This window comes from Drosophila bipectinata, chromosome 2L (genome assembly GCF_030179905.1).
Source record: "Drosophila bipectinata strain 14024-0381.07 chromosome 2L, DbipHiC1v2, whole genome shotgun sequence".
Taxonomy (NCBI): Eukaryota; Metazoa; Arthropoda; class Insecta; order Diptera; family Drosophilidae; genus Drosophila; species Drosophila bipectinata.
Genome location: NC_091736.1, coordinates 1,653,396 through 1,865,714, shown reverse-complemented (window position 1 = coordinate 1,865,714; position 212,319 = coordinate 1,653,396). Strand labels below are relative to the sequence as shown.

Here is a 212,319-nt window from a genome sequence, read left to right as displayed (position 1 = left end):
TTAGGGGAGGGTGAAGACGGGTGAAGAATTAAATTACTTTTTAAAGTTATTATATATAAGGAAATATATATAAGGAAATTATTAAATTAACGACAATAATTTAATTAAATCTCACAATAACCCAAAATATAATAACAAGTGCCTGAAAAATTGTAAACAAAAAAGGTAAACAAGTCCATCAGCTGTTTTCGTGTCTTCACCCTCCCCTAAAAATCATTCCATCGTTAGAGTAGGCATGCACAAGCCTCTTGCAGAACAACAAAAACTTAAAAGCAATCGGCGCTTTAAGTGACTCCGACCGAAATATACTCTGACACTTTCTCAGTATATTGATTTTTAATGATTCGTAAAAATATATATACAGAAAACATTTTACTACTAACACTTAATCTTATTCCTAAATAAATTAAAAATGTATGCTGAAATAATAAAAAAAAATAAAATAAAAAATAATATAATTTCTTTCGTCATTTCATCAAATAACGAATACCCGAATTTTGTTAGGGTAGCAAGCCTTAAAAGTAAGAAAAATCAAAATTTTGTGCGCTGGCTTCGAAACGAAATCGCACGCACACATACACCCATGTATGTGAATGTGTGACACGCATACATACAAAGATCAACCGAAGCGCAGGCCAACCTTCTTCATCGCGCTCCGTTTAGAGACTGAGAAACAGAAAACATTTATTGCGAGAATGAGCGTAAGATGAACGAACGATGAGCGTAAGAGAGCGTAAGAAATCCGCTCTGGGGCCTGCTGGGGCCTGTCGCAAGAAATTTTCGCGTCCATTTTCGTTGTATGAAATGGGTTGTCTATATGCTGTATGGTTAGTGCTAATATGAACATAGGAGAGCATCTCATGTTATACCCAAATCTATCGACCTGAGGACAGGCCAAATTCAAAGGTTGGGGGAGTGACATATCCATAGCATTATACATAAACTATGTAAATGTCCACACACCCACACACTCACACATACACATTAAGTATTTGTCAGAACTTACCCTTGAGACTTAGATTCAAATAGGCAAATGCACCGAACATGATCCTAGCCCAAATCAGACCTAAACATAATTGAGGATGGAAAAGTACTTATAAACAAAAATCCTCAGACTAAACAGACCGAGGGAAACATGCATTCAGCACGTTCCCATAATTCAGATCCCCAAACCCAATCGTAAAACTCAAATTTCGGGACCAAAGACAAAAACAAATTCAAAAGCAAGAATCCAAAGTCCAATCGGGAAAGTTCTCAGCCTAAACAATAAAACACACTCAATTAGAATAAACACACTCAAGTAAAGCTCGAAAGCTCCAAAACCGAGGTTTGATCGTAAAAGAAGTCAGAGTTAGGAGTGGAGTTCAGTTTAAGATCTACAAGTAGTAAGTTGGTGTTCTTCAAATAAAGAATATTTGTAACCAGTTGGACATAAGAAAAATAAAGATAATTTTTTTTATTGAAAACTTATGGTGCAAACATTTAATTATATATGTGTTTTTTTTTCTGTCTGCCGCCACCCGCTGGCAACTTTTATTTTTACTTTCTCGGCAACAACAATAAACTGTTCAATGCATTTTTTGTGTGTTCTCGACTGTTATGATTATTTTTTTTTTGTTTTTTTCTTTTGTTTATACAATATTTTCCACTTGTTTCTGTTTTTAAAACGATCTCATCCACAAAACAAATGCATCGAGGTTTTAGTTTTGGGTTTTTTATGGTTTTTTGTATTTTTTTTTTCTCAAACAGCAAATGCCTTTTATTTTTTTATTTTTTTCTCTTTTGCTGTATAGTTAGAATTTGTATATTTTAATATATTGTTTCGGCTGTTTTGTTGTTGTTGTTGTTGTTGTTATAATGCGATGTAATTTATGTGTAAATGTAAGCTGCGTAGGTGCGTGCAAATCCAGCTTAAAGGAAATAATCGGGTGTTCTTCGTGTAACATGAGGCTCCCCGCGCCTTGGTGCCGGATCAAATTGTAGGCTAAAATCGAGAAAACAATATATATTATATATATATATATAATAAAATAATTATAATATATACTCACAATGAAAATTTAAGTGAATCATCCAGTTCCATGAGGGCCGCTTGGTTGCCACAACGGTAGCAATAGTTTGGCGCTGAGAATATTGTGACCACATTACGATCGTGACACCAGTTGTAGCCCTCCATGACCAGTTGATGGGCGCGCGAGACGAGTGTCAGGCCGTTTGTGTTGTTAAAGGTCTCCGAAATGTCCTGAAAAGGATATTCAAGTATTAGATCAGGTTCTTAAGCAGTGGAGTGATGGATAGGAAAGGGAATTCCTTCAAGAACTAAAGCTCTTATCACTCTTATCAACTTTCAATTCCCATTAGTGATAACAGATTAGCGATTGCCGATGTTATCTCTCAAGTGGCATAATTAACGATTACATTACATTAGACCTTAGATTTCTATTAAGGATTTCCATATTCCATCATCCAATCACTCGGTTAGCAGGCACTCACCTGTCCAAAGGTGTAACCGGCACCACGGGGCGAAATGCCCCAGCCGCCCCTGTCATCGGGATCGGACCAGAGCAGATCGCACATGGGACCCTCGTGGGGAACCTCCTGCAGGCGATCGAGTGCCCGGATATGGTCCAGGCTGTCGATCGATGGACTGAGACCACCGTGAAGGCAGAAGATTTGCCCATCGACCAGTGCGGTCAGTGGCAAGTAGTCGAACAGGTCAGTGAAATACTTCCAAACGTTGGCGTTGCCGTACTTGCGCAGGCACTCATCGTAGAAACCGTACACCTGTGTGATCTGGCGCGACTCATGGTTGCCGCGCAGAATGGTGATACGCTCCCTGTAGCGGACCTTCAGTGCCACCAGCAGAGTAACGGTCTCCACGGAATAATAGCCACGGTCCACGTAGTCACCCATGAACAGGTAGTTGGTGTCCGGTGACTTGCCGCCTATCCGGAACAGCTCCATCAAGTCGTGGAACTGGCCGTGCACATCTCCGCACACCGTTACCGGGCATTTTACCTCCTGGACATTAGACTCCTTGGAGAGGATCTCCTTGGCCTGGAATCGAGATAAAGGGGAAAAGTATTAGTATATATGGTACAAGTTCTCTACAAGTACACTGATCAATCGATCGTCATGACTCAACACCACTAACACATCAAGTGGATTCTAGAAATAGCCTGTAACTAGCAGAGGAGATAAAACACACATGTGTACTAAGTACTGCGCCTAAATCTATTCATATCTATGTGCCAGAATCGGAGGAAATGGGAAACATTAATCAATCATTGGCTAAAAAATATCAAAATACAATTCCATTCAAAGAACTTTACTAATCTGATATTGTTTACATTATTTTTCATTAAAAAAAAATTGAAAAACTATGATAATAGTGAGGTAGTTTCTACTTTCGTTCTCCATAATGTGGTCAGTGGAGCATGACGGGGCAGAAATGTTTAGAAAACTGAAAGTGATTCCGAAAATAGCTAGGAACTTGTGCGGAAGATGGGACCTTGCGAGAGGCTAAGGCCACAGCCAAAGGTTGAGGAACCTGGCACAAGAAAGAGTATATGACAGATCCACCTAAGAAAAATAATAGAAACATATGCATCTTTTTCCTTGGACATGGGACATGGTTTCCGGAGGCAACAACCGCATCCGGACGCCACAGAAGTGCCAACAAATAAGCAATCTATGCGTGCGCCAATTAGATTTTTTTCTTGCCTTGGAGGCTGTTGCTTCCGCTTGCCCAGAAATCGGGGGGGGGGAAAAAAAAAAAACTCATGACGAGGCCATCACACCCATACCAACAGTTGCAGTTACCAATACAAGTGCACCATTGCCTCTCTCGCCCTCTCTCTCCCAAAAAGAAAAACTAACAAAAGGGAGGATCTTTCCACAAGAAGAGCGAAGAAGGTTCTTCGAAGCAGAGTAGATTCTCGATTCTCGGCAAATTCTTTTGGGAACAGAGGCCAGTATTTGGGTGACGCAAACATAACCCCACTTACTCCCAAATCAATGAATCGTTATCTGTCGGCTCCCCTCCCGCACCCACCTCCACCTCCACCGATGTTGTTTGTTTGTTTGTGTGTACAGTGGGCAGCTTGATGAATTAAAAACAATTGCCATCTATAGTGTTTAATTGAATTCAGTAGTATTCCTGGGAGCATACAATACAATAAAAAACTGAAGAAACACAGAAACCGAAGCACAAACACCATTGCAAGTGCATTATTCTAGATACGAACGACTCTGGGCAGCACATAGATACATATTCTGAAGACAAACACCAACACACAAAAACATTAAGTAATATTTACTTAACGAAAACCGATTTAGGCACTCGGAACAGGATCGCGCAAGGGAGAATTTATATTCCCCTCTCCCCCCTCAGGGGGGAAAAACAACAACCGTGTCTAAGCACATTTTCCAAAAACTAAATAAACTAAACAATTTCGTGCTAAATACAATAAAAAAAAATTATTTCTCAAAGCGCCGTTGTAGCAGCTATCGCATTCACGCACGCACTTGTCCCTACCGCCGTCTCGCTCTCTCGCACGCAACCTATGGCTTCGCTTGGCTGTTGGAATTTCCAATATGGCGCCGCAAGCCGCCGCTACTGTGAGAGCGAGAGCGTCGGACGTGATTCATGCCAGCCGCGTGAGAGGGAACGAGAGGGAGAGCTGCTGAGGCACGCACGGGAGCACCATTTGCAAAAATCGCTCGCATGCAATGACGAAAATTATTTTTAAACATCCCAAATTGGCGAGGACCAGGCCTTACCTTGTCGCAAAGGGTGCGAACTTGTGTCTCTGTCAATTGATTGCATTCGTTCAACTGCTCAATCCATTGATCAAGATCTTTTGTTGTTGCTTTATCTTCCATCGCAGTTGTGGTGGAAGAAAAAGTCTCGTCAATCTTTGTCGATTCAATTTTGACGGCTTCTGTTGAACTAGGGGGACGAAAAAAGTTCTTCTCTCGATGCGGGTCGCTAGCCAGCCGCGAATCACTCGGTTTTCTCTCACAAATTCCAGTGCCCAAGCGATTCAAGCTTGATTCTTCTCCGTTTTTGGGCGATTTTTCCTCTATTTTTTTTTGTTCACAAAGCGACGACACGATTTTTTGACGAAGGAGAGACTTGGTGTGACCGTTTGTGCCTTATCTAGGGATGCTGAAAATAATCAATTAATCGATATAAGTTATCGAAATATAAATATCGATGTTACATTTGTCTGGTCACACTAATATGTGAGCTAGATGTAGTGCAGTTGCACCGAGCGCCAAGTTTAAGTTTAGTTCATATCTTTTGATGGTACTAGGTTACTATTTTCATAATATTTCGAAATTATATTTATTATATATATAAGAATAATTAGTATTATTTTAATTTAGTATTTTGCAGGCCTACCTTAACGGCTTCCTCTTCCCACGCCAAAAATACTGAAAACTGCTTGCTGGTCCCTTCGCAGTCAAATGAAAAGAAAGAGTAATTTATGCAAAGCTAATTGATCAAGGGACAAAATGAATGTTAATAACTTTGTAATGTTTTATAACTTTATGGATAATTGCATACATACCAACCTGCGCCTAAGGAGATTGCCAATGCACTGCTTTGCCGATTCGAGCCGAAAATTTGTGGCTTAAAAGTCTTGCTCTTAAAAAAGAAGCATCTAAAAAATCTCCATCTAATTTTGTTTATTTTTTGGGTTTTTTTGGTTTTGTTTAATTTTTTTCTACTTTTGTCGTAGTTCTGAAAGGTGTTACTACCAACAATGCTTTTGACACATTTTTCAGGTTTTTTCACAAAATCTAGTCACTACCAGAGTTCTGAGATTGGGGGATTTCACTTTTTTTTAAATAAAAAACTGTTGGGTTTATTCATTAAAAAAACTTATTTAATTCTTTTCGTTTTAAAAAATTTAGTAATTTAAAAATCCCGATGTAAAATTTACACAGAGTGTCTGTATGCGAGGAAGAAGAAGTCCACAGGGTGGCTAACGTCGAAGTCATTGCTTCTAGTGGGACCAGCTTTCCTTCTTTTCTTTTCCGTTTCCGGCGAGGTAACAAGCAAAATTTTCGGCGCTCGTCGTTCCTAGATTTTAATGTATTTATTCTGAAATTAGGTTGTTAATATTAAACCAAGATGTCCGAAACCCTGCAATTGCGCGGTACCCTCATTGGCCACAATGGATGGGTCACCCAGATCGCCACCAACCCCAAGGATCCCGACACCATCATCTCGGCCTCCCGTGGTACGTAGTTCCGTTCCAAGCCCCCTGCCAATCTTTAAATATTTTCAGCATCCGTTGACGATTATTAAAATAAATGGTGTTATGTTGCAGACAAGACCCTGATCGTGTGGAAGCTGACCCGCGATGAGGATACCAACTACGGTTACCCCCAGAAGCGTCTCTACGGACACTCGCACTTCATCAGCGATGTTGTGCTGTCCTCCGATGGAAACTACGCCCTCTCTGGCTCCTGGGATCAGACTCTGCGTCTGTGGGATTTGGCTGCTGGCAAGACCACCCGTCGCTTCGAGGGACACACCAAGGTGGGATAAGTTTCCAATTTAACTCAGTTCGCTTAGGGACATGAGCTTTGCTTCTTGCTTCGATATCGATGCCGGTAACTGGCCTAAAAGTAAGGTTAGGAGTGAGGTTAGGTTCGCCATTACCGGCTACGAATCGAAAGAATATATATATTGCGCCTATGCGAGGCAGAATTTCTGGTTGACATCTTTACATACACACGGTTCTCCCTTCGACCGAGTCTCCGCTAATACTTATGTGAAGTTCTCGTAAGTAGGAAAACAAACATAAACCATAGATTCTGATGCTTTATAGAAATACTAAACATCTGATTAAATTATGGAACTAATCTGTATATTTCTGCTTCGATTTTAGGACGTTTTGTCGGTTGCCTTCTCGGCCGATAACCGTCAGATCGTGTCCGGTTCTCGGGACAAGACCATCAAGCTGTGGAACACCCTTGCCGAGTGCAAGTTCACCATCCAGGAGGATGGCCACACTGACTGGGTGTCCTGCGTGCGTTTCTCGCCCAACCACTCCAACCCGATCATCGTGTCCTGCGGTTGGGATCGTACCGTCAAGGTCTGGAACCTGGCCAACTGCAAGTTGAAGAACAACCACCACGGCCACAACGGCTACCTGAACACAGTCACCGTTTCGCCCGATGGCTCCCTCTGCACCTCCGGTGGCAAGGACTCCAAGGCCCTGCTGTGGGATCTGAATGACGGCAAGAACCTGTACACCCTGGAGCACAACGACATCATCAATGCCCTGTGCTTCTCGCCCAACCGCTACTGGCTGTGCGTCGCCTACGGTCCCTCGATCAAGATCTGGGATCTGGCCTGCAAGAAGACCGTCGAGGAGCTGCGCCCCGAGGTTGTCTCGCCCACGTCGAAGGCCGACCAGCCCCAGTGCCTGTCTCTGGCCTGGTCCACCGACGGACAGACCCTGTTCGCCGGCTACTCCGACAACATTATCCGTGTCTGGCAGGTGTCTGTTTCGGCTCATTAAGTTAATTAAGCTGACCACCGTACTGGCCGCGAAACTGTTTGTTTAAAAATTAAACAAAATAAAAGATATAAGCGCGATGTACAACATAATATATAAATATTTTTATGGTAGAAGGAAGGGGCGGGGAGACCACAAGGCTTAGGATAAGATGGGGTTTTTAATTTATAGTGTGACCATATCCTGTTTAATAAAAATGTATGATTTCTAAAGAAGATAAGTTTTCAATGGTGGGGGATTTTGGTTTTTAAATTTTAAGGACTTTCTTGGAAATCATACATTTTTAAAGGATATATGAGGTGGGTCTAAACTTTAGACCAGTGGTCGGCACTTAATACATTGATATAGTTAGAATGCATTAGTATTAGTAGCGAAAAGCAGAAGGTAGGATGCGAGCATGACTATGGCCCTGGAATAGGACCCTTCACACCACTGATTCAGACTTTTCCCCAACTTTTCACTATTTTAAAAATATTAAACTCCAGTTTCTTTAAATTTTAGCAACTCGGAGCAGTCGCATATGAAGGATATGCGAGGTGGGTCCAATGTTTAGACCAGTGGTCGGCACGCAATACATTGATATATTTTGAATGTACTTCTATACAGTGTATGTGCGGCAGGGATAGCCCCTGAAATAGGACCCTGCCGACCACTGTTTCAGACTTTTCCCAACTTTCCATCATTTTCCAAATGAAAAACTCCATTTTCTTTTAAATTTTTGCAACTCGAAGCAGTCGCATTTAGTTCGATTTCTCTTTTTTATTTGTAAACACCTTTAGATAATTTATAAAATAAAACTATTTTACAAGTATAACAAATAAATTAAATAAATAGATGCGATTGATGATGATTCGTGGTCCAAGTAGGTATGGTTTTATGGTATGGTTAAGTATGCGGCTAACATGGGCTACCCCACAACCTTAGATATAATCGAGAGGAAGTACCCAGAGACAAATGATGACCTCGCAAGGCCAAGACTGTGATGTATATGAATGGATGGGGATGGCTCTGGCGATAATAAGTAACACAAACGCGAAAAACAAATAATTTTTTTTTTTTTTGAAAACACCTAACTAGAAATTTTGGGCACTTTGTCGTTCTTGGAGGAGGGAGAAAAAGTGTAAGGGCAAAGCTAAATAGCATTTCCTAGCAGGCACTCTAGTGGGTTGATTTCATTTGGTTTTGATCGAGTTCGATCGTTGCACGACGGCTGCGGCAACGTTCTGTGACTTGGCTGGGACTTTGAGGGCCTCCTCAGCCGCCTTGACAGCCGAACTGCCAATCTTGTAGACATCGTTCTTGAAGACAATCACCAGAACTGTGATGTTGTCAACGGAGCCCCGCTTGTAGGACTCCATTGCCAGGGACTTGGCCCCAAAATCGGACTCGTTCAAGTGCTCCTGGGTGAAGGTGCAGGCCTCCTCGTTGCTGAACGTATCCCACAGGCCATCAGAAGCCAGAATCAAAAAACGTGGCCTAAAAAGTATAAGTTTTTAAAAACTATTCCATTATTGGAGGTCATTGCACTCACTTGTGATCGTTCAACTCGAAGGTCAATATGTCGGGCGTTGCAATCACTAGATTCTAAAATAAAATATAGATTAGCCTTTTTGAAATCATCCCACTGCTGCTATATGTACCTTATCTTTTAGCGGATAATCGCCGAGAGCACGTGACGTGGCCAGAACCCCGGCCACGCGCCAAACGCCCCGGAAAGCAATGAATCCGCCAGCGTCGTGGATTCGCTTCCGTTCGCGCACCTGCTGGGGCTTGTGATCGAACGAGAGCGGAATGGCAATGCCCCGGGAATCGTACATTACGCCCCGGGAATCGCCCACGTTGGCTACAATCAGCTTGGACCCCTGGACAATGGCTATCAGAGCCGTAGTTCCGGCAATATTGGTCTGAAATAGGCAAGGATTAAAGATAACAACACAGTAATAATTGGAATATTATCTTACCGCCCTTTTGGCCTGTTCCACCAGCTTGTAATCGGCCGACATAATCTCGTCTGTGATAAGTTTACCAAAGTTGATGCGTCCGTTCTCGATATAGCACTTGGCCTCCAAATTCGGAGGCGGTGCATTTGCTGCTCCGTTCTGGGCATTGTTGTTGTTGTTTAAAAAGGTGTCTTTGGCGGCACCAACATTTCCGCTTATTCTCATCGCTGTGTTCAGCTGAGCTGTGTAGATGTCAGCAATCGAAGCTTCTGTGGTCTTCTGTTTGATGGCACTACAGTCCGCGGTGGTGCTGTGGGCCTTCCTCAAGCTATCTTTCCGGGCAACTCCTGCCGCGGGCTCTGCGTTCTCCTTGTTGGAGTCCTTGCGGCTCTGTTTGCGCGACAAGTAAGGACTCTTGTCGTAATCACCGAATCCTCCATCGCTCTTCAACAGCTTTGTCATGTCAATGATCTTGTTGTAGATGTTCTTCACCAGCACATCCTTGGCGAAGTCGGCGGCGAACTCTCCGCCATGTCCGTCGAAAACGGCAAAGAATGAGATGCCGGTGTTGTTGTTGATGTTCTCCTCGATGATGAACCTGAAATACAATCGGAATAAGTTCATAAATAACCCCATTGCTATCTCATAAGCATGAACTTTGACTTTTGGAAATTGGGACACGATGAGATTGCGATGTTTACAGAAGATTTGTCTGGTGATTAGTTCAAAGTCAAAGTTCAAGACTTATAGCATCACATTACCTATCCTCCATGCGTGGTCTGCGTCCTAGAACCGCAAAAGCCGAGCTCTGTTGCTTCAGCTCCTCCCAGCTCTGGTGATCTCCGGCACTGGCCGACATCTCCATCATCTTAACCGCCTTCTGGCGGCCCAACGTGGCCTGGATGCGACCCAGGATGCTGCGACTCCACACATCTACCGCTTGCAAGTAGAGCAATAGAACGAAGAGGATCATTCCACAGAAGATCACCTCCGGCCGGAGGACGTAGAGCCGACATAGCTTCCATATGTAGGCCAGCGGCGAGTTGATGGACGAGAAGCCCACCGCAAATTTGGACAGGATTTTCATGTGCGATACGTATGTCTGATAGAACACCCTATCTTCCAGTTCGTCGTCCATGGGAAAAGCTGTCAACTATTGGGATTGGGGTCTCCTGGCCTTTCGATATCAGCTCTGTCAATGGTATTCAAGCGAGACGCATGCAAGGCTGTTGGACAAGCGCTGTGGGAATGTGGGTGGATGTTTGTATTTAAAAAAAAATCGTATATATGTATAAAAGAAATATAAAAAACAAAATTGAAGTAAACAACAAAGGGGTCGGACTATAATGTATAAATTTTCCCCTAATTAAAATTAAATCAAATTTTGGCGGAATCGGAAGTCGTAAAAATGTACTTTCTTTGTTCGATATTATTTCAAAAATATTTACTATTCGCAGTAAATAATTTTATTATTTTAGCAATGAACTTATTTTTTTAATTTACGTTTTCTGCGGAATTCCGATTCCGTAAAATGTTAATGGGAAAGGTCAGCAGATGGCTCGAAATATGCATCCCAATCAGAAACGGATCGGAGCCAGTTTTAGGGGAAAAAACGTACTCAGAGGGGAAGAAAACACTTGACGCTGCACGTCAGATGTCGTTGCGAATTTTCCTCTTATTTTCTTTTGATATTTTTACTATTTTCCGCTGCGACAGGCGGCAGTGCTCCCGTTTTTGTTTTCGTTTGGCTCCTCCCTCCTCCTTTTCCCTCGCCGTTGCGCCGTTTCCCTTTCCGTTTTCGTCCTGTCCCTTTCTGTAGCTTACAGATGCTCTTTATTCGCCCGTCGTTCGCCTTTCTTTGGCATTATATTTTTGATATTCGGAGAGATATTTCAGATATTCTTATTTTAGCGCTTGTCTTGCATAAAATCAGAACATCAGCTCGGTGTGCGTGTGTATGTATGAGAGTGAGAGTGTGTGAGAAATGTCGCACGGATGTCGCAATTAAAAAGTTAATAAATATTTAACACGCACTACAATTAAGATTTCTCTTTAAAAAAATGACTATTTAATTCAGTCTCGTGTCGCCGTTTGCTTTCGTTAATGTTTTTTATTAAAATAGCTCGCACTTGTTTTGGGATTGAGATTTCTGTGAGGGATGGCACTATCGGCGGTCGGCAGTCCGATACCGGTATCGATAGATTCCGAAGATACCCTACTTTTGGTCAAAGTTCTTTCGATCGTTTGTAAACTTTGTGTCATTTAATCAAAATTATATTGTAGTCTTGCTTCGAAATTGTAAAAAGCACTTTTCCATATTATCCGCATTACCTTGACCTTTTCGTTTTGCGGTGGGCTTCTCCACAACTGTACCCGAATTATGAATTATAAAGAATAGTACCTGCAGAATTCCTTATCGACTTTCTGTTGCGCCTATCCATTAAAGTTGAACTTCCGGTTCCACAATATTTTGTTTTGAACGTAAATAAAAATATGAAAAATTAATTACCCAAAAATTGAAAACAAAAATAAAACAAACAACCGCACGCGATGTGCAGAAGAACTAAAACAAAACGGAATGGAATAAAATGGCAATCTTTGAGGTAGCATAAGGACCAATACATAGGAACATGGATACAGTGAAGAGTCATTAATTGAAGAATAAATTTTAAGTTTAGTATTATAAATATTTGTTTTTTTCAGGTAACTAAATGATGGCAGTAAAGAAGTTTTACTGGAGTTCACTTTAAACTTTTGTTAAAAATAAAAATTGTAATTATTTTTATATAAACAATAAATTATATTTATTTATTTTCAACTGTAAACACATAGACGCTCTCCTCACCTGTCGCTCTCTGTTAAATCTGTTGGTTCTCTTGCGCTTTTCCAAACCCAAACAAATACAATACATTATTCTCACATTTAAGTAGTTTTATTTAATTACATTAATTGTATTACAAAATGATATAGGGATAGTGTAAGAAAACTTAGCTCAGTGTGTACACATTCAAAATGAAGGCATTTTAATTTCATTTGATCAATTTTTAAAATTAACATTGCAGTGTTGGTTTTCGCTTAGAGTACAAAACGTAACGGTAACTTAACAGTGGTTACATAATAACTGTTGCCTTTGTAATTGTATTTTTCATTATTATTATTGCTTTTTAACTCGATTTTTGTTATTCGCAATTTCGCTTATTTGTTCATGAATATGGCAATTGAAAAATGGCCTCGCAGAGAAATCTGAAAATATAAAGTTTTGAAGTTCAATTAATTTAGTAAAGGCTCCTTACTATCGTAAAACAGTTATCGATATATGTGTGTATGATCTCTAAGCCAATGCCATCTTTAAAGAGGGAATCCCCTTAACATTTCTCAATACTCACATTTCACTAGCACTGCTTGTAGTCCTGGACCTTCTTCTGGATGTATTGCAAGTATTCGTTGAGCTGACCGCTCAGTGGGCCGATCTCGGCCTGGAGTTCGAGCAGCTCCTGGTTCTTGTTCTGATACACCATCTGCAGTTCGTTCAGATCCCTCAGCTTGGCATTCGTGTCGACTGTTAGCTTGGAGGCCCTCGTCAGCAGTTGCTTGGCCCGCTCCCTGGCGTTCTCCGAGCGACTGGCCCGATCGGTTAGGGTCTGGTTGGTGGCACTGGTGGCCGATTGCAGGTTGTTGGCCTCTCCCGCCGCACGCATGGCCTCCAACTTGACGTTGGCCGCCTCCTTGGTGATCTCCTTGGCGTCCCGATCGTTCTTAACAATGTTGTTCTGCAGGCGCTGCAGTTTCTTGGCCAATTCCTCGACTTGCTGGGCCGTCTTGTTGGCCGGAGCCTCGGCGGCATTCGTCTCCTCATCGATCTTCTCGAGATCCTTGGCAGCCAGCTCAATGTTGCTGTTGGCCTGCTGAATGGCATCCTGGGCCTTGCTCTGGGACTCGTCGGCAGCCTCTAGGTTCTCCACCACGGTGTTGGCAGTGTCGAGGATTTGGTTGGCAGTTTCCTTGGTAGCATTGGCAGTGCTCTGTAGGTGGTTGACCCTGTCCAAGTCGGGTCGGGTCTTGTAGATGATCGATTCCACGTTTTTCAGCGAGGCCACGGCATCGTTGATTTTGGTGCCGAGCAACTCGATCTCCTTGGGCTCCAGCTTGAGGTCCAGACTAAGGGTTTCCTCGGCCAATTTCTTGCTCTCAGCCGGAGCAGCGGTTTTGTTGTCCTGGAAGTTCTCGATGGCCGTGATCAGCTCGGCGGCCTGCTTCAGGTTGGCATTCGTTTGGTTCAGATAGCGTTCGGATTGCTCGAAGCCTCGCTTGGCCTTTTCGTAGGCCTCCGAGGCATTCAGCTTCGCCTGGGTCAGGGCGCGGATCGTCTGATCGGCCTGGTCCTTCTTGCTCGTTATGGCCACCTCGGCGTCCTTGGCCACTTTGAGGGCCTCCTCGGCATGGGTCTTGGCTCCGTGCTCACAGGAGAGGAAGCCGCCGCAGTGCCCGCAGCCGGCTCCACCGCACAGGCTGTCGCAGGGATCGCCTAGCTTGCCGCACACCTGGTTGTTGAGTTCCGGAATCTGGGCGGTCAGACTGGTCAGATCCCTGCGGTATTCGGCAATCATGTTGTCATTGTTGACTAATCCCTCGGCCTCTCCATGGATCTTGTTGGACAAGATCTCCACGCGCTTGCAGTTGTGCTCTGTGTTGGAGGCCAGCTCGTTGGCCTCGTCCTTGAGGGTGGACAGGTTGCTGACCTTCTCGTAGGCATGTCGGGTGAGGTTCAGAGCTCCGTCAATGTTGGATTCCTGCAGCTGGATGCCGTTCTCCCTCAGCTCCTTGGACAGCTTTTGCACCAACAGTGAGTGGTTCTGCAAGCCCTCCAGTTCCACGCCAGACAAGCTCAGGGAATTGTAGATGTCGTCCAGGTTGCTCTCGGTTTCGCTCAACCGTCCGTGGGAGGCCAGCAGTTGGTCCTTCAGGATCTTCGTTTCCGCATCCAACTTGTCAATGTCCACCAAGCTAACCGAGGTATTCTGGAGGAGATCCCGGATGTGCTGCAGCTTCTTGTCCAGTTCGCTGAACTCGGCCGTGTACGCTCCAGTGGCGCCCACTTGCTTGATCTCCTTGGCCCTCTGGATGGTGGCTGCCGTCGACTCTTCCAGGGCGTTCAGGATCAGGTCCCAGTTGTTGAAGCACTCACCACACGGCGAGCAGTGGGGGAACTGTCCGATGTAGCCGCGGGCGCACTCGTTGCACTTGTAGCCCCCGATTCCCTCGTGGCAGACGCACTGACCCGTCTCCCGGTCGCACTGGAAGTCGGCAGCGCCGAACTGATCGCACTCGCAGGGCTGGCACTTCTCGTTGGGATTGCCCCAGTAGCGGGCCTCGCACTGGTTGCACGCCCTGCCACCGAATCCGGGCTTGCACAGGCACTGGCCGGTGTACGAGTTGCACTGCTCCTGCAGGGCACCGATGGGATCGCAGTTGCAGGACTCGCATCCCTCGCCGGAAGCAATCTTCCAGTGGTTCACGGCGCACTGGTCACATCGCACACCCTGGACATTCGGCAGGCAAGGGCACTGGCCCGTGAACCGGTCACAGTGCGCCACGGTGTTGTTCGTTCCAAGGAAGTCGCAGTCGCACGTCTGGCAGTTCTGCTGGAGGGCATCGCCGTAGAAACCATCCTGGCAGAGCTCGCAGTGGTCGCCGGTGGTGTTGTACAAGCACTTCAGACAAGCTCCCGACTGGCGGTCACAGTTGCCAGTGTTGTAGGGATCGATGTTGTTGCTGCAGTCGCATTTGGAGCAAGTGCCTCCGTTCTCCGTCTGGCCGAAGAAGTTATCGGCGCAGATCTCGCACCGGGAACCGGCATAGCCCTCCTGGCAGTGGCAGACCATGTTGTTGTTGCGAGTGTCCAGGGAACAGCCATCGGCGTGAGACAGTCCGCTGGCCACCGTTTCCGGGCAGCGGCAGGGTCGGCATCCGATCTCGCTTCCCAGCAGAGGGTTTCCGTAGTATCCTTCCAAGCAGCTGTCGCAGCTATAGCCGGTGGTGAAGTCCTAAGGGAGAACAACCAAAGGGTTAGGCTATAAAGAATTCAAATCCTTGGAGGAATCGCATATTACCTGGCACTCCAAGCATGTACCCTTGATGGGATCGCACTGGGCAGCATGTCCGTTGCACTGGCAAGCCCGGCAATCTGGGAAGTTCCAGAAGCCCGGCTGGCATTGGTTGCACTCCCGGCCGTAGGTATTCGGGGCGCACGTGCACTGGCCGGTGATCAGGTCGCAGTTATTGTCCTTCGATCCGATGCTGTTGCAGTCGCAGGCCTTGCATCCCTCCGGTCCGAAGCCGTAGGTGCCCGGAGCACACTGGTCGCACTGCCGGCCCACCACATTCGGCTTGCACTGGCAGTAGCCTCCGTTGGAGTCGCACTCCTTGCTCAGGGAGCCCGTGGGATTGCAGTTGCACATCCTGGCTCCGTCGTGGACATACGTGCTCACGTAGTTGTCCAGGTACTGGCACTCTGGCGGTGCCTTGTAGTTGATGTCGTACAGCGAGCTGTTGCAGTTGTACCGGGCGTACTCCTTCCGGCGCAGGTCGGCCATCGGGGATCCCGTGAAGATCGGAGTAACCTCAATGCGGGGGATCAGTGTAAGAGAATCGATCAGGATCGTGGCCGTGGGGCTGTCCTCATTGTGGCGCTTCCGTTCGAAATGAATCCGGAACTTGTACACCTTGCCGGCCTCCAGGCAGACATCCGGCAGGGCCACCACCTGGCGATTGCGATCGGGCAGGGAGAACGGTACCCGGGCTTCTGGGGCAGCATGAGCCGCTGCAACTTCTCCGCACTCACCGTCGGGATCGATTTGGTCGGGCCGGACCAGGGTAATGTAGGCATCTTCCCAGTCGCCGCGCGAAGTGCTCTGGTAGCGGATCACCACGTCGTAGGGCATGGAGCGGGGAATGTCTTCGACGGTGAAGACTACCTCTGTGTTCTCCGGCACACTGGTGAAGCCAATGCCCGTGAAGCTGCCGTCCGGAGTCTCGGCGACCAGGCTGCAGTTACCATTGGGACCGTAGGAGATGCACTCATCAATGACCTCCGCCTCGTGCACTTCCTCCAGCGAGGGAATAAAGTAGTTCTGCTTGGGCTGCGAGCAAGTACGTCCGGTCATGTGGGGACGGCAGCGACACTGTCCAGACACCACGTCACAGAAGTTGTCGTACGATCCACCGGCATCGCAGTTACACAGCGAGCATCCCTCCTCCGATTCGGACAGGCCATAGGTTTCCGGCATACACTGGTTGCAGTCCTTGCCGGTGACGAACCGCTTGCACTTGCACTCACCCGTGTGCATCACGCAGCCGGAGTTGTTGACCGTGCCCAGGGTGTTGCAGGTGCAGGACTCACAGCCCTCGGGATTGTCCGGCTGGAGGTTCCAGTATCCGTCCTTGCACAGATCGCAGCGACGTCCTGTGACGAAGGGCTTGCAGTGACAGGATCCGGCAATGGCGCCGTTCTCGGGGTCGTTCACCGAATCGCAGATGCCCTCGTCCAGGGAGCCGCGGGGATCACAGTCGCAGTGCTGGCAGGCGAACTCCGACCGGATGTCCTGCTCGGGGTCGCGATAGAAGAACGGCTTGCACTCCTCGCAGTGCTGACCCTGGGTGTTGTGCATGCAGTTGTCGCACACTCCGCCGGACACATTGCCGGAGGCGGCGAACACCGCCTCGTCGAAGTGGCAGCTGACGGCGTGGTCGTTGCACTCGCACTTCTTGCAGGCGTTCGTCTGCTTTCCGAAGGCCGGCTTCCAGGGCAGGTCGTTGAAGAAGTCCTCGCAGGTGTCGCAGTTCAGGCCCTGGGTGTTGTGGGTGCACTCGCAGCGTCCGTGCACCATGCCGTCCTCGTTGTCCGCGGGATTGAAGTGCGGATCCAGCGGCAGGCACTGGGAGGCGTGGCCGTAGCACGAGCAGGATCCTCGCACCACCATGTTGGAGATGCCGTAGTAGTACTTCTCCTCATTCTCCAGCCGGCTGTCCAACAGATTGTCGCCCAGCTTGTGCAGCTTGGTCAGCTGGATCCTCAGGTTGGTCATCTTCAGTTGGTTCTGGACGTGCTCCGCATACGGATCCGACACATTGATGTTGGGCGGCAGCACCCTGAAGATCACCTCACCGTTCCGCGAGGGCTCCACGTTCGAATACCGTGACGTACACATCACATCGGTGATGTTGTGCAGGACAGTGGACACTCCTGGGAAGGATTCCTTGCAGTCGTAGGCGAAGTAGCGGTAAACGTGCCACGTCTTGCCGAAGTCAAAGGACCTCTCGATGTACATGGCCGCCGGTCGGAAGGTGGTGAACGTGATGATCAAGTGGGTGAAGTGGAACTCCGCCTCCAGGTCCAGCTGAATGGTGGCATTCTCGCGGCCGTTCTCCGACTGCCACCAGGTGGGCAGGTTGGTGCCCGGCTTGGTCTTGTAGATGATCTGTCCGATGCGATGGTTCTTGTACGGATCGTTCCGCGTCACCTCCCGCGTGTCGCACAGGAAGCACTTCTTGTCCTGCAGATGGGAGAGGATGCAGAACCGCTCCGGAGACTGCAGACCACAGGTGGAACTGGCGGTCAGGCGGTTTTCCCTGCCAATCAGAAGATTACCGGTGGCCGGGTAGCACGAGGACCTCTCGCAGGGATGCGTTTTGATGTACTGCCGGGGTGGATTTCTCGGCCTGTCCCGCCTGCCGTGCTGGGGCTGGCGTTGCGGTTCCGCCGATCCCAGATCGCTGGCTAGTAGCCCCAGCACAAAGACCACGGCGATAAGCCGCAGCTCCAACATCTTGCTGGCTCTTTCTCTCGTTCGCGGGCCCACTCGCGGGTTGTTGGGGTCGCGTTCCAAGTGTTCCACTGGGGGACTTCCGGCCGGAGCTTTAATCAGTTGCTCTTCTTTCGTTCGTTTCGGTTTCTGTGGGGATGGAACTCGGTTTCTCTTGGGGGAGACTGCCACCAGCCACGTGATCCTTCCTTATTAAATCTAAAATTCATAAAAATAATTAGTGATTAATTTTATAATTTTAATTAATTATATAAGTATGATATTATATCCTTTAACTTACTCAACCACTCTGCTCCTGCCCCTGATTCTTCATCCACTTTATAGACTTGATTCGTTCATGTTTTTATGTTAATCCCAAAGCTGAAAAGATTAAAAAAAAAATGGGATTAGTTACTAAACAAACATCTAGTTTCTTGCCCCCACTTTGATCCGCTTATCAACCGAGAGATGCTCCAATTTTCTTTTAGAAAAAAAAAAACAAAAAAGAAGGAAAACTGATTTATTTTTGTACCATTTAAAAAAAAAGGCATCCGCGCCCAACGAATCTTACGCACCAACTGAGAAGCTAAATCTTGAACTGAAACTGAAACTGAATGGATCCTATCAGGCCCGACTTTATATATATATATTATAAACACTATAGTGCCGATAGTGGGGTGTGCGTGTGGGTAAGACCTAAGCCGTTGTTGCCTGGTGCGTTCGATTGCTGGGGTTTATCAGTTTTTTGGGTTATAGTTTAGTAGTTTAGGACTTAAACTAGAGAGGGTTAATCTTAAAGAGAGGGTTAAATCTATAGAATATTATTTAATTTCTTAAATAATGCTTAGACTTCAAGAGAACTTCCATATCTCTAGTAGTAGTCTTCAAGTCGGAGTTTCGGTTTCTTATCAGAATACTAGAATCTCAAAAACTGTTCTACAAACTGAAAAGATAACCCAGGGAATTCTTAAAGCCCCGCCAGTCAGCACATTTTCTAGACCCAAACATGGAGCCGCTGTCTAAAAATACATATATGTGTTTCATAATTTCATCTGTCCCCGATAAGAGTTCATTCACAGATACATTCATTCCTCCGGTCTGAGTATATGACTTCTCTCTGGTACGATTCCCTCCAGACTTTAATTACTCTACTGGTTGTGTTTGGTTTAATTTCGTTTTCATTCCAGACCGATTTGGGCCCGGAGGAGGAGGAAACTGGCAAAAATAAACAAATAAGCCATATAGAAAGGCTGATGAGTGTGTGTGTGTGTTTGTGGGTAAATAATGGAGCAGCAGTGGAGCACTCCACAGTTCTCGATTCTCCATATTTCTGTGTGTATGTCGGTGATCTAATGTTTATTGTATATATATATACAGTATATATGTATGGCCAGTTCATAAAAATTTGCTCATACAATTGCCTGGTTTTCTTAGTTTTGCTGGAGATGCTGTTTATATTTTCAATTTCTGACCAAGGAATACCATTTTTTGATACAGTGAACCCCAGAGAAGACATACATTTAAATATTCCCTTAACTAACCAAGATCTTATAGCCCTAAGAACCTTAAAGGATAGGATTATTACCCCAAAACCCCTCATATATTTCATAGTTCATCTCCAGGGACCACTGTATGTTTACTTTTGTATACTATATGCATCATGCCCACCAAGACCCAAGAACCCCCACTCCCAGTTCCATATTTCAATTCACTACTGTCTGGAGCACACATGTTGTGGAAGTCTAACACGTCTCCAAAAATATATATATGAGATCAGCCTGCGATAGTCAGAAGATTGGCTATAATTAGAGACCGACCCGGACCCGGCCCCGAAACCAACTAAATCCTTTTCTGCCCCCACAGTCCACAGCAATCTAATCTATATAAATGAATTCGTCGGATGCACATCTATGTATCTTGTATCTTGTATCTCAAGGCGACAAGCTCGGCTCACATTTTAATTAGCTGCCGTCCCATTGTCGCAGCTATAAAGAAAATCCGCTTGGCCATGCACTTTTTGAGTCCACATGCCATCATATACATGTACATAGTTGGATGGATAGTAGCCTTATGGCATCATGTTTCTATATGCAACAGTATGCATAATCCACAAAATATTTCTAGCTAAGTAATTGCACTTTAACTTTTAAGAAACTAGAGATCTGAACCTTAAAATGGAATGTATCTCATAGATATAGTCATGGAACTAATAGTTTCTAGTCGAAAAAGCCCCAAAAAAATCTAGTATACCCTTTACCCCCCAAGTATATGTACATAGGGTTCCACGGGTTATCTCGAGACGGATGCGGAGGAGGAGGAGGAGGAGGGAAATGGAGTGGAGTGGCAAGTAGCAACAAAAACAGGGCTAAAGATAAACCACCAAGTTGGAGCGAGAGACAGATACCGACGAACTGCAGCTGTTTGGAACTGCGTATAAACTCCGCGTGGAACCCAGATACTAACTGTAAATGTGCTCCTTGAAGATACATATTCAACTTACCGGATTGTTTTGATCGGTCAAAGATAGTTTCGTGGCGGGCCTTCCAAAAATTGTATTTTTCTGTTATACAGACAAAACAACAAACACACAACGTGTTTTATTTTCCTTTTTTTTTTTTTTTGTTTTTTTTTTGTTGATGCAGCAAACACTTTTCGACTTCTTTTTTTAAACTCCACAACACAGGCACACACAGATACAGATACAGATACACCAACACATTGAGGGCACGCGGCGAAGAAGATATTTATTTTCCAAGACAATCGGAAAGAAAATTCCAAAAGATTGGGGCGGTACGTTCCCAACCCGAATCCGAATCCGAAACCGAAACCGATCGCCACAGATCCACACTCGAGAATGAGCTAAGGATGAAAACTTCACCCGCAATCTCAGCAACAAGTGAGCGGTTGCGAGAGCTAAATATAGTCCACTGAGAAAAATAATTTAAAATATAAATAAACTTATTTTACAAATTATATTATTAGATATTTATTCCATTATAAAAAATATCATGTTTAAAATAAGGGAATTTGTTATTTTTTCAACTGTCTTAGTTGAAAGTACCCTTCAGATACTTTTTAGTGTAGTTGGGAGAGCCAGAGAACGTTGTTTGTAGATACCTGATGTATGGTAGGTAGGCCTGTATCTCCGTTTTCCTCTTTACCTCAAAAATGCATTGCTCATAGATACACTCTACAAGAAGATGTGTGCGTGAAGTATAACAGAGCCAAAGGTGTAAATAAAATGTTATTTAACAGAGTCAGGGTTTTTGATCTTGCCATGATCTACAGAATTCTGCCTCTTAATTTATAAATCATAAATATTTCTAATTCTTACATTTTACTTATAATTTAAGGTTTCATTCATCCTTTTATTAGAATCTTCGAAGCAATATTGTAATTTATTATTTGAATTTCCTTTTTCGCGCGGTGTTTAAAAAAAGTATCGATATATCGCATCCCAAAAAGGATCACGAAAAACTAGTGATGTTGCATAAAGAACATTTTTAAAGGTTGTTTTTAAAAACTTTTGTAAATATTTAAGAAAATGTGCTTAATAAAGATGAAAACAATAAAATTCAAACAAAAATTGATGGTGCCTAGTGTTGCAAAACTTAAAAAAAAAGCTAAAATGGCAACCCTGGTTGATAAGCCAACCAAAGCAGTGTGTCCAGATATCATATCAAACAGTGTGCCCAGTAGCTGTTCTAATCTTTTAAACTTTTACCTTGCCTTCTAACATTCAGTTTATTTTTAAACTCGGACAAGTGGACAAACCCAAGCTTACCTCGGGCGCTGCGTTTTGCTCGTGAGCGGTTCGCTGTGTTATTTGAAAATAAATAACAGAGAAAAGAAAACAAATGAGCCGAGAATCAAAGTGCAAAAGCTCGCGTTGAAAATGTTGTTAAGTTAAACCAGACAGTTACAGACGTACACTAAATTCTATGTGGAATATTCGTTTGACAAAATTTTAAAAATAGTACAAAAAAAATACAGATAAAATCCAAAAAAATTATATCCAACAAAATTTGTAGTGTTATGCAGAGTGTGGTGTGGATTTTGGCTGGTGTTGCTGCCTCCTCGGTTCCCCTGTATTCCCGATCCGTGCCACATCCATCCGCAACAATTACGACGAAAGTGTGAAACCCCAATTTAGGTGAGTCTTCCTGGCCCCACCTGCCTGGCCATCCATCAGGTCCGCAGCGCCACGTACCATAAAAAAAAACCAAAAAGAAAAAACTGTGCAACTGTAACATCTCCCACTCCGCGATACTATTTAGCCTGGAAAGAAACCCCTTCGGCCGGGAAAATGCCACGAAAATAGTCCAGAAATTGTTCCCCCAAAAAATTGATTACGCAGTACACAACAACATCGCATTCTCGCATTCTTTTTTCCGATTTGTGTTGGGGTTTTAGTAGAAAAATGCGTTGGTTGCTTTTTATTAATACACAACACTCTCACACACACACACATAGATACAGAGCCCCATACTCTTGGGGAGAGCAGCTTTTTGAGAGCTCCAAGGCATGCGCAGTAGTCGAGAGCGGCAAATAGTTGAGCGAGTCTGGTGGGAGGGGGGGGCGGATGGGGAGTGGGTTGCAGGTGAATGCTGTTGCCGTTGTAATCAACGCTTCTATGTGTGTATGTGTATGTGTGCGGTGTTTTTGTTGTGGTATACGAGCGCGGCAAAAATCTGTGAACGCTTAACGCTTCCAATTTCCACACAAACTTGTACAAAAAGAAAAACGGCTAGCCTTTAGTCGTGTCGTGGCTTGTATTTTGAGCCGCTTTTTGCTGTCATTCTTGGTTAGTTTTTTCTTTTGGTGACGTCACTGGGGCCTAAGCTATATTTAAAAACTCGTTTGTTTGCCGCCAACAAAGTCGTCGCTTTTCAAATGACCATTGTTTTTAATGGCCATCAACGTGCCCAGCCCAGATATCGGGATTTCAATGTCCAACTGGAGACTAAGGGAGAGTAGTGGTCGTTTCTATCGTTTTATGTTTACTTATTTGTTCTGTGTGGTGGCAGATAAGCCAGATACTTATGTATATTTATATATAATAAGTACATAAATACATACATACACACATCCATCAGTATGTATCATTGTGTGCGTTATGTTGTCGTCACGTGGGAGTTGTACTAGTTGGTGTTTGTTGGAATTTTTATCAACTCCCAAAACTCCCATCAATGAGAGAAGGAGAGCGGAGAGCAAAGAGAAGCCATTGAATTGCATATTACCGCTATATTTAGGAATGATCACCGATAGTTGGGGGATATGCGAAAGAGAGGGGCAAAGTAAAGGCCGGAGAAAAAAAAAACTCAATTGGAATGAATGGGGGGAGATTCACAGTTAGAATTTGTTAGATTGCTCTCGATCGCCGCCAGAGGGCGTTGTTGTAGTACAGTGAACCTTAGGTATGAGGTTTCTGTTTCAGCCTTCCTTCACCTTTTGTGGCAGCGTGACTTGCCCCATATATCCTGATATCTTAAGCTATTTTCATTTCCGTTTCTCGAGGTCCGCCCAATGTCATGCGATATATAGACCTGTATATAGTAGCTACACCTTTGGTGGCCCGATTGAAATCTAAGTTTGGATCTGGCCCGGTTCGAAACCCCTTGGTCGACATGCAAATGTGCCATAAAAAGCCGCCAGCTGTCTTGACTTTTAAACTTTAAAGCCAGGAAGAGGAAATACATAAAGCATGGTGGTCTGGTGGTAAGGGGCGGAAGATGAAAGGATAAAAAGGACTAACCATGTCCTGGTGCGGGCTCCAAAAAATCGGCAAAGGCACGCCAACCGCTGCTTAAGTTTGTGGATGGAAAAGGTTACGAATTTGCATAAAATCGAATATTTACATACATGTGCCCCCCAGGAGTCCCCCCATGTGTGTAACACTTGGGGTGATGGGTCAACATCGTAATTTCCGAGGATCTCAGGCCATTAAAGTACAGGAAACGCCCCAGAGTGAGAAATATTCCTTCAAGAAGATTAAGAAGGATATATTTTGGAAAAGAAATCATTTCTTAAATCTTAAATATTCTCTTATAATCTTGCCTTTGAAAAGCAATAAACTTAATTGAAATGATGCCATGGGCACTCTTTGTAACCCTCATGAATTTCCATAGGGACGTGACTTTCTCGGATTTTCCTCACGACTTTCTATAAGAGTGTTCCCCCATTCGAGTTCTCCTCGCCTCGGCTCGGCCCATTGTTTGGTGGAACTGACGACTTGATAGAATGAGTGCCTGACTGATGGCTATATGCATATCGATATGGAAACCATCACCTACATTCGACTACGGCTGGTGGCAAAAGTGGAGCAAGCCAGTCAAGGAACTGCGTTTAGTAGCTGGGGTTAGGGGGTTAGGGTGGCAGATATACTCATAAAGTTACTGCCAAAGTGACAAACAGAACACATGTTTCCACTTCAATAGATATGTACGTACAAAAGACATTATTTAGATACAGATACATGTATATGTATCTGTGGATGTGGAACACCCTTTGCGGAAAACATCATTTACTGGCATCCAATTATGGCCAGGTCGGGTTTTTTGTGTGGAAGTCGGTGTGGGCGCATTTTGTTGCCAACAAAAGTCGTTAATAAACAAAAGGGGGGGTTTCAGCGAGCGATGCTCAGTGATTGGGTTTCTTTCTAGTTGATATTGATCTAATATGTATGATACTTCAGGTGCTCCAGGTGCTCAGGAAGTCTCTAATATTTTATTTTAAATGAATTCCAAGGCTTTTATCCTCAGAATGCCCAGGGTATCTACAAGTTCTCCTATTAAGGCAGTTGAAAGTTACTCAAGACTCTATGTTTAATCTCTTTCCAGACGCCAAAGAGTCGCTGCCGTAGTCTCAGCCAGCCTGCCAAGATGTTGGACGACGACAACTCGGATCTGTTGGTCTGCGCCTCAGAGATGCAGGAAGGTAAACCCCAACAACCCGACATTGAGTGACATGCTTACCTATAATCCGTCAACTTTCAGACCGCCTGTACTTTGTGGCCTTTAAGAAGAACATCAAGCCACAGAACACCACGAATACCCATTACTTCAGCATAGATGAGGAGTTCATCTACGAGAACTTCTACAACGACTTTGGACCTCTGAACATATGCATGCTCTACAGATACTGCATGAAGCTGAACACAAAGCTGAAGGCCAAGTGCCATGCCAACAAGAAAATCGTCCACTACACTTCCATGAATCCGGCAAAGCGACTCAATGCCGCCTACCTGATTGGATCATATGCAGTAAGTGATCCTCCCAGCTATCTATGAAGTATATTTATTAACTTGGAACTGCCTATCCAGATCATCTACCTGAATAAGACGCCCCAGGAGGCGTACCGGCCGCTGGTCGCCGGCGAAATTCCCGCCTACACGCGCTTCTGTGACGCCAGCTACGGTCCCAGCAGCTTCAAGATCTCCCTGCTGGACTGCCTCAATGCTGTCCACAAGGGCCTGCAGGCGGGCTTCTTCAATTTCGACGACTTCGATGCCGACGAGTACGAGTATTTCGAGCGAGTGGAGAACGGCGACTTCAACTGGATCGTCCCCCAAAAGTTTATCGCGTTTTGTGGCCCCCACCAGAAGAGCAAGACGCTTCCCAATGGCTATCCCTGCCATGCACCCGAGCGCTACTTTACCTACTTCCGGGATAACAACGTCACGACGGTTATTCGGTTGAATGCCAAGGTCTATCATGCGTCTTCCTTCGAGAATGCCGGTTTCGACCACAAGGATCTGTTCTTCATTGACGGCAGCACGCCCAGCGATGCCATTCTGAAGAAGTTCCTCTCGATATGCGAGACCACAAAGGGGGCCATTGCGGTGCACTGCAAGGCGGGACTGGGACGCACTGGCAGCCTCATTGGGGCGTACATCATGAAGCACTATGGGTTCACGGCGCTGGAGGCAATAGCTTGGCTGAGGCTCTGCAGGCCGGGATCGGTCATTGGGCATCAGCAGCAGTGGATGGAGGAGTAAGATACATGGTTATCCCATTTCTTATAGAAACTAATGTAATCTATTCTTTCTTCAGCAAACAAAGTTGGCTGTGGTCGGAGGGTGAGCGGATGCGACGACGAACTACGCTGCCCATCCTCCAGCATACCTACGGGATCAACAGTCTGGAGCTGAAGAGCAAACTGGCGGAGATAGGGACGGACTCCGCGGAGCATGTTGATCTGTTACTGACCCGTGTGAAGGGCATCTCTCAGCGCGTGGACACCATGCATCTTACTGATCACGATACCCTCGACGCGTCAATTGTGGATCAAACCGATGAGGAGATCTCCGAGCAGCAGCAGCTGGAGCGGGATGAACGCGCCCTGTACCTTCAGTCCGGCACTGAGGATCCCAATTCCAATATAAGCGATGATAACGATACGGATACAGTGTCTGCGCCCGCCGAGCAGCCCATCTCCTCCAGTTATACCATTTCGACGCGGCGCCGGAAATCTCCATCGGCTGCGAATCGTTCCACGGTCATAGCCACGTCTCTGAGGCGTTTGGTCAGCCCTGTATCGAATAGGAGCAGCCTGAACTCGGGTCCCGGCTTGTGTCCTGCTGCGGACGCCGCTAGCTGCACGGAGAAGAAGCTGCGCAAGCCCAGCGCTAGTGTCTTTGAGGCGGCTCGTCACACCATCGCCTCCACGGTGAGGATGACGCAAACGGCGCTGGAAAAGAAGCAGGCCCAGACGCAGGGCGACAAGCTGAACCAGATAAAGGCGCTCAGGAGGCATCACTCCCGCTCGGTGAACGTGAACAGCAACAGGTGAGTGGTCCCTTTGAGCTTTGAAGTCCCTTTGATGATAACCTTTTGAACTTTGAACCAACTAGCGAGCAGGATTCGAATCTGAGGCATACGAGAGCACGTTCCCAGCCATTCCGTAACAACAACAATGGCGTTATGGCCACGACCCTGAAGCCGGGACAACCCACTTCATCCTGCTTACCAGCGAACACGGCGGCAGCGACTTTGGCCAATAATCTGAACAACAATAATGGTGGCGGTGTCGGGAGCAGCAACAGCAACAACACCAATAACAACAACAACAACAACAATAATAATATAAGCAACTCGTTGAATAACTATAACAACAACAACAATACCACTAACATTTTGGCCAATTCGGGAAGCAGTCGCACCCGAAGCCTGGCCATTTACAGCAAGAGGTAAGTAGTGAAGGAGTCCCCAATTTCTCCTCCCCCCCACCACCACCCGTCTCGTTGTTTTGGACTTTTGTTGGATTTCATTTCGTTCCGTGTGCGGCTCTGCTTAAAAATAATTATTATTATTTTTTTTTTAAATTAATTATTACTACTTTTATTTCTTTGAAAACCCCTAAAAGATACTTATCCCCCTTCCCTGTTGAGTTGTATATATATATACCGATTATATAGTCGAACTGGTTAATTATTTCCAATTAAAGTTTTGTGTGTAAATCCCCTAAATTCTACCAACTAACCTATATACCAGTTAAACTGTTTTTAGATATTATTAATATTAATTTTTTAAATCCCCAAGCTCAACCCTAACACCCAGGACCTCCTCTTGGGGGAGTTAACTTTATTTTATCCGCTAATCTTAGTTTAAAGCCACTTTAATTGTTTGTATTTAGTGTTCTCTTGTGCATGCTTTAAAATTAAATTTTAAAAATGAGTATTAATTAATAATAAACAACAAATTATCAAAATTATTATGCAAATGCTTGCAATGTTTATTTGTGCACCGTCTTGTATGTTTTGGCCTTGTTTTTGTTGCTTGTTAGTTAATATGGAGTATTATTTTAGTTCCTTGTGGGAGTCATGGTCTTGCAGAGACTCTATCCAAAGCCCCCATCCTGGTCTATTGGAAAGAATCTGCAAGATTAGTACAAACTTTGGTCCCCGAAGTTTCTATCTCTTTCCTGACAAATCTATGTAATTGGGTACTATATTTGAATCCCGTCTTCCCCCACCTGTCTTCTCTTCCACTGTCTCCTCTATCTATGCCTTCTTTGGTGTCTTCCGGCTCCAGAATGGAACTGAAGCATCTGCGCAAGGCGGAACAGCAGCAGCAGCAGGTGCAGGATCAGCCGATCCTTCCGATGGAGAAGCAGCTTCTTAAAACCTATGCCACGATCAACGAGAGCAAGATCCCTGTGGTGTCGAGTGGTGGTGCCGGCAGTTCGGCCACAATACCACCCACGCGGGGCAGTGCGGCCCGCACGTCGCATCACCACATGACGCTGCGGGGGCGATCTCGGATTCGGTACCAACGGCCCAATGCCGGAGAACAGGCACCGGCGGCGGCCCAAAGCCAACCGTGCACGGTGGCGACAGCTCGGTACTATCGCGATGTCTCGGCCATACCCACGGCCTTGGGTAGTGGGTCTGGTATCGCCTCCTCCGTCTCCGCCTCGGCCGCCTCCTCCTCTAGCCATAACTTTAACATAGCCACACGCTCCGCATCCGCCACGCTCGATCTGAACTCGAATCCGTTGCAGAAAACCAAGTTAACCAGCCTGAACAATAATTCAACTTCCACTCCTACCCCCCCTCCCACTTCCAATCCTCCAGATTCAAGCCGTCTTAGTGGACGAGGCAGCGCCGAACTCCAAGCTATCATCGAGCACGGCATTATCGGAGCAGCGGCCAAACGAAACAAGCGCTCCCTGAGCTCCACGCGCCTCGACGAGTACAACACCAAGCTGCTGAGGAAGCAGCATGTGGCAACCGGTACCGGTGGTACGGCAGCATCTGGAACAGCGCTCCCCTGCCCCAGCACAACCAACAACAATTGCAAGTATAGCGGTGGCTGCCACAGCAACGGCGGCAGCTTCAAGCTTTCCCGGCGCGTCTTCGGCGAATCTGGATCCTCGGCATCGACGTCCGCTTCCAATTCGGGGATTCCCACGCCAACGGCACCCCCCTCGGCTCCAGCATCAGCAGTTACCGCCCACTGGCATCATAACATCACCCGAGGAGCGGCGAATCGTATGTCCAGCGATAGGGACCGCGACCGGGATCGGGAGAAGGAGCGCCAGGAGCAGCAGCAGCTGAAGCTGCGGAAGAAGATCAGCTACTGAGCAGCTATCCAGTTGTTGCCTTACCTCCAGTTATGTTAGTTACTCCGACTAGTAAATTGTATGCAACCCCCCTACCCCCTGAGATGTGCAATCGAGGAAGTTTCCTGTTCCCGTTCCCATCCCGTGAAACCTGATCGAAATGGCGGGACTATTTTGGTCATTCTTAAACGGAATTAAAATTAAAATTTAAGTTTAAATTTAAATTATAAATTATAAGCCCCCTTTAGAGAAAGTTTTGCCTTTTATATTTTGTAATAAAATATACATTTTAGTATTTTTTTTTTCATTTTTATTATTTTTATTTAAATAAAATATACATATATTTATATATATATATTTTTTTTATTAATTTTAAATCATTTATCGATTATTTAATAAAATTATTTTTAAGAATAGTCACAAATGTGAAGGGTGACGTGTAATTAAAAGGGGGATTCCCCCATTTCTAATCGTAAAATATTTGCCAAGTGCCATCTGCCCACTGGATTCAGATTGTAACCGTTTCGCATTAGCTTTAGTGTACAAAGTTAACACGTTTACCAAGACGACCTTAAATCATATAACCCTGTTGTACACCCTTCCTCGCCAGAATTAACCAGATTAGAAAATAAGCCACGAACAGATTGTGCATTATTGTTTAGTCTGTAAATAGTATGCAGTTTGCCTAGTTTGTAAGTTAAAATAGCTACGAAATAAAGGTTATATGTACACCTTATCCATGGGTATGGAATAAACAATAAATTTTATATCCGTATAGGCCCATTTCTAGGGATTAATACAACATATCTTTGAAGTAATTGATTACTTGAAGGTATATCTTGCTTTCCAGTCCCAGAAAAACGCAGTCGTAGTCGCAGTCCAGTTCGATTTGGAGCATCGGTTCTATCGACGTCGATGCCACAGTTGTGATTCGGGGTCGGATTTTCAGGGCGCTCATCACTTGGAGAGCCTTGTCCTTGTCAGACGCGAATTCCTCGTTGGAGTTGATGGTCTCCCAGGCAGCCGACTTCAGGACAGGGTAGAAGCTTTTGAAGTAATTGTGGCGATCGCAGAGGCGGAGACCCGTATTCTCAACGCTTCCAGCCTCTGTGAGTTCGCGATAGGTGTTGAACTTCTTTCTGCGCTCCGTTTCCAAGTCATCCATAGCATCATTCATTGTGGTTTCCTTCTCTTTCGTGCTCACCACCTGCATTTTATCTGCCCGTAAATCCTCCGAGCCACATGAAATCACAGCCAACATTTCTATTGCCGCTCGCTGGCGAGCATCCTTCTTCTTATCCGACTTTCCGTAACGGGTCAGAGAGGCCACCTTGCAGCAGGCCACGAATTCGGGGGCGTTTGGAGTGCCACACTGCTGTACGATCTCAATGGTGGGCAGGGGCATTTCGTGGCGCACACAGTAGTCCCTCAGCTCTTTCAACATGTCCCGATTTGTATTCGACAGCTCTTCCACCAGTTGGCTTGGCTTGTTTTCTTCGTCCTCCATGTCCTTGATGAGGCTGCTGGCTCCTGGTAGCTTACGCACTTTGAGTATAATATTGGACGCAGCCAAGTGCTTGGCGTCACGTTTAGAACGGCCTGAGGTGAGTAAATGTTTGAATATCAACGTGTATAGGAGTTAAATTTCTAAAAGAATCCTACCATTGCCATAGGCATCTATTTCCATGAGTGTTACTTTGCAAACATAGCCAGCTTCCTCGCCGTCGATGAACTCGTAGGTGGGGGGACAGATCTTGTTCTTGGCGCAGAACTCCTGCAGCGAGGACACGGCCGACTTGTAATCCATTTAGTACACGTCTGCTTCCAAACGCAATTTCACAAAAGCATATACGTTCGAATTATACTGATGAACTTTTTGTTAGAGATGACACCGGCGCCAGTATGACCGCAGCAGATGTGGATTTGGGTGGATAATCCCGAGTAGATTAAAATCCTGATAAAAAACCTCCTGATAAAACCGAAAAAAAAATCAAATCTCCTGATAAAGGCAAATAGCTTGCCCTCTTATGGTAATTAGAATTTATTGATAACGAATTGGGAGAGCCAGTGCTTGAGAATGCTAAATCAAACATCGTTTTCCAACACAGATTGCTTTTCCAACACACTTGTCGAAAAAAACAGAATCTACTTGTTTTCCAACACCCCCAACATACTTGAGCGACTGCGGAACATTTGCTCCGTTTCATAATCAATAATTCTCTCCTCGCAGCTGCAACAAAAAAATATATAGAAAAACAAAAACAAAACAGCTGGCCGACCAAACAAATATTCGACAATCGGAACCAAAATCAAACGTCAAAATCTCTGTAAATTAGAAGAAAAATAGCAGCGAGCGAAGAAGGAAGTGGCAGCGCAGTCAACAGCGAACAGCGAAAAGAAAACAGTGGCTGTCAGAAGTGTGTGTCCGCCGCGCAACAGTAGAAGCAAAACAACAAAACCACCACACCACTCGATCCGATCAGCTCGGGGCCATTAATTAGCGTTAGAAAGTGTGTGCTCGTGTGCGCTCTGCTCTGGTCCGGGGGGAGGGGTCAGCAAGTCATGGATGACACCGCAGCCCCCGCAGCCGCATCGCCCGCCGCCGCCACGGCCGCGGGCTGCGATGCTGCTCGCCAAAAAATCGTCGAAACTGTGGCGGCCACCAGCAGCTCCAGCTCCAGCTCCAGTGTGCGTCTCGTAATCAAATCATCCAACCAGCAATACGATGATCTGAATGTGGATAGTGACCTCTGCTGGACGGTGCAGCGGCTGAAGAAGCAGCTCTCTCTGGTGTATCCTGGCAAACCGGTGGGTATTCCCTTGCCTATGTGCGTGGCCCGGGGCTTTCGTTGGAATTTCTCTGGTTTACGTCAGCTAGAAAGCTGATTAGACGAGGCAGACGGGCTATCAGCAAAAATGGGAATATGTTTGTTATTGTTTATCATCTTGGCAGCCCGGGCCTGTGCTCGAGTATTTGCGTCTTATTTGTGGGGCCTGCTCGCAAAAGTACACGTCAGTAAATTGATTCTGTAATTTATATCGTTCGTCATGCACTTGCGTCATGCAGCTGCTCCCCCCACTGGAAAGTGAAGCTTTAAATAGGATTTAGAACCAGGCAGCCTAGCTGATACGTTAATTAACTTTGTCGTTATCTTTTATAACAATATGTATATAATAGTTAATGATAGTGGGGGCTTACTATGGCTAGTGATTTCAAAACAGATGGGTAGAGCATTATATTTTTCAATCAAAAGCATTATATTCATCTTAACTTTTGCAGGACGTTCGCGATCAGAAGCTGATTTACTCGGGAAAACTGCTAGACGACTCCCAGAAGATTTCAGAAGTGATACGAAGCTACAAGGATGTCTACCAGCAGCATCACATCTTTCATTTGGTCTGTGCCAGCAACAATATCACAAAACCGCCAGTTCAGCCGACTACTCCGGCCTCGAAGGATGCGTTGCCAGCGCGCCAGGAGGTTAACGCCTCGAATTCCGCCAATGAGCTGCGACAACGCCATCCCACAAATCCGCAGCAGCAGCAGCAGACGGTACCATCGACGGCCGCCAGTGCTGCATTAGGCCAGAGTCCGGCCCATAGTTGGTACCAATACTGGCCGCAGAGTCAAGTTCCAGCTGCACCCAGTTCCAATGCCCATGCCAATCCCCATGCACTGTTCCAGCAGCATGCGCTTATGTACAATGCCTGGATGCAGCAAGTGTACGTCCAGTACATGCAGGAGTTAACTATGCGGTAAGAAAAATATAATATTAAGTAGAATATAATAAGAATTTAAACTATTTTCTTGCTGCTTTCTGTTGAAAACATTTTACCACGTCTAGGAATATTTTTAGTGTTTATCAGGCATGTTCCCATTTTATTTACTCTTGCGTTTTGCGATTACTGTGAAATGCTATTAAATTATTTTTAGATGGGTTTGTTTTCGATTTATAAATTTTGTGCTGCCGGCTGGCGGTTTATCTCGAAATCAGTACTACTAGTTCATATAGTAATTCTTATAAAAATAAAAAGAAAGGTTAATAAAATATTGCTTTCCTTTCCAGATCGTCCCTTGGAGGTTCCGGCAACGCTCCTGTGGCACCGCCAATACCATTTATGCCGCAATTCCCCATGATGGGCCCACCTATGTTTGCGGAGGCACAGGATGCGGCTGGAGCAGCTAGCGCATCCGCGGCATCAGCAGCGCCAGCTCCGCCTCCAGAGGCGCCAGTAGCACAACCGGCAGCAGCACCACCGGCCAACCGACCAAACTTTCCACACATCCAGGAAGAGCCAGAGATGCGCGACTGGCTAGATAGTTTCTTTAGCTTCACACGGCTTGCTATTTTTGTGACAGTACTGTACTTTAACTCCTCGCCGTTGCGTTGCATGCTGGTGATACTCATTGCTGGAGCAATCTATCTGTAAGTGGCCTTGAAACTCATGAAGACAGCTCTCTAAACATTGATTCTTTTTAAGTTACCACATTGGAATCCTTCGACGACGTCGCGAACGAAACAATAATAACATCAACCGGAACAACAATGCAGACGATGCGGCCGCCTTTGCTGCTGTGCAGCAAATCCAGCGAATGATGGACGCGGCAGTGGAACGAGAAAACAACGATCCGCAGGCGGCCAATGATCCTCAGGCTGCTGCAGCTGGTCAAGATGCCCCCGATGGTCCTGTTGTGGACCCAGCAACAGGTGCCAATCCCTCGGATCCGGCTGCCATGTCTGCCGAAGCCGTGGCCGTAGAACCACCAAATGCCAATAACTCTGTGATTTCCGTTGTGCGCACCTTTGTCATCACCTTTTTCACGTCGCTGCTGCCCGAGGCGCCGGCGCTGTAGAGAACCCGACTGGGTACTGGAACCAGTGGAAGCAGCTTTACACGAGTTTATCCCGTCTATCTATCCGTAATCAAAAATCTAATTCCAATTATCCTTTTGGTATTGCCTACCTCTAAGCGTAGCAGACCTGTAAACACACACAATTTGTTTTACTAGCTGTAATGATAATGTATATTTATTTTCCGTGTGTGTCTGAGTGCAGCTTCATTTTCCCGTGGCCGCGACTCCAGTTTAGCTTCTAGAAGTTTAGATATCTAAGAAAGTAACCTGTTTTTTGATGTGAATATAAAACGATAGAGATGATTATCTCCCCAGGATCGGGGAGCGATACCAAGATGCAATTACAAATAAAACGTATGCTTTAACACCAAAAAATAACGAAATTGTAATGTGGTGTTTACAAAAGTGCAAATCTTTCTAGCAAAAATTGTAAAGAAAGATGTGAAATTCGACACAATTTTACATTCTAGTAAGTAGCTATAAGTTGTTGTATCAGAGACCGTAAATAATGGAACCCATTAACAAAAATCTATGTATTTAGAAAACTTGTATAAGATGATGATTTATACCAGTAGACTGCTATTTGAATAACCAACTATGATTTTTCGAACTGTTAAACATTTTCTTATATTTCTCAATAAAAACTTTGTAATTTAAGTGCAAAACCTCATCAGCATTATGTTTTTAAAGAAATGTGAGATATACTCCTTGTGTAAACAGTGCCTGGAGGAAAGTTCCCAAGACCCAAGGTTCTCTTAATTTTCGGGGGAAACTCTCTTATCGGAATGGAAAATTTTCGGCCCAAAAATCGAACTGGAACTGGAGACCCCGGCTACCCCACGGGTAAGTGGCAATCAGTAAGCTGAAAGTACTCTCTCAATTCTCTTCGAAAATTATGGTTTAGCTTTTTGGATGAGATGCACACAGGGTAGCGGCAGAGCGGCTTATCTCCACTGGGGTCCACTACTGCTGATTAGTGGCTGTTTTGCGGGTCGACTCCTCCGGATTCTTCAGATGAGTGCCAGAGCTCAGAGGAGACGGAACGGAACGGATCGGATCAGATCACTAAACCAAAACCGAAAAAGAAAGGAACTATGTGGCGAGTGATTCAAAAGCGCGCAACAATCGCGCATCCGCTCACCAGGCAACGTCATGTAAGTTTATTCACCTCCATATCTCTTTAGTGGATCCTCTGAAATTAAATTAATTTTTATTATTAAATTTATTATAATTTTTTTAAGAGCCGCGTAATTGCTATACGTCGTGAGGATCAGTCAGTTTGGGAGAGACGAGCTCCTTTTGGACCCACCCATGTCCAGAAGCTGGTGAAACAGAATGTGAAAGTCATCGTCCAGCCCTCCAACCGCCGGGCATATCCCATGCAGGTAATAGATCTTCTCCAGGAATTTGTCGTAATTTTCCATGACCAGTTGGCAACGGATTTATAAAGTTCTTGGCTAATCGCGTCTGGAAATCATATCGGTAGTCAAGCCAGCTTTTGTTGGTGCCTATATAGTATAGTAGGACGGACGGTGGTACACACGCCCCCCAAGTGCTGCATCATAAATATAAAAAATTGTTGATAAGCTTCTCCTACATGGAGCTCCTAAATTTGGCAGTTGGCTGGCCTTGAAATAAACCGAAAAAAAACAAACGAGGAGAAGAAAATAAAAGCTTATCTTCCAAAGAAACAATTCAAAGGAATCTATAAGCTATATTTTGATAAAAAAAATTGTTTATAACAAGTCTTTAAAAATCACGTGAGGGGAAAAGATTTAAAAGATTATTCAAGATTCTAATAATAACTATAAACCTAAGAATAGTTTTACTATATATTCCTGTAACTCAAACATTAGGTTTTCATATAATATTTAGGTAGATTTCGAAAACCTCTTCTAACCACAACAATGATATGTATTATTCCACCTCATTCATTACCCCAGATTACTCTGGATTATACCCCTCTATGCATATAGTAGATAAGATTGTTTTGTTTATTCCAAACAGGCCTATATGCAAGCTGGTGCTCATATTCAGGAGGACATCAGTGATGCCTCGGTGATCTTTGGAGTTAAGCAGGTGCCCATTGATGCCCTGATTCCTGGCAAGACCTACTGCTTCTTTTCGCACACGATCAAGGCCCAGGAGTCCAATATGCCTTTATTGGATGCGATTCTTGAAAAGGTTTGAAATTTATATTTCTTTAAATAAATATTTTTATTAATATTTTCTGAAATTTCTTTAGAAAATCCGTCTCATCGACTACGAAAGGATTATAGATGAGCGTGGTGCTCGGCAGGTGGCCTTTGGAAAGTACGCTGGAGTGGCTGGCATGGTCAACATCCTGCATGGCATCGGCTTGCGGCTCCTGGCCCTGGGACATCACACACCCTTCATGCACATCGGACCTGCCCATAATTACCGCAACTCATCGATGGCCCGGCAGGCTATCCGAGACTGTGGCTACGAGATCTCCTTGGGAATGATGCCCAAATCCATTGGCCCGCTCACCTTTGTGTTCACCGGCTCCGGAAACGTCTCGCAAGGAGCGCAGGAAGTATTCTCCGAGCTGCCCATCGAGTATGTGCCGCCAGAGATGCTGCGCAAGGTGGCTGAGCATGGAAGTGAGTCTAAAAACCAAAGGAATTCTTTAAGATATTTATTACGATTTTTTTTATAGATCAAAACAAACTATATGGTTGCGAGGTAAGCCGATCTGACCACCTGGAGCGTCGTGAGGGCGGTGGCTTCGATGCCAAGGAGTACGATGAGTTCCCGGAGCGCTATATCTCCACCTTCAGCACCAAGATTGCTCCCTACGCCTCCGTGATTGTCAATGGCATTTATTGGGCGGTCGGCAGTCCCAAGCTGATCAGCATCCCGGATGCCAAGAACCTCCTCCGACCCGCCAACACTCCGTGGTTGCCCACGAGCAAGGGCAGTCCAGCCCTGCCGCATCGCATGCTGGCCATTTGCGATATCTCCGCCGATCCGGGTGGTTCCATTGAGTTCATGAACGAGTGCACCACCATCGATACACCATTTTGCCTTTACGATGCGGACAGGAACAAGGACACCAAGAGCTTCAAGGGTCCGGGTGTGCTGGTCTGTTCCATTGACAACATGCCCACCCAGCTGCCGCGAGAGTCCACGGATCTGTTTGGAGAGCTGCTGTCGCCGCATGTCCACGACATCATCAAGAGTGATGCCAAGAGGCCGTTGGAGGACGAAGAGTTCTCCTTCCCTATTCAGTCGGTGAGTTACTCCTTTTTCCTAAATATTTAAATATTTTAAGAAAAATATTAGTTTGTGAATGATTTTTTTTCTGTGTATAAAATCCACAATAGTTATCAGCCTCTCTTATCTCTAGACTAACATTTACCTCCTCTATTTTTCCAGGCCATTATCGCCAGCAACGGTCAGCTGACTGAGGGCTTCCAGTACATCCAGGAGCTGCGGGATGGTCAGAGCCATCGATCGCGCCACAAGATGGAGGGCAGGTACGAGACAAACAAGAAGGTTCTGGTCCTTGGGGCCGGCATGGTGTCGGCACCTCTGGTGGAGTGGCTGCACCGGGAGAGGGATGTCAGCATCACGGTGTGCTCGCAGGTCAAGGAGGAGGCCGATCGGTTGGCCCAGCAATATGCTGGCGTCGATGGCATCTACTTGGATGTGAACGAGAGCACGGGACATCTGCAGGAGCTGTGCGGAGGAGCTGATGTGGTGGTGTCGCTGCTTCCCTACAGCCTCCACGGCATGGTGGCCCGCTACTGTGTCGACGAGGGCACCCACATGGTCACAGCTAGTTACCTGAACGACGAGATCTCTGCCCTCCACGACGAAGCCAAGGCCAAAGGAGTGACCATCATGAATGAGGTGGGATTGGATCCGGGCATTGATCATCTGCTGGCCCTCGAGTGCATCCATGAGGTGCAGGATAAGGGAGGCGTCATTGAGTCCTTTGTCAGCTACTGCGGCGGTCTTCCCGCTCCGGAGCACTCCAACAACGCCTTGAGGTACAAGTTCTCCTGGTCCCCGCGGGGAGTACTCCTGAACACACTCTCGGCAGCCAAATACCTGAGCCAAGGACAAATCGTTGAGATTTCCGGAGGCGGAGAGCTGATGACGTGCAACCGCAGTCTCGATTTCCTGCCAGGATTTGCCCTGGAAGGTTTCCCCAACAGGGATTCCACTAAGTACGGCGCTCTTTACGGCTTGGGGCGGGATGTGCACACTCTGCTGCGCGGCACCATACGCTACAAGGGATTCACCGAGTCCATCAAACCTATGCAGCTCCTCGGCTTGATCGATGCTGAGCCCCATGCCCTGCTTCATCCCAGCGGACCGGATGTAACGTGGCGTCAGTTGGTCATCCATCTTCTGGGAATGTCCGATTCCAGCATATTTTATGAGAACTTGAAGCAGAAACTGGTGGAAAGGATTGGCGATGTGGATGGTATTGAAAGTTTGGGTCTGCTGGATGACACCCCAGTGGTGAAGCTGAACACTCCTCTGGACACACTCAGTCACTATCTTTCCAAGAGGTTGGCCTTTGGTAAGATCCTTATTGATTAGGATCCTGGGTTCCTGATCTAAAAGTCTTCTTTTTCAGAACGCGATGAGCGCGACTTGGTGGTCCTGCGACATGAGGTGGGCATCCGCTGGCCCGATGGTCGCCGGGAGGAGCGTGGCATTAACTTTGTGGTCTACGGCCAGCCCCAGGGACATTCTGCCATGGCCATGACTGTGGGCAAGCCCGCTGCCATTGCTGCCAAAATGATTTTAGATGGTAAGCTATCATAAATTATGAAAAATTTTACTATATCTTTATAATCTATAACCCTTTCCAGGAGAGATTCAGGAACGCGGTGTCCTACTGCCCTTCACCCCCGACATATATCGTCCTATGCTGCAGCGTCTGCGCTCCGAGGGTCTGACTGCCACGGAGACCTCCAGATGGTTGAACTAAGTAGTCTGATTCGAGAAACCTGCCCCTGCCCCCCATAGGCTTAAGTCATCATTCACTCCGATGGGACTGACTGGCCACCGCGTCGAGTAGAATTTCCCATGCTAGGTGGTTCGATAAGACAGTCATTACCACTATCTTAATACCGTAATAAGTTTTATGAGTCGAGCTACTTGAAGTGCGTAAACAAGTTGAAGTTGGTGTCGAAATTGTGAAATGAATTAATTATAAAATTTGACTGTAATTGAGTGTGAAAAGTTTTTATTAAACTAAACTATACTTTTTGTTAAAATTAAAAAATTGCCTCACTTTCTTCCATTAATTAAGACTATGTATTAAGGCTTGTTTTAAAATTAGCAACAGTGTTATAGGTTTTAATCTTCAAGATTCGATTTCCGTTTTGGTTTTCCAGTATTAGGCGCCTGGCAACCAACCCGATCGATCTATTAAGGGGTTATCGCCTGAACTTGAACCGAAATTATAAGCTTCGATTATATTATTTCGATCTATATTTAGGAGGCTGCTGGAAGGCCTGTAAAACACGCGCATAAAACCCAACATGATCCGGTGGTCGGTCGGTCATTAACGTTTTATAATTGTAATAAACAACAGGCCACAAATCTCCCTGAAAATTATCGTGGAAATTATGGAATACGGCGATAACCTCTCTCCTCAGCCGGACCGACCGGACACCAATTCTCCGGCTCATGGAGTGGGGGAGCAATCTATTCGGGTTTTACAAATTTCAATTCACATTCATTCAATGCAAAAATACCCATACAATCTCGGATGAGATAAGAATGTGTGCTCCAGTGATGACTATATTAGCTATATAGTACATATATATTTCCAAAGAAATTTTAATAAAAAATTACTTAAAATATACTTTTTATTGAAATTTAAATAAAAGATACTACTTATTTATTTAAATACTTTTAAGAGAAAACTTAAAAGTCAAAGATTTAGGGTTTTTCGAATGTTAAAAGTTCAAAAACGCTATTTTTTTTGCTGGAATTCTCAACTGGTTCTGGACAAGGGGGTAGGGCTGTTAGTTTCTAACTTTTCTCTAGAAAAATATTTATAAACTCCATTTAATATCCCTAATAATCTTATATTTACAATATATATTTCAAACCTTTATAAAGGGTTTTGAATTCCACTTTGGTTGACCCTAAATCCGTATCCGGAAAATGGCCAGATGGGTATTCCTAGGGCTGTGCGCACCGGGATTTGTTATTGTGGAACGTAAGTCGCTGCCGGCGTCACAAATTAAGCGCAGCCGGGTCTTCAGACTTGATAAGTCCGCAGTCCCCATTCAGCCACCGGCGCGTCCGGAATTCTCAACGTCTCCGTCTCCGGTTCTTCTTCTTCTTCTTGTACTTGTCCGGTTTTAGATTCTATATGTGTGTGTGTGTGTAAAAAAGTAACGGTCGCTTGCGTGTTGCGTGCCAGCTAGCGAACTTAAGCGATTATTTAATTTACCAGCATTCCGCCGGGGGTATCGTGTGGTCGGGGTACAAAAATCATATATATCTGTTTGAATCCGCGGATGTTATACAATAAGCCAGTATAGCCAACAGACTCATTCAAAGGTCAAGCCTACTACTACTTCCGATCCAAGTGCAAAACTTCCCATCCCATTATCTGTTATCTCTTATCACTGCAACAAGTGTGGAAAATAAAAAAAAACGAAAAAAACAACAAAGTGTTTAGTGTAAAAAAAAATATAATTTACAAATTACAAAATGGGTTGCATGCGATATTTGTCGGAGGAACATTTGAGGGGCTTCGAGCGCTACAAGGTGAGTTCTTTCAGAAGGGGGGGGGCTCCAAACAACAACAAAAAATCAATGTCCTATATATCAAAAATAGCCACCCCAAACGCCTTCTTCAATCATTATTTATTGAATTATTCAAAAACCACATTTACAAAGAGCTACAATGTCATATTGATTAGCTGGGGATTGAAAAGTTACAGAAAAATCCTCATCATTATATAGTATTTATATATAGGGGCTGTTATCAGTGGACGACTTTGATGTAGTTCCGGTTTATGTGTCGAAATTTGTACTATCAAAAATATTTATGTACTAGGGCTTAGTGGGTCACCCCCTGAGTGATAAGGGGGGCCAAACAAATGTTTCGCCAACGCCAGCTTGGAGAAGGCATTGAACTGTCGTAAAGCCATGTGCTGGAGCTTTGGGGATTTATGGAACGATAGGAACCCTCCGCTGGAGTGGCCTGGAGCCGGGGAGGGGGGTTGTAACTATCAAATGTGGAATTTGTACTTGTAAAGATTATAGCATGGGGAGACAAGACAACGAACGAGGTCAAACTCGAGAAGTTTATGAAAGAAAAAAATATTAAATATATAAGCTTTTAATTCATTTTTATATTCATGAGGTGTGAGAATTTATATAAAATGATTGACCCTTTAGTACCCTCATTAAAAGCTTACTTTTTTAATAGCTATATGGTTTTTTTTATTAATTTTTCAGTACAATAGCATAGACACCAGTTGGCTTAGTGTGTATGTTATGCATCCTTTTTGGAATTACTGTGTAAAGGTAAGGATCTAGTAAGGATCTATATAACCCATAGAAAGGTATTCCTAATTATGTTCTTCTATAGTTCGTTCCCAAATGGTTGGCCCCCAATGTCCTTACATTTGTGGGCTTCCTCATGACTGTCATCAACTTTATCCTGTTGTCCTACTACGATTGGAATTTCGATGCCGCCAATGACAAGTCGGTGGGCAACACAGTACCCGCCTGGGTGTGGACAGTGGCGGCCATAAATATACTTATCTACTACAATTTGGGTAGGCTTTTCACATAATCCTATATAGTCCTCAAAAAACTATAAGAACTTGGGATTCTAGATGGCATGGATGGCAAGCAGGCTCGTAGAACTGGCACGAGTGGACCTCTGGGAGAACTCTTCGATCATGGACTGGACTCGTATTCCGCTGCTCTGATTCCCATCTATATATTTTCCCTTTTCGGAACTGTGGATCTGCCACCGATTCGAATGTTTTTCGTTATTTGGAACGTATTCCTCAACTTTTATTTGACGCATGTGGAAAAGTACAACACGGGAGTTATGTTCCTGCCCTGGGGCTATGACTTTACCATGTGGGTGAGTAGGGAAAATATATCTTTTAGAAGTACATGTCATATAACTTTAACCTCCTTCTTTTTTAGGGTGTTAGTGGAATGCTGTTTGTGGCCACGGTCTTTGGTCCTGAGATGTATCGTTTCGAATGGGGCGGGTTTACGGTGGCCAACGTATTCGAGGTGGTTTTGATTGGTTCCGGCATGGTCAGCAGTCACCCCATTATAGCCAGAAATATTTACCTGTTAGTATACCTAAAATATAAGCTACCATAACCTTATTTATGATTATCCTGTGACCTAGCTCCTATAAAAACAAGACTGGAAAAATGCGTCCCATGTGGGAGATGCTGCGTCCCTTCTTCGCCTTCCTTTGGCTCTTTGTGATCACAACCTTCTGGTCGTTCTTCTCACGGAACAGTGTCATCAATAACGAGCCACGTATCCTGTGGATACTCTACGGAACCATATTCTCCAACATTGCCGTAAGCTTTTAAATAATTATCAAGGAACTTTAATATCAATATCCTATAATTAGTGTCGCCTGATTGTGGCACAAATGTCGGACACGCGCTGTGATGCCTTTAATGTGTTGATGTGGCCACTGGTGGCCACAGTGGGTGTCTGCTGTTTCCCCTACTACGAGCTGGTGTTCGAACAGGATCTCACGGCAGAGGTGGAGGGCTGGATTGTCCAGGGTCTTACTGTTTTTTGCACCTTAGCTCACTGGCACTATGGCTACGGTGTGGTAAGTCTTATAATCCATTTTTAAAAAACTTTTTAATATTTTTAAAAATTGTTATAGGTTTCTGAAATGTGCGACCACTTCCATATTCGCTGCTTCAAAGTAAGAACGTCTAGTAGCCCAGCCGGCTCAGACTTAACCCAACATCTTCTACAGAATAATAACAAAGTCAAACTCCCAAAAAGTCATTCAAACTAAATCGCCTAACTAACCCAAACCACATCAACAAATCGGGGACTACAAAAATCAACCATCTTGTGATATATAGTATATATATAGAAATGGGTTCCAACACATTTGGCCTTTGCCTAAATTATAGGTTCTCTAAGTGGTCCATACTCAGTTAAAAAAAATAAAAATAAAAAAACTAAATCGATACTCGCCCCTCATGCGGTCCTAACGTGGTAAAGTCCATACAAAACTATTATTTAGTCGTTAACCTAATCATAGACTAAGCAATTAATCGTACTTAACTGTAGAATAGGACTAGACTAAGTGCATGAGCCACCGAGCGATCCCTAGAGGCATCTATAACCAGCATGTTGATATGGCAGCGCTAACTGCATGATCCTCCGATAAGTATTACCCGCATTAGAGAATGAAGGCAGCTACTGAATGGAATGGAATATTTCCATTATATTATAAAGGCTATACTGATCCATCCATCGTATTATAATATCCTATAGATCAAGAAACCTACTGTTAACGGGGAACAAGAACTGCAAGAGGCTCCGGAAGATGCCAAGCCTACGGAAAATATTGAGGAAGTCTAGTTCACTGCAGACCTCCGTCTATGTGTTGTGTTATCTAATTTAACTTGTTTGAAACAAATTAAAATTGTGTTTAGATTAAGCTCAAGATTGAATAAAAAATATATAAAAACTTAAAACATATATATTTTTAAAGGTATCTTAGATTTTATTTCGAATGCAACTGCCATTGGTTAAATGTTTGAAAATAATTTAGAAAAAATGTCATTATCTTACATTATAAACATAGCGCGCGTCTTTGGGATATCCTGATCCCCTAGTTGAGCCACTGGGCCACAATGCTGTTGTCATCTGCCGGATTCGCAGAATGCAGACCCGATCCGCTTTCAAGGAATTCGCGCAGCTCGTTCTCCAGATCGCCGCCAGAGCCACCATGCTGCTCGTCGGGTTCATCGATATCCATGGCCACCGGTTGCAGTTGGGGCAGCGCCACTGGCTGCTGCAGCAACTCCGGCAACTGAACACGCGGGGAGGCGGATTGCGGTGGTGGCAGGCCAGCTGGAAACAATTCGAGTTAGTCTTATGGAGGCAAACAAAGAAGAGAGTCGACTCACCATATGTCATACCCATGGCTTTGCGCAGAGAATACGGATCGGCGATGGCGGAGGGCGGCAGTTTCTTGGCCATCTCACTGATCTGCTGGGTCAACTGAGCAGCTGTTTGTATCTCCTCCTGACCCGCCGGCTGCACGAGACCCAAGTGACTGGGCAATGGCTGTGACAAGCGATCCTGCTGGGTTACCCGCAGTTTCTCTATCAGCGTCAGATTCTGGCTCAGATGCTCGTGCATGCGTTGGTTGAGCTCAAAGTTCTTCATTTCCGTCTCCATGCCGTCCAGGAAGCTCACATCGATACCCAGGTCTTGAAGGGATTTCAACCGCTTAAAGTCTACTTGCGTGTTTTTGTATTTCTCGTACTCCTTCTCGATTTGCTCGGTTGTTTCCTGATGCGCTGCCGTCTCCTCCTCCTGTTCGAAGCACTTGGCGATCTCCCGCTGCTCGTAGGAGTGCAGCTGCATGTTGTAAAGCTCTTCTAGGGACTTGCTGTGCTCTCCATTGGTGAGAATGTCCAACAGGCCGTTGGCAATGGTTGTGCCGTAGCTGGAATCCTTGGTGAACTGCAGAATACTCTCAGCGTACTCTGCGCTGGACGCATCTCCATACGTTCGGAGAACCAATTGGGTTTCCTCGGCACTCAACGTTGAGAAGCGCGAGTCAAAGGTGGGTGCAAAGCTGGCAAAGGCTCCATAGCTCAGAGGTTTCACTGTTTTCAGGGCATTCCTCTTGTCGACTTGCCGGACTTGGAGCTGAGTACTGCCCGTTTGCAGTTTTCCCACCAAATCTCCAATAGTTACAACTCTTTCCGGTCCCTCGTTCTCCTCCTTAATGAGAAGATTCAGGGTGGTGCTGCCATCCTTGGTTTGTCGTATGAAACCCATTTTGTGAGCATTCTTCTTGGAATTCAGCCGCTGCTTGGCTTGCTGGGCGGCACTTTGAACTTGGGCCAGGATTTCCTCACTGGTCATATCATCCACGTATGGCTCGAAATGGGTTTTAGGTGCATTTTCCAAGCGCAACGCCCGCTTACGTTCCTCCTCCTCTAACTGTGCAGGTGTGGGAGGCTCCTCTGCTCCCGTGGAAGCGCCCTCGTCGGCCGAATCGTGAGTTTCTCGTCCCATGTCGTTCGAGCTTATTTCAAAGCCCAGTTCCTTGGCCGTCAGCTCACGCATATAGCCCGAAAGGGGCTTCAAACTCCGCATTAGATTCTCCGGCTGCAGGTGTTTCATTCCCACCTGCAGTAACCGTTTCGCCGCCTTATTATAAACGGTATCCACATGGTTATATTTAATGGCATTCTCGCACATCAGTTTAAAATCATCACTGAACTCCGTAAGAGAAGAGTATTCGTGATCGTCGATCTTCTGCCGCATTGTGGAAAAATCCATGGGTTTGCTGATAATAGAAGAATAACCGGGTGCCATATCATCGGTTACTGGCCAGGCGAAGAACTGATGCGGATCCCGCTTTTCCAGGAAGCGTAGCAGGTGCTCAAGCAGCTTGTTTAGGGGGGATTTTTGTTGTTTCAGCTTAAGCACACAGCTTCTAGGCTCCCTGCCCGACTCACTGGACGTGCTGGGTGTTTTTGGGTTCTCAAGGGCTTTGGGCGTCAGAGCGTTCAAAGAGCTGGCTCCCCCTGGGGTCAAAGGTGATGGTATGAGGAGCTGTAATGGGTTTAAAAACTTAGTCTGAAATACACGGTGTCTTTCAATGATTTACTTACATCTGGCAAAGGTTTGGTTGGACTGTTACTCGCTAGTCCCAGAGATGAGGACTGAAGGGAGGACGAATTTGGCGAGGATCCCATAAGGATATCCTCAAGCTTGCGCGGCGCTATGGGCTTCGTCACTGGACAGTTGGACGGCGAGTTCTCCGTGGTGATTCCAGCATAGAAGAGAATATTTTCTGGCAGCGGCTGTGACTGATCGTCGTCCATGAAGCTAAAACCATCCTGACTCGAATCGGCATCGGCTGCCGGTGGTGCAATAGATTGTGAGGCGAATCCACTACATGCAGCATCATCTGCCCCAGGAACAATATCCTCATCCGCCGAGCCCATATCTCTGTGACGGTCCCTACTTCTATGACGCTTCTCCTTGTGGTGTTTGTGCTTCTTCTCTCTATCCTTCTTCTTCTTCTTTTTCTTGGACTTCTTATGACGTTCCCGATGGCCTTGGTGCTCCTGGAGCTCCTCCGGAACTGGTGACATCATTGCCTCTGCAGCGGTTGGTGGACCTGCATCCACCATAGGCGAATTGGCACTGTACTCCGGTGTTGCATTCGATCCAACTTTCAAGATTAACTTTAAACCGCGCTGCAGTTGCGCTGGATCCTGGTGTTGGCTGTACTCTACAAAGAAAGAGTATGTTAGAATCCATTTTCACATTAAAAATTTTTATTTTATTTGAAAAATCTTTCAAGAGTTCGATTTATTTCTTTCAGTGTACACATGCTCAACAACAAGCGGCAAAACGTTCGAGTGAAAAGACAGATGTCGGAGAGGGCTCACGTAGACTAGTTTTCTGCGACTCGCTTACCTTCATATTTCTCGCGTCGCTCCGACTTATTCTTTTTGTGCTTCTTGGAGGAGCCCATGTCTAGCTCCCAATCGTCGGAAAATTAGGCAGCCCGGCAGCTGTAGTACATAAATAAACGAAAATAAAAACGACTTGATGGGCCAAAGACGCCAGGGCGGTAGGGTTGCCAAGTAATATTTAAAGCCGCCTATCGAACTATCGATAAATACTCACCACTGAGAGAGCCATTTTTATATCCAGCCCTGGATTTGAATACGAAACGGTAGACCGTTGTTTTATAGAATTTTATTTAAATTTAATTTAATTTATTTTTCTATACGCTGTACCTCTTATTTAATATTTTTGTTAACCGTATTTCAGTTCGATCGGCGCTTGACGGCAGATGACTTGTTAATGTTTAGGGGCACAGAATTGGAACTTTTAGATTTGCCCCTAAATTTTCGCGACCCGGAGGATCGTCTGGGACCCACACTGTGTGAAGATTTCTTTTGTATGGTGTTTTTGCCCGAGCTCCTCTTGGTGGGCTGTACACTGAAAAGTGTGCGGGTGGAGTTTAAATTCTGCAGCGAAGTGTCCAACTTATTGCGAATCCTATCCAGATCTGCCCGCATACGTTGAATATCTAAGGCAATGATCTGGCGATCCCTCTGCAACTTCTTGTGCTGCTGCAACATGGTTTCCAGTACGCTCTTCTGCTGTATAACCTCCCGGATGCGATTGCGCTGATTGAAACACTTTTGGCCAATATCGCTCATGCTTTGCCTTACTACCCGCTGCGCCTTACTGACGGTTAAAGGATTGATCCTGTTGCCGAAGACCGACGTACTAGCTGCCCTCGAGGAGTTGCCACCACCCTTGATTCGCCTGGATTTGCTGCGCTTGCGTTTTGTCGGCAGTGGAGGTGGCGGGGCAACCGGAGCTTCAACTACAGGCGGTGGGGCGATTGGCCGTGGCCTGCGTGGGGGTCTCACAGCTGCAAGGAAATAATAACATATATGTTCAGTGTAAGGGAAAACTATGTAAACGCTTACACTTCATGGTCATGTGTATCCGGTCCATCATGTTTTCGTAGGTCTTTCGGGTATCGGGTAGCCGCGTTTGATATTGATAAGTTGTTGTTGATGGTACAGACAGTGGTGCATGCCTAGCTGCGGTCCTGAGCCTCTTACCCATCTGCGCCAGCCTGGCCGTGGCTTTTTCCTCCGGCCCCCAGTCCTCACGAACCTGAGTAGCTAGAACGCGGTTTAATGCAAATTGGTTCATCTCTTTATTTTTTTAGAGGAATTTTGAATTTAGATACGAAATTTAGAAAGCCAAAGTGTTCGAAAGAGGTGTCCCTAATTTCTCATTAAAAACCAGGCCTCATTTTAAGATTTGTATAATAGTTTTGACTGAGGCTATTTTGTATTTAAAAGCTTGAAAAGCCTGCCATGTTTGTATACGTGATTTTCTATATTATTTCATGTATTTTTTTAAATACATCCCTTAAATCTAAAAAAAGGAATCATGGCGGGTAACCACTGATTTTTCAAATTTATTATCGGATCCTGATATTAATCAACGGTAACTTTTCGATAACATTGTTTCTTAAGACACAATGCGATAGGTATCGAAGAAGCGATAGTAGCGTACACAAGCATCTATGTATTTTTACATCCCTATTCTGCTTTTTTATTTCACGGTCCAAATACACGGAAAACAGGGCTTGGATTGGAGGCTTGGTCGATTCGCACAAACGCAAATAAAAGCCATGGAGGTTGCCACCGCCCACGCCCCCGGTGAGATAAAGTCAGAGTTAACGCCGGCTAGCCCGGTGCCGAGCCAGAATCCCAATCAAAAACCGAACCAAGCGCCGGCAACAAACGAAAATGGTGTACAAACAGGACAAATAAAGACGGAGAGCTGCGGTGAGAGAACACCCGATTTCAGGCCTTTTTGCTCTTTTTCCTGATTGATTTGAAATTGCTAAATTTGTTGTTTTATTGCAGAATCCACACATTCCAGTGGGACGGGGAACATCAAAGTGGAGCGGGGCGATGAGAAGCCAAAGACCGAAATGGCTGAGAAAGTATTGATTACCATATGCAGTGCGGATCGGAAGAACAAGAAGACATTCATGTCCTTTCCTACGCGAAAGGATGTGGTTGAAAAGGGTAAGTCAATATCAAATTTAATTAATTCTTATTTATGAGTGTCGAGTTTTCATTAAAAACTAGTTGGATGATTATTTATTTTTCGATTCGTCACTTGAGACAATACCTAGAATACGATTATTGTTATTAATTTCAAATTTCGAGCAACGTAGGCGCCATTCATTTTGTTTATTTTGATTCAGTGCACTTCCTCTGAAATCGTCTATGTTTATTGCACTGTAATAAAAGTTTACTTTATATATTTACTTTCCTTTTTTTAAATTTTAGCTCACAAATATGGGCTAGCCGGAAGTACGATTGTCCTAGAAAGCAATGGCTGCGAAATCTGTGAGGATGAAGTGCTTCTCTTTGCTGCTAAAGAAAAGATACTCCTCATGCTTCTTGCTGAATCCGATGAATACGTGGTGTTGCCACCGCCGTCGCCCCTTAATCGATCCGAACGTGCTGGTAGCTCGGTGGATCCCAGCTTCTATGCCAACAATAGTATTGTATCGAATGCGAATGACTCGACGGTGTCCAATGACGAAACCCTATCCTTGGCCAGCGTTACGCCTTCCAATGCAAAGAACGCGACGCTGTTCAAAGAATTCTCAATACCCTGGAACAAGGTGCCGAGCGATGTTATGAAAATACTAAAAGGAAAGGGCAGCTTGGGCAAGCGACTAAACACGCTGGGCAACGTCCTGGTGGAGGCTCTGCGCGAAAGGTCCACACACATTCCGATTAGAGTATTCAGGCAGGTGGCCCAGCAGGCAGCTGAAAAGTATCCCGACTCACTGCTCGAAAAGGATCGTGAAGGTCAGTTCATTGCCACTACGCCGCAGTCACTGATCTCGAAGATGATCAACCGGAACAATGCGCTCAATAGGCCGCAAAAACGTGCCAGTGGCTCTAGCTCCGGGACCTTTGAGATCCACATCTCCAGCAAGAAGCGAAAATCGGGAGTCAACGCCTCCAACGGGGATGCCAAAACTCAGGCCATCAACAGGGATCTTGAGCAAAAGAAGGAGCTATTGATCTCCAGCTATCGCGGCAGCGCGTCCTTGGAGAAATCAACCATCGTGGAATATATGAAAGAGTGCTTCCCATTGCAGCGCGCATTTTTCAACAATAGCGAAAAGATTCCAGATATCACATCCATAAAGGATAACTGGCCCTACATTTTTGACAAGGCAATTCTCTATCAACACTTTGAGCTTCTCATGTCCATCGATCCGAAGGTTTTGGAGAAGCGGCTGGCCAGCGAAAAGGAGCGATTCTTCAAATTCTTCAAGGGATCCAAAAACAAGAAAATTAGCGCTCTGGGAGAGAGCAATGCGAATTTGTTGCGCGGTATAGCATACCACTTCAACGAGAATCCCGACTACATATTCAAGCAACTGGAGAACGGTCCCTTGTCCAAGGAGGTTTTGCAGAATATGAATCCCACAAATGCTCCTTGGGTGGCTCTAGTCAGTGAGTATTAATGTTCGACTATTTAAGCTCTTTAATAAGTTTCATTAATTTATTAATTTAATCCCTCAGATTCGCCCAGTAAAGCTGATGGCGTGGAGCCGAAGACCGAAGCCATGGTCTACATCGAGGGCCAAATAATGGCCACATTCGCCGCGAAGGATGGAGACCTGCCGGATATCCTGGCGCAGCTTATCTGCTACTATTATACCTTTAACATGATGTACCCCAAGGAGGCCAATCAAACTCTCGAATTTATTGTCGTCTATTTTCTGCAGCATTCGCCAGAACAAGTACGCTCAGCCAAGAAATCGGTGACCACCAACAGCAAATTTAATCAGCTTATTGCCAAGCTGGCCAATGCCAATGGCTGAGCCTAAATCTTTATGAAAATGGAACTGGAATCCGAGACACAGTTCGCGCCGCTTCAATCTCCCCTTGCTGCTGACATACGAGAGGCCGCATTCTGTTTAGTTTATTTATTTTATCCGACCTATTCCACATGTATTTGTACCACTAGTTTTAAGATTTACATACCGTGTGTAGTAATATTGTGTATACATTTCTGATTTATCACCCGTGAAATTGGATTCTTTTTTTTTTAAATAAGTAGGGTTTTAAAGGATGTTAGAAATTGGTTTATTTTTTATTTAGAATTTCGTACAAAGGCCCAACGGGTTTAAACTTATGAAACTACGATTAATCATAACGGGAAGCTTTTCCCTTGTTGCAGTAGAAAGGTTTCTTGTGCTTCTTGAAAGGATTGTCTCCCTTTTTTTGGGAACAATGGCTTCCAAAACCGTTCTTGCGCAAATCAAATATGGCGTTGTCGAGAGACGTCTTTTTGGAAGTCAATCCCAAAGTGATTTTCCTGGTGTAGAAATTACGTTCCTTAAAAGTAAAATTTTTTACGTCAGTGGGCAGTTCTCCTTTTCTGCACTCCTTGAAGGTGGCCTTATCCTTGGGCTTCTTGATTTCATTTGGGCTTGTTTTTTGGGCTTCAGTGGGCAGTTCTCCTTTTCCGCACTCCTTGAAGGTGGCCTTATCCTTGGGCTTCTTGTTTTTATTTTTTTTCTGAGGTTTGGGCTCATCGTCAAAGGACTCCCATTTGGTGGCTTCCATTCGCTTCGCTTCGATTACGTTCCTTCTGTGATTTTTCTCTCGCTGCTTCATAAACTTCTTAGCCTCCTCGCTTTCCACATTAAGGCGATCCGCACTGTTCATCTCCTCGGAGGCATCTATGATGTCGTTCTTCACGTGCTGCCACGGTTTTGCGGTGGGCTCGGGATTTGGAGTAATTTCAGTTCTTGGGTTGAACGGCTTGAACTTGGTCTTGCCCCACTCTCTAGTTACTCTGTTGAGTTGTTCCTTATGCTTATCCTTACGCTTATTCATTTTTGGTGCTTCATTTATTTACAAAAATCAAGCATTAGTTTCTAGTGATGGCACTTTCCATCTGCCAAATTTCGATAACAAAAAAGGAAGCAAGAACGTGGAAATTAATTATTTAATTTTAATTTTTATTAATTATTTTCATAAAGTATTATATTTTATTTGAAGTAAATTGTCTATAAAAGGGGCAGCTGTTTTTTTTTTAGCTCTGAATTTGGCCTTATACCCGCCGATTGGCCACCATTGTTGTGTTGTGTTATCGCTGCCGTTCGAAATACCGCCAATCGATTCAACACGTGCGCCGTTGTAATTCGGAAATATACATTGTACAGATTTCAGGATGCGAGGCGGTGGACAGAACCACTCCGGTCAGGACAACTACCGGTGGTATAAAGACGGTGGTGCTAGACCGATGCTTCATGATTCTAGACCGAGTTTCAACAACAGCAATGGCAATCGACAGGAAGACAGGGGAAGAGACGAATCGTTCAACAAATTCCGTGATCCCCAGCAGCCTCCTAATAAGGAATATGAGAACAAAAGAGGACAAAATGGTATTACAGGTGGAGGAGGACGAAGAAGAGGAAGAGGAGGAGGAGGTGGAGGTGGAGGAGGAGGATTTGAAAGAGGAAGAAGGAGCCGGCGAAGCGGAAGAGGCGGTGGCGGAGGAGGTGGTGGTGGCGGCGGACGAGGTGGAGGCCGGGGTCAGCAAAATGGCTCTTGGCACAACAATGAACTACAAACCAGCCCGCAACGTTCATTTTTCTACTACGAAGGTGGCCAATATACGGATGAACCTCCTCCACCATTGGCGCCATCACCTGCTCCATCGGCTTCCCTGCAGGAGACATTGCCAGCCGCAACTTTGAGTGCACCGATATTGCCGCCAGAGGAACCAAGAGTAGCTGAGGAACCCCGTCTGCCAGTCATAAATATCAAAAAGGAGAAGGAGCTTGCCGAACTTAAGAAAGAGTCCAAACCGAAATCCAATCCGGTGCCCGAACCGAGTGCTAAGAAAGAAGAAGAATCTTCTAGTTCGTCTAGTTCTAGTTCTGAATCCGAACCGGAGCCGGGGGAAATGCTGGAAAACAACAAAACTAAACCGGAGATTACTAAGTCCTCCCCAAAAGCGAAGATTAACAAAGCGACTGCAGTTGTCAAAAAGCAGGTCTCATCTTCTTCTGAAGCAACATCTTCGTCTGAATCCGATTCTGATTCCGAAGACTCCACACCGCCAGCGAAGAGCAAGTCGTCAGCGAAGGAGAAGGAGTCTGCCGGGAAATCCTCTTCCAAAAAGAAAACCGACGATTCGCTTGAGGAGGATGTGGTGTGCATGGGAAGTCAAGAGCGGCAGTTCACCATCACGGATGAGGAAGAGGACGCAGCGAGCAGCAGCGAAGCGGAGGACCATAAGCAGGAGGCGTTGGACAAGAGAAAGAATGTAAATAAAATCACTGACGTATGCGGAATCTGCGATAAGAGTGTAAGTTTTAAAAACATATCCATCTGGTTGATAGAAATTACCTTGATTTTGTACTTTGCAGGGACACACCTCCTTCCAGTGTCAGATGATATGCCGGAACTGTTCGGGCCGGTACCACGGTCTCAAGAACTGCCCAAATCCGCCTAACCTTAATGTTGTGATGCAGTCATTCATGGAGTTCAACATGCAACAAATGGCATCCTTCCAAGGGGATCAGCGGTTCTTCTTTCCTTCTGCTGCCGTTCCAGCAGCTTCAGCTCCTTTGGCAACTGGCAAGAGTCCTGTAGTCAAGGCCAAAAAGGATAAGAAGGCCAGCAAGGTGGTCCAAAAGACGCCGCAGAAGAAAATGAAAATAGAGCCAAAGGACGAGAATGAAGACGACGAGGAGGAAGAGAATGAAACAGATGCCAGCAGCGAAAATGAGGATGAGGATTCCGACTCCAGCGATGAGCCTTCCGCCAAGAAGAAGCGGAAACGTAGTTCGAAGTCTGCAACGAAAAATATACCTGCCCCAGTGTATCCGTTTCCGCTTCTGGGCGCTCCCAACACACTTTATAACTCCATGATGTATCCCTACGCGACGCCGTTTAGTTTTCCTAAATAGTACCTTTTAAGATATATGTAGTTATCAAAAATCCGAGAATGCATAAATTTCCATCGTAAGTGAATGCCAACGTCGCTTTTGTAATGTAGTTTGTCGCATTTTAATAATCTTAAGCCTAAAGACAACGTTTTTTGAAACCAAGTGTTTTTATTTAAAAAATAGTCCTGGCTTTAATAAATGCTGTTTGTGATAAATTGTCAAAACAGTAGGAATCTTTGAATTCATATTGAATACTGCAATTAAACTTCCGATTTTGAATTGTTTATTGTAACATTATAAAGAGATTATAAAACTATACCCTTGTATAGGATATAGTCCCCTATAGGGTCCTCAAGGATGGCTATAACTTCCCCAACGTTCATCCGATTCTCAATCGGAATACCTTAAACGATTTCTGGATCGATTCTCCACCATTCTGCATCAAAATCCTAAGACGAAATATTTTTTACATTTTTTGTCCATTTTTCATGATGGGATCCCTTTCAAATTGGGTTTTCCCCTATAGGGTCCACAGCGATGGCTATATCTTCCCCAATTCTCATCCGATTCTCAAGCGGAATACCTTATCCGATTTCTGGATCGATTCTCCACCATTCTGCATCAAAAACCTGAGACGAAATATTTTTTAGATTTTTTGTTCATTTTTCGTGATGGGATCCCTTGAAAATTGGGTTTTCCCCTATAGGGTCCACAGCGATGGCTATATCTTCCCCAATTCTCATCGGATTCTTAAGCGGAGTACCTTTAACGATTTCTGAATCGATTCTCCACCATTCTGCATCAAAATCCTGAGACAAAATATTTTTTAAATTTTTTGTCCATTTTTCGTGATGGGATCCCTTGAAAATTGGGTTTGCCCCTATAGGGTCCACAGCGATGGCTATATCTTCCCCAATTCTCATCCGATTCCCAAGCGGAATACCTTAAACGATTTCTGGATCGATTCTCCACCATTCTGCATCAAAATCCTGAGACGAAATATTTTTTACATTTTTTGTCCATTTTTCGTGATGGGATCCCTTGAAAATTGCGTTTTCCCCTATAGGGTCCACAGCGATGGCTATATCTTCCCCAATTCTCATCGGATTCTTAAGCGGAGTACCTTTAACGATTTCTGGATCGATTCTCCACCATTCTGCATCAAAATCCTGAGACGAAATATGTTTTAGATTTTTTGTCCATTTTTCATGATGGGATCCCTTGAAAATTGGGTTTTCCCCTATAGGGTGAAAACAGCGATGGCTATATCTTCCCCAATTCTCATCCGATTTCCAAGCGGAATACCTTAAACGATTTCTGGATCGATTCTCCACCATTCTGCATCAAAATCCTGAGACGAAATATTTTTTACATTTTTTGTCCATTTTTCGTGATGGGATCCCTTGAAAATTGGGTTTTCCCCTATAGGGTCCACAGCGATGGCTATATCTTCCCCAATTCTCATCCGATTCTTGAGCGGAATACCTTTAACGATTTCTGGATCGATTATCAACCATTTTGCATCAAAATCCTGAGACGAAATGTTTTTTACATTTTTTGTCCATATTTCATGATGGGATCCCTTGAAAATTGGGTTTTCCCCTATAGGGTCCACAGCGATGGCTATATCTTCCCCAATTCTCATCCGATTCCCAAGCGGAATACCTTAAACGATTTCTGGATCGATTCTCCACCATTCTGCATCAAAATCCTGAGACGAAATATTTTTTAGATTTGTTGGCCAGTTTTTCCCTCCCTTAACCGAATCTTTCTTTTTCAAGGGATTCCTTGAAAATGGAATTTTAACCTGTCCCTTTGATAGTTTGTATACCGTACTCTTTTGCCAAAAATAAAATCCATAAAAAATCCGAACTCTCTAACTGTAAAAAATCCAATGGTATGGCATTTCCGATCAATCAGTTATATAGTCAATCCCAAATTAGATATCCAGGTTTTAATGTCTCATTATCACCTCAAAAATAGATTTAACATTATAGTTTCCAGGCTATTTAAACTTTAGTTACTTCTACGCTTAAAATAAGTCCGAAAAGATAGATTCTTTTATTTTGGCCAGTCTTGAATAGCAAAAAACTAATGTCGGAAGAATCCATTACTGCTCCTCAGGTACTATGTTTGGTCCTGTATCCTTATCCAATTTTGAGCCACAAGAATAACAAAAATAATATAAAATAGTAAAAATTAGTATACGTTTAAATTTTATTGCGTGTTTACAAACCGTTTTGTGTGAAAGAGATTCTGAAATTCAATTTACGAAAATTTTCTCAAAAGTGCTTGGGTCTTATCATCATTTCGACAAAAGTCAGTGAAACGGTATAGTCCCAATCCTGCCAACTGCCCCAATATATGCCGTATAAATTATCTTTAATTTTTCCATCTTTGTAGAACCTTCCGTTTAGGGAGCTGTAAAATTAAGAATGTAGGTTAACATTTTTAGGATAAAAAAAAAACTATTTTTAACTGTTTACCTATAGCCACAATTAGCAAACCACCAGCCACCACCACACATCATAGCGCAACTTTCATCCCATAAGTCATTATCCCTGTCATATGTTGAGAATTTCATGTTCAAATGGTACTTGAGGGAATCCTCTGCACCTCCAGGGGTGGGATTTCCAATATATTCCAATGTATAGGAATTTTTCTCACTGCTAATCTTGAAGTTATCATACTTGACAAAATATCTGGACCCATCGACTTCTCCCAGACTGATGAGAAGTTCGTACTGACCCGACTGGGTTATTTGGTACAACTTCTCTAGGCCGATGAAAAATTCTCCTCTTAAATAGCCGAACCCATCTCTGTATTCAGTCCAACTCCGATGAAAATCCACGCTTCCATCCATTCGTCGTTGAATCACCAACCATCCTGATCCATTGCAAAAAGCCTTAAATGCACTCACTCCCGGAAGCTTTATATTGTAAATGCCTTTTTCGGCGGTGGTACAGGAGTTTATTTCATCACATTCTAACAGTCTTTTGTTTGTTTTAGTTAAGTTTTGGGATAAATCATTTATTTGACTGGTTAAGAGACTTTCTTGGGCGTCCCTGGTCTTAGCCTCATCAGTCTTCTCCTGTATTTCTTTATCCTTTTCCTTAAGTAGTTCGTCTTTTCGTTGAATATCTTCTTTGTTTTGCTGAATTTCGTTTTCTTTTTCAATCAAAGTATGGTTATTTTGGTTGATAATTTCCGAACAACTAATTAACTTTTTATTAAATTCGTCTTTTTCGTCACTATATTTTTTTTGTTCATTTTTTTGAAGTTCTTCAAGGTGTTTAACTTTTAAGTTCAGTTTTGTAAGTTCTTCATCTTTTTTGTTTATTGTTTGATTTAATAATAAAATTTCATTTTTTCGTTTAGTTATTTCACTATTTTTTAGTCTTATTAGATCTTCATTGTCACTTTGAGCCCTAACACGAGCATCGTTGCTTTTAATGAGAGAGTTTAATGTTTGTATTTGTTCATCTTTACTTTTAATTAAACTTTGTATTTGTTCATCTTTACTTTTAATTAAAGTTTGTATTTGTTCATCTTTACTTTTAATTAAAGTTTGTATTTGTTCATCTTTACTTTTAATTAAAGTTTGTGTTTGTTCATCTTTACTTTTAAGCGTCGCGTTTAATGTGTCTATTAGCTGATCTTTAATTTCAACTTCTTTAAGAACTTGCAATAAATGGGTTTTTAGTTCACTACTTTTATCGGCAGCTGTTTTTAATTCTCGGAAATAATTTAAAAAAGGTTTCACAACTTCGAAACAAGTTCCAGAGCACTCCACCACCTCAATAATTTGTTCGGGTATAGTATTTGTAGGACACTCTTCGTTTGCAGAAATTAAATCTGACAGGAATAAAACCGACAGAAGTACTACTATAACTCGCGGATCCATGGCGTGCTTTCAGGTCTCAGTGTTGCGGTTGAATAAAAACTAAGCCCGGGCCTGTCTAAAACGAAGGTCTTTCCTCCTAAACTTTTCTGATAACAGTTTCGGCTAATCCCAAAGTCATTTTTCGTCTATCGCAAGAAAGGTCACAGGTGGTAGATTATTTGCGGATTCTTAGATTTAAAGACATTCTTATAAATACATTTTAAAATGAAATAACTTTTATATTATAAAAATATTTGATTAAGAAAGTAAGTATATGTATACTTTATACACCCATTGGGTGTATTCCTTCTTCTTGTGAAAAAAATTTCAACTAGTAAAATATACCCCAGTACTCCTAGAACGTTGGGTAATAGTAGGTAATCAAAAAAATTCAAAGAGAATAGCTAACTTTAGGCGAAGCCGAAGTTGATATACACTTGCGGTTAAGATTGGATATTTATCGCAAATATCGCATATAGTAGGCCGAACTCAAAACTCCAAAAAAATACCCAAGCTTCCATCTTCAAAATACTAAAGTTGGTACTTTTACCAAATACCAAATACTTTTTTCGATTGTTTAGTTACATGGCAGCTTTAGGATATAGTCGACTGATCCTTATGAAATTGGGTAGGTCGGATCATATGGCCCCATTTGAATTTGTCGGAAAATCAAACTTTCTATCTTCAAAAACGAAGGTAGTATTTCCGATATAGGGTCCACAGTGGAGGCTATATCTTCCCCAATTCTCACACGCCGATTCCCAAGCGGAGTATTTCAAACGATTTCTGGATCGATTCTCCACCATTCTGCATCAAAATCCTGAGACGAAATATTTTTTAGATTTTTTGTCAAAATTCATGATGGGATCCCTTGAAAATGGGGTTTTCCCCTATAGGGTCCACAGCGATGGCTATATCTTTCCCAATTCTTATCCGATTCTCAAGCAGAATACCTTAAACGATTTCTGGATCGATTCTCCACCATTCTGCATCAAAATCCTGAGACGAAATATTTTTTAGATTTTTTCTCCATTTTTCGTGATGGGATCCCTTGAAAATGGGGTTTTCCCCTATAAGGTCCACAGCGATGGCTATATCTTCCCCAATTCTCATCCGATTCTCAAGCGGAATACCTGTAACGATTTCTGGATCGATTCTCCACCATTCTGCATCAAAATCCTGAAACGAAATATTTTTCAGATTTTTTCTCCATTTTTCGTGATGGGATCCCTTGAAAATGGGGTTTTCTCCTGTAGGGCTCACTGTGATGGCTATATCTTTCCCAATTCTTATCCGATTCTCAAGCGGAATACATTAAACGATTTCTAGATCGATTCTCCACCATTCTGCATCAAAATCCTGAGACGAAATATTTTTTAGATTTTTTGTCAAAATTCATGATGGGATCCCTTGAAAATGGGGTTTTCCCCTATAGGGTCCACAGCGATGGCTATATCTTTCCCAATTCTTATCCGATTCTCAAGCAGAATACCTTAAACGATTTCTGGATCGATTCTCCACCATTCTGCATCAAAATCCTGAGACGAAATATTTTTTAGATTTTTTGTCAATTTTTCATGATGGGATCCCTTGAAAATGGGGTTTTCCCCTATAGGGCTCACTGTGATGGCTATATCTTTCCCAATTCTTATCCGATTCTCAAGCGGAATACCTTAAACGATTTCTGGATCGATTCTCCAACATTCTGCATCAAAATCCTGAGACGAAATATTTTTTAGATTTTTTGTCAATTTTTTATGATGGGATCCCTTGAAAATGGGGTTTTCCCCTATAGGGTCTACAGCGATGGCGATATCTTCCCCAATTCTCATCCGATTCTCAAGCGGAATACCTTAAACGATTTCTGGATCGATTCTCCACCATTCTGCATCAAAATCCTGAGACGAAATATTTTTTAGATTTTGTTGTCAATTTTTCATGATGGGATCCCTCGAAAATGGGGTTTTCACCTATAGGGTCCACAGCAATGAATATATCTTCCCCACTTCTAATCCGATTCTTAAGCGGAATACCTTAAACGATTTTTGGATCGATTCTCCACCATTCTGCATCAAAATCCTGAAACGAAATATTTTTCAAATTTTTTGTCCATTTTTCGTGATGGGATCCCTTGAAAATGGGGTTTTCTCCTGTAGGGCTCACTGTGATGGCTATATCTTTCCCAATTCTTATCCGATTCTCAAGCGGAATACCTTAAACGATTTCTAGATCGATTCTCCACCATTCTGCATCAAAATCCTGAGACGAAATATTTTTTAGATTTTTTGTCTATTTTTCGTGATGGGATCCCTTGAAAATGGGGTTTTCCCCTATAAGGTCCAAGGCGATTTATTTATAAATTACTTAAAATTAATTATAAGACATTCAGAACAATAAAAATTAGCTTCTAAGAACTTTCTATAATTATTTTCGTTTCTTTATTTTTGTTTCTTTAGTTTTACTTTAATTAAACTACTTTGTTAACTACTCAAGTACTTCTCAAAAATTAATAAATGTTTTTTGGTTTAGTTTTCTGTGCAGGTGATTATAAAATTCCATATTCAAAAATTATTTTTAAAAGGGTTTGGGCCTTATCATCATTTCAACAAATGTGAGGGAAACCTTATTGAGCGGCAGAATTCGAAGCCACCAAAATCAGAAAACCGTGTGTATGCTTCGGAACTTTATTTGTGACTGACAAATGTAGCGAAAGAAAAATGAAAAAGTTGTTATACATAATTTTCTTATTCTCTATTTCTTAGGACCATACAAGCGTGCATTGCATCATCCTAATATTGTACCGGGTACTTTATTTTCTACACCCTTCCTCAATGCAAGCTTGTTTACAAAAAAAATGATTATCAAAACAAATTAAACATTTTTGTAAACTCTTCGTGTTTTGTTTTAGGAAGATTTTTTGTCAAAATATCTGCAATCATTTCAGTTGTACATTTGTATTTCAACAAAACTTGCCCTTTCTTTACAACTTCTCTAACAAAATGATAACGTATATCAATGTGCTTAGTTCTGGAATGATGAACAGGATTCTTGGTTAACGCCTGCGCACTCAGATTATCCCCATACACGACGATCGGGGTGTCGTTGTCTCCGCAACCGATCTCCATAATCAGCCTTCGCATGACTATCGCCTCCTTAAATGCCGCCGAAAGTGCCATGTATTCCGCCTCGGTACTGCTTAACGCCACACTTCGCTGCTTTTCCGAACGCCAAGAAATCGGACCACCTGCTAACAAGTAGATGTAACCAGTATATGATTTCCTGTCAAGCCTATCGCCTGCCCAATCCGCATCCACGTATCCACAGAACGACTGACCACATTGCCGATAGTGTAGTTTCATGTCAATCGTAGATGAGAGGTATCTAAAGATGTGCTTTATGCCAGCCATGTGTTCAGCATGCGGGTTTTGATTCCGCTGTGCCAATTTTGACACCGAATGCAATATGTCTGGCCTTGTTGTAAGAGCTAGCCACATAAGCTCTCCTACTATGGACTGATACGTAGTGGGATCCACCTTTTTGCATTGAGGGCTTGTACAGTCTACTTGGAAACCAGGATCCAAAGGTGTCTTCGCCGACTTGCAAAAATCACTTCCATGGGTATGCAAAAGATCCTTGATATATTGCGTATGTCCCAAAGTAATTGCTCCAAGATCACCGTCTCGTTCGATTTCCATGCCCAGGAAATGGTTAAGTTGACCCTTGTCAACACACTCGAATGATTGTGAAATGCTGCTCTTGATTTTCAGCAAATCCTCGTGCGATTGGCAAGCTATAATTATATCGTCAACATATACAAGGATTAGTACAAGATTACCTTCGCCACAATGTTTGTACAAACATGGTTCGTTATCACAGGCAACGAATCCCATATTGACCAATACGCCATTTAGCTTCTCGTTCCAGGCCCTTCCTGATTGTTTCAAGCCATATATTGCTCTCTTCAAAAGCAATACTTTGTCAGGATTCGATTCATCTGAGTACCCTTCCGGCTGCTTCATGTAGACCGTCTCACTCAGATCGCTGTTGAGATACGCGGTGCATACATCCATTTGATGAAGATGTAGCTTAAGCTCCGCCGCCAGTGCTATAATAAAGCGAACACTCTCCAATCGGCATACTGGCGAAAATGTTTCTTGGTAATTTACGCCAAACTGCTGAGCGCATCCTTTTGCTACCAGTCGAGCCTTGAAACGTTCTATTTGGCCATTTTTATCACGCTTCACGTTGAACACCCACTTGCATCCAATGGCTCGCTGATCTTTGGGTAAATCAGTGACTTGCCAAGTCTGGTTGGAAACCAGAGAATCATATTCTCTTTCCATGGCTTCACGCCACTCCTTTGCATTATTACTCTCCAGCGCCTCTTTGCAAGTTAACGGAATCGGAACATTTTCCGAAATAAGGGCGCCTAGGATATTGTACTGCTTCTTTGGACGTCCAGGTTTTCCAGTCCGAATGATCTTAGGGCGGCCGGGGCCCCTGCGTGCCTCCTCCTCGACATGCTCACCCTTTTCTTCAGCACTCTCGTACTGATCCGTGCTATCATCGGAGCTGTCGGCGTCGATGGATGAGTCAGAAACGACTTCTGCATCTCCGAGTCCCTGCTGCTGACGGTCCTCCTCCAGGTCCTCCAGCTCGATCGTCACAGTATCATCCTTGGATGCCACGTCATGATGTTCATCAAATAATACATCCCGTTTTTCGACCAATTGTCCAGTTGATGGGTCATACAGTCGATAACCTTTGGCTGCAACAGAATACCCAACCATAATGTACTCCTTTCCCTTAGGTTGAAATTTGCTGCCCTTCCTCGGACCCTTGTCCAGAGCAACTGCAAGAGATCCAAAAACCTTTAGATGTTTTGCATAAGGTCTCTTACCCGTCCACGCTTCCATAGGAGTCATACTCTCTAATGCGCTGGTAGGGGAACGATTTCGCAGATAAACCGAAGTGTTGACAGCTTCTGCCCAAAAACGATCTCCCAGTCCCGCCTGGACCAGAAGGCATCTTGACATCTCCACTAGCGTACGATTTGCCCGTTCCGCAACTCCATTTTGCTGGGGAGTATATGCTATTGTTAGCTGTCTGTCGATTCCATGCTGCTTTAGACATTCGTCAAACTGTTTATTGACAAATTCTCCGCCATTATCACTCCGCAGGCATTTCAATCTTTTTCCTGTCTGCCGTTCCACCAGATTCTTGAATTCGATGAATTTAGATAGCACCTCGTTCTTTCCATGCAGGAAATAAACAAAAATCCTCCTGGACTTATCGTCAATGAACGTCAGAAAATACTTGGAACCTCCGAGGGATGGTGTTGGAAAAGGTCCACAAACATCTGCGTGTATCAGCTCCAAAAGCTCCTTAGCCCGATTACTCGTTGCAGATGGAAAAGGTTGAACATGGATTTTGCTAACCATACACGTTTTGCAATTAATATTCTCTGGCAACCGAATATTTTCTATTCCTCGAACTATCCCTTTGGATACCATCTCTTTCAAGCTAGAGAAATTAATATGTCCGTATCTCTTGTGTAGCAAAATTCCATCAACAGCTGACATGGCAAAACATTTACTTCGGCCACCTTCAAATAAGTACAAGTTGCCAATCTTTTTGGCTTTCACTATGCATTCTCCATCTTGCATCACCTTGGCATTCTCTATGTCAAAGGTCACCTTGCACCTGTTCTGGACAGCACTGCTCACGGAATAGAAATTTCCGGTCATCTTCGGAACGTAGAGAACATCTTTTAGTGTCAACATGCACTGGCCTGTCTGTATCTTGACGTCACCTATACCTTCTGCTTGAAGGAAACCAGCATCGGCCAGTCCGATCTGTTCAGTGTGCTTCTCAAACTTTGTGAATAGCTCTCTTGCGCAACACATATGGCTTGTTGCGCCACTATCTAAGCACCATGTTGAATTGTCAATTTTGTTGACGTCACAGGCGTGCAACAGGCTGCTTTGTCGATTCACCATACTTCTTGATTCCATACGATGATCTCCCTCACCCTCTCTTCGACACTGGGACTTAATGTGCCCTTGCTCACCACACTTGAAACAAACGATATTTTTTCGTTTCTTCTGTCCATACGTTTTTGTCTGTGAGTTGTGCTTGTGTATTGCAGCAAATGCTTTAGTGTCGACTCGTTCCTCTGTTATTCCTTTTCTTTCGCTCTCCTCCTTTAACTTTATGGTGAGAATTTCGAACGAAGGTAACTGATCTCGTGTTTCCATAGCGACCACGAAATGTTCAAATTGCTCTGGAAGACTTGATAGCAAAACGATAGTGCGAAGTTCGTCGTTTATGTCTATTCCAACTCCAGTTAGACAATCCAGAATTTCCACAAATTCACTTATGTAGGTCGTTATGCTCTGCCCTTGCTCCATCCGTTTATTGAGCAGTTTCTTGTATAACTGTACTTTTCGTACAGGTCCGCTTGGTTGATGAACTTCCTTCAACTTGGTCCATGCCTCCACAGCCGTTAAGCAATTCTTGATGTAGGCCAATTGAGATGTCTTGACACTCAATGTTATTGTCGCCAACGCCTTACTGTCCAAGGCCGCAAACTGTTGTCCTTCCGGAACATTCGTTTCAGTTAGCTCTCCAGACGTAACACTCCACAGACCGGAATGCACTAATACAGATCGCATCTGTATTTTCCATGTATCATAGTTTGTCTCCTCTAACTTATCAATTTGATAAAGAGCACTCATTGTTCTTAATCTTGAGTCACACACCGAATAACTTGAACTCTCTAGTGCCTGGGCCCATAACCTATTGAGCGGCAGAATTCGAAGCCACCAAAATCAGAAAACCGTGTGTATGCTTCGGAACTTTATTTGTGACTGACAAATGTAGCGAAAGAAAAATGAAAAAGTTGTTATACATAATTTTCTTATTCTCTATTTCTTAGGACCATACAAGCGTGCATTGCATCATCCTAATATTGTACCGGGTACTTTATTTTCTACAAACCTTCCAATTCCACTCTTGCCAACTTCCCCAAATAACTCCACCCTTCGAAGAATTCTCTTGTTTGCCATTTTTGTAGAAATATCCGTTAAGGGAGCTGTAAATATAAAAATTGAGCTTTAAATTTGTATTATACATAAATATAAATTTCAATTTTTACGATTCACCTTCCTCCACAATTATTGAACCACCAGCCACCATTATACATCTCAGGGCAATTGTCAATTCTGTACATGTCATTATCCCTGTCAAATGTTGAGAACTTCATTTTTTCATCGTATTTAAGAGAATCGCCTGCGTCTCCTGAGAAATTTCCAACCGATTCCAATGGATAGGAATTCTCCTCACTGCCAATCTTGAAGTTATCATACTTGACGAAAGCAGTGGACCCATTGATTTTTCCAAGACTGATGAGAAGTTCGTACTGACTCGATTGGGTTATTTGGTACAACTTCTCTAGGCCGATGAAGAATTCTCCCGTTAAATTGCCGAATCCATCTCTGTATTTCGCCCAACCCCGGTTGAAATTCACGCTGCCATCCATTCGTCGTTGAATCACCAACCATCCTGACCCATTGCAAGGAGCCTCGAATGCACTCATTCCAGGGAGTTTTATATGGTAAATGCCTTTTTCGGCGGTGGTACAGGAGTTTATTTCATCACGTATTGACAGTTTTTCATTAGCTTCAATTAAGTTTCGGGTTATAACACTTATTTGACTGGCTAGGTCATTATTTTGGGCGTCCTTGCTGACTGCCTTATCAGGGTTCTCCTGAATTTCTTTATCCTTTTTCTTAATTAGTTCGTCTTTTATTTTAATTTCTATCTTATTTTCCTCGATTTTCTTTCTTTCATTTTTTCGCTCATTCGATTCACTATTTATAATCCTTATCAGCTCTTGATTGTCATTTTGTGCTTTTATGAGAGCATCGTTGTTTTTGGTCAGAGTATTTATTGTGTTTCTTTGTTCATCGTTAATTTTGCTAAGCGCGTGTATCTGTTCATCTTTTATTTTAATTTCGTTCATCAAAAGGATCAACTGGTCTTCTAAGTCTCGTCCTTCATCCGCGGTCGTTTTAGATACCATGATGTGGTCTATAATGGGCTTTATGGCATCAAAACAGCTCGCACTGCACTCGGCCACCTCATTTACTGGCTCTAGTGCACTTTTAGAATCCTCCTTATCGGCCACAGATAAATCTGCCAGGACTACAACTGATAGAATCGCTACTAAAACTCGCGGATCCATGGCGTGCTCGCAGGTCTCTGTACAAAGATCGAATGAAAACTAAGCCGGAGTTGACTTAAAACGAAACTGAATCCGTTCATTTATGCAGAACTTAAATTAATAAGAAAAGATAAGACCTTATAATGATAATGACTTTATAATAATTTAAAATTTGACATTCTTTAGAAATTAATAATGGGGTTTTTTTGCGACAGCTTCCGCTGATAGAGACGTGTGAGCTGCGCTAATCTATAAGGTTTATGTTCTTTTATATATTTTTATCGGTATTCGCAAAACTGGCACTGACTAAGCCAAAAACAGCTACATAGAGGTTCTAATAGTTCTTGTTAAAACGTAGTCGGCGCTCAAGGATCGGGGTCGGAGATATTTAAACCTTTTCCCCCCTAAAACTGGCCAATAACTGGCTATAACTAATTCTACTGTAAGAGATTCTTCCACTAGGTAATTTATTTTTATTAAGTATGATTTCTTATTTTAATCAACTGACTTAACATGAATTTATGTCCCTAATGCATAGTTGTGTTTTCCCAACTTTTATTTTCTTAAAATTAAAAAAAAACAAGAAAGGAAAGTTAACTTCCGGCGGAACTGAAGTTGATATACCCTTGCAGTTAAAACCGGATATATATCGCAAACATCGGATGTAGTTGGCCGATCCTTATGAGATCGGTGCCTCCTTCACTGCGTTGCACACTTTTGACCAAAATTATAGTACCCTCAGCAAGGGTATAAGAATATATTCAACCATCGATAGACGATATGCGTATATCGATACATATTTAAGCCCATCTCTAGCTCGAGACCAGTTGTTGCATGCCATGTGTTGACCAAAATTTGTTTTGTTGTGTTTACGATACGAGCTATTTAAACTAAGTGGCACTAAGTGAATACTATTTAATACTTTTCTCCACAAAATTCGGTAAGTGATTGGCTAAGGACTAAAATTTGTGATTCTCACAATTTTGAGAAAAGTTTCAATATAAATCCGAGGCTGACATCCCATCTGTTCGGTACAAAACACAAGCAAACCTACATGTTTATTAACAAAAACGAAGAACAAAGCACTGAAATTTAGTAATTGTAGCCTCACAAGGATAAGCTATGCTCCCTGCTCCCGCGGTATGCCCAATCGTAGTGGTTATACATGCAATTTGAAATGAGTCGTTTTCGCCTGGCCGTGGAAATCCCAACGCTGAGTACTCCTCTCCTCGAAATCGGTATACAGGATGTTAAGGCATGCAAAGGACTAGCTGCTCGCGGTCCCTCTCTGTGCCGCAGGATATGGGATGGTTCATGCCACGCGGATCTATACCCGGCTTGAGCATCGAATGCTGAAGCTCATAGATGATCTCACTGGACAAAACGCTAACTGCCAGCTTTAGCACAGATTGGTAGTTGAGCGGATTGACGGCGTAGCTGAGAATGCCTTTGGCGACCTGGTCAAATAGATAGTTCCTGTCCAGGGCCAGAAGCTCCTCCCGTACCTCCATCATACGGTTCTCGAAGTGGCACTGGATAGCCGCAAATACTAGTTTATCCAGGCCCACCAGCAAATCCCGCTTGAACTTGACCAGATAGTGCTCGATGAACACGATTTGGTTACGATTCAGGTGCGGCAGACGCACCTTGTCCTGAATCACCTGCTCGCCTATTTGGCTCACCACCAGAGAGGCTAGTGATCCCGCCGGCGTGGGTCGTCGCTCCGTGCAGGGTCGGACGTCCACGAACGGATGGATCTCATAGCTGCCTACCCCGATAGTGCTGGCCACTCCGCAGAAGGAGACGTGAGAGGCACGTGAATGGTTCTTTGCCGGCACTACGGACTTGGCCATCGATGCAGGCACCTCCATGGCCTTGTGATCTCTCGCAAATCCAATGATCTGAGATGCTTTCTGTGGGTTTTAATTGAATGATTAAAATAAGGTAAAATAAACATAAGGATTACTCACATAGTGAACGTATTTCTTTGCATCGCAGACAAACTCCTGGATACGCGAGACGAGGACCATCAGGGCGCACTCATCATCGCTGAGATCCTCGTTGAAACCGGCTATAATGTGGTTCAGAATATATTGAGCCGCCTTGTAGATGGGATCGTCGGGAGCGAATGTGAGCGGCGTCTGGCCCTCCATGGCGATAGCGGCGTTCAAGGCGTAGCACAGCTCGCTGTCCAGCAAACCGTCAAAGGTGCTCTGGTATTCTTCACAGAACGAAGGTTTTCGAACCTCCAATGGCTTTTCCTGCTTCTTCTTCTTCCTGCGCTTCCGCTTGGGCTTGCGAGCAATCCTCTTTTGGCGGGCTCGTTCCTTAATCTCGTCCTGAATCCGCGCCCACTTTTCTCTGTACAGTGCCTTGTGTCGTTCGATGAAAGCCTCCCGCTCCTTCTCCACTTCCTGGAGCAGGTAGTTGATCCTGCGCTGATGTTCAATGCGTTCGTCAAGTCGCTTCTTCCAGGACTGTATCTGGTGCTCGGTGTTTTTCATTAGCCGCTGCTTCCTCAGAAGCCTCATGTTCTTGTTAAAGCGATCCTTCTTGAACTGGAACAGCTTCTTCTGTTTGATGAGGTGCTTCCTCTGCAAGTCCTGGCACATGCTGATGTGCGCGGCTACCCGCATATTGGTGAGCATCTTGCGGTGCTCCAGCAGCATGTTTTGCATGGTGGCCAGGTTTTCCAGGCGCTTGAACTTCTCGTATGTGATATTCAGGATGTGGACCTTGCGCTCGTGCCGCTCCTGCTCCAGCTGCTGCTTCCTGGCGATTATCTCCTCGGTACACTGATGCCGGGCCGCCAAATTCTGGTGATCTCGTTTCGTAATCGATTCCGCATTGGCAATCAGCATTCGATCATACTGCTCGGCCTCACGACGCTTGTAGGCCTGCAGGATGTAGTACAGCTGGGACTTGTGCAGCTCCTGGCGATGCTGGTTGAAGTCCTTCAAATTGCAGATCACGTCGTTGTCTTGGGTGATTTCGCCATTCTCTCGCAGCCTCTTAAGATTGCGCTCGTTGGAGTAGAAGGTCTTTAGATTGGAATCGTGCAGGGGATTGTACTCTGGGATGTGCTCGGTAACCGAGGACTCGAACTCCTGCTTACCACTTTTAAACTAAAATATTAAATTATTTTTAAGCCAGTTAGAGGGATGGTGTTTTCTAATTCGACTTACCGACTGCCCTATTTTATTTTTGGAGAATATAACCTGATTGCCCGGACACTTGAGCATGGGCAGTTTGCAGTTAAGAGGTATCAACTCCCAACCGGGCAAACTGTTTATGGGTAGCCCGGTTTTGTAGGAGATCATCTTCAGCAGGGCCGGATTTCCGGACACCTTATTCCGCCGCGGCAGCGACAAAATGTCGATCATCTTGCCGACTTTTGTGTACAATAAACTTTAGCTCTCTGATTTTCAATGGAAAACTGAATTCAAAGTGTTCCTTTTGTTCATCAAAGTAAAGTCCATAGCCAACTATTATAATGTTTTCTATCATTTTCTTTACTTTTCATTACCTACGATGTTGCAGGATGATATCCTTTTTTATTAAAGAACAGGAAAGCTCTTAAAATTGGTTACCATCTTGGTTTTGTTGTCTCGTTTTTTATGTTGTTTGCCGGTTCAATGGCAGTGCTTAGCTCTGCTTATCAAAGCTTTTCTTGCTACCGGTATCCTTGGGTTGAGTAGGATACTCCCCGGTTTGTGGGTGGTGGGGTTCCTCCTGTGCTGTTATTGTGTTATCGTTGCCAGGAGGCAATAACCGTGCACCGGATATTCAAGAAAACTCAATTTATTTGCCATCGAAATTGAATGAAATGTGGTATTGGAAGTTGTTTACAAAAAGTAACAGAGTATTTTTAAAAAAAGAACTTTATGAAATCTAAATAATCATTAAAAATAGTGGATATATAAGCTTGTCAAGATATCTTAAGACAAGAAATATATATATTATTTTTCTCCCTTCAAACCACTGTTCAATGGCTTCCATTAAGTATGTCCCTTAATTTCCTCTACTTATCGTATGCAAAATACACAAACTTTGACATTTCATTGATATCCCCCCCCTACCATCCCCACAACCCATAGTTTCGGTGTTTGTTTTGGTAATTTGCGTTTCGACTTTACGAGGCAACCGTAAAAAAAACAAGGCTCGAATCCTGTCGGATACCCATTAGTTGAGCTCCAGCAGATTCTCGGTCGTTTGTCTGCGGCTTACATAAATCCCCGGCTCACTATCCATCTCCATCTTTGTCAGACTGTGTCTATATATTCATCTGAACTCCCCACCCACTCCCTCCCCGTCCAACCCGGGCGGTGACCTCGTTTCCCGTCTATGGACAACTTTAGAATGTGGGCATCTTTGGGCATAAATATTTACCAATCGTTTGGTCAGGCGTCGGTATGTCTGCTCTGGGTTTTATTTTGAGGACGGACGACACTCCGGCTACCCATCGCGTGCATCTGCCATGTAAATAAAATCACATCAAGTGCTGAAATGTACTTGCTGCAGCACGTGCTCCAAATATCCTCTCGAGTGTGCTTTCCATTTCATCTAACACCTTGTACTTGCCGCCGCCCTCTATGCTCCGACTCCCACTATTCCACGTGAGGATGTCGATGAGCAGGCATAAATAAAAAATGATGCTGGTATCCCAAAAAAAAAAACAGAACTGGGCGGCAAAAGCGAAAGGTGCGTGCCCGTCTACATTGGCCCCCCATCCGAGCTCTCCCTGGCCCATTTAACGTTATATAATAGTTACTTCCGGTTACGATATGGGTCCCCAGGGATGGCAACGTGAGTGGTATGCCTAACAAGCTAATAATCCTCAGGGAGTTTGGAAGAAGATTTCATGGAGGATGTATTGGAAATCTAAGATCTTTAAAAGAAAGGAAAAAATATAGTCTTTAAATTAAAGACTCTTAAATAAAATTATTAAATATATTTTCTTTTATGAACATATTCTTAAAAATAATCAAAATATCACGCTCGTATCTCTCATATAAAGACACCCCCAAAAACAGTCAACCACCCTTCTTCCTCAAACCATCGATGCGTACAGAGGATAGTTAGTGGGCGCCTCCCCAAATTCCCCACCCCATCACCCACCACCCCCCAGTCTGAAAACGGCTACCGGCAAAACCGCACACAGCTGTGATGCGATGCTTGCGCTGTGACGCTCTTTCCTTCTCCTCCGCTCTCTCTCTCTGCTACTCCCATCTGGCATCTGGCGTTCAATTATGAAAGCTTTTGGCTTTCAATACACTGAGTAATAGGCTTTCAACCACTTGCCATAGAGAGAGGCTTTCTCCCAGAGTTTGGTTTGAGAGAGAGAAGTTGTAAGTGGTGTCGAACATTACACTATACTTGTATGATGTATAAATATTTATTATAATTATAAATATAAATAGTTATCAAGTTCTTTTTAAAAAAATAATTATAATTAAAAATAGATTAAAATAAATTATTATATTTTTTAATACCCTTTAAATACCTACTACTTGTCTGACTAGTGTAACTTAACATCGTTAGAAGCCGAAGCTCGAGCAACGGTTTGTTTGGTTGCAAGCTTCGGCGAAAGTTACTCCCGCAAGAAGGCTGGCGGGTTCGTTGGTTCGCGTCGGTTGAAGGAGTCGGTTCGCTTTTATCCGTCGGCAGTAATCCGTCGGCTATATTATTATTTTAACTCGCGATATGTACCCTTGTGCGTGTGTTGGTAGACATCAGACTATCTGGAATATAAAAACGAAAGGCGAAAAGGCAGTGGGAGCCGAAAGGAAATCATAGAGCAGGAATCCCGCAAAAAATATAAAAGCGGACGGGGGTGGCGACCATCCTGCCTCTCGCGGCGCCCGCTGCCAGTGTAACCACCCCCCACAGCGGCGAAAATAAAAAAAAAAAATCCGAAATCAACAAAATACGTTCACGTATGAACCGTTAACTGCGCCATTCACAATTCGCAACACAAAACCGAAGAAGAAGCAGAATTGCAAGTGGCAAAGGACTCGGGCGGGCAAGAGAGAGCTCTGTCGCCAGCAGTAAGCTCAAAGTCAACAACAAAAACGCAAAAACAAACAAGTGCAAAGGAGATTTTAATAAAAATAGATGTTTGGGACTCTGAAAAAAAAAAAACGAGAAAGCTAATAAAAGGCAGTTACAATAAATGTCAGACTAAGTAAAGGACTGCATAAAAGTAGGCTATGCTTTAAGGCCAAGAGACAAGAACCACTAACTATCGAATATAAAGGACTATAGACAAGAAATTAAAATTAATTCTAGAGTAAAAGTTCGTTAAGAATTTAAAATTGTATTTAAAAGTGCAGATAATAGTGTGAGATAAAAGATAAATAATTTTCTTAAAAATACAAATTGTGAAAATATAAATAAAATCCTAAATAAAAACTTTAAAAAAAACTCTCCATTAAAAAATATAATTTAATAAAATAAAAAAATAACAAAGTAACTATTTTGATTGCTAATCTAAACCATCAAAATTCTTAATTCAAATATATCTGTATCTCAAACCTTTTAAAAAAAATGCAAAAATATCGGTTGGGAATTATATAACGATTGCGGTTCACTTACTTGCATCATCCGTCGAGGGCGTGGCTTAGCATCTGATGTAATGTACAGCTGTGCAGCAGGACTCTTCATTATCGCATCATCATCATCACCATCATCATTGTCATCATCATCATCATCACCGGACCCAACTAGCCTAGTCCCCTCTACAAGATGTCCACGCCAGCAACTGGACTAGCATCAGGAGCGAAAGGAGCCAACGGAGTCAGGACGGAGACGGATCACATCATAACCATCAGCACTGCCAGCTTGACGGAGACCGGAAGCGAGGAGCCTGTAAAGGGACTGTCCACGCCGGCCCGCAAACCCCAGACCTCGATTGGAATACCAGTTCCCTCAGTAGTGGTCCCGAATCCCCCCACCAGCAGCGACCAGTCCGAGCGAGGCAAAAAGAGATCCTTTGGTCTATGTCGCCTCTCCCAGCTAGTGAGCTATCAGAACAACATCGCTGATGTGCAGCATCGCCGGGGAAGACGCCTCCACGGTCTGCAGCTGCCCCTGCATCCTCTCCAGCTGTTCGGCTGGCTGGTACTCCTGCTCTTCGGAGTGGCCAGCTACTGGGTGCTAATCCCGGCATTTCATGCACCGCTGCAGGGTCCACTCTATGGTCTGATTACGGGCCTCTACCTGGTGCACATCGTATCCCACCTGACAGCCCTGCTGACGGATCCCGCGGACAAGGAGCTGCGCCGGGTGCACCGCAACGACCGGATTGTGCCGGAGTTCGATCGCACCAAGCACGGCCACGTGATCGAGAACGGCCGGTGCCACTTGTGCAACATCCGGACCTCGTCCAGCCGCACCAAGCACTGCTCCGTGTGCAACAAGTGCGTGGGCAAGTTTGACCACCACTGCAAGTGGCTCAACCACTGCATCGGCTCGCGCAACTATGTGGCCTTCCTGATGTGTGTAGTCAGTGCGGTGGTGGCCACCCTGGTCATCGTGGCAGCCGTGGTGGCCCAAATCGTCTTCTACTACGTCCAGCCGGAGTGGCTGAGCTTCTACTGGTGTCGGATGGGCGCCCCCTCCGCGTCGTCGTCATCGTCGAGCCACCAAATGGACGGAGGCGACTTCATAAATCTCACACTAAGTCTGGGAAACGGCACAATGATGCTAATGGAGCAGGAACCGGAAACGGTGGCGGGGGAGCCACCGAGCGGGGAAATGGACGAGGAGATGGCGAACATAACCATGTCCACTCTGCCCACCCTCCTGGAAAATTTTACGGCCCTGATAGAAGCTAGCACGGCTCAGCCGGGGATTAGCAGCCTTAGCAATCAGACAGTGACGCCCGTTGTGGACGGAATCGGAGTCAATGAGACGATTTTCCTGCTCCTGCTCGGGGTCCTGGGGCTTCTGGCCGCCGTCAGCGCCGGCCTGCTGCTCCACTTGTGCTTCTTTCACATCTACATCTCCTTTTTGGGACTGACTACCTACGAGTACATCAGAAACCACCGCCAAGCTCAGGAGGCCAAGGCCAAGCAGCTCCAGGAGGGAGCTGCCACTGTGGCCAAGAACGGGAGTGTCCACTTCTCTGCGTACCTGCCCGAGCCGCACAATCCGTCCAGATCGTTGCCCGGGGGCCAGCAGCTGTACTGCTGCTCCAGCGCCCCGCATCCCAGCCAGCAGTCCCAGGAGGCGGTGGTGGGCCAAACCGAACAGTCCATGCGGCTGCACTGCTGCTCCAGCTCGCGGGAGTTCCATCAGAGTCGGCAGGCCATCTACGTGTGCTCCATGCTGGAGGAGGCAGGTCCCCAAGTACAGTTGGACCAGGACACCCTCAGCAGCTTCCACTGCTGCTCCAGCTTCGCGGCCAGCTCGCTGCAGCGACGGGTTAGTGTGGCCAAGGGATCGCTGATCTCGCCGGAACCGCGTCCCCAGCGGCCAGCGACCTATGTCCAGTACACGGAGCAGTGTACGCTGTGTACCTTCCGGCTGAGAAGGGGACCGGGCGGAGCAGGATCCTCGGGAGCTGTGAGCAGTGCCGGCGGGAGCAGCAGCACCCGCACCCTGACCAGCCAGACGGGTGGCGGATCCTCCTCCACGGGCACGGCAGCTGGGAATATCTCAAAGCATCAGCGCTGGAGGCGGAAATGGAACTGTTGTGCCTCGGTGCCGGATAGTCCCGATGTCCCCAACGATCTCCTGGCGGCGTTGACGTTTCGAGAACGGGAAGAGGCAGCTGCGGCCGGTAAGCTGAATGCCCAGGAGCTGCCCATCCAGTTTATACGCACCCTGAATGGCGGTCTGGAGCCGGAAACCCTGCCCTTGAAGATAACCACCACACCGACGCCGCCGAGAAGCTCCAGACTCCGGCACATGTTGCGTCTGCTGGGACGCTATCGACGACCCCGCTGTCGTCACGGGTCGCATCATGGCATTGCGGCGAAGGAGCACGGCGGTGTGGGCGTCGGCATCAAACAGAACCAGATACGTCCATTGCAACTGCAGGCGGCAGGGCGTGGCTATGTCACCAACTCGACGGCCACACCCACGCCGCCTGCCAGCTCCCCGAGCCGGAGCTCCCTGGAGAGCAGCGAGCTGAGCACGAGCACGAGTCCCTCGAGTGGGCGCAAGGAGCTGATGCTGCTGCCCACATCCGTGATAAGAGACGACAGCGTGACCACCTACACGCTGACGCTGCCGCCCGCTCTACCTCCGCCGACGCGAAGGAAAATGAACCAGACCAGTCAGGAGCTAGCGGAGCTGGCTGAGACCCTGGGATTTGCCAGCAATCTGCAGCAGCTCTCGCAGCAGAACCAGCAGTCGCAGACGAACAGCAGGACACTGCCAAGTTTGGGCAACGTCTACAGGCGGCAACGACGGAAGCACTTCCTGCGGACACGCTCGCCCACCCTGTCGCCCATCCACGAGTCCGGCCTGTCGAATCCAACCTCGCCGCAACCGCTGCGCCACCACCAACACCAGATCCTAGCCAACTCTAACTCCAATCCGGCCAAAGCCACATCCTCGCCATTGCTAAGCCGAGCCAGCGGCACCTCGTCAACGGCTCTGGTCCAGAACCTGTGCAGTCTCGCCGGCGAAACCCTGAGGAAGACCGCCTCGAACAGTTCCCTCCAGAGCCTCAGCTCCAACTCCAGCAGCACCTAGATGGCCGTGGCGTGTGGACAGTTCCTCGTACGGTTTCGGTTTTAGTCCCTAGGTTAGTCTTAGTCTTAGCTGTAGTGCTATCCACTCCCCCCGATCCCCAATTTCCACTCTGCAGGAGCTCCGGGAATCAATTAATCCCCAAGTTGGCATTGAAAGTCATAACTGAAATCAATTACCAGGCCGAGTGGCCGAGTGGATGGGAGCTGTCGGGGCCAGTTTGGGAAATTGGCTTTAATGCCATGCGGTTTCATAGCCAAACTCAATTACCGCTTTTGATTTGAGCTTCTTTGTTTAACGGATTTATTGGGAAACTGTGGCTGGACGATGCTATTAGAAGGGGATTAGAAAGGGGTATTATGGTTAAAGTTTAATGGATAATTCTCTTTCTAGAATTTCTTTATAATGCAGTTCACTACTTGACTCATGGAATAGTTTTTGAAACTTTCAGATCCCTCTGCTGGCATCTCTTCAAAGAAATTTCCAAGCTGGCTTTGTTCGGTGCTGGCATCGTTAGCTCCTAACTGCGGCCCCTCCTAACTAAACACGTCTTTGGCATCCATTGAATGGCTTTGCAGTCGGATTGATAAAATATGCAACAGCATGTGGAGGGGAGGAGCAGGAGCAGGAGATGCCGGAGATGTGAAGCCATCCCCTAGAGCAGAGTCCTTTTTTTGTCGAGTCCTCGCACTCCATCCGCGCATGTATTGATTTTCATTTTGCAAAATGTGTAAGCGAAGGCGTCACTGGAGGATGATTACGTATTGTATCTGCAGCTGTAGCTACGGCGTGTATCTCGCAGGATACAACTGCAGCATGTTGCCAAATTGTTACGCAAATGTTTTCATTCGATTTAAATTCAAATGCAGGGACACAACCCCATGCCGATGGCAATTGTCGTGGGTGGGGAACTTGATTTCGATGCCAGGGACTACATAGCTAGCTAGGGGTAGGGGGTGTGCACATTAAATATGCCGAAACTGAATAATTAATGGGGCGCAAGTCAGGAAAACAAAAACGAGAACAGGTCCTTCGAAGGGGAGTGCGAGTGTGGGACTGGAAATGGAAATGCGTCAAAAGCTAAAAGTGAGATTGAGTTCTCTGCCTCCTTCTGGCCCTTCCTGTTCAAATGTCAGTCGGACAGCTATCGAGGATTGCCCCTGGCAATCCTAGAGGCAGGATACACATAGATGGATAGACAGCCGTAACGACTACGCACATGACACTCCCGGCTCCAGCCACATCCACTGCTTGGCGGTTCATGTTATTGAAACTGACAGGCAAGCGGGCAAATGGAAAGTCCATTTTTAACTGGTTACTGGGTAGAAAGAAGGAGGCGGTGTCAGTCAGATAGATTGCCAGGAGGAGCAGGATTCAGTGCCGGAAATGTCCGTTGAGTGGTTTGGTGAGGTGCGGCCCAGTAGTTCGCCGAGTGTGATTAGTTTTTCCTTCGTGGATGAGCAGGTGGCTCTTCTGGAATTCCAAATCAATTTCTGATGACCCCAACCACCCATCAATCTATCGTCTGGCTCTTAAGAGTTAAGACCAGCACTTTTATTTTTAAATGAAGACAAATACGGTTTGTGTCGCCACTTAACCTTATGATGACATAATTCCAATATTACTAAAGTTCGTCCAGGTCCTGGCAGGCAAACTTCTTGCTTGGAAACTTTCTGAAAAATAAATGGAAAATACCAACAAGGGAATTAATATTGAGTGCCCAACTTTTGAGAATGAAATCAACTTTTCCACAATAGGTCTATTCCAGCCTTTTATTTAATTAATTTAAGGCGCTTGCCAACTGTCCTCTATTTCGGTCACTCTGCCAACGGATTGGGGCCAAAATAAATGGCAAGTTAATTATAGAGTCCCCATTCTGTGATGGGTAGCGTGTTGGGGGGGTGGTGCCTCCCCATGTGGCGCCACACACGCCAAATCAACACGACTTGACTGCAAATATTTTCGCCACCCATAGAAAACAGATACGGATACAAAGGCCCCAGAAAGGCGAGGCAGACAGTGTCATTGCGCCCGACCGACATGCAGTTGAAGTTGCTTCTGGTTGTTCTGCAGGTTTCCCTCACCCATTCAGTTCGAGTGACAAGCGACAGAGACACGCCTGGTAAATAATGAAGAATAACATAATGCCGCAACTATAAATGGATTTTCGATGCAGACTCGACTCCACTGACAGCTGGAGCAACAATTTCTTCCTTTTTTTTCCCAAGCTCGTTCATTTCCGTTTGGCGAACCCGACTGCATAAGCTGGAGGGCGTAGCGAGTTGAGTGGCAAAATGTTTAATTTTATGGCATTTGGCGTTAACATTTGGACCACCACCTGCTACTGCAACCGCCCTAAGTCAGGATGCACGAAGAGGAACACACCCAGATGACAGGGTTCCTTGTTTTATTACGTATCCGCCATGTGGCCCACAAGAGCCTAGGCTCTATGACTTGTCCCTAAAGGAGTCCGATGTGAGGGGAAATCGATCTACAAGTCGAATAGGGTAGTCCTCTTAAAGATATAGACTTCGTTGTGGGCCATAACCCTCTTTTCTTAGGAGTCATATCCTGCTAGAGAATGCCTCCTTTAGAGACCCTCTCCCTTGCGAATGTTTCCCAAAATCCCCTCAAAGATAATGTCTATGCAGCGTTGACATTTCTAGAGTGAAATGGAATATAATAATGTGTATGTGCCAGATAAAATATTCCAATTTAATTGCATGTTCGTGTCGTGTAGCTTCGTAGCCCCTTTCCAGTTCTTTTGGCTTCGGCCACGCCCATTAAACCGGATTGGAAAAATTTGGGGAGTTGGGCTAAAAACTACCAGGCAACGCCCTCGACTTTTCAGTTATTTTCCCACTTTCTGGAGTTTTGTTTATAGGGGACAACCAAAAAAAAAAAAATAGATATATATCTACTTATATAGGTATATTTTGATTTCAAATGGGGGGTTGGGCGCTTTCTCCCACTTGACTGACTTTCCCTATGGCAACGTTGCAGCGTTGCTTTTGTTGTTGTTGTCATGACCACTTGTTGTTGTTGTTGTTGTCCTGGATATTGCCGTGCATCAATTATAAAACATTTTCTTGTTGCCGGCTTCGATACTCCTTTGACATGCGAGCACAGAATGTTTTGCATTTCAGGCTTACAGATCCAGAGCCACTGGACGAAAACCTGTCAAGTGTCTAGTTTCGAAGTCGTACTATTTATATTCCAGGTGATGGTTTATTTTTCGAGTGTATAAACAAGGGAATAATGTTGAAAATTTGACTAATTTTTCAGGACTCTTGCAGAAGGTGAACGGAATACTCGACATTTTTTCAAACGAATTATGATTGATGGGCCTTGTATTGGGTGCGACGCTACCAAAGTCTTGCCAGACATTAGCCTACGCCTTCGGTTACACCCCCTTGCCGACCCCCCTCTCTCTGATGTTGTTATTAGCCATGGTAGTTAGGTTGGCTACCAACTCCATCTTTCCGTTCACCCACGCCTTTGTTTTCTCCTCGAAGGTGGCACCCAGCAATGACATTTTCAGTTGCTTTGCTTTTCCTTTTTCGTTGGTTCAACGAACTGCTGACTCTTTTGTTGGATTTTCAGTCAGGTGGAATATTCCGAGTACACATACACGGCAGACGGCTCCACCCAGCTCACCCCGTTTAAATACGCTTTTCAATTTAGTTAATGACTTGCCAGATTTGTGGGCCGGTCCTCCTGTAACTTGAAGCTACCAAGACGGCTCCAAAGAACTACATACTATGTAGTGTATGTGTATGAGACTGTTAGGGAAACCGGTAAGAGAATGCAACAGAACAAAGCCACAGAACACGAATAAAAGATTGAATATGTACACAACACAATAATTGTATTAATTAAGACCTTTAGACCCGAATAGTGTAATGCGAAAATAATAATATTGTGCACAAACGAATGTATGAAATATATATTTTGGTAAAATGTGCAGCTAGCCTAGTCCAAAGGCAAAGATACAGATACAGAAAGAGATACAGATATTTATGAAAACGAGTAAGTTTCATGAAGCCCGAATAAGTATGCTATAGAAACGAGTTGAGGTTAACATACGACAGCAAGATGATTACGGCTATGCTTTGTATCATATATTGTATTAGAAATTAACGAACGATAACAAAAATAAATGTATTTGTATTTCCGTTTGATATTTTTGCTAGTATTTTACGTACGCCGCCCCCCTCCCCCCTTAGAAGTTAAGTCCAAGAATTGTAAATCGCTCTCTTGAATGTTAAATGGCAGAAAGCAAAAAAAAAAAAACAGCAAACAAAAGTGGAAAAATAAAAACGCCTGAGAAACAAACAGCACTCTAAGTGTGGCTTTTAAAACTATCATTCCCCCCCAGTTGACAGGTTGGGGGCAGTTGGGTGGCTCATCATTGCCGGTTTTGGCCCGCTTTCATTGGAATTTTAAATATTCAGCAAGCCAGCTGGTGGCATGCAGCAAACTGACTGGATATCTGCAGGTTGCAGGTTGCTCACTAACAGGTTGACAATTTCATCAGGCACTGGCACTAGCCTGGCTTCAGTTTGAGGTCATTATGGTCAACTTAACTCCTTCGGTGGGTTTGGCCCACGTTGCGTATACGCAATTTTGTGGCTCATCGAAATTTCTCAATTTTCTTCTCGTTTTACTGTTGGTTTTTGAAACAGCTGGAATATTCCACAAAATCCCAACAGCAAATGGCTCTGACAATCGATAAACAGAGTAAAGAGCCAACCACCCGCTGGCAAATCCCTCAAAAGTATTGAAATTTTTGGAATTTATTTTTCTTTTTATTGTTTTGTCCAAAAGGTATGTTGTATTTTGTTATTTTTTTTTTTTTTATTATTTATGCAAATACTTGCACGTAAATTAACAAAGTAAATTGTTGTTGGCGTTTTATGTTTCCTGTTTGTCGTCATGTGTTTCCCTCGCCAAAACAAATCACACGGCTGCCACACACACAGTGCCCCACACACGCACACCCACTGGTCGCATACCACTCCTTGGCCCGCACGCACGCACTCACACACGCATGAGCACTGTCTCTTTTGGCCCTAAAGCTTAGCGCTTTGGCAATAAAATGTCGAGGATTTATGGGTACGTGTCATTCGGCTTGTTTGTCTGTCTGCTCACTTTGCAACAGATAACCGGAAGGAGTAGCCATGTGCGTTTTGGGCTTGTGGATGTGTATCAGCCAGAGAGCTCAAGTCTGTCGCTTTCCCCAAGTATCCAACAATAATAGTGATGGAAAATAACCTGGCTTTATAAATTTCACAAATAAGCCCTACCATTTATAAAATTCATAACGATTTTGGTTAATATTATTTTGTTGGAATTGTAAGATTGGTAACTTTATTTATTTGACTTCTTACAAAAATTACAAAATATTGCAAAATTATTTACTTGCATACAACTTGAAAAATACTCTACTAGCCTGATCTTATTATATTGGCAAGAAGTATTTACCGAAAAACTAATCTACTCCAAAAAAAAACATTACTGTTCTTTATGTATTATTTTCGTCCGATATTTCTAGTTTCTCTTGTGGAACAAGGTTTTTCTGAGAGACGGTTTTGGAAATTCCATAATCCATAATGTTCCTAAAAGGTTTTGGGTCTTATCATCATTTCGACAAAAGTCATTGAAACGGTATAGTCGCGTGTCGCCCACATGCCCCAAGATATGCCGTATAACCTATCTTTAATTTTTCCATCTTTGTAGAACCTTCCGTTTAGGGAGCTGTAAAAATAAGAATGTAGGTTAACATTTTTAAGATATAAATAAAAAATTATTTTGTAACTGTTTACCTATAGCCACAATTACCAAACCACCAGCCACCACCATGTTCAGTAACGCAACTTCCAATCGCATTGTCATTATCCCTATCATATGTCGAGAATTTGTTGTTCAAATTGTATTTGAGGTAATCGGCCGCACCTCCAGCGGTGGGATTTCCAACCGATTCCAATCGATAGGAATTCTTCTCACTGCCAATCTTGAAGTTATCATACTTGATGAAATCTCTGTACCCATTCCCTCTTCCCAGACGGATGAGAAGTTCGTACTGACCCGATTGGGTTATTTGATGCAACTTTTCTAGGCCGATGAAAAATTCTCCTGTTAAATTGCCAAATCCATCTCTGTATTCAGTCCAGTTCCGATTAAAATCCACGCTTCCATCCATTCGTCGTTGAATCACTGTCCATCCTGATCCACTGCAAGGAGCCTTAAATGCATGCATTCCAGGAAGCTTTATATTGTAAATGCCTTTTTCGGCGGTGGTACAGGAGTTTATTTCATCACATTCTAACAGTCTTTTATTTGCTTTAGTTAAATTTTGGGATAAATCATTTATTCGACTGGTTAGGAGACTATTTTGGGCGTCCCTGATCTTTGCCTGATCAGTCTTCTCCTGGATTTCTTTATCCTTTTCAATCAAAGTACGATTGTTTTTAATAACATTGTCCAAACAACTATGTAATTTTCTATTAACTTCGTCTTTATCTTCACTAATTTTTTTTAATTCTTCATTTTTTTCGTTAATTTCACTTTTTAAAATCCCTATCATCTCTTGATTGTCACTTTGAGCTTTCATAAGAGCATCGTTGTTTTTAATTAACGTTTTTAAATGTTCATCTTTACTTTTATTCGTCGCGTTTAATGTGTTTATTAACTGATCTTTTATTTCAACTTCCTTTAGTAGATCCGTTAACTTTGATTCATTGCCTTTATCGGCATCCGTTTTTAATTCTTGGAAATATTCTAAAAAAGGTTGCAAAACTTGGAAACAAGTTCCAGAGTTTTTCACCCCCTCAATAATCAGTTCTGTTGAATACACAGGATACTCTTCTTCTGCAGAAATTAAATCTGACAGGAATAAAACCGACAGAATTACTACTATAACTCGCGGATCCATGGCGTGCTTTCAGGTCTCTGTACAAAGATCGAATAAAATCTAAGCCGGAGTTGACTTAAAACGAAACTTAATCAGTTCATTTATGCAGAACTAAAATTCTTTTGAAGTTAATAATAGGGTTTTTTTGCGACAGCTTCCGCTGATAGAGACGTCTGAGCTGCGCTAATCTATAAGGTTTATGTTCTTTTATATATTTTTATCGCTATTCGCAAAACTGGCACTGATTAAGCCAAAAATAGCTACATAGGTTCTAGTAGTTCTTATTAAAACGTAGTCGGTATATGTTCGGCACTCAAGGTCGGAGATATTTAAACCTTTTTCTTCCTAAAACTGGCTATAACTAATTCTATTATATGAGATTATTCCACTAAGTAATTTATTTTTATTAAGTATGGCTTCTAGTTTTAATGAACTGACTTAACTAGCTTCATGCCCCTAATGCATAGTTATCTTTTCCCCACTTTTATTTTTTTTTAATTTTCAAAAAATAGCCCTTGGATTAGACTAGCAGTGTTTTCCCACTCTACCAAAGAAAATCAGTGAAATTCACGTTCAATTTGGCCATTTGGTCTCAGCCGGCTTCGTCACCGTCAACGTCATCGTCTGGCCTTACAAATATAATTAAGTGCAAAGGCAACTCGGCAGACAGCTGGACCCACAATCAAACTTTCCATCACATGTCTGTCTGTATGTCCCAGCCACATCCTTCTTATATTCTGTATCCTAGAGCAGACAAGGCCAGCCAGCAGCCAGGCCCTTCATTATCGTCACTGCATTTGTGAACCATATCCATCCCACGGACTCTTTCGTGTTCAGGTCCTCGTCTCAAGTTTTCTGTTTTCCTACGAACAGTGCGAGAAAATATGCTGTAATTCTAGTTTTTAATCTTGATTTAAATACACAAAAGTACTGCCTGGTTGACTTTATTTTTTGCTGTGCAGACAGGATCTGAATCAAGACTGACAGGCAACAAGCATCATTAGTCCTAATGAGCTGTGTGTAATAAAATTTCATCAAAAGTGTGCAAACAAAATTAAAGTACAGCCGCCTGTACTCGGAAGCTCCGAAAAGCAGGAACCTTCAATCTGCGACCCAGGGCGCCCGAAAATTAATTAATAAACCAATTTGCAAAGGCTAGAGGTTAACGATGGAATCTTAAACGAGGTCGCCCATCGCAATGTGCATGTATGCTTCACAAAGGGGTCCTTCATCCTAAAACGCAGAGAGCTGCATTCGAAACTTGGCCCCTATTCAATTGTAACCTAACTGGTTGGGGGGGAGACTACTATAGCTGGAGACGCCAAATTGTCGCCACATCCTTATCCTTTGACTCTCTCTCCGAGCCCCGGCAGCTGTCTCTCTCTCTCTCTCGCCCAATGTCCTTGAAACGGGCACAATGCGGGCTTGTTACGCGTTTCGGCCTTTTATTATGGTTTATTACGTCAGCAATGGGATTGTACCTACGACGATGTACATATAGGACATAAGGAGGGGAGGAGTACAAGGATGCACCTTGGGACAAAATAGGTGTAGTTGTAACTAAAGATAAACTTATAACTAAAGAGTTATCAATAGATTCAATGAATTTCGATTAATATTTTCAGACGCTTTACTTTATTTTCCTCAGTGTCCTCGAGGAGGAGTATTGGTGGAAGGTGGTGCCGCCAGCTGGGCCAAGTGCCCTGACTTTGACCCGCTTGCATAAGAAACGCCAGACGACGTAACGGAGCCCCTAAAACTAAGGGGCCGATCCTGGGGGGTGGGGCTATGCATTTGATTAAGTGGCGACATCTAGGGGCGCTTTTAAAGTCCACCCATTAACCCCTTTTCGCCTATTTCGGGGGTCTAACGAACCGCTTTTCTTGCCTTTTTTTCTTCAGTTGGATGAAAAGTGGGGGAATTACGTCCTTATTTATGACCAGCCAAGGACGTGTGGAAATAAATATCGTAGGGATATGTGGACATGTGTGACTGGGCTATGGACTTTATCGAATAATGGTTTTTCTATAGGACTAATCGGGGGAAAATGGATTAATAGACGGTGGTGACGAGTTCAAGATGTGGGTCACTTGAAATGGAAAAAACAAATCAATAGTTGATGGTTCAAATAGTTTATTTAAAGACAAATCATTTTAATAAATAGTACAATTTTTAATAATAAAAATAGAGCTTTCGTTCCCCAATAACCATAAAAATTGTCTATCCTCTAGGGTCTATAATCGCTTATCATCATGGATGTCATGGCACACCGATGGCCACTAGAATAGGTCAATCGTATGAAATATAGTTGCCATTTAGAGGCTTTTTAGAGGCGCTTTTTGTGGTATTTTTTGCGGCATCACGCAAAGAGAGTTTTTATTTATTTTTCAATTGAATTGCCAGCACGCCACGGGGAGTTGCCAGTTGCATGTTCCGGCTGGATGGAGGGGAGTGGGTGTTTGGGGCTGACCAAGCCTGCGCTTTAATAGACCACAGCCAAGAGGGGGAGTGGGGCGTCCTTGCCATCCTTGACCACTTGAAGTTTCATTGCGCCATTGCAATTGTTGTGTATTTTCCACTTTTCTTCTCCTCTTTTTCAAAACTTTTCACTGTATGCGTAATTTGTGGAAAACTCACGGAAAACCCATGTGTATGTGTCTGGGAATGAGGTCATATTTTGGAGCTGTTTCAAGTGGGTCCTTGGTCCTTCGTCCTTTTTCGCTTGTCGCGCCACAACTTCGCCACAAGCCGAGCAATAAAACACCAAGAATGTTGAGCTGCGGCTCAAGCTTCCAACAGGACAGTGAGAAAATTCTTTTCAAATATTTATTTTCTTTTCAAGAATCTTAAATATATTTTCTCTCAGTGTCAGACAGTTTGGGGCCAGAAGGGCAGGGCTGGAAAAGGAGCTAAATCTCTTTGCCAAGTTTCTGAGGGAGAGCCACAAAAACACAACCGCAAAAAAGAATTAGACGTGAAGACGGCGCCAAAGTTCAAATGGCAAGCTCAGCAGAGAAGTCACCCCGCCCTGGTCTTCCCGGCACAGCGCCTTTATTACCCCTCCAGGGTCCTCTCCCCCCCGCTTCGGTTGGTTGAAAGGATTTAACGCCTCGTTGAGTGAAAAGCAAGTTAATTCACATTTTTTTTGCATTACCAATTTTTTATTGAACTTCCTTCGATTGAGGTCTAGCGTGGGTGGGTAGGTGCCTCAGGAAATAAAAAAAAATAATCGATTATACATTCTTTAACATGTGTTTCTATAAAAAAAAAAAAAAATATGTATAAACTAATGTATTAACTCTCTATTAAAGACCATTTTCCATCCTTACTTCGAGGCTGGTTCTTGTTCAAGCTTTTTTAATTTTATTTTTGAATTTTTAACCAACTAGAAGGTTAACACCAAATGGCAGTTTTATTCAAAAAACCATTCTGAAAATTGGAAAACCAACATAGAGACATGGGGACGAAGGGGCGAAGCCAAGCCCACATGCAACGAGTTGGGTATGGTGGCCTCCCATGGTCGAGTGCCTCCCACCATCCCCAGATTGTAGTGTCTTCAGTGAAAGCCATAAGATTGCCTTGGCCAAGCTCTTCTTCGGGCATCTTAATTGGTGCGGAAATTATTAATTATTCCTGGTCGGTCGAAGCAACAGAAATTGAAAGCTGGAAAAGTGTATTGCCAGTGTCGGCCACAGATTCAATTACTGGCAGCCATCTCGAGTTTAGAAAATTCAAAACAAAATACAATTGTTTGCGGTTCACCCCAATAGCCGAAGTCCAGTACTTGGCCACTTTTTTGAGGTTTTCTGTCTGTTTTTTAATTGAGTTTTAATTATTATAGTTAGGGAATAAAATAGCAACTTAAAGTAAGTAAAAGAAAAAATTCAAACTAATAATAATAAAATAAATTACATTATTTGCATTGCCACCATTAGCAGCCTGGTTCATGTTGCAGTCGGTTTTGTTCGCCAAAGTTCTTAATTGCAAAATGCCCCAAAATAAGTCCACCCGCCGCCATACCTTCGCTCGAATTCCCCAGCCAGGACCCTCAGGGGACGTCCGTTTGGTAACTTGGTTGTAATTTGGGCATAATTATGACAAAGCCAACAGCTGCCAGCTCAGTCCCAGCCGCCACGCCTCCTTCTTCCGGAAATGCACTTTATTTCAGTTTTAATGCAAAAAAGTTTCTCGGCTTTTTCAACTTTAATTACTCCTAGGCTTCAAATGGCTTTGAAAAGATAGATTCTATTATTTTGGCTGGTAGAGAATAGCAAAAAACTAATGTCAGAAGAATCCACTAAAAAAATACATTACTGCTCCTCGGGTACTATTTTCGGTCCTGTATCCTTATCCAATTTAGAGCCACAAGAATAACAACTATAATATAAAATAGTCAAAATTACTTTACGCTTAAATTGTATTTCGTATTTACAAACCGTTTTGTGTGTAAGAAATTCTGAAATTCAATTTTCCAAAATGTTCCTAAAAGGTTTTGGGCCTTATCATCATTTCGACAAAAGTCAGTGAAACGGTATAGTCGAATTTATGCCAACTGCCCCAATATATGCCGAATAACTTATCTTTAATTTTTTCATCTTTGTAGAACCTTCCGTTTAGGGAGCTGTAAAATTAAGAATGTAGGTTAACATTTTTAAGATATAAATAAAAATCTATTTTTTGACTGTTTACCTATAGCCACAATTAGTAAACCACCAGCCACCACCACATGTCTTAGCGCAATTTCCTTTCCACTCGTCATTATCCCTATCATATGTTGAGAATCTCTTATTCACATGCTTTTGCAAGGAATTCCCTACACCGCCTTTGTAATTTCCAACCGATTCCAATGGATAGGAATTCTTCTCACTGCCAATCTTGAAGTTATCATACTTGACGAAATCTCTGGACCCGTCCACTTTTCCCAGACTGATGAGAAGTTCGTACTGACTCGATTGGGTTATATGGTACAACTTTTCCAGGCCGATGAAGAATTCTCCCGTTACATTTCCGAACCCATCTCTGTATTCAGTCCAATTCCGATTAAAATCCACGCTTCCATCCATTCGTCGTTGAATCACCGTCCATCCGGACCCATTGCAAGGAGCCTCAAATGCACTCACTCCCGGAAGCTTTATATTGTAAATGCCTTTTTCGGCGGTGGTACAGGAGTTTATTTCATCACATTCTAACAGTCTTTTATTTGCTTTAGTTAAGTTTTGGGATAAATCATTTATTTGACTGGTTAAGAGACTATTTTGGGCGTCCCTGGTCTTAGCCTCATCAGTCTTCTCCTGTACTTTTTTATCCTTTTCCTTAAGTAGTTCGTCTTCTCGTTGAATATCTTCTTTGTTTTGCTGAATTTCGTTTTCTTTTTCAATCAAAGTATGGTTATTTTGGTTGATAATTTCCGAACAATTGATTAACTTTTTATTAAATTCGTCTTTTTCGTCACTATATTTTTTTTGTTCATTTTTTTGAAGTTCTTCAAAGTGTTTAACTTTTAAGTTTAGTTTTGTAACTTCTTCATCTTTTTTGTTTATTGTTTGATTTAATAATAAAATTTCATTATTTCGTTCACTAATTTCACTATTTTTTAGTCTTATCAGATCTTCATTGTCACTTTGAGCCCTAACACGAGCATCGTTGCTTTTAATGAGAGAGTTTAATGTTTGTATTTGTTCATCTTTACTTTTAATTAAAGTTTGTGATTGTTCATCTTTACTTTTAATCGTCGCGTTTAATGTGTCTATTAGCTGATCTTTAATTTCAACTTCTTTAAGAACTTGCATTAAATGGGTTTTGAGTTCACTACTTTTATCGGCAGCTGTTTTTAATTCCCGGAAATAACTTAGAAAAGGTTTCACAACTTCAAAACAAGTTCCAGAGCACTCCACCACCTCAATAACGTGTTCCGGTATAGTATTTGCAGGACACTCTTCGTTTGCAGAAATTAAATCTGACAGGAATAAAACCGACAGAAGTACTACTATAACTCGCGGATCCATGGCGTGCTTCCAGGTCTCAGTATTGCGGTTGACTAAAAACTAAGCCCGGGCCTGTCTAAAACGAAAGGTCTGTCCTCCTAAACTTTTCTGATAACAGGTTCGGCTATTCCCAAAAGGTCACAAGTGGTAGATTATTTGCGGATAATAATCTATATAATCTAGATAAGGTCTCAGTATTGCGGTTGACTAAAAACTAAGCCCGGGCCTGTCTAAAACGGAAAGTCTGTCCTCCTAAACTTTTCTGATAACAGGTTCGGCTATTCCCAAAAGGTCACAAGTGGTAGATTATTTGCGGATTTTCCATTTTTCGTGATGGGTTGCCTTGAAAATGGGGTTTTCCCCTATATAGGGCCCACTGTGATGGCTATATCTTTCTCAATTCTCATCCGATTCTCAAGCGGAGTACCTTAATCGATTTCTGGATCGATTCTCCACCATTCTGCATCAAAATCCTGAGACAAAATATTTTTTAGATTTTTTGTCCATTTTTCGTGATGGGATCCCTTGAAAATGGGTTTTCCCCTATAGGGCCCACTGTGATGGCTATATCTTTCCTAATTCTCATCCGATTCTCAAGCGGAGTACCTTAATCGATTTCTGGATCGATTCTCCACCATTCTGCATCAAAATCCTGAGACAAAATATTTTTTAGATTTTTTGTCCATATTTCGTGATGGGATCCCTTGAAAATGGGGTTTTTCCCTATAGGACTCACAGTAAATTATAATACCCTCTGCAAGGGTATAAAAATTCGAAAAGTTACCCAAAAGCGAAAAGAAGACAACCTGCCTTCGTCATTGATAAAATGGCATGCCGTTTCCGGTCAGTAAACTTTCAATGCAGAAACTTTTGCAGGCCAGGTTTTGGGAGGTGTCTCTGTGTTTGTGTTTATTTTCGTGGGTGGTGGGTGTTTTTCCAAGTAAATTTCCAATCGAGCCAACTTATGCAAGTTATTGTGCAAGCTGCCCAAGGGTTGGGTTGATGGGCTTCTATTTTATTTTTGGTAAGGGCATCCTGCTTAGGTGTGCAACTTGCGTTTCGTAAATTTGGGGCAGAGCTTGGCTGGCAACAAACGGAAATAGTTAATTTTTTTATTTATTTTTTAAGCAGACAATATTGATAACCTTTGGGAGGTCAGAACTGCTCTTATCATATAAGAATGCGTTAGCAGACTTTTCAACTTTAAAGTCAATTATTTACTGAATTTTTATTATTTTTTATACCAAAAGATTAATAAAGTCTTACTTTATGAGTTTAAGGCATTTATTTAGGATTCGACGTATGTACCTATTAGACTTCTGCATGAATGTATCCAATATGACAAATAAATCATTTATTCTAAAAGCGGGCACTCTTTTTTTTCAGCACAGTATATTTGGGTATGAATGAGTAGGGGAGTATTTTTTGTTTTATTTGACAGCTTTCACACTCATTCCATAGTTGTACAGCTATTAATGAGTACAGGTAAATTAGTGTGCCGTAGTCAACTCACTGTACAGTGTTTTGGTGTTCAGTTGACTTACTGTACAGTGAGAGAAACTTCATGACTGGAACATACACATAAATATTTCTCGTGTTTATGTAATGTCTGATTAAAAAATTTATTTGTATTTTCGTTTCAAATGTATTTATTATAAAATAGTGTATTTACAAATTATTAATATTAAAATGAATGCTTATTACAATAATTATTTTATGTTATTAAATTTTCTATATTCAAATTATTAATGTTTTAATGAAGGAACATTATTTTATTGACCATGTCTTCAGATGTGGCAATTTTTGCCCGTTTTTCGCAAATTAAATTTTTGGCAACAGAAAATGCCCTTTCCGATGCTGCACTGCTCGCGGGAGCTGCTAGTATCTTGCAGCTAATTTGATAAAGCAGCGGAAAACGGTCTTTATTTATTGACCACCACTGCAGAACATCAAAATTTTCCCTATTCGCTTTATTAACATTTTTATAAGTTTGAAGCTCATCCTGAATATCCGATAAAATATTGGTGCTTTGAATAGGTTCTGAATAGTCTGCAAATATGTTGTCTATGACTTACGCTATCTTGAGAGTTCATTGCATGAGCGTCGTTCTCCTTAAAATCCATATTTATGAATTTTTGAAAAAATATTTGTACACGTCAAATAGTTGTACACGTCAACAGACAAACTGTACAGTGTGTTGGAAAAGGCACAAATTTAGTACTCACTAACGACAAGTACAACGATATACTGTACTCACTCGAAGTGAGTACACTGAAAATTTTGTGCTACTTTGTTCCGACCTATAGAGTACACTGTACAGTATAGAATGAGTGCAGTGTTTTTAAAACACTACACTACTGTACAGATCTGTTATGTCACAAATGAGTACATTCATGCAGAAGTCTAGTACCTATATTCGAAGCGAAAGCCTATGTTTAATATATAGTTTCTTGGGCTTCAGATTTCTGAAGTGCATGGCCAACTTGAATAACTCAATTAGTGCACTATTGTTGGATGCAATGTGTAGTACATTGTGCATTGGCTCAGAGCGCATTTTTCACGCTTCTTTGAGTGGGCCAAGCCCAGGCTTACGAAAGCGAAACCCGGAGGGAAAAGTGAAATGACTAAGCGGCGGCAACAAGAAAAACACCAGATAAAGGAGAGCCACTAAAGAAAAGCTTCATAGAGGCAGTCGGAGCCAATTAATTGGACCAATAACTAACAAGCAACAAAAAAACTTTTTAAATAAAAGTGAAACTTTTAGTATTGATTCGACAAATGGCTTTAAAAGACACTACTAAATCGTTCAATAAAATTACCTCTAGAATTGGATAGTTATTTTATTAAAAATTGCTTTATTGAAAACCTTAAGAATTGGATAATTTTATTGAAAATTTCTTCAAAGGTATTGATGCAGTTATGATAGGAATTATCCAGAGTATACTCCAGGCTTAAATTTTAACCATAGATGTCCTTTATACTTAATTCTTTTTGTCCTTTAACCATAATTTTTCGGTTTAATTTTTATAAAATTCGCCCCTCACCGTGTCGTGTGTGTGGGGTTTTTTTTTTTTGTCAACAACTCAACGTAAATTTGTTTGGCTTTGGCTTTGGCTTTGCCCAGCTGTGCGTGGCTTTTTTCGCAGTCACTTGGCCGCACCCAGTTGCCGCTAATGTGTCGCTAATTAGCTTTCCCAGCAAAGTGCGTGGGTGCCTGGGGAACGTGAGCCAACGCCGCCCCTTCCGTCAAGCGGCTAAAAAATGAGCCACAATATTTGACTGCATTGCGGACATTTTTCAATTCATTTACACGATGAGTTCCACACAACCTTTCAAAAATTCCAAAAAAAATAATACCAATCGTAACTATATAATCTCTATAAAATCTCTTCCAGTTAATATGGTAAACGATGAAGGCGGCGAGACATCCCAGACAACAAAGCTCGGAGGCTATGACTTCTATCGATCCACCCTCGGATCTCCGCGCTACGTGGTAGCACCTATGGTGGACCAAAGCGAACTGGCCTGGCGGATGCTGTGCCGTCGATATGGAGCCCATCTGTGCTACACACCGATGTATCATGCCAACCTATTCGCCACCGATCCCAAGTACCGGAAGGATGCTCTGCAAACCTGTCCCGCCGATCGGCCTCTGATTATCCAGTTTTGCGGTAACGATGCCCAACAAATTTTGGACGCTGCCCTGGCGGCACAGGAGCACTGCGATGCTGTGGACATCAACTTGGGATGCCCCCAGGCGATTGCCAAAAGGGGGCACTACGGATCCTTTCTGCAGGACGAGTGGGAGCTGCTAACGGAGATTGGTAACCAAATCAGAGGTAGTAATTTAATTAAACAAAACCTTACATTTTTATTATTTTAGTGAGCACCCTCCACAAGAAACTCTCCATACCGGTGACCTGCAAAATTCGAATTTTCGAGGACCGCTCCAAGACCATCCGATATGCCCAAATGCTGGAGGCTGCCGGCTGTCAGCTCCTTACCGTCCACGGTAGGACGAGAGAGCAGAAGGGTCCTTTGACAGGTGTCGCTGATTGGAGTTACATTAAGGAGGTGAGGCAGCACATCAAGATTCCCATGTTCGCCAACGGTAACATACTGGGTCTGGAGGATGTGCACCGATGTCTGGAGGAGACGGGAGTCGATGGTGTGATGAGCGCCGAGGGAAATCTACACAATCCAGCCATCTTCCAGGGCCTGGCCCCACCCGTCTGGCAAATGGCCAAGGAGTACTTGGAGTTTGTGGATCTCTATCCCTGCCCCAGCTCCTACATTAGGGGTCATCTCTTCAAGCTCTTCCACCACATGTAAGACCTATATATATTCTTTATTTCTTTGAATATTCTTCTTAATATTCTCTTGTTTGTTTTTAGAATGAATATACGACAGAATTCGGAGCTTAGGGAAACGTTAGCCACTGCCAACCAGTTAGTGCAATTTAACAGCGTAGTTGAAAAGGTAAAGGCCAAGTACGAACCCTACCAAAAGGGTGAGTTGCCATACGAGCCGGAGGAAATGGATGCCACTGTGGGTGCCGAGGTAAGTGCTCCATAGTTTCTCTCGACTTTCAACTAATCGAGATTACTGATCCTCCCGTAGAAACTTCCCCTGGCTCCATGGCTGTGCCAGCCCTATATACGCGCCTCACCCGAATCCCATCGTCAAAAGATCGCCGAGAAGGAGCGCGAAGCCGAGGACCCCAATCGAGCCAAGAGGCAGTTCTTCGACAAGGATGGCAACGAGATATCTCGGAAGCGGATGAAAAAGTTGCGAAGACGCCAAAGGCGACCCAACAAAACAGATGTCCAGATCCAGATGCGGCATGAAAGGCGTCTGGAATACTGCACGGAGTGCGCTAATCCCCAAGGGTCCAAGTGCGAGTTTCGTTTGTGCCGTGTCTGCTGCAGGGAAAGATGCTATAGCTCAGATCGTGACTGTCCCGGCCATGGAATCCTCATTAAATCCCGGCGTGCCAAAGCCAAGCGGTTCGAGGAGAATTCAAAGCAGGAAGAAAACCAGGACTCCGGCGTTGGTGCGGAAAATCCGGATAGTAATCAGATGACGATTGATGCGAGGACGCAGGATAAACTTTGACGAGGAAGCATTAGGAAGTGATGTCACTTGTGTTTGTTCCTATTTCCAATAAAAGTCTATTTTTCTGTTAATTTTTTTTGTTATATGTTCTCGAATTTTCTAATGTTTGGATTTTTAAGAAATCAGAAGAAAGGATCGGTTGGATCGAGAGTATTTTCAAAACTTTTATTTTAAAATTTTCTATGGCGGGAAATTGCTTAAAATTTAGAGATGACAAAGAACCGATAGACGGTTGCTGTTAGGCGCAAAATACAGTTTACAGTGCTGTTAAAAATAGAACTGCCAACCTGTTCTAAACTAAACAGCTGTTAAATGTAAATATAAACAAGTTTTAAAAATGCCGACTTTTGCCAATTTTAACGTAAAAACCACAATTGATTGCAAACAAGGAGCTGTTCGAGCCGTGCGATACAATGGTAAGAGGCCTAATAACCATTAGCTTCTAAATAAACGTATTCTTTACCCCTAGTGGACGGCAGCTACTGCTTGAGTTGTGGGTCTGATAAAAAGATAAAACTTTGGAATCCGGTATCGGGACTCCTCCTGAAAACTTACGGCGGCCATGCCGATGAAGTTACGGACGTGGCAGGTAGCTGTGACAGCAGTCACATCGTTTCCTCCAGTTTGGACAAGAGCGTCATCTACTGGGACGTGTCTACGGGAACTCCGGTACGGCGTCTGCGTAGCCATGCGGGTGGCGTGCGATGCGTCTGCTTCAACGAGGACTCTTCGGTGGCCATTTCCGGAGGCAGGGACAATGCCGTTATGTGCTGGGACATTCGCACCCGCCGCCTTGATCCCGTGCAAGTGATGAAGGAGGCTCGGGACTGCATAACAACAGTCCTGACCAACGAGAACAGAATCTATGCCGCCTCCCTGGACGGCTGCGTGCGGACCTACGATATCCGGGTGGGTGAAATGACCTGCGATAAAGTAGGAGAGCCCATCACCTATCTGGCTCAGACGAGAGACGAACAGTGCCTGGTGGCGGGCTGTCAGGATGGTGTGGTTCGTCTGGTGGACTGCGAGACCGGCGGCCTACTCTTGGAGTACAAGGGCCATCTAGCAGATGACTATCATATCGAGTGCGGCATCCTGGCCAACGATGCTCACATCGTATCGGGCTCTGGGAACGGACATGCCTTTGTGTGGGATCTCCTCGAGGGAAATGTTCTCCAGAAGATTCGCATAAGTATGAAGATATTAGTTTCATGAGGGAATGATCTTTATTTCTTTCTTTATTAATCTTTATTAACCAGGTGACAACGGTGGGGTAGTCCACTCCTTGGCCACTCACCCGAAGCGACAGGAGCTGCTGTTTGCCAGGCGCCGGGATATGTACGTCTTCTCCGCAGACTTGCAGATAGAAGAGGAGCAATTATAGATGCTCCCTGATAGACTATGCTAGAATATAGATTAGGATGTAATATAGATTTTAAGGAAAATAAATAAAAATTGTAGATTTTGTTGAGGGAAAAAGGAAAAACCATTTATTTGACATAATTTTTTGCATTTTTTTGTTGTAGTTTTTTTTTTGTTGTTTGTTTTGTTTCCATAGAGCATGAATGTATGTAGTAATATGTGGTTGGTTGTATGCATGATCTGGCTTATATATGCGCTGCTTCATGTACATATTTCTTGTTTCGATTTTGTTACACTTTTTGTTTATTTTTTTTAACTATAAACGGCCTGCATAATGTTTCCTTAATAATTATATGTAATGTATAGGTCGAATGCAGACGCACAAGCGAAGGGGGCGAGCTTGGGATGCCAGCATCTGGCCGCCAGTGCTGCTCTCGACATCATTCTCATACTCTCTCTCCTTGTTTGGGGCGGGGGGGTTAAGGAAATGCGGGACGCCAGGCCGCGGCGACGCTGAGCGAATCGCTCCACCATCCTTGCTGGCACCGGAGCAGGACACTTGGTGTCCTAGCTTGGTGGCTGCCCCGAGTTCCAGTTGGAATCGCTCAGCGTCGGCACGGCTTGGCAGAGGAGAGGCAGCTGCAGCAGATCGTTGCATCGCGTCCTCCATTCGCTCGAACGTGTGCATTCATTGTATACGCAATGGGGCATGGGGCAAGGGGCGGGGGGTGATCAAGGTCAAAGGGATATAGGGATATAGGGGATGGGGGGAGTTCTTAGTTTAACTCTCTGAACTTGTCGTACTTATGTACTAAAGCATATTAAATATGTATGCAAAGTATTTGTTTATTGTAGTTTAGTAGTAATATTATGTAATGTTCCGTTACTTATGTGTGTATGTACTCTGCATGTATTATTTATATATGTATGTTTATGTTTATGGTAGGTATGCATAATTTGTATATAATTTATATTCATATATATATATATATTTATATAGTAGTTTATATAATAAACGATTTTCAATTTTTTTTTAGTTCTCTCTTTTCGTTAGCGTTTTTTTTTTGTGTTTCTTTTCCTTTAAATTGTTTTAATTATTTTTTTTTTTATGGTATTTTTTAAATTTTTTTTACCACCCACGCACTGCACTCTCTTACATAATTAGACTTATAAATTTTTACACAAATATATCAACAAAAACTCAATAAGTTCCATTCAAAGTATATGAATATATATATATGTAGGTATATATAGATCTAGAAACGTATAAAATTAAAAATACAAAATAATAATTTAAAAAAAAGGTAAAAATTAATGCGATGGTTTTTATAGAGTTCAACACATGCTGACCCCCAGCACGGTATATATATATATTATTATTATTTTTTTTTTTTTGTATATTTCTTATTCTTGAAGGAATCGTTAAATCCTGGCTCCCACGATATCTGCAACTACCAACACTATCTTCTCGCAATCTCTCCGCTTTCCAACTCCGGCATGCGTGTAAAGGTATTTAATTAAATAATTAAATTAAAATCAAATAAAAAAAGGAAAACTCATTAATTGTATGTCTATTTTCTTTTTCTGTTTCGGTTCTTTTGTACTCTGTTTTGTTGTTTCGGTTTCGATTCGTTATTCTGTTGTATTCTGATCTATATCGACGCCTCCTACCAAAAAATACTCAACTCTATCTTAACAAAATATACGTATTTTTTTAAAATAAACAATTCAAATGACTTTTGAATTATTTTGAATTAATTTTCGAAAACCTTTCAAGTTTTGTATTTTTTGTTATGAAGCATCGAGTTTATAAATATATATATATATATATATATATATATATTGTTGCTGTTGCTTGTCGTAATCAATTGCTCAGTTTATCTTCTTTTTTTTGACTATTAATTCTAATTTCTTAACAAATTAATGAACAAATGTTAAGTGTATTTTTTGTTTGCATTTAATTACAGTGGCTATGTGTTGTGATTGGTTGTAGTTCTTTGTAGTTCTTGGCGTTTGAAGCTTGGAAATAGGTTTGGTTGGCTATTAAATTAAATGTCCAAAAATTACAAAATATTCTCTTTAGGTCTGCTTGGTATTACTTCTCATATATATATATATATATTCTTTTTTTTTTGTTTTTTTTTTTTTTAATATACATTTTTTTGCCTTTGCCTCTGTTTGGTAACAGTCTCTTTAGCATTTCTGTGGTGGCTGCTGTGGCTCCTACTGTTACTGTTAGTGCTTACATTATGTTTAATGTTACTGCTGCTACTACTGTGGCTGTTACTGTTACTGTTACTGTTACGTTGCCTGGAGGCTGCAAATGGACTTTGCTTAGTAAATTGTTGGTGAGTTGTTGTTGTTGTTGTTGCTTTCATGGTTGCTGACTGGCGAGCGGCCTTAATACTAGCTCGTGCTCCAGTAGCAGCTACCGCTCCACGACCCGAACCCGATCCCGATCCCGATCCTACTCCAGATCCTGCTCCTGCTCCTGCTCCCGATAGCTTGGGGCTGTTGAATCAGGACGACGGCAGCTTCTTGGCCACTATGACGCCCGGCCGGCACTGCTTGAGGGACGTGGTGATGGTCACCTGCTGCGGAGATCCGTTCGCATTAGTTCCGGTGATGATGGTGCCCGAGGTCGCTGCCGCATGGCTGCCCGCCCCGCTCTGCACCTTGAAGATCGCCGTGGGAGTTACGGTTGTGCTGCTGCTGGAGGTCACCAGGCCGCCGCCATCCTTCGCCGTCTTGGCCGTAATGATGACCTGCTTGTTGCCGCCGCTCTTGAGGTGCAGGAAGGGTCTCAGCTCCGCCAGCGCCACATTCTGCTTGCCGGTGGTGGTCAGTGCCAGGGGGGCGTCTTGCGCCAGGCGATGGTGCTGCTGCCCCTGTTGGTGATGTCCGGCCACCTGATGGTGCTGCTGGCTGAACTTGATCTCGGGGGCATTGCCGCCGCTGCCGTCGGCGAAGAGATGATCGCCCTCCAGGTGGCGGATGGCCTGGACAATGGTCTCCAGGTTCTGGCGATGCGGATGCGGATAGTGGGTGGTGGCCTGGGTGACCTGGCCGTGCGGATCGTGCTTCTCCGTCTTCACCTTGACGATCTTCTCGTGAATGCGCTCCACCTCCACCTTTGGCGTGGCCTTGATGGCCGCCTGCAGGATGGGCTGCAGCATGGCGGCCGATCCCTCGGCATATACTTTGGCAATGGCGTTCACGTTCACCTCGTTCTCGGACTCCGTCGAGCTGTTCGACGACAGAATGACCTCCTCGTGCACCTGATCCTCGGTTATGATTTCCGCAGCGGCGTCCGCCTCCAGCTCCTCAATGCTGGAGCACACAACCACCTGCTGCTGGCCGGTCATCTCGTCGATCTCCACGTACGACACGGTGCCGCCCAGCTCCTCCAAATCCTCGTTGCGCACAAAGTTGTCGGTGTGTTCGATGACTTCGCGTGGAATGTATCCGCCGCCGGTGCCGCCAGCAGCCGCTGCCACAGCCGTGCCCGGCGGTGCGGTAGCCACGCTATACAGCTGCCGCTTGATCATCTGCAGCTCGTCCTCCAGGAGCCGGCGCAGGCTGCGCTCCTTCTCCAGTTGCTTCTTCATTTCGATCAGTTCCTTGGCCGCCAGGATGCTGTCCCGGCTCAGCTTGGTGGCCGCTGCTCCGCCGGCCGTCAGCAAGGTCATGGGCTCTGGGGACATGGAGCCGAGACCCTCGTCGGAACTATCGCTGATCGCCTGGATGTTGATGACGTTGTCGGTCAGCTTGCGCTTCTTAATGGCCACCGCCGTCGCATTGCCGCCTCCGTTCACGTTTGAGTCGTTGTAGTTGCCGCCACCGGAGTGGGCGCCATTGTCGCCTCCTCCACCGCCGCCGGCCTCGTGCTCGCCCACCTGGCGCTTCAGCTCGCTGTTCTGGGTGAGTAGCTGTGTCTTCTGGTTCTCCAGTTCCACGATGTACTGGAAGGTCTGTTGCAGGATGGCGGCCTGGAAAAGAAGAAGAAAAGATTTTTTTAATAAATTTTAGGTTATCTTTTTATATCACAAGATACATAATGCATCTGAAGATATATAATGTCCAGTAGGAGGAGGAGGGAATGAATGGGGGAACAAAGCATAATTGCCAAGAACCGACTTAATTGCAACAACACATCAAGACCTGGCTTGTTGCTTTTGCTCTTTTTTGTTTTTGTTTTTTAATTTTTTTGCATTCTTCCTTCTTCCTCTTCCTCTTATGTTTATAGTAAATACTGTAGTAAAGCTGTTGTTCCCAGGCCTCCCTCTCTCTCTCTCTCAAGAGAGGTGAAGGAACTGTTGTCCTTCGAAATGCGCGGGCTTTACAAGGCAGTGGTTTGTAGAATAGAATGCATTTCTAGATCTAAGGTGGAGGAGGATTAGGGAGGCTGCCATCTTCCCACACACATTCCAATGACATTCCATTGCGGCTTTGATTAAAAACCAATAAATCTAAAGCCACTTTGGCAACAATTCTTGTTTCTCATCAGAAAAACTTGTTTTGGTTTGTTGTCGGAGGTCACTACGAAAGCAACAAACAACAAGAGCAACATATGTATGCATAGGAAACAGCAACAACAACAATAGCAGACGCCGGCATCTCGCACAGCTGCTGCTCCTCTCTTTCGTGAGAGCCGCCAGCCGCCAACCGCCAGCCGCTAGCCTCCCAATGTTGTGTGTACAGTTTTCTCAGGTTTATTATTGTCCCCCCACTACCCCCCATAAACTCTTTCAATTGCAGACAGTGGCATTGCAATGTCGTGCGCATATTTTATTAAACTAACAACAACAACAATAAGAACAACAACAAAATAATAATAAAAATAAATAAATAGCCGAGTGCATTTGAGTTTTCCAGCTGCAGCTTTGTTGTGATTTTACACAAAGGTCGTTCATTGACTTTGTGGCTTCGTAGAGGAATTGCTATTGGAAGTCGGCACTGGAATAATTGGAAAGATAAGAAGAAAGGGTGTTGCCGCTTTGTCTGCGTAAATGGCTTTTAAATGAAAACTATTTCTACAGTCTCAGTTCTCGGGAGTGCACTTGTTCTCCAGTCCAGTTGGACTCTAAACATATGTATGCTTTCTTCCACCGATTTCCATCATATGGTAGTTTTTCTTCGCTGGAAAATGCCGGCTAGGGTGGCCATATAAATAACCAATATACGATATTATAGCGACATCTGTGTGTGTGTGTGTGAGTGTGTAAACAAAAAGCAAACCCGAGACCAAAAGCATAAACAAAGCAAAAGAAAACGAAAAAGAAACACAAAGCCTCGCGGATCAAACTCGCGGGTCCAACAAGAATCCAATTCAGACGCAACCCAAACCAAGCAAGAAAGGAAAACAAAACACAACAACAGACGTTGGCCGTTTTTGCGGTGACTGTACTTTTTCCCAACACAAAACACAACACAACCACCACCACCACACCATCACACATAGAGCCACCAGCAACAGTTCCAATACGAAAAGTTTTTCAATATTCGCCGGCGTCGTCAAATGTTGCTAGAGAGCCGAGAAGACACCAGAGAGCGGCGGCGGCGAGTCCCTCTCTCCTGCTCTCTTTATCCGAATAGCTGGGGAAACACTCGTGCCAGAGGGAGATGGCCAGCGTTCGTTGGGTTTGCGTTTCGTTTCATTTCGTTCCGTTCCACTGAAACGGAAACCTCAAGTAGCGAAAAACATGTGGGTCCAAGCTTTTTCAGCTTTTCGCAATCCATCTCTCCCTCTCACGCTTTGGGTAAACACACGTGCTCTCTGAAGCTTTCCAACTGGAATAACTGCTATATTGGAAATGCCAAGCCTATTCCTCTCCCTTTCTGCCAGCAGCAGCAGCAGCTGACTTCTATAAATGGCGCGTCTGTTTGTGCCTCCCTTGTTGTTTTCGTTATTATTGTTGTTGTTGTTGTCGGCTGCCTGCTCTTGTTCTTCCACTACAATTTTTTCTGATTGAATAAATGAAAATGCATAAAAATAGCAACTACGCTGGGGCGGCGGCGGCGATATTCTGGGAATGCAACGAAAGCGCCATGCGTCAGCTGATGAGCTGGCAAGCTAGAGTTTCAAAAGATTACGATTAATTTTTGGAGGGGGACAGCACCCCCACCCACTCAATGAACTTCCTTCCGCTCATCTCCCCTCCCTTTTTGTTTTATTTTTTTGCCTTTTCTGGCCTACGTGCGTGCACGCATGCTTTCAACGTGGCGCTTTCCTCTTGTAAAATACGGTAAAAAAAAAAATCAATTTACTTTTACAACTTTGGTGGCTGGCCCCGCCCCAAAAAAACAAACAAATTAACGGAAAACCTATATATGTAAGCTTTATCTCTGTCCCATATTTATAAGCAATAAAAGATATACTCTCCATAGCTGATAGTTTTGCGGAACCGGAACTGCCTTTTTTTTTTAAGCTTGAAACTATCTACCGTTTATCTACCATCTGGTCCTAATTTTCAACCATCGTTGCACGTCAGCAGGGCAAAAAAATAAAAACAATTAACGTAACGTTCTCGGTTATCTTTGCCCTCTTCACCTGCAGATGATAATGACAGGTGTGTGTGCCGAGTTCGGAGCGACAGGGAAAACAAGTCAGCTGACATTAATTTCGGGGCGAATTTTTGCGAATTTCTACCTTTTTTGATCGCAAAGATAAAAAAATATGCAGAATAAAATTAATATTTCAATTTTGTATCTTTATGTTTTAGATCTACTTGGTCATAACGGAACCCGAGACGAGCTGCACAGACCCATAATAAATATGAATTCTTCTTGTTTTTGTTGTATTTCCACGCAAATGCAAAAAACAACAAAATTATAAGCAAAAACAGCTGCGAATTCTACTATCGCTGCCGGCTTACTCACACCCATACTCGCACTCACACTCCCATGTGTGAGCACACACACAGATACTCGGTTCACTCGCACTCGCCTAACCGCCCACTCGCACTCGCACACCCTCTCTCTTTCTCCCACTCAGCTGCTTTTGCTTATGGGCGCCAAACATGTGTTCACTCGCACACCTACAGACACGACCTGAAACAAGAGTAGTGGGAGCGAGTGGGGTGGTCCCAGGAGAGAATTCTGGGTGACAACATCATCGTCGCCGCGTAGTTTTGCGGTCAAGCCAAAATGCAACAAAACTAAGGCTATTTTTAGGCCTCCCCCACCCCTGAGTTTTCATTTAATGGGGAAATGGAAAACGCCAAGAAATGCCGTCATCGAAAGTGGTCGGGGGGTGGAGGGGGGAAAGCAAAAAAAGAGTGGGGCGAGGTCAAGCGCTAAGAGAACATCACACCCATTTCACAGAAGAAACAGCTGTGCGCACAAATCCGTTGTATCGCGGCTCTCTATTGAAATATTTGTAGTTTTTAACGGTATTTTGTTAATTAAATTGGAGAATATTAAAATAAGAAAAGGAAAGCAACATTATTTCCATTTACGTTAACCTAATTAAATAGAAACACGTGCCTCAGATGAGCTCAGAGTGCGAGTACACAAAGATACAAAGATACTTAGATACATGTGTAGCTTTGTTTGTATTTGTATCTATTTATATTTGCCCTCCAACTTAATCCAAGGCAAGAGTCGTTAAAAAAAGAGCCAATTAAAGAAAGCCAGAGCACCGTGTACAAGAGCGTACTTGCACAAACTTGCACTCCTGACCAGAAACTAATGCCAAGGGTCAATAAAACCTTTGACCCGCATAGCTCCAATGGTGTTTGGCCACGACATGCCTCATGGTCAATGTAGGAATTTAATTAACATAAAAAAAAAAAACGCCAAGAATAGTGGGTGGTGGATCAAAACTTGCCGGTTGTTGCCGAAAGGCAGCTGACCCTCAAACACACACACACACACACACACACACACAGACAAAGCCATTCATAGCAAGAGACCGCATGTGAGATCAGCTGATCGAATTTCATGTCTATAAAATTAAAGTAAACGCGGCAAAACGATGGCGACAGCGACAGCAGCAGCGGCAGCGGCATTGTATTTATTTTTATCAACGTGCGGTGCGCCTGCTATGTGTGTTTACCCAAGACAGCTGTTTTAATTAACCCAAATAGCAGCAACAGCGGCCGCGCCAACAGCTATTTCTAGTGAAAAATTATAATTTAATTAACATTCCCTACTGCCTGAATATACTGCCTTTTGCGCTACGAAACATGATTGGACTTGCACTTTTACAGTTATGACGAAGGACGCAGAAAGCCGAGCTGAGAGGCGGTGAGAGGTGAGAGCCGTCGGCGCTTTAACCTTGTTGTTGTTGTCGTTTGTGTAGCTTGACCAGCTGAGTCGCGCTTACACTGTCCGTGTGTCTGTGTGTGTTTGTGTGTGTGTGCAATTGCGCAGCAAAAATGCCGGTTGACTTTTGTGTTTGCTTGTTTTTATTATTTTGGTTTTGTTTTTGTTTTTTTTTTTCTACATTTTGCATTTTCTATTGAATCTACTATAAAGTATTGTGGCCAGACAGCTGTTTGAATGACTCAGTGATCTGTGTGAAACTGCGCACTTAGCCAAGACAGACTGTAATTGACTGGCAATAAATCAAAACAAAACGGAACTAGCTGACTATGCCACAAATACATACACTACAGCCGATCTTGACTCTTGTCCATTGATGAAAAAACACCGTTACAATGCAACAAAGTCATTAAATCTGGCGAGACGGCATTCCATGTAATCAACAAAGACGGAGAGAGCGCGCTCTCCAAGGAGACTCTGAAGAGGGAGCGAGAGAAAGGGGGGGGAGGCCGCGACACAACCGACCGACATTTTTGCAAACTCACACAGACTACTTCCATCTCGCTCTGTCTACCCACAAAGTAATTGATCCATTGCACTTATGCTTTTTTTTTGCTTTTGTCACTGCTTTCTCTTTGCTTCTTCGGCATTCTTTCGCGAAAGTCTCCAAGTACTATCAATGAGATACAATGCCTACTGAGCAGACGGACTAACGGATTAATAAAATTCAACGGTAATTTGCTCTCCCTATGATCAGGGTTCTCTATGACATGTCTATGCTGGAAAAAATCATGATGAAACATGAAAAAATCATGTTTTCTTGAAAAATATGCTTATAGACTTTTAAAAACTAAGCTCATATAAGGTCCTTTTCCACCCAGACCGACTAACGGATGATGAAAAGGCAACGGTGATTTATTCTCCCATTGATCACCCCCTTAGAAACCCACTTTCCCACTTTCCTTATCCCCAATATAGTACAACCTCTAAAATTCTTACTAAAAAATGCAATTAAAAGTACCCAATTCACCATAAACTATATACAGCCTACAAATGGGGACAGTCTTATGTAAGAGTCTTCTTATACTTTCCAATATCAGTCGATGTACACACACACACACACATAGAGTTATATGTATTTTGACCAAACTGGGTGTTGGCGTGCCCCAGAAGTCTTCGTCGCATCAGAATCTGTAGCTGCAATCCCGCGAAAAGGTTGCGAAATGCCAATGGCCTAGTGCACTCCACCACCCACCGCCCTTGTGCCACGCCCCGGTAGCAAACATCCCATCTCGGCCAGCTTGTGTGAGTAAAGAATATTTCGCCGGGCCAACAATCAAAGTGCGCAGCTGCCAAGCTGAATGCCCATTTTTCAAAGGATAAGCTTGTGGGCAGTGAGTGAGGGGCAGTGGGGTTATGTTATTTCATCCCCTATGTTCTGGCACCTGCCATCCATCGTTCCATTCGGAATCGTCATCGGCTGTGAAACAGCTGCCTACCAGGCGCCAGACAGACGCCAAAGACTTGAAATAAAATGGCAATGAAACACTCTCCCGCGCACTACATACCACCCACCCAATACCCACCACCACCCACCAGCTGTTCCAGTGGTGTGGGCTCCCATCAGCAGCAGGCTAACAAAGAGTTTGGCGCCATTGTCCTATCCCTCTCCTATCACACATCCCATTCCATCCCAATATTGTATCCTAGTCCCGTTTTATTTTTCTTCACTTTGGGGGTAGCTTTGTGTTTGGCGCGCGCTTTTCTACTGGGGAGCCAGCCACTGGAAAGGAATCGATATTGTATTTGTATATAGAAAATTTTCCAGTTTTGCGTCAGTCCGGCGTTTTTGCTCTCTTCTCCGTCTGGGCAAGGTGTGTGCACTGTTTCAAGTGTACAGCGAACGCCCTCCCCACCCACTGTAATGTAGGTTAGTTCAGCTGGGGCGCGCCTAAATCTCTACACGGCGAGAAATACTTCCATACTGTCCATATTTGAAAGATAAGGATACTAAGGAGAGCACTACATTTTAAGAACTTTAATAATCTGTTATACATTTTATTTACAATTTAATAGTTTTAATAGTAACTCCAAATTTCTTACAGTGCCCTCAAGTAGTCATAATACAACAATAACAAAATGAGGGCAACTGTACGCAATTGCACATTTGCACTTTAGCGCCACCTAGCGAGCAAGTTCAATGACCTGCCAAACAGCGGGAGAGGAGATTGCAAAGAGAGAGGATAGCCGCCGCCTCGGTGAGTAAATCACAGACTTGCACTCGCCCACCCCACCCCACTCACTCCCTCACGGCCACCAGGTGGATGGATTCCACCCCCTTTAGGGCGTGGCTGTATGTGTGGCTGTGTAAATGTCTCTGTCGTGTACCGTTATGTGCGTGAGGCCTAACTGTGAATGGCACTAGTTAGACGCACTAGCTTTTAGTCTGCAATGCACTTTTGCCAGTATTTGTATCTCAGTTTGCTTTCTTTTCAGATAAAGATAGATAGATACTTTAGTATCTTAAAGATTAAGTATCTCATTTCTTAGAACCCTTAGGTCGCAATTAATTCAATTAATTTAATTGTAAATCGTACTGCGCGGGCGTAGACCTGGTCAGGTTATCAAAGACCCCACACTTGAGCCTCTCACTCTCTCTCTCCTACTCTCATTTCAGTGCACTATCGGTCATTGTAGGCCCTCTCTCCCTTGCACATATTTACTACAATGTTTACTACTCGTCTCCGTTATGCGAATAGAGCACATAGAGCATAGAACAAAAATCCATAAACTACTTGCACTATTCCTCCTCCTCCTCCTCCTACGCCCACGGGCCCATTCCACCATCTTCTATCTCAATCTAGGGTTATATTTGTGTCTTCTGTCTCTTTCAGCGCCCAGGCCCATTATGTCATTCATCAGGGCCTGGCGTTTCCTTGCTTTTACGCTTTTCCTTTTGGCCCTGTCGTGTCGTAGTACGTTTCATATTTACGCGCTTTTCTTCCGGTTCGCAGTTTTTTGCTTTCCTGTTTTTATTAAGAGATGCCAGAGGCTATTGGATAATTATTATATCGTGAAAAAACTTGTTCAGACATGCAAAAAAAATCATGTTTCAACTTGTTTTCTTGCAAAATATGCATAGAAAAGTAAAATACTAAGCATCTGAGTCCTGTCAAGGCCCATATAACTTCATTATGTAAAATATTTTTCAATATTGACATGTCCAGGCATGATAAAATCATGTTCAAACATGAACAATCATTTTAAAAGCATCTAAAAACATCATGTTTAATCTTGTTTTTCTTGGAAAATATCCTTACAAAAGCTAAAAAATTAAGCACATTGGACCTCCTTGAGGCATCCACGTCTAGCCCATATCCTTCTCCAACAACCCACCTCTCTCCGTAGCATCTGTAGACGCGTCACAACAAATCGATGTCGTCTCAAGGTGAAAATCCCATAAATATGCCAACATGTGTGTATGAAAAAAAAAACAGCCCCAGAACCGCCTCCAACACGGTTGCCCTGACGACTAAATGTCGAAAAGGGACCTTCAGTCCACCACTGCCCACCCCCCACAATCCTCGCCAGTCATTATTTGCTTTTTATTCCACAGCTGGAAGCTTTTAGCCAAGTTGCGTGAATTGTCGGCAATTTGTCAACATGTGTTTTCGGACCAAGGCCCTGTAATCGAGGCCCAGACCAGACTCCAGCTGGGGCGACGACTGTAATTGGAGTTGCGTGTTGCAAGATGATGGTGCCTCCAGAAGGACACTCTTCTCGAGAACTAATTGAAAACTGACCTTGGCCAGTGGTCAGTAATGGTCAGAAGACCCTCAAGACCTCTGAGATATCACTTACCTTGCTCAACTTCTCGCCCTCGTGCCGCGGGAGCAGTGATCGCAAGCTCTGGAAGCCGGCGTTTATGCTCTGCATGCGACGTCGCTCATTGCTGTTGGCGATCTCGCGACGCATCCGCTTCTCGCTATCGACCAGGGGCTTGCCAGAGGAGTCACCGTCGCTGACTCCGCCCCCTCCTCCACCGCCGCCGCCGCCTCCTCCGCCCTTGGAGGTATTAGTGCCGCTCATACTCGACTGGCGGCGCTGCGAACCGGAGATCTGATGAGCCGGCTCGGTGGTGTACTCGATGTGATACGTATTCTCTCCTCCGGAATCTTCTAGTTGTAATCTGCAAAAAAAAAGAAAAACATTGGATATAGTATAGTGATTCAGAATAGTATATATGTACTACTCTACACACCACTACAGAGGCAGGCATGATGCTCGCTCTCACAAAAGCTTTGAAAAATTCATTCATTCATAAATTTACAATTCCATTCAATTCAATTTTAGTTGAACCCGCCAGCCAACCACAACAACAACAACAACCACCAGCATCGACATGGGTATCGACATCAGTTGTAAGTAGGGTATAGTAGTGCCTCAGATACACTACACTTCTAAAATAACTAGCTATATATTTTTAAAATCTTAATCATAGTTTAATCATAGGCATCTAGTCTAAAATATTTCTTTAGGTTGGTCAGCCTTATCAGCAGGGTATCCCCACACCCCCACACACACCAGCCACATGGCTCAGCTGTCATCGTTGCCGAGATTGGTTTCTGCTGGCTGGACGGGTCGGTCTCTTCTCCTTGTCTGGGGTCTCGGGTCTCGGGTCTAGAGTGCTGTAGCATAAACTCCTCAAGTCTCCTCAAGAATTCCAAACCGGTTCTGCTCTACAATAAACAAACACGTTTTTCACAGCCAGTCTCTAGTCTCTGCTGGCTAATGAAAACCATTTTCACAATGGTATGCCTGCCTGCCTGCTTGCCAGCAAGAACAACAACAACAACAACATGGCCAGACGGAGAGCCGGAGTTGTGCAGGAAAAGTTGCAACACAGCATTCCATGCTCTAACAACAACAAAAACAACAAGGAGAACAAAGCGGCTACAAGACGATGCTCAGAAGCATAGAAATTACAGTGGAGACTATGCGGACGAGAAAGTAGTCGAGAGTGGGGCATTCTTTTAAAGTATTAGACAGTTCTAGACACTAAACTGGAGCTAGATATTGGGTTATCCTATCTTGTCCTCTACTTAACTATATATCCTGATATCCTGAACTGAAGTATAATAGTATTATACTACATAATACTGGCCTACTACTGGTATCCTATGTTATATATCCTACTTTCTAAACTAGGAATATATAGATCTTATAATCCTACATCCATTCCTATAGATACTACCATCATATTCTATACTATCTTATAAATCCCACCATCCTATTCTATATAATCCTATGGATAAGACCATCCTAGCCTACACTAATCTATTCTATAGATCCTACAATCATATGCTATCCTGTACTAAACTATGTATCCTACTATCCGATCGAATCCTGTAACACATTCTACTATCTAGAAGAGGACTATGTACCAACTACAACCTATACCAACAGGACAAACTATTTCGTATCCCATAAATCCTACCATCCTATTCTAGACTTTCCTATAGATCCTACCATTCCATACTGTATTATTCTGTACTTTACCACACTATTCCATTCTATCCTATATTATAGTATCCTACGCTAATCTGTACTTAAGATTCTGTACCAAACTATGTATCCTACTACATATCGCACTACTCTATCCGCACTATACTATCCTATCCTATATTCTATATATTCCTATCTTATAGGATCTTATCAGTATCCTATTTTATAGTTATATCCTACTACACTATCCTATACTATATATCCTATTCTGTACTATATGTCATACTATCCTATATCCTATACTATATATTCTATATTCACTATATATACCCTATCCTACACCTTATATTCAAAATACTTTCATCTGAAGAACCTTCTCGCTATATCTCCACGTCCATCATACAGAGGTTAGACTGTATTAGAGACACCGTCGTCTCGCTGGCTTGGTTTATTTTTAGCATCATCCAAAGGTCGTTCTTCTCTGGCAACATTTTTGCGGCAAGTGCGCAACAGAGACACCACAAGCAGTCCAAACAAGAGAGAGAAAGAGAGGGCAGGTGCCACTGAAGTTGGTCAGCAAGCGGTGGCAAGCGGATGTTGTGGCAGCATCAGTAGCAAGAGGCCAAAGGAATGTGGCTCGGATCTTGGATCTCGGCACTTGCTTTTTGGCATCTCATTCTTGTTGTTGTTGTTGTTTTTACAATAAAATCCGAAAATGTTGAATGAAAAGCATGCGGGGAATGCAGCATATGCCGCATGTGGTGGCAACATCTGTTGTTGTTGTTATGATATGCATGTATATATAGAACTAAGCTTATTTTCATAATAATTTTGAATAGAATTTCCATCAGTAGGTAGTTAGGTCTTGGTGGCACTTGAGGGGGAGGTGCATTAAGCCACAACAACGACAACAACAAAAACATAGCTGAGGTAACAACATATGACAGACGACAGCTGCTCTGCCACAGTCTCTGCTGACTCGGCTGGCAGCGCTGCTTCTGCCAGAGTTCAATGTAGTTCATCGGCCACTTTTCGCCAACACACACACACACACATACACACTTACAGGCAGATGCAGTTACACATAGAGAAATATATATGTATATACAGATATACGCGAGCAATAAACAGACAGAGAGACAAAGCCGAAGTCACGAGTACCATCGAGAGCTTCTCCCACCAACCAACCTATCACCCACCTACCACCCACATACCACCCAACTGGTAGTGCACTTTGCACATAAATTGTACATACGTTTATTGGGTCACTGCTTACGTCATCATTTCACTGGAAATTTCGTAGAATTCTCAACACAGAGTTGGAGAAAGCAGCAGCTAAGCCTCCAATTATATAATTAAAGATATTCCTTCAAGATCCAGAATTATAGAGAAGATTTCTTTAGAAAGGGTATACTATTACGACACTGTCTACGAATGCAACGCAATAAAGTTTAGCACTTCTTGCGTAATTCTGCAACAAAGTAGAGACCCATAAACTAATGAAAGAATTAGAATTAGAATCCCCGACGCTCATTTTACAGTTGTGTCTGCCAGATGGCGCCACAATGCCAATAAAAATATAAACAAAAGTACGGAGTAAACGGATCTGGGATTATATAAGAGCCAGGTACCTAACAAGGTAATTTCCAATAAATCTCACCATCTGGAAAGCAATACATCTCCTATTCCTAAACATTTCAAATCTTTGGAATGCAATTAGATATGGCCAGAAGAATCGGAGATACTATAGCCCCCGTCGTAGTAGTAGTAGTAGTTATCGTAGGCTCTGCCTCTTCTTTCTAGTGGCTAGTGCCATGCCCCAAAAACTGTTGTACACAAAAATCATGTGTTTTTCATAAACAAGTCGAATGCCCCCCCTCCCTTCCATCTCTCTCGCACTTCGCCATCACCCGCAGGTTGCCAATAAATGCCGCATGCGAAAAAAAAAGCTGGGAAGCGAAACGAAAACAAAACGAGACGAAGCGATGCGAAACGTTTTGGCAAGTGAAACACACACACACACACACACACAAAGAGACACACATAGACACGGAGCCATCGCCCCAAAATTTGCGCAGCAGATTTTCAGCCATGTGTTGGGGTCTCGTTTCGTGTTTTTTCTTCTTCTTCTTCTCTCTTTTCTGTCTTTTATTTTTCGCAAATCTGCAGCCAGCTTATTGTATGTCTGTATGTATGTGTGTATATATGTATGTGTTTTTTCAATGAAACGCGTGTAGTAGTAAAAAGCATGCAAAGTGTGTGGCGGCATCTGTACTTTTGCAAGAGCAAAAGCCTTCTCTCACGGCAGGCGCAACAAGCTTTTGAGTGCAATTCAAATCGCTCTCTCTCTCTCTCTCTCTTACACTACCTATGTACTTAGCGGCGGCGGCCCCCAACTCGGTGCTTGGGGAGCGGCTCTTATAAAAACTGCAAGCAGAGGAGAGGAGAGCGAGTGCGGGCGAGAGAGAGATAGACAGAGAGTTGTGGATGCTAAACTTCTCTCCTCTTTTTTTTTCCAGACAAACGAAGAGTGGGGTAAAAACGGAAATGACGCCACACAGCACACAGCGTGCTGCATGAAGCAACTACAACCCAACACATGGCTACGAATGCAACGTGTGGAGACTTTTAGCCAAGGCACGCTCTTTTATTTTAGCACCAATGCCAGCCAAGCCGAGCAGCAGCAGCTGCTGAAACGCAGTTGACCGCCCACACTGGTGGCCAAAATAACAGGATCACCTACCATTTCGAATATTATTGAATAGTATGTTTTTATTTGGCAGTGTGTGCGTGCGTGGCGGAACATATGCTTCAGCGATAAGAGGAGGCGCCGGGAACCATATGATTCTGATAGGTCGGACCGGCTATAGCAATATTACTGTATATTCAAGAACAAGAGGAAAAACAGGAGAAAATTTAAAACTGTACATTTCTTTCTTCTTCTCACACTTGTTTCTAATACCGACGAGAGAGAGAGACCTGATCAGGTAAGAGAAGACTCGAGAGCAGCACACGGCGAGTAAATAGTGCCAAAGCAAGAAAGCAAAGCAAAAGCGAAACCATCTGATGATAGGAATATACCGGTACAGCTGATTTCATTTCAGCTATGAACACAGAAACAGACGAGCGTCGACAAAAATGTTGATTAGGCAACCAGCGATAAGCGAAAAATCGGATGAATAGACCAACGGGTCAGGGGGGAGGGTGCGCAGCTGTTTGCTCGAACATGTGAGCAACAGACCGGAGACTGAAAGAAAAGATAGAAGGCGGCGGCAGAGAGAGAGAAAGAGAGAGACTTGACACGATCGAAAAAAAGTTTTTTTTTTTTAAGAAATTAAACCAAAGTAGAATGTACCAATACCCTAATAAAATATAATTCCATTTCTTTCTAGTTGGTACCATGCCTGATATTTCTGCCACCAGTGTTTTAAGAGCTCTGACCAAAAAGGCGTCACAAGAAGAAACGGCATGGAAGCGGAATAGAGTGAAAATGGAATGGAATGCGACATCTGTGTGTTCCAGGGGGCCTGTGTGTGTGTTTGTGTGCGTCTGTAATGGTGGTGGTGTTTTTGTGCCGTATTTGTTTTGTCGGCAAAACGGCGGCAAAAAAAAAAAACACGAGAGGAGGAAGGAGCAGGAGTGAGAGGAAGAGGGCGAGAACATGGCGAAATGAGAGCTCAGAGTAGTAAAAATAATCAATAATTTGCGTGATAAAAAATGCAACCGAAGCTGTTGACGCTCAGGGGACTCGAGACATAAACATTAACTTGCGAAATGGTAATGATGGTAACTCAAACTTACTGCAATTCTTCATCCAATTCCTCGGCGCTGTTGTATTCGGCGTTTTCTAGAATAACTTCCTCCGTTTTGATGGCGGTAACCGGTGCGGCGGACATGTTTTATCGTGTTTATGTATTTGGCTATTATCGTGGCCAAATCTTGTCTTCTCAACCACGTGCGCTTTGTTGTTGTGGTTGTTTGGTATGGATTCTGACTTCTAGCTGCGTACTGCTGGCTGCGGGCTCTCGTTGCCGCTACACAAACATTGGCGTTTTATTTATAGCAATTTTTTGTTGTTTTTTTTTTTTTACTCAATACGCACACCAGCTAAGCTAACCAACTAGCAGGCAAATTCGATCGCTGATGTGTCAGCTGGTCTTTGCTTTTCAGCTGCTTTTTGTATTTAGCGGCAAATTGTTTGCCCTCTCACACACACACACAAACACATACACACATTCGCGCACTCCCGTCACCGATAGACACAGAGACAGAGGGAAGAGAGAGAGAGACACGGCGCCGATATAAACTTAGCGCGTCAGTTTCCACACCACTCTTGATTTTTTCCTAAACTTCGTATTCCTTCTACTTGTCACACTTTTTCCGGCGATGTGCGATGTGTGTTTTCCAGTTGTTTTTCGAATTAACCGCACTAACACTTGCAGACGCGCGGCTGGTACATAGAAATATATAGGTGTATATAAGGTCGCACTGTACGATTCATCCGGTCACGAAGCGACACGTCCGTTGCGTTTTGACTCGAAAAAGAGTGTGACCGGTGACCAGTAGAGATGATACAAATATTTATTAGCCTATCGATATATCGATATTATTCCCATCACTATAATTTGTCGTAGGGCCTTCCAACACTGTTTGGCAAGATTGGCAACACTAAAAGAGTGCGTTAAATTCAAAAATTAGCGCGCTAGACATTTTATAGAACTTTTAACAACTATTACTTTTAATTTTTAGAGTAACTTTTGCAAATTGCTAAAAACTTTGCTGCTGAAACTTATGATGTCCAAATTTAATAATTATGAAAGCTACGAATTGAGTACAAGTTAATAGTTCTTTATTGGCGTCTTAGTTTATTTTAAACATAAAATAAGTAATGTTCCTTGACTTAGAATCAAAAATTTGCCGGATGTGACCTTTGATGCAGCAGACAACAGTGATAATCTTCCCGAAGAGGTCGAAACTGTTCTTATCATAAAACCACGGGTGGAAAGACTTTTCGTTTAGCGACAAGCCCGCCTTAGCTTTCATTCAACCGAAATATTGAGACCTGATAGCACGCCATGGATCCGCGAAATATAGTGAAAATTGTGTTGGTTTTAGTCGTGTCCGGTTTAACTTTTGCCGACCAAGAGTGTCCTGAGAATGCTGTACCAGACCAGATTATTGAGGTGGTGGAGTGCTCTGGCACTTGTTTTGAAGTTGTGAAACCTTTTCTAAGTTATTTCCGAGAATTAAAAACAGGTGCCGATAAAAATAGTGAACTCAAAACCCATTTATTGCAAGTTCTTAAAGAAGTTGAAATTAAAGATCAGCTAATAGAAACATTAAACGCGACGCTTAAAAGTAAAGATGAACAATCACAAACTTTAATTAAAAGTAAAGATGAACAAATAAACACATTGAAAGCTCTCATTGAAAGCAGGAAATATCTTAAACAAGCACAAAGTGGCAATGTTATGTTGATACGGACTATAAAAAGTGAAATTAACAACAAAACATATGAAATATTTAATAAAGATACGCTTATAAACTCATTAAATGTGAAAATAAACGAAAAAAACGAGGAAATAAAAAAAAACGGGGACGAAAAAGCCGAATCTAATAAAAAACTACTTAGTTGTTTGGACAATGTTAATAAAAAGGATTATACTTTGTTGGAAAATGAAAGGAAAATCCAGGAAAACCAGAAGGAAATTAAAAGTAAAGATGAACAAATAAACACTCTGACCAAAAACAACGATGCTCTTATAGGAGCACAAATTGAAAGTAAAGACCTAATAAGGATAAAAAACAGTGAAATTAGTGAACGAAATAAAGAAATTTTATTATTAAATCAAGCAATAAACAAAAAAGATAAGGAAGTTACAAAACTAAACTTAAAAGTTAAAGAACTTGAAGAACTTCATGAAAATGAACAAAAAAAATATAGTGACGAAAAAGACGAATTTAATAAAAATCTAATTAAAAATAACCATACTTTGATTGAAAAAGAAAACGAAATACAGGAAAACAAAAAAGAAATTCAACGAAAAGACGAGTTACTTAAGAAAAAGGATAAAGAAATCCAGGAGAAGACTGATCAAAGTAGGAACCTTACCCGTGAAATAAATGTTATATGCCAAAACTTAACTAAAACTAATGTAAAACTATCAATATGTGATGGAATAAACTTTTGTATCACCGCCGAAAAAGGCATTTACAATATAAAGCTTCCTGGAATGAGTGCATTTGATGCTCCTTGCAATGGATCAGGATGGACGGTGATACAACGACGAATGGATGGAAGCGTGGATTTTAATCGAAGTTGGACTGAATACCGAGATGGATTCGGTAATTTAACAGGAGAATTTTTCATCGGCCTGGAAAAGTTGCACCAAATAACGCAATCGAGTCAATGCGAACTTCTCATCAGTCTGGGAAAAGTCAATGGGTCCAGAGATTTCGTCAAGTATGATAACTTCAAGATTGGCAGTGAGGAGAATTCCTATCTATTGGAATCGGTCGGAAATTTCACTGGAGGTGCAGGCGATTCTCTCACAGCCCATGTTAAATTAAAATTCTCAACATATGACAAGGATAATGATCTAAGTACAAAGAACAACTGCGCTTTACTGTATAAAGGTGGTTGGTGGTTTAGTAATTGTGCAAACAGGTATAGTGGAAACAATAAAATTAGTTTATATAATAAACATTTTAGCTACATTTTTACATTTACAGCTCCCTTAACGGATATTTCTTCAAAAATGGGGAAAAGAGCTTTGATTTTGGGATAATTTGGGGAAGTTGGCAAGAGTGGAAATGGGATATTTCCCTCACATTTGTAGAAATGATGATAAGACCCAAACCCTTTTAAACAAATTATGGAACATGGAGTTTTATAATCACCTGCACAAAAAACCAAACAAAAAAAAAAACATGAAACGAATATTGAAGCGATTAATAAAATACAAATAATTTAGAAATGGGTCACATTTAAAAAAAAGGTAAGAATAAGAAATCGACAATAATAATATCCAGTTACATATATTTTTTAATACTGTAATACTTTAATACTGTTTTTTTTTTACTCTAATGAACTAATTTTTATTAAATGAATTTATTTATTAATTTTTGAGAAGTGCTTGAGTAGTGAATAAAGTAGTTTAGTTAAAGTTAACCTAAAGATAAAAAAAACAAAGAAATAAAAATAATTATAGAAAGTTCTTAGAAGCTGGGTTTTTTTTTTATATATGTAATTATATATTAAACAAAATCGTCATAAATATGAAAATATGTAAATTTTTTAGCATGTAGGTTGACTTAAAGCCCTTAAGTATTTTTAAATTTGCATAGAAACTAAAACTGGCTGTTAGGTTCGAGATTAGATTAAAAGAGAGACCCCTATACTTTCTTTCAGCGATAACACATCTTATCGAGCTAAACTATATAACTACATATAGTTTAACAATTTGCAGATATCACTCGGCAGGGGTCTCTTATAGTACCTTTCCCTTACTATACCTTACAATAGAGTAGCAGCAGTGCCTTAAGCAAGAACATCGCCAATATATAGTAGTCGAAATGTACATTAGTAGACCCATAGAATCATCGGCAACAAGATCGATGGTTCAGGTACAGTGCCAGGGACTGAACGGAGCTGGCCCCAGTTGGGTGCCATTGAAGCAGGATTGGAGCCAACGATGGTGCACTCTCTCCGGGCTCTATACGGCAGACTACGCTGAGCGAGTGGGAGGCTTCCAAACACGGGATAGTGATGTGTTTCTGGTCTCGTTCATGAAGTGCGGCACCACCTGGTTGCAGGAATTGAGCTGGCTTTTGCTGAACCAACTCGATTTCGAACAGAGCTCGAAAAGCTATATAATGCAAAGGAGCCCTTATCTGGAGTAAGTTTTACCAAAGATTATCTGCATTGTACCATTTTAATATATAATTCCCTCTCTTAGGTACTCCAGCAATAGTCCCTTGATAAAAATGGATTCCATTAAAATATGCGATGACCTACAGAGTACTCCGAGGCTCATTAAATCCCACTTGCCGGCACAACTGCTGCCCCGTGAAATTTGGGAGAAAAGGCGAAAAATCATTTACGTGGCTCGCAATCCGAAGGACGTAGTGGTGTCCTCCTATCACTTCCTGACTGGAACCGGCTACTGGAGAGGGAACATGGACGAATATGTGGATCAGTTTGTGGCTGGCAGGATATTTTTGACATCCTTTTGGTCCCATGTCATCGACTTTTATAGGATGCGCAGTGAGGAGAACATTTTCTTCGTAACCTACGAGAAAATGAAAGAGGATCTTGAGAATGTTATTCGGCGACTATCCGCTTTCTTGGAATCCCCCGATTTAAGCCAAACTGAAATGAAGAATCTACTGGAATACTTGAGTTTTGAAAACATGAAAGGTAATAACTGGAAATAAATCCATCGTACCAATAATATTAATTTTGTTTTCAGCTAGCACCTATGGCAACCCCACCGCACGAATTAAGTCCACTCTACAGGTTTCTGATGATTTTGAGTAAGTTTTATTGTTAAATTTCTGAAAATGAAAATTTTTCAAAATTAACATGGATTCTTTCAGGTTTATGCGACGTGGCATTGTCGGCTCTTATAAGGACGAGCTTAATTTTGATCAAAAGCGCAAAATCGACAACTGGACCCGCTGCTGTCTTGAGGAATATGGATTAACAGAGTTCGATATTTTTGGGAATGTTTAAAATATTGTTTTCTTATAATAAAGCCAATTAAGGGGGGACATCTGAGTAGAGTTTTGAAAAAATCAAAAATTGTATTTTCCATTCTGCGGCGATCACTCACCATTTTGAAAAAAAATTAATATATCGTAAAAATCCTACATGTGTCGATAGCCGTTGATGTACAGAAACTAACCAAACTTGATTTTTTGTTCTAGATCAAAAACTAAGAACGTTAGGTGTTCGGCCATGGATTCCCTTTAAAAAAAAGGGCCTACAAATAAAGGCTGCAGAGCTGCCATTTTGTTTTTGATTTATAAAAAAAAAAAATAATATGATAAAACCTCATTTACATATTTTCGATTGGCTTTTTCATTTGGCCAAAAAAAATTCCAGAAAATCCCCTTTTTTCGCCTGTTACTCAGATGTTCCCCCTTAAATTGTCTTCTAAGATTATTTTCATTAGGCGAGAATATTAATTTAAAAGTGGTATCTTCATAAAAAGTTTGGACATTTTGCCGCCAAACCAACGAGAATCCAAATGCGGTCTGGCAACTCCGATTACAATCAACAATTATCGAATTCTTGAGAATTTGTATTCTTCTTTCCGGCTAAATTGTTTCATTGTTTTTATTCAAAACATTCAAATAAGTGCAATATAAATCATTTTAAAATATGTTTTTAAAAGATTTTAATTGGGTGGTGAAAGATAAGAGTATATGACTCAGGTGTCATTGAGTCTGAAACATAGCCGTTTAATCTCATTTTTCCTTGAAAAAATATAATAATAATCATATATATCACAAATATAAAATACTTAGAAATTCTGAAAATAGCCCAATTACTAACTTGTGTCAGACAACAGAGATAACCTTGGGAATGGCCAAAACCGTCCTTATTACGTAAGTACGCGTGGAAAGACATTTCGTTTTAAGACAATTCCAGTTTATTTTTCATTAAACCGTAAGATTTGCACAGACCTGGTCACGCAATGGGTCCCGGAGGCATATGGATTTTTCTGTCGCTTTTCTTCCTGGCAGACTTTACCCAGGCCGATGAAGTATTCGAAGTTATCGAATGTTCTGGAAGCTGTTTTGATATATTTAAGCCTTTTTTAATTCATTACAAGGAGTTTAAAACGGCCGCGGATCAAATCGGAGACTTAAAAGACCAGTTAAAGGATGTGATAAATGAAAATAAAATAAAGGACGAGAAATTAAACGCAATGATCAAAAGCAACGATGAGCAAAAAAACGCAATAATCACTCAAACGAAATATATCGATGCTCTCATAAAAGCACAAAGTGACAATCAAGAGCTGATAAAAATAATAAATAGTGAAATTAACGAAAAAAACAATGAAATTATTAAAAGAGGCACTCTTATAAATTCATTAAATAAACAAATAAATGAACAAAATGAAGAACTTAAAAAAATTAATCAAGTTAAAGCCGATTTCAATAAAAACCTACTTACTTGTATGGATAATTTCAATAAAAACAATCATACTTTAAATGAAAAAGAAAAAGAAATCCAGGAAAACCAAGTAGAGATTAAAAGAAAAGATGAACTTCTTAAATATAAGGATCAAGAAATCCAGGAGAAGACGGATCAGGTAACAAGCAAAGACGCCCAAAATACGGCTCTAGCCAGTCAAATAAGTGCTATGTCCCAATACTTAACTAAAACTAATGAAAAACTATCTAAATGTGATGAAATAAGCTCCTGTACCACGGCCGGCATAAGCATATACCATATAAGGCTTCCGGGAGTTAGTGAATTTCAGGCTCCTTGCAATGGGGCAGGATGGACGGTGATTCAACGACGTATGGATGGCAGTGTGAACTTCAACCGGGGTTGGAATGAATACAGAGATGGATTCGGTTATTTAACAGGAGAATTTTTCATCGGCCTTGAAAAGTTGCACCAAATAACGAAATCAAGAAAGCACGAACTTTACATCAGTCTAGGAAAAGTGGATGGTTCCACTGATTTCGCAAAATTTGATGATTTTAGGATTGGCAGTGAGAAGGATTCCTATCCATTGGAATCGGTCGGAAATTGCACAGGACATGCAGGGGATTCCCTTAAGGTGCATTTGAAAATGAAATTCACAACATATGACAGGGATAATGACCTGCATCAAGGCAATTGCGCTCAGACGGATGGTGGTGGCTGGTGGTATTCTTCATGTGCACATAGGTACATAAACCGTAAAAAAATAATTTTTTTTAAAGCTTTTAAAATATTAAGCTCCATTCTTTAATTTTCAGCCACTTAAACGGAAGGTTCTACAACGATGGCAAAATGAAGAATAACTTATACGGCATATTTTGGGGAACTTGGCAAAATAACGATTGGTCTGTTTCACTGACATTTGTTGAAATGATGATAAAACCTTCACAATAGACTTTTTTCCAAGACACTTTTTCCACAAATTTATTAGCAACTAAAATAAACAATAAATGGTAAGATTTCCGTTTATTTCACCTGAAGATTAAATAAATTAAAAAAAAAAAGGAACAATAAACTGTTTCTTTTTTAAATGTTGTGACTTGTGTAACTGCCAGAGTGTCGAAAAAACTGTCTGGCAGCATCGATAACAATGAAAAATAATCGAGCCAGTTAAACTAGCTTCAGATAACGAGAGTATTAGTTTACATTGGGTTTCGACCTAAGTTCAAATGTCATTGTTTTCAGTTTCGTATTTTATCATATTTTTCGCACCATATTCTTTCAAGTCAGAAGAATTATCTTACTTTGGGTTCAGAAAGTCAGTTCAAACTATTTGGAGGATGTTCAGTGGTTTCCGAGCTTTGAAGTTTCATAAAATTCTAGATACCAATTTTACATTTCACATTTTAGAGATACTATTAAACAATTTCAATTTAAAGCTGATTTTAAATATTTTTGTAGTTTTATAATTTACTATGCAGAACCGTTACCGGTTGGCAACCGGTAAGGATAGAGTATCAAAGAAGAAACCAGAAAAAACAGCTGGTTATCGTCGCTCTGGGCACACTACAGTAAGCAAAACCACCAACAGCCACACTAATCGTATACAGTGGGCCTGAATCAAAAATATCAGAAATAAAAAAATTTCTCACCTGAGCGGACGTGTGATTTTCGGAGCGGAATCGTCGCGCGCGGATGTTCGGAAAAACGCTGTAAAACATCGGTTCGGAGTGCGCGTTGCCGTCGATTTCGACGGATATTAATAACAAAAAATATAATATTCTGACAAAGGTATTTTATTTGAAAATAATAACTCGCTGAGCGGGGAAAATAGAGTGTTTTCTACCGGATTAGAGCGCGAATGTGTGGTGTGTGAATAAATAAAGCCTGGCTCCGGAAATGGGGCGATTATTAATGTTATTTTGTGGCTAATTTCTAAACAGAAATTCATAGCGAGTCCAAGTGAGTGCCAATTGTGAGACAAAATGGCTGCATTTCAACGCATTTAATGCCCAACAAACATGACGCGTGATGGTCGGTGCGGGGCGGGGTAGGGGTAGGGGAAGGAAGGGACAATCAGAGAACACAACACGGAGAAGGAAAGGAACTGAGAGAGAGCGAGAGAGAGAGAAAGAGAGCAACATAAAAGTAAACATGCGAAAATAACAATGTTTAATTAGCTCAACAAACCAGTTTAGTTGCATTACCATTAAAAATAAAATACTAAGACCTTAAAAAAACGTATAAAAAAGTACTATTTGGTATTAAAAAAAGTTCAAATATAATCAGAACTTCATTTTTTTTGTTACTTTCAGTGCAGTAACAACAATGAGGCAGCAACAATATTTTATTAAATGCATTTGGCTGCGTTTGCGCCGCAGCTGCCTCTCTCTCTTATTCTCTCTCTTCCTCTGCTAGTTCACATGAGTGCGAGTGAAAAGCATATAGTGTGTTGTGATTTTTCGGTTTTGGTTTTGCTTTTGTTTTTGTCTTTTATGTTTCTGTGTGTCTTTTAAGACTTTTATTTGAACAAGAATAATATTAATAAGTATGATTTACATAGGTTTTTCAATAAAGTAAATATATTAATAATGAGATGCAACTGTGAGAAGATGAGAAGATGTGACCGTATATGGAAGCAACAGCTGTTTCGGAAAGTAAAATGAAAATAAATAAAAATATTCTCATTTCTGTTATTTTTCAGCTTCGTAGCAACAACCAGAAATCCCGAAAATACAATTTAATAAATAAAATAAAAAATAAATAAAATAATTATTTAAGTTTTTTAATTTTTGCTTTTAATTTGTTAATAAAAAAAATTGTGTTGAAAAAAAAATAAACAATTTATTGAAAATAATTCGTGCGTGCTAAAAAAAAGTGCTTCGAAAATTTATGGCCCATGCCCAGAAGCGTGCAAGCCAGTAAGTGTGTCTCCCCATGTGCGAGTGCTAAGTTTGTAAATGGCATGGCTGGTGCACTGAGCAGCTCCAATTGAGAGCAGGGGTGCCCCCAAAAAAAAACAACTACTGCCACCAAAAAAAATAAATAAAAGAAAGTCAACCAACAACCCAAAAAACAGAAATTTGTGCTAATTCTGTTTATTCCATACCATCCACGTTGGATCCCCATCGTATCATATAATGTCATCAAAATGTGCTTTCAACATTGCATTCGTGGCGATCATTTCCATCATCATCGTAAATGGTAAGATCAACCAGTAGTTGGTTTATTATTATTATTATTTTTTAATCTCTGAAATATTTATAATTTTTTACTCTGCACTTGTCAGAAAACCTCAACAATCTGAGCTTAAAATGAACAACTTTGGGGTGCTGCCAATGACCCATAGACAATAACATTGAAATAATTGCTCAATCATGCGGAAACAAAAGTTAACATTCTCCCCCCCCCCCCCAGAAAGGAACAAAAATAATTACGCACTCCACCAGGATAATTGAGGCAGCAAGAATTTCTCAGCAAGGGTGGTGGGGTGTGGGTGGTGGGTTGGGGGTTGTCTTGTAATTTTAGTAGCCACTTTTGGTAATTGTCCTTTGAGACAAAAAGAAATAAAATAAAATGAAATAAAGAAAAAAAAATCATTTAATGAATTTCAAATGTGTGTCTGTTTGTGTTTTTATGTGAAAATAAAATAAAATAATGATGAGGCTACAAAATGAAGTGAAATTTAAGCGAAAAATTTGCATCATTTTGTGTGAGGTGTTAAGGTTAGAAACATTATCTGTTTCTATAAATAATGTGAAATTTCATTTACATATGCATTTGTATGTACGCCTCGTACTCAGACTTATACCCAGATTCCTTTGTTTATTTCAACAAAGCCAGTCCATTGTGAGAATAGGTAGCCCACAGAAGACAAGTGACTCATTCAGAGTCGAGAAAACCTCAGGGAGTCATCCGTTTGCGTTGTGAAATACTTGGAAAAAAATATATACTAACCATGTTAGGTATTTTGTATAAAAAAAATAAATACATTTTATGTATTTTTTTTTGCCACTTTAGCTAATTTGTTTGCCTTGCAAGATTTTCTTAAAGTTCAACATTACAAAACCCGAGGCAGGGCAGGGCCCCAAGACAACAAAAACAACATCCACTCTTGGCTAATTAGCAACAAAGTCAAGCAACATGAACATGAGCACACACAGAGAGAGAGAGAAGGAGAACCAAAGAAGAAGCAACAGAGAAGGCAGAAATGAAAACTGGTTTATCCACTTGGCCGGCTAATCTGACAACACAAAGAAGGGGAGCAGCACCAGCAGCAGCCCCAAGAGCAGAATAGAGTATATCTGGAAGCGAGACACACAAAATTTTAGCCAAGTTCTTATGTTTATTGTACGCCCATGCAAAAAAAAAAAAAAAAAGGTCAATGTCTTGGCATTATCTGTCTGGGCGCAAATACCATATAGAAAGAAATGTAAAGTGAGAACTTTTTATGAAAATAAATACGCAACAGCTACTATCGCGGAAGAAGTTTTTCTATCAGCTGGCTTGCAAAGCTCAGCGGAAGTGACAGATATTTATGTTCATTTTATATATTATATAAAAAGTTCTCTTAAAAAACCAAGCTATCTGGGGATGCAAATAAAGATACAGATGCAGATACAGATACAAGAGGGATTTCAGATAGCGATAGTTATACACTGTTTAGGTAAGATAGTAAACAAACTATAGTATCGTATTGCATTTAAAGATAGCTTAGGTTTATGTAAAATACATCTTTTAATACTCAACGGAAGTGACAGATATTTATGTTTTTTTTTATAAATTTTATAAAAACTTCTCTAAAAAAAGAAGCTATCTTGGGATGCATACAAAGATACTGATGCAGATACAGGCAGGATTTAAGATAGCGATAGTATAGCTAAGATAGTAGAATTATTATACCCTTGCAGAGGGTATTATAATTTTGTCCAAAAGTGTGCAACGCAGTGAAGGAGATATCTCCGACCCTATAAAGTATATATATTCTTGATCAGGATCACCTCCTGAGTTGATATGATCATGTCCGTCTGTCCGTCTGTCCGTCTGTCCGTCTGTCTGTCCGTCTGTCTGTTTCTACGCAAACTAGTCTCTCAGTTTTAAAGCTATCGACTTGAAACTTTGCACACACCCTTCTTTCCTTTGCACGCAGTATATAAGTCGGAACGGCCGGGATCGGCCGACTATATCCTATAGCTGCCATATAACTGATTGATCGGAAATGGTATAACTTTGGTGTTTTTTGAGTTAGAGGGCTAAAAATTGACATGAGAGCTATTTTTGGCAAAATAATACGACATGCCAAATTTCATATGGATCGGCCGACTAAATCCTATAGCTGCCATATAACTGAACGATCGGAAATGACCCAACTTTCGTGTTTTTGAAGATAGAAAGCTGGAACTTGGTACACATTCTATTTTTGGTCAGTTTATCCGACCTACAAAATTTCATTAGGATCGGCCGACTATATCCTATAGCTGCCATATAACTGAACGATCGGAAATGGTATTTGGTAGAAATATCAACTTTTGTATTTTTGAAGATAGAAGCTTGGGACTTTTTTTCGATTTTTTATTGTAATTGATTGGTTTTATTATGATGTAATCATAAGGATCGGCCAACTATATCCGATGTTTGCAATATATATCCGGTTTGAACTGCAAGGGTATATCAACTTCGGCTCCGCCCGAAGTTAGCTTTGCTTTCTTGTTGTTGAATAAGTTTGGGTTGCTGTTGCTAAAATATTCCCCTCACTGACGTTATATTTTTATACATATTATATGACAATTTTTAGATATAGTAGTATAGTATCTTATTCAATAGTATCTTATTCAGCGATAGTATCTTTATATACCGCGTTTAGCTAAGATATCTTGTTTTAATATCATCTGTTTAAGGGAAAGATAGACTTATTTTTGAATAAAATTGGGATTTATGTATTCCCTAATAAGTATAATATTGCAGTCACTAACAACTGATGTTTCTTTTTTTAATCAATACTGGGGGAGATATCTAGATATCCACTTCTACATAACAATAATATCTTATTTAACAATAGTATCTTTAGCTCAGTATCTTTCACCCCACTTAGCTCAGCTATCTTTTTAAAAACTCTTTGTTTCAGTAAAAGATAATCTTAATCTTGAAGCAGTCTTGGATTGTATTAATAAAATACCCCACTCACTAAAAAGTGATATTAATTTTTGGAGTCGCAGCTGGCGTTCTGGTTTTTATTACTATCGATAAGCTGTTGTCTAGAACTTTCTTGAAATGTTATGCCCACAGCAGGAAAAAAAAATGTCATAAGTCACATTGGTCAATAAAGCGAAGGGTGCGAAGGAGTGGAGAGTTCTAGGCCCTAGAACAATAGGCATTTTTCCTGGGCATTTGTGCAATTTTCCTTTTTCTTTATTTGCTGTACGTGCCAAGTGCAACATAGTAAACAAACAAATAATGAAGCCATCCCCATCCAAACTAGAGATGACAACGTGATTGCCGATTGATATATTCGCGATGTACAGTCTCGTATATCAGTATATTGACCTAAAAATGGTTTATCTCGTTGCGAGGCAGCCCTGAGCTGATTTATTGTGATATTGCCATCTAGAAGATAGACTATCTGCGTCATACATGTGTGGCAGATACAATTGTATTTTCAAAATGCAAAATGTGTCACATTCAAGAGTCGTATTCGCTGTGCATGCGAGTGACATTTATTGTTTGCCGAGTGCCAGCCAAATAAAATATAATAAAAAAATACATCCAGTACATGTGGTGGATAAATCCCTTAAGCTTGTTGAATGAGTGAAGCGCATGGCACTTCAAATTGATGAGTAGCTTTAATAATAGGGCGTGACTTGATGTAAATTGCTTTCTAGGGTGCTGCACATGCAAAGGGCTCCAAATGGGGTGAAATGGGAGGGCGATGGTGTATCCCGCCAGGTGATGAAAGGAACTCTTCAGACAGCGTTCGATGTTATTTAATTTTTCCTAAATTCTAAAATACTCTTACCGTCTTTGCGGATTCTATTACATAATGGCTTATACTTTCTATTGCCAAATGGAATATTTAGTGGCCTGATAAATGGTCTCAACTTTCTCGCATATGTGTGTGTGTGTGTATGGCCTGTAATTCAATCAGGGAGCCCTTAAATTGGATTTTATGTGAGAATTATGCTGCCTCATTATGCCAAATGGCCTAAATAACAATCAAACCGGGACTTCTCGCATGACACCATCTGAACGACAATGAGGGGGTGGAGGGGGGAAGCAAAAAAAAAAAATTTAATTAAATTATTAAAGTTGCGCGGTAAGCCACAGAGATACCGAGGAGATACATAAACAAACAGACGAGCAGCAGACAAAGGCATAAAAACTTTTCTTTTCTTTTCTTTCCTCTTTTTCCCTCTTTTTCCCTCTTTTCCTCTATCCTCTTTGCATTTTTATTTTGTGAGTCAAGTTGCGAAGCATAAACAAACGGAGGCAAAAGATTCGCCAAGACGAGCGCCAAGATACATTATGCACAGACGCAGCTTCAGATACAAGATACACCACATCCCCTTCTACAAAACAAAGAAAGAAAGAAAACTAAGAAGTCAAAGCACATTTTCGTGTCGGCATCCCGACTCTAAGGAGCTTCAAATTATTTACACTTACGGATGCTCCTGAACTTTATCCTTTAAGGATACAGAATCCTTTTAAAACATCTAATTGATTATATTATTGATTTAATAAATTCTTTTGAAAAGAAAAATGATAAAGAATTTATCTATTTCTTCAGGAAGATATTTCAATATTTGACTTGGGAGTCTTGGGGTCTCAATGGCGCTGGCCTTTTGCGGGCTCCAGCCATCCATTTCCCTCATTGTTCTGTTCTTCATCTTTATGCGTTTTTCCACTTTGTCTGTCTCGCAATTTTCTTATTGTTGCTCGGGGTTACCAGAGTGGCGCAGAGTGGGCGGGAAAATGGGGGGATATGCCCTGCCAGGGTACCCAGGCCTTCCACGGTTCAGGGCTGGCGGGGCGGCATTTGCTTTTATTTTTATTGTTTCTCCACTTTGCCACAGAAGTCGACATTTTTATGCTGCGCGCTCTTTTGGGGGCATTATCATCCCTTTCGGATGCCACCCCCCCGACCCTGCCCCCACCGTTTTTCGTCGGTGTGCCAAAGTTGATTTTCATTAGTTTTAATGCCGCTCATTATGTTCGGTCTGGCAGTGTCTGGAATCTCTGTCTATCTGTTTTTCCTGTCGTCCTGCTGCATGTGGAATCTGCCTGGGGGCCAGAATCCCATATCCCTGACACGGTACACGCAGATTGCTGCCAATAAAGGCAAAACTTTTGGCCAAAGAGTTGAATGGCTGCTATGTGCGGTTGAATATTTCATTTGCTTGCCGGTTCTGAAGTCAGGAATCTATATGGATATGGAAACTTTTTCCCCTAAACGAAAGTCATCACGAATTTGTACAGAAATTAATACAATAAGGCATAAATAAATTCCAATAAATAAATGAATATTTTCGCAACGAAATATTATTTGTTTATTTACGAAAATACATACATATTCGTGTGTTTCTTTAGTAAATAAAAATGCATTGCAATTCATGAATATCGAACATTTTTCAACAAACAGAATATATAAATTATTTTTAGCCAAATGTCTAGTCAGTTTATTTTTGAAACTGCATAATAACAGGAAATATTTCAGAGTCAGAAACAAATTGTACAATTTTTCATGTAATAAGTCAGCCATTAAAAATGACAATTCAAAGACTACCTTTTTTTGTTTATAAAAGACAAGGTTTTTGATATGATAAATGCCAAATAATAAATGTAAACAAGAAAGGAAAGCTAACTTCGGGCGGAGCCGAAGTTTATATACCCTTGCAGTTAAAACCGGATATATATCGCAAACATCGGATATAGTTGGCCGATCCTTATGGGAATAGGAATATATAATCCAATTTATTACAATACAAAATCTAAAAAAAGTCCCAAACTTCTATCTTCAAAAATACGAAAGTTGATATTTCTACCAAATACCATTTCCGATCGTTCAGTTATATGGCAGCTATGGGATATAGTCGGCCGATCCTAATGAAATTTGGTAGGTTGGATCAACTGACCAAGAATTAAATCTGTACTAAGTTCCAGCTTTCTATCTTCAAAAACACGAAAGTTGGGTCATTTCCGATCGTTCAGTTATATGGCAGCTATAGGATATAGTCGGCCGATCCTTATGAAATTTGGCATGACGTAATGTTTTGCCAAAAATAGCTCACATGTCAAATTTGAACTCTCTAACTCTAAAAACACCAAAGTTATACCATTTCCGATCAATCAGTTATATGGCAGCTATAGGATATAGTCGGCCGATCCGGGCCGTTCCGACTTATATACTGCGTGCAAAGGAAAGAAGGGTGTGTGCAAAGTTTCAAGACGATAGCTTTAAAACTAAGAGACTAGTTCGCGTAGAAACAGACAGACGGACAGACAGACGGACAGACGGACAGACGGACATGCTCATATCAACTCAGGAGGTGATCCTGATCAAGAATATATATACTTTATAGGGTCGGAGATGTCTCCTTCACTGCGTTGCACACTTTTGACCAAAATTATAATACCCTCTGCAAGGGTATAAAAAATGAACTTTTAATAACACCGAATCAATGAATGGAACTACCATGTAGATATGCCAGAGGACAGTTGGCTAGATACGCTCCAGTAAATAAAAATATTTATTTTATGTACCATAACCATAGGTCTTCGTGGGTTGAAAACTGAAATGAAAAGAAACGAAAGTGTTACAATCTGAGTGGCGTTTCCTGCAAGAGTGCGTAAGGTTTCATCGTGATTATTAGCATTTTTATAATCGGTGAGCCTCGTTACACATGCAAATTGCTTGGGTTTGTTGGGTTAGTTGGGTCAGAGTGAAATTCCAAACGGCTACGTCTATCTACCAGTTAATCTGCTAGCCTCCAGATTTTTCTTGAAAATGACTATTTGATATTTAAACTCCTACACATGCCAAAAGAATACAATCTTAAATTCCCCCAGGCTTTGCTGATAAAAAAGTACCTTTTATAGTTATTTTTACTCTTAATACCAGAACAGTTCTTTATTTGTTCTTTATTAGGTTTTGTGTCTAATAATGTTTAAAAGTATAAATAGGAGAGTCTTGGGTGTATCTTATCTCCAGACTATTTTAAAAATGTTAGTATTATTCATTTAAATATATTTATGAATAATATGGTAATATACTACCTCGAGGATCTGATTCATAAATACCAATCATTTTTCTTAGTAAAAGGTTACAAAGTAGTTCAGAAAAAGTTCAACAAAATAACATTTAAATAACATTCATACATTTCACTCTAGTTCGCCCTAAAGTTTTATCTTTATTTTGGCTGCGGAAAATGGATAAATTAATTCGCCCAAGGCCATAAAATGAAAAAAGTATATGCCTAACCATAAAGCAAAAGAGTTTGCATTACGGAAAAAAATGATTTAAAAACTAAAATATTTTTATCTTTCCACTAAAGGACTTAGAGCCTTTGGCGTTTCCTTTGTGATTGTCGGTGGTTTCCCTTCTGAATGCGTATGTGAAGATCAAAGGGAAAAATTCTGACAATAGAATAAAATAAAATTCTTAGAGAACAGTAGCTATTCTTTAAATATTCTTTTTTTAAATGGTCGCCAGTAAATATTTCTTTAAGTAACTTTAAGTATCTCAACAACAAACAAGAAAGAAAAGCTGCCCCAAAATAGAATCCGTAGGAACTTCATACTTTCTATCTTCAAAAACACGAAAATAGAGTCAATTTCGATAATTCAGTTATATAGCAGCTATAGGATATAGACCCCTATATGGCCCACAAGGACAGCTATATCTTTCCCAGTTCTCATCCGATTCTTAAGCGGAATACCTTAAACGATTTCTATATCGATTCTCCACCATTCTGCATCAAAATCCTGAGACAAAATATTTTTTAGATTTTTTGTCCATTTTTCGTGATGGGATCCCTTGAAAATGCGGTTTTCCCCTATAGTGCCCACTGTGATAGCTATATCTTCCCCAATTCTCATCCGATTCTCAAGCGGAATACCTTAAACGATTTCTATATCGATTCTCCACCATTCTACATCAAAATCCTGAGACAAAATATTTTTTAGATTTTTTGTCCATTTTTCGTGATGGGATCCCTTGAAAATGCGGTTTTCCCCTATAGTGCCCACTGTGATAGCTATATCTTCCCCAATTCTCATCCGATTCTCAAGCGGAATACCTTAAACGATTTCTATATCGATTCTCCACCATTCTACATCAAAATCCTGAGACAAAATATTTTTTAGATTTTTTGTCCATTTTTCGTGATGGGATCCCTTGAAAATGCGGTTTTCCCCTATGGTGCCCACTGTGATAGCTATATCTTCCCCAATTCTCATCCGATTCTCAAGAGGAATACCTTAAACGATTTCTATATCGATTCTCCACCATTCTGCATTAAAATCCTGAGACAAAATATTTTTTAGATTGTTTGTCCATTTTTCGTGATGGGATCCCTTGAAAATGCGGTTTTCCCCTATAGTGCCCACTGTGATAGCTATATCTTCCCCAATTCTCATCCGATTCTCAAGCGGAATACCTTAAACGATTTCTATATCGATTCTCCACCATTCTACATCAAAATCCTGAGACAAAATATTTTTTAGATTTTTTGTCCATTTTTCGTGATGGGATCCCTTGAAAATGCGGTTTTCCCCTATGGTGCCCACTGTGATAGCTATATCTTCCCCAATTCTCATCCGATTCTCAAGAGGAATACCTTAAACGATTTCTATATCGATTCTCCACCATTCTGCATTAAAATCCTGAGACAAAATATTTTTTAGATTGTTTGTCCATTTTTCGTGATGGGATCCCTTGAAAATGCGGTTTTCCCCTATAGTGCCCACTGTGATAGCTATATCTTCCCCAATTCTCATCCGATTCTCAAGCGGAATACCTTAAACGATTTCTATATCGATTCTCCACCATTCTACATCAAAATCCTGAGACAAAATATTTTTTAGATTTTTTGTCCATTTTTCGTGATGGGATCCCTTGAAAATGCGGTTTTCCCCTATAGTGCCCACTGTGATAGCTATATCTTCCCCAATTCTCATCCGATTCTCAAGAGGAATACCTTAAATGATTTCTATATCGATTCTCCACCATTCTACATCAAAATCCTGAGACAAAATATTTTTTAGATTTTTTGTCCATTTTTCGTGATGGGATCCCTTGAAAATGCGGTTTTCCCCTATAGGGTCCAAAGTGATAGCTATATTTTCTACGATTTCTTCACAACGTGATGATTCAGCCAGGAATGACAATCAAAATATACTCCACTGTTTTCATAAAAATATGACCTCGGGTAAAACCCTCAACGAATTTGCCTTTCGGCCTGCCAGGAAGGAAACATTTTTCCTTCCCATCTTCCGTCTGCACTTCACCATTTTGCTCACTGAAGTGGATTTTAATTTGAATACTTTTGCGTGTTCTCCACTCCGGCTAACCCCATCGAAAAAAGGGCGAAAATATGCGAATAAGTGGGGGGGGGTCTTTTAAAGACTTTTTTTCACTGAAATTTTGTTTCTACAAATTTTAAAACAACTTCTTTAAAATACCAGAATATTATAATTAATAAACTTATGAATTTTACTAAAGTTTGAACATTTTTTATTTACTTTCAGGTTACGCAAAAGACATTTCTGGAGTTAAAAGAGGTAAGCAAGATAAGAGCTTATGTCTTATTAATTTTATTTTTATTTTAAAGGGTCACAACCATAGGTGTAAATTAAATATTAAAATAATGATCCTACTAGTCATACATACATAGTATCATATTACATACATATGCTTTTGAGGCAAACTCACCTTTTCCGAGAACCCGAAACTAGCGTTGAAGGGACTTCAAAATGGCAAAGATTTTTTTTTGCAAATATTATAGAAATGTTTCTTTAAATGTGTACAACAATAAAGAATTTAAAATAAAATGTATTTTATATATATTTTTACAAAAATTAAACAAATCTTTTCCTTTTTAGTCCGTAAAACCTAACTAACCTCTTAAGTTAGGACTTGAAAAAATTGTCCAGGACATACATATTTCATTCCTTTGGTGATACCGCCGCTAAACGATGAACCGCACAAGTGAAAAACTGCAACTGCTTCCCTGACCAACTCCACGGCGGATGGGACTAACCTCAATCCTTGCACATTTGTGCAGCTTGTGGAGCTCCGCGCATTTGGCCCATTCACACGCCGGCACTTCGGCACGGTGTTCCCTATAGTGCAATTTATAATATGTGCCGACAAAGAAAGTCGAAAAAGGAGTAGTTGGAAAAGGGCCCGACGTCGAGTAGCTCTAGAATTCGTTTAGGCTGGCCTAGCCTGGCCCACTCCTTCTAGCAAAGCCACTCAGAGTGCCAGGTTGTGTCCCCCCTGCCTGTCTACCATTTCGCCAATCCTTTCACCCCTTTCTCTGTACACCTTTCTCCACCCCCTTGTCACGATTTTTATTTTTTTTTATTTTTTTGGTCCTTGCCAGTCCTTGCTAGGCAGGTTGCATCGTTGTTGACTTGTCAGTTGACTGACGGACACAAAAAAAAGGAGAAGTTGGCCAGTTGCTTGCAGCTCATGCAAATGTTGGGGCGCACGACGAGGCGTGGCAAGCCCACATTAAATGTATACTATATAGTTTTCGATTTTTTATGATTCAATTTTATGCTTGTAGCGGTTGTGGTTCCTGGCCAAATGGCATAAAATCAATGAAGCTGTGGCGCTTATGGCTGGCAGTCGCTGGCGTGTGTGTTGCAAGTGTGGGGGGAGTGGGTGGAGAGGCAACAAAATGGCCGCCATTTTGCAACGTCCTCGCCCCGGTGGTTGTCATTATTTATTGAAAATATAGTTTGATGAGTTTTTACTTGAACCAGGGCCCTGTGGTCGCCAGTCTGCAGATGCTGCTCCATCTCCAGCTCCAACTGTTTTTTCAACAGTTTGGCGGGGTGTTGTTTTTCTGTTGCGGTCAATGGAATGGTGTTTTTTGTGTGTCTGCCACCACGTTGTCTGTCTGAGCTTGTGTGTGTTTTAAAATTGGTTAAATCAGCAAACTTTTCTCGGGTAGTTTTTTTGGTGGCAGTACTTTAACTTTCCGACTTTTCGCTGAAAAAAAATTGAAAAAGTTTTTTGGAAATTTGTCGTAAGTTGGCTTATTTGGGGTTCTTTACGTTTATGGTTTATTAAGGCATCTGTTGGGAATAGTTTTTCAAGTCATTGGTTTATCTAAAAATTATTCAATACCTTCTATTGTTAGAATCCCCATAGAACAACCATAGGTCTGCTATCCAGAAACTATCTTCCATTTCTTCCGCTTCATATTACAAATCTTCAGCTGATACGATTATGTGGCAGACTTCTAGACTAGGCAACTAAAAAAAAAGCGAAATGGGAATGGAATAACGCTTCCATGCGCCTTGAAGCGAGTGCCCATAAAAAAAAAGCAGAAACAACTTTGCTATTCCGTGGGGTATGACCAGTTAATAGCATTTCCCCCCAGTAACGCCCACGCAATCGACACAATGTTCCGGCGTATGTGTGCAACAGCTTCTGCTTTTTTGTTTTTTATTTGTCTGAGCCATCCGAGCCATGGACATGGAGATATACATACCCCTGCGAAAGATCTGAAACCGGAGCTATGCAGTTTGTTATGGGAAGGAAAGATGAAGGAAGTAAGAAGCGTTGATTGCACCACCGGATGGACACAAAAAATCGGGGTAAAAAATGTAAAAAAAAAATATAATGTTCAAAGAGATGAAAGGGTTATTCGTGTAAAAAGTATGCACACAGCCTGATACCGAAAGTAAATAAATATGGAAATGAAGTATGATTTTTTATCAAAAGTTTATTAATTTTTAGGATAATTAAAGAGCAAGCTATAGAGGTCTTTGATTTGTTTTTCTAAAGTCTCTATTTGATGTCCTTTATTCACAACACTATCTGGCTTCTCGGAAGCGGATTGCCATTCTCAACTTACTAAAGAGCTGCAAACACTGCGCTTGAAAAACTTTCCTGTTGCTGGTTATTGTGCATTTGACTTTTTTTTCCTCTAATTTTTTCCTTTTTTTTTTTTTTCCTCTAATTTTTTCCATTTTTTTTTTTTTGCTGGCAAACAGATTTTCCGTATCAGAGAAAAAGCAGGCATTTCTAGAGTTTTAGCTGAATGTGAAGTGGTTGTGGGATGGTGGGTTGGTGGGTGGATCCTGCTATTTAGCCATGTTTTGTTTGTTTTTGTGCTTTGCTGCAGTTTGAACGTTGCCTTTCTCTATATCCCAGTTGCAGACCCATTCCCAGTCTCCTATACTATATCCCTTCTCAGCTTCAGTTGTGTTCCGTTTCGCTTTGCAGCCATTTTTATCTTCAATACACGCTCATTTACGCTGTCTGATGGCTTTAGGGTATATTCATATCCGTTGTCTTTTCAAAGAAGGATACGCGAACTGGGAGCAGAATAGCAGCAGAAGGATGTTGGTCCGGTAGAGGGCGATGTTTGGGTGCATTTTGGTCCTGATTACACTGGTCATCTAAGTACACTTGAACTACTAAATAATATTCCAGCATTTAGTTTAATATCATAACTAGAACAAGTTAATATTTTCATTTTATATTCTGTTTAGAATAATTAAATGTAAATTTATTAAAAAATTCTTTGAACAGTGTACTTCTTCTTGGTAATATCCTCTAAAATCGTTCGTGTCTGGCTTTCCCCGGCATTGTCTGGCGCATGTTTGCCAACTGTTTTGTAAAAGATGAAGCATAACCCTCTATCTTGGGTACACAACATTTTATTGGTGTACCTCCTCTAGATACAATATTCTAAATCCGCTCACCGAAAACAAGTTAGCCGGCATTTTCGCTAATAAACAACTTTGTCACCGGGGATTTAATCAACTTGGTTTTATTGTTCATTTTTGCAGACAAGCCCCGTTCTGATCATCCTTTTGTTTGAATGAAGGTTGGCTCCTGCCATCCTGTCCCTGAGCCCAGATCCCTGTTTGGCCGGCCAACAGGATTTTCATTTCATTTTGTACTCCGAGATGGCTGGGGCTTATTGAATGCCCTTTTAGGGATATTGGCAGCATTGATTACCAAATACGAGGCATAAATGCCGACGACCGACCAGTTCGATTGCAACTCTCGTTCCAGTTGTCCTTTTCGCAGTCATTCCCCCTTCTATCGGCCAGTTAAAAGGTTCTTAAATTGCGTTTTATTACATGCCACGTACTGCCGGGGCTTTATGGGCCGCTTTGTAGGCTTTTCAATGCCATCGATGCCGTCTGTGATATTTCCTTTTTATGGCGAGTTCATTGTAATCGCCAACAACCACCACCCACCATCCACCTCCCCGCAATAGAATACAAAACTAGACCTTTGGAGTAACCTTAACTGCTTTGAATTTTAGGGGTATTAGGGCCTACTTTAACCAAATTCAACAGTTCAAGTTCACTTTAAGACTGGAAAAAATCAAGATACAGGCCAACACAAAGATTAACATGATTACCTAACACATTTCCATGGCAAGTGGTCGACTAGATTCATTTCTAAACAACTTCTGTACGCCAATCTGAAAACTCATTACCCCGACGCTAATCAAAGGGACACGCACAGGGCTGAGAAACGTTTTTATGCCGGGTAATTAGGATGTTGGCAGTGCCAACGGGGTCGCCACATGACCCGCCCACATACATATATAACTCACTTATCAGACACAAGCCGGCTAATATAAGCATTATGCTGTGTACGCCCCTAGGACCACCGCCTTTGCAAATAAGTAGAAAAAAAGTAAAGAGCCGAAGAGACCAGAATATTGTAGCTCACGCAGTGGGGCAGACAAGCAAGCCCAACTAATGTACACAACTTAATTATCAAAGGAAAAATCGCAGACTTATGTATGGGATGCTCGATATAAATAAACGCCAGCAGCCAGGGAGGGAGGTCTCGCCTGGGGGTCTGGGGAAGAGTAAGTTAACGCATCTTTAATGAATGAAGATTCTTAGCACTGGCTGCTGTATCCATAATGCTATCAACAATCTCTACAAAAAAGCGAAAGTAAGGCGCACAAGACGAACGTTTAAATGGGGTTTCTGGAGTGCAATAAAAGGTTAGATTTTTTATATTGCTAGGGGAATTGCTTTATTTTCAATGAATATTTTAAGAAATCGATTGCTCTTCTGGATGTTTCTGAAATGGGTATGGTATTGCAATACTTTATATTCGTGTCTGGAGTCATATGCGTCAGTTTTCCTCCAGTAACTTGTACATTTTTCCTTTGTTTTATGTTATATATTTTCACAATTTCATCGTCCACTTGTTTTTGCGTTCATTGCTGCTGTCCGTTTTGCAATCTGTATCGCTTCCACTTTTCTTTTTTCGGTTCGTTGGAGCATTCCCTCCTCTGTTCATTGTGCTATGCTGCATGTTATTAACCCCGGACAGGGAGTTTGAATCCAAAAGATCGATAAATTACAATCAAAGCCACTCAACGATAGTCGAAGATATCTCCAATTAGTTTCGAAATGATTTTTAATTAGATGGTAGTTTTTACTTGACGGTTTTTTGTGGGAGATATCTGGTAGATATTCATTTAAATAACTAGACCTTCAATATATTAAATATTCAAATTTTTCATCACCTTGCCAATTCCCTTTGTTGTTTGTTGAACGTTTTTACCAACTTCTCCCTTTTTAAATATAGCCCCTGTTCTAATTTTAAATTCGTTGTTGTCGATTTCTTTTTGTGGGGAGTAGTCCCCCCACTCCCTTACAATCAGCCAATTTCAGGGATTGCCTGCCAAAAGCCAATAAAACACGAAAAGGAAAAACAAATAAAACGTAAAGCCACCCACAAAAGTCACGTTAATACCGTCGCTGGCGATGCCGATGCCGATGCCGCCTTGGCAGCAATTTCAATTTGTGTTTTGAACAATTTAATTTTTAAGCCGTCAACGGTTGCAGTTCATGATTTTTCCATTTTTAGGGTTGCGAAAAATATCGCCACCAAATACAATCAAAAGCTAAAAATCTATTATTCAGGACCGTTGTGCCCCATTGTTTATTCAGTCAGAGCCGAATAAAAAACAAAAAAAAAACTGAAACAGAAACAGGAGCAGAAACGGCAAACAGCAAAAAAAAGCAATATTGGAGCGCATCTCAGTGAAATTTTTCGTTGTCGAAGAGCCAACTACAGAATGGAATGGCCGTGGAGACGGCTTCAGAATATATCCAAAGTGTCAAATGTAGTCGAGGCGCCGAGGATTTCCTACACAATACTCTTGACGCAAAACGAGGAAAGCATTCTCCGTTGTGCGACCCAGACCTGGAATTGTTGTTGGGTCTCAAAAAAATAACAAAAAAAAAAAGAAAGGGGGGAAGAAAAGAAATTAAGTCTGAAACATGAAATAAAGATGAAGCCTCTGTCGAAGAAGCTGACTCAGTCAGTCAGTCAGTCAGTTAGTGCAGTTTGTATCCAGGGCCTGGCATTTGGGAATGGATTCGAATTGGAACTGGATCTGAAGGCGACTCTTGTCATCTTGTTTTGTCATTCCGGCTCCGGTTGGTGTTGACTGACGAGAAAAAAAAAAATTAAAATTTGTTTACGTGTCGCATCATTTTCTATTTGGGATGTTTTCTATACCAAGGGGACGTAGAATGGGGAATTTACAGAGTTTGTCTTATCCAAAAGCAAATACACGAAAGGAAATCTGTATAAATCTTCTTCATATCATTATTAAGACATGAAAGTCTTTATTAAAATATTATTCATTAATTTTGGCGCCTAACGTGGGGCCTTTTAAGTGTGCCCATAGTACCTTATTATTATTTAAATTCTCAATTTGTAAGACCCCTTATCGATTGTTCTTTGTGTATTCTCGGTAAACATCTGGCATATCTTGTCCCTCAGGATCTTTGTCTTTAACTGTCGTTGGCCCGACTATTTGTCTCCTTCAATTTGTAATCATTTAAATTGATTTTTCTTGTCGTTTCTTTTGCTCCATCGCTGCTCAATCGGTCTACCAACTCCGCCCGCATTGCCATCCATTTTAATTGATGAATTTACTGACTCTGCCAGTCCAGACACTGATAGGGATAAACATCTTAACCTTTTTATGGGCATAACGGCCGACCGTCGTTTTGCGAAGATGGAGCATTTTATGTTGGCACTTTTCCTCTTCGTCCGAAATTGTCCTTTAGCTTGACTCGAGTTGCTCTGGTCGTTGAACCTTTGAACTGTATTTCACCTGGACGTATGCGCAAACATGCAGATTTATAAACTGCAATCTTTCGATACTGACGTCAAGCCAAGCCCATACCCAGCCCGGTTGGGTGAGTGAGCAAAGCTTCCTCAAGTTGGCTTTCGTTCAAAGCAATTACCTAAATAAAAACCTTAATTAATATTGCATGTCACACACAGGGGCGCAGTGTGAGGGTGGGCGGAGTGCTCCCTGAAGCACAATATAATTGAGATTGATGCAATTGCATATAAAATTCATATAAATTACTTGCAACTAACACAAGCACTCTCCCAACTCCATCGACTCTTCTAGCGAAGAAACTCAGACCCAAAGGGGGGGCTGAGAACTCGTTTGCCCAAATGAGTCATAAACACTGAGGAGGCCAAAAGCGAGTGTCAAATACACACATGTGCAACCTCACGATTAGGATGAACCAAACTACACCACCACCATCACCACCACCATCACCACCACCATCACCACCACCACCCGGGCTATGTCTGCACACTTGTTACCGCTTTGAACTTGAAAACTTTTCGCCAAATTTCTATTTTGTATCTTGCAGACAAGTTGAAAGTTAGCAACACGTAAACCGATTTGCATATCGACATAATGAATAAATCATTATCGGGAAGAGGAAAGAGTTTTAAGCTTCAACCTTTAGCTTGATTTTTATCTTCTATGTATTTATTTATATACATTTTTATTTTGTTTAATAATTGAAATTGTTAAATGCCTATGACTTTGGGTCCACCCTGACTTTATACGAAAGTGCAGCAGGAGCAGTCCTCAGTTCTCCTCCATTTTCTGTACATGCATACCATATATCGTCATCGCCAGCTGCATTTGATTAGCGCCTCGTATATATGCATCAGATATATGCATATGTGCCATATATACGAGAACTTATGGATCGGGTTGGCGAGGTCTAAAGAAAGAGTATTGAAGTATTGAGTTTTCGGACTGGGTATTGGTTGAAATTATGAGAGTTTTAAAGAAGAAAATGTTATGGAAAAGGTATGCAAGAGTTCATATATTAAAAGTTCATATATATATTAAAACTTTTGTTTTAATAAATCATTTTCTAAAGAACTTCAAGAACCTTTAACTCTTAAGTTTTAAATAGAACCATTTTTTTTTTTGTTAGAGTCTGTAAAAAATGAAAGATAGCCCTGAAAACTAGACAGATACTAGTAGTAGAAACATCTAGGATTCTAGAAGAACTAGCTTATTTTAAAGAATTTAGATTGAAAAATAATATCTTTAATAAATATTGCCTATATTTTTAAGGCAGCCCTCGATTATTTGGCTTAGTGTGTTGCATGTATGGCCCAACAAAATGGCATTTGAAACATGTGTCAAGTTCCATGCACTTGTTTATGTTTGTCGGACAAAGGCACCTCCCCAAAAGGTCACCGCCTGCCTGCCACCGCCCCCTCCTGTTGCACACAACTCAGTGCCCTTTCCCTCTCTGTGTATAACACTAGGGGTACTATGTAGTACAGACTTGACTTTGGCTTATTTATTGTCATGTGCCCATTTGGCTTCCTTAGCAGCTGAGAACGCTGCCTCGTGAAACGTGTTTGTTGATAAACACAACCATGAATCATTTCTCGTCACCGTCCCGGTCTCGCCTCCCAACCTCCCCCCCTATGTTTCGCATGATTTGCATATACATTTTTTTTTTTTATATACTTTATTAGTCTCAACAACAATAGTTTAACGTACTTAGCATAACATAACATAAAAAGGGGGGGGGGGGGGGGGGGGGGTTTGTGGTTGGTCGTGGGTAATGGACAGTAAGGGCTTGTAGACGGACGGGACGACCGTTAGGCATTGCTTCGCCCGCAGCAGGCCCCAACTCTCCACCCTACCGCCTCTCCTGCTCGATGCTCCTGAGCCTCTGCATTAACGCTGCAGCGAAGGATGCTACTGCGTCCCACAGCATCTGGGTTTCCAGCATTGTCTCCACAAGGTTTCCTGGGTGGAGTGAGCGGCCCGCCGTCGCCTCCAGTCGGTGGCGCTCTCGTGCAAACCGGCGGCACTCGAAGACAACGTGCTTGGCGTCCTCGACTACCGATCTCCCGCACTCCGGGCACCAGTCCTCCTCCGCGTGGCCAAAACGCTTTAGGTATTGCCGGAAGCAGCCATGACCACTCAATACCTGCGTCAGGTAAAAATCGACCTGTCCGTGGCTTCGAGACACCCACCTTCTAAGATTGGGGATGAGAGTGTACGTCCATCTTCCTTTCGTCGATGAGTCCCAGCAGTCCTGCCAGGCTGTGAGCGACCTCTCCTTGGCCTCCTCCCTTGTAGATATATCAAGGGCGCCACCAGCAACCTCATAACGAGCGCGAGCTTCCTTTAGCTCCTTAAGCTCTCGAGCGCGCTCTTTCAGCGGGACCATCCCCGCGATGACCAGGATGGCGTCGTCGGAGACTGTCCTGAAGCCGGACGCCACCCTTATTGCTCCCAGCCTGTACGCTGCGTCAACTCCTCTTCTGTAGCTGGGCGTATTCATCGCCTCAGCCCAGATGGGAGCCGCGTACAGAAGTTGCGCCGAGGCAACGCTCACGAGGAGCCTTCTCCTGTTCTGCTTTGGTCCTCTGGTATTGAGGAGGATCCGGGTGAGGCCCCTGATAGTGGCTGCAGCCTTGCCCTGGATATATTCTAGGTGCTCACGGAAGGAGAGCCGGGCGTCGATCATCACCCCCAGGTATTTGATGGCCCGCTGGGAGGTTATGGCCATTCCACCAACCTGAATCGTCGCCGTTTCTAGAACCTTGCGGCTGCTGACCAGCACCGCTTCCGTCTTTTGTGGGGCTAGGCTTAGTCCCGCATTTTGGAGCCACTGTTCCATTGATTCAATCGCCTTGTTCGCCGCTCTCACCGCTTCCTCCTTATGTTTGGCCACAACTACCAACGCTACGTCGTCTGCGAAGCCGACGACGTCGCATCCCGCTGGGAGCTGCAGTCTCAGGATCCCGTCATACATGGCGTTCCACAGCAGCGGTCCCAGGACCGATCCTTGGGGCACACCTGCCGTGACGCCGTAGGTCTCCGTGCCCATGTCCGTGTCGACAAGTAGGACCCTGCAGCTGAAGTAGCTGCTGACAACGTTCATTATAGAATTGGGGACGTTGAACCGCCTTAGGGCTGCCAGGGTATTGCTCCAGTCCGCCGTGTTGAACGCGTTCCTGATGTCCAGGGTGACTATTAGGCAGTATTGCTTGGAGCCACCCTTCCACCTAGTTCCTGCTATTGCGTTTCGAGCAATTCCAACCACCGCTGCTATGGCATCCACTGTGGACCTTCCCTTCCGGAACCCGTACTGCTTTGGCGACAGCCCTCCCGCCTCCTCTATTGCGGCTTCGAGCCTCGAAGCGATCACCCTCTCGAAAACCTTGCCCGTTGTGTCCAGCAGGCAGATTGGCCTATAGGACGACGCCTCCTCCCTTGGTTTCCCTGGTTTTTGTAGCAGCAGGAGCTTCTGCACCTTCCACCTGGTGGGAAGGGTGCCTTCGCGGATGCATCTGTTGAACAGCTCCGCAAAACTTCCCGGCTGCAGTGCCAGAGCCAGTTTCAGGGCTCGGTTAGGAACCGAGTCCGGGCCGGGTGCTTTGTTGGGGGCCAGGCCTCTCCCTATGGCCAGGACTTCCTCTTCCGTTACCTCCTCCGCCATTTCGTTGTCTGCTGGGGGGGTGGGAAGCTGGGTGACTTGGTTGCCGGCTGGGAACAGCGCTTGCACTATGGACCTTAGTACGATCGGGTCAGTGGGGGACTGACCTCCTGCGCGCAGCCTCTTCACCACTATCCGGTACGCGTTGCCCCATGGATTTTCATCCGCCGAGTCACACAACTCCAGGAAGCATCTCCTTTTACTGTCTCGGATGGCCACCTTCAATGCTTTGCGCCTGTCCTTGAAGGCTTGGTGCCGCTCCTCAAAGGCGTCGCTGCCTCTCGCTCGCTGCATAAGCCTCCTTGCTCTCATGCACTCAGCTCGGATGGAGCCAATCTCCTCGCTCCACCAGTAAACAGGAGCGTGGTTTCTGCGGTAGCGGCTTCTCCGCTGCATGCTCGCCATGCACGCTGCCTCAAGCTTAGCTGCAAGGGTGTCAGCCATTTCGTTGGCTCCGCTTGGCGGGACGTTGCCGATGTCACGTGCTGCCTCGGTGAAGTTCCTAGCCTGGAGCGTACCGACTCTGTAGCCTTGGTTCCCTCTGTTCGGTTCCCTCGGTCGTTCTTGAGGGCTGCCAATTGAGCACAATATTGCTTCGTGGTCGCTGGCCGTAAAGCTCCCGCTTATCCTCCAGTCAGCGCCCGCCGCTAGCGAGGGGCTCGCGAACGTCAGGTCAATGATGGATCCTGCTCCGGCTCTGCTGAAGGTGTGCTGGTTTCCTTCGTTCAGCAATACGAGATCGAGTGATGCGAAGGTTTCTCTTACCACTCTCCCTCTCGCATTCGTCCTCGGGCAGCCCCAGTCCTGAGCCCACGCGTTGAAGTCCCCTGCTACCAGGACGTCAGAGCGGCCTCTGATATCTTTTCCCAGGCAGTCCATCATGCGCTCGAACTCACTGGTGGTTAGGCTAGGTGCCATGTAGCAGCTGTAAAGCCATGCCCCACCTATCCGAGCCCTTACGAATCCCTCCGCACTGTGCACTGAGTGCATTGTCGCGCCGGTTGCGCCGCAGCTCCAGATGGCAGCCTTCCCCGATAGGTCCACTGCCCAGCGGTTGTCTGAGCCAGTCCTATGGGGCTCGCTTAGGAGCGCTATGTCCGTCTTCGTCTCCCTCGCAGTCTGCGACAGCACATCTTGAGCCGCCCTGCAGTGGTTCAGGTTCAGCTGAAGCACTAGCATCCTGTCGTCCTAGGTCCACCTCCTTTCGCTGACATGGGGCAACCTCTGCTTCCCGTCTGATGCCTCACATCCTTCCGGCCCTTGTCTTCACACGAGAAGCACCGAGGGTCCTTTTTGCAGGACCTTTTTGATTTGCATATACATGCCAGAGTGTGTGTGTGTGTGTTCTGCACACAGACTTTTCTTGTTGCGCTTTTCTTTTTTTTATGATTTGTTGGCGATTTTCACGCCTCGTTTGGTTTAGTTTCGTTGCGTTTCGCTTTTGCGTTGAGCTTCAACTACTGTTTTGAGAATATCATTTGTTTTCCATGTACATGTCGCATTTCATTTGTATTCGTATCTATGTGAGTGCCTGGCTGGATGGCTGTGTGTTATCTCAACAGCGCTAGTACATGTCCATTGAGCTTTTGTGTTTCTGAGCTAGCTCTGGGGGATTGCGGCTACTGTTCGGCTGCCTTTTCCCATCGGGAGCCGACTCAGAGCCAAGCCCAGCGGCATGTTTTCCTGATAAACACGCATGAAATTCATAAATTCGAGGGACCAGGGCTAGAACGACACTCTCTTTAAGCTGTTGAAATATATCACAGTGTTTTTCTCGCCGCACATTTGTTGAATGCCTAATGAATCGGAAATGGTTTGCGGCTGGTGTGGGATGTGAAGAAATATAGTCAGATTATTCATGTTATTTGCCAAACAATACATATCTAGATTATAGTTTTCTATAAAAAAAATATTAATTATATTTTGATTTATGAGTGAAATTATTTTCTTTTGGGAATTTAAAGGCAACCTGCCACACTGTCGTGTTGCACAATTGACACATTTTGTTGGCAGTCGTCATTTACTTTTGTTATGCTAATCTGCCGTCATGTCGAGCTCGGCTCCCTGTTCGCTAACCCTAATAAGCCCTATTATAACGCTTTGCTGCCACCGTTAATGCCCATCGCTCCAATTATTTTAAACATATTACAAGCAGATTTAGCACAGATTACAAATTAGGTTGTGGGATGGTGGGTGGTTGTAAGCTAGTTTGGGTGGCTATAGAACTTTGAAGTGTTGCGAACTTGGCGCACTTGATGCTACTAATTTATGCAAGGCCAACAATGCCACACCGCATAATCCAGACCGAGAGCAGCTAATTTGTTTATAATTTTCATAACTCAACGTGCTCGCGAGGCGTAACTCATTTCCGTTTCCCGCTCTACACCTCCGGCTCTACAACTATTTGGGATCCAAAATACGCATCTGTGTGGATTTAAAATAGCAGCACATGTGCTCCATCCCGACACCACACGCCTCGACACTTGGCAGCCGTGGTACGAGTAATTTGGCCATCATGTGCTGGCAAAATGCAATTATTATAATTATTTTTTGTTAAACGTGCCACAAAAAAAGTTCAAACACAAAAGACCACTGCCTGCATAATGGTCACCATTGTAAAAACCAACAAAAGGAGTATAATGGAAAGTGAAAGTTGCATTTATTTATGGCCAGAGAAAGATTTTCAACTGGGGATATTGTTCTTATAATAATATTTCAATCAAGGACATAGCTAAGCTAGGGGTTGTAAGCTAGGGTCTCCTGCCCCCCATCTAGACCCCCCAAAATGTCCTGTTTCCGTGGCTACGTGACTTGGACAGCTGTGAGCATTAAACCGAGTGTTACATCCACCTGGTAATTAAAGGTAAGCCCCGCAAGTTGCAGCTTGGATGCGGGGGAATGACTTTGCTGCTGACAATGATGACTACGGTTTGACTTCACTGACTTGCCAATGCCGTATGTATACTAGTTAACGCCGTTGTTCATCCATCGGCACGGTGCCTGGGTGCCTTGGCGCTGGGTACCCCATATCCTGGAACCGCAACAACACCCACCGCCCCCAATGGGTCAGTCCTGCCATTGATTGGCATACGCGTGATGGCTGTCCCTACACGTGCCCATAACCGAATGCAATTCTGCAGCCATCCTGCAGCTGGGGGACACACTGGGGGACACACGCACAAAATGGCGACGTCTTGTCGGCTGTTGAATGCCGCATTTCATTAACTGGCGTAGCAGCAACTGCAACGCCAATGTGCAACTGCAATGTGCTCTGCTGCACGTCCATTGTGCGTGTGCATTAGCGAGCAGGTCCATCCCAGGGAGTCATTTGCACCCCTTCAACCATGCCACCGATTCCTGCGTCCATTGTCCACCGTGGAGCAGATAATATTTGACTTTTAGACAACAAATGTATTAAATCTTTAACTTTAGCAAATTAAAAGACCCAAGAGTATATTTAATTTTTAAGTTTTTTTTATAAATAAATATATATATTTATATAGAATATATCTATATCCTTTTGAACCACCGTGCACACTCAGATATGGACTTCCGCTATGGCCACAGCAACCTGCTCAACATGTTAATGCAACGGCGAACCAAAATCCAAATCCCCATGCTGCTGCAGCTGGTGCTCCTCTTGCAACCAACCCCTCGGATATAAAGGTTGGGGGGCCTGAATGGGGTTAGTCCAGCGGCTGGGGTTTAACTTGATGGGCTTTGCTACGTGCATCCCAAAATTCTCCAACTGAGCTTTCAGTTCCATGGCCGTTTGCCCAGCTGCTGCTGTCCCTCTGTGGAGTCCTCATTTCAAAAGATAATTCCGCATTCTTGGCTCTCGGTGCTAGTATAGTAGGACCCTTACCCTTACCCTAGCATTTTTATTTGATTTTATTGCTAGAGTCCTTTGTTTTGGATCCTTTCTGCAGTTAGGATCGTGTGTGTTTTCCACTTTTATTAGTTTTGGCTGTTTTGTCCATTATATTTTGAGTTTCCTATCTGTGATGTCATTTTGGACAGTTGAAGTGCACACAGTTGTACTTTGAGGGTCTTATGGAGATGTGTACATAGATATTTGTTTATGGCTTGACTCTTATCAACAGCTTCTTTTGAAATGAATATATTAAAAAAGGTTTCATATCAAAGCTAATAAAGGTTAATAATTTAATTATTATAATATTACTCATGAGCTTGGACTCCCATCCCACTCCAATCCCATCATGATAAGTCATTCCTAAGCCACCATACGCCCTACTTACTAGGCTAATCATTTTGAGGAAATGAGTAATACTTTGCCTTCTTGTGTATTCCTATCAGTGACTCCTTATTTGGCACTTACTATAGAAAAGACTTTTAGGTTTCTTGCTATTTTTATAAGGGTTACTGATAAATACATATTTTTTCCCCAGAATTACATCATATAACTAGAAACTTAGAACCCAGAATAATCAACTTGCGAATGGGAATGACGTTCTCTCAAGCTTGCGCTTAAATCAATTTGAGAATTGCCATCAATTGCAAACTTGACATTTGACCCGAGATCGAGCTGTGTTTGCAGTGGACAGAGCAGAGGGCAAACATACTATATGTCAATGCCCCTAATTAATCGAGTTCATTGCCTGACCAGTAACAGTACCAGTACCAGTGGCAACATTGCCTGCAAAAAGTCGCAGTCGAAAGAGAATTAAAAAAGTGCACAACGAGGAAAAACGAAATCAAAAGTAAAATAAAACGAGAGCAAAAGAGGCATAAGACCGATGACCTTCGCTTAAAGTTCAGATGCAAATTGCCAGAGGTTGGGGGGTAGCCATCAAACCATCCAGTGGAAACTGACACCCAAATCCAACCTTCCATTTGCATATCCATATCCACCACACTCTCGGTGGAATCTTCCCCTTCCGGCCAGACCCGGCCAGGCCCGACCCAACCCGTCATGCAAATGACAGGTAATTGACCTCATAAAGCATTCTACTACACTCGGCGAGGATGTGGCAAGGTGGAGAGGTGGGCTGGATGGGTGCCTGGGAGATGCAACAATTTTTTTTTTTACTTTTCATGTGTAATTTGATGTATGTGTTCGAGGCATGGTCTCTTCAACCGCCTGCCACTTCCCCCTGTTTTATTTTATTTTTTTTCCTCACCCATTTAAGTGTAATTTTGTATGTTTCTGTTTTATGTTTTTTTTTTTTGTGTCCACATTTGTCACGTTGCCAAGAAAGAAATTCTAAAATGTTAATGTGCCGAGAGTCGACTGACTCCCTTGTTCTTCTCCTCGTGTGTGGGTATATGTCTTCCGCCGGGGCACTTGAAGTAAACGCTGAAGGGGGCGTGTGATGTGTGTGTACTTTACTTTCTTTTTCTTTTATTTCCAACTGCCTCCGCCATACCATATGTGGGCTGTATGGATAAACGAGCAATTACGATTAATTGCATTTGATAAAATGCCATTAAAAAATGTAAAACACAGATGCTCAAGTAAGTTGTTTGCCTCCCCACGCATCTATTACCAGACTTGCAAAGATATTTTTTTGTGTTTTTGCAAAATTGAGAACAGTCTGTGTGGGAAATTAAAGGTAAAATCGGAAGAAAGTCGATGAGGTGAGAAATTTTAGCACTTGAGGTGAGACAAGTGTCACATGTATGAGATTTAGAAAGTAATATCTTATATTGATGTGTCATATTACAATATTATAGTGCCTACCTACCTTTAAGATAATCCCCAACCGTTTAAAGCCCTTGCTTTGGCCATTTTATTAATTTATTTTACGTTAAATCGACCGTTCCTGGCCCAGACCAGACAAAGGCATAATAAACCATAATCAAATATATTGTAATGTTTATTTTTCGTCTCTTCTCTTTACAGGTGAGTGCCCAAATATACATACTTCATAAAAAGGACTCGTCCTTTCCCGTCTCTTTCCGTCTCCGTGCTCCAGGTAAAGTTTGCCTTTATTATCAGACACGAGTCAGGGACAACAGTGGACGAGGATGACTGGATTCTTTCTTTTTTTCCCCCTAAATGTTTGGACTTGTACCTAGCCATGGTCGCTGAATGCTAAGTACTCGGCTCCTCCTCGGATGGCCACATAAATAATCGCTTTTGTGTTTCACTCCCCCAGCCAGCAGCAGCCAACCATCCCCCCACTGCGTTTAATGTTTTCCTTTATAATTTAAAATTAAATGTTGCATTTGGCACGTAATGATGGAAAATGGTTAGCAGGCGCAGGTGCTGTAAATTATGCAGAAATCTCTTGTCCCCACATGCACCTGTTTGCAGCAGTCGGGAGATCCTTTGCGCCAACCGCCTCCTCATCTTACGTGACCTTCCCCAATGGCTTTCATGTTGCCTGTGTGGTTATCCTTTGCTCAAAGGATAATTGCAACTTCCCATGCTTTCAGGGTTTCTCAATTAAAATAATAATCTAACGAAATAAATAAAGTATTTTGTAAACATAATATGATTATAATATCTACTAAGTGGAGCGGGCTATGGAAAATTCTATATAATTTGGAATAAAAAATAGAAACATTAGAATACCTAAGCCTTTATATTTGTGTATCCTGGAAACGAAATAATATTTACTTTCCGGGAATGGACGAAAAACATGGCCGATTTTTCCATGGCTGCAAATCAAAAAGGATAAAGTCTGCTTACAGCTGCTATCCAATCCTCGGGCTCCCTCCCTTTCTAGGCTTAGATATGTTTGTGGGCTATGTGTTGGGTGGGTCTGGTGGGTTGGATGTGGGTCGTGGGCTGGGGCTGGGGCAGGGAGGATTCAGTATGATTATGAATTCGTTGCGAGAATGCAAACTTCCGTCATTGAGTTGTGAGTTTGCTGCCCGTTTGCCGTTTGCTCTTTGATTTCGAGTTTGCATTTGCATTTGCAATACTACATACAGATACACTACATATAGACTTATTCCAGAGGGCCAAAAAGAGTAGATGAGGCGGGGGTGAGGGGAAATGGATGGAAAGTGACTGGGCGAGTGGGCGAGTCTCCCACAGAGGATTGGGTTAATGGTGGATAGCTCACTGAATGCGTTGAACTTTTGTGTAAAGTGCAATTGCATTTTATTTCATACTCACTCCCTTTGCCTGGGCATTTTTTATGTACCAGAATTTTTTAGACCAGAATTTCCATGGCGCCACTTGCCTATACAATTAGTCCTACAAACTTTAAGCTCTAAAATATCCTTAAATAAAAGCTAGCAATTCCTAAAGAATTCCTCTATTTAAAATTTCGAATTAGAGCATCTAAAGTTCGTGGGGATTAGATTCTGTTACCCCCATTTGCTTTGCTAATGAAAAGGATTCGTTTAGAATTTTAAGCAAATAGAACGTGAGTAGCAGGGAAAAATGTTGCCCCGACCAAAAGGAGTTTTTTTTTTTTTTTTCCTACCTTGGCTAGTGTAAGATATATGTATGTGGCTTTTTGTATAATTCCGGATATATGTTTGTATAGAGTATGGATGCCATGCCTAACCCGTAGATACAGGCAAACAAACGCACGCACACCTCGAGAGGAAGTATAGCCGTGGCAGTGCCATTGCAGTTTCATTTTGCTTTCATGGGTTTACCCGAAGCATTTTAATGCTCATTATGCATTTTTGCTGGCCTGGTCGTTGCCATTGGCATTACAAGTGGCGCCGAATCCGCCCACTCAACCAACTCCACCGCCCACGCCTGCTTTATTATGTTTATTACTGTTAAATAATTTGTATGCAATTAATTTAGCTGCAGCGAAAATAAGAGGAGCCAGAACCATCCAGGCAGCCAGCCTGATTATGGCACGGCCGAGTTTCAGTTCACATTTCTCATTAGTAAGCAGAGCGCTTTAAATCGTGTTTTATAATTAACAAAATGGGCGTGAAGTTAAACAAAGTTGTATTTTAGTTTTACATTCGCATTGTGCACGCAATGACATTAGAGGAATACAAAATTTGATTTTATTTTAAGCTAATAATTAGTATGAAACCTAAACCATTAAATATTAATTTTGGGCTTCTTTTCATAGAATTCTTTAAAGACAAAACATAATGTGGCCATCTTAAAAACATGAACCGAAAAAAGCAGTCGAAACAAAAGACAATTTACGAAATTGTTGGCCCATAAAAGCCATAAAAAGTTCTTCCCCGAATTGGGAAAGCCAAAAATGTCATCATGCGACCATAATTTAGGAATAGGAATACAATAGGCAGAAAGGTTCTGTAATTTGGCATTGAAAAGCGAAAAAAATATATTTATTTATATTGTGTTTATTGACAATCAGCAGCCATTAAAATGCCAACTTCGACAAAACAACGTTAAAAAGAAAATTAGCCTTTTTTTGAAGGCAAGTTCAAGGTAACAAGTTGACCTTTTCGATCCTATAAATATTCCTGAAATTTGAGATTGTTTAAGAAAAGTTATAGAGACTTTTACAATTGGCTTGCCTTTTATTGCGACGAGAGCTCCAAAATTCCATATTCCGACATCTTCTTATAAGGGTTTGGGTCTTATCATCATTTCGACAAATGTCAGTGAAACGTTATAGTCGTAACCCTGCCAACTGCCCCATAATATTCCGTACATATTATCTTTCATTTTTCCATCTTTGTAGAACCTTCCGTTTAGGGAGCTGTAAATTGAAGAATGTAGCTTAATATTTTAAAAGGAAAAAAAAGGTGTTTTTTTGTAACGGTATACCTATATCCACATTTATTAAACCACCAACCACCACCATGCGTTTTACCGCAATCTCCACCCCCTAAGTCATTATCCCTATCATATGTTGTGAATTTCATGTTCATATGGTACTTTTTGAATGAATCGCCTGCCTTTCCTGTGTGATTTCCAACCGATTCCAATGGATAAGAATTCTTCTCACTGCCAATCTTGAAGTTATCATACTTGACAAAATCTCTGGACCCATTGACTTTTCCTAGACTGATGAGAAGTTCATACTGTCTGGACTGCGTTATTTGGTGCAACTTCTCAAGGCCGATGAAGAATTCTCCAGTCAAATTGCCGAATCCATCTCTGTATTCAGTCCAATTCCGATTAAAATCCACGCTTCCATCCATTCGTCGTTGAATCACCGTCCATCCAGAGCCATTACAAGGAGCCTTAAATGCACTTATTCCAGGAAGCTTAATATGGTATATACCTTTGACGGCGGTGGTACAGGAGTTTATTTCAACACATTTGCATAGCTTTTCATTAGTTTCAGTTAAGTTTTGGGATATAACATTTATTTCACGAGTAAGGTTCCTATTTTGGGCGTCCTTGCTGATTGCCTGATCAGTCTTCTCCTGGATTTCTTGATCTTTTTTTCTAAGTAGTTCGTCCTTTCGTTGAATCTCTTCTTTGTTTTGCTGGATTTCGTTTTCTTTTTCATTCAAAGTATGATTGTTTTTAATAACATTTTCCAAACAACTTTGTAATTTTTTATTATCTTCGGCTTTGTCTTCACGATGTTTTTTTAGTTCTTCATGTTTTTCCTCTATTTGTTTTTTTAATGAAATCATAAGGTTGTCTTTAATATTAATTTCACTATTTCTTTCGCTTATTACATTATTTTTGAAGCTTATCAGCTCTTCACTTTCACTTTTTGCTTTTGTAAGGGCTTCGTTGCTTCTGATTAGAGCTTCATTGCTTCTGATAAGAGCGTTTAATGTTCCTTTTTGATCATCTTTGCTTTTGATTAAAGCGTTCAATGTTTGTATTTGTTCATCTTTAATTTTAATCGTCTCGTTTAATGTGTTTATTAGCTGATCTTTTATTTCAACATTTTTTAGCAATTCTATAATCTGGTTTTTATATTCATGGCTTTTATCGGCAGCCATTTTTATTTCTCGAAAGTAACTTAGAATAGGCTTCACTACTTCAAAACAAGTCCCACTGCACTCCACCACCTCAACAACATTGGTTGGTAGACTATTTTCAGTACACTCTTTATCGCCAACAATTAAGTCACTCAGGACTAAAACGGATAGTATCACTACTAAATTTCGCGGATCCATTGCGTGCTTCCAGGTCTCCGGATAACGTTTGAATGAAAAATAAGCCGCGCTTGTCTAACAACGAAAAGTCTCTCCACCCAAGCTTTTATGATAAGAACCGGATCGGCCATTCGCAAGGGTATCACTGAGGTCTGTCGCATTAAAAGTCACATCCGGTAGATTGTTGTCGGATTTTAAGAATATTTAATCTAAGTTCGGAGTTCAGAATATACATATATTAATATATACTCAAATATATATTCATTTACTACTAGTATATTCTATATTATTGGTGATTATTTATTTACTGTAGTACAAACGAAGAACAAAACAAGGAAAGCTAACTTCCCTCCCTAAAGTTGATAAACCCTTGCAGTTAAAACCAGATAATATCGCAAACATCGGATATAGTTGGCCGATTCGTATTATAATTTTATCATAAAACCAATTTGTTAGAATACAAAACTTAAAAAAAAAGTCCCAAGTTTCTATCTTCAAAAACACAAAAGTAGCGTCACTCCCGATAGTTAATTTATATGGCATCTATGGGGTATAGTCCCTTTTACAGCCCACAGTGATGGCTATATCTTCCGCAATTCTCATCCGATTCTCAAGCGGAGTACCTTAATCGATTTCTATGCCGATTCTCCACCATTCTGCATCAAAATCCTGAGACAAAATATTTTTTTTTTAGATTTTTTGTCCATTTTTTGTGATAGGATCCCTTGAAAATAAGGTTTCCCCCTATAGGGCCCACAGTGATGGCTATATCTTCTGCAATTCTCATCCGATTCTCAAGCGGAGTACCTTAAACGTTTTCTGGATCGATTCTCCACCATTCTGCATCAAAATCCTGAGACAAAATATTTTTTAGATTTTTCGTCCATTTTTCGTGATGGGTTCCCTGAAAATGAGGTTTCCCCCTATAGGGCCCACAGTTATGGCTATATCTTCCCCAATTCTCATCCGATTATTAAGCGGAATATCCTAAACGATTTCTAGATCGATTTCGCATCATTCTCCATCAAAATCCTGAGACAAAATATTTTTTAGATTTTTTGTCCATTTTTCGTAAAGGGATCCCCTGAAAATGGGGTTTTCTTCTTTAGGGTCCACAGAGAATACAGAACAGAATAAAATGGTTTGGAGCTAGCAACCGAAACTAAGCCAAGAAATTAGTATAAAGATTGTGAAATTAGCTGGCGCTAAAAAACGAAACCAAAGGCAACCAAGCGGCAAGGTACAATGCCAGTGGTTTGAGCAAGGTTGTCGAAATGGTGTCTTCAATGTTTACATTCATGAGCACAAATCATCTAAAATCGGATGTTCTCGGGCTTGAATCACCTTCGTTCGTGTTCATGTGGGCCAAGTAAATCCTAATTATGGCTCATTACGCTAGCACCATAACACCAATTAAAGTAAGATTGATGAAGTAGTTCTAATTGCGGAGGCATTTAATAATATTGTATTCAAACTACCCCAAGTGGGACTATTAAGGTTTGAATTTAAATTCTTGAAAGGTATTGAAACTTCAAGTTATTGGCTCTATAAACAAAGCTATTATCTTTGTTAGATTATAACCACTAAATCGCTAATTGATTTTGTTGCGTTTCTATAATCGGCTTAAGGTTTGTAATTTTCCAAAGAATAATCTTGAGGGCAACCCCCTCCACCATTATTATGTTAATAATCGGCGTAATACAACTATACTATAATATATACATACAGGCCCTTGAGAGTAGAGTGCAAGTTGCTGGAAAGCGAAATGTTGCAAGTGCAGGGAGCGGAAGATCCAAGCGACAATCGGGGATGACGATGATGATTATTGCCATAACTATGACAACATAGTGGTGGTGGTGGGGACACAATGGGCTCCTAGTTATGCGTTTGCATTGGCATCCGTCAGAGCCTGTTTTCTGGATCCATATTTGTGACTGTCCATGCTGCGTTGTCATTGTTGGTGGTAGTGGTGGTGGTGGTGGCTATGGTGGTTGTGTTGCTGCTGCTGCTTCTGCTATTATTGTTGGCTGTCTTGTTGCAGTTTATATAATCAAATCTCATGCTTCGTTAATTCAAAATGTCGTTACGTGTTACATGACAAGAACGCTCCTTCGGCCCAACTCCAAAGACTTCACATTGTGCTACATCATCCTGCTGACAGCGTTAAGGAAGATGATGGCGGTGGCAGGAGGTAAGGATGCGGATGACTATGACGATGACGATGACAAGGGCGTTGGGCGTTGGGCGATCCCATAACTGAGCAAGTGAAACGTAAATAATACTGAGGCGCAAAACGAATCGAATAGAACAACAAACTTTGGCGTAACCACATCATCACCACCTCCCCGTACACACCAAGGAAATCCTCATCCTTTTAGCCAGATAAAAGATGCCCCCCTATGTATGCTATAGTACTTGCATGGCTGAGCTTACACTCACCATGTGGTCCAAATAATTGCGTGTTCTTGTTTTCAGTTTGTTAGGGAACATGCTCCTCTTGAGATCCTGAGGAGAACCTATTGGTAGTTTAGTGAAAATGAGCTTAAGATTTTATTTTTAAAAGATTCTTTAGTTTCCTGTATAAAAAATCAAGAATAAATCACCGTTTATTTTGATAGCCGGCGGTGTTGGTAGATATTTTCTTTCAGATTCATCGTCGAACCCTTAGATGATGACCATGATGATAATGAGCTTGTGGAGCTTTAATCACAGGGGGGACAAAAAAACCTCATTGTCCGAGGGGCAATTGTTAAAGGGCAGTTTTCATTCCCGGCCTATTCTGGCGTTGACAAAAATGCCGCCATAATCTATATCTGTATATCTATAGTTGTATGGCCTGGGTCTTTGGGCTCGGTGCTGTGTTTTAGCACAGCCATAAACTTTATTTGCGTTTATTGTTATTGGCATTGTCTGCTCCCATTTTATGTTGCCTATAAATTTGGCTTGGCTTCCGAACCCGGAGACTTCTACCCGAAACTGGGAATCTACTTTATTTATTCTTTGTAATTTGATGTTAATGGTTTTGTTGTTGTTTGTTTCTAGCTGCCTTGGGTGTTTGATAGTTCCACTAGGACCTTTTCTTTTTTATAGTTGAAGATTGTAAAAATTCAAGCACAAGAATTCTCTTGATCTTCTTGATTTTTATAAAAATTATTATAGAAAAAGCTGTTTTTAAAATGTACTTGAAATTTGTCTGGGTTTTTGTTGGCTTTACTTTTCTCTAGACCTGCAATGTTTCCAATGGCCTATGTCTGGCTGTTTTGGCAAACAATCAAGACCAATTATGGCCAGCTCTCGACTAATAGGAATTTCCCAAACTCTGTCCAACCAATCCGACCTGGGCCTACTCTAGCCAGCCACACTTCTTACCAATTAACGTCAATGGAAAATAACACAAACGTCTCTTAATGATGCTGATGAGTTTTCCCGAACCTCGAATTCCGGGTTCCTGTTCCTGGACGTTCACTCCTGGCCACTCACTCATTCCCTCACTCTTTTGTGTGTATCTTTTCCAACCGCAAATTAATTGGCGCACTCACAATTTATTTTGTAATTGTAAAATTAATAAGTTTGTGGCTGGCATCGTAGCTGGTTGCTGGATGGTTGCTGTTGTTGCCACATTTTCACTGCCAAAAGTGGGCGGCTCTGGGACGGCTGGAAGTTTTTCGTGAACAATTTTTAATTGCTAGTGTCGGGGCTGTCGCTGTCGCCATCGTCACAAACCGTTTGCCAAGTTCCAGACGACGGTAATTTTCAAACTGCGCTCCATAGTTTCCTTCGTTTTCGTTGTCGGTATTTTTTTTTTTGTGTTTAACTTTTAGACAGGCACTGGTGGGCCTGTTGAAGCCTGTAGTGGGCGTACACATACCTGGTATATAGACATGGAGGGCCAAAAAGAACAAGAGCGGGGCATGGGGCATGGGGCAGAACCATCAACATAATGAAAAAGTTTCAAACTGTTTACCGAACAGTGGAGACTAAAGTTGAAGTTGAAGACTTGCATGTTTCAAAGAATTACTAAAATGTCATCTGTTTTTAAGCAAAACTTGCAACTGTTTTGAAAATTTAATTAAAGTATTCTATAGATATTTGAATAAGGTTTAAAATTTTTAAAAAACGAACCCCACTGTTCCATCTGAGTTCCTATGTTCATTTCCTTTGCGTTTTTCTTACTTCTGCTTAAGCAATATGCTCATTATAAATGTGCAGCGTTCGTGAACAGGCGAAGCATGCTTATGAAGTTGGAGTATGTATGAATATTCAAATACCTATATATGCAGATATCTATGTACACTTTTTTCTTGTTTTTCCCCAAGTCATTTAAGACAGAACTCTCTTCGCATTGTCTCCTGGTTTTTTTTATGTCATTTTTGTTGGAGTTTCCATGGACATAGGCATGGTTACCCTACTAGGTTTTTTGTTGTGGCTGCTGCTGAAGCTGTATTAGCAACGCCATTTGATAATGGATTCCTTATTTATGTATGAACAAAATCCCTGTATAAGCCAGGCTGATGGCATCGCGCACAGTTGGAGCTGTGCGAAGCTGTCATGGCTTAGTTAACACGCTCAGTCGAGCACTGGAAACGTGCTAAACGCTCGAGGCTCATTAAAAATTAAAGAACAAAATTCTTGGGAAAAAAAATTGAAATAAATAAAAGCGGTTGTACACTCATATTTATTATTTAGTTGTGATGATCGATTACTTGTCAAGACGGGCGAGTATTTGTTCGCGAATAAAATGCTTTGAAAAATAAGAGTTATTTAATCATTCACCACAAAAAGCAGGCCTCCAAAATTTAAAAGCCTTTCTAAATAGTACACGAGGAACAAAGACCACAAAACCAAGCCAAATGTTACAAAATATGCGAGTGGAACATATTCGAAATGGATCTCTCAGCTCGCACATAACCCATAACCCAGTTTCGGGTACACTCGTATATATGGATGGATATATGGCAATGGCACAGCCCTATTAATATTTGCATATGTGCCATATGTGAAAAATTGTATCGCTAGTTGGCGGCGGGAGTGGCAGTAAGGGCAGGGGTAAAAGGATTACGGAGGGAGAAGGATGATGTGGAGGTGTGTGGTTACACTTGCTGCGAATCCCTGGGCTTCTGGGTTATTCATTGCTTTTGACTATGAAAAATGTTTGTGAGCTTCGTAGGTCAGACAGTGCTCTTTGTGGCATCGATTTATGAATGGATTTAATTGAAATTTTTCCCAAATGGGGTTAAGAATTGAAATGCTTAAAACAGAATGTGTTCTTCTAACAATACGATTATAAATGGCCTCCTGGCTGGTAATTCAAAAATGTGTCATATTTAACAAACGATTAGAGGAAATGCAGGTAAGATAAGTTTCAAATGATTTACTGAGGTTATCAGATAAGTGGTTGAGCTTGTGACTATTTTTCAAGACTGAAAACGAACAGTCATAGCCGCTTTAAAAGCCATATAATCTAAAAGCAAATAGGTTTTATAATTTTGTCTGTCTAATGACCTGGAAAAATCCATTCAATAAACAAACAAAATACTAAAATGGTAAATGGTAAATGTTAAATGCATTGTCTGCCAATGTTTCCTGCAATTAAAAGGCAGTCTTTGTGATTTTGTGGCATTTTATGCAACATATAGTATCTGAATTTGAAATTCAAATTCCCAAATGCAAATGCTTCATGTTCGTGGTGTTCTAACTAACGACACTGTTGTCGTTCACGACGTGCGCCCTCCAGTGCAGTAAATGACATTATTAACCCAGTTTCCAGTACTTTAAGCTTACAATACATACTCCCCCACAAGCTCACAGTAGCGGCTTTCAACCATCATGCGCTTCGACACCCACAACAAACAACCGAAAGTGTGAAAAAAGTTTACCTCATATAAGGATTATTTTATACTCTATTAAAGGGGTTTTTTATTTAAAGGAAAATAGATATTCCATTTAAAAATTACTGCACTCATGTTTAATATATAATGTTTCTATATGTTTGATTTTTAAACATTTTGCAGTGTATGAGTTAAAGTTCCTTCACTTAATTTCCTTTTTTTAAGTTAGTTTTCTGTAAGTTGTTTATTTTTCGCTTCACATACTTTCTTATTACGTTGTTCCCCCAGTTAGTATAGTAGTTGGCGCTAAGCCGTCATCTCGCCCCATTTTGGATGGGCAAACTGGCAACTAAACTTTACTGAAAGCATCTTCTGTTGCTACTTATACAGTCGATGCCTTGTTGCTGAGTCAACAACATTTCACAAAACATCGCACATGTATGCAAATGAGAAAAAAAGGAAAAGATTTTGGAGTTTAATACCAAGTTATATAATTAAAAAGGTTTCTGCTAAAAAGTTGGCAGCAATAACTTTATTTCCTTTAGCTTCGTTGATAAATAAAACCCAATTACAATGCTTTAATGCATATCTTTTGCATTTTTGTACAAAGTTTTTAATTATTGCACTTTTTCCGTGGAAATACTTTTAATTACGAGTCGAGTTGAGTTTGACCAGCCCCGCCTAACTGCCGGCAATTTATGTTTCACTCGAATTGCGCATAAAGTTTCTCAAGTGGTGAAGGCAATTTTGTTCTTGACATGATGTGGCTCTGGTCTACTCGCCAAGTGGGTGGTTAGTGGGTGGTAGTGCGGCTTTTTGGCCAGATAGGGTATGTATGTGGTTGGGGTAAGCCCCGGCTAAGGTTACGGCGGTGGAATCGTTAGTTAAATGAAGCCTAGTTTAGGTAAGTTTTCGGTATGCAAATAAATCTGTGTAAGTACAAAGTTGCCTCCGGCTATGTTTTTAAACTTTTAGAGCAGTTGTTGAAGCCAGACCGTTTATAATTAATAAAACTTAAACTTCAATGAGTTTTTTTTCTCAGCTTGGTGTTAAAAATGTAACTGGAATTTAAAATAAAATCGAACCATATAAACAAGCATTCGTAATTACTGTGAGAGAGTCATTCACAAAAGGTGCTGGCTGTCAAAGTTTTATAATTGAAATTACCTGGTTTGACTTTCGCAACCCGGAGTTTGCCGTCATATTGCACTTAGGCAACTTCAGCACCCTTTTCCCTGACTTTTTCCAATTAAGAAAGTTTTCTTTTCAAAGTCCACTGCCCGGTTTTGTGTTAACACATTTCAGCACTTACTCGCTCGCTGTTTCTAGTGAAACTGAAACAGGTCCGATTTATGCGAATATTATTAACATATTAGTAACTCATCTCAGAAAGTTGAGCCCGCCGGGGGGCTGAGCTGACGAAAAGTTGAGTGTTTTGATGCCAACAGCTTCTTCTCAACATATTGCCCAAAACCGCGCAGATCCACCTCACGAAATCACGAAATCACAAAACAATTTGAATATATATACATATATATGTGTGTGTATTTTTCGAAGTGAAAACTTTGTCCTTGCCGAAAAATACGAAACGGATGACGAAGATGTCGCCTGCTGGGAAAAATATATATATATATATATATATAGAGTGGGCTAGACGGAAGTTTCATCAAAACTAATAACGCTTGAAATATCATAAAGCTACAGAGCACAGCATTTGAACCATCAACTTTTATAATGGCTGGCTGTGAAGAAGGAGTAGAAAATATGCTTAATGAGGCAAAAGTTCATTTTGCTGTTCAAATTAAACTGAGCGACAACTCTTGACTACAGATAGTTGCAACTTGTTCATTGAAACGAACATAATGAAATATTGACAGGGCTGCGGAAGAGGTTCGGAAGAGGTTACTAACTACAAGTTGTACCCGCATGTTTTTCTCTTCTTCAAAACTTTTTGATTTTCAGCAACTGAGTATATATATATACAAATTGATAGCTGAGAGATAGTCAAGTCTTTTGGGCAAGTCAGGAAAATGAATAGATAATCCTTTCAACACTTTCGTGTTGTGAATAGAAGATTTAAACCGGAAATTCAAGCTTCACTCTTCTGAACTTCATTACAAAGTTACTGACATTCTTTCGGTAACTTGATTGGCTTTCATCTAATTAAAATGATTTGTGCTTTAATGGTTTAACATCAACCTGCCATGGTCCCTGCCGCCAAAGCTAATCAAATTAAAGGGTGAGCAGGGTTGGGGCGCTTCCTTCAAGACGAGGGTTGCTTAATAAGTAGAATTCTAATTAAAATGAGGTAGATATTTTTTGTGGACTGACAAAGTAATATAATAATTTTCATCCAGACCTCGTTGCTGGTGGGTTTGTTTGTCTGCGACTGCTACCACTACTGTGTGTAATTTATTAGATTTTGGCAAATATTTTGCCAGCAGCGCATTTCACTGTCAGAAGTTGTGGCGTCATGACCAGACAGTCGGAGGATACTCGCGATATTTTTCCCCATTCTCTGACTGGTGCTTATGATGTAATGTTTTTATAAGCTCATCTATAGGAGTGTGTGTGTGTGTTCTTTGAAAAGAAGTTGCTTTTCTAGACAGTTTTTCCTTTTGGCCTTCCATTGTTTTCCTTGTTTGAGCAGCCCAGCCCTCTCTCAGCCATCGTACTCCTTATTTTCCTTCCAGCCATCCTTGTGCTTTTCACGTTTCGTTGCAACTGACAGCTGCCTGCCAATAGTTGATTTTCCACTTGATTTTCCCCCTGGTTGCATTCAGTTTCCTTTATGAATTCAACTGGTCGAATGGCAGGAACTATTTTGCTTTGTTTTTAGTAAATTAAATTAAAAGGAGAAAGTAGAAAGTACAGAAAAAGGCAAATGCCACACTAATATGAGCCAATTGTAACATAAATAATGCACACATTGTAGTCCCAGATATTCGATATCTGACAGTTCGATCCTAGGCAGATACTTTTGTTTTTTTTCCCACCAAGTGTAAATATTGATTTCGCGAATAGCACGTGCTCCACTTGAATGCTTGGATTTTCGCACAGGACCTCTCAGGAAAAGGCAGCAAATAGCAAATAGGCTGCAGGATGCGAAGTGATGGTGGGTTAAGCGACTCGTGAGCTCGTTTCACTCACTCTCTTTCAATATATGTATACGTATATATGTACATTTCTATATGTATAGCGACAAATAGCTGATTGTGTGTATGTATCCTGGCACACGTCCTTGTGCTAGTTTCCAAGTTGCCTGGTGCCTGCTGCCTGGTGCCTGGTGCCTTTTCGCTGATGTCTGGCTTTTTGGCTGCCTTGGAAATTGAAAGTCTTTCAGCGAGCCCCATCCGTTCGGATGTCGTTCTGGGTGCGGTGTCCTGGTCTGGCTCCTGAAATCATTTAATGTAATGTCAGGACACGTGCTCCTGCCATCAATTGAGCTTTTGTTGCCATTTATTTACCTAACCGTTGTTGTCTGCTATGTGCTAAGTGCTAATTGGGTTAGCTCTATTTTATCACCCAGTCCACCAGGCGTGTCCTGGTCGAGTCCTGGTCTACATACCGCTCTTAAATGGCCACTTGCACTCGCCTGCTGGCTGATTAATTTTTAAAATCACTTAATGTCTAATGCCGCTAATTATTTTAAAGTGTATTCAAGTGCTGGCTAAGCTGGCGGAAAAAAAATATAAAAGAAAATCCTCCTCGACACTTACCCTAAATCCGGGCCTGGCCTGGCCTGGCTTCTTTCAACTCTGGGGTGGCTAATTAAAGTTTTAGGTTCTTAGCAGGATCACCCGAAGAGGTTGTGCTAAATTTTGGCAACAGCTGGCCCGCTAAAGCTTGAAAGTTTTTCCATTTCTTTTAGGTAAACATATTTGGCTAATATGAAGATAATTAGATTTCCTAGAGCTTCTAGAGCTAATACACAATAAACACTATTAATTATTACCCACTACTCTCCTTTATTTGTAAATCAAAAGCACAAACATAATTTACGTGAATTAATGGCCAAACCAACATGTTAACATAAATATAATGATAAACACATCAACACGCCCAGATAACAATTTTGAGTATCATTAGGGACGAATGGCGAACCCTTTTAGGGATAGAGACACGATATCCATGGGAACATGAAATGCTGCCATCTTCCTTGCCAGACGTCAGCACAAACAGACATAAATTTAAATGGCCAAGGGCCTCGGTTGGCCAACTCCTGCACCACCAGGACCTCCCAAACAGTTCTGTCAAAACAAATGTTTGCCAGTAGGAGCCGGCCGAGGGCATACCAACTGCAATATTGAAAGTTGCAGCTGCTGGTTGCAACCACCAACTGTGACTGGTTGGTCTCCTTCTCCAACTGCTGCTACTGCTACTGCTTCTGGTGTCACATAATCAGGACAAGTATCCTGGGTGTGCGACATTTTGCCAGGTGGTGGCATGCGTGCATTATAATTATTATTTTCCATGCACTGAGAAAAGGGATATATCCAAAGAGTTTTTAGAATAATCCATTCTAGTTTAAACTCTCCAGAAGTAATGTAAAATAAAATATTAATTTTTTTTCTCTCTACCATAAAACACCATTGTCGGAGGATTATATTCATCTCGGCTGGCCTCAATGTGCAGGTGACATTACTGCGGAAGAAGAATGGCTGAGGTAGCGTAGCCTTGAGCTAAAGTCGAGCCTTTGGCCCACAATGATTTATGCAGGTGTTTAGTGTGAAAAATGTACATTAAATGCATACATTGAAGCGAAAGTGTTGTCGTGGCAGGCCGAGACTAGCAGCCGGAAGGAGTGTCAGGATTCGTGGTCGGCCCAGGAAGTGAAAGTGTGCTGGGTGACGACGCTGGCTCGTGTGTAGCCCCGACCGTTCTTTTATCCTGCGGCCCTATGCGGCATATTGGGGTCACTGGTCATTATCAAGATGTTGCAAAAAAAATAAAAGAAATGCCATAAACCAAGTCCCTCAGCTCCTGGCAGCGTCTTGGCTCATTTGATATGCAGGGCAGATAAAGGCCAGCGCGCATTCAGCCTTTAGCTCCACTACTTGGCTCTATTTCAAAGCAGGATAAAGGCGATAGTTTAGTGGCAACACAAACTGTTGAGCAAGCCATAAAAGGAGCCATGTACTTGTATGCTTACTAAGAATATTTAGAAATTTAATTATATTTTTTAAAGAAGAAGTTCTTTCAAACTTTCAATAATGGCAGGAACAAGGATAAAATAATCTAGGACACGCATTCCCTCAACTACTGGCTCTTTCCAAATTAATTCCCAATTGATTTGTTTTTTGCTGGGTAAGGAAATTCCCTCCTTTATTTTCTGCGTTTACCCTCCTTTGCAAGGACGAGGCGTAGGAAGAGGTCCTTCCTGGTCGCTTTGAAGGCATTGAAAGGAGGCGCAATAATTCTTTTCCTTAGCTGGCGGCTTTATTCCTCCACCCCACATTTCACGCCTCGAGCCACGCCCACAGGCCTGAAGAAGCGCCTTTCAATTTCAGTTGAACATTTTTGCATTGCATACTTCTGGGGGCTGGGCCAGGAAAAGCCTGCAATTGTTTGCACTTTTTCGCACTGGGCTCCTGCGGCTACCCGTCTGCAATTTACGCGTCCCTGTTTGCTGTTTGGGCCTTTGTTGGAGGTGAAGAAAACGCAAACAAGGACACCAAGGAAGATGGAAAATGAAAAGAAATTTGCCTGGAAAACTCACCTTTGGGGCTCTCACCAGCAACTTTGCAGATTTTCACTTTTATTTCTTTAAAATCATGTATGCACATATATTACTCCGCTCACAGCTCACACTTTTTTTTAAAGAAAAAAAATTGCATAGACATTTGTTATTTTGGCCAAAGCTGCTTTTAGCTTGTTCTATTGGTATTTACTTCTTTGCAATCCTGCATGAATGCCTTTACATACGTAAATATGTATGTATGTGTGGGAGTGAATACATACCTTTGAGGAAAAGAAAGCAGCAGAGGAAAATTGCATTTTTATAACCTTACTACGTTTCCTTTCTGGGTTTCTTAAGTCCGCTTTATACCTGTTGTTTATTTATGGGCCCCTTTCCCAGTCTCTCTGTGTGTGGGTGTGTGATTTTGTACCTCGGTTCGCTTTGCCCTTCTAGCTTTGTCTTTCAGCTATCGGCTCTTACTTTTTGTCTTTTCAGCCACTTTTTTATGTGGAAAGAAAGCTCACTGTCCCCAACCCATACCAACCCACACCTGTCCTGCCCCATGTGGCTCAAACAGGAAAGGTGTGTTGGGGGTTGGCGGGGAAAAAGGTAGAATTTATAATGTGAATTCTGGTATTTAAAGACAAATTTTATGGCTTTTTAGTTGACAGTTGAGAGCCCACAGCATAATTCAGGTGTCTATGTAATGGCCCACAAAAGTAGGCAATGATATTTTTATGGCGCACAAGGAATCGTCGGTTCCTGTTGGCTTTCTTTCTTTATCTTTTATATATTATTCCTTTAAAGATTAAGCATATCATAGACAGAAACATTAACTAATTAGAATTTTTATTTTTTAATTTCAGGTAAATTGTCTGGATAATGGAAATGGAAGAAATGCTTAATACGATTGTTGACCAAAACCTCCATTTGTTTACGAGTTACTTTAATCAATTCCACAAACACAACCATTCATCATGCAATGTGTATACATGTATTTACAAAACGGAAATTATTTAATAATTACCCACACTACCCAGATCCCTGGGAATACCGCCCCATATTTTAAATCGATGTTCAGAGCAGCCACACTCGGATCAAATCATTCCCTTTTTCCTCTTCCCCTTCCCGTTTCCGATGGGATTTTCGAATGAAATGAATGCAAAAATAATTGATTTAATTTTCGTATTGGCTTCAAGCAAATCACTAAAACGGGTGAAGGTGGATTCATTGGCAGAGGAGGGCACAGTAATGCATGCAAATTTCCCTTAATCCATTGAAAAAATGAATAAAACACGCTTAACATGTTAATTGGAAAATATTTTCTAGTCATTTTCAATAGAAATGATAATTGAACTATACTAGATAGTTCTTTAAAAGTATTTAAAAGATTTTAATCAGTAATATTGGTCCATACATTGAATACTGCGATTAAAATGCTGAAAAAAAGAATTATTCTCCACCAGGGCCAACGAGTATTACTTCTTCCTTCCATATGGTTTCTTGGCTGACCTGATGGTTCAAAAGAATTGCCAGGAATACCCGGAAACTGAATGTGCCATATCTAATGACACATTAATGGTCTACTGCTATAGATTACTGGTATATTAGCACCCTTCCGTGTGCGTCTAATGGCCCCGAAAGCTAGCTTACTAGAAAGAAACCTAGTTTTCTGGGTGTCCTTTGTTATTAGATCCTCAGCAGAGATTGTTTACTGTATGTGGGCATCAGCTGAATTTCAACAACTAGGAAGTTGTCTGATGATGTCCTGCGATAGTCTCTAGTTACTAGAGAAGTATATATACTTGTAAAGGGAGTCCTTTTACCTAAAATATAAATAAACATACGTGTACTTTATGTGTAAAATTTCTAGTTCCAATTTGGAGACTGAAACAAATTCATGATCTAAGTGGGCTTTGAGGTTACTTGCAAGTTTCTTCCTTCAAATCCAGTTCATTTGCAAACGTTTTTTCTTTCAAATCGGAACGATGTCTGATCAACCAGAATGGGGAATAAAATTTTCAAAATTTTTCATAATTCCACAACGAGTGATTTTGGCCATATTTGGTTTCTTGGCCATTTTCAATGCCTACACAATGCGAGTGTGTCTATCGCAAGTCATCACCGTGCTGGTGGTGAAGAAGAACTACACAAAGGACGAAGCGGCGGCTGTGTGTCCCCCCGATCCGAATGACAAGAGTCCCTTGAGTCGGGAAGGCGGCTCCTACAAATGGTCCGAAGAGTTGCAGGGTTTCATCCTGGGTTCGTTTTACATTGGATACATCATTACCCATCTTCCTGGAGGCCTTCTCGCCGACAAGTTTGGAGGAAAGTGGACCCTGGGCATAGGCATCTTCCTCACGGCTCTGTTCACCTTGGCCACGCCCATGGCGATCAACTTTGGTGGATCCACCGCCCTGATAGTACTGCGGATATTGATGGGTCTCGGTGAAGGAACCACCTTTCCAGCCCTGAGCGTCCTGCTATCTGCCTGGGCGCCAGCTTCTGAGCGAGGGAAACTGGGAGCGCTGGTACTCGGTGGTGGCCAGGTGGGTAGCATCGCCGGCAACTTGATCTCCGGTCTAATCCTGGACAAGTACGACTGGCCATTGGTGTTCTACTTCTTCGCATCGGTGGCCATACTCTGGTTTATCCTGTTTTCGCTGCTGTGCTACAGCTACCCCGACAAGCACCCCTTCATCAAGCCCTCGGAACGGGAGTACCTCATGAACGAGATTCCTCACAAGCCAGACAAGCCGCCAACTCCCTTCAAATCCATCCTCGTCAGTGTGCCCATGTACGCCCTGATCAGCGCCCAGATCGGCCACGACTGGGGCTTCTACATCATGGTGACCGATTTGCCCAAGTACATGTCCGACGTGATGCGGTTTTCCATCAAGGCCAACGGCTTGTACTCGTCGCTGCCGTATGTGACCATGTGGATAGTGTCTGTTACCAGTGGGTTCATAGCCGACGCGATGATCACCCACAACTGCATGAACACGACCAACACCCGGAAACTGATGACTGCAGTCGCAGCTTTCGGTCCGGCTATCTTCATGATCGCAGCTTCGTATGCTGGCTGTAATCGTCTCGTGGTTGTGATCCTCTTCACCATCGCCATGGGACTGATGGGCACCTACTACGCCGGCATGAAGCTTACACCCCTGGATCTCAGTCCCAACTACGCCGGCACCCTGATGGCCATCACCAACGGCATCGGTGCCATCACCGGCGTCCTCTCGCCCTACTTGGTGGGCGTAATGACCCCGAATGCCAATATGATGGAATGGCGCATGGTGTTCTGGGTGGCCTTCATCATACTCTTCGTCACGGCAATTGTGTACGTCATCTGGGCGTCCGGTAATGTCCAGGCCTTCGACGACGGCACCAATACTTTCAAGAAGCAACCGAAGCCCGCCGAGCCGGCCAAATAAGAAAACAGTGGATATATAAAAATTCTCCGTTCAAGATTCTGGTTTTAACAAGTGATTTTGCTTCTATTGGTGTAAAATATGGCGATATGAATACCTTGATTTGATATTTGGCAATTGGCATCAAGTATGAAGACGTGTACATACCTTGGAATTCGATATATTTCGACGAAGTTACAAGTATGAATCACGTATGTTGTATGTACACGATCGTTGTCTAACTTCATCTTCTTTTCACAGATGTAACGAAAGACTTTGGTAGTCTCCTGTATAAAATTTCCAATATGTAGTATCCGAAGAGGAGAAAGATAGACACTTTCTCCATAAAAACTATTCGGATAGTATTTTTTGTATAGAAAATTATAAATATTATAAATATCAAGTATTATTATAAATATAAAGTATTATTTAAGCTTATTAAAAAGTTCTTTTGGGGTATTAAGATTGGATAGGATTATATATTCTATATTGGGGTATCAAGATTGGATAGGATTATGTTTTTAAAGAGTATATATATTTTTTGCAAAGTTCCAATCACTTAATAAAGTACTTTCATCATATGAGTAAGTATTTAAAGCCATTTGCCTGACTCGTTCCCCCAGTGGGGTTTCTCTTATTTATTTGTTTACCCGACTTCTGGGCTACATATGTAGGACCAGTCAGTCCCCAAGATGTCCCTAACAATTACATTTCCCTCAAAATTTATGTATGTTTTGCAACCTTTTCGTTTTTGTTGCCCTGCCCTCGTCGTCATCTATTGTTTTGAATGTGAGTGACTCAGTCACATGTGTGCGCCTGGTTGGTTGGTGTCGGCCGGGAGCAGGATGTGGAGTTTCTTTTTTTGGGGGGTAGAGGGGGATTTGACAACCGCAGGCGCAGGTCCTTGCGGTGGCCTAGCCGAAGGAGGGCTTCCATTTTCATCATCATAAAGTTTGCTGAAAGGAAATCGATATGGGCAACTTAATCATGAAATGAAGTCGCCGTCAAGTTGTCTTTCATTTTCAATTCCATTCTCTGCACCTCGCAGTGGTATCCTTCCTTAAGGAAGGACCCACTTCCACATCCACATCCACACCACAGCGCAGTCAACTACTACTTTTCAGCTTGGGCATTGTTTACCTATAGAGGGTGCGAAGGGCCAAAAAACTTTTCCCTAGGTTCAGTTCAGTTCAGTACGGTTGGGGTTCGGTGCGGTGCGGTTCATTCGCTTTGGTTCGCTTCGGTTTCGGTTCCGAGTTGACTGGTTGGTTCTGTTTTGTTTGTTTGTTTCCATGTCTGAGTTAGCTTACTTTTGTGAAAAACTTTTCCCTGCTATCCGCTATGGCTTATGCTTTCAATCACCGTGGCCCCCCTTCCTCTGGTATGTACCTCTTCCCTGTTGCTAACATTTTTGTTCATTTCCGTTTCGACTTCGTTTTTAGCTTCGTCAGGCTTTTATTCGTTTTAGCCCAGAAATGCAGGTCAGGTCAGGTCAGTACAGTGCAGTTTAATATTAATCTTTTCCTTCTTCACTACCTTTTTGGGGTCAATCTCCTGTTTAGTGCCCACGATGAACTTGCAATAAATGTTCTTCTTGGGTCTTTATTGATTTTAAATATCAGCGCGAAAACCTTTTTTATTTATCTAGGTACACGGATTATTTTGTATTTGCATTCCATTTAATTCCAAAATAAACAACTCTTACTTCCCATTGCTTTTATTTTGATTTCCCCCCTTTTTTTGTGACATTTTTCGATTCCCTTTAGTGTTTTTAGTTAAAACTAAAAATCAGAAAAACAGAAACTGTTTTTTTCGGGTGATGGCTTGTCACTGGATGTGGGCGGTTGTTAAGTTAAAATGTCAATAGGATCGTCGACGTTGTCGCTTCTGGATTTCATGCAGCATATCATCCACGCTACAATGACCCACATCGGGAGGGTGGACTCTTTTTTTCTTTAAAAAAAGAAGAGGACCTCAAATTATTCCATGCTGGCCTCACCTTTCCCCCGACTACTGGTCGGTAGATGACGTTGAGTCAGGTCCGCGAAAAAAATGTTTGACAGCAAATGGCCATGAGCCCGAGAAATATTTTATGTAGCTGCATACATTTTTCATGTTATTTAAAGTTCATTAAAAATATATGCCCGTCATAAGGATAAAAAGGAATTTTACAGTGAACATGAAATGGATGCTGCATTCGTACGGTTTACATTTTTTTAAGAGCCATAATTTTTTGTCACGTTTTTAACAAAGTGCTGGTGTTTCTATTTGTAACTTTAATTGTTGGACATCCAGCTCAGGGGCATGTCAACGAGAAATATGGCATATATATAGTTTTGAACCACAGGTGGCACACAGTTTGTGAATGGAAAACTTCCACATAAACTTTTCTAATCTTCATATGGTCAATATTTCCGGAATATTTTTTAATTCTCCATGTTAATTAGTTGGAAATGTGACGAGTTTTTACCTCTTTTGTCACAGTACATTCCAGTTATTTTTCAACAAAAATGCTCCTTTGTTTTCCCCCCCAGAGTTCCAGGACAAATAAAACTTCTGTGGATATGTGTCGTACGTTTGTATTTCATATTCATTCAGTTTTCAGTTTGTATTTGAAACTTTGTTTATACTTCGGTTGTTTATCCTTTCTGTTGAGGAATAAAGAATACAAAATGAGAAAAAAATTATTCCTATTTTTTTTGTGCAGCTCTCGATATTTGGTGTTTGGGGGAATGTTTGGCAAGTTTCATTGTGCTTTTAGGCGAATAAAGTATGTTCGCGCTTCAAGTCCCTTATTGTCCTTGGCCTGGGAAAATTCTTTAGTTGTGCGATTGAAAGCTATTTGGTTGGAATGACGGCGAGGCTTGAAATGCGTACGCTCTGCCATTCCGTTGCATGTCACATTGTTGCCCGATATGCTTGCAACATAGTTGCGCACAAGCATCTCCCTCTATTCTCCTACCATGATAAGTGTTGCAACGTGCAACTTTTAAATAGTTGCAAGTTTCTTGGCCCATGGCCCGTTTCAGGACAACTTTTTGTGTCATTTAAGCAACATATAAGAGCCAAAAGTAGAGGAAATCCTTTGTATATGATATTTTGCTAAATTTCCTTAAGCTTGACAGCTTTAATTGAAGGATTAATTTAATTAATAAAGTCAATCGACAAACCCTTTTGTTCTCTCTATCGATTGACGTCGCTTTCGGTCGTCCTTTCGATGGAGGTTGAGGTAATTCCCCCTTCTATAATGTTGCTAATTATGAATTGCATTTATAATGGCATGAATGATTGTTTATTACGGATTACCTGTCTGTCTGAAATATCATCTATACACATTCTCTAGCTCGACATTTCAGCAAACTTGACAATCATCCATAATTGTTTTCATATTTGAGTTTGTTTACCCATGTCTCGAGTATATTTGCCAGCACTCGTTGGGTTTAGTTGGGACCTGAAGTGGTTGCCGGGCCAGGTATGTGTGCTCTACTGTTGCGGTTCGGTAGCTCATTAAAATTTTGGTTTATCGACTCGACTACAGGTTGGAGGAGGCAAGGCATTGATGTCTATGAGCCTTAATGGTTACAGCCTCATCGCTGCTCAACAAGCTCATTATTCGGTGGTAAGACTTCTGAAGGGCCCGATGCATTGTTTGAAGCTTAAACAATGGTTTTAAGCAAAGATTAATAATGAAATGGTTAAGAGCATGTATTTACTTTCAAAATTGGAGTAAAAGTACCTTTTCGAACGCCTCTCTTTTTGGGTTAGTCCTCCCGTAACTGTCCAAAAATAACCAAATCGATAATTTAATTAAGCGGACGGGAACAAAAGTGATGGATGTGGGGGGCCAAGCTGTGCAAAATGTTAACTGGTGAAGCAATTAGTGAAAAAGTTAGGTTTCGGATGGGGCGACTCGGTTGCCAGGTCCCCAGTGGTTACATCCTGCGTCCGGCCAGATTGGATCACCGGAGCCATCCCGAATTACTGACACACCAGTTGGCATTGTCCTTTCGCCATTGTCTACGGAAATAGCGAAGCGGTAAAATCAAACTAATCAGTTGAATGATTGGCGTCGACTGCCGATGAACAATGGCCACGTTCCACGGCGACAGAGTCCTGCCATCCTGTTATCCTGCAAATGAAAATTGTCGTTTTTCTCCTCCACTCCTCTTTTTGATGCAACTTTCCAGCAAGTATATCCTTTTTTTTCTGCGTTGGCCTAACAAGATTTTCTTCTCTCTGTTCTATTCCCACATCGATCGGGGCTTAAATTACTTTATAGCTTGCTTCATTTAGTATATAATGGGGGACTTTGTTAATTTTTTTGTTTGCCACTTTGCCCCGTCCACTGGCCGTTTTTAATTTGGCGTAATTTGAACTTGCCTGGACATCAATTACACGGCTGTTCTACCCATTCCTGGGGAGAGTGGATTAGGTTTGTGCCTCGACTGCCGGATGGCTACTTCAAGCTAATTTGTTATGCAAAATTCCCTCTTAGCTGTGGCCTATTAATGTCAGCTTTTCTCCGCCGACGGCCGACGGGCGGGGTTTTGGGTCAAGTTTCACTCTCAGTGGGTCAAGAGTTTAGATTATGGCTTAGATTTGAAATGGCCTGTTTTTGTCTTCTGTGAACACCTTTTAAAGTGCTCGGCTTCCGCAAAAGCAACATCCATAAGCCCTACATTTAAGTTAAGATAATTGTTTTCCTTTGGAGCATACTAAATGGCCTTCCCTTTTTTTCCCTTTGGTCGAATTTCAATCTCTATTCACTTACCTAATGAGACGCTTTCAGGACTAAAGAGGCTGAAGGATAACTTTGAAAGTCTGCTACAGCCATGGCATCCACAACTCAACCGCAAACACACACACACTAACACACAGTGGGGTGCTAATGCCATTTTGACGTTGCTTTTGATTTTTACGCGCTCTTGTTGCGGAACGCCCAAATGTAGACTACACTTTTGTTGCTGTTCCACCGCAAAACAGGGCACGCCCATAATCCATAAGTTAAGCCCAACAGTTTGTTTGTGTGTGTGGCGGTCGCAGGCTGTCGGTTGGCCAGATCCTGTTCCACATATTCTGTTGGTTTTGTTCACCACCCACCCCCCCTCGGAAATATATACACAGCGAACCCAAATCACTCGCCTCCAGAAACTAAACTAAAGGGTCAAAGTTGCCTTTAAACGTTGCCACAGACAGGAGCAAACGAGCCGGATGGATGAGTCCCAGTCCCAGTCCTGGCCCTGGCTGGCGCAGGAAAAGGAAAAGAGGCGTGTGCTTTGTTAGCAATTTATGATTATTTTTACTCACATTTTTTCGCCTGTTTTCCGGCCGCTATCTGCCAGACGACCCGCATTTCCAGACACACGCACAAAAAGGTCCACTGACCGACCAATATTAAATGTGTGCGAGGGTCAGTCCAAATATTTCCATCACAAGAAGGCATACAGGCTGTCCTGATGATTACGTGCTAATCCAAATGCCATCAGTCTGGATATTAAAGAGGCGGCTAGTGCCACCAAAAGGCTTATGTGATTAAAAATAGATTACTATCGATACTGAGATACAAGGAAGAAGTATTAAATAAATTTGATTATAATAAAATGTCCTTGGAAAACTTGATTACTATTTTAATTGCTCAAATTAGAGCTGAAAGCATGTGCAGTGTGTAGTAGAATGCCGTCACTAATTGCTTCGAATAAATTGTATATTTGCAAGTTCAAGTCCTGAGAGCCCAAGGCACAAATTCAATTATTATTTATTTAAGACATGTGTGGATATTCTTCTGCATTTTATCGTTGGTCACTTGGCCAAATTAAATTAAATGTCAAATGTACCAGATACACAGCAAGGATAAAGCTCTGGCTTGTGACTTTCGGACGTCTTTTCTTGATAGCCATAAATATTAAATTTTCGTATTCAAGCTTGTCTTGGATTCTGGCTAGCTTACATTAAACTCCACTTTGTACACCCCTATAATTGACTCTTTTTTTTAACCCTTTCTGCAGTTGACATATTAACATATTTTTTGGGCCGACTTATACATCCCATATCGCAACCACAGTGCTACGCAGTCCTTCCGGTTCGCTGCTCTTCGAGCCATTCAAGCCTTCTGTAGATAATAACTGTTTCCATACCCATACAGCTTAAAAAAAAATCTCGGTCAATAAGCATATCGCATTGTCAGCATTCCTTAGCCTATCTGTGCTCCGACCCATTGTAAACAGACTGTTAACAAAAAGCGGTCCTGCCGGCAGGATATGCGAAAGTCAACCGCGACTTTGTGGCATCCAAACAATAAAAATTGGGTATATCAAGGGGTAGATTTAGCCCAGATCTATCTTGGCTTTATGTTGGCCTAAATAACTGCTAAAAGATGTCCTTAAAATGTATAAATATTAAATAGATATTAACAGGACAACACTATTGCCAGACGCCCTAGTTATCCAAATCACAAGGCACGTATCGGAATTTCGTTGTTCATCTGATTCTGAATTTTTTCCCTTATTTTTTTTGGGGGGGAAGGCTGCTGTTTCTTTTTGGGAAAGTTGACTGGCTTTGGTTTTTAAGTTTGCACACAAAGTTGGCCTGGCCCGTCCTGGCCTGGCCTGTATTGGGGGGGAGCGGGTAGCAAGTGAAATTACTTTTAATGCATTACATGGAAAAGTTTTCCAACAGCTTGTTGTTGCTCTTGCTCCTGCTGTATGTAGTGCAGTATTTGTGTAGCCTTTAAGGCGATTTTCCAAGGACTTGGCCAACTATTGGCCCGCTCTCTGTTGTCCTCTGACGCCTCAATAGTTGGCTGCCAAGTTGTTGGACCCATCCTCCCAGTCCGTGTGCATGTCCTTTTGCTGGATGGCCTCTCCCCCAGGGGATTATTGGCTAGTTTATGCAACTGCCTGCCGCCAGCCGCCCCCAACTGGCCCCAAACTGACAGCTTGGCCTGGAGGCGCTATCTATCGATAGAGGCTGTGGTCAAATTTTTCCTGCTATTGCGGCCAAAGTTTTCCCAGCTGCTAGAATTTAATATGGTAATTATTTTTTGACCCAAGTGGAGGCTGGGGGTCGCATGCCCCCGATGAAATCGATCGACTTTTTTATTAAAAACTTCATTAAATTGTAGACATGAGAAATGAGAAGTTCCATGAAATCCAAGGAGATTTCTCTAATGTGATTTTCCCTTATCCTGCTGTCCTTTGAGTGTTTTTTTTTGTTGTTCGCTTTATAAAATCCAGAAAACACGAGTCCTTGCACTGTTATGTAAGTGGGTGAGAAGCTCTGTCGTTTTGTAATTGTTGTTATTACAGCTGTTGGCCTGTTTGTACTCGACTCGGATTCTGCTGCAGTTGGCTGCCTTTCAGCTAAAGACTTAATGCGCTTTGCTGCGACAAAAATAGTGAAAAGTGGAGAGAATCTCAGAGTTGAACAGAAAAAACAAACATTTTATCCGAGGACGAGTATGTGCGAACAACAAATATGCATATGCATTTAAAACTTTTTTTTTTGCATTCTTCCGGCAAGAGGGTTGGCATTGTAAGAGTTCTGTATCCGATTATGCTTTCAGAAAGGACTTTATTTTAAATTTTAATCTTGATATACAATTTTTTTTTTTCAAGATTTAAATCAATGCACCGTGGGGATAACATAATGTGCGTTGCGGGACATCAACCATCCAGATATTCCTCTTTTTTTTCGGAAACAGTGAAAACTTTTTTAAAGTTTCTACATTAGAATCTTCTTTATTTTGTTGGCATTTTGTAACCTAATGGGACGCATGTCAAGGTTCCAACTGACATCGCTGCGCGTCTCAAAACCATAAAAAAAAATCTCTGATGAAACTTTTTCCCCTTGGAAACTTGGGGAGTGTTGGGTGGGGACCAAAGTGTCGGTGGTCCTGCCACTTCTCCTGCAGAGAAACCGCACGAAAGATTGTCAAATAAAAAGCCAAGAAATTGCAATAAATCACGTAACACTGCAATCGTCTTATCAACCCAAAGTCCTTCAAACTAACATGTTTGAAAAATAAAATGGAACTCTTATTAAAAATGAAACAATTTTTAAGAATGACCTTCTTGGAAAAACCTAATTTGTTTTTAATAAAAAGACAAGTTCTCACACATTTTACAAGAAAAATGTAATCGATAAAAGAAGCCTCGGCCTTTTAGGGATTCTGAAAAGATTCGGAAAAGATTTATTGATGTTTATTTTTCATTTTCCTGCAACTCGAGGCGATTTGAATTTAAATTGAAGCTCTGCCAAATTACGCACGTGTCCAATAAGATTTTTCAGACAACCCCAAGATGGATGGATGGAGGTGATGGTGAGTCTGGGCAGACATCTAAAATAAAAAGCAAATATTAAATTGGATTGCTATTAGGTTAATTTGTTCCAAAACAAAAACCATTGAAGCGTTCTTGTCTGCGTAATTTTATTTATGGGAATATTGTATTAAACACTGACCAGTAATCGGTCAGACTGCTTGGGTTTCTAATCATTTAATGGAAAATTTTAGAACAGAGTTCATGTTCCAGTGCCATCCATCAACTTCAAGCTCAAAAACTGAAAACGAATCGCAAATCTAAGTCGATTTTGGCGGGGTTGCCAGGAGCAATGCTCTTCATCCTTGGAGGACTTCTCCCTCCAAAGCCTATCAATCAAAAAAAGCCAAAAACCCAGCACCCAGAGCCCAGAGCCGCAGATATTCCACTTGAGAGCCAGTTAAGCGGTTTGGGTATCTGGGTGTCTGCCGCACTGCAACTAAATTGAATCATCATTGTGGCACAGCAGTGGCATTGTGTTGAGATGCTTGGATGATGCTCGGATGATGCTTGGGTCATGCAGTTTAAAAATGAATAACACCAAGAGTGGGATTGGTTTGGATTTCAGCTGGACATCAGAAAGTCTCCCCCTATCTGGATGTGTCCTTTGTGTCGCTTATCTCCGCAGTGAAGCGCATTAGATTCTCGTTTGTCGTAGCTGGCGACATAAATCGATGGGATACTGACGAGAATTTGGGTTAATGGAATATCAGTGAGAATCGCTTTTCTCACCCATCTTTTCTTTTCGCTTTTCGTTAATTCACTTGGCCCAACTAGTGCTTCAAGTGCTCCAATATCTGTACTATTTCTTTTCGATTCTAGATTGGATTTTGGGCACTTTTTCATTGTTTTTCAAGTGATAGTCGATGGTCGATAGAAGAAAAAACAAAACTGGCCAAAATGGGTCTGAGAAGAGAGCCATTTGAAAAGAAAAGTTTTTTTTTTTTTTTTTCTTTATTTTGCTGGCTGGGGCTGGAAAAGTCGGACACAGCCAGTCATAGATTGTTATTGTAGGTTTTCCCATGTTTATGTTGGCCTTTTCTTTGGTCAAGCGCATTTGGCCATATTCAATTTTCCGCCTAGACCCTCCCCCCGCCAACCATCTCCTGCTTATCCCCCATCCCCGGAGAGTAGCGAAAGTAGTTTCAAGCTGGTTTTTCTTCTTCCACTCTGCCTTTTGTATTTATTTGTGCCATTTGTGCAGCTGAAGCGAGAAGCTTGGCGCTTCTATGAGGTGGAGGGTTGGTGGCGGGGATCGATGGGAAATTGGAAAAACCAGGCCGGAAAAACCGGAAAGCAACAGGCGGAGATGTAAGTCAAGGTGTCACTGATTGGGATAGGAAACCAAATGGATTTCATTTCGATAATGTAAATAAATACAAGACTAGTCTACTCCAGTTCTAAATATGGAACTTAAGCCACTATATTCGTGTTATGTATCATTGAATTAATTAAGTAATTCAATATTCTCCAATCAAAAGCTCTATTTGTGGTTTAATTAACAAGTAGATTTCATAGTTCCCATTACAATTCCCAGAGTGGATGGTGTGACTATTGTATCGTACCTTGGGCTTCTGAAAAATCTATATCTGCTCATGATTCCAGCCCTCCTCTGGCTCTTGGCTTTGTTTAATCAGTCCCTGAGCAAGCTTTCCGCATTGTTGGCCAGGTAGAGGTAGGAAAAAACCTTTGTGCCGGTTTTGTGGGTCAACTACTACAGTGACCTGACCCCCCGGCCAAGGGCTCCCGTTGCCGTTGCTGGCCTTTCGCTATTTTCTGCTTATTTCGTCCTGACTGAAATACAAAAAGAAAAATGGGAAAAAGCTGGGTTTAATGTTTACTTGAACATTCAGTTTAATTACCCTCCCACCCATACCCCTAGCTCCCCCGCATTTTAGAACCCTTGCAGCAAATTTTAACCATTCGGTTTGCTTTTTTCCCTCAGATTTTCTGGTTCTGGTTCTGTGTAATTTTCCGTCAGTCGTTTTGAAGTGGGGCCCGCATCATGGCACATCCAGGCACTTTCTCCCTTTTTGTTACCTATTTTTGAATCATTTTTTAACGCAAGTTTTTAATTAATTAAAACTCTTTACTCATTCATATGCCAACTGCAACTTCTATCCGGAGCTCTAATTAAAAGTGTCTATTAATGAAAGAGGGTCTATATGGTGCTGCTTTCCACTTGCCACTTAATTGATTAGTTTGATGAAATATTTAGGGCCACAGATTTTGATTGTTGGGTTGTGGTTACTCCATTTTTGGCATAAGTGGCTGGCTGATTATTATTCCCTTTCAAGACGTGATTAGATAGATACATAATTAAAGGTCTCTGGTACTCCATTCACTCCGTTTTTCACTCCATTTCCGTTGAAAATGCTATCGTAAGTAATGCATTTATGCCTGCCACTGTGTGTGCGTTGCAAGTACATTAAAAATGTTGTGTAACTTTTGAACTAGGGTATGGGGGAAAATAATGGGACAAGAATTCCCTCGACCTCCAAACGAGCACTTTGAAGAACTCTTTTGAACCATTTCCCTGCCATCGATGTCGTTGGGTTCTGGCTGGTATTCCATTTTTCCAGTCCATCTGCCAAAATAAATATGTTTGTGCCAGTCAGAGATGGGGAGGGGTCGAGCCATCCTGGCACACCCACACAAGTGCCACTTGCCATTTGGACTGGGCTGTGGCATGTGCAACAACTTTCAGCCATCAGAGGGCCATTGCAACAGTAAATGCATTACAAGAAACACCAGTCCACACCGATACATCCACCAGATGCCAGCTCGAAAGCCCGTCCAAATGGTAAAAGTATTAAGTGAAGGTAGTGTCGCCAGTGGTGACAGGGAAATGAAAGGTCTTTGAGGTGACCAAAGGCCTTTGCCATTGCTACATAGTCCTGCACTCTCCTCCGGTCTAGTGTTCTTCCAATTTCCGGCCATCAATTAAATTCCATTTGCGGTTGTTACTCATTCTTCTGTTTCTGAAATCGATTTTTAAGATTTGATACTAACATGCATCCCATTTCTGTGAACTCTTTGCAGGTCATGAGCGACTCAACGAATACATATCCCACTACGAAACACTCAACTATGATCACGAGCACATTCGAGCTAGTCACAACCGAGCGCGACGATCAGTGACCAAAGATCATTATGTACATTTAAAGTTTGCAGCACATGGAAGAGACTTCCATCTTAGATTAAAACGTGATTTAAATACATTTAGCGATAAGTTAGACGTGAGTATTAATATAATCCTTAAAATATAAAATCAACAATTAATCCAAACCTCTTTCTGATCCATAGTTCTATGATAGCAATGGCCCCATTGATGTCTCCACGGATCATATCTATGAGGGCGAAGTGATAGGGGATCGTAATAGTTATGTATTTGGTTCCATACACAATGGGGTATTCGAGGGTAAAATTATAACGGAACGTGATGCCTATTATGTTGAACATGCCAAACATTATTTTCCCACAAATCGCACGGCGACAACACCGACAGTAACAAAAGCAACACCGTCGACATCCTCGACCACCACAACCACCACACGAACAAGGACTTCTAGCAGCCCACTAACAAAAACAAAAAATAATAACAGAACTGCCGTTGATAGTAAGACAGAAAACTTCATAAAGAAAATTGCTGAATCCACAACAACGACGACGACGACTACGACGCAGTATCCAGAGCTTTTCGAGACTTCTTCATCCGCATCCTCGTCGTCGTCCTCGTCCTCTACATTCCCATCCACATCGGAAAAACCTGCGGATGAGCAGGATAACGCCGAGGACGAACTTGATTTTCACTCCATTATCTACAAGGAGTCACATGTCGAGGACGCCTATGAAAATGTGCGCGAAGGTAAGTCGAAATAAGCTTCAGACCCCAGCATCCTCTATACCCCCATCTCTTAAGAATTTTCCATTTTTCGTGCAAAGTAAGTTGCCGATGCAGAAATGAAAAATACTCTCGCTCGCACATTGTTAAATGTGATTTATTTGCCTGGCATGGCCAAAACAAAGTTTCCCGACTTTATTTCGTACTCAGTTTTGAGCTGGAAGCTGAAGGCATGGCATCTCCAGGAGAAGGTGGGAAGGACACAAGTCAACCTTGAAATTGTTTGATAACATTTCGTTGCTGTTTTGACAGCTGAGTTATGGCAGTCGCGAGTGCCTGCTAATCATTTTTGTTCTGCTCATCTTACGTGCAGGTTGTCAGTTTGTCAACTCGCGAATTAAAGTGGCTTGGGTTCTCACAAGTTGGGCTTAACAACTTGTTTATCAGAGCTGTGAGATTAGATGTCACGGTTTAAGGTTAAGACTAGATCCGGTACTCGTAGATGATAGATATGGGCATGATAGAACATTTTTAGGGGAGTCATGGACTTGTTATTTTGCTTACTAGTTAATGGTTAGGTCCTAGCACTCCATAATATACAACAAAATGTTGTATTGAGAAGGGTTTACATTTCTGAAATGTAAGAAAAGTAGGGAAGGAGTACCGGGTATCATATTGACTATATCTCTCTGTTGAATCTCTCTATTGAATATCTGTATCTCTATTGAATAAGGACCTCTAGAGTTATCTGAGATACCTTAAACCTTAACTCCATAAATATTCGATTATAATTCGCCCTGCAACTGAATCTGTTTACTGGTTACTGGAATCTGGTTACCTTACCTTAAAAAGGATAAAAGTAAATAGTACCAGGTAGCAGGTACCAGGTAGTCACAATTAGTCAAACCCCGAGAAACCCTATAACCCTTCATAAATCTACGATTTAAATTCCAACTACAACTGGATCTGAAAATGAAAATTCAGCAAACCACAGAATCATTTTTGTTTTTTTCTCTTTTTGTGACAAAAACCTTGATCCGTCATCTGGGCAGACAAAGTGGAGACAGAAAAACTTTCATTTCGATGAAAATGTGCAACACTGCAACGTGTTTTTTGTGTGTGGCATCCATGGTTTATGCAAAAAAGGCGTCCGAATGGCGTTCATTTTAAAAGCGAGCCACGCATGAAGCGGAGAATGAAAAGCGAAGAAAATGGAAAATGAAAAGAATATTCGCTCGACGGTTCAATGGTCAATTTTTTATGCAACTCGGCAACAATGGGTCTGGCAACCGAAGAAGAAGAAGAAGGTGTGTGTGCCCCTCTAGACTCGTATGGAGCCTCACGTTGCACTCATACATGCAATGGCATACGTAATAATGCTGCAACAATGACACTGACAATGAAAAGTTGCAACTGCAAGCTCAGACGAAAAAAATGAAAAAAAAAAGCAACCAGAGCCAGAGCCAGAAGCAAAGGCAAGCATCAAAAAGCGGATGCACCGGCGTTGTTATTGTGCAGGCACCAGTGACAACAACTATGACGACAACACACACATATAGAATGGGGCGGGGGCCACGCCCATATAAAGTTGTCGCTTCTGTTGGTGCAACAAAAGAAGTGGAATCTAATGCATAGCTAAACAACTGAAATGGGAGCAGCTCCATGGGCATGGGGTATGGGGTATGGGTACTTGGTTATTTTGCCGAGTGCTTTGGGAGCGTTTTGTTGGCCAATTTTTTTTTTTTTTGACAATCTCTCCTCCACACCCCCCTCCTCTATTGTTGTTGCATGCAAAAATTGTATGCAATTTGACATTCCCACACTCAAAAACACAAACATACTATTGTCATGGGCGTATTTAGTTGCAAGTTTGTTGGGGCGTTTGTTGGGGGCGTGGCGTAATCACTTTAATGAGCTCACACAAAAGCCACTTACAACCCTGCACCCTGCACCCTGCCCCACCTGTCGCATTAGTTGTCTGTTGCACATTTTGATTGATGCTTGCCACACACACATTTTGTTTCAGTTTATTAATTTGCCGCATTTCGTTTAGTTTTGTTATGTAAATTTTGGGTCGAATTGGAGGTTACAACGAGACCATTTAATTAGCTTGAACATGTCAGATTAATTTGGCGGACATACCTCCTCAAATGCTAATTAATACCCGGCGCTCTATTCTATTGATTTGCATTTAATGCGAAAGGACAATGGATCGATTGGGGGGCTCCCACGCTCATAGGCATTCTAATTACTAACTAATTACTATCTTGTACTAGGTAACTAGTTGAGAAGAAAGTTATTCCAACACTCGTAGATGTCATGACTCTACAAATATGTTACCCAACCCAGCTTAAAAGTCGAACCTCTCCTCTCATAAATGTCAAAGTTAAGTGCTCGTAGTTGCCTCATGACTCATGACAAAGTTGGAAAATAAAAAGTCTATGTCAAAGGTTTTCATATGGCTGTCATTGGTCACTTAACCGGGGGACCGACCATTACATAAACTTTAATTTGTGCGAAAAGTGCAAAACGCTCGCCATTTCGCAGCGCAAGTCGCAGATCTCGTTTCCTCATTTTTCCATTTCTGCCAGGGGAGTTTTTCTTGGCACGAGTTTCCCCCATTCTAAAATTTTTCTTAACTTGGCCAACTTTATTAGCCACAAGGTCCCTTTGCAACTGTGTCGTGAGGTGTTTATACTTTTGAAGTTATCGGGTGGGGGATTCTTTCTTCACCAAGGGCTATACTGTGCCACATTTTTAATGCCATTTTAGCAGCATATTAACTTTTGTAGTGGAAATGAGCAGTCGTCGACGGACCCTAGATTACATTGTTGGGTTCTACACACTCTCCATTCACTCTGAGGGTTGATGAAGGGTTTTGCAGGAGGTAGGATCGGGGTAGGGAGTAGGGAGCACCCGGCAGTTAACAGAAGGGGTGCGTTAAGTGCGTGTTAAAACCGACCAAGCGGCGCACGCACATTGCTTATCCGCCCCTTTGGTCGCCAGCCCCTACCCGCCAGCCCGTCCTTGTTATTGTTTTTGTTCTTGTTGTTGACTGACACACTGTCGCACTCACTTGCAAGCCAAGCAGCCCAAGTAACGAAGCGTGAGCGAGTCGACCCCAGAAGCAGCCAAGGGGTTAACATACGCCGCAAACATAAGTACTCAATTACACTGGAAAACGAGGTCTTAAGGTTCTATCTATAAGGTGTTAAGAAGTGTAAGAGTAAGAAAATATACTTTTTTCTCAGTGTACAGCACTTGCTTAAATGCTACTACTTCTGTTGCCTGGAAATCACAATTTATACACAATGTTGTAATATAATTTTTTCTCAGCAACACAGGGAGCAACTCAAGTGGGCACATTGTTCGTTGGCGTCACTGTTGCTCCTTCTATACAATATATATATATTTATGGTATATGTATATATGCTTGTGGCACTCCCAACCACTTTCCCAGTTATCCTTCGGGGCCCTCGAGTGCATTGACCATGGGGAACTGTGGGAACTTTATGTGCAGTTGCTGCAACTGCCATAAATGCAATGCGGCTCACATTTATTTACGACTATTTGATTGCACTTGCTAACGTTATGCAAATTTATAGAGAAACGCCTCGCTCTTAACAGTTGCCTCATTTTTATTATTTGGGCCCATTAACTTTTGCCTGAACTGTGAACTCATTGGCGCATAAATGTCAACGACATGCCGATGTTATTTCAAAAGAATTTAAAGCAAATTAGCCTAAGGACTTTAGTTACCCCTTTAATACAAACTCTCGGTAATTGATTTAAAATTTAAGTCAGAGGAGCTCAGTGTTGTATCAGCCAACGATGCATGAAATAAGCAGCCAAAAATACATAAATACAGGATTTACGCCGCGTTTCGATAGCGGTGATGACGATGCCGTGGGCCATGTCGACGCTGGCACATAACATACAATAATTTCCGGTATTTGATAGCAACAACAATAACAACAACATCAGATACAAAACATCACAGTATTAACAACAAGAACGTAGAACGTTGTAGAGCAGGAGGACCCATGAAGCAGCCAGAACATGGTGGAGTTTGCAATTGTAAACAAACAAATTTCATGGTACGCTGCGCAAGAAAGTTCTCTCGGTAGAGCTCCACCCTCATAGTTCGATTGATATAGGAGGGGATGATGATGGCGATGGTGGGTTCTGGTGGCAGGGAGACACAGAAAACCGAAAGCCTAAATTGACATGCGACAGTCATGGCCGGAAATATGATTTTTTTCTCTATTCTATACATGGGTTTCTTGTCTCTGATGGTCTATAGCTACCCTAACTTAAGGGACTTGAGATAATCGGTTAAAGTCTATATAGAAGTATAGACTATCTATGCAAAAGGGGAAGGTTTTTAATGATAAGATACCCGATATTTATCCTATTTATTTACTGCCTATTCATACCAAGGGTACTGGCTTGTATAATATTGAGATTCTTAAAAGAATCAGATCCGAACTGGAATATGATAAAGTCTATATTAAAGTATAGACTATCTATGTGAGCCCGGCAGGGTTTTAATGATACGAGACCCGATACTTATCCTATACCTTTAATGAATTATATTGCCTATTCATACCTAGAGAGGGTAATGGCTTGCATAATATTAAGACTCTCAAAAGTTACCTTATCAGATCCGATCTACCCCGGGGCAGTAAAGCCCACAATCGGGAGTGTTAATTGGCATCACAGCCTTTTGTGGCAATGCAGGGTCTGTGGGGGGCACAGTGGTGCAAGCACAGATATTGAAATCAAATGCGTTTGAACACAATGGCCATTGGCCACCCCCTGCAGATTGTGGAGGCGGATGGCAACCGAGAACTCCAATGGAGGTACGAGGGTGGGTGAACTCTCGACACTGCCCGGCTGCGGTTGGATGAATCCATTTTGCATGCGTGGCGACATGTGTCAACTTCTATTAAGTTAACGTTGGTCATTCAACCCGTGGTCACAGACTGTCTGTTTCCCCTTGCCCCATAGCTGCCCCATCGTTTTTCTTTCCTTTTTTATTCTGACTATGCGGTCAGCAGTTATTTGTTAGATGCAGGGGACTCTCCAAAGGGGTTCTCCTATTTTTTTTTTCAATTTTTTTCCACTGCTGTCAACCGTTTCTGGTTGTCAAGCTGGGTCTTTGGAGAACGTTTTTAGATTAATTTAACACGTCGCTTTGGCGATAAACTTACCAAAGGGTGGATGGCCAGGAAACTGGGCAGTGAACTCTAATGAACAAGTTAGTTACTTCCCCTTTTAATCAAGAGGAAACTTTAATATATAATTACTACCGATTCTGCTTTATAGATTTGAAATGAAACTTTAGTTTATTGATTCTCAATCCTAATCAAACCTACTTCCCCTTTGCGATAAGCCGATTATAGATAATTATGCCATAATCCATGGCCCATTCGCTTTACCTTTTGACCTGTACTTGGCAATGCGATGTTCAGTGACCATTTCGAATCAAATCATTAACCGAAAATGCAAATCACCAGCCGTGCAACCGCAGACAGCCAGCCAGCCAGCCAGTAGTTGGAGTTCCTGTCTATTCCCTCAAAAGACCAGAAACTGCACTGGCATTGGCCAGGCTAATTACGAATCAGCTAGCCAGAAATGGGTCATCTGCATCGTTAGGTAGTCCAATCGACGACTGTTAGTCAGTCGTCTGTTGTTGAATCTCAATTCAAATCTGACCGGTCAGATCTGACCATCTGACCGCATAATTACAATGCAAAAGTCAACAAAATCAAGAGCAGACACACACACACTCACTCGGAGTGACATAAAAAGTGAGGCAACAAGACCAATTAGATCTGACAAATTACAAAGGACAACGAAAAGTTAAAACTGCCAGATGAACATGCATATTCGTATGTGTTGTATTTTTTCATGGCTGCCCAATGCATATTTAATTTCTGTTGAGCATTTCTGTTTAAATTATTTTCATATTTCAGTTTTGTGTTTGTTCGAGTTCTTGTCTCATTTTAATTACTTTTTCTTTTTTGTTGAAGCTGACAAAAATGGAAATTTTGTATTCCGCGAACTTTGTTTTTTTTTGAGTTGCCAGTTTGCCAACCGCACAACAATTGCATTTGATGGAGAGAGGGAGTTCCTCCCTTGGCCTCATCCTGGCAGCTATGGAAATTGCGGTTAATTGAATTCACTGAACAGGGTTCAGAGGGTCAGCTGCTGCTGCTGCTGCCGTCGACCACTACCCATTTATATGTATATATATGTGGTATATATTTTTCCCCTCTAGCTGAAGTTGCCATATGTGAAAATTAATTGAAGTTTTGCAGTTTTATGGGGTTTCGGAGCGCTGACCATCGCAGAACAACGATAACAACGCCAACGACAACTAAAATCTCGCATGACTAACTTTTTATATATCCACCCAACCACCATCACCCCCCCGAGCTGACTGGGCGTTACTTTTTATGGATATCCCCCTCCGGAACTGTTTTTATGATCGCCACCTCAAAAGTGACATTGGTCCGGCAGTGTTTATTATTTTTATGCTTTACTTTTAATTGACATTTGTCCAAAGATAATGAAACACTGATATGCAACACGCCAACTTTGCCTTTTTTTCATGTTGCCCCCGAAAATCATGCTTTTGTTTCCATTGAGTTTCATATTCATTGTCAGTTCAGGCATGGTCTTAAAACAATACATGAATATGTTATGACTCGAGGGGATGCAAAAGTAGTAGAAAACATGACAGGAAGTATCTGTATACTTTGGTAGCAATTTGTAGCTTTAATTTACAAAATTCTAAGATGAAAATATGGCAACAAACAGGCAAGGAAACAAAAATGTTAATTAAAATTCACTTTTGTTGGAAAAGAATTTCTTGATTTTCTGCAAAAGTAGTTAGTGGTTTGAAGGATGAAATATGACTCTAATATCATATTCATACTCTATGACTATTAATTCTATGATCTCCTGAAGATCATCTTGAGCCCAGCCCCATCTACAATGCCACCATTCATCGTCACCGTCTCGCCTGTCTGACTCCCTGACACTCTTCTCTCCAACCAGATTCTTCCGATACACTTCGTTTAGCTTTGTTGCTCGCAGATTGGTAGTTCTCGCAGCTCCGCTCCGTCTGTGTGGCGTGAAAATTCAAATTAGATTTTAAAATTTAATAAAATGTATGTGCAAATGAAAATGTGCCATAAGCCTTGCACGTACCAACACCTTGCCCTTTATACCTGGCCAGACCTCGCAGTGGATGGCAGTGGAGTGGTTCGGAGCATGGAGCGTGAAAACATTTCACAACATTTAAGTCGCTTTTAATGGCTTTTTTGTCTAGCTGCCCTCGCATCATCATCATCATCATCGTCGTCATCGTCATCGTTCTGTAGTGGAAAGGGTACACCAGAAACTCGACAACCCAACAACCGCCACAGCTCCCCAGCCATGACATTGTGTTGCCACTTTCGGTACCCATTCGAATCGCTTTTATTTTTTCAGCAGCTCCACAAGGGAATGGGAGTTGGAAGAGGCATATGGGTATAGGGAGGGATTGCAACTAGATTGCACATTTGTGTTGCATGCCACTTTGATTGCCTTGCCAAAATGCAACATGTCTGCGAATTGGGCAAGTGCTGTTGTTTTTGATGTCCCCCCCGAACGTCAAACAATCTGTCATCATAATCGGGCAGGTACATCCCATATACCAGTACTCAATAAATCCACTTTAATAAATGTTCTACTATTTTTGATTTTCAAATTATTTTGGTTTTTGGTTAAAACATCGATTATGGCCAATTCTATCATTGATTATTGTGGGATTTATTTCATCCGGCCACCTCAAACACATAGGATTATTAAAATTGAATGCGAAAAATGCAAATGAAAGAACATTTTTAAGCTTTCGCGATTGGCAGGCCATTTAATAATTCCACAAAATGAAAGAAAAATCAATTGAATAAAATGCAACTATATTTCATAATTTTGGCATTTGCTCGCTTAGCCAAATACACTTTAAATCAGTAAATATTTTTAGATTGATATTGAATTGTACAAAATAGCAATATCATAGATTAGTTGCGGAAAGTGTATACTGACGCATAGTCGCAGTTTGTTAGAAACAAAATGATGGACATCCAAAAGCGAAACCGCATCAGAACCCATACGAGGAATGAAACGGTTTTATTGACGTTATGGAATGGTGGCGGCAATGTGGATGTTGAACAATTCAATTTACCACAAACTCGTTATTTTGGGGAGTTTCGGACAGAGAACCAGTCCTGTCCGGCTATCCGGTGGTCGAGCGGTCCAACGGTCCGGCAGTCTCGCTGTCCGTGTGTCTGGTGAACCGAGTGCCGGGGTTCAGGGTACCGTACCCGTACGATCCGTATCCGCAGCTCCGGCACCTGAATTGCAAACTGCACACAACCAATAATTGTTGCCGACGGGTGTTGCCCATTGCCGTCGAGTGCTCGGTGCAAAATGTATTTAAAATCTGTCGCCATCATCAACGAAATGGGGAACATTTTCTGGGGTTTATTGCGGGCCAGGGTGGTCCAGGTCCAGGCTGGTCTTCATCCTTCTCGGCCGGGCATTGCCTGGGCCGTGTGTGATATTTATGCAAATGTTTGGCTCCACCGCGGTTCCCGCTCTTATCCGACCTGTCCAGGTGACAGAATGGCAACGGAGATGGCTCGGAATAAAGGGAATACGAAGCCGGAATGGGTACTACGGGTTTGGGAGTGAGATGTGCGTGATTTTGTGCGGAAATATTAAATTAATCGTTGCGGTAGATGTTGCATCCGCAACGTATCTTAAAGTTAAAGCCTTTTGGGATTTGAATACTTGATAATTTGAATAAAAAACTTTATCTAGATGATAATTGCACTTAATTCCTTATACATAAAATCCTACAACCCATTATGATAAATGGTAAACAAAAATATTTGGTTTTAGATTTCAAATAAATTACTCGTAATGTATTTGCAAACACACACACAGGCTGGATAAACAAGACGAGGCAAAAATCCCCTTCAAAAGCTTCACAATCAGGAGTTGCAGAGAGAAGTTTATGATGCCAGGGCCAGGACTAGGGTGTACAGGGCGTACATGGCGTATGCGTAATGTGCCCAAATGGATTTGCCGAGCTTACATGACTCAGCCGGTGGGCGGACACAGGGATTACGGGCGGATGGGAGATGTAGATGGGAGCCTTCATGTACATTACGGACGTCCATGTAACATTACAAACACAAGCCGGCTGGAAGACGAAGATGCAAAATTTGGCCAATGTCTTGGTGCATTATTCTCCTCTGGCTGCACTTGATGGCCCCTGCAACAGCTGGAAAAGCAGTCGAAATTTAAACAATTTTAAAATTTACAACACACATGTCGCACTTGACCAAGGACATTGTCCTGCCAGGCCCCCTCTCTCTTCGGTAGGACCTCAAAATATGCATAAATCTTGTGTTGAAAATTTATATTTACATTTTGCTTGTGCTATTTAACAACATTTGGTCAGAACTGTGCTGGCGCATTATAGGGCTTCCTTTGCATATTACAACACTCCCCGCCACTGGCCCTCCACTGCTAGTTCCTGCGGCTTCCAAAAGTTTTGCATTTTAGCACTTTTCACTTGTTCAGTGGAGTTTTGGGAGGATGTTGTCTGCCGGTCGGTGCTGGTTGTTTGTTTTATTACAAGTGCCAAATAATTTAACTGCTAAAATATTAAATTTTGTGTTTGAATTGTCGTCTGGGTGTGTGCGGCCATAAATTTGTTAGTGACCGGCCAGCCGCCTTGGGAGTAAGTCCAGAGTCAGATCAATGGGCCCATAGGGATATAAACACATATAGTCCTGTACATGTTGGAGTTTAATTAAAATGGACACTAGTTTGGGCCTCCAGCTAGCTACCATAAAGTTATAGACAATGGCAGATAATTTTAATACAAATATTGAATAAATAAACATGCCAGAAGCCGCAGACATCGAGACGTTTCCTTCAATAGCCTTCAATTAACATGTCTCCATCGCCTTTGGGGCACTTTGTTGGAGCGGATAAAAGGATGTGGGAGCACAGACAATGAACACTTCATTCAGCAAGTTTAAATTGAAGTGAAAATTGCGGTTTTTGGGAACTTCAAAGAAAGCTAAAAGTACACTGGAAAAAGACAAGAGCTTAGAATAGAATATCCTTGAATATCCTGTTGATAAATGTTTCTAAATCTTATCTCTTTTTCCAATAAAGTATTTGTAGTTCTTAGTGTAGAAATACCAGCACTGACCTGTCGCAACAATAGCTACAACATCAGCCATCGATTATGGTAGGCACTCACACTCCTAATACACTGCCAGGCTGGCAGGATATAAAGGATAACTGAAAGAGATAGAGCTATATAAGTGGTTAGACGCCCGCTGGCTGTCATGCGGTCTTTTTTAAGTGCTTTACGGGTTATTTTCGGGGACATTGGTGGGCGGAATTTCCGAAGGGTGTCAGCCACTTGATAATGACGATGACAACACGGCTAGCTCCGCCAACAACGTTGGCTGTTGTCATAGGCGAACACACCCGCCCACAATCACACCCACAACTGGTCCTTCGAGGTCCTTCGAACGCCACCCATTCAAGGGGTTTCAATTGAATTTGAAACAAGTTCAAAGTTGTTCTCATTTTGTCAGCCAGTCTCTCCCAAGTGACTTGTGTGCGGTGCATGTAATTTTCATAGAAATTCCAGTGAATCCTTGTGTTCTACGATATTGCTTTATAGCCTCTAGGATTTCGTTTTAATTTATGAGAAATATGATACCTTTAGAGACATCTTATATTTTGGTTAAATAAAGTCCTTTTGGCTTTCCTTTTGGTTTGTGAAGTGTGAAGTCACATTGTTAGTCCACTCGGACATTTTAAGTAAAATGAGTTGAGGAGCTCAACTTCTCATCTCATAAAGCCATCACTTCCAACAAAAATTCCCCATCACCCACGATGACAAAGGGCCATAATGCACTCCTTAACAGTAGATTATGTCGGAGGACCTATAGACAGTCCTTAACCACAGCCATAAACCACTTTTATCATCGCCCGGCAACTCCTTTTGCCATTCACCATCTTTTCTGTCCATCTTTATTTCGACTGCAGTACTTACTCGGCAAGTCAGTCAGGCAACTCCTCTTTTGGCCAAATGGGCCAGGAAACTCAACTCCTGGGCCAGCTTATCTGGCAGCGTCGTTTCCCTCTGGCGAAAGGCAATGTCGAACATTCCAACCCATGCCAAGTTACCCAAGCCGGCCAAGTAAATATTTCCAGTTTTCGGCCACAAATGCAATTGGGCTTGATGATATTTGTTGCTTCCGTTTTGGTTTCCAGCTGAGGAAATGGAGCTTGTACCAAAATTGTTGCCTAAGGTTGCCTGCCCTACATGGGTGAAGTATTTTGTGATTTAAAGAGGGTGGTCTAGTGAGTTTTGGAGCTATGTCTTGAAATAATATAAAAGTATTATACAGATTTAATTTCCAGTGTAGTTTTTGTTATAATGCTCTGTTATTTTCAGCTGACTTTGCAAAGTAGTCTGTTTTGTCAATCACTATCTGGTAGCCCATAAGTTCATGTGTCCTAACCAGTTTTTCGGGGCCCTACACCACCGCCACCTGTCCAAACTTTGATGCCAAAGTGTAGGTGTGCGTGGGCATTCGAAAATACAGCCGCATAAGGCTCTCCATTTATTTTATGGCCAAGCTGCATGCAACGAAAATTCCCCAAATATGTATTCCTTTCCCCCCAAAGGACCTGTGCTATAAGTACATGCCTGCCACGCGTTCTGTGTGTCTCTGTGTATGTGTCTGGGGTAGCCACATTCCCGGCACTATTCTGGGAAAGGAGGGGGCTTATATCGGGTGGTTTCGGTTGGGCAATATCCCCGCATTTGAACATTCTCGCCTGTCTTATCAGTGGCAGCCTTGGGCACAGAGCTCCGAACATACTTTAGTTTAAAATTCCAGCCCGTATTCAAGAGACTCTTCTGCAGGATATCTAAGTGTATGTGTGTGTGTGGTATCTGTGTGCCCAATGTCAGGCGCTTGTCCCAGTGGAAGTTGGTGCTTTGTGTGACAACTCGACATATTTCTCTTGGTTTTTGGGCCTTGTTGATATTGCACTTTGGCTCGCATGCAAAATGCTGCCTACAAGTAGGAGGCAGCAGGTCAAAAGCCAAACAGTTGCACTGCCATATGAACTTTTCTAATTCCAAGGACTGAGTTGGGAGGCAGTAGGCCAGCTGGGTACTCGGACTAACATGGAAAAAAATTGGGATGAGTCCTTTAAGAAATATGAATTATGAGGCCTAACTTGCCTATTACTTTTATTTAAAATATAGTTTTAATTTACTTTTTTTTAGTAATTTTCTTTCTGTGTACTACCAATCAGCCAGAATCCTTCTGCTTGTTTCCATTTGCCTTACTTTGGGTGAAATTATTCTGTCGTTAATTAGTCCCCAATACGGAGAGATGGAGCTCATACATTTGGCTTAATTCTACCCCATTTGCACGCACAGGACGATGGACTCCACTTCCTCTGTTGGTCGTTTAAGGACTTTTATTTTTTCGTCACCGCCCTCGCTAGCTCTCGGAGGCAACATCGTCACTGGCATCGGCATCGGCCATCATCGTCATCGTCAGCTTCTTTATCGTTTGCCTTCAGTTTGCACTTGACCACAAATTGCTTGGCTACCGTTTGCTTTTGCCTTCTAACTAAGCTTTTGTCGTTCAACTTCAGAGTCCTTTTGCACGCACACACACACACAGTCACAATCTGAGTCTCAGATACAGATTTTGTTTATCTTTTTGTGCCACTTCAACCGAGCTGAGTGCAAAGTTCCAGCAGGATGGGGCCTCCAGATGCGGATGCGGAGCCAGGACTTAACAGCTGCGACAATTAGAGTTCTACCTGCCATCCTGCCAACTTTCCTTCCTGTCCTGCCCTACCCTACCCTGGATGTCCTTCCCTCAGCCAGCATCTGTCTCTTATAAGCCTTGCTCTGAATAACTTGATTTTATTTGATTGTGACATTTTGTGGCATTCTGAATACCAGTCAATCAAGATTTGTTTCTTCCACAATTCTACAATAAAAGCACTTTCGGTATACCAATTTATTTGCTGAAATCTGGAAGAAGTTTAAAATTGAAATACGATTTGGCAATGGAATGGAGCTTCTTTATAGGATACCAAACAATAGCATCTTGAATAGTAATATTGAATATTAATATTTTATTCATATCACCTATATCCTTTTGGCAAAAGTTCTTAGTCACTGGACATATGTAGCATTTATGCTTATAATCCCATGCATATGGGTTACTGTTTTGATCAATGTATTTAATACTAATGTGTTTTTGCCAAGGCAGAGCTCAGAAAAACACGGAAATGAGAATCGTATTCAAGGCCGGATGAATGTGTGGCTTTCATATTGAAAGAAATGTGCTAAGGAAAAGCAAATAGAAAGGCCAGAAGGGCGCGTAGCAAAAACTAATTTGTATGCGGAAGGCAACGGATGTCGCCATTGGACGGACATGGACACGGACACTGGTTCTGGCTGTGGACGGCGGTTTGTTTTGCTTTTGGCCCCGAAACGCGGCCAAACTGCGTAATCTGTTTTGTGGGCGACGTGCGATCTGGAAGTGTGGCTTTATGCGCAAGTGTCAAGGCGCAGGTGACGACGATGACGGCGACACTTTTTCTGCAAAAGTGTGACAACAACGGAAGGCTGTCGCCACCGGCTGAAGACATTAGTTATCCATACGGGTCAGGGATGTCATCCGCTCCTCTCTCACAGTCATTATCCTTGAAAAATCATTCCCTATTTCATAATACTGCCTCTCTCCTGTTGAAAATTAAAACATTTTTTTAATTACTGCAAATATATACAAGAAATAATCATGAAATTAGGACTAAACGAGCGAACAATTCGCTGACGATGCCCTTCAGGACTCCATGGGCTGAATAAACAAGATGGCAGATGATTAAATAAATAAACAGCTGCGGGAACGGAGAGGTGGCATGGTGGCAACAACGTGGTAATCAAATCATTTACAAAATAAAAGCAAATTAGGGAAAATTGTATGAAATGTGCTTGCTACCATTTACGAAATATTCGGAATCCGAAGCAGGATTAGGACCGAGAACGAGACCGAGGCAGTAGCATTTTGCAACGATTTCCCAACTTGTTAATGCAAAAGCAACGCCGGCAGCAATGTATTTTGCTAACAGCCAACACAAACACGCAACTGCCACGCCCATTTAATGTACGCCCTTCGAGCAGAGCACACAGCATTTATAGCGCCCAATAGTATGCTATATAATTTGTGTGTGTATCAAGGACATTTTTAAATTTTTGCCAGACAGTTGTATAAATACAAGTGTATTTGTTTTTTTATTTTAATTGATTTAATATTTTAAGTCTTAAGCTTATGAATATATTTAATTTTTTTTTAATATTTTGTAGCACATTTATTTGAAATAATCCCTAACATTCTTTATTCTTTTTTTTTTTCTTTTTGCTTTTAAAGCGTCGAAATTGTGTGAAGCGTCTGTTATGGCCTTTTAGGGTCCTGATTCAGTTTGAGGTTGTGTGGGTGGGGGCGGAAATGCCCCGCGGGGGTGGTGTGTGGGGTGTTGGCGGATTGTAGAATGCTCCTTTGTGTGTATAGTCGAGTGTGTGTGAGTGTGTATTTATGGCGTCTTTCGCCCTCAATTTCATTTGCAATTGAATTTGGGATTATTTTTCATTTTTGCTTGCGCATCTCACACATAGAGACAGGCGGGGGCGAAAAGGCCACAAGTGGCCTGAATGGGTCCCTGCCTGTAATTGGGAGTGGAAAGTGGCGGGGAGGGCCAGTGGCAGTGGCAGGAGCAGGAGCAGGGACAGTGCCAGGAACAGGAAGGAAAGGGGCAAAAAGAGGATCAAACGTGGGAGATGGAACGAAAAGCTGAGCTACAAAAGCCGCTTGCATGTCTGAACGTCGTTTGTCTCAACTTGAATTTTTTCTTAGTTTTTTTGGATAGTTTTTTATACCCACTACTCCTTCAAATATAGGGTATATTGAGACTTGATTTAGAAATAGAAAACAGGATAATACCATAACTATAAAAAATTAATGAAAAAATTAAAACATGCCTTATTTAAAATCCGTATCTTCAGGAAAGTTTACTAGCATCTTACTGAGACACTTTATAGTCGTGTCCTTTGGCCATTGCTCTATCCTATTTTCACGGTTTTTATTTTGAAGGACTACTGCCTTGACAACAAAAACCAACTTGCCCTGAGCTCCCCTGGCAGCGGAAGTTGTAAAATTCATAAGTCGAGCGAGTGCGCGCGTGGCTTTTGTTCAATTGTATCAACAAGAAGGACGAAGGATACAAAAAAAAAATACAGAAAAATAAAATAGAAACACAACGAAAAGAAAAACCTTCAAACGTGGAAGCTGGCCAAGAAAAGCCTCGTACAAGTGCAAGGGCCGATCTGAACTCCAATAAAGATAACACCAAAGTGCACTTTAATCCTTGTGCGGAAATCTCCACAGGCGATGCAGTCGAAGCTAAATCGAAATATGATTGAAGTGTTGCCAGGGATGGGGGAAGGAGCTAACAAGAGATAGAAGTCATTCCTGGGAATGTGTGACACCAAATGAAGTCAGTTCGACAGTTTGGCACTCAAAGACTCAAAGAAAATGAATTGAATTTAACTAATTTTTGAATTGGAAACTAATAGAAAAGAAAACTACTAAAAACTTGAAAAGCTATCCACTTTGAAACAAGAAATATATTCCAATTAAATACAAAATTGCTTTCTTTGGAGAAACTTAATACTTAAATGCCTTAAAAAATCGATATATTTTTTTTTCAGTGGAAAAAGAAAATGTTTCCGAGATAAAAAATCCAATGATCCTAAGGCAGCCAGGGGGGCACAAAGGAAAAAAAGGAGCCGTTGAGTGGCAATCAAAAATTGGAAAAATGAAATGTGCAGGAGACTCGCGCTCAACAGCTGTTGATTGGAGCGGGAGTAGATGGAGTTTAGAGCCAAGCCGAGCTGAGCACTCCGGTTGAGATACTCAGATACACAGATACAGATACCGAGAGCTGTCGGTCAAAAGCATGGCAACGAGAGCATGGCAAAGCATAAAAACCGAAAATCAGACAACATCTTGGGGTAGGCAGCAGTAGCATCAGATAACGATTGAATGGAAGCCTCCTATATAGTATGTGTGGTGTGGCGTATATATGAGGCACTACTCCTCGGCGTGGCAGCAACAATAAAGCTGCCCTAAAAGTGAGAAAAACGAAAAGAAAAGTCCGCCAGAAGGCGATGCAACAAAATGAAATAAAAACGGGTCATTGGAGTAAGGAACGAGAGGGATGGGAGTGTCCTGGTAGTAGTAGAAGATATAGAAGGCATTCTCAAGGGGTTGCCTTTGATATGCAAATTGCATGCCACTGTAGATTTTGTTGGGCGGCTGGCTTCCAAGGGGGGCGGTACATTTTGCGGAAGCTGTGCCCGCTGCGGCATTTCTGGTTTCTCGAGTGTTACGTATTTAGTGCTCCACCTTGCCTCTAGGAGGGCAGGACTATGGCTTCCCCAGGAGCTACACTGTTGGAAATTTTTAATTAAAAGTGCATTTTATTCGCTTTATTTGAGGTGAAAGTGGTATTCTAGGTTTTGGCAGTGTATGGAGCATGGTGTAGGTCGCGAATGGCGGACACCGTTGCCGATCTGCACTGAAGACCGACAACGCCGCCAAAAATGTTTGTAATAAAGACAAACAGTTTCGAAATGGGAGTGTAAATACAAAAAAAAGAAAGTTTGAGTATAAAAAGCAAGTGCGAAGAAAACGAAGAAGAATAAGCAAATGCATAATGGTAATGGCAACAGAACAGCAACATGCCCCAATGCCCTCCCACTTCCTTGACACAATAGCATCAGCCAAATAAAAATTTATGGCTCCACTGAAAGCTGCAACGTTGCCACTGGGAGCTGAGTGAACTGGACTCTCGCAGCTCTCGTCCTGGCGCCAGGATGAAGAATATCGCTGGTGCGCTTGGCCAGTGCCAGTGCTAGTGCCAGGAAAGAATGCCAACAAAGTCGGGGAAACCCTGTTGCCTTGTTATGACTTTCCAGCGATTCGGTTCTGGCTGGCTAGATGGCTGAGAGGGTCCTCCAAGAAGAGGAGGACATTGGTGGTACAGAGCAGGGAGTGGAGGAAAAATAAGGAGGTGTTTAAGTAGCAGCCAAGCGAATAGCATGAAAAATGCTTAATGAAAAGTGCAGAGTGTGTTCCAAACTGCAACAGTTGAATACTCTGTTTAAATAAATAAAGAAAACTTAATCAGCCAAAAGGATAATTTAAAACTTTAACCCGGGACCCGAGGTCCTTGAACAAATGAGCATTTTATTACGCTTGCAATTTATGAAATTTTCGTTATATTGCAAATAATTCCCATCTATAATTCAGGGACTTTAATTAAGCTCTCTGGTTTTCCGGCTCGAATCCTTTAATTTTCTCTGCCACGACTGCCCTGAAATTGATTCAATAAAGCAAAGTATTAATTTTATTCCTCGACTTCGTTTCGTTAAAACTTAAAATGTGTCGTTTCACTGGCCCAGATTTGGGCCAGGCATTCTCGTAACTCGGCAGATTATTCGGGAAATGAATGTAAATGGCTGAGACCATAAAATGGTGGCAGCTTTTAAAAACGTGCACCACTCTCTGTGGTGCTGCAGTACTTCACTCCATACCATTCCATTCCATCCTTTCACTTTATTTAATGTTGACAATCGCGATGAGGGGCGAAAACGCTGGCGAATCGCGAGCAAAACGCGTCCACAGGCTAGTGGATAAAAACCGAGTCTGAAAAGCAGGATTCAGAGCAGGAACAGGAGCTGGGAAAAGCTACAGGCGACCGCGTGGCTGTGACTGCGCTTAAACAATAAAACAATAAATTTTCATTACCGGCTCGGGGCTATTAACAGCTTCCGCTGGCCAAGACAATGCTTTCCAAAGAGCCCAACCACTCTCCACTACACTGATGTGGCGACCGGCGACCAACCGGACCAGAGCTGTAAATATAAATTGTTGATACCAACTTTAAAGTGCAACAGCCACAGAAATGTATGCTATACTCCCTCAGAACTCCTCTCTTTTTTTCTTAATGTATTTTTCAATTTACTGCATTTGAGTTTGGCATTTGCATTATATCCTTTTTTATTCTACCCTTTTTTTATTCGCATTTATGTGGGCAGCGTTTTAATTACATTTTTGTGGCTTTCCCTGGGCGAGTCATAAATAATTTTCAAGCGAGTTGGGTGGAGCGGGGGAACCAAATGCTGCCGGACTGCATCGCCAAATTAACATTCTTTCAACTTGGCTCCAACTCTTTTCTGCGAAGAGCCTGCCTGGCATCCCTTATTCATTCTTCTCCGGCTTTGTTCTACTTTACAGGTCACGTGGCCGGCTGCGGCATCACGGACGAGGTCTCACAATGGATGGAGAACATACAAAATTCAGCCGTCGAAGAGCTGCCGGAGCCCATGTCAAAGGACTACCAAAAGCTCCACCGGAAGCAGCTGCACAAAAAGTCCGCCCCCCAGCAACAGCAACAGAATCAGCAGCAGCAGCACCAGCCCCATCCTCCAAAGAAATATATGAGCGGTGAGGATGACTTCAAATATCCACATCAGAAATATACCAAGGAGGCCAACTACGCCGAGGGTGCGTTCTACGATCCGGCCACCGGACGTCGTCTCGGCTCTTCCGCCAATGTGGCCGACTGGCATGAGCTGGTCCACGAGCGGGTCCGCCGCGCCACCGACAATGGTGGTGCATCCTCTGGCGGGGGCAGGGGTCGGGAGGACAACAAGAATACCTGTTCGCTTTATATACAAACGGATCCATTGATTTGGCGCCATATTCGCGAAGGCATTTCCGATGTAAGTATATATTAAATCTGTATACTGTATCTAATATTTCTGTAAAATCTCTATCATTTTTAAATAACGAAAAAAATACAAGCGCGTGCGCCAAATTAACAAAACACAAAAAATCCAACAAAAAATGTAATTCAACAAAGTCCATGAATTTTGCAATTTTTTTACGATCCAGCAGACTTCTCCCGAAATTGAAGTGCACATAAAACAAAGGCGGGCCCGGCTCTAAAGTTGTTTGCGATGAAAAATAGGGGGTGGCACGTAGACATCGTAGTTGTTATGTTGGTTTTCATACATTCCATTCAGCTGGAAATGGATAAACAAAAAAATTGACTCTCAGCTCCCTACGCAACAATATTTCTGGCCGATTTTTTCGGCCAATTTCAAGGTTCAATGAGTTTTGAAAATTAGTAAAAAATTATTCTTTAAAAAAATGTATTTAAAGAAAACTTTTATCATATTTTTTTAATAAGAATAATAGATTTTTAAAGCTTGTTCTCGGAGCATCTTTACAAGCCACATGTTTAGTAGAATCATGAATTTGTTTATCCACTTATTCAGCGGATTTTTAAGGCTCTATAAAATGGCTACGAATCCTTTTTGTCGCATTTACCGGAACTGCCTACTTTTGGGGGCAACCGCCGCGGAACAGAGCTTAGCAATCATCCAATCAGCTGACCTCCTTCGGCTCGTGGAGCGTATGCAATCAACCGTTATGGCCCGTCATCGTCTTCGTCCTGCATCCTTCGTATCCTTCTCCAGCTCCTTTAGATCCTTCAGCAACCGCCACCCATTTGGAGCAATTCTTTCGCCGCACTTTTATGTTTACGTTCATTTTTTCGCATTGTACGCGAGATGATGTCGACGTCAACATCCTCGTCACCGGAGTGCCAGCCTTATTTCGTCCTGGGTCCTTCGTCCTTCGCCGCTGTCCTTGTCTTTGTCCCCTCGGCCATCTCTTTCGCTCACGTTCTCCGGCGTGTGTTTATTTGCAATGAGTTTTGCATAATTCGCGCATTTGTTTCGCTCTTGCTTTCACGTTCCCTGTCCCCAGCCCAGTCCAGCCCATCGCGGGCCTTTGTTTTTGTCTCGTGCCCCCCCTCCGGCATTTTGATTTTTGAGCCAAAATCGGTGGGCGATGGAGATATATGGTGTGTATGTGTATGCCACCGGATATATTCAGACCCAGTCTGAAGGGAGTGAGCCGCATAAAACCTTATAAACTTCTGCTGAAATATTCGACGGGCTTAGCTGAATTTGCATTTTTATACAAATATATATATTTTTGAGGGGTTATTTTTGTCATGGATTGGATTGGATGAGCCGTCGGATGAGGGGAAGCTGCTTGGATACCGCTAAGAGCCAAAATCATTTGTTGGGGGGTAACCGTTTTTGGGCCCCGTTTACACAGATGTCAAGCGCATTTCCCATGAACCGAAAACCCAAAACCGAAACGAAAAACCCCGAAAACCAAAGGCCCAGCGCATTGCGGTTTTGACATTTTTATTACGCTGGAAGCCGCTTGAAGTCGAGTGCGTTTCATGTTAATTAAATCTGTCTACCTTGTGGCATAATCACATGGCTTCTCTTCTTCCAATACCCTTTTTTAAGATTATAACATTTCAAAGGAACTTGGGGTGTGTTTAAGATTTTGGTTCTCTCGCTTAATGTTTTATTTTAATTAATTTTAAGTTGAAAGTTGAACAAGTTTATATTAATGTGAGTGGTTTTAAGGGAAATTTCCTCTTATTTCTAAGAGTATGTTTTAGGATCATCATAACACTTTATTATTAGTTCTAGGAGAATACTTACGTTGATCGTATTTTATGATAGATAGACAATAGAGCTTGATTTATAAATGGATCTTTACGTTACCTCTAAAGATCCGTAAGTTTCCTTGTTTCATCACTTCTTAGAGTATGTTCTGTTATCCTTATGAAGAGTCTTACATCTTTAAATAGAGCGTCTTCTATAGGAAACCTTCTTTAATAAAAATAATTGTATTATAATTTATAAAAATGGACATAGCCAAGTAACCCATAAGTTTGGCTACCTTTTTTTCAACACCATCTCAAATGTCATTTTGTAATTCCTTTTTTTTTTTTGCAGCAACAGGATCGTGGGCGTAGGTACGAGGTGGATGTGAAAACCCGTGAGGAAATCACATCGCTGATTGCACATCACGTGACGGCCGTTAATTACATTTACCGCAACACAAAGTTTGATGGACGCAACGAGCATCGCAACATCCGCTTTGAGGTGAGTTTACACACACACCCACACACAGAGAGAGTGAGTGTGTTCTGGTGGCACAACATCAGCGGGTGGGCAAACAATGATAATGAGGCAAGGACTCCACAAGGACTCTATACCATTATTATTACTGGCCGAAAGGGCCCTTAGCGATGTGGATTTTAAAGCCAAGTCAATGTAACATGGATTACACCTCGTTGCATAATTTATAACAATTATTTAAACCGCAACAATAAAAAACAATTAAATGGAATATGGGTCACGACAAGTAATGTATGGCTTATTGGAATTGGCATTTCAAACAAAAAAAAAACTCCTCTTCATAAATGAGAATCCGCATATGAGAATCGCAATGAAAATACAAAACTTTCAATGGCTCTTAATGGAAAAAAGCTATGTGATTAATTATGGGAAAAAATGCCGTAATGTTGTGATTAAAACATTAATTTTAATTTGTTTACTTTTTTTCCTCGATGTCTAGGTGCAACGTATAAAGATTGATGACGACTCTGCCTGTCGCACTTCGTACAACGGACCCCACAATGCCTTCTGCAACGAGCACATGGATGTCTCCAACTTTTTGAATCTCCACTCCCTCGAGGATCACTCGGACTTCTGTCTGGCCTATGTGTTTACCTACAGGTGCGATGGATTAGATGGAATTTTTTAATTTCCGGCTTTAATTAACAAATTTCCGTTCTGTTTACAGGGACTTCACGGGCGGCACTTTGGGCCTGGCGTGGGTGGCAAGTGCCTCGGGCGCTTCCGGCGGCATTTGCGAGAAGTACAAGACCTACACTGAGACGGTCGGGGGGCAGTACCAGAGCACCAAGAGATCCCTCAACACGGGCATCATAACCTTCGTGAACTACAACAGTCGAGTGCCGCCAAAGGTGTCGCAATTGACCCTGGCCCACGAGATTGGCCATAACTTTGGATCACCTGTGAGTTGGATGCATTATTTTTGAAATATATGAGCTATAACCCTCTCCTTTCTCAGCATGATTACCCGCAAGAGTGTCGACCTGGTGGCCTCAATGGCAACTTCATCATGTTCGCCAGTGCCACCTCGGGTGATCGCCCCAACAACTCCAAGTTCTCGCCCTGCTCCATCCGGAATATATCCAACGTTCTGGATGTCCTGGTGGGCAACTCAAAGCGTGACTGCTTCAAGGCCTCGGAGGGCGCCTTCTGCGGCAACAAGATTGTGGAGTCTGGCGAGGAGTGCGACTGTGGCTTCAACGAGGACGAGGGCAAGGACAAGTGCTGCTATCCGCGTCTCATCAGCGAGTACGATCAGTCGCTGAACTCCAGTGCAAAGGGCTGCACCCGGCGGGCGAAGACCCAGTGCTCCCCGTCGCAGGGTCCCTGCTGTCTGGCCAACTCCTGCACCTTTGTGCCGATCAGCAACCACCAGAAGTGCAAGGAGGAGACCGAGTGCAGCTGGTCGAGCACCTGCAACGGCACCACCGCAGAGTGCCCCGAACCCCACCATCGCGACGACAAGACGATGTGCAACAATGGCACTGCCCTGTGCATCCGTGGCGAATGCAGTGGCTCGCCCTGCCTGCTCTGGAACATGACCAAGTGCTTCCTCACCTCGTCCACGCTGCCGCATGTGGACAAGCGCAAGCTGTGCGACCTGGCCTGCCAGGACGGCAACGATACCTCCACCTGTCGCAGCACCAGCGAGTTTGCCGCCAAGTATAACATTCAAAAGGGTGGCATTAGCCTGCAACCAGGTTCTCCTTGCGACAACTTCCAGGGCTACTGCGATGTGTTCCTCAAGTGCCGCGCCGTGGACGCCGATGGCCCGCTGGTGCGACTGAAGAATCTCCTCCTCAACCGGGAGACTCTGCTCACGGTGGCCGAGTGGATCACCGGCAACTGGTATCTGGTGGTGCTAATGGGCGTGGCCTTCATTGTGGTGATGGGCGCCTTCATCAAGTGCTGTGCCGTGCACACGCCCAGTTCCAATCCCAAGAAACGGCGGGCACGTCGTATTAGTGAGACACTGCGTGCTCCCATGAATACGTTGCGAAGAATGGTGAGTTCTCAACCTCAACTCCTGTAAAGATAAGACCTAATCCTTTCGATTTCTTCTAGCAACGTCATCCTCATCAGCGAGGCGCCGGTCCACGCAGCATCCCACCGCCAGCCCACGAGGCGCAGCACTATCCCCGCAGCGGAGAAGGCCGCAGCGGGGGTGGCGGCGCTGGAGGAGGCGGCGGACGCCATGGCGGTGCCCGATCGCATCATCAGTCCCATCCGCATGAGTGGGACCGCCAACAGGGCGGTCACTCCATCGTGCCCCTGCCCACCGGCGGCAGCCATGCGAGTCGCAGCTCTGCGGCAAACCAGGCGGCAGCGGCGAGACGCAGCGATGGACGCGGCACAAGGTCCACTAGCAGCGGGAGGCCGCAAGGCGCCAGCGGAGGCTCCAGTGGAGCGTCCCGAGGACATGGCGGGTATGCAGCCGAGCAGGCGATACCGGGTTCCATTGGTGGTGGTGTGCAGGCGGCCATTAGCAGCGGCGGTGTGGTGGCTCGGGCCCAGCTGCCGCTGCCTCTGCCGCCGCCGAATGCACAACAGCAGGTGCAACAACAGCAACAGCAACAACATCTGCAACTGCAACAGCCGCATGTTGCACTGTCGCCGCAACAGCAGCCGCAAGCGTTCTACGCGCCGAAAGGTGTGTTCTTCTGAGTGTCCTTTCCCGAGAGTGAGCCTTGAGTTGGTAGTTTGCCCTTATCGCTCCTCAGCCTTTTCTAGCGATTTATTTGCCTATTTTCTCCCCTTTTGCCCACAAAAATATTTAATTTGTCGTTTTTCTTTTCGTTTTGCGTTTTACAATCAAAATTCAGAGCTACCACCACGCAATAAGTCCCGCTCATCACGTACCAACAACACCTCCATCACCACCACCACAACCACCAACTCATCCACCGCGGCAGCGTCCGGCAGTGGGGCGGTATCGGGTGGGGGATCGGGATCGGGGGCGGGCAGTAGTAGCAAGAACAAAAGCGGGAAAAGTGCCAAAACCAAAGACGCCAAAAATTCGCAGAAACAGTCCAGCAGCAGCAGCCGGAGCAGCAGCAAGGAGAAGGCCACCAAGCCGGTGCGCCGAAATATCGTTTATTAACGGATCCGGCTCCATTATAAATGCCATAACACAGAAAGACATCACAGACTCCAAACTCCCGATAAATACCATCGATCCATGAGTTGTTTGCTTCCCATCCACTACCAAAAATAAAAATTAAAACAAGACAGAACTTTTATAAACAATTCCAATTGGTATGACCTTTGTGTTTTTTGCTCGTTTTTTTCCCACTTTTTTCCTCCTCCCACAATTGTTTGGTCGTATTTTTTGTCCACAAGGACTACTCCTGGCATGTTGTCCTTTGATCCTTTGTGTAGTGTCCGGTTCCCCTTTAATTTTGGATTATGTTGTTGTTGTTTTGTTATTGCATGTGCATATGAATATATTTTTAACACCTATTTTTAAGATCTTGTACTAATAATTGTTTTAATTAAAAAATACTAACCATAAAGAACCACTAACCATGGTTTTTGAAAACATTAACAATTTATGTAAAACTTTTTATAAAAAAACCCTTTAATAATATTTTATTTCCCTTCCCAAAGGCGTCGCGGTGCCTCAGCTACAAGTAAACTTTAGTCGGCCGACATCGTTGCACGAACAACAGCAGCAGCAACATCACATGCAACAGCAACTGGAGCCCCAGGACCAGCAGCCACAGCCACAGCCGGCGTATGCCGACGCGTATGCGGCCTTGGGGCGGGGCCAGTACGAGTCCACCTCCCGGGCGCCCAATAATAGTAAAGTTTGACAGCCAAAAGCGGCTTCGGAGCGCCACAAACGGCCAAAAGCAAAGCGACTCAAGCAGCAGCAGCAAGAACCAGAGATGCCACAGCAGCAACAGCGTCGCCAGCAACAAACAACACAGCCACAACAGCAACAAAAGCAAAACAAACAAAAATCAAATGAACTCAAATTAAATGTAAATGTAATTTTTATGCTTATTATTTTTATTTAAACAACCATTTGTATGCCACAAGGGAAAAGTAGACGAAAAACAAGTGAGACAAATTTCATGAAAAAATATAAAGCTAAAAGTGAATGATATTTTTGATTAAATAAATTGAAATGAAAAATAACGAATAACGAATGCAAATTATGATTAATACGAATAATTAAAAATGGCAACATGCATAAAATATATATATATAGAAACTAATGGTAAATATACATATACATTTGTGTGTATATATTTATTAAAAATATGCAAATATTTATTAGCAACCAGCCACAACACAAAAATATTAAAAAGAAAAAAAAAACAAAAACTAATGTTAATTGTATGAAAAAAAAGCAAGCATTATACATGTCGGTCAGATTTCTAAAGGAAAAACGTAAATATAAAATTAATTAAACATTTTCGAATCCAGAGAGAAATGTGTTTTGTACAAAAAAAAAAAAAAAAGAACAAAGTTGAATAAAAACGTGGATGAATTAATTAAGCGGCATTAACAAGAAGAACGGAAACAGCAAAGCATTTAAATTGTATTTACCTGTACGGAAGGCTAAATGTTTAATAAGAGCCGTCAAAATTGCATTTGTAAACTAGCAATCAACCATGAAACCAAAAAAAAAAACGACTTAAATCTCTAAAATATTTAACAACCAAACGAGACTTAAAATTGATGTGTTTTTAGCCCCCAAAACTTAATGCTTTGAATTTGTTAACGAAAGTATTTTCTGAGTAAGATTTTCGAAAGTTGCTTTGATTGTTTTCCGATCATCTTTTCCTTGTGCAGAACGAAGCAAACGAAGTAACTAACTTTTTGATATATTTCTACTATCTATCATATTTTTACTATCTTAGGTACAATTTTCTATTGTCAATTTGAATTAGTATTAGGTTTAAAGCTTTATGTTTTAGCAAGCTGGTAGCGAGCCCGCCACTGATTATGTTTAATGTTATCTCACTTGAATATTGTATTGTATATGTATGTATCCCGAAACGATGGCCTGGGCCTGTAATTTACTTTGTTGTAGTCGCATAGGTTACTAGTTTATGTTTTTTGTTTTTGTCTGTGTTTCGAATTTCGAATTTGCATGCTCAAAATCGAATAATACTGCAACTCACAGAGTCTCGACTGATGTACTATGTATTCCAAATCAAGTCATCGCTAGGATGTCGCCAATAATGTCGTTTGTAATGTCGTTGTGTTCATTAATAATTCTTGAATCTAAATTGGATCGGGTACAATTTTTTCTCAAATGATAAAATGCATTTTAAACGTGTTCTGTGGTAGCTTAATTTTCTATTCCTGCAAGACTCTACGTAACGATCAACTTCAAACTCCTGTAAATAAACTCTATAAAAAATATATATACATATAAATACTAAAATCTACAATAAGGAATAAATTTAAATTGAATTGCATAACCATTCAATGCAGAATAAGTTTAAAAAATAATTAAATTACATAAATTGATATATGCAATATGTATTCAATTTTCAAATGCAAAAGAAACAAAAGTGAAACAAAGGCAAATCTCTGCTTTTCGTATCTCTCAAAACAAGTAACAAAGAACAAAAACAAAAAACATTTAACTATTAATTTAATTATAATAAATAAAGAATTAATTAATTGACTTTAAGTAAACTAATTAATTATGATTATGGAAAAGAAAACTTCAAAAAAGAATGGATGAATATGAAAAATGATAATAAAACAAGAAAAACCTACTATTTTATAAAATAAATTAAAGTGTTTGAATTTATTCAACTGGGGAGTGACTTTTTTATACACTTTCAGAGGGTATAAAAATCAATCAAGAATTCATTTGGGGTACTCTGCCTGAGAATTGGGTAAGATATAGCCATCACTGTGGGCCATATAGGGCCAAAAACCCCATTTTCAGGGAACCCATCACGAAAAATGGACGAAAAATCTAAAAAATATTTTGTCTCAGGATTTTGATGCAGAATGGTGGAGAATCGATCTAGGAATCGTTTAAGGTGTTAAAACACGAGTTATTAAGGCATTTATTAAGTTTTTGTTAATTTTTTAGTTTTATTTATTAGGTGTAAGTTGTTATGTTATGTAGCCATGTAAGGATTTGTCCATTGGCGAAATAAATAAATAAATAAATAGATACAGCCATCACTGTGGCCCATATAGGGAAAAACCCCATTTTCAGGGAACCCATCACGAAAATTGGACGAAAAATATAAAAAATATTTTGTCTCAGGATTTTAATGCAGAATGGTGGAGAATCGATCTAGGAATCGTTTAAGGTACTCCGCTTGAGAATCGGATGAGAATTGGGTAAGATATAGCCATCACTGTGGGCCATATAGGGCCAAAAACCCCATTTTCAGGGAACCCATCACGAAAAATGGACGAAAAATCTAAAAAATATTTTGTCTCATGATTTTAATGCAGAATGGTGGAGAATCGATCTAGAAATCGTTTAAGGTACTCCGCTTGAGAATCGGATGAGAATTGGGGAAGATACAGCCATAACTGTGGCCAATATAGGGGAAAACCCCATTTTCAGGGAACCCATCACGAAAAATGGACGAAAAATCTAAAAACTATTTTGTCTCAGGATTTTAATGCAGAATGGTGGAGAATCGATCTAGAAATCGTTTAAGGTACTCCGCTTGAGAATCGGATGAGAATTGGGGAAGATTTAGCCATCGCTGTGTGGCACATAAAGGAAAACCCCATTTCAGCGAACCCATCACGAAAAATGGACGAAAAATCTAAAAAATATTTTGTCTCAGGATTTTGATGCAGAATGGTGGAGAATCAATCTAGAAATCGTTTAAGGTACTCCGCTTGAGAATCGGATGAGAATTGGGGAAGATATAAAGTTATCTTTTCGTTCTTGGAAAAATTTGTGTTTTTCTTTTAAATATTTTAATTTATTTAAATTAGTTGGCAAAAAAGTTCAAGGCACTTTTTGAAAATACACATTAGTTTACAATTACTTAGAAATTAGTATACAAAAATTCATTTGGTTAACAACAAACGGATCGAACACATGATGAACTCCAAGCTCTGGAGGCTAAAGGATTTTTCCAAGTTATGCACGTATCCTGGAGGCCTTCTTGCTCTTGTCGGCCTTGGGGGGTGGTGGTCCACTGCGTCCTGCCTGCATATGACGATTGTAAATGCTGCAAAAGGGATACCATTTAGTTATGCTTAAAATAATAAATTTTAAGCAATATTTACATTTTATATGTCTCCGTTTTTAGGTAATCAATAACATGACTGATTCCCAGCAGATACTGCTCGGAAATGGGATTAACCCAAGGATTCTCCTCCATTTTCATCACCGACTTGTTGCTCAGCAGATCGAGCTGGGCGATCTCGGGGGGCAGCACTTGCAACCTGTTGTTCTGGATGTGAAGCTCCCGCAAACGCACCAAATCTCCCACCTCACGTGGCAGCTCCAGCAGATCGTTGTCGCGCAGTCCCAGAATCTGTAGGTTCTTCAGCTGGCCCACCTCCTTGGGCAGATATTCAAAATCGTTGTCACCCAGATATAGGGCTCGTAGTGTCTCCATGCCGAAGAAGTTGCCGGGCAGGACATGCTCGCTGAGATTATTATAGGACAAGTCCAACACCTCCAGGACAGGGAAGGCGCCAAAGCCTCGGGGCAGATTGATCAGCCGGTTGATGGACACGTTCAGGATCCGCAGCTTGGGCATAGATGACAGTGAGACGGGCAGCTCCGTCAGTTGGTTATTCGAAAGGTTGAGGATCTCCAGGTTGAGAAGATTGGCAATTCCAGGACTGATCACACTGATCTTGTTATGGGACAGTGTAAGCCGAGTGATGTTGGACATGTTGACTGAAAAATAAAACTATTAGTTAAAGGTTTTGGAATAAAAGTTAAATACAAATGCAAATTTCCTACTGGGTTCAAACATAAACAGCTGTTTTGGCGCAACAAGTACGAGAGTATAAATATTGAAAAATATTATATGATCTTTTCAAAATTATTTAAAATTGTAAAAACCTAAGAGAAATAGTTATTCCAACAGTTTTATTCTTTAATTAAAGAAAATTTCTCTTTTAAAACTTCAGTATTTTCTTAAAATCCCATTTGTTTACATTTTGTAGAACGTTTCGTTTCTATTTTGGTGCTGGCGTCATCGCAAAAAATAAAACTAATTATCTTTAATATTCATGAAACCATTGAACTCTTTAAAGATTTAGGTATTTTCATAGAAGATATTACAAATTTAATAATGAAAATATTATTTTAAGAAACTATTTAAGAAGTTCTTTAAAACAGTTGGGCGAGGTTTGATTTGCGTGGGAGTTACTCTTTGATTGTAGGGAATTTCTTCAATTTTTACGCATTGAAATGATACTTACACAATCCTGGGAGCTCCTCAAAGGAGCTGATACCCTTGTCCACCAGGTCCAACTCCCGGTTTTGTGTTTCACGGGCTTCATCCAAAACTTTCTTTGCCTTCGACATCTTCGCGTTCACAGGTATACAAGATTGACTCATCTTGGGTTTAGGTATTTTTCGGTATTTTTTGAAAGGGTGCTGCCACTAGGTTTCTTTTTTTTTTAATTAGGAAAAATTAAAATAATTCACATTGAATATGGAAAACAATTAAAATTATTATTAGGTTTAATTATTATATTATTCAGAAATTAGGAAATGCATTAAGAAGTTTTGAAGGATGCCAGACTGTTGAAAAAAGTTATGTAGATAAAATTTAAAAGAAAAGTCCTATTAAAAAAATGAAGGACTTGAAAGGTGTTTATCTTATTAAGATTATTTAAAATAAAAGGTAGTTAAATTTTTAATTAATAGTTGGAGCTTCGCAAGCTTTAATATTATGTTGACAGCCGAGTAAAATATGAATGAATCTATGAGGTAAGTATTTCAAAAAAGGAATACAATTTCTTTTAATAACTCAAATATTTGATATATTATGAAAATTGAGCAAATAATTATGAAGATTCTTTTATTTTAAGCATTTTTATTTCATTTACTTAATAGCTAGCCTAGTTTACATGTAGTAGCCCATGTAGAATATCTGTAAAATGTGAGCTCCACTAGTCACTCTCAAACTGTCTTACCTTGAACAATTACTCTAAAACTATCTGAACTGCACTTCTCCTTTGCATATGTTACTCTGCAATTAGTTTTCAGCATAAATCCATTACTTTGGAGCACATTTCACACTTTTCTAGGTCACTTGGTTATGCAAACAATGCACTTGACCTGTTTTATTTTGTAAAAAACAATGGTACAATAAAATATTCTTAAAAATCGCTTAGATCATCACTACTAGCGTTTGGATTTTTGGACCGATTCCACGACATTCACGTTACAAATTAAAGTTGGGGGGATATATGCTAATGCGTCTGTCTTCAGAGCGATATCCGAAATTAATCACGAAAATAGCCGAAATGCGGAATGCGTCGTGTGTCGTGCGATCGTCTCGAGTAACTGAGGAATACCTCTCGCGGCGTCAACGAGATCGATCAAGGTGGAGAAGTGGTTGTGGGCGGTTTTGGGGGATCGGGGGCTTATAAATATATATAGTATTATATATATACGTATATATATAGCTGGTTTTGCCTTTTCTGATTGCCGTTGTTGCCGGTAGAAAAACAAAAAGCAGCCAACCCGGCTCGACGCGATATAAACCGATCTTTGGTTTTTGTTTATTTTATGAAAAGTATTTTGTAGCAGCCAGAAAACCAGTTTGCAACATCACCGCGAAGTTGCATTCCAAATCGATTACAGGCTAGTTTTTTAAACCATAAAATTGGTAATTCTATTCGGTTCAAATTTTTACTTGGGGATTCTTACTTGGGGCTTCCTATTGCCGAACAGAGCTAGAGTCGTTCCCGAGATGTACGGTTTGCAGAACAAAGTTTCCCGCCTGACTAGAGGATGTTGCTAAAGTTATATATCTTTGGGATATATCTCCTGTTCCTGATCTTTCACATTGAAGCGCAATCGCGCAAAGTCTGTAAGTTTTCTATATAATATTTAATTAAACTGGTAAGTTAAATTGAAGCAGTTTGCAGGGGAAAACGGGGATGGGGCACTTGCGTTGCGGCAAAGGCTCCCTGCAAATACCGTCGCTATAAGGATAAGCTCTGTAGGAATAACTTAATGTGCTGCGCTCCTTACTAAATAGCTAAATATTTTGTTATGTCTTAAATATATCTACATGTTTGCCTATTTTCTTGTTTTATATATATTTTATTTCATGATACTTTATGGATATGGTTTTACAATTTCTAATCCTCGTCGAATCAATTAAAATTTCAACGTAATATAATGATATAATACATATTGAGAATTCCACAATTAGATATGGGGATTAAAATTAACTAACAAAAAAGATATAAATCTTAATCTTTTTTCTGATACTTATGGCGGTGTTGGGGATCCAGTTTTTTGTGCCTAGTCCTTTGGGGCATTTCGTGAAAAAGTGGCACGAATTCTCGAGCCCAGAACATGTCCAATATTCTCCTCCAGGGACTTTCCGCTTTGCCTGTTTGTTGCATTTTTAATTACTCAGTTGCTGCTCCACTTGCAGTTGCAGCTTGTGGCCAGTTTAGTGCAACTTTGTGGATCTGGGGATACGTGAGTGAATGAGCGGGTGGGTGGGTGCCTGTGGGTGTGAGTCATGTCTCTGCCATTTTAGCTTTCATATTAATTTTCATTTCGTCGGTTGTCGATTCTGCAAATCTGAAAGTTTGTCTTATGCGCCTTGCGCTGCATAATTTGCGTGTTTCATAAGCATTTTTGTATTTTGGATTTTTTATTTTTCGGTTTTTGGCTGGGACGTGGATTGGCTTGGATGATAGTTGGGTTGAGTGCCTTCGTTGTTGTGTTTTTTGTTTGTTGTTCGGGGCCTGCACACACACTTCCGCCGTATAAAATATGCAAAACAATGCAAACTCTCGCCTGGCCAGGGAAATAACAACAACAATAACAAAAACTTTCCCTGCTCTGGTCCAGAAATTAATTTTTGTTTTAGATGGCGCGCAGATTTTTTGGCTGAATTTTTGGCTGCACTACTAATGCTGCGGCACCGGCACCGCGAACCCAAAACCGACCACTGCCCGTAATTTTTGTTTTAATTAACTTTTTGTTTGTTGTTTTTTTTTGATTTTTTTTTCGAAACTTTTGTGCATTTCTGTGCAAATTGTGCTAATTTTAAAATGGTGGGTGCAACGAAATTTTTTGGAAATGCATATTTCATGCTCAGAAATTGTGATAGCAGGAAGTGGATTTTTGATCCATAGGGATCCCAGCCAGGATTCTGACCCATCAAAGTTGATTTAAAAGTTTACCATACTTGAATAATTTATTTCAACTAAATGCTGGACCAATAGCTTTATAAGACTCCCTTCTTGTGGTGTCCGCAGCCCATAAATTTGTTCAATTCCCCGGAATATTTAGAATTGTTAAGTCGGAAAGCCTTCTTTTGGCATTCGGCAGCCATAAATTCGCATTAAGTTGTAACCTTATTTGCATTTAGTTCATGGAAATGCCCAAGAGTGTTCGGAGGCGGCGAATAATCGATCTGGATTCCAGTTAATTGATGGCGCTTGCCTGTCGACAGGCGGCATTGTCCTCACTAATTTGTGTCCTTTTTCCCAGTTGTGACCACAGGCAGAAAGAGTTGTTGGCCATTCGGCTGATTGAATAGGTCCAAGTGGACTGGAATTGGGCCAAAAACAGAAATATAAATGACAGGACCTCTCGTCTCACTGCTGTCAACACATGGAAACGGACGCATGCTTTTGGCCGGCACTGTCGATGTGTGTGTGTGTGTGCCAGTTGGTCACTTACTTTATTCCTGGCCATTTTTCAATGCGCTTTGTTTATCCGGGCCCAGACCCAAGGCCCATGGCTGGCATAAAGCCCGAA

General features: G+C 42.3%; 28 protein-coding genes and 3 long non-coding RNA genes across 38 annotated transcripts; 15 read left to right on the top strand and 16 right to left on the bottom strand.

Moving 5' to 3' along the window:
- Positions 1–1,603: 1,603 nt before the first annotated feature.
- mts (protein phosphatase 2 catalytic subunit mts) lies at positions 1,604–5,746 on the bottom strand. The gene is made up of 6 exons (XM_070277395.1): positions 5,577–5,746; positions 5,408–5,500; positions 4,783–5,170; positions 2,494–3,057; positions 2,052–2,242; positions 1,604–1,984 (listed from the first exon to the last, which is right to left on the bottom strand). Exons 3-6 carry the CDS (start codon positions 4,882–4,884, stop codon positions 1,912–1,914), a joined length of 930 nt encoding a protein of 309 aa, XP_070133496.1. The 5' UTR covers positions 4,885–5,170; positions 5,408–5,500; positions 5,577–5,746; the 3' UTR covers positions 1,604–1,911.
- A 346-nt stretch (positions 5,747–6,092) lies between these two features.
- Positions 6,093–7,630, top strand: Rack1 (Receptor of activated protein kinase C 1). Its single transcript, XM_017250272.3, has 3 exons — positions 6,093–6,251; positions 6,342–6,553; positions 6,906–7,630. The coding sequence occupies exons 1-3, from the start codon at positions 6,143–6,145 to the stop codon at positions 7,539–7,541; spliced, it is 957 nt and encodes a 318-aa protein (XP_017105761.2). The 5' UTR covers positions 6,093–6,142; the 3' UTR covers positions 7,542–7,630.
- A 611-nt stretch (positions 7,631–8,241) lies between these two features.
- LOC108131387 (protein phosphatase 1L) lies at positions 8,242–11,647 on the bottom strand. The gene is made up of 6 exons (XM_017250256.3): positions 11,097–11,647; positions 10,240–10,718; positions 9,500–10,076; positions 9,179–9,442; positions 9,070–9,122; positions 8,242–9,014 (listed from the first exon to the last, which is right to left on the bottom strand). The coding sequence occupies exons 2-6, from the start codon at positions 10,614–10,616 to the stop codon at positions 8,711–8,713; spliced, it is 1,575 nt and encodes a 524-aa protein (XP_017105745.3). The 5' UTR covers positions 10,617–10,718; positions 11,097–11,647; the 3' UTR covers positions 8,242–8,710.
- Positions 11,648–12,388: 741 nt separating this feature from the next.
- Positions 12,389–21,142, bottom strand: LanB1 (laminin subunit beta-1). The gene is made up of 5 exons (XM_043213280.2): positions 20,780–21,142; positions 18,581–18,660; positions 15,589–18,498; positions 12,865–15,522; positions 12,389–12,721 (listed from the first exon to the last, which is right to left on the bottom strand). Exons 3-4 carry the CDS (start codon positions 18,301–18,303, stop codon positions 12,871–12,873), a joined length of 5,367 nt encoding a protein of 1,788 aa, XP_043069215.1. The 5' UTR covers positions 18,304–18,498; positions 18,581–18,660; positions 20,780–21,142; the 3' UTR covers positions 12,389–12,721; positions 12,865–12,870.
- An 880-nt stretch (positions 21,143–22,022) lies between these two features.
- Cdc14 (cell division cycle protein 14) lies at positions 22,023–29,635 on the top strand. Of its 2 annotated transcripts, XM_017249964.3 has the most exons (8): positions 22,023–22,255; positions 22,311–22,432; positions 25,119–25,215; positions 25,275–25,540; positions 25,601–26,271; positions 26,331–27,065; positions 27,131–27,466; positions 28,311–29,635. In XM_017249964.3, exons 3-8 carry the CDS (start codon positions 25,161–25,163, stop codon positions 29,359–29,361), a joined length of 3,114 nt encoding a protein of 1,037 aa, XP_017105453.3. In that variant the 5' UTR covers positions 22,023–22,255; positions 22,311–22,432; positions 25,119–25,160; the 3' UTR covers positions 29,362–29,635. The 2 variants fall into 2 exon arrangements, with proteins under 2 accessions (XP_017105453.3, XP_017105454.3); XM_017249965.3 differs by having other exon boundaries at positions 22,028–22,432; positions 28,853–29,007.
- A 432-nt stretch (positions 29,636–30,067) lies between these two features.
- On the bottom strand, positions 30,068–31,293 carry r2d2. The gene is made up of 2 exons (XM_017249971.3): positions 31,003–31,293; positions 30,068–30,939 (listed from the first exon to the last, which is right to left on the bottom strand). The coding sequence occupies exons 1-2, from the start codon at positions 31,145–31,147 to the stop codon at positions 30,134–30,136; spliced, it is 951 nt and encodes a 316-aa protein (XP_017105460.3). The 5' UTR covers positions 31,148–31,293; the 3' UTR covers positions 30,068–30,133.
- Positions 31,294–31,480: 187 nt separating this feature from the next.
- On the top strand, positions 31,481–34,860 carry Herp (Homocysteine-induced endoplasmic reticulum protein). The gene is made up of 4 exons (XM_017249968.3): positions 31,481–32,148; positions 32,621–33,096; positions 33,408–33,767; positions 33,823–34,860. Exons 1-4 carry the CDS (start codon positions 31,903–31,905, stop codon positions 34,193–34,195), a joined length of 1,455 nt encoding a protein of 484 aa, XP_017105457.2. The 5' UTR covers positions 31,481–31,902; the 3' UTR covers positions 34,196–34,860.
- A 166-nt stretch (positions 34,861–35,026) lies between these two features.
- On the top strand, positions 35,027–39,416 carry LKRSDH (lysine ketoglutarate reductase/saccharopine dehydrogenase). The gene is made up of 8 exons (XM_017249966.3): positions 35,027–35,349; positions 35,437–35,580; positions 36,203–36,379; positions 36,441–36,819; positions 36,876–37,450; positions 37,595–38,750; positions 38,808–38,984; positions 39,046–39,416. Exons 1-8 carry the CDS (start codon positions 35,290–35,292, stop codon positions 39,162–39,164), a joined length of 2,787 nt encoding a protein of 928 aa, XP_017105455.1. The 5' UTR covers positions 35,027–35,289; the 3' UTR covers positions 39,165–39,416.
- Positions 39,417–40,457: 1,041 nt separating this feature from the next.
- On the top strand, positions 40,458–43,898 carry LOC108131208 (ethanolaminephosphotransferase 1). 3 transcript variants are annotated; one of them, XM_017249970.3, is made up of 9 exons: positions 40,458–40,963; positions 41,660–41,728; positions 41,793–41,982; positions 42,043–42,299; positions 42,365–42,519; positions 42,579–42,759; positions 42,813–43,022; positions 43,080–43,121; positions 43,706–43,898. In XM_017249970.3, the coding sequence occupies exons 1-9, from the start codon at positions 40,907–40,909 to the stop codon at positions 43,790–43,792; spliced, it is 1,248 nt and encodes a 415-aa protein (XP_017105459.3). In that variant the 5' UTR covers positions 40,458–40,906; the 3' UTR covers positions 43,793–43,898. The 3 variants fall into 3 exon arrangements, 2 of the variants coding, with proteins under 2 accessions (XP_017105459.3, XP_070133918.1); XR_011442224.1 differs by having other exon boundaries at positions 40,459–40,963; positions 43,080–43,423; XM_070277817.1 differs by having other exon boundaries at positions 40,459–40,963; positions 43,080–43,898.
- Positions 43,899–43,914: 16 nt separating this feature from the next.
- Positions 43,915–47,067, bottom strand: Brd7-9 (Bromodomain containing 7/9). The gene is made up of 4 exons (XM_017249967.3): positions 46,883–47,067; positions 46,069–46,694; positions 44,344–46,009; positions 43,915–44,287 (listed from the first exon to the last, which is right to left on the bottom strand). Exons 1-4 carry the CDS (start codon positions 46,938–46,940, stop codon positions 44,046–44,048), a joined length of 2,592 nt encoding a protein of 863 aa, XP_017105456.2. The 5' UTR covers positions 46,941–47,067; the 3' UTR covers positions 43,915–44,045.
- An 85-nt stretch (positions 47,068–47,152) lies between these two features.
- On the bottom strand, positions 47,153–48,290 carry LOC108131156 (uncharacterized). Its single transcript, XM_017249893.3, has 2 exons — positions 47,914–48,290; positions 47,153–47,855 (listed from the first exon to the last, which is right to left on the bottom strand). The coding sequence occupies exons 1-2, from the start codon at positions 48,143–48,145 to the stop codon at positions 47,239–47,241; spliced, it is 849 nt and encodes a 282-aa protein (XP_017105382.2). The 5' UTR covers positions 48,146–48,290; the 3' UTR covers positions 47,153–47,238.
- Positions 48,291–48,515: 225 nt separating this feature from the next.
- LOC108131396 (uncharacterized) lies at positions 48,516–51,072 on the top strand. Its single transcript, XM_017250268.3, has 4 exons — positions 48,516–48,789; positions 48,871–49,035; positions 49,303–50,490; positions 50,560–51,072. Exons 1-4 carry the CDS (start codon positions 48,525–48,527, stop codon positions 50,859–50,861), a joined length of 1,920 nt encoding a protein of 639 aa, XP_017105757.2. The 5' UTR covers positions 48,516–48,524; the 3' UTR covers positions 50,862–51,072.
- LOC108131397 (uncharacterized) lies at positions 51,063–51,955 on the bottom strand. Its single transcript, XM_017250269.3, has one exon. The coding sequence runs from the start codon at positions 51,880–51,882 to the stop codon at positions 51,187–51,189; it is 696 nt and encodes a 231-aa protein (XP_017105758.2). The 5' UTR covers positions 51,883–51,955; the 3' UTR covers positions 51,063–51,186.
- A 133-nt stretch (positions 51,956–52,088) lies between these two features.
- On the top strand, positions 52,089–54,103 carry mbm (mushroom body miniature). The gene is made up of 2 exons (XM_017249823.3): positions 52,089–53,362; positions 53,424–54,103. The coding sequence occupies exons 1-2, from the start codon at positions 52,220–52,222 to the stop codon at positions 53,964–53,966; spliced, it is 1,686 nt and encodes a 561-aa protein (XP_017105312.2). The 5' UTR covers positions 52,089–52,219; the 3' UTR covers positions 53,967–54,103.
- A 1,795-nt stretch (positions 54,104–55,898) lies between these two features.
- On the bottom strand, positions 55,899–57,863 carry LOC122322039 (angiopoietin-1-like). The gene is made up of 3 exons (XM_070277507.1): positions 56,432–57,863; positions 56,182–56,366; positions 55,899–56,084 (listed from the first exon to the last, which is right to left on the bottom strand). The coding sequence occupies exons 1-2, from the start codon at positions 57,847–57,849 to the stop codon at positions 56,228–56,230; spliced, it is 1,557 nt and encodes a 518-aa protein (XP_070133608.1). The 5' UTR covers positions 57,850–57,863; the 3' UTR covers positions 55,899–56,084; positions 56,182–56,227.
- A 2,439-nt stretch (positions 57,864–60,302) lies between these two features.
- On the bottom strand, positions 60,303–66,118 carry LOC108131155 (fibrinogen-like protein 1). Its single transcript, XM_043213289.2, has 3 exons — positions 64,992–66,118; positions 64,828–64,921; positions 60,303–60,450 (listed from the first exon to the last, which is right to left on the bottom strand). Exons 1-3 carry the CDS (start codon positions 66,071–66,073, stop codon positions 60,403–60,405), a joined length of 1,224 nt encoding a protein of 407 aa, XP_043069224.1. The 5' UTR covers positions 66,074–66,118; the 3' UTR covers positions 60,303–60,402.
- Positions 66,119–66,862: 744 nt separating this feature from the next.
- Positions 66,863–93,834, top strand: Dus1 (Dihydrouridine synthase 1). The gene is made up of 5 exons (XM_017250094.3): positions 66,863–66,992; positions 92,044–92,472; positions 92,532–92,976; positions 93,043–93,208; positions 93,269–93,834. Exons 2-5 carry the CDS (start codon positions 92,049–92,051, stop codon positions 93,761–93,763), a joined length of 1,530 nt encoding a protein of 509 aa, XP_017105583.2. The 5' UTR covers positions 66,863–66,992; positions 92,044–92,048; the 3' UTR covers positions 93,764–93,834.
- On the bottom strand, positions 67,080–69,524 carry LOC108131278 (uncharacterized). The gene is made up of 3 exons (XM_017250093.3): positions 69,238–69,524; positions 68,023–69,177; positions 67,080–67,965 (listed from the first exon to the last, which is right to left on the bottom strand). The coding sequence occupies exons 1-3, from the start codon at positions 69,433–69,435 to the stop codon at positions 67,303–67,305; spliced, it is 2,016 nt and encodes a 671-aa protein (XP_017105582.1). The 5' UTR covers positions 69,436–69,524; the 3' UTR covers positions 67,080–67,302.
- LOC108131277 (uncharacterized) lies at positions 71,640–78,254 on the top strand. The gene has a single exon (XM_017250089.3). It carries the CDS (start codon positions 72,797–72,799, stop codon positions 75,752–75,754), a length of 2,958 nt encoding a protein of 985 aa, XP_017105578.2. The 5' UTR covers positions 71,640–72,796; the 3' UTR covers positions 75,755–78,254.
- LOC108131081 (ficolin-2-like) lies at positions 81,296–81,953 on the bottom strand. Its single transcript, XM_070276884.1, has 2 exons — positions 81,577–81,953; positions 81,296–81,508 (listed from the first exon to the last, which is right to left on the bottom strand). Exons 1-2 carry the CDS (start codon positions 81,951–81,953, stop codon positions 81,370–81,372), a joined length of 516 nt encoding a protein of 171 aa, XP_070132985.1. The 3' UTR covers positions 81,296–81,369.
- Positions 86,472–88,684, bottom strand: LOC138925847 (fibrinogen-like protein 1). The gene is made up of 3 exons (XM_070277347.1): positions 87,354–88,684; positions 87,101–87,285; positions 86,472–87,041 (listed from the first exon to the last, which is right to left on the bottom strand). The coding sequence occupies exons 1-2, from the start codon at positions 88,667–88,669 to the stop codon at positions 87,147–87,149; spliced, it is 1,455 nt and encodes a 484-aa protein (XP_070133448.1). The 5' UTR covers positions 88,670–88,684; the 3' UTR covers positions 86,472–87,041; positions 87,101–87,146.
- A 186-nt stretch (positions 93,835–94,020) lies between the features above and the next one.
- LOC108131099 (WD repeat domain-containing protein 83) lies at positions 94,021–95,219 on the top strand. The gene is made up of 3 exons (XM_017249828.3): positions 94,021–94,179; positions 94,233–94,955; positions 95,023–95,219. Exons 1-3 carry the CDS (start codon positions 94,101–94,103, stop codon positions 95,145–95,147), a joined length of 927 nt encoding a protein of 308 aa, XP_017105317.2. The 5' UTR covers positions 94,021–94,100; the 3' UTR covers positions 95,148–95,219.
- A 2,027-nt stretch (positions 95,220–97,246) lies between these two features.
- Positions 97,247–113,450, bottom strand: crp (transcription factor cropped). The gene is made up of 3 exons (XM_017250084.3): positions 112,697–113,450; positions 107,252–107,579; positions 97,247–99,114 (listed from the first exon to the last, which is right to left on the bottom strand). Exons 1-3 carry the CDS (start codon positions 112,789–112,791, stop codon positions 97,645–97,647), a joined length of 1,893 nt encoding a protein of 630 aa, XP_017105573.1. The 5' UTR covers positions 112,792–113,450; the 3' UTR covers positions 97,247–97,644.
- Positions 113,451–116,369: 2,919 nt separating this feature from the next.
- LOC108131144 (luciferin sulfotransferase-like) lies at positions 116,370–117,857 on the top strand. Its single transcript, XM_017249877.3, has 4 exons — positions 116,370–116,793; positions 116,854–117,314; positions 117,367–117,430; positions 117,494–117,857. Exons 1-4 carry the CDS (start codon positions 116,471–116,473, stop codon positions 117,627–117,629), a joined length of 984 nt encoding a protein of 327 aa, XP_017105366.3. The 5' UTR covers positions 116,370–116,470; the 3' UTR covers positions 117,630–117,857.
- Positions 117,858–119,271: 1,414 nt separating this feature from the next.
- On the top strand, positions 119,272–120,014 carry LOC122322040 (fibrinogen C domain-containing protein 1). The gene is made up of 2 exons (XM_043213290.1): positions 119,272–119,807; positions 119,879–120,014. The coding sequence occupies exons 1-2, from the start codon at positions 119,272–119,274 to the stop codon at positions 120,012–120,014; spliced, it is 672 nt and encodes a 223-aa protein (XP_043069225.1).
- A 675-nt stretch (positions 120,015–120,689) lies between these two features.
- kuz (zinc-dependent metalloprotease kuz) lies at positions 120,690–205,403 on the top strand. 5 transcript variants are annotated; one of them, XM_070277255.1, is made up of 12 exons: positions 120,690–120,851; positions 121,765–122,264; positions 131,799–131,831; positions 178,333–178,529; positions 178,597–179,158; positions 197,617–198,104; positions 200,211–200,360; positions 200,836–200,996; positions 201,064–201,298; positions 201,355–202,401; positions 202,461–203,046; positions 203,219–203,618. In XM_070277255.1, exons 2-12 carry the CDS (start codon positions 122,201–122,203, stop codon positions 203,494–203,496), a joined length of 3,801 nt encoding a protein of 1,266 aa, XP_070133356.1. In that variant the 5' UTR covers positions 120,690–120,851; positions 121,765–122,200; the 3' UTR covers positions 203,497–203,618. The 5 variants fall into 5 exon arrangements, with proteins under 5 accessions (XP_070133356.1, XP_070133355.1, XP_070133357.1 ...); XM_070277254.1 differs by having other exon boundaries at positions 120,690–121,022; XM_070277256.1 differs by lacking the exons at positions 120,690–120,851; positions 121,765–122,264; positions 131,799–131,831; positions 203,219–203,618 and adding exons at positions 147,892–148,009; positions 204,003–205,403.
- Positions 150,316–151,171, bottom strand: LOC138925809 (uncharacterized). Its single transcript, XR_011442030.1, has 3 exons — positions 150,760–151,171; positions 150,507–150,691; positions 150,316–150,440 (listed from the first exon to the last, which is right to left on the bottom strand). It is a non-coding gene; the product is annotated as an uncharacterized lncRNA (long non-coding RNA).
- Positions 163,118–164,090, bottom strand: LOC138925810 (uncharacterized). The gene is made up of 3 exons (XR_011442031.1): positions 163,844–164,090; positions 163,602–163,785; positions 163,118–163,521 (listed from the first exon to the last, which is right to left on the bottom strand). It is a non-coding gene; the product is annotated as an uncharacterized lncRNA (long non-coding RNA).
- LOC108131191 (putative inorganic phosphate cotransporter) lies at positions 165,514–167,410 on the top strand. Its single transcript, XM_017249930.3, has 2 exons — positions 165,514–167,176; positions 167,237–167,410. The coding sequence occupies exon 1, from the start codon at positions 165,551–165,553 to the stop codon at positions 166,997–166,999; it is 1,449 nt and encodes a 482-aa protein (XP_017105419.2). The 5' UTR covers positions 165,514–165,550; the 3' UTR covers positions 167,000–167,176; positions 167,237–167,410.
- Positions 205,404–207,291: 1,888 nt separating the features above from the next.
- ics (ras suppressor protein 1) lies at positions 207,292–210,036 on the bottom strand. Its single transcript, XM_017249923.3, has 4 exons — positions 209,502–210,036; positions 208,782–208,973; positions 207,630–208,251; positions 207,292–207,571 (listed from the first exon to the last, which is right to left on the bottom strand). The coding sequence occupies exons 2-4, from the start codon at positions 208,918–208,920 to the stop codon at positions 207,481–207,483; spliced, it is 852 nt and encodes a 283-aa protein (XP_017105412.1). The 5' UTR covers positions 208,921–208,973; positions 209,502–210,036; the 3' UTR covers positions 207,292–207,480.
- Positions 210,037–210,141: 105 nt separating this feature from the next.
- Positions 210,142–210,618, top strand: LOC108131186 (uncharacterized). Its single transcript, XR_001773633.3, has 2 exons — positions 210,142–210,403; positions 210,455–210,618. It is a non-coding gene; the product is annotated as an uncharacterized lncRNA (long non-coding RNA).
- Positions 210,619–212,319: the final 1,701 nt, after the last annotated feature.

Bases quoted from the DNA above. Each gene is read 5' to 3' on its own strand.
- LKRSDH (XM_017249966.3), top strand. From the start codon at position 35,290: ATGTGGCGAGTGATTCAAAAGCGCGCAACAATCGCGCATCCGCTCACC. The intron at 35,581-36,202 runs GTAATAGATCTT...TATTCCAAACAG, and splicing joins GCCGGGCATATCCCATGCAG to GCCTATATGCAAGCTGGTGC. The intron at 36,820-36,875 runs GTGAGTCTAAAA...TTTTTTTTATAG, and splicing joins CAAGGTGGCTGAGCATGGAA to ATCAAAACAAACTATATGGT.
- Cdc14 (XM_017249964.3), top strand. From the start codon at position 25,161: ATGTTGGACGACGACAACTCGGATCTGTTGGTCTGCGCCTCAGAGATG. The intron at 25,216-25,274 runs GTAAACCCCAAC...GTCAACTTTCAG, and splicing joins CGCCTCAGAGATGCAGGAAG to ACCGCCTGTACTTTGTGGCC. The intron at 27,467-28,310 runs GTAAGTAGTGAA...TTCCGGCTCCAG, and splicing joins CTGGCCATTTACAGCAAGAG to AATGGAACTGAAGCATCTGC.
- LOC108131099 (XM_017249828.3), top strand. From the start codon at position 94,101: ATGCCGACTTTTGCCAATTTTAACGTAAAAACCACAATTGATTGCAAA. The intron at 94,180-94,232 runs GTAAGAGGCCTA...CTTTACCCCTAG, and splicing joins TCGAGCCGTGCGATACAATG to TGGACGGCAGCTACTGCTTG. The intron at 94,956-95,022 runs GTATGAAGATAT...TTTATTAACCAG, and splicing joins TCTCCAGAAGATTCGCATAA to GTGACAACGGTGGGGTAGTC.
- LOC108131208 (XM_070277817.1), top strand. From the start codon at position 40,907: ATGGGTTGCATGCGATATTTGTCGGAGGAACATTTGAGGGGCTTCGAG. The intron at 41,729-41,792 runs GTAAGGATCTAG...GTTCTTCTATAG, and splicing joins TTTGGAATTACTGTGTAAAG to TTCGTTCCCAAATGGTTGGC. The intron at 43,023-43,079 runs GTAAGTCTTATA...AAATTGTTATAG, and splicing joins GGCACTATGGCTACGGTGTG to GTTTCTGAAATGTGCGACCA.
- LOC108131144 (XM_017249877.3), top strand. From the start codon at position 116,471: ATGTACATTAGTAGACCCATAGAATCATCGGCAACAAGATCGATGGTT. The intron at 116,794-116,853 runs GTAAGTTTTACC...TCCCTCTCTTAG, and splicing joins CAAAGGAGCCCTTATCTGGA to GTACTCCAGCAATAGTCCCT. The intron at 117,315-117,366 runs GTAATAACTGGA...TTTTGTTTTCAG, and splicing joins GAGTTTTGAAAACATGAAAG to CTAGCACCTATGGCAACCCC.
- LOC108131396 (XM_017250268.3), top strand. From the start codon at position 48,525: ATGTATTTTTACATCCCTATTCTGCTTTTTTATTTCACGGTCCAAATA. The intron at 48,790-48,870 runs GTGAGAGAACAC...GTTTTATTGCAG, and splicing joins AATAAAGACGGAGAGCTGCG to AATCCACACATTCCAGTGGG. The intron at 50,491-50,559 runs GTGAGTATTAAT...TTAATCCCTCAG, and splicing joins TCCTTGGGTGGCTCTAGTCA to ATTCGCCCAGTAAAGCTGAT.
- Dus1 (XM_017250094.3), top strand. From the start codon at position 92,049: ATGGTAAACGATGAAGGCGGCGAGACATCCCAGACAACAAAGCTCGGA. The intron at 92,473-92,531 runs GTAACCAAATCA...TTATTATTTTAG, and splicing joins GGAGCTGCTAACGGAGATTG to TGAGCACCCTCCACAAGAAA. The intron at 92,977-93,042 runs GTAAGACCTATA...GTTTGTTTTTAG, and splicing joins TTCAAGCTCTTCCACCACAT to AATGAATATACGACAGAATT.
- LOC108131191 (XM_017249930.3), top strand. From the start codon at position 165,551: ATGTCTGATCAACCAGAATGGGGAATAAAATTTTCAAAATTTTTCATA.
- LOC108131397 (XM_017250269.3), bottom strand. From the start codon at position 51,882: ATGAATAAGCGTAAGGATAAGCATAAGGAACAACTCAACAGAGTAACT.
- kuz (XM_043213281.2), top strand. From the start codon at position 147,907: ATGTTTATTTTTCGTCTCTTCTCTTTACAGGTGAGTGCCCAAATATAC. The intron at 178,530-178,596 runs GTGAGTATTAAT...TCTGATCCATAG, and splicing joins CATTTAGCGATAAGTTAGAC to TTCTATGATAGCAATGGCCC. The intron at 179,159-197,616 runs GTAAGTCGAAAT...TCTACTTTACAG, and splicing joins CTATGAAAATGTGCGCGAAG to GTCACGTGGCCGGCTGCGGC.
- Rack1 (XM_017250272.3), top strand. From the start codon at position 6,143: ATGTCCGAAACCCTGCAATTGCGCGGTACCCTCATTGGCCACAATGGA. The intron at 6,252-6,341 runs GTACGTAGTTCC...GTTATGTTGCAG, and splicing joins CATCATCTCGGCCTCCCGTG to ACAAGACCCTGATCGTGTGG. The intron at 6,554-6,905 runs GTGGGATAAGTT...CTTCGATTTTAG, and splicing joins GCTTCGAGGGACACACCAAG to GACGTTTTGTCGGTTGCCTT.
- LOC108131278 (XM_017250093.3), bottom strand. From the start codon at position 69,435: ATGATCGACATTTTGTCGCTGCCGCGGCGGAATAAGGTGTCCGGAAAT. The intron at 69,178-69,237 runs GTAAGTCGAATT...TTAATATTTTAG, and splicing joins AAAATAAAATAGGGCAGTCG to TTTAAAAGTGGTAAGCAGGA. The intron at 67,966-68,022 runs GTGAGTAATCCT...TAAAACCCACAG, and splicing joins CAAAGAAATACGTTCACTAT to AAAGCATCTCAGATCATTGG.
- LOC138925847 (XM_070277347.1), bottom strand. From the start codon at position 88,669: ATGGATCCGCGAGTTATAGTAGTACTTCTGTCGGTTTTATTCCTGTCA. The intron at 87,286-87,353 runs GTAAACAGTCAA...TTAATTTTACAG, and splicing joins TTTACTAATTGTGGCTATAG to CTCCCTAAACGGAAGGTTCT.
- Herp (XM_017249968.3), top strand. From the start codon at position 31,903: ATGGATGACACCGCAGCCCCCGCAGCCGCATCGCCCGCCGCCGCCACG. The intron at 32,149-32,620 runs GTGGGTATTCCC...TAACTTTTGCAG, and splicing joins TGGTGTATCCTGGCAAACCG to GACGTTCGCGATCAGAAGCT. The intron at 33,097-33,407 runs GTAAGAAAAATA...TTTCCTTTCCAG, and splicing joins ATGCAGGAGTTAACTATGCG to ATCGTCCCTTGGAGGTTCCG.
- LanB1 (XM_043213280.2), bottom strand. From the start codon at position 18,303: ATGTTGGAGCTGCGGCTTATCGCCGTGGTCTTTGTGCTGGGGCTACTA. The intron at 15,523-15,588 runs GTAATATGCGAT...GTTCTCCCTTAG, and splicing joins GTACATGCTTGGAGTGCCAG to GACTTCACCACCGGCTATAG.
- crp (XM_017250084.3), bottom strand. From the start codon at position 112,791: ATGTCCGCCGCACCGGTTACCGCCATCAAAACGGAGGAAGTTATTCTA. The intron at 107,580-112,696 runs GTAAGTTTGAGT...TTTTTTTTGCAG, and splicing joins GAATTGGATGAAGAATTGCA to ATTACAACTAGAAGATTCCG. The intron at 99,115-107,251 runs GTAAGTGATATC...CTTCTTTTCCAG, and splicing joins AGGGCGAGAAGTTGAGCAAG to GCCGCCATCCTGCAACAGAC.
- LOC108131156 (XM_017249893.3), bottom strand. From the start codon at position 48,145: ATGAACCAATTTGCATTAAACCGCGTTCTAGCTACTCAGGTTCGTGAG. The intron at 47,856-47,913 runs GTAAGCGTTTAC...ATTTCCTTGCAG, and splicing joins GATACACATGACCATGAAGT to CTGTGAGACCCCCACGCAGG.
- Brd7-9 (XM_017249967.3), bottom strand. From the start codon at position 46,940: ATGGGCTCCTCCAAGAAGCACAAAAAGAATAAGTCGGAGCGACGCGAG. The intron at 46,695-46,882 runs GTAAGCGAGTCG...CTTTCTTTGTAG, and splicing joins GCGACGCGAGAAATATGAAG to AGTACAGCCAACACCAGGAT. The intron at 44,288-44,343 runs GTGAGTCGACTC...AATTGTTTCCAG, and splicing joins AGCCATGGGTATGACATATG to CTGGCCTGCCACCACCGCAA.
- LOC108131155 (XM_043213289.2), bottom strand. From the start codon at position 66,073: ATGGATCCGCGAGTTTTAGTAGCGATTCTATCAGTTGTAGTCCTGGCA. The intron at 64,922-64,991 runs GTGAATCGTAAA...TTATATTTACAG, and splicing joins TTCAATAATTGTGGAGGAAG to CTCCCTTAACGGATATTTCT. The intron at 60,451-64,827 runs GTTTGTAGAAAA...CCGCTCAATAAG, and splicing joins GGCAAGAGTGGAATTGGAAG to GTTTCCCTCACATTTGTTGA.
- mts (XM_070277395.1), bottom strand. From the start codon at position 4,884: ATGGAAGATAAAGCAACAACAAAAGATCTTGATCAATGGATTGAGCAG. The intron at 3,058-4,782 runs GTAAGGCCTGGT...TCTCGATTCCAG, and splicing joins TTCGCACCCTTTGCGACAAG to GCCAAGGAGATCCTCTCCAA. The intron at 1,985-2,051 runs GTGAGTATATAT...TCTCGATTTTAG, and splicing joins GATTCACTTAAATTTTCATT to CCTACAATTTGATCCGGCAC.
- LOC108131277 (XM_017250089.3), top strand. From the start codon at position 72,797: ATGTCCACGCCAGCAACTGGACTAGCATCAGGAGCGAAAGGAGCCAAC.
- LOC108131387 (XM_017250256.3), bottom strand. From the start codon at position 10,616: ATGGACGACGAACTGGAAGATAGGGTGTTCTATCAGACATACGTATCG. The intron at 10,077-10,239 runs GTAATGTGATGC...ATTGTATTTCAG, and splicing joins AGACCACGCATGGAGGATAG to GTTCATCATCGAGGAGAACA. The intron at 9,123-9,178 runs GTACATATAGCA...ATTTTATTTTAG, and splicing joins ATTATCCGCTAAAAGATAAG to AATCTAGTGATTGCAACGCC.
- LOC122322040 (XM_043213290.1), top strand. From the start codon at position 119,272: ATGTCCCAATACTTAACTAAAACTAATGAAAAACTATCTAAATGTGAT. The intron at 119,808-119,878 runs GTACATAAACCG...TTTAATTTTCAG, and splicing joins TATTCTTCATGTGCACATAG to CCACTTAAACGGAAGGTTCT.
- mbm (XM_017249823.3), top strand. From the start codon at position 52,220: ATGCGAGGCGGTGGACAGAACCACTCCGGTCAGGACAACTACCGGTGG. The intron at 53,363-53,423 runs GTAAGTTTTAAA...TGTACTTTGCAG, and splicing joins GCGGAATCTGCGATAAGAGT to GGACACACCTCCTTCCAGTG.
- LOC108131081 (XM_070276884.1), bottom strand. From the start codon at position 81,953: ATGGATGGAAGCGTGGATTTTAATCGGAACTGGACTGAATACAGAGAT. The intron at 81,509-81,576 runs GTAAACAGTTAC...TTATTTTTACAG, and splicing joins TTTGGTAATTGTGGCTATAG to CTCCCTAAACGGAAGGTTCT.
- r2d2 (XM_017249971.3), bottom strand. From the start codon at position 31,147: ATGGATTACAAGTCGGCCGTGTCCTCGCTGCAGGAGTTCTGCGCCAAG. The intron at 30,940-31,002 runs GTAGGATTCTTT...TACTCACCTCAG, and splicing joins AATAGATGCCTATGGCAATG to GCCGTTCTAAACGTGACGCC.
- ics (XM_017249923.3), bottom strand. From the start codon at position 208,920: ATGAGTCAATCTTGTATACCTGTGAACGCGAAGATGTCGAAGGCAAAG. The intron at 208,252-208,781 runs GTAAGTATCATT...TTTATTTTTCAG, and splicing joins TGAGGAGCTCCCAGGATTGT to TCAACATGTCCAACATCACT. The intron at 207,572-207,629 runs GTAAATATTGCT...TCCCTTTTGCAG, and splicing joins AAAACGGAGACATATAAAAT to CATTTACAATCGTCATATGC.
- LOC122322039 (XM_070277507.1), bottom strand. From the start codon at position 57,849: ATGGATCCGCGAGTTATAGTAGTACTTCTGTCGGTTTTATTCCTGTCA. The intron at 56,367-56,431 runs GTAAACAGTTAA...TTAATTTTACAG, and splicing joins TTTGCTAATTGTGGCTATAG to CTCCCTAAACGGAAGGTTCT.